A 288,358-nucleotide genomic window follows, 5' to 3' on the forward strand; every position below is an offset into this window, starting at 1 on the left:
ATGTATCAATCGTACAGCGCATAACAATGCCACTCAAGGAAAAGACGGCAAAAGACAGGAAGGAACACAGTGTACTCAGTGTGTATGCCTGGTGGCCTCATTCAAAATGTTGGAGGGGCTATTTCGGCAGCCATTGACGGGCCAGGCTGAACCCAACTACAGATTACGGCAGATGTTGAAACAAACGATGTCTGTCGCCTGGGCTCCGAGGTCGAGGAAAATTTAAGTGTATACCAATGGGATAGGCTAATGGGAAATGGAGGTGTTGCAGTAAACAAGACACTCAAATCCATCGAGCTAGAAATTGAAGTTGCAAACTAGATTGTTTGGGCAATACTTAGTATCCGGAGTGGACATAAAATTGTAATTGGTTCATTCTATCGATCTTCCGACTCACGTCCTGATGTACCCGGAAACGTAAGGGAAAACATCATTTTGCTTGTACTTAATTTACCCAATCGTACTGTAATCATCGGCGCACACTTTAAACATGCAAGAATCAACTAGGAAAAATCACAATTTTGTTAGTGGGGGGGCGTGACAAGACATTCCATTGACTAATGCTGAATACCTTCTCTGAAAATTACCGAGAGCAAATGTTCGGAATCCCACTCATGATGGAAATGTTTTAGCTCTAATGGCAACAAATAGACCTGACCTTTTTGTGGATGTCCACATCAAAAGTGGCGTCAGTCACCATTACACGATTGTGGCAACATAGACTACCAAAATACAAAGGGCAGGTAAACCAAATAGAAAGATATTTACCAACGCGAACAAACATGCATTTTTGAGAATTTTCGGAAGTTATCATTGTGTGCGTAGATTATTTCATAGTAAGTCGGAGTTTGTAAACTAAATAAGAAGCAATACTGTCATATCAATGAGGAACTTGAAACTTTTGGCACAGGACCGAAGCATCTAGAGGAGCTATGGCTCAAGTTTAAAAGAGTAATTGACCATGCACTGGACAGATACATACCCAGCGGAACAGTTCATGGGAGGGACCCACCATGGTATGCAGACACTGTTAAGAAACTTCTAATGAAACAGACAACTTCATGGCAGATGTAAAATAAAGCATACAGTTGTTGAATGAAACGCGTATCACTGTCAGGAGTTGTAGTTGATTCGAGAATTTCTGTGTAAATTCTAGAACCACTCAGTCTTCTACCGTCTCGAGCACACGATATTCTGGATGTGAGTGTGAGATGGTAGAATCCTGCCTACTGCGCGTCACATGTTTATGTGTGCAGGTTTAAAATCAGTCGCGGGAAGAAAGTTGACGCGGCGGACGAACGGCACCGACAAGTACCTGTCAGGTAATCCATAGATGTTTTAGCGAGTGTGTAAGGATGAACCATGGACCTTATATGCAGCCCTGTGCTTATTACGTCACTGACTATTGTTATTAAAACAAGGACAATTGCAAAAAGAACTCTTGAAAACTCTTGACGTAAGCTTGCTACAGGCAAGATTTATTTTCTGATTCATGTTAAGAAAAGTTATGGTATCCAAGACAACTTTCTTTTAACTGTAACCTCTTTGTTTCTGACGTTCGGCTGTACGAGAGACTTACAGGAAGTTACATATTTATGTGGAAAGTGAGAGTTTGTGTATGGAGGGCAAATACATCGTTAATTGACGTAAAGTGAAGTATGCATGTCTACTTATTCCTGTACCTAGTGTTATTTGACGGAGAAGAAGTCAAAAGAGTTTCCAGCAACCCAGTAAAGAAGAGCGGCCGCAAGTTCCAAGTAAAGAAGTGGCAGGTGGTTTGGCGGAATAAACCGAAATAACCCAGATTCACACTCACACTTTAAGTCGTTAGAACGTTTGAGAGTACCGTAGCAGAATTTTGTCAAATGACCTTCGACAAAACACAAAGAAATTCTAGTCGTATGTAATGACTGTCAGCGGCACAAAAGTGAGAGGAGACAGCAACTTAAATGGAGGATAGCAAAGCAAAAGCAGAAATACTTATTTTTAAAGCGAGGAGAAATGCCTCAATTTAGTCCTCGTACAACTGAAAAGATGACTAAAGTAAGTTTCAGTTTGGGTGGTGTTGAGAAACAACTGAAGTCATTAAAACTGAACAAAGCTCCACGAGCTGATTGACTCCCTGTCAGATAACATACTGAATTTTTGGGGTGAATTAGCCCCTCTTTTAGCTATAATGTACCGTAGATTTCGAACAAAAGGTCGTGCCCAACAACTGGAAGAAAACACACGTCACACCCGTTTACAAGAAGGGTGGTAGATGTGATCTACGAAACTACGCTCAAATATTCTTGACCTCCATTTGTTGTAGAAACTTAAAACTTATTATTCTGAGCTCAAGCATCTCGAGCAGAATGACCTTCTCCAGGACAACTCTCATGGATTCCGGAAACATCGATCACGTGAAAAACAACTCTCACTATTCTCACGTGACATTCTGAAATCTTTGGGCCAATGCGGTCAGGAGATGCAGTGTTTCTTGATTTCCGAAAAGCATTTGATTCAGTAACGCATCCACGCTTTTTATCAAAAGTACGCTCGTATGTGGTATCAAGTGAAATTTGTGGATGTATGAGTATTGCTTAGTAAGGAGGATGCAGCACGTTTTCTTGGATGGAGAGTCATCGACAGCTATAGTAGTAGCTATATTTTAAAATATCATGACGAACTACGTTTTCAAATACTGAAATTTATTCTTGAAACTCAACGTAACTATAGTAGGTATAAAGCGACATATGATAATTTATGCCAGACCGGGACTCTAACCTGGATTTATCGCTTATCGTGAGCGGTCGCCTTACCACTTTTTTATTACTGGTATACAATTATCCACAAATACCAAAAATACAAATATTTTACAGTAACTAAAGAATGAAGAATGTACTGTATAGTGTGAACAGAAAAATGCCAATGTAACTTTTTTCTCTTTTGACACTAACATGATTTTTATATTTATTTTTTATTTTTTACGTTAGTGGGCTCACCTCGTCTTAACAGTAGTGGACATAATAAAATTACGAGGGTTGTTTTTTAAGTAAGGGCCGTTCGCGCGTATAGTCCCGTAGTTAGCGCGGACACCGCTTCAAGCCACCGCGCCACTTGCCGGAATCCTTCCCATTCACCCCGATACAAGTTGCAGCTCTGTAGCTGACGTGTACGCATCGCTGTGCTACTTTATAATGTTTACGATTATTGAATCGCCCACCGCGTGTGAGATACGGTCTGTGATACGTTTTTTGACCGCGAGAAGCCTATCAGCTGCAGAAATTCATCGCCATTTAACAGAAGTTTATGGCTTGAATGCAGTGAGTGAAGGTAAAGTGCGTCAATGGGTTAGAGAGTTTAAAAATGGCCGTCAAAACGTCCATGACGAAGAACGCTCAAGGCCAGCCCTCTGTGATCACTGATGATTTGGTGGCTGCAGTCGAAACAAAGATTCGTGAGGTCAGAAGATTCACAATTTCCACTCTTTCTTTGGAATTTCCACAAGTTTCAAGATCGGTTTTGTACAAAATTGTGTCTGAAAACCTAAACTTTAAGAAACTGTTCTCAGTGGGTACCCAGACTCCTCACAGAGGACCACAAAGGGAAGAGATTTGCCACTTCATTGGACTTTTTGATTCGTTACGAGGAAGAAAGGGATGACATGTTGAGTCAAATTGTCACTGGAGATGAAACATGGGTGTCCCATATCACTCCCGAAAGCAAGCGACAACCGATGGAATGGAGACACACAACCTCACCCGTTAAGGTCAAAGCCAAACAGACGGTATCAAAGCGCAAGATTATGGCAACTGTGTTCTGGGACCGGCGCGGTGTTTTGCTAGTGGACTTTATGCCACGAGGAACGACAATAAACTCAGATGCCTACTGTGCAACTCTAAAGAAGCTCCGCGGAGCAATTCAAAACAAAAAGCGCGGCATGCTGACAAGAGGAGTTTTGCTCCTGCACGATAACGCTAGGCCTCACACCTCTCAAAAGACTCGGGGTTTGATTGATTCTTTAGGCTGGGAAGTTTTGGACCATGCACCTTACAGCCCCGACCTTGCTCCTAGCGATTTTCACCTTTTCCGGTACCTGAAACACCATCTTGTCGGGTAGAGCTTCAATGACGACGATGAAGTGAAAGCAGCCGTGAACTCTTGGCTGTCGGAGCAGGCGGCCGACTTCTTTGAAGAGGGAATTAAAAAGTTAGTTGTACGGTATGACAGGTGCTTAAATAAACAAGGCAACTATGTAGAAAAATAGGTAAAAGTGTGTAGAATCAGAAAATAAAGGTTTTTTTACAAAAGTATTTGTATCTTTTTTTTAAAAATAAAAACGGCCCTTACTTAAAAAACAACCCTCGTACAATACAAAATGACACCTATGTGACAGCATTTTATTTTATTAGTAAAAAACAAAAGAGAATACAACCAAACTGAGGGTAGCCTTCCGGTAGTACAACGTAAGAACTACATCCACTCGAAAACATCAGAAAATAAACGCTGTCAGGTCCAAGCTCTCCATAGCGGGGACCCTGGGACGTCTTCTCGGAAGACAGTCTCGTTCAATACGAGATTCAAATAAATCAGTGTCCACCAGAATCATCATCTTTTACTCGATATTGCCCAGCTGCGGAGGGGGGAGACACCCTTGAATACATTGTTTAAGTAAGTTTGGAGGTATCTGGAATAGTACTGCTATTATATTGTCGTTCCTGTAACACATCCAAAAGTCAAGAACATTTTTGAGGCCGTCCCGAAAGAGGCAGTACACAGGAAGCCCTTTGATCCAGTTCATTAGATATGTATTTGAATGGGGAAAGTAGGTCGTATAACTGGGTGAACGAGCGCTCCGGGCTCGAACGTATGTGGTGGCATTCGGAGATAGAATGCAAGCATCTCCTGAATTAGAAGCCACACATCAGAGGGAGGTCCACATTTCAGGCGATGTTCATCCATGTCGGTTACACGACACCACTCTCACATTGTGGAGTCAGCTAAAGCAATGTTGTGCAGTCTTCGCTTTGTCGCAAACTTTTGATTGACCACGAGATACTAGGTGGCGCGGATCTACGTCGTGAAATACTTTTGGTCAATCGCTCGCCACACCGCAGCCCCCCTCTCCCCCCCCCCCCCACTCTCTTGGGTGGCGCCTTTCAATCACATTCCGAGGGAGATTGATCAACAGGTAGTACACATCGCGCGTCATATGTGACCAGGTACGGCTGAAATTTATGTGCACATAGCTATAATCGAGGAAGGATGTTTTGATGAGCGAGAGTGCAGACACGGCGTGAACGAGTGCAAAACGGGCGAGGCAGGACGGATCAGCCAGTTCATCAACGAAGAGAAACGGGGTCAACGACTCCACGTCTTGAACATGGTGTTTATGTAAAGTGCTACCACATGCGCTGGAACATTGGTAAGTCGAAGTCCTCTGCTGCGAAGGGGGAGGATGAGGGCATTACTAACAAAGCAACCAAAAGCCGACTGGATCCGCTGAGCCATCACTGAAGTCATCAGTAGGATCTGCGCTAAATGAGGCATCCAGGACGCTGTGTGGGTCTCAATGAACGTGGCCCTTTGGACTATATCGATAGCTCAGAGGAGGTGGCCTCTGACACCCATGCAGAGAGCCTGTAAAATGAGCTTGTAGCTTAGCTCCGTCGTACTGCGGACATCTCTCGTAAATACGAAAAGCCGAAAGAACGCCAATGTGTATCCATCGTCCGCAGCAGGGATACACTCCCCTCCTCGAGTCCTCTCCCGATTTCCAAGGCACGTGTCTTGGCCACGTTCATGCTGCTGTCTCCCTCCTTCCCATACTGCTCCATCCATCCTAGCGCCATCCAGATCTACTCTTCAGAGAGGGCGAAAAAGACTAGACCAGCCGTGTAAGCAAGGCATTCTCAGAGTAATCCTCAAACAATGTTGTTTCATCACTTATAGAAGCGGCTGTGTGCTATTACATAGTGGATCACTGAGAGGGAACAGCCTCCTCGGACCGAATATAAGATGGGGATGTGTCCTTCCACCTAGCCATTAATGATCACCCTCAATGAGGCACCTTGGAGAATGCAAATGATCGCCCTGGTGAAGGCAGCAGGGAAGGTCATATGATCTATCGTGGCAGCTTCGAAAGAATGGCTCACTTTGTAGAATGCGCCATCAAAGTCCACGGAGACCAGGGCAACGAGCAATCTACAGATTCATGCGAGGGCGATCACATCTCAACAGTCACTAAGAGCCGTCTGCATATTAGCCCCTCCCAGTCCAAAAGACGTTTGTTCATATGTAATAACGTGACACAATGTGATATTCCTGGCTGTGGCAGCCAGTATTTTATCCTGCTGGAAGCTCGCCTTGACTCTGCTCGATACACGTGAAGTAGCGTATGGTACAAAAAGTGGAGTAAGGTACAAGCAGCAGATGGTACAGTATGCACTATTCCCTTCGGAGGGTCCGCCAATTGTACTGAACTTTTGATTGGTCTGCACATTCGAGTGTTAGATGCATAAACGCCTAACTTTTCTTATTAATTATTTATGTACTTCTCATTGTATTTAACCCAGTTCTCAGTATGACAATCTTTCATGGTCTGCTGTTTTTGTTTATTAAATTCTCTAGTTTTGAGAAACATAAGAGTAATGATATTACAACCGAAGTGCTTCGGACACCTTCGGGTCGCTTTGGCTCGCCTGGGAGTCGAAGTACTTCGGCTCGCTAGTCTCTGTTTCGGGTGTTCTTCAGAGCCGGCCATGTATATCTGTTTCCGACGGACATGTCCTACTCTGTATCGGAAGTTGTGAGAAACGTTACAGTACTATTAAGAAAGTTATATCGAGTGTTGTAGAAGAGTGTAAAAAGTGACATTTTAAGATATAAACAAACAGGACACATTAATGAGAGTTGTCGCCTACCATCATTGTCAGTACTACAGATCTTGCACTCTGTAGATACAGAGGCTAACCTGGATAAGTGGAATCCCACAAAAACAGTACAAACACAGATGCAAATTCGAGATGACAGCATAGTAGCCTCCGACGAAGAAGATCCCGTGACTGATGAGCAGTCTTCTGCGCTGGGGACACAACTTTAGAAGACGACAGGTTGGTGGAAAGAACGGTTAGGGACTCTTACTCAGTCTCTACAGATCTCTCCAGCTTCCAGGTCTGACTTCCAACACGACAACATATAATTTACAACAATACTCTCATAAGACAGATCACTAAGATTCTGGTGAAGACCTTGAAATCAAAGTTGAGGAGCGTGACTGGGTGGTAACGTTGATTCTCCATGCCTCCAGCTGGTATACACACCGGTATAAAGAGATCTCCCACGAAAGACGGTGGAATGGGGACCGCTAATGACAGTAATTCTTGGTACATATTCTTCCACTGCGGAGCCATCAGACCCTTAAAGGTCCAGTAGAATTCCAACGGAAAACCGTCCGGTCCCAGTGACTTATTAGCTAGCTGCTTAACAAGGGCGTCCACAACATCATCGCTACTGATCTCCCCCAAAAGGGATGCTGACACAATATCATCAAGTGTGTCAGAGAGGGTCTGGAGGGCTGCTGCCAAGACAGCATCAACGTGGCGCATCTGAGGTAGTGGTCGACAATCGTAAGTACAATGTCCATCTGGTTGTCCCCCTGCAACCTTCTGGAAAATATAGAGGGTGTACCAACGTTCGTCATCTTTGTCGTGGTGCATAGAGGGAGGTTCTTCGCCGATCCTGTGCTAGCATTTCGCTTGCACCACAAAAACTTCAAACCTATGGCGGATAAGGGTGAGAATTCAGTTTAGTGCGATGGATCTCCACCTGGCGGTTAGGGGATTATGTGAGCACTGTACATTGTCAGAGAAGCGCATCATATAGTCCATCGTTTGTTGGTGCCGAAGTGATGTTTCCCCACTGTAAAGCACACATTGTAAAGCTGGTTTGATAAATTTGAGTCATCACTAAAGCCGCGACGGATACTACAGCAATTGATATTCACATGAGGCTCGCGTACTCGCTATGAGTTGCTTACATTTCTGATCCTGTGGAAGCTGTTTCATCTCAGTACGTACTGCAGCCTACATCCTTCTGAATCTGCTTAGTATATTCATCTCTTTGTCTCCTATGATTTTTACCCTCAACGCTACCCTCCAATACTAAAGTGGTGATCCCTTGATGCCTCAGAATATGTCCTACCAACCGATCCCTTCTTCTAGTCAAGTTGTGCCACAAACTCCCCTTCTCCCCAATGCTATTCAATACCTCCTCATTATTTATGTGATCTACCCATCTAATCTTCAGCATTCTTCTGTAGCATCACATTTCGAAAGCTATTCTCTTCTTGTCCAAAATATTTATCGTCCATGTTTCACTTCCATACATGGCTACACTCCATACAAATACGTTCAGATACGACTTCCTGACAAATCTACACTCGATGTTAAATATCTCTTCTTCAGAAACGCTTTCCTTGCCATTGCCAGTCTACATTTTATATCTTCTCTATCATAAGTTATTTTGCTCACCAAATAGCAAAACTCCTTTACTACTTTAAGTGTCTCATTTCTTAATCTAATTCCCTCAGCATCACCCGCCTTAATTCGACTACATTCCATTATCCTCGTTTTGCTTTTGTTGATGATCATCTTATATCCTCCTATCAAGACACTGTCCATTGCGTTCAACTGCTCTTCCAAGTCCTTTGCTGTCTCTGACAGAATTACAATGCCATCAGCGAACCTCAAAGTTTTTATTTCTTCTCTATGGATTTTAATACCTACTCCGAATTTTTCTTTTGTTTCCTTTACTGCTTGCTCAATATACAGATTGAATAACGTCGGGGAGAGGCTACAACCTTGTCTCACTCCCTTCCCAACCACTGCTTCCCTTTCATGCCCCTCGACTCTTATTACTGCCATCTGGTTTCTGTACCAATTGTAAATAGCCTTTCGCTCCCTGTATTTTACCCCTGCCACCTTCAGAATTTGAAAGAGCGTATTGCAGTCAACATTGTCGAAAGCTTTCTCTAAGTCTACAAATGCTAGAAACGTAGGTTTGCCTTTCCTTGATTTGATTTCTATGAAAAGTCGTAGGGTCAGTATTGCCTCACGTGTTCCAATATTTCTACGGAATCCAAACTGATCTTCCCCGAGGTCGGCTTCTACCAGTTTTTCCATTTGTCTGTAAAGAATTCGCGTTAGTATTTTGCAGCCGTGACTTACCAAACTGATAGTTCGGTAATTTTTCACATCTGTCAACACCTGCTTTCTTTGGGATTGGAATTATTATTATATTCTTCTTGATGTTTGAGGGTATTTCGCCTGTCTCATACATTTTGCTCACCACATGGTAGAGTTTTGTCATGACTGGCTCTCCCAAGGCTGTCAGTAGTTCTAATGGAATGTTGTCTACTCCCAGGGTCTAGCATATTGAACGCCAATCCCCATACCAATGACAGTTGGCATAGGTTACCTCCGTTCCATCTCACACAAGGACAGTCGTTCCACTTCCTTCTGTATCAGCAGAGGTGACGTAAGTAGTAAACCCCTAGAGGTCTCGTAAGGGGAGTCGAACTTTCTGCAGTAAATCAATATCCACATCCGCTGCTCTGAGCGTATCGCACAGTAGTTGAAGACTGATATTGATGGAGGCAATTTTGTAAGCTTGGTTCAAATGGCTCTGAGCACTATGGGACTCAACTGTTGTGGTCATAAGTCCCCTAGAACTTAGAACTACTTAAACCTAACTAACGTAAGGATATCACACACATCCATGCCCGAGGCAGGATTCGAACCTGCGACCGTAGCGGTCTTTTGTAAGCTTGCAGCTGGTCCATAGACATTGGGATGTTCATAGCAACAGAGGGAGGAGGTGTTACTGCAGCAGCATTCACAACAAAAGGAGGAGGAGGTGTTATTGCAGCAGCAGATCATCTACACCGAGCTGCCCGTCTACCGCAAAAAAAAATTTATCATTCAAATGCCGCGAGGTAAAGTAGCCTGTGGATCCTCGACCAAAGATTTGGGGACAATATCATCCGTCCATGCCATTGGGTGAGTGGTAAGGTCTTCAGACGGCTTCTCAGTGGGACGTGAAGTCTATGGGAATACTTTGCATGACACAGGGTGTCGTTTGTCGTGGTGATCGGCAATCAATAGCTGCACGCCTAACAAGAGCAAATCGCAAGCCAGCTGAGGTCATCTTTCTGTTCTCATGACTCTTTGAGAGTACGTCTCTGTGTCAGATGTGTGAATTCCCAGGTACATGCACGAAGACAGCCATAGGCACGACCATCGCATCAATTTTCGTACTTCCTTCTAGACCCGGCGGACTGGAAGGAGGACCGTGTTAGGCACTGGCTGCGCCTCATTTTCCCGTCTTGACGTCGCTGGTTGCGAGAGATGCTGTGGGTGGTAACACACTTGCATCTGACTGGGATCTGTTCGAAGTGCTGCTCTGTATGTAAGAGGTAAGGATGTCGAGGTGGTGGATGGCATCAAATCCGTAGGCTCTAGTGGAGTAATCCACTGCTGATAACACTGAGTGAACCTGGTTCCCTTTTCCACAACCCAAGCAAGCCTTTGGCTGGCCATCATATATGATGATCGCTTTGCATCTCCTGATGCAGAGGTAGGATGGTACACGCTTGCTCTGTTCAATGTGAATTGTCAGACTCCATTCTTTTCTGGTTAGGTGGTGGATTGTGCCTACTTCTTTATGACTTGGCTGTGGTTCGTTCCTGCCGGCCGCGATGGTCTAGCGGTTCTAGGCGCTCAGTCCGGAACCGCGCGACTGCTACGGTCGCAGGTTCGAATCCTGCCTCGGGCATGGATGTGTCTGATGTCCTTAGGTTACTTAGGCTTAATTAGTTCTAAGTTCTAGGGGACTGATGACCACAGATGTTTAGTCCCATAGTGCTTAGAGCCATTTGAACCATTTTTTTTGTGGTTCGTTCCATAGGACCTGATTGCAGCCGCCATATCATCTGATTGCACTGTTAATGGGAGTTCAAATAAGCAGATTGTCCTGGGTCTGAGACCTCTTTGATCCACAGTCACTGGACTAATGTTGCCACCCAAATGTCGGAACTTGAGCGCGTGCTCCGTCTTCTCTGACATCACATTGCATGCAGCATCAGTTGTTACTAATTTAACGTAAACCACACTACTCACAATTGAGAGGATTCCAAAAGGTTTAGTAGGCTTACAAGGGACCGTTACATAGTCTCAAAGAAATCGCTCTACTTCCAGCACTTTGGGATGTGCGTATTCATTTGAGAAGCTGAATTTCTATAGATTTCCGATCTGAATCGGCCATTTGCTTCGAAAGACCCTAATCTTTGCGAAATCCGTTGAAGCACGTAAACATCTCTAAAGTACGTGCCGTGACGGAAACGTAAACAGCTCCGTCCCCGCCGCTCCAGCGCTAAAGGCAGACTACCATTTACGCTATCCAAGCACACTCGCTAAACAACCTCAAACTTCTACATGTCACGCACCTGTCTATATGTCCTCATATGTTATTAATTCATTTACCCACATTTGCACATCTCGTGGGTTTCTGTGCAGGGAACTGTGACTAGAATGACAATCCATGAGTTCTTGTTATGTTGATTCTAAAACTTTCACAGGAATGAGGAGATGTGCGAGTGTGGGTAAATGAGTTAATAACCTATGAGACGAAATCGGTGTGTGGTACATGGAAGTTGGGAAAGAACTGGGGAACATGCTTGGAGACCCTAAGAGGTAAAGCAGCCACTCGCAATAAGCGGCAACTCTGGGTTAGAGTCCCGGTCCGGCAAAAATTTTCATATGTTGCGTTAGATAGTACTTCTATACCCGATACAGTTAAACTGAATTTCAGAGATAACTTCTGGTGTGCCCAAGGAGTTATTAGGCATAGACGAAAGATGGTAGGCGTGGTTCTACATCGGAAAGATGATGTCTACTCAAATCTTGCACCATTCGCATAAGAATGGTGCTAGTAGCGCAACTACGAGGAAACAAATCAGGTTTGGTTTCAATAAACGCTGTAACGGTCGTTAGTATTAGTTACCTTTGACATTGGACGCGATGAGTTGACGTCACTCAAGAATTTCTTTAAGGCGACAATTAAGACGCCATTATCAACACCTCACTAAGTTTGAAAGGCGTTGTGTAATATGGTTACGCGAAGCTGGATGTTCCTTCTGCGCTACTGCAAAAAGACTTGCCAACAATGTAGCCACTGTACCTGACTGTTGGCAGCGGTGGTCATGAGAATCTACGGTCGCAAGGTGAGGGGGCTCCTGATAGCCATGTGGCGTTATCGAGAGGGAAGACCATCGTGTTCGGCGGATGACTGGCGCATCGTAGTGCATCTGTAGCAGCAATCTGAACAACCCAGTGACACAACGAACTGTTTAAAAATCGATTACTTCAAGGACAGCTCCGAGCCCGAAGCCCTGTAGCGTGCATTCCAGTGACCCCAAACCAACGCTATTTCCGACTTCAGCGCCGGCCGCTGTAGCCGAGCGGTTCAAGGCGCTTCAGTCCGGAACCGCACTGCTGCTACGGTCGTAGGTTCGAATCCTACCTCGGGCATGGATGTGTGTGGTGTCTTTAGGTTAGTTAGGTTTAAATAGTTCTAAGTCTAGGGGACTGATGACCTCAGATGTTAAGTCCCATAGTGCTTACAGCTATTTCAACCATTTTAGCAACTTCAGCTGTGTCAAGCGTGAGCTCACTGGAGGGCAGGGTGGAGGTTTGTTGTGTTTTCTGATAAAAGCTGATACTCCCTCGATGCCTTTGATGGCCTTGTGTTGGTTAGGAGGAGGCCAGTTGAGGGCGTGCAACTAATCTGTGTGCATGCTAGCCACACTGGACCTACATCTGGAGTTATGGTCCCCCGTGCAATTTTGTATGACAGCAGGAGCACTCTCGTGGTTATCCCACGCACCCTGACTGCAAATTTGTACGTCAGTATGGTGATTCGATCTGTTGTGCTGCCAATCATGAACAGCATTCCAGGTTTTTCCAACATACCGCTGTGGTAAACAGCTTGCTGTACAGAATGTCGACATATTGCCTTCGCCTGCTCGGACACCAGATCTGTCTCCAGTCGAGCACATATCTGACACCATCGGGCGACAACTCCAGCGTCATCCACAACCAGCATTAACCGTCCCTTTATTGACCGACCAAGTGCGACAGGTATGGAACTCCATTCCACAAACGGACATCCGGCACCTCTATTACATAATGTGTGTACGTTTGCATGCTTGCACTCAACGCTTATGTACCAGCATTTCACATTTTAATCTCACTCTTACATTAACCTGTGATCTTGCAATGCTAATCACATAGATTAGAGATTAGATTAGATTAGTACTTGTTCCATAGATCATGAATACGACACTTCGTAATGATGTGGAACGTGTCAGGTTAATAAAAGGTGTCTATGCAAGATAATAGATTACACAAAATATTACATGACACTTAATATTTTTAATTTTTTTGTGGGGTTGAGGAAATTACCCACTTATTACATCCAAAAATTCATCTAATGAGTAGAAGGAGTGGCCATTAAGAAATTCTTTTAATTTCCTTTTAAATGCTATATGGCTATCTGTCAGACTTTTGGTGCTATTAGGTAAGTGACCAAAGACAAATATGTTACCTCGACAAATATATTCCTGAAATTTTATTACTCTATGTTAATTATTTTTTGGTGTTGTGATATTTTCGTTTGTTTCTCTTAATGGCCTTGCAGAGACAATGTTAACAGTAACCTAAGTCTGCAGTTGATGCAGTTATCTTACATTGGAGTACTGTCTGAAAGAAGCTGCATAAATATTTAGACAGGTCTTGGTAAGATTTAAAAGTGCTTCAAAGATTGACAAACTATTTTAAATGTCCAGAAATGTAAAAATGTACACTTCAGAAAAAGAAAAAAACGTAGTATCCTATGAGTACAGTATCACTGAGTCATGGTTGGAATCGGTCACCTTATACAAATATCTGGGAGTAACACTTTATAGGGATATGGAGTGGAATAATCTCGTAGGCTAAGTCGTGGGTAAAGCAGATGGTAGACTTCGGTTTATTGGCAGAATACTGGGGAAGTGTAGATGCTTACAAATAACTGGTGCTGCTCACAGAAAATGTGGGTTAGAAAGTATACTGAACATATACTGAAGAGGGCAGCATGGCCACAAGTGAGAGTGTGTCACAGAGATGCTGAAGAAACTAACTAGCAGACTCTTGAAGACACATGTAAACCACACCGAGAAACCTTGTTACACAGTTTCAAGAAGTGGCTTTAAATGTAGACTCTAGGAATATAACTCAACCCCGTAGGGATTGTGAGGACAAGATCTGATTAATTTCAGCACGCACCAAGGCATTAAAACAATCATTCTTCCCAGGCATCATACATGAATGGAATGAGAAGAAACTCAAACGGTAATGTGGGACATATAGTCTGCTATGCACTCACCAGTGGTTTTCATAGTGTAGATGTAGCTGTAGAAACAACGAAATTATACAAAGAAAGTTGAAATTATTTAAGTACTTAACAATGCAGACGAAGGCTTATAAAATAATGAAACACTTGAATAAAATAGAAAGGAACACACATGTATTTAATACATGAAGCCAAATGATGGGAGTACTACAATATATTGGCCATCCAGTGTGCGATAATCTTGAGGTAACGTCCATTATATATAAACATCAGACGCGAAAAAACCAGACTTTTTAAATATCCTTAATACATATTAAACTACGAAAAAGATACCCAAGTAATTGTGACACTGAATTTCGAGGAAGGAAACAGGGAAGAATATTATAATTCTAGCGTCAAATTTCATTGATAACACCAAATGAAGTCTATGTCAAAATTATTTCAAGGTGCCAATGTGTATTCACACAAAAACAATCCAGTAGAAGCGAGAGTCCAACAAAGAAACTCATATTTTATTGACTGATTACAGAAAATTATTTAACCAAGATCCCGGACGACCTCTGGGAAAATAATAGAAGAGCTATCCCGCATTATTTAACAGAAGTCATATGGAATTCGACAAAGGGGAACGAATATTCTCAGATGTTAACGTATTTTATAATCTTCCTAAGAATATGAGAGAGATAAGCGTCTAAAGAAAATGAGGTTTTACTCGATTTTGACGCATCAAGAAAATCGTGATTGTTTAATACAAGAATGTCATCGCAGGAAACTTCGCTCTCAAAACTGAAGTAGCGCAATTTAATTCCAACGGTCCTGTCCGTTCAAATATTGTGTTTATCAGGAACATAATCAGCAGTTCAGCAAAATTTAATCGTTTAGGATATTTTATATCCTATGATCAAGATGAAAATTTGATAAATAGTCAGACAAATACCAAGTGATGTGCTTTACTGTATTCAGAACAATCACCAACAAAACAAGAAATAATACACACGATACTTTTTATAAAGTGATGACAGAGTCTATGTGTTGGGTGGTTGTTGATACAAGGCTCTGAACCCAAAACGAAAGAACTACTGAAACGGCAAAAATGAAACACTTGGTGTACCTATAGAGATGAAATAACGAAAACGTCAGAGAGAATTTAAAGATTTAGCATCTTCCACAGGTTTCTTCTTTTTGACAACTCCATCAGTGAATTGCACCATGTTTGCGCTTAGCTAACAGTCCACTTCACAAAACAACAAAAAAGAAAAAACCGAAAACAATTGTCTGTAATACAGCGTTAGAAAGCTGTGGGAACATTTTCCACAGATACACTTCTAGAAGGAAATTTGTAGTCTGCAGCAGAGTATGCGCTGATATGAAACTTCCTGGCAAATTAAAACTGTATGCCGGATCAGGATTCGAGCCGGGGACTTTTGCTGTTCGCGGGCAAGTGGTTCATCAGATGTGGCATGGGGGGGGGGGGGCTGTTAGACGTGCTTGGGTAGCTCAGTTGGAAGAACACTTGCCCGCGAAAGGCAAAGATCCCAGGTTCGATTCCTGATGCGGAACACGCTTTTAATTTGCCCGGAAGTTCCACAGATTTATTGTCCGTGTAGTTGCCGAAAAGTATGAATTTTTTTCAAGCAGATCGCCGTGGCAAACATGGGTCACTACACTAAAAAAAAATACTTAAAATTAATTTAAATACAAAATTAATACAACAGTTTAAAGAGAAAAGTCTGTAGGCCTACTATTTTAGTATACAAAAATCCAACTTTTCGTCATTTTCTGCTTCCTAGTTCCTTAACCTAATGTCAGGGTATGCTCAGCTGAACAAAGCGGTGTGGCGCCATGGGTGGTTTTCTCGCTGGAGCCTTGGTTTTTTCCTTTGTTCCTGGTGCGAGGGTAAACCTTTGTGGGCTTTGCTTCAGCCGACAACACATTTAAACAAGTACTTTCATACATCTAATGTTTCTAAATGTGCTACCATCATCGCGGTTTAGTAATAAATACGCAGAACTATTTCCCGAAGAACTACTCGTTAGTTTTCCTTAAACTGCATCTTCAGAAAAAGGTCCCAGGATGCTAAACTCCCCGGTAAATCACTATCTTGTTTTGTTTACTAAACCTGTTCTCCCATGTTTTGATAATGACAGCCTATTACTGTACTCCGTAAACAACATCCAGGGTCCCTGGAAATGGATCTTGTTATGGGTATTCATGATCATACCAATTAAAACTGGAAAACAATCTTCCACATTAAGTTAAACTTTTTTCAATGACTACACAGAAATAATATTCAGTAAAAATAATATTGGATGAGAAATTAGGGATGGCCGAGGGAAACGTATCTCGGCTTGTTCAGAACTGTCCCACAGCAGTCACAGTTTTCTTAAATGTGGCCTCTGAAATCTCCTGCAGAAAGGAATATATATACAGCTCACAGTACAATAGACACCTGAAAACGAGAGAGAGAGAGAGAGAGAGAGAGAGAGAGAGAGAGAGAGAGAGAGAGGTGGTGGTGGGGAGGGTGGTGGGGAGGGGTTTGAGCAGGGTAAGTGACGCGCGCTCGCCAGTACGCTTGACTAACCTCTACAGCCAGTCTTGCTTCAAGTCAGTGTCGTGTAACGCTGACCATACATTTCGTAGTCCTTTGCTAGTTAGTAATTTGCAGATTTCGGAAAATGCAAGGATGTGGAGCAATAAAATGGCTGATAGTATAGCTAAGAGTGTAGTCTTATCACAATATGGTTAGCTATAGCAAAATATCTGTGAATGCAATAAACAAAAAAGGAGGAAGAGTTTAGAAACAAGTGGAAGATTGAATGGCAGCGGGTAACACAGCACCGAATGTTACTACGATCCTTCAACGTTTAAGGACAAAGATGAACTATCGCCGAATTTCACAGCTATGTTAAAAGGCCAAGTAAAACTGGAACCCTATTACAAACCTTTTAGATTAACTGACGAAGCACTGTGGCATTTAAGAAGTGCTGTTAGACGTGCTTGGGTAGCTCAGTTGGAAGAACACTTGCCCGCGAAAGGCAAAGATCCCAGGTTCGATTCCTGATGCGAAACACGCTTTTAATCTGCCCGGAAGTTCCACAGATTTATTGTCCGTGTAGTTGACGAAAAGCATAAACTGGAAAATCTGTGGGTTTACTTTAGCCTACATATCCACATTACCATTCCGCTGTAACGTGGAACTGTTCACAAGCAACACTTTTATTCTAACTAACTAATTAATTAATTAATTAATTAACTTGCTCTTTGACACAGATAAGAGAGGCACTGGATTTAAACTCTCTTTTGATTCTTTTTCTAGATGCTTAGATTCTAAAAACTTTTACGTATATAAGATAAAAATCTATGAAAAAAGTTTTTGACTATATATGATTATGTTCTCTTCGTGGCTGCTGTAAGGAGAGAACGGGTTAGATACGCGACGAGTTGGCGGTCGCTGCGTATAGGTAATCTATGAAAGCAACGATCATACTCGTAAACAAACGAATGTGCCATACGATAAAATTACAGTCACATTCACGCAGTTATTTACATGGTCATGAATTTTATTCAAACTAAAGTGCGCGTCATATCTTGGCGGCCGAGTTTAGGTTAGTTCTGCGCATCTGACGTCACAAAACACAGTCAGCCAATGAACAGAGAACGACGTTGCCATATCTCGACTGCAGTGCAGAGCACGGACGAGTGTCTTCAGTTTTAGAAACGTTCAGTCATAAATAAAGTAATAGAACAAAAGCAATGTCTTGATAGCAGACATTCTTTTATAGAAAGTTTGGAAAAAGCATTCTTTATACCAAATGCTTCATATTCTATTAATTAAACCAAACAAGCAATAAGACTCCTAATTCAGGCGATAGCAAGGAAAGGTGTTTGTTTCAATCTCAAGAAATGCTTTTTCGCAATAAAGAACAGCGGTAATTGTTTATTTCCTATTGTACTTCGACGAAGCGTGAGTAATTCATAGTCATACCAACAGTGTTTGTAAGTAGTTGCGTGAGGTGTTAGAGTCGTTATGGAGTTGCATTGTGCGACGAGCCGAGGTAGCAGAACGGATAAGGTGTTGGGCTGCTAAGTGAAAGGTTATGAGTTAAAACCTTCTGCGGTGCTTTATATTTTCTTTATTTAAAAACAATATTGGAGTGCCTTACTTCACGAATTTTATTCGTTTGAATGAAATTTCTAGTGCTTTGCCTCTTCATTAACTTTTTCGCTGCTGCAGACACGTGCTCCCCGCATTCCGCGCTGCGCGATTTTGTCATCACTGCACTTCTCGCCTGTGCAGACACATGGTGTTCCCACTGCTTTGACACACTTATCATTCGATTTCACAAAAACTATTTGGCCAAAAAATTTGATTTTTACACGTCTTCTTGACTGATACCTTCCCCCCATAAATGACTTAATTTTGTTTTGATGTGCAGCATTAAATGTAGTAAACCATTGCACGAAATTTTGAAGAGTTTGCAGAGGTAAAAGTGCATAGCGTATACTTTCCGTATGGTCGATTTTAGTTGCCACAATGTTGAGAACGAAATGTGGACAAGATACCTAAATTTCATATATTTACTGTATAACAATATCTCATTTAATTTAAGTACCACGTAGGTGTCGTATGTAATATTGAGAAATATTCCGTCTTTCGCGACTGTAATAAAAGTTTTATATACAGACGGCGCGTTTGGCTTTATTTTAAAGCACTTCCATCGGTGAAAGGTATGGCACATACACAATGGTATTCATGTTCTATTTCTTGTTTTTGTTCCACAGTCGCAGTTTTACCAATGGTATTGAAATATATCCCTCTTCTGCAACTGTAATAAGCGACTTATTTAGACCAGACGCTTCTCTCTTTTGAAGCATCATAAGAGGACTGTATTTTGTGCCCTCCATTGCCAAGTCACCTTTCGTAGTTTTGTGCTGCGGTAGCACAATATTCAACGTTTGTGTTGGCTCATCAGTGTTTTAGCAAATAAATGCTGTTTGTGTGTGCCACACACAAAATTACATTTGACATAGCTCTGAGCACTTCACTGACAGACGGTATATTCAAGTCCTAATGTTTTTGTAAGTCCACAGTTTTGTTGAATGTATTTTGTCTACTTCCTTTTGATTGATCGAAGTGCTTTAAAATAAAGCCAAACGTGCCCAGTGTAAGTAAAACTTTTGTTACAGTCGCAAAAGGTGGAATATTTCTCAATATTACATACACTTATGTGGTACTTAAATGAAATATATAGGTATCTTGTCCACATTTCATTCTCAACATTGTGGCAACCATCCGGAAAGTATACTCTATGGACTTTACCTCTGCAAACTCTTCAAAATTTCGTGCAATGGTTTACTATATTTAATGCTGCATAATAACTGGGTTGAACATCGAAACAAAATTAAGTCATTTATGGGGGGATGGTATGAGTCAAGAAGATAGGTAAAAACCTAATTTTTGAGCCAAATAGATTTTGTGGAATCGAATGATAAAGAGTGTCAAAGCAGTCGGAAAACAATGCATCTGCACAGGCGAGCAGTGCAGTGACAAAATCGCCCACAGCGCGGAATGCAGGGAGCACGTCTTTGTAGCAGCGAAAGGGTTAATGCGGCCGTGGTGGCTTTACTTCATGAACTGCGCGCTCCCCCCTAAACGTAAGCTTGCGAACTATGCTATACTATGGCGCTGCTTCTCATGGCGCGTGCGTCGTGTGCAACTGGCAACGCAGCCATCTCCCGCGTCTAGGCGGGCATGCGCGAGCCGCCAAGATAAGAGAATTGAACCATAGCTGAAGGTAACGAAAATTAAGAACAACAATTAAAAACAAATCATGTCTGGTAAGAAGTATTCACGTAATTTATGCGACTAGAAAAACATAGAGTACTTTTAAATTTCACTACAGTAAAGCGCATGGTGAAGTCATACTGTTATAAAATAGCGTTAATTTTACATTAATTATTGAATGTAGCGATAGGAGCGCAGAAAAGTAGGGGTTTTGGGAGTGGAGAAACTAAAATGTATCAGAAAAACGGGAAAATTAACTGAATGACAACAAGTTCGAAAGAGTAGCATAAAATGTGGAGAAATCGACACACTAAATTCTATAAGAAAAGTCAGTATATGACAAACGAATATAAAAAAAGTAATATTGGAATCGATAACTAGAATCAACCTATGTAGGTAAATTCCCGTTACAGATTCCAACCGCTCCATGATTCATATATAAATTATTTTTGCAGTTGTATACACTAAACGTAATACCAAATGTTTCTACATTTGTAATTGCTCAAAAACTACTGCGATGTATAACAAAAATTGGAATCGGTAACTAGAACTGACCTTCCATATAGATCAATTCTGGTTACCGATTCCAGTATTAGTAACTATTTTCCATTAGGTCAGAGAGCAAATACAAATGCTGAAACCATATTAGCCTACATTTTAGTGCACACACGTGCTGAAAAAACGATCTAATTAATGAATCACCAAATGACTGGAATCTGTAACTAGAACTAACGAATACAGGAGATCAATTTTAGTTACAGATTTCAACTTTTCGATGGTTAATAATTTTGGACGTTTTTTTGTAGTAATCTGTGGACTATGTTTTTGTAGGATTTCTGCATTTCTTATTGATCTCAGTACTACAACAAAAAACAAATATTGTAGGTATAGCTTTCAAATTTTTTCTTTTCCATACTAATGAAAATAGTAATACCATACGTAAAACTCCTGTAACACTTTAGTGCACACACTTGTTTATACGATCTAAATAACGAATCGTGGAATGGTTGGAACCTTTAAACAGAATCAACCCATATAGGTCAGTTTCAGTTATCGATTCTGTATTTGTTAGACCCTACCTTTTGTTAATTTTCGTTACTTTGTACTCGTCCCGTTATATGTAACAATTAGTGTTGCAAGTTAACACAGATTCATAATGTTACGACTTCACCATGCGCTATACTGTACTGGATCTAAAGGTTCTCTGTGCTTTTCTTACTCGCATAAATGACGGTAATAATTTATTTCACCCATGTATACTTCTCTTGTTTTGTTCTTACTTATTTTCGTTACCTTTAATTCTTGTCGGTGTAATTTATGGCTAAGTAATTAATCACGTGAACTGTGATTAATTTTACGGTACCGTATGCTAGATTCGTTTGTTTACGAATATGATCAGTTGCTTTCAAAGAGTGCCCCTATGTAGCGTCTCTGCTTTAGGAATGACCACTAGAATGGACCCGAAAAATTTGCGTTACTGTTTTACAGGCGCGTTACTATCAGCGCAGACTATTCAATAATTTTTTTTCTAGCCACGTTGGAGACCTGTACCAGGCAGTATAATGATTAAGTTGTCAGTCATTTTAAGGTATTGTGTGGAATTAAGCGTTGGCCAATACTAAGCCTAAAGTAGGGCGACTTCCATTACAAAGACTGAACATTATATTTGACCTAGCACGCTGAAAAGCAAAGTGACAGCTAACAGCATATTTATTTTCGTGAATAATTATCACGAAGCATTTGTGTTTTAACGTGTTCATAAGGCATCGATCGTATGTGGCTTAGAATTTGCATTGCGTTGCTATATTGTATTTACTATTATCAGTTGTAGCAATATTAAGCCACATGTAGACAATTTCACTAAAATAATATCAATATTTAATTAACAGTATAGTAACATTTTGAAAGAATAGATAAAACGTAATTCAGTCAGAGTATAGGCACATTAAAGTTTGGGGTCCAATAACGCAGGGCTCGAGTAAATTGTAAAGATAAATGTCATTATTGTATCTGTATTTATATGTATTGTATATTAATTACAATATGTATCTTATTTTACATGCAAACCACGTGAGAATGAGTATGTAAGGATGAGAATGGTATAAGATACACACGAACCTGAGAAGAAAAAGATCTCAATAGTGGAAAGATTACTGTAAAAAGGAAGAGAAAAATCTGAATTTCACATAAAAGGTAAGGGCGGTAGAGCATGTACGCCTGCTTTCTTGTGGTTGGTGTGATGTAAGTTATTTATTTATATGTATTTTGTGTTACTGTATCTTACCAATTGAAGAATACCTTGCGAAATTACTGATCAGACATAATTATCTATTGTTAGGTATGGTCAAGATAGGCAAACAAGTAGAATCACAAGCTAGCCAACATGTCTGGGCATATTATTGATCACAATTTAGAGGAACACAGTCAATTAGCCTCCAGAGCAGTCAATGCTGAAAACTGAAAGCGCTAGTTCAGTAGAACCAATGTCGTTTACTGATATTAATATGACAGATTTAATGTAGTTACGCCTACGAAACCGAATGTTACTCGGAGGACAGACGAGGCTGAAAAAGCACCAGTTTGTTCTCCGATTCCAGATCAATTTGCAGAATTGTTAAGAAAATTAGAAGAGCAGTAGAGGGAACGTGATAGACTATGAGAATTAAAAACGAATGACCATGATTTGAAACAAGTTGAATGCGACAAAGTTTAGTTAAAGTGGCAGCACAAACAGAGATAAAGTTAAATGAGTATGACTAAAAGCAGAATGAACGTGACAAAAAACTAGAACAGTGTCTAAGTGAAATAAAAGATGAATTTACTGTACTTAAAAAAAGCATGTAAAGACATACCCGCATTAGTAAATACGTTAGCAAGCCAGCTTTAAACTTTGCTAACAGAGCACAATGTAGTGAAAGAAGATGTAGAGAAAATAACGAACGTTTAAAGAAACTAGAACTCGAAACGAAAAGTGTAGAACAGCAAAAAGCTGAACAGACAAGGAAAGCTAAAGGAGAGTTCTCCCAGTGGTTACAAATTAAAGAAAGAAATTGCAGAACACGTAGAGACTGAAGTAAAAAGTACTACACAGCGAATAAGTAGTGAGCTCCCATGTAACAATGTCATTAACACGGAGTGTTCTACATCTGAGCTAAGCTGCTCAGTCAACAAAGGAAAATCTAGCATACCACAGTGGAATAATAACAATTCCGAGTGTGTGTATGAGAAAGAGAAAGAAATAGCAATAGGATGGAATAAACAGTAATGTGCACCGAGGAAACGTGTATGGAAATCCGCAGCCACAGCCCGATCAGCATACAACAAATGCCAGTTGTGGGGTCGGTGCCTACAATATCGAACATATTACTGTAGTATTCATAAGAGGATTTAAGAACATACTGCCATGTTTGCGGAAAGAGACAGAAAATACAATTTATCGTCCCACATATCTAAGCCGAAGCAGGTTTATGAGAACGCAGATTGCGGAAACTTGCAGTATGCAGGAAGAATTCGAAAAAGCATTTTTATCGAAATTTTGGTCCCCTTGTATTCAAGAATGGTTGCGAAAACAAGTGTACAGCCCACAGAAGTATAATCACAAACGGGGTACATCGAGAAAATATTTCAAGGGATACACGCTACTGCAGTTAACCTGTTTCAAATCGCGATGTGATTCGGTTACTCAAAGCGCGGTTTACCGAACAACATCAAAGAGAAACTTATTAATGAACCGGAACACGACGTGGTACATTTAATGTCAGTGTTAGGTTCTATTGATCTAGTACATAAAGCAGAATGGCGAGCACGGGAATGGTAATTCACCTCTCTGCAAGCGTGATACGGAGAACGATTCGCCAAATCACAATAACAATGGCAATGGAAGAAAAGATGAGTACAATTATAATAACGGAAGACCACAGGACGGAAGTAGTTATCCGCCTTTTAACAGGAAATGTGGGCATGGGGATAGATTCAACTCATGCCACAATAGTACGGCGAAATGGAAGAATACTCTAAATTCTGGACAAGGAGTCTATCCCGGACACTGGCATCACAATCAGGGACCACCTCCGAAAAACACCAATATGCATAATAAAGTTGGCCATAATCCTGCACAAGGGCTAAACCCTTGTGCACCGCAGTAGCAAAACACTGACAAGAATATGCGAGTCGCAGACTTAACGGACAATATCCCTCCCGGAACGTCTCAATCATCAAGGGATTCTTTGCAGTAAGCTCTAAGTTGCTGGCCGTGAGGCGGAGTGAGAGCTACATCAATGTGGTAGGCAATAGTAGGGGAATGTTAAGATAAAACGCAGATATCGAATTGCAACAAGAGCTATTAAACGAACCTCGTTCTTTTCCACAGAAAGGCACTGAATTAGTACAAGCCGTAGTCGAAGCAAGTATTTAGGAATATCAGTGAACCTGGTAACAGATACTGGCGCTACGGCTAATGTAATGAGCCTAGAGCTCTTGAAGAGGATAAGTCGCACATGTAAGTTACCAATACTACCAGTAAAATTGCAAGGTGACTGTCGCTATTGGCGCTCAGTCACCAACCTTTAAGCATCAGGTACAGGTGGGGGTTTTAATCGGAGATAAAGCTATTTTATGCACCTTTCTCGTAGTGGTTGGTGGTGGCCTGCATACTAAGTTGCGAGTTTCTCCGCGAGAGGAAGGCAAATATTGACCTCTCTAACGGTGGACTTAGCTTTTTGAATGAAAGCAGGTGAGTTTCACTGGCAATGGTAGAGGCGAAGAAGCTACGTGGCAAATACTGCCAGAGTATTAGGGCAACGTATTGCAAATTAGCACTAAAGTATGCATTGGAGAATTCCATTACACAGAGACGAAAAAAAAATCCTAGTAGAATTGAGTAGATTTCCTGGTCAGCAATCTGAGCTAAATCAGTTGTTGACTAAACATGTGGATATATTTGCAGAGAAACCAGATATTATCAAGGGGTTATACGCACCATACTCAGTTAATGCCATATACTAAATTTTTCCACGCCACATACTTCGTCCCATGGACCAAAAATGAGTCTGTTACTAAAGAGATAATGATAGATTGGGGAACTATCGAGCCGTCTCTTCCACCTTACAGCAGTCCGCTGGTTGCGGTAGCGATAGCTGGGGGAAAAAAAAAAATCAGTAGTTCTGGACGCCAGCGATATTAATAAAATCGTAGTACCAGGACGTACTAGACCAGAGAATCTGGGCAACAAACCCAAAAAGTCTGATTCAAAGTATTTAACATCAGTCGATATAAAATCTTCGAACTGTCAGATTCCGCTATCTGAATCAAAGAAACACACAGCTTTCACTTTTTTGCAGAAAAAGCTACCAGTTTCGAGTGTTTCCCTTTGGGCTCAAAGTGATTGCAGGTGTATTCATTCTGCATTAGACGCAATGTTAGGCCCAGAACTCTTTGACAGTGTCACTCTGTATGTGGACGACTTGCTAATAGCAACACAGACATGGGAAGAGCGTATTGACATACTAGAGTTCTGAGAAAATTAGCAGAAGCAGTTGTGACTGCCAACTTAGAAAAATCGGAGTCTGGCAGAGAACAAATAGAATTCCTGGGCCCTGTAATTTCACTCTTGGGAATAGTGAATGATACAAGAAAGATGCAAGTAAATGAGGAATTCCCACAGCCATCGACTTAGAAACAGTTTAAGGATTTATAGGATTAGTACCCTTCTTCCGGCATTTCGTGCCAGACCTGATGCTCAGATGCGATGTATTATAGAGTCTATTAAGCAAGAATGTGTCGGGTTTGGTCATCGAAATGCCAAAATGCATTCGATACAATTAAACAGGCATTGCTGAAATCAAATATACCGTATCATATGAACATGTCAAACGATTTTTGTTTAGCAACGGATGTGTTCTCTTACGGTTTGGGATCATGTTTATTCCAAATAGAGGAAAAAGATTATTGCAAAGAGATAAGAGTTATACGTTTTGCAATTCGTGTACTTTCGGGTTGTTAAAGATCTTATTCTGTGACTGAGTTGTAAGTTTTGGCAGTTATGTGGGCTGTGAAAAAGTTCCACTTTCATATTTAAGGCAAACAAGTTAAAATCTTCTGTGACCTCAGGCCCTGAATTTCTTGCTCAGCTGTAACCTGCTACACGACAGTTTGGCACGGTGGGCACCGACCTTACAGGAATATCAATTGCAGATAATGTATCAAAGGAAGGATAACATGATTTCTGATGCATTATCACGTTTACAAAAGCTTATGTGAACTCACAGAGTTGACTGAGCAAGCCTCCGAGTGTAAAATATTGTTTGTAATGGGCCAAGTACACAGACAAAAGCTTTTGCTTAAGTACAGCATCGTGGGGGAGTTGCAAAACTTAGATGATATTTGGAGAGATGTAAAGAAATTCATATCATAAGATCAAACCAGTGGTTTGAGGAGTAAGTACAAAGTAGAGGGTAACGTCTTATTTTACAGAAAGAGGAAAGCTCTGAGGTGTGTGAAACGCCTGCTCTAGCAGGGCAGAGCTGATTAGGTTGTGGAAAGGGGCCAAAATATGTTGCTGTCAGTTTCACTCAACATACCAACTTTATTCATCAATACACAATATTACAACAAGGATGCAAAACATTCAAACTTTAATCAACCTCCTTTGATTAACTTTAGATCGGCTGAAGGCCACACTTAAAACCCAAGACAAGGCCTAAGCAAGAAATTGAAATACAAAGTTCTTCTGGAGGCTTCACCCAATAATATTTTCTAAATATTCAATCTCAACAGGCTGAAGGCCTTAGCAATTTAATTTTAACGGAACTTGGCTGGAGGCCGCATATTAGTCAATAAGAGGAGTTTCAATCAAAAGGCAGAAGGCCTTATCTTAAAACAAAAGTCTCCTTATGTCTTAAGGGCAAGACAAGAACATTAATTTAAGGGACACTAAAACTCGGCTGAAGGCCACACATCAACCAAATAACTAAAATTCAAACAGGGAAATTACTACATAACACACAAGGAACGGCGCTCAGACGTTTCCAAGGGTCGGCGTGGGATTGTAAAACAAACGCCGGTAAGGTGAGACAGGCAGCCTGTCCAACGACTTCTTGATGTGGAGGCAAACCAACCGACAGACAGCGGACCGACCAATCAACCAAATCAGTTCCGCTCCCCGCAACCAGCAAAACGACCACAAGATTTCAATACACGACACACACAATATTGGCGTCCACACCGACCAACAACACCTCAGCTGTCGAGCTACACGCCGCGCGGACAGCAACAACATGACGAGGAAAATACACTGCCTAAAATCCCGCCAACGACCAGGGCAGGTAACCAGAACGTCAACGGCCACAAGACAGAAGATACCGCTGGTTAACTTCCTTAATAGGGAATACATTAAGTTAAATTTCACAGGAAGACGGCTGGAATCTTAGCTGACTTAAATACACACACGTTGTTGCTCGCAGGAATGTCCCGAAAGCGACAACCAGGATAAAAAAAATGGTTCAAATGGCTCTGAGCACTAAGGCACTTCTGAGGTCATCAGTCCCCTAGAACTTAGAACTACTTAAACCTAACTAACCTAAGGACATCACGCACACCCATGCCCGAGGCAGGATTCGAACCTGCGACCGTAGCGGTCGCGCGGTTCCAGACTGTACCGCCTAGAAACGCTCGGCCACTCTGGCTGGCCAACCAGGATCAATCCAAGAAATGTAAACAGTTGAGGCTTGATAGTAAGTTAAGTGAGGACTCAGCTTTCACGTCCAAAATCGGTGGGCGACGAACATCGTAGCACTCGCAAACAACACCTCACACTCCATCCGGGCGTGCATGCTGCCAGCGGCTTCAGCCCGACTCCGGGCGACGGTGATGGACTTCCTTGCTGCTCCACGCCAACCGACCGTCTGGTCAGGCCCGGAAACGGTGAAACGACCAAATATACGTCGGCCGATGAGACGACCAACCGAACAACCAACCGAACGTCCAACCAACGGTCGTCCCGCTCCAATTTCCCTCCGTCGAAGGCCGGTTGCACACACGGCGGATTTTTTCCGCCGCGGTCAGTTGACCGTCGCCGCTCGCAGAACTCTAGCATTTACACACACGGCGGTAAAATCTCCGTCGTCAGCAGCTTACTGTGTTGCAGGCTATTCGCAAAAACGAGTCAGGCAGTTTTTTACTGGCAGTGCTCCTTCATGATAACCAGTTCACACAAGTTTACTACTTTATTTGAAGTATTTGTTGCTTTTAAGCACACGGTGTCGTCTGAAATGAACAGAGTGCGAATTATTAGTTTATTGTTATTACGTCGACGAATAAAAAGGAGAATAAATAATCGATTTATTTGGGTTCATCCAATTAATGAAAGAAGAAGGGAGGCTGGAGCTTTCCAAACGTTGTTTGAAGAGTTGAGGTAGGATGGCACGAAATTCTTCAATTATTTCAGAATGTCGATGTCTGACTTTGACGGGCTCCATGGGCGGTTGAAAGATACTATTCAGCGGGAAAATACCAAAATGAGGAATTGTATTCAGCCTGTAGAAATGCTGGCAATAGCACTGAAGTAAGTTTGGGATAATCATTTTCAAACTGATTTTAAAGTAACGGTATTTATTGATAAAATTCCGAAGAAGGATACAAAATACCTACATTACCAAAACTTTAAATAAACAAACACACATTAGTACACGATATATTGTTACAAATTGATGTGCATTGTAGTGGACGAATTCTAATTTACTGAACAACTACTTTCAAAATCTCCCTCAACACTTACAGGAAAATTTTCATGATGTTCAGCTGCAGATTTTTTTTCCCCCCTTCATGGTTTGGGAAGGTGGAGTAGGTAGTTCATCTACGGTAGACACCGAGGGAATCAATGGTGGGTCGTAATTTGGAATGGTTCAAATGGCTCTGAGCACTTTGGGACTTAACATCGGAGATCATCAGTCCCCTAGAACTTAGAACTGTCTAAACGTAACTAACCTAAGGACATCACTCACATCCATTCCCGAGGCAGGATTCGAACCTGCTACCGTGGCAGTCACGCGGTTTCGGACTGAAGCACCTAGAACCGCTCGGCCACCGTGGCCGGCGTAATTTGGGGGATGTAGAACTTGTGAGGGATACAAAGGCAGAGTTCTGAATGCAGAATGCGTTCGCCCTGGCTGGGATACTGGAGTACATAGTGTATTTTCAGTTGAAACTGAGGGAATCGTTGGTGGGGAATAATGTGGGACATGTGGTGGTTGTGAGTACTGTGACGTGATAGCAGTGAAATGTTGTTGAGGTGGCAGTGGATTGGTCTGTTGTTGGAGATGGTATGGCGTTGATTGGCTCTGTTGCTGGATGTGGGAAACGGATTGTGGGGTGTCACTTTGTAGTGATGAGGCGCAACCTTCCGAGTCTTAATATTGGAAATCACTAAGTACTTACATTTGAAACTGTAGCCATTCATTATTATCAAACTTCTCAGTATGTGGTAGCAGACTGTGGTAGAAGGACATTTGGGAGTTTGGTTTCTCAGGTTCTATTTTTTCCAATGCCTTTAAAAGCCTCAGATCTATTTCGTCCATTTTCTGGTACTTCTTTCGAGGTTGAGTAGCGGACAAAAGTTTTTCCCTTTGTTCCAATTGTTACGTTTACTTCATGTTCTATGTTCTGACGAGGTTGCGAAGGGGCATTAATTTCATTCTTGTTCTTTTCTTCTACGCTGAAACATCCTATAGTCTCCGTTGTTTCGTATACTTTTTTTAAAAACTGGAATTTGTCATGAAATATGTACTTTTTTTTGTGGCTTGTGAGCCACTAGTTTTGCTTTCTTTTGCCCTTTTTTCCGCCTAGGCGAAGGCGTCACGTAAATATTTCCATCGTTTTATCACTTCCTTAACTAAAAATGAAAATAATTAACGCCTACATTAGCTACGATAAAATACACAATAGTTATTTTAAATTACAAAAAATTGTGAGTAATAATTTGTTAACTCTTCACATTTTACATAATTTTTTTTCAGATATCTAGCAAGTGGATGTACTTTCATCGACCTTCATTAAACCTTCAGAGTAGGAATCTCAACCGCAAGAGCGATAGAGAAGTTTGTCGAGCACTGTGGAATGTTATGCAAAGCGAGTGCATACCTCCCCTTGCAAATGAAATGTGGTAGTCTGGCATATGGATTTGAGCATGCAGCAAACTTTCCTCATTGCATTGGGGGCAGTAGATAGAAAACATGTCCGCGTTGTGAGTTCAATAGGAAGTGGATCTATGTATTTTAATTATAAAGACTACAACCCAATTGTGTTAATGGGCATTGCAGATACGAAATACCGATTTGTTTATGTGCATATTGGTAGCTATGGAAAAGATTGTGATTCATCGATTTTTAAACAGACTCAGCTGTGGAAATCTGTTGAAAGCAGTTCCAAAAATCTACCTAATGAGAAGTGCCTACCAGGCCACAGAAAGTCCGAAGTGCCACTTTTTTTTTGTTGGTGATGCAGCATTTGGGCTACATAAACATCTGCTAAGGCCTTATTCTGGAACACAATTAACAATCGACAAACGAATCTTCAACTATCGATTGCGCCGAGCAAGCAGGTACATAGAATGTGCTTTCGGCATTCTTACTAAGAAATGGAGAATACTCCAGCGACCATTAAATGTCCAACCGCATTTTGCCAGTGACATTGTTTAAACCTGCATTATTCTTCATAATTATGTTAGGGATAGAGATGGATACATTGTTGAGGATACAACGTTAATTATAGGGCTGGAAGATATTCGGGCAGAAAATACTAAGTGGAGGCCTCAAAGCAAACAGTGTGAGAGACATTCTGTGTAAATATTTTGTTTCAAGTGTAGGAAGCGTTTCCTGGCAGAAGTCCATGATATAAGGGCATTCCGAACGGCATGATGTCGAGAACAGATGGCTGTGGAACAGACCGCCTTCACAGTGAACACAAGTATTCCAGTACACGACTTATTTTTCGTTATTATATTACTAGAAGTAAGTTGCAAATATAATAATACTTTTTAAAAATGTGACATTGTTACTGTTCTTCAATGATGTTCGTTTTTGTAAAATAAAACATTTGTTAATAATAGCCCACCATGGTTGTCACAATTATAAAAAAAAATTAAGTCAGGAAACGCCTGCAATGTGAAGTAAAGAGTTTCTTCTAGTACAGGTATATGTGAAAAAGCATGCACTTACCAAAATCATTCCTCTCTCTTTCGTCCAACACATCAAAGTCGCTACAAATTCCCTTCACTGCTGCTGCGTCCCGACTGCACTGCTGGTCCGTCTCCAACTGACTGGCTGACTACCTTCGGACGGACGACCTCCCGGAGACACTGGCTCGGACCCAACCATGCAACCAACATCTCTGCACAGGAAGGAACCGACCCAAATACACGTCGTCCATGAGGCGAACGACCAACCAACAGTCGTCCCCGCTGGTACTGGCTGTGTGGAACTCACTGGGCCTCCGTCCCTGACTGCACTGCTGGTCCGTCTCCAACTGACAGCCAGACACACGACGACCCGGAAATACTATCGGTCGCTCCAGAGATGGTACGACAGTCCATCCATACGCTGCTGCAGCTCACGGGAAAGTAAGGCAGGAAGTTAGTGACGCCAGTAAATGGAATAAGAAAACGAGGCGGCAGTCTGTAATAGAAGATGCCAAACAATAAATGACATGAACACGAGCCGTGCACGGCTCGGTGTGCTTTGTGTGTATTCCGCAGTCATGTGTAGAAAACCTTATCTGGTATACTCACCTCACCTGGGGGCAAGTAGGCATTGGAAAATGTGTTGAAATTATAAAAAGATATTGCCATGTACCTAATTTAAAACGCCGAGAACAAATCATTAGAACCTACTATATTTGTCAAAAGAGAAAGCATGTAAATAGGTCTTGTCGAACTGAACTACAGCCTGTAATCCCCACATCTGTAAAAATAGCCGGATGTTTACCCATTACAAGAGGCGGGGTAAAGTATCTGTCAGCCGTATATGACACATTCTCTAAATATGTAAAACTGTACCCTGTGAGAACATCTATAGCAGTTGCTTTTGTCAAGAATACCTCGAAAGACTACATACCTAAGGTAGGTAAGCCAAAGGCCATTATCACAGATAATGCAGCATACTTTACTGGGCATCATTGGAGGTCTTTTCTTAAGGAACAAGAGATAAATCATATCTTAATATTACGCTTCCATCCGGAAGCCACTGTGGATTCGAATATTTAAAGAGTTCAGTGGATAGATTAGATCCTATATCCCTAACCAGCACTCTAAATGAGCAGATTGTGTTACAGTATTGGAAAGAATACAGAAAAACCTCTCTAATGCTTCGTCTGGCTACACACCAGTTGAGGTAATGTTAGGCAAAGAAGAAAGAAACGAGTGGATTACACCTTTACCGCAACTGCCAAGACCAACAGGATCCAAACGAGAAACTATAGAAGAGGTTTTTGCGAATTTAACGAGGTGTGCTCAGGTTAGAAAATTAAAATATGACATGAGTGTAAGAAATGAACAACAATTTCAGATCGACGATTTGGGTTATTGCGGACACACCATAAATCGTCAGCCTTAACCAAGAAAAATAAGTGTCAATTGCTATACGCAGGGCCTTACAAGGTAACCAGTATCCCACAAGGCTGTAGTTATTTAATAGCGTATGTAGGAGGTAATAAAATCAAGGATTTATATCCGTGCAAGGAAGTATTTATGCTGGTGACCTGTACATAGTCAGTTGTAATTTGAAGCATTGTATTTGTAAGTATTGTCATTTTGCTCAAACCTTATTTTGTGTAAGAATACATGTTGCTGTCAGTATGTTTTGATAAGATGTACTGATTATGCAGACAAGTCTGCACAGCCTTCTGCAGTACACTACTGAATATTTAATTGAGGATAGTATATGGTTTTGAGGTACATAACGAAATGAGCTTTAAATGGAAGAATTTTCATAAAAATCAAATAACTTTAGTAATTATATATAGCTCTATTATAATTTTTTGTGTTTCTGTAAGAAATATGTATGGGTTATCTTGCATTTTGTGTGATAACAGTAGAGAGGTAGATGACCAGAGATAATTAGTTATGAGAACAAACTTAATGGGAAGAATTAGCACACGAATGCAACAAAGAGTGTCTTCTGTACTCTCGCTTGAAGTATTGAAAACGTATAGATTTAGTGTAGGTCGTCTACATAATACAGTTTCCTTGTTGGAATCCTATTTACAGATAACATGGTTCGATATTGAACGTGTGATAACAGTAGGGAGGTAGATGACTAGAGATAGTTATAAGAACAAACTTCATGGGAAGAATTAGCACACGAATGTAACAAAGAGTGTATTCTGTACTCTCACTTGAAGTATTGAAAACGTATAGATTTAGTGTAGGTCGTCTAAATAATACAGTTTCCTTGTTGGAATCCTATTTACAGAAACTTATTTCATAATTAAGGATCGAGGCGCGTATTTTGATTTACCTGTCGAACGTGCACTGCCGGCCTCGGAAATGTAATCTCACATGAGAAGTGGTAACCATTTACTTGAAATAATCTACGAATGAAAGTAAAACGTTATTGTGAAGTCAGACAAGAGTCTGTAAGCCAGGTCACAGTGATACAGTGATGGATTACTTGACATGGTGTATATAAGAGAACTAAACATTGAATACCGCTGTTTCATATACAGACCTGTACACAGAGACGTGTTAATCACTCTCTTCTGTGAGAATCTTGCAAAGTAAATGTTCTTGTAAATATGTGGATATAAGGTGTACTAACATAAACTTTATAAGGAAATGCGATAGTGGCTCAGAACAGTGTTAAATGTATGCTGGGACTGTACAAACAGTGGCTAGTGAACATGGTTCGATATTGAACGTTTTCTGGGGCAGAGTTAAGACGATGTCGCATCGTCAAAGTGAGCACAATACATGACATTGACAACGAGGATTTCATGCTTGAAGTGTGTGAAACTACTGTCAAATGAGATTACGAAAGTATGGACAGTGGTTTAATGCATAACGTCCCCAGTCAATGCTTTTGGAACTGCTGCGAGTTTCGCGTGGTCAACAATCGTCATTCCTCGCCAGCAACAGACGCGGCGGCGTAAACAGTTCAAGGTCGCGGATTTGAATGTTTGCCAAATAGAGAATGCAAACGAACGCTCACTAGTAGACGGACGCTATACGAATGCCTACTTGTGTATACACAGTTTGTTTGTCCGTTTCTATTTATACATGAAGTGCAAAAATATTATCAAGAACTGTGAGATAAACCTACTACAGACTGTCAATACACAAGACTTATGAACCTGTGTCACCCAAGACAAATAAAAACTTTCAGAACTGGTCCTGTGTTAGACAATAATAACTAACCATGAATCATTTTCCCTCTGCTTTATCATCACTGGTACTACAGAATGTAATGCTGCATTATTTCAGGAGAAAACAGTCTTCATTGTGAAATTATTTAATTTCAATGACGCTTTTCAACATTTTGACTCATCATCAGATTGTCTATAAAAACAAGAAACCAATCAGTTAGTAACAGATAGAGGAAGGGGCATGGTCCTATCTTTCACGGGGTACGTAGGTAAAATGAACTGAAAGTAATAGAAACTTACATATTCCGGGTTTATTACATGCACGCATCTGACGGAGCTGTCCAGCACAACCATAAGTAACACGAGACATCTATGGCAGAAGTCAGACAGACAACAGCTGAGGGTCCTGGATTCGATGCCGTGTTCCAGCCGGGCGTACTCCACGCCAGCTGCAGCACATACTCAACAACGCGGTAACACAACAGCGGCCACGTCGGCGACCAGCTGCACACGGCGAAGAAGCCCTCTCAAATTTTATTGTAAATGCTCTTATCCGAACAATCAGCAATCATTTGTATATAATGAAAACGAGAAAGACAATTCAAATCAGAAATAAACCATAAAACTTGTAATACTTTACAATAAGACTGTTTCTTCGTACAGTATTTCAGTAAACACTATAGCAATATGTTTTGAATGCTTACTTCACGTAAATCATGTATTTCGTAAATTTTCAACATAATTCAAAGTAAAACTTGGGGACCTGTGTTGGAGAATGCCATATGGAGAGTTCGAAAGAACACTGAAATTTATCAGTTAACGAAGCAATCCACTATCGCCCAGAAATTAAAAAGTAGGAGACTGCAATGGGCTGGCCATGTGGCTAGAAAAGAAACCAACAGAATTCCTAAGATGGCGTTGAGTGCACTTCCCAAGCAACAGTACCACTGGGCCGACCTCGCATACGGTGGAAAGATGACATAGAGAAGGACGTCGCAGCATTAGGAACTCCGCAGGGTGGAGGGAGACAGCGAGAGACAGAAGATGGAAGCAGACCGTTGATGCAAGGGTGGTCTACAGGGCCTGTGATTGCTGGAAAGAAGAAGAAAATCCTAGAATAGATTATAGTGCGGGTACAAATGGGCTGTGTAGTTGTTTTCTTGGGTTTCCAAGGACCTTCGCCCGTATGGGGGAGCCATCCGGCATTACATTGTCCCAGCCAAGTGAATAAAAATTTGTATCCATAAATCTAACACCTAAGTTGAAGGTGCAATAAATGTGTGGTCGAGTAGCAATAAACATATTGTGAACCTTTGTAAAGCAACACAAACGAATGTAACAAATGAACGTAAATTAATGTAAACTGATAATGTGCAAACTGAACCATAACTATGCACACTATTGGAGCAATGACTAGTGTGCTGTAGTATAGGAGCGCTCGCAGTATACCAGTAACAAGCAGCGCCTCCATACTAGTATGTAATAAGTGAGACGGACAAAATCTGTAAAAAAAAGGGGTCGTGTGACTATTAAATGCGTAAAGACAATGTTTTGTGCTAACAATTACGAAAATTAATAGTTTCAAAAACAAAGCAATAATGATGTATTTGGAACATAAACGATACCATTGTACTGATAAGTGTTCATCTGCGGTCTTGAACCGATTTATATAATATGTAAAGGTTCTCTCTCTCTGTGTCGTTGTCTTCCTAAATGTTACTACGTATATTATTTGTAATGTAATGTAATTTATTGAGCTGATGCCAAATGTATACCAAGTTTTGTTTGAGTTGAATTTTATTTATAGAAATGTCAAACCTATGGCAAATAACCACAGTTTTCAGAAATATAGCATTGTCTGCAGAGGAGTGAAGAAAGCATCGCTGGAGCGCTGCAGTTTGCCGCCATTACGCGGCACCCTTAAAATTTACGTTATTATTCTACAGGCGAGTTACTATCAGCGCAGACTAATAATTTTTTCTCAAAGCTGGAGACCTGTACCAGACAGTTTAATGACGAAGTTACCAGTCATTTTAAGGCATTGCGTGGAATTACCGGTAGGCCCTGGTCTGTACTACATCTAAAGGAGGGCGATTTTATTGCAAAAAAAAAAGAACATTATACACTACTGACCATTAAAATTGCTACACCACGAAGATGACGTGCTACAGAAGCAAATGATTAGCTTTTCAGAGCATTCACACAAGACTGGCGCCGGTGGCGACACCTACAACGTGCTGACATGAGGAAAGTTTCCAACCGATTTCTAATACACAAACAGCAGTTGTCCGGCGTTGCCTGGTGAAACGTTGTTGTGATGCCTCGTGTAAGGAGGAGAAATGCGTACCATCACGTTTCCAACTTTGATAAAGGTCGGATTGTAGCCTATCACGATTGCAGTTTATCGTATCGCGACTTGCTGCTCACGTTGGTCGAGATCCAATGACTGTTAGCAGAATATGGAATCGGTGGGTTCAGGAGGGTTATACGGAGCGCCGTGCTGGATCCTAACAGCCTCGTATCACTAGCAGTCGAAATGAAAGTCATCTTATCCGTATGGCTGTAACGGATCGTGCAGCCACGTCTCGATCCCTGAATCAACAGATGGGGACGTTTGCAAGACAGCAACCATCTGTACGAACAGTTCGACGACGTTTGCAGCAGCATGGACTATCAGCTCGGAGACCATGGCAGCGGTTACCCTTGACGCTGCATCACAAGCAGGAGCGCCTGCGATGGTGTACTCAACGACGAAACTGGGTGCACGAATGGCAAAACGTAATTTTTTCGGATGAATCCAGGCTCTGTTTACAACATCATGATGGTCGCACCCGTGTTTGGCGACATCGCAGTGAACGCACATTGGAAGCGTGTATTCGTCATGCCATGCTGGCGTATCACCCGGCGTGATGGTATGGGGTGGCAATGGTTACACGTCTCGATCCCCTCTTGGTCGCATTTACGGCACTTTGAGCAGTGGACGTTACATTTCAGATGTGTTAAGACCCGTGGCTCTACCCTTCATTCGATTCCTGCGAAACCCCACATTTCAGCAGGAGAATGGACCACCGCATGTTGCAGGTCCTGTACGGGCCTTTCTGGATACAAAAAATGTTCGACTGCTGCCCTGGCCAGCCCATTCTCTAGATCTCTCACCAACTGAAAACATCTGGTCAATGGTGGCCGAGCAACTGGCTTGTCACAATACGCCAGTACTGTGGTATCGTGTTGAAGCTGCATGGGCAGCTGTACCTGTACACGCCATCCAAGCTCTGTTTGACTCGTGATGGCTGAGTGTTGTGTGATGTCCTTAGGTTAGTTAGGTTTAAGTAGTTCTAAGTTCTAGGGGACTGATGACCATAGATGTTAAGTCCCATAGTGCTCAGAGCCATTTGAACCATTTTTTTTTACTCAATGCCCAGGCGTATCAAAGGCCGTTATTACGGCCAGAGGTGGTTGTTCTGGGTACTGATTTCTTAGGATCTATGCGCCAAAATTTCGTGAAAATGTAATCACATGTCAGTCCTAGTATAATATATTTGTCCAATGAATACCCGTTTATCATCTGCATTTCTTCTTAGTGTAGCAATTTTGATGGCCAGTAGTATATTTGAGATAGCAAGTTGAAAAGCAAAGTGACAGCTAAAAGCATATTTAATCTTCGTACATCCATAGTTAAATTGGATGATTGTGGGACATCAGCTGGTATAATTTTTCTATTGAAAATGAAACTCCTCTAGCTGTATTTTAGATTTCATATTTATTTGGCTACTAGTTTCGACGTTCCGTCAACGTCATCTTCAGGCCCGTACACTTATCAATTGTGTGTGGTTGAGTACTGCCCGCCATCCATGTGGAGCAAGTATTGGTCTCAATGCGGACTTCTAGTACTCAGCCACACACAATTGATATCATTGAAGTGTACGGGTCTGAAGATGATGTTGACGGAACGTCGAAACTAGTAGCCAAATAAATATGAAATCTAAAATACAGTTAGGAGTTTGATTTTCAATAAAAAAGCATATCTATTTTCACGAATAATTATCAAGGTGCATTTGGTTTTGTTTTAACATGTTCGTAAGATATAGATCGTATGTGGCTTAGAATTTCCATAGCGTCACTGTTTTATTAATTGCAGCAATACTACGCGACATATAGAAAATTTCACTGAAATAATAATAGTAATATTTAATTAAAATAATAACATTCTCAAAGAATGTATAAAACACAATTTAGTCAGAGTACAGGCACATTAAATAATGACCTTCCACCAGTATTAACAGTAACCTCAGGTTTTCGTAGATGATCATTTCCCTATAATGAATTAGCGTCTAAAGGAAGCTGCTCAAATATTCAACTAGATATTGATAAGATTTCAAATTGGTGTGAAGATCGGCAACTTTCTTTAAATGCTCATAAATATAAAATTGTGCACTTCACAAAACGAAAAACGTAGTGCATCATGTGAAAATATCAATGAATCACAGTTACAATCGGTCAACTATTACAAATGTCTGGGTGTAACAGTTTGTAGGGATACGTAACAGAAGGATCACATATTTTCAGTCGCAAGTGAAGTAGGTGCCTGACTATGTTTTACAGGTCGAATACTAGGGAAATGCAGTCAGTGAACAAAAGAGTCTGCATTCAAAATACTGGTGCGACTCATCCTATAATATTGCCCAAGTGCGCGGGACCCGTACCAAACAGCACTAACAGGAGACAATCGGATTAGAAAAGGGCAGCACGAAGATTACAGGTTTGAATGCTCCATGGGAGAGTGTCACGAAGATGCTGAAAGAACGGAACTGGCCCCTGGAAACCCACTTATAAGGTTTCTAGAACCAAGTTCAAGTGATGAATCTAGGAATATACTACAACTCCATCCCTGTCGCTCCTATAGAGATGACGAAGACAAAATTAGATTAATTAACAGCGCGGACAGAGGCATTTAAGTAATCTTCTTCCCGCGCTCCATATGTGAATAGAAAGGAAAAAAGCCCTAATAACTAGTACAATGAGATGAACGCTCTTCCATGCTCTTCACAGTGATTTTCAGAGTTTGGATGTAGATGTATACGAGTCTTGCTGAGTCTAGAATGTTTCCGGCTTTGATTTTTTCCCCAAGTCTCAATCGTATTTCCACTTCTGTTTTTCATATAAGTAAAAGATCTTCCGTATAATATACAACATGCAGAATCAGCTCTTTTTGCAGATGACACTAGTATTGTAATCAGTCAAAGCATACAGAAACAGAAGAAATGGTGAACAAAGTTCTTCAAAAAGTATCATTGACCGGTTTTCTGCAAATGGCCTTACACTCAATTTTAAAAAGAGACAACATATTCAGTTCTGCATATCTGGAGGTACTACACCAATGATAAGAGTAACACAAGGTTGTTGTTGTTGTTGTTGTCTTTAGTCCTGAGACTGGTTTGATGCAGCTCTCCATGCTAATCTATCCTGTGCAAGCTCCTTCACCTCCCAGTACCTTCTGCAACATACATCTTTCTGAATCTGCTTAGTGTATTCATCTCTTGGTCTCCCTCTACGATTTTTACCCTTCACGCTGCCCTCCAATACTAAATTTGTGATCCCTTGATGCCTCAGGACATGTCCTACCAACCGATCCCTTCTTCTAGTCAAGTTGTGCCACAAACTTCTCTTCTCCCCAATCCTATTCAATACCTCCTCATTTGTTACGTGATCTATCTACCTTATCTTCAACATTTTTCTGTAGCACCACATTTCGAAAGCCTCTATTCTCTTCTTGTCCAAACTATTTATTGCCCATGTTTCACTACCATACATGGCTACAATTCATACAAATACTTTCAGAAACGACTTCCTGACACTTAAATCTATACTCGATGTTAACAAATTTCTCTTCTTCAGGAACGCTTTCCTTGCCATTGCCAGTCAACATTTTATATCCTCTCTACTTCGACCATCATCAGTTATTTTCCTCCCCAAATAGCAAAAATCCTTCACTACTTTAAGTGTCTCATTTCCTAATCTAATTCCCTCAGCATTCCATTATCCTCGTTTTACTTTTGTTGATGTTCATCTTATATCCTCCTTTCAAGACACTGTCCATTCCGTTCAACTGCTCTTCCAAGTCCTTTGCTGTCTCTGACAGAATTACAATGTCATCGGCGAACCTCAAAGTTTTTATTTCTTCTCCCTGGATTTTAATACCTACTACAAATTTTTCTTTTGTTTCCTTTACTGCTTGCTCAGTATACAGATTGAATAACATCGGGGAGAGGCTACAACCCTGTCTCACTCACTTCCCAGCCACTGCTTCCCTTTCATGCCCCTCGACTCTTATAACTGCCATATGGTTTCTGTACAAATTGTAAATAGCCTTTCGCTCCCTGTATTTTACCCCTGCCACCTTTAGAATTTGAAAGAGAGTATTCCAGTCAACATTGTCAAAAGCTTTCTCTAAGTCTACAAAAGCTAGAAACGTAGGTTTGCCTTTCCTTAATCTAGCTTCTAAGATAAGTCGTAAGGTCAGTATTGCCTCACGTGTTCCAACATTTCTACGGAATCCAAACTGATCTTCCCCGAGGTCGGCTTCTACCAGTTATTCCATTCGTCTGTAAATAATTTCGCGTTAGGATTTTGCAGCTGTGGCTTATGAAACTGATAGTTCGGAAATTTTCACATCTGTCAACACCTGCTTTCTTTGGGATTGGAATTATTATATTCTTCTTGAAGTCTGAGGGTATTTCGCCTGTCTCGTACATCTTGCTCACCAGATGGTAGAGTTTTGTCAGGACTGGCTCTCCCAAGGCCGTCAGTAGTTCTAATGGAATGTTGTTTACTCCCGGGGCCTTGTTTCGACTCAGGTCTTTCAGTGCTCTGTCAAACTCTTCACGCAGTATCGTATCTCCCATTTCATCTTCATCTACATCCTCTTCCATTTCCATAATATTGTCCTCAAGTACGTCGTCCTTGTATAGACCCTCTATATACTCCTTCCACCTTTCTGCTTTCCCCTCTTTGCTTAGAACTGGGTTTCCATCTGAGCTCTTGATATTCATACAAGTGGCTCTCCTTTCTCCAAAGGTCTCTTTAATTTTCCTGTAGGCAGTATCTATCTTACCCCTAGTGAGATAAGCCTCTACATCCTTACATGTGTCCTATAGCCATGCCTGCTTAGCCGTTTTGCACTTCCTGTCGATCTCATTTTTGAGACGTTTGTATTCCTTTTTGCCTGCGTCATTTACTGAATTTTTATGTTTTCTCATTTCATCAATTAAATTCAATATTTCTTCTGTTACCCAAGGATTTCTACTAGCCCTCGTTTTTTTACCTACTTGATCCTCTGCTGCCTTCACTACTTCATCCCTCAGAGCTACCCATTCGTCTTCTACTGTATTTCTTTCCCCCATTCATGTCAATTGTTCCCTTATGGTGTCCCTGAAACTCTGTACAACCTCTGGTTTAGTCAGTTTATCCAGGTCCCATCTCCTTAAATTCCCACCTTTTTGCAACTTCTTCAGGTTTAATCATAGCTAACACTTGGTTCAAGAATCATAAAAGAAGGTTGTATACGTGGAAGAATCCTGGAGATACTAAAATGTATCAGATAGATTGTATAATCGTAAGACAAAGATTTAGGAACCAGGTTTTAAATTGTAGGACATTTGCAGGGGCAGATGTGGACTCTAACCACAATCTATTGGTTATGAACTAACACCAGGTAGGAAATAATAAATAGGGTGGAAACTTGGGGCACCAAGTCAAATGCTTTCCGGATATCTAGATATATGGAATCTGCCTGTTGCCCTCCATCCATGGTTCTCAGAATATCATGTGAGAAAAGGGCGGGCTGAGTTTCACACGAGCGATGACTTCTCAAACCATGCTGACTCGTTGGCAAAAGCTTCTCTGTCTCAAGAAAGTTTATTATATTCCAACTGAGAATATGTTCAAGGATTCTGCAGCAAATTGAAGTTGGGGATTCTGATCTGTGGTTTTGCGGGTCCGTTCTTTTACCTTTCTTGTATACTGGATCACCTGCGCCTTTTTCCAGTCGCTTGGGACTTCGTGCCGGGTGAGAGATTTCACGATAAATGCAAGCTAGGTAAGGGGCAAATGCCGTAGAGTACTCTTTGTAAAATGGAACTGGGGTTCCATGCGGACCTGGTGATTTTTTTTTTTTTGGCTCTCTAAGCCAGGTATGCTTGTTTCTATATCATCCATGGACAAATGACGGTATATTCGTGCGGTTCTCCTGTGTGAACAATTTCTTGAACGCGAAATTTAAAACTTCACGTTCAAGAAATCTCTGCACCACTTTTAAATCCTATCAAGATCTGACTGAATATTTATACAGCTTCTTTCAGATATTACTTCATTACAGATAACTACATCATCTGCGAAAAGTCTGATTTTACCATTATTATAGTCTTCAAGGTTATTAATATGCTAAATGAATAGAAAGGGTCCCAACACACTTCCCTGGAGCGCACCCAAAGTTACTTCAACATCTGACAATGACTCTCCGTCAAAAATAGCGTGTTGCGTCCTCCCTAGCAAGAAGTCTTAAATCTAGTCATAAATTTCACTTGATACCCCATATGATCGTACTCTTGACAATAATCGTAGATTTGGTACTGAGTCGAATGCTTTTCGGAAATCAGGAAATACAGCATCTACCTGATTGCCTTGATCCAAAGCTTTCAGTACGTCATGAGTGAAAAGTGCGAGTTAGGTTTCACATGATCGATGTTTCCGAAATCCAACCTGGTTGGCATTGACGAAGTCATTCTGTTCAAAACACCTCATTATGTTTGAGCTCAGAATATGTTCTAAGATTCTACAACATATTAACGTCAAGGATATTGGACGGTAGTTTTGTGGTTCACTTCTACTTCCCTTCTTGTAGACGACGTGACCTGTGCCTTCTATGCCTTTTTCGCAGAACTGGGCACCGTTTTTTGTCCGAGGGATCTACGATAGATTGTAGTTAGAAGAGGGGTTTACTCATCTTGAAATTCGGTACAGATCTGACAGGGATTCCAACGAGCGCTGGATTTGATAGCAGAGTATAAATGAGATATAGGAAACGTTCCAACCTTTTATGTATCACTTATCTCCATTCTAAAACGCGTATTTTATGTTTGATGTGCCCGAACGCTCTTGCTTTCAGGTAGCTGCTCATGTAAGTATGCTTGTGCTGAATGCTTTTGAAATGGCAGCAATATAATATGTTTCTCGTTTCTCCGTTTTATATAATTCTCTTCTGACGTCAGCAGTATACGTTCAGTGGCCTCTGGAGTTCACAGATAAGTTTATAATTGCTTCATAAGGTTAGAGAGCGTTTCACAACGTCAACGATCTGTAGTCCGTTACTGACAGAAATGAAAGAAGAAAGAAAAAAGGCGCGGATGCAGTCTCAAAAAATTCCAAGCATCCCCCCTGAGAGGTCTGCAATGATAACTGCGATTACGCAATCTCTGTTACGTCAATCCTTCAGCGTCTGGTACGTCCGATAAGTAAGCTCTAAATAGCACATCTAGCGCACAAAAAACAAAATACAGAAACGCCCATTGATGTTATTTTATTAGGAGTAATTATTTCTTCTATAACGTTTGACTAGTACACTGTTAACAGAAAGAAGCAAAATTAGGGAGAAAATTATGGGTAAAGTTATTGTCATTTGTGATGCAGGAATATCTCCGTTAGGATAAGAACGCGTTATGAACTCAGGATCTTGTCGTTGGAGCCACCCCGACGTTCGCTTGAAAAGTTAGTCGAGGGAACTGGTGTAAATCTGTACGAAACCGTTTTGGGACGGAATATGGACCACAAACTTCCTTTATACGATCCATTTTCAACACCGTACTTCAAGCGATACAAAACATGTCCATTTCGAATTTCACTCGTAAAAACTAAATAATTAAACCATCGATCATACTGATGAAATTCGATTCCCTGCAAGCTTATCAAGTGAATTTACATCTCCTGAAAACTTCAGTAGGTAGGCTAAAATACTTTTCTTTCATTTTCCACCAAAAAATCTTTCGGCACCTAGGAAAGTCCTATTGCTAGTGTCAGCATATTTCCCGTAAATGTAGTCGTCATCAACAAATTTTATGTTGATTTCGTTTGATGTAAACTATTCTGCGCACTTCCCATTTACCTTCCACTTATAAAACATTTCTAGATCTTAGCATACAATGCAGTTCTTCAGAAGAAACAGAGCGTACCATCTGACAGATTTCATGTGCAGATTAAAGTTTCCGTTTGATATCTCGGTAAAAGTTACACACAGTGTTTTCCATAACCACGAATATGAGGAATTACACATAATAGATTTTCAGCAAGATCTACGAATATTGGTCTTAGCGTTCATTCTCGTGATATTTATTATGCTTCTTAGCATGGGGAGCTATTTTTCTACCGTCTTTTTTTAGCTATAAGAGCTACGCAAATTAGAAATCAGATGCTGAGTACAAGTCGGAATGTCTAATACAATGCCCATAAAAACAAAAGTAAATGAATAATATGTAGCCCAAAGAGATATAGCTACAGCCATTAGGGATATCACATATTGTTGGACTTCGTTACTTCTAGGTTGTCATGAGATCCTCAGTTACGACAAAATTCACACGTTTAGTGTAATTCCAAGACTTACCCATCATTCAGAAATGCAGTCTATAGCTCTAAATTGGTTTGGTTCTGTTTAGAGCATTTTTCAGTCATTTTGTTTTTACTAACTTAATTAGTCATTCTGATTAATTCACACGTAGGATTTACCTTCTCTTATCTTCACTGGTTCTGATTCAAATCTGCGCTGCAGTCAAGACTAAAGTTCTTACTGATATCATTGGAGCAACTTTCACTGAATAACAGCTGTCTTCCTCTCCTACAACGAACGAATATTAATGTGTCATTGTAAACAATTTCCCCGAATAGTTTGTGCATAGACAGATAGGAAAAAGTAAGTAAACTGCTTATTGTTTGAAAAGTAACTATTAGAATATTTATTCCACTGTGAGACAAGACTTTCAGTGTGTCGAATATCAGTGTGTGTGTTCAAGGTCATAACTGGTAATAACCGGTTTCGTATTTCAAGATCACTGATAAAGACTTTCGGTGTCAGGTTACAAACTTAGGCGACTTACATTCATGGTAACCCCCCCCCCCCCCCCTCACTCCTCTACCACTGGGGAACCACCGGGAATTGATCAAGGTCACCCAGGGGAAATACCGCCCGTCCCCCACCCCTCCCTTTCCATTCCTCCTAGACCATTGATACTGAAGCAGCCCTTCCCCACCTACATCTTTATAACCGGAACTCCTGAATGGGTGGGGTTCGCTCTGGAGCTGTATCACATACGGAATGAGTCAGGTTGTCTCTAAATTACGTTAAGTCATGTTACTAGAGCCGTACTCGGTAATAACAATTTCATATTATGCCATTCAAGGTGTCCAGCAAAAACCAAACCCTGGCCAAAATCTAGTGCTCTCATTCTTCCACAATTTTACATATGTTTCACACATTTTTTCGTATTTTCCACATTTTTTGTATCTTTTCAAAGTTTTACGTGTTTTGTAGACTCGAGTGATTTTCGACGGATTGCCTTCGACTCACGTCAATGTAGCATCAACGTTATGATGCTCTCAGCCAATTACAATGCAGCATGTGCTCGAATTATTTATCATTGCTAAGCCACGACTTCATAATCAGCGTGCGTGACAGTATAGTGTATGAGTGAGAAACGAACATGTTGGTTGAAATAATGACGTCATAGCAAATTCTATAAGCACTGCCGATTTCCAACAAAAGGTACAGTATGTATAAGAAATACCACACCGTAATAGTTAAAATGCTGCAAAGTCAACACTAAATTACTAGATTGTGTGAGGTCGTACAAAAATTGTGGTACTTCCAATCAAAGATACTGCGTGTGCATAAGAATATGCACAGCCCTACAAAATACGCACATAGGCAAAGAGGTGGTCAGTATCTGTAAACATCCCAGTGAAAAGTATGTCGCCTGTTAGGGTAGATAATCCCCTCCCTCTAACGCTGATATGTGATGTATAGCCGCGAATACGGCTCCAACCCACAAATAGACAAGAAAGATGCATTTATTATAGGTGTAAACCTCTCCAACTTCGCTACTGGCACGAAAGGCACTGCTGTCATATCAGTTCTAGCCGAGGGATCACCTGCCAACGGCTGCAGTGGCAAACAGATGCCAAAACATCGGTGTAAGAATCAAAGACTGCTACAAATTCACATCTAGATTATGAGGAACTCCCCCCTGCATTCACCAGATAATACTGGTCGAAAGAGCAGAGTGAACTGCCGGTATAGATTTCTTCGAGCAGCCCTGGCCTACGCTGAATCCCTAGCCATGAATGAGAGATCTCCACATTGGTGCCCTCCACTATGCCCAGTAGTGGTATAAAATTTACTTTATTTAAAGTATGCATGCGTATATGTGACCGCCCTAGTGGGTGGTGTAAAAGGCATTGCTACGAAATGTGACATTGAGGGACGGAACACCTTGCCACAGAAAACCAGTCATAACTCGCTGATGTCGTATACGTTCACCAGCGGAGATCTGTGGACGCCTCTGCAGACAAGCGTTACTAACAGTTTAAGCGCCAAGCACTCTCCTCCCCTTCCCTTTCTATCTGGACCAATCAGAATGAAGCCTTCAGAACTATTGATTATGCATGGATGGTGTCAGTCTCAGTCAACCAGAGTTGCCAGGTGGAATGGAGACACGTAACATGACATAAACTATAGCATAATTATTAGATAATGTGTGACATTGCTAGAGAGTACATAAAACATTCGAGCAAGAGAGCCACCAGTCCTCCTGTGACCATCCCATTGTTAAGGTTAGTCTGGAGTTTCCTTCAAACGTGGGAAGGACTGGCACAATTCCTATATTTCCCACCCTTACACGTGAACCTACCGGGCATATCAGGAAAAATTTAGTGACGATATACAACGGTGCAAGCACACTGACGGTGGACGAAAGATCTGACAGGGCTCCCAGGCAGAATAAAAGGACACATATTACTGTGTGATGCCACTGGAAGACTAGTAAATAGATATAGAATATATATACAAGTCAGTGGCATCCAGACGAGATTGAATGATGGTTGTAGTGCAGTAAAAAAAAGAAACTATTTCTACTTACCAAGTCATCGACTCATGGAGGTCATGACAGTGGTAGAGAGCTGTAGCATTCCACTGCCGTCTGTCGATAAGACCTAAAATTTTTTTTAGATGAGGTCCTGCGCATGTCTCTGCAGTACCTACTGACACCACCGCCGCAGCAGTGGCCCTTGAGTGCCACGGGCACTGCCTTCGGGACAGCCAGCCCTGAAAATACTGTGTGACCGCGTCCGCCCAACACCTCTCTGTATATGTGGACGCTAGGCTAGAGGAATGCCGCCATCACATTGGCTTCAGGTAACCACAGGAAAGTATCCTACGTGGCAATGAATGCCCGCCGTGTCCGTGTGCTGCTAGCGTTAACGGTCAAGAAATTTCTTCACTCCGCCAACGATAGCTACACGAAGAACAGAGGGACCACTCGGCGACCAGTAAATGTAGTAGAAGCCCACGCACTGCCGGCATCAGGGGAAGCTGGCGCTCGGTAAGACAAGCAGTGATTGTCACCTATCAAAAATGTGAAGCAGCCAGAGAAGGCTGTATGAATAGAAAACGTTTTAAAAACTCTACTTATTACACATCCCTCTACATATTGAGGATGAACCCAGTAATGACATATTACTAACGGTAGTAGAGTTTACCTGCACAGTGAGAATTTATTAAGTCGATTGTACCAAGGAAAAAAACGTTCTGAGACAAATATATGCAGTAACTTGTATTATATTTACTGTGATGGGACCATGTAATATGCGTTTCGGATATGTATGCAGTGGTAAATTACGTTCGGTGTATCACAAGTCCTACACACTTCTTCCTACGCAGTAGACAAAGTAGTGATCGAAAAAAAAGAGTTATGATCAGCTCATGTGTTTTATTGGGTTGTTGACCACACTTTGTAATAGTGACTCTTTTGTTACTTGGGATATGTGACAATTCATCCCTTACCAAGTAGAAGACTTCTCCCAAAATCAATAACTAAATACTGGTCTTGTGACCGGCAAATTCAATCAGTATACTCTTTTCGTGAAAAACACTATTGGGAACCGATATTCGCAGTCAGCATAAGAGAAATTAGGACCCGCGCAGATAGACGTTCCCTCTCTAAATCCGTTTTTGTGAGTCGCACAAGGAGCAGACGTAATGATTGCGTGATTCTCTTATAAACAATAAATAATACAGAGTTCAGATAGGCATTATAAAAGCACTATTAACTGGTACGAAATCCTATGTCTAATATTTGTTTGGAAATCACGTATGTAAACACTGGACTGACAGTAAAATAGTGTACGATGTAGTTCCCGGGATGATTATAGCCCAAATCTAGTAGTCCTACCTGCTAATTGTCTCTGACTGACGAGCAAATCCCGTATTTTTTCGTAACGCACCACGAAAATCGTAAAAATGTTATGCATGCGGTAAATAACCATAAATAAATGGGTAATTGTAGGTATTTATTTACGACATCATACTGATATTAGTGCTCCATGGTAGAAACGTAACACATCTGGGGATGTGGTGTTCCTGCCAGCCGTAGTTACAAGCGCGTAATAAAGCATGTTTCCCACTCTTGGTTCTATAGGAAGTAATGGGGCAGACGAAATGATTTCAGTCATCTAGCAGAGTAACTTTGAATTCCACTATTAGATAGTCTACAAAACTGCGGCCAATATTGCTGTTTTGTGTAATCAATTTCCACGTTAAAACTATAGGTACACAGTGCACAGTCTTATAAATCATTACAGGAACTGATTGTCTTTTTGTAAGTAGAGTACTGAGGGATGTTACTGCATCCTACAGTCTCTGAAAAATCCATTAAGACTATAGTCTATCACAACTTGTACATACCTTGCTGAAAAACGGCATTTATATATTTTAATTTTAGGAGACATAACCAGAAAAAAACTCATGACCACGTGATCAACAACATATAAGCTAGTATTCAATCCCAGGACATAAAACTGCAGAACGACCTTCGAACTACATAAACAAAAACTTAGTCCTCTTTACGTGGAATATCTGTACATCCTCCCAAGTCGACAGTATTTACTTCGACTCTCTGGACCATGCTGGTTTAGATCTAATGTCAGTTTGTCTTAGTAATCATAAATGTATAGGACAAACACTGCACTTCATCTTAGTCTGGCAAAGTGATTACCAACAGCAGATGCTTTTTTTTAATGATGATGATTATTCACTTTAGCAGCAAAAACCGTCAGGTAAAGGTCATGATGACAACACTATGAGGCATGTGATCTTCTGATCAAACCTTCTAAATGTGATTGCCCCATATTGTGTGTGTGGGTAAGCTCATACAGAGCCGTATATATTTGTTAAAGTATCAGCCATAATGTCTATAAAAATGCGAGGTGCTGCTGCCAGTCCCAACAACCTTATTGATAAACATGATATTGCTACCCTAGGATAGAGGATTATATTAAGGTACAGATGACATTGACATTTTAAGCAGAACTAAGACGAGTATATTGAGAAAATAATACGTAATCCAGACTTAGACCGTCAACCCAGCGCTGATGTACCCTCTGTGGTAGCAGTAAATGCCTCAGAATACGTTATTTTATACGAACACAACAACAGCTCGTGACTGCGCAATCGATTTCAGATTAAATAATTCAATTGAGAATAGTTTTATAAAAAATTATCGGCTCTGATTACATATAATGTATGCGAAGCTACACAAGCTCAACAGTATTTACTTTAATTCTCCGGAAGATGCTGCTTTGGACCTATGTCAGTCTACCTTAGTGTCCGTAAATGTGCAGGGCAAACACTGCAATGCGTCTTACTATGACAATATGATTAGAATGACCACCACAGTGAATATTTTTTACTAATGATGATCATCCACTCTAGTAGCAAAAACTTTCGGGTAAAGGTCACGATGACATCTATTCTCATGTGATCTTCTGGTCTACCTTCTAAATGTGACTGGACTTGCAATCCAATTAGACTATTTTCGTTGCGATGTGGATACTCCTGGGCAAGGGAGGGAGAGACAAGGTATCATACATACACTTAGAAACAAAAAAAATCAATATACAAAAGCTGTGATCAGCAGAAAGAGGCATAAGGAGTAGATATAAGAGAAGATGCGGGATCACACGTGCCTTAATAGAGGAGAACAGTGCACTGGACACACACACACACACACACACACACAGAGAGAGAGAGAGAGAGAGAGAGAGAGAGAGAGAGAGAGAGAGATAGATAGACATTGCGACACAAGACGTAGTCGTCACATTCTCACAAATTCTGTGTACATGAGGAAACGGTGATGTTATTATATTCTGAATGCTGTCTGTTCTCCTCCAATACATGCCAGTTGCAAATCATTTATATCTGAATTCGTAAAAATATTTAGATTTAATTAAAGCTATGTGTATGGATCACATATTAAAACGTTACTATAGATGAAATCACGAGAAGTCTGCTGGTAGGTGATAAAAGAGGATCTGTGCACAACATGGATAGCATGCATTTTTATTAGCATGACTTACATTAGCACGTAATTTTATTGCCCGTTTTTAAAACATTTTATCCTACAATTAACCATTTCTTCGTTTATTCTCTCTAGAAGTGTCAGTTGTGGGAAATTACTCTTTTCTACACATATACAACTGAGTGTTTTGGAGGAGAGTGAACGCATGTTGGAGAGAGAGTCAGCGTACAAACTGTTTCAGATCTCATCACCGACCACACTGCGACAGGATACGTCATTCACGCAGCTGAATCGTCCTGGGTTGTTCAACAGATCCATCCCCAAGCCTGCGACCTCCTGTCAGCATCCTTCGTTTAACATTTTACAGACATACATTGTTATTACTATTTAAAAAGTCATTAACGTTTCGCTGTAAGGTAGTAAAGTGAATTTCCTACTTTGTTATGTGTTTTGACAGCACGCATACAGAAAAAAATCACACCTACCCTACCCCTCGACTTGGTGTATCCATTACATCCACGCTTAGAGGGTATGACCGAAAGTGCTGTCATCTTGAGTGCTTGTTACTTGTCGTAGCTGGACGCAAGCTCCATGCCATGATCCGGGAGACACACGTCGCAACACACACACACACACACACACACACACACACACACACTAATCACATGAAGAAGGTACGATCAGAAAATCACATGACCGGTCTGTTGTCATGATCACCTTTACCCAAAGGGGTTTCTACTAGACTGAATAATCATCTCTAAAACAAAAGTAGCTTCCGTTGGTGGTCATATTTCTATGCTAAGGCGCATTCCAGTGTTTGTTCTCTACATTTACGATTACTGTTATACAGACTGACGTGGCATTTAAAACCACATCTTCTGGAGAATCAAAGTAAATACTGAATACTTGTGTGGATGTACATACATTCCGGGTAGTTGGGATTGACTTTCTTTCTTTCTTTTTTTGTGTCATCATTTTTCTGACTGGTTTGATGCGACTCGCCACGAATTCCTATCCTGTGCTAACATCTTCATCTCAGAGTAGCATTTGCAACCTACGTCCTCTCTTACTTGCTAGATGTATTCCAATCTCTGTCTTCTTCTACAGTTTTTATCATCTACAGTTCCCTCTAGTACCATGGAAGTCATTCCCTCATGTCTTAACAGATGTCCTACCATCCTGTCCCTTCTCCTTATCAGTGTTTTCCTCGTATTCCTTTCCTCTCCGATTCTGCACTGAACCTCCTCATTCCTTACCTTATCAGTCCACCCAATTTTCAACTTTCGTCTGTAGCAGCACATCTCAAATGCTACGATTCTCCTCTCTTCCGGTTTCCCCAGAGTCCATGTTTCACTACCGTACAATGCTGTACTCCAGACGTACATTCTCAGAAATTTCTTCCTCAAATTAAGGCCGAAGTTTGATATTAGTAGACTTCTCTTGGCAAGGAATGCTGTTTTTGCCAGTGCTAGTCTGCTTCTGATGACCGTCACTCATTATTTTACTGCTTAGGTAGCAGAGTTCCTTAACTTCATCTACTTCGTGATCATCGATCCTAATGTTAAGTTTTTCGCTGTTCACATTTGTACTACTTCTCATTACCCTCGCATTTCTTCAAATTATTCTCAATCCATATTCTGTACTCATTAGATTGTTCATTCCGTTCAGCAGATCATGTAATTCTTCTTCACTTTCACTCAGGATAGCAATGCCGTCAGCGAATCGTATCATTAATATCCTTTGACCTTGAATTTTAATTCCACTCCTGGACCTTTCTTTTATTCCCATAATTGCTTCCTCGACCTACAGATTGAAAAGTTGGGGCAAAAGACTACATCTTGTCTTACACCCTTTTTAATACGAGCACTTCGTTCTTGGTCGTCCACTCAATTATCAGGACTGATAACTGGTAATAAAAATAAGTTATGTACATCTATAGTTTCAGTTAATTGGCATGGAGATCAATTACATGACTACCAAGCAGCAATGCTGACAGTTGTATTGTGAACTGAATCTGGGTGCATGAGAGTATATTTCTCGGACGCAAAATATGAGATACACTACCGTCTCAGAGCTTTTGTTGATAGTGTTAAGAATGTGGAAAATTCTTGTGTCAGTAAGTCTGAGAACGCAAAAAACAGCTAGACTCGGGTCTAATGATCTTCCTGGCATACATCTAGAATAAATCATACCTTCCTGATATGCAAAGGTGGCAGTGTGTGTCGAGCGGATTTAGATCACTACGTATTAAAGTTTTGGTATATGTAGTCCTAGGATAGTTCTGCATCTTTTCTATTGGGCTTTTAACACTAGCTTATATGTAGTTGATCACGCGATCAAGACGTCTTTTCTGGTTATGGCTCCCAAAATTAGAATACATAAGTGTTACATTTTTAGCTTGGTGTGTAATTGTTGTGCAAGACTGTAGCTTTCATGGGTTATTTGTTAATGGCACCATGAAATACTATACCTCGATACAATCAGGACCTATAATCTGTACTACTGTATGAACACAAGTCATTGATTAACATTGTTACAAGAATCTCGAAAAAAGTTCTTGACCGTTTTGCTTCAAAATTTTACGCAGTACTCTAATAAAATTTGTGTCTTACATAAGCTCCAGATTTTTTAATATACAGGGTGTTACAAAAAGGTACGGCCAAACTTTCGGGAAACATTCCTCACACACAAATAAAGAAAAGATGTTATGTGGACATGTGTCCGGAAACGCTTAATTTCCATGTTAGAGCTCATTTTAGTTTCGTCGGTATGTACTGTACTTCCTCGATTCACCGCCAGTTGGCCCAATTGAAGGAAGGTAATGTTGACTTCGGTGCTTGTGTTGACATGCGACTCATTGCTCTACAGTACTAGCATCAAGAACATCAGTACGTAGCATCAACAGGTTAGTGTTCATCTCGAACGTGGTTTTGCAGTCAGTGCAATGTTTACAAATGCGGAGTTGGCAGGTGCCCATTTGATGTATGGATTAGCACGGGGCAATAGCCGTGGCGCGGTACGTTTATATCGAGACAGATTTCCAGAACGAAGGTGTCCCGACAGGAAGACGTTCGAAGCAATTGATCGGCGTCTTAGGGAGCACGGAACATTCCAGCCTATGACTCGCGACTGGGGAAGACCTAGAACGATGAGGACACCTGCAATGGACGAGGCAATTCTTCGTGCAGTTGACGATAACTCTAATGTCAGGGTCAGAGAAGTTGCTGCTGTACAAGGTAACGTTGACCATGTCACTGTATGGAGAGTGCTACGGGAGAACCAGTTGTTTCCGTACCATGTATAGCGTGTGCAGGCACTATCAGCAGCTGATTGGCCTCCACGGGTACACTTCTGCGAATGGTTCATCCAACAATGTGTCAATCCTCATTTCAGTCCAAATGTTCTCTTTAAAAATGAGGCTTCATTCCAACGTGATCAAATTGTAAATTTTCACAATCAATATGGGTGGGCTGACGAGAATCCGCACGCAATTGTGCAATCACGTCATCAACACAGATCTTCTGTGAACGTTTGGGCAGGCATTGTTGGTGATGTCTTGATTGGGCCCCATGTTCTTCCACCTACGCTCAATGGAGCACGTTATCATGATTTCATACGGGATACTCTACCTGTGCTGCTAGAACATGTGCCTTTACAAGTACGACACAACATGTGGTTCATGCACGATGGGAGCTCCTGCACATTTCAATCGAAGTGTTCGTACGCTTCTCAGCAACAGATTCGGTGACCGCTGGATTGGTAGGGGCGGACCAATTCCATGGCCTCCACGCTCTCCTGACCTCAACCCTCTTGACTTTCATTTATGGGGGCATTTGAAAGCTCTTGTCTACGCAACCCCGGTACCAAATGTAGAGACTCTTCGTGCTTGTATTGTGGACGGCTGTGATACAATACGCCATTCTCCAGGGCTGCATCAGCGCATCAGGGATTCCATGCGACTGAGGGTGGATGCATGTATCCTCGGTAACGGAGGACATTTTGAACATTTCCTGTAACAAAGTGTTTGAAGTCACGCTGGTACGTTCTGTTGCTGTGTGTTTCCATTCCATGATTAATGAGATTTGAAGACAAGTAATAAAATGAGCTCTAACATGGAAAGTAAGCGTTTTCGGACACATGCCCACATAACATATTTTCTTTCTTTGTGTGTGAGGAATGTTTCCTGAAAGTTTGGCAGTACCTTTTTGTAGCACCCTGTATATAAAAGAAAAGTTCTTGAGCGATTTAACTCAAATTTATATTACTCTAATAAACATTTGGACATCATATACATTTATAAAGGAGCAATGTTTTTTTTGCAAAAATCTCGATAAATGTTTGAGTCACTTACATCAGTTGACAGACGACACATGAACATTGTAGCTCTCTACAACTACATTTTATCGTGTACTGGTAGAGGTGTCGTGACCTTTTTGAATCGATATATATATATATATATATATATATATATATATATATATATATATATATATATATATCCCCACCAACCAAATAAGACTGCGCAACGGTCACAGGTAGTAGAAAAATAAGTGTGTCTTACAGTGATATCATAAACTAATATTGCGAGACTTACAGCTCTATCACATCCTTCGACCACTGCCAGTGTGCTTGCAGGGCTGCATTTTGTCACTCAGTTTGCACCGATATGACCAGTATGATTCACGTGCAAGGGTGCGGAAAATAGCATTTGCACAAATCCTGCCGACGTTTGAAGGAAAATTCAGACTTACTTTACCAATGAAATGGTCAAAGGATTGTTGACTGTCCAGCTCGAGTTTTTTACTTGTCTTCTAGCAATGTCACACACTCTGTAAGATTTGTGCTGTAGTTTATATCGTGTTACACGGTTTCATTCTACCTGGAAGCTCTGGCTAACGGAGACCGACATCAGCCATACGTAATCACTAGTTTTGAAAGATTCAGTCTGATTGGTCCAGGGAGGAAGGGAAGAGGGGAGGCAGTACTTGCCGATTAAACTGTTAGCAACTCTTTTCTGCAATGTCGTCCACTGTTTTCCGCTGGTGAACATGCAAGCGTCAGCGAGTTACGATTGATTTGCTATGGCAGGACGCTCCCTCTCTGAATGCCGGATTTAGTTAGCAGTAACCTTCGCACCAGGCACTATATATGTTGCTCGAACAGTCCACGGGTGTACTGCCGGTTCATAGTGTCCAACGGGCACAGTATTTCGGCGATCAGACATGTCGCCATCGTCAGGTGCGCTGACGAACTGAGCTCCTGAGGGCGGGCGGCCGACCAAGCAATGGCCGAGGAAGTTGCTAGCACAAAAGGCACTGCCCCCATATTATTCCTGGAGAAGGGACGTCTATCCCACGGTACTGACGACTGCCCCCGCGGGCCGCTCTCTTCGCCGTCCGCGCCCGCGCGCGGGCGGAAGCGAAGACGTGGGCGTCGGAATCTGTCGTAGCGTCGGTGTGCTTGCTACGTCCGCCCTGGTCGCCAGTTCGTACTTCTTGCTGAGAGTCTTCTTAATTACATTCAATGCCGGGTCCCAAGCCTTGCTCGACTGAAATATCCAAATAAGTCGGCGATAGCAGAGCGCTTTTTGTCCGAGAAACACGAGATGGGTTATGAGCGTACCATGATCCTGGCTCAGATCTCTAAATATTGGGACAGCGTTATAAGGAGGCTATCGAAATTCGCACCAGGGAAGATCTTATCAACCGAGATAGCGGCTACAATCACAGCAAGGCGTGCGGGCGCGGACGGCAAAGAGCGTGGCCCGCGGGGGGAGGGGAATTAAATCGGCCGCCCGCCCTCAGGAGCTCACTTCGTCAGCGTACCTGACGATGGCGACATGTCTGATAGCCGAAATATTGTGCCCGTTGGACACAATGAACCGGCAGTATACCCGTGAACTGTTCGAGAACAAATACTCCGGGAGAAACTGAAGAATCACTATACATGTTGTTTAAATAATGCAGCTTTTTCTAACCTTTCTGGGGAAATGGTCTCGTGCGGTTTGGGCAGAATGTGAAGCTCTCTTGTTTTCGGCCAGGGATTCAGTAGCGGCCGCAGCCACTTGAGGAGTTCCACATCCCATCGGCATCTCAATTGATTAATTTGACTTGCATTATCGGGCGAATAAAGGGGCAGAGGAACTTTCTCATAATCTAGGTGTGTATTTGTAGCAGTCTTTGATATTTCCACTGACGTGTTGGGACCTCTTTGCCGCCAGTACCGTGGGAGGGACGTCCCTTGCCCATGAATAATATGGGGGCAGTGCCTTATGTGCTAGCAACTTTCTCGGCCATTGCTTGGTCGGAGCAGTGTACGCAGCTATACACTACACGTCAGTATTAGAGGAGAGGGCCTACTCCAACAAGCGACATATTTTTCATTGGGAGGGGGACGGGGTTGTAGATACTAGTCACCTCTATATCAAGGTGCCTATTTTGTAGCAGCGCTGTGCTATTTCTTATTGGTTGGAAGCGTCACAATTTTGCTCTGATTTCGCGTAGTCTAGCAATGTGACTTTGCAGGATTTTATCTATTGCGGGGTGGTATTTCCTACACATATTGTACCTTTGGTTGGAAATCGGTAATACTTATTTAATTTGAAATGGTGTGAAACATTCGTAAAATTGTGGAAAAATGAGAGTACTTACGTATCTGCCAGGGTGTGGTCTCAGCTGGTGCTATGAATGACGTAATACCAAATTGTTATTAACAAATAGACATTGAAGGAATGTCTTATCGTAACTTGTTAGTAACAAATGGACAGAACCTGATCCTCTCCCCATGTTGCCCAGCTCCAGAGAGAATCCCACCCATTCAAATACCCTACCTATGAAAGACGAAGATGGAGAGGGGGTGCTTTAACAGCAGTAATAAGTAATTCAGGCACATGATGGGCTAAGAGGATCATGATATCGCTGTGACTTTGGCAAAGGTGAGCTGGAACTTCTGTAATTCGATAAAATATGAAGAAATGTTGAAACATATGTAAAATTGTGGAAAATTCGGGAAAAATACGAAAGTGGGGAAAAATACTTAAAACGGGGAAAAATACGAAAAAAGTGGCAAATATTGATAAATACGTAAAACTGCCCCAGAATTGCAGTAGTTATACCCATGTCAGTATGCGGTCTTTCTTGGTGCCTCGAATGATGAAATATTAAATTGTTATCAACAAATAAACCTTGAGTGACGTGGCTCAACATAATTTCTTATTAACCCACAGACACAGTCTGAATCCCTCCCTATGATGTACAGCTTCAGAATGAACGCCACCCATGCAAGTGTCCCAGTTATAAAAGATGAATATATGGGAGCAGTGCTTCGATCTCACTGGTCTTGGGGGCAGAGGGATGAGAGAGGCTAGGTGGGGTTATTAGGGGGAGGCGTGAGGGTTCCCCTGGGTGATCTAGATCAATACCTGGTGGTTTCTCAAAGGGAGAGCAGTGGTGGTAGGGGGGGGGGGGGAGGGGTGACACCCAAAGTCCTTACCACTGATCTTGAGACAATATACTGGTTATAATCGGTTCTGGCTTTTAAGATGCATTGATGTCCTGCTTCAGTGCCTCCATGGAAAAATACACTCCTGGAAATTGAAATAAGAACACCGTGAATTCATTGTCCCAGGAAGGGGAAACTTTATTGACACATTCCTGGGGTCAGATACATCACATGATCACACTGACAGAACCACAGGCACATAGACACAGGCAACAGAGCATGCACAATGTCGGCACTAGTACAGTGTATATCCACCTTTCGCAGCAATGCAGGCTGCTATTCTCCCATGGAGACGATCGTAGAGATGCTGGATGTAGTCCTGTGGAACGGCTTGCCATGCCATTTCCACCTGGCGCCTCAGTTGGACCAGCGTTCGTGCTGGACGTGCAGACCGCGTGAGACGACGCTTCATCCAGTCCCAAACATGCTCAATGGGGGACAGATCCGGAGATCTTGCTGGCCAGGGTAGTTGACTTACACCTTCTAGAGCACGTTGGGTGGCACGGGATACATGCGGACGTGCATTGTCCTGTTGGAACAGCAAGTTCCCTTGCCGGTCTAGGAATGGTAGAACGATGGGTTCGATGACGGTTTGGATGTACCGTGCACTATTCAGTGTCCCCTCGACGATCACCAGTGGTGTACGGCCAGTGTAGGAGATCGCTCCCCACACCATGATGCCGGGTGTTGGCCCTGTGTGCCTCGGTCGTATGCAGTCCTGATTGTGGCGCTCACCTGCACGGCGCCAAACACGCATACGACCATCATTGGCACCAAGGCAGAAGCGACTCTCATCGCTGAAGACGACACGTCTCCATTCGTCCCTCCATTCACGCCTGTCGCGACACCACTGGAGGCGGGCTGCACGATGTTGGGGCGTGAGCGGAAGACGGGCTAACGGTGTGCGGGACCGTAGCCCAGCTTCATGGAGACGGTTGCGAATGGTCCTCGCCGATACCCCAGGAGCAACAGTGTCCCTAATTTGCTGGGAAGTGGCGGTGCGGTCCCCTACGGCACTGCGTAGGATCCTACGGTCTTGTCGTGCATCCGTGCGTCGCTGCGGTCCGGTCCCAGGTCGACGGGTACGTGCACCTTCCGCCGACCACTGACGACAACATCGATGTACTGTGGAGACCTCACGCCCCACGTGTTGAGCAATTCGGCGGTACGTCCACCCGGCCTCCCGCATGCCCACTATACGCCCTCGCTCAAAGTCCGTCAACTGCACATACGGTTCACGTCCACGCTGTCGCGGCATGCTACCAGTGTTAAAGACTGCGATGGAGCTCCGTATGCCACGGCAAACTGGCTGACACTGACGGCGGCGGTGCACAAATGCTGCGCAGCTAGCGCCATTCGACGGCCTACACCGCGGTTCCTGGTGTGTCCGCTGTGCCGTGCGTGTGATCATTGCTTGTACAGCCCTCTCGCAGTGTCCGGAGCAAGTATGGTGGGTCTGACACACCGGTGTCAATGTGTTCTTTTTTCCATTTCCAGGAGTGTATTTGTGGTTGGCTACGGTTCTGTGATTGTACTTGGTGCGCATCTGTTCGTCCAAAAGAAATCGGTGGCGACGAACGTGTATCTTTAGAGCTCCAAAAATATGAAAAGGCGAGAGATCGGAACTGTATGGAAAATGTGTGAGGGCTTCCCAGCGAAATTTCTCCAGCGTAGCCGAAACCACCCTGGAAAAATGTGTGCCCGCTTTGGATGAAGAGGTGCACGCCTGGGCATAATCGTGATACCTTAGGCAACTGTAGACATTTTTCCATGGAGGCTGATGACTGGGTGTTGTGTGCTGTCCTTAGGTTAATTAGGTTTAAGTAGTTCTAAGTTCTAGGGACTGATGACCATAGATGTTAAGTCCCATAGTGCTCAGAGCCATTTGAACCATTTTCCATGGAGGCATCGACCGTCTTGTATCACCGTGGGATAAATATATTAACGGCTATAGCGATTACTTTTGTAGCAGTTAACAGTTTATTTACTTTTTATCCATCTGTCTCGTTTTCATTTGACTGCCCCTTACACTTCAGCTTCTTTGTTTTTTTCCTTTCTTCTCTGATGTGGCACCGTGCTTAGATTCGAATTAGGGAAGAGGGAGGGATCACGTAAACATCCGTTTAGGCAAATTTAAGTTTCCGTGGTTTTCCTAAAGGCAAATGCCGGGCTGATTCCAATATGCGAAGTGGACTTAATGGTTCAAATCCTCGTTCGATCATTTGGATTTAAGTTTCCGTAATTTTTCTAAATCGCTTAAGGTGATGGCCAGAGAGGTTCTTCCGAAAGAGCACAGTTGATTTCCTTCCTCAGTTCGAGATTGTGCTCTGTTTCTAATGATGTAATCTTTCTTTCCTTTGGGATGGTTTCTTTCAAAAGGATACGGCCGATATCCTTTTCCATCCTTGTCAATTGTTTGCTTATGCTCTGTTTCTAATGATCTAAACGCTAAACTGCAAACTTCCTTCTTCCTACAAAATTTGATCTTCTCACTGCTGCCGTGTCTTTCTAATAGTATATTATTACTCCCATTTGACTTGTGCTTCACACGATCTTATTGGGACTGACGTTGTTGTAGTGATTATGTTCAATATTATTACTGTTTATATTCTTTCGTTTCACTCGACTTTGGAGTACGTTACACCAATCACCTTTTAATGTTCTGTGCTTTATTTAAACGCAGGATTGTTTCAGTCTTTCTGGTCTTGCTTTCATTTCTTCTTCACAGATTTGGATATTTCGTTTCGTTTTCATTTTGACATGGAATCTCTATTTCTTGTCTTAGGTTATTTTTTTGGAGTTTTATCTGTGAACATATTTTATATGATTTAAAGCTCTTTTAAGTCCATCTCCGTTTCTTAAAGCAATATGGTTTGGTTTTTCTGTTTCAAAAGTAATCAAAAAAAATTTTGGTTAGGCTACTTGGGTTCATTCTGAGATTATGTCCATACGAATCAATTCTTCTCTACCACACTGCGTCTGAGAACTTTTTGGTTATTTGGTAAAGGGTTTCGTTCCTGAACTGGATTAATTTGTTGCTAAGGATTCTGGAGCCTACGGTCTTTTTATCTTTCTTTCTTTGACCTTCAGCCTTACAGTTTATCCATGGCTGGTGATGGAGAGCGTTTAGATTATGTATAGGGCTTCCAGTATAGTGTCTTATCTTTGCATTCCATGGGAAGGCTTTCATGTTATACGTAGTTTTTGGTGAGATCGAATGCCAGTTCAATTTTATTTGTTTTAGATTATATTGCCTTATTCACAAGGGTATTCTAGCTGATCCATTGCCTAAGATATTTGAATTGTTTGACTTTCTATTTTTTGTTCTCTCACTGTTTATTGTTTCGGCGTGATTTTTATGTCTGTCATTATTTTGGTCTTTTCTAAGGAGATTTTGAGACCCATTTTTTTCTGACTATTTTTGTAGTTCGAGCGTCTGTTCTTAGGCTTAGTCCTAGGTCTCAACTAGCAAGACATTATCAACTGAAAATGCTACGCAACTGACATGGATGCCTTTGTTTTTTGTTCGTAGGCGGATTCCACTTTGGGTTTTCGTGTTCCACTCTCTGATTACTATTTTTCGGATACAGTTAAATAGGGGTGGAAGATCCCATCCCCTCACCGTAACCATTTTTTAACTCAAAATGGTTGGAGAGTTCTCCCATGAATTTAACTTTGGAGTATGTGTTGCTAAGGGTTTCTAGATTAGGTTTGTGCTATTGTTATATGCTTCCAGTTCTTTTAATGTAGGTGTGAGGGATTCCCGGCCTATTGAGTCGTAAGTTTGTAGTAAGTCAACGTAAGTTATAACATGATTTTATTCTTGATTTTTGAAGGGACATGAGGTTTTTGAGGTTTAGGATTTCTTCTGGGGAGGATCACTTTTTCCTGAAACTCACTTGGTATTCTCCAAGCCTATAGTCTGGATGGGTTCGGCTCTGCTTAGTAGGACTTCAGAAAAGATCTTGTATGTTACGTCTAAAAGTGGGATCGCTCCATAGATGTTGGCGTCTCTTTTGGATCATTTCTTAAGGAGTAGGTGGATGAGGGCCGTCCTCTATTCATTTGCGATACTTTCACTTATTCAGATTTCTACAAAGATGTTTTGGAGAAACTGTGTGGCTTTTTGTTGACATTTTTCTGAAGTTCGACTGTGATTTGGCTTTCTCCTAAGGCCTTATAGTTTTTGAGATTCGATATGATTTTTTGTAGTTCGTCGATAGTAGGCAGTTCCGAGGTTGGGTTGGTTGTTGTTGAGGTGCTAAATTCCCTTTTCTTGTGTGTTCTTTACAGTTCAGGGGATTTCAGAAATATCTGTCAATATTTTGCAAATCCCTGTTATTCTGGGCAATAATTCCGTGTTTTCCTGGAGTTTTAGTGCCGATGGGTTGTATATGGACATTTTTTGTTTGGAAGTCTTATTAAAAAGTTTAATTTTATTGTTTTTGACGAAGTCTTGGTTGATCTAACATAGATGCTGGTCTTCATGGGCTTTTACCATTCTTTTGAGGCTTTTTCCTCAGTAATTTTCGTACACATAAGAATATTTGTCTTTTATGATCGTTTTTCTGTGTTTGGCGATTTTGCCATGCTTTTTTACATAGTTCAAGGAGTGTATCACGTTCTTACGTCCACAAGGATTTTTGGCTTTGGTTATGGGAGTTAGTTTTTGCATTTAGTTACTACACTTTCTTTTACTTAATCCCAGTTTTTGTGTTACTCATCTTCAGTTGCGAGGGGAAACTTTTGAGTTTATCTTTCGTGGATGATATTTCCTGCTTTTGGGTTCGTTGTTTCGATAGTACCTTTTGGGGATTTTTTGAGCCTTGTTTTAGAACGGTATTGCTCAGAATCTAGGCTGTCTTCTCTGAGGCCTTTGACATTTTGTATTTCATTATGGAACTTCCATTTGATTAATACGTGATCGAGCTGGAATTCACCTAGGTTTGGGTTCATGAGATCCATGTTTTCTGTGTTCTAAGTAGGGTTTTAAAGGCTGTGGATTTCAAGATCTTGTTGTGTGCTTGGCATAGTTATTTATTCTTCTTCTTCTTAGTATTATTATTATTATTATTATTATTATTAGAATTTTAATTTTAATTATCATGCCTGGTTCGACGTTTGAAAAGATCTGGGGGGTCTGTAACAGCATGCATAAAAATATTCCAGTTCCCTAATTGACATTTTTGTATTTATTCATTCGTCAGTGTCGTGCAACTGTATTTTTTCCGTCAGAAACAGATCATCTGTAAATAACTGCAGACTACCTTGTTAAACCGCTTCATGTGCGGGAAATGACGCTTCTCAGAAATAAAACTAATGTCCTCCGTCCTTTGACCGCATTCTCAAAAGATTACCTACACGTGAGCTTTCTTGTACTTTTTTTGTCTTGAACAAGTTTTTCAAGCATCTTCCTGCATAGCTGCCTGTTTTTCCGTACTCTATAGGACTTCGGTAAGCGATGTTGGAAGTGTATTGACGTGTGCTCTGCGTGCTAACATGGCTAGCCTCTGTCGAATGTGTTATGAATGTTGATGTCACTTGCATATTCATGACAGCGTTCACTGACCCTGCTCATTTACGTTTCTAGTCAGTAGAGAAAGAGCCACTAAAGGTACCGGTGAGGCAGGTCTGACGTTGTCTTTGACAATGGAAGCAACAGTTAAGAAAAATCAAGACATAATCACAAGGTTTGTCGACCTAGAAAAGTCCGCAGCTCGTGGTCTGGTGGCTAGTGTTGCTGCGTCTGAATCACGGAGTCCCGCGTTCGATTCCCGTCCGGGTCGATGATTTTCTCCGCCCGGGGACTGGGTGTTTGTGTTGTTCTCATCATCTCATCATCGTTCTGGAAGTGCCGGCACTGCAAATGGAAAGATTGGAACATGCATGGTCGCTGATGACCACGATGTTGAGCGCTCCACAAACCAATATCAGCATTGTCATCACACATTGGCCCAAAAGAAGGGTTCGCTGGTATAATATGGCGTAAGATCTTCACTATTCTCAAAAAAAATAGCTGTAAGGCATAGGGAAAAACGTATAAAGCACTGTACGTACGAGAACCAGGGGGAAAAAAAGAATGGAAGACCAAGAACGAAATGCTCGGATTAAAAGTTGCGTAAGACATGAACGCTGTGTTCCGCCCATACCATTCAATCTATACGTCGAAGAAACGCTGATGGAAATAAAAGAAAGGTTCAAGAGTGGGTTTAAAATTTACTGTGGAAGGATATCAATGAAACGATTCTCTGACGACATTGCTGTCTTTAGTGAAAGTGAAGAAGAGTTACTCGAATTGAATGGAATGAACAGTCTAATGATTATAGAATATGGATTGAGGGTAAGATGGAACCAATACAGAGTAGCAGAAACGAGATTAGTGACAAACGTTACATCAAAACTGCTACCTTGGAAGCAAAATAACGTTTGACGGACGAAGTAAGGAGGACACAAGAAATACACAAATACAGACAAAGAGGGCATTCCTGGATAAAGGAAGTTTACTAGTATCAAACATAGGCCCTTAATCTGAGGAAGAAGTTGTTGAGAATGTACGTTCGGAACACAACACTGTATGTTAGCGAACCATGGGTTCTGGGAAAACGAGAAAAGAAGAGGATCGAAGCGTTTGAAATGTGGTGCTGTAAGAGGATTTCGAAAATTAGTATAAAGAGTTCTGATTTGTAATCAAACTCTAGTCAACACACTTCCGCCAGATCTAGAGATTAGTCTCATTACAGGAAGAAGTTCTCATACGCTTTCTATTCCCCATCTGACGACATGTCTTACCTCATTTCTGAGTTCCACCGAGAGTCAGCTGCAGTGTATTCAGTAGATTTCATGAAAAGGTCAAGAACTCTACAAGGGTTATTTGATTATGCATGTCGTTCATTATTAAAGCACAAATTATGCCTACATTCTATTCAGAAACCAGATATTTTGTTGTGATTCCATTAAATTGGAAAATTGTTCATTAGTAGCCAAAAATTGGTTACATTACAGATGAACGTGTAATTTATAAGAAACTGGAGCAGACGAGAGCATACCCGCTTTATTTATCCTGAGGTTCACTCAAGCTACGGTCACTCCGGGAAGCCTCCTTCCCAATTGGAGACACGTGAAGCGTTGCGTCACTACCGTTTGTTGGTCTCGAATCGAAATGCTGGGTCATCGCAGGCCCACTTAGTCTCAATCTACATAGCAGGTCGCTGTCAAAGAGGCCAGCTCTCTATGGCCACCAAGTGACCCAGCGGCACGAATCTACACTTGCCCTTCATTTTCACTTCGCTCTGGTTTGGCCTGGTTCCGCTGCGGCGGTTACTTACCACTCCACTGGTGAGCCCCACTCCAACATCCTCGCAAATAACAATCGAAACAACAACGTCCGCTGTTTCTGCTGCAGCGATGTAGACGAAAACTGCAAGGGATATCTAGATCTCCTGACACTGCGCATGGTTCAATGGTGAATGTTCGTGATGCAGACCTATTCACCAAAACACCTCGCGCTGAATCGAGATTGGCTGTACCTAGTAAATAAAGGTTTAGGAACAAAAGTTATACTGACAATAAACTTACTAAGACTTATCTTAGAAGCTACATTAAGGAAAGGCAAACCTACGTTTCAAGCATTTGTAGACCTAGAGAAAGCTTTTGACAATGTTGACTGGAATACTCTCTTTCAGATTCTGAAGGTGGCAGGGGTAAAGTAGAGGGAGCGAAAGGCTATTTACAATTTGTATAGAAACCAAATGGCAGTTATAAGAGTTGAGGGGCATGAAAGGGAAGCAGTGGTTGGGAAGGGAGTGAGACAGGGTTGTAGCCTCTCCCCGATGTTATTCAATCTGTATATTGAGCAAGCAGTGAAGAAAACAAAAGAAAAATTCGAAGTAGGTATTAAAATCCATGGAGAAGAAATAAAAGCTTTGAGGTTCGCCGATGACATTTTAATTCTGTCAGAGACAGCAAAGGTCTTGGAAGAGCAGTTGAACGGAATGGATAGTGTCTTGAAAGGAGGATATAAGATGAACATCAACTAAAGCAAAACCAGGATAATGGAATGTAGTCGAATTATGTCGGGAGATGCTGAGGGTATTAGATTAGGAAATGAGACACTTAAAGTAGTAAAGGAGTTTTGCTATTTGGGGAGCAAAATAGCTGATGATGGTCGAAGTAGAGAGTATATAAAATGTAGACTGGCAATGGCAAGGAAAGCGTTTCTGAAGAGGAGAAATTTGTTAACATCGAGTATAGATTTAAGTGTCAGGAAGTCGTTTCTGAAGGTATGGACTGTAGCCATGTATGGAAGTGAAACATGGACGATAAATAGTTTAGACAAGAAGAGAATAGAAGCTTTCGAAATGTGGTGCTACAGAAGAATGCTGAAGATTAGATAGGTAGATCACATAACTAATGAGGAGGTATTGAATAGGATTGGGGAGAAGAGAAGTTTGTGGCACAACTTGACTAGAAGAAGGAATCGATTGGTAGGACATGTCCTGAGGCATCAAGGGATCACAAATTTAGTATTGGAGGGCAGCGTGGAGGGTAAAAATCGTAGAGGGAGACCAAGAGATGAATACACTAAGCAGATTCAGAAAGATGTATGTTGCAGTAGGTACTGGGAGATGAAGAAGCTTGCACAGGATAGAGTAGCATGGAGAGCTGCATTAAACCAGTCGCAGGACTGAAGACCACAACAACAACAAACTACACTGGTGTGCAAAACTTAAAGACAAAGTAACTTTTGCATGTCGATCGAATTTGGATCATACGTAAAAAGAACTGCTACAATGTAGTGCAGACGGTAAATGAAATATGCAAAGAGACGAAGAGTAATGACACTTTCATTCAAAGACTATGACAACAGCAAAGTCGTCGCCTCGCCTGCTTGGCTGAGTGGTGAAGTGTTTGCCTACCATGCAGCGAGCCCAGGTCCGAGTCCTGGTTGGGCTGAAGATTTTCTCTGCTCGTGGTCTAGGTGTTGTGTTGTCCTCACCATCATTTCGTTCACCGACACGCATGTCGCCCAATGCGGCGTCACCTGAAATAAGATTTGCAACGCGGCGGCCGAACTTCCGCGGATGGAGCCTCCTGGCCATCAGTGCCACACGATCACTTCATAGTTTTACAGTGAAGTCACCGCGATTCATAATCGTCCCCTGGTCATTACAAAAAGCTGGACTTGGTTCTTAATAGGGCGTGTGATCGCCACAAACGGCAATGCAAGCTCTGCAGTGAATTCCCATGCTTGCCACGAGGTTGGTGAGGGGTTCTTGTGGTAGGGCGTTCCATTCCTCCAACCAGCGCTGTTAACAACGGCTGGATGGTTTTTCCAGTAATTTTCGGGTCTGCAGAAGGATCCCACCAACATTCTGCCACGATATTTCGGCCCAGAGACGTCCGCCCATCCTCAGGTGAGTAGACGAAATACTGAAAAGACATGATGCAGTCATGGTATTTATAGCGAATTCCACGCATGCAATAGTACTGGCGGTTTACGGCGCATGCGTTAGGAGGTGACATGTGCGAGGCAGCCAAACTGTGTGTGCTGCCCTCAGTGGTGAAGTAAAAACAACCTTATCGCTGAGTACCGACTGAGCATGTCGATTCCGTTGTGACCGCATAATTTTAAAAATTGGATCCCAATTTTTATCCAACTGAAAGTCGTTATCACGATTTATTAAGTTATCAGCAAGACGTATTTCCATGTATTCTTTAATTACAGAGTCCCAGAAGCTGGAAGCCGGTGCTATAATTTTGGTATTATTGTATTACAGTGAATGTCCCACGGAAATGCAATGTTTTGCATCTTCTGCTTACAAGGTTGCTGCAGACGGGTCTTTCGTATTCTACACAGCGTTCCTGGACCGTTCGTGTCGTCTGACCTATATATACAGAGCCACAAGAGCCACACTCACAGGGAATTGAATAAACACCCGCCTTCCGCAATTGCAGATCTCTTTAACGGATCCGACTAAGGCCCTCCTCTTTGCTGGTGAACAGGAGGTGACATTAATATTATTCTTCCTAAGCAGTCTGCCTATGTTTGTAAACTGCTTGCGTATCACGACAAACTAGTGCCTGCTGTATCGACGTTTCTGGCGCTACCTTGAAAACCGATGCACAGTCGCTTGTGATGTGTCCACGGCAAAGTTTGTCGTGTTTTCAGTTCGCGACTCTTGACAGAGATGGAGCATTATTCGCTACAGTAACTTACAGACATGTATTTAATATGTTGCTCAAAAATGGTTCAAATGGCTCTGAGCACTATGGGACTCAACTTCGGAGGTCATCATTCTCCTAGAACTAAGAACTACTTAAACCTAACTAACATAAGGACATCACACACATCCATGCCCGAGGCAGGATTCGAACCTGCTACCGTAGCGGTCGCGCGGTACCAGACTGTAGCACCTAGAACCGCTCGGCCACCTCGGCCGGCATATGTTGCTCAGCAGAACTTACAATTAGTACCCATACACAGAAAATTTTTGCTTCGGTCCACGTAGAGCTGACCAAGATGTTTAATTAAGTATTTCTCATACTTAAAAGAGATAGTACTGGTAAAAACTAGAAAAAAAGTCCCATAAAAATACTTGCTGAGGTTGCGGAGAAAACAGTTCTCAGGGGTGTACTTCGCGCGATTTTAGACTGTGTATTTATTCGAAGTTTAGTTGAAAATAACCTAACTGAGTTGATATCTGATTATTTCGCCCCAGAAGAACTCGTTTTACTTCCGAATTGTGTAGATACGGAGAATATGATTTAACCTAGTCATTGCTTAAGTGACTTATCTGTTCACTTATCCTTGTAATTATCAACAACCAAGTTATTGCTCGGGAAAATGTGGTCACATGACTCTAAGTACGATATAAACGTAGTCTGCGTGTTTTGACAGCTGTAAATTAAATTTAACCTCGCCGCGAAGCTTAGACTAATAGCGAACAAGCAGTCTCAATTCTATTGGTCTGGAGCCAGAAATATATGTCGGACGCCGCAATTTATCCGCGCGACTGTACCAAATTACTCTATGCTAACACACTTTGAAAATAAAATTAAAATACACGCTTGTAACACATTCCCTGAAAAAGCATACAAAAAAATGTGCAACTGCACCAGCTTAAATTTAAAAGAATGAGATAATGTAAGAAAAGAAAAGTACTTATAACTCATGTTGGATCGACGAAGCAAAGTGAAAGTTAATAATTCACTTCAAGTAATTTTATTTACGTACCAAAAGTTAAGATGGTTCAAATGGCTCTGAGCACTATGCGACTTAACTTCTGAGGTCATCAGTCGCCTAGAACTTGGAACTAATTAAACCTAACTAACCTAAGGACATCACACACATCCACGCCCGAGGCAGGATTCGAACCTGCGACGGTAGCGGTCGCGTGGTTCCAGACTGTAGCGCCTAGAACCGCACGGCCACCGTGGCCGGCAAAAGTTAAGAAAGGGAGGAGAATAGTTTTATAATGAAACCAATGCCTTACCATATAATTCTCTTAGTCTTTAACAGGTGAGGGCGCTCAGGTATGCAGTTTATCTGTTCGTCGTTGGAGAGGCGTGGCGGCGAGTTGAGATGACGGCGGCAGCTTGTGATGTTTTAGATGCAGTTATTACAGTAACTCTGTCGTATTTCGACGGTGAAGCGTGCTGGTGAAGTCTCTTCTTGGTTACTTTGCTAAGTCATCCGCAATGGTATTTAACAAGCCACTGGCTGAATATAGGTAATTAATTGTTGGTGATAATCCACAGGTTTAGCGCGTGCGCGTCGTTACACAGACTTAGTTCCCGTTTCAGTACTCTATACACTGTTCGTGGTAATTTCCTATCGCGACATAGCTGTTTGTCACGTTTGCACATGACTACCGCAATCGCAAATTCACGATCAATAAAAAACCATTCTTCCACCTGACCCACAATAGTAATTAGTTCACCGCGGAAGTTATGGCTTCAGACACTCTGCTGTTCATTAAGAAGACAAATACATACCACAGTTTATGGAACCTTGGCTCTCGCGATACGGTTAAATTTAACAACAGCTTCACTCACACTATAGCAACAAATATGATGACTAATTGCGAAAGCATTGGCAGCTTCCATTTAGTAATACTCAAACCGTACCTTCTTTCTGCTCGTAATGATCACTTCAGATTCCATTAAGCACTGCGATGGTAACCTCAAATGTCAGTCGTAAGGTTCCATAATTCACTGTCTCTGCAAGTTTTTGCATCTCAGATCCCCCACCCCCCCAATATGCCCCACACACGCACTCAATGACTGACACATCCACACTGTATACCGCTGCTTAACTGTTACTTTCGATGTCGTTCACCGTGCTTTCGTGTCTACGATTTACTTAGTAGTACTTCACATCACAATTAATAGTTCAAATACAGATAAAATAAACGAAAGAATTTAAAGTCGTTTCATATTCAAGTAATATTAAGAAAACGTATTTATCGATTAGAGAAAAAGAAATAAATTACAGTTATGCTTTAACATTACCACCACCTAACTAAGGATATCAAAGATATGAATACCTAGTCTAAGAAAACTAAAGAAACGACAGAAAAAGAGAAAAAAATTACCTAACACTAATGGCAAGGTCTTCACAAGGTATAATTCATTTTGCTTGTGGCGAGAACGCTCCGTACTCAGCGTTGTATGCAATATTGCTGTTTGTTTTCATTGCTCATTTCTTACTGACTGTGACTGCATCCGTACTTGGTTCTCTGACTGTGATGCTGTTGTGATACATAGCACTTACAGCTGTCTCCTACGTCTGACAACTGATTCCAACGCGGAGCGCTGAAGTCTTGCAATTCGCAGTTTGTGTTTTATCTGCTGATGAGGTGGGATTCATGTAGAGTGGAACAATAAATAACCATAATGATCACATCTGAACAGATGCAAATCCCCGGACGATCATGGGAGCAAAGCATCAGGTCGCTTTAGAATCATTGTGTAGGAAGGAATTGTGGGCGACAGACACGTAGGGCAGTACACTTTACAAAATGCTTTCAAGTTACGACAACTCAGATTTTTTCTCAGGTCAGGAAACATATACACTCCTGGAAATTGAAATAAGAACACCGTGAATTCATTGTCCCAGGAAGGGGAAACTTTATTGACACATTCCTCGGGTCAGATACATCACATGATCACACCGACAGAACCACAGGCACATAGACACAGGCAACAGAGTGTGCACAATTTCGGCACTAGTACAGTGTATATCCACCTTTCGCAGCAATGCAGGCTGCTATTCTCCCATGGAGACGATCGTAGAGATGCTGGATGTAGTCCTGTGGAACGGCTTGCCATGCCATTTCCACCTGGCGCCTCAGTTGGACCAGCGTTCGTGCTGGACGTGCAGACCGCGTGAGACGACGCTTCATCCAGTCCCAAACATGCTCAATGGGGGACAGATCCGGAGATCTTGCTGGCCAGGGTAGTTGACTTACACCTTCTAGAGCACGTTGGGTGGCACGGGATACATGCGGACGTGCATTGTCCTGTTGGAACAGCAAGTTCCCTTGCCGGTCTAGGAATGGTAGAACGATGGGTTCGATGACGGTTTGGATGTACCGTGCACTATTCAGTGTCCCCTCGACGATCCCCAGTGGTGTACGGCCCTGTGTGCCTCGGTCGTATGCAGTCCTGATTGTGGCGCTCACCTGCACGGCGCCAAACACGCATACGACCATCATTGGCACCAAGGCAGAAGCGACTCTCATCGCTGAAGACGACACGTCTCCATTCGTCCCTCCATTCACGCCTGTCGCGACACCACTGGAGGCGGGCTGCACGATGTTGGGGCATGAGCGGAAGACGGCCTAACGGTGTGCGGGACCGTAGCCCAGCTTCATGGAGACGGTTGCGAATGGTCCTCGCCGATACCCCAGGAGCAACAGTGTCCCTAATTTGCTGGGAAGTGTCGGTGCGGTCCCCTACGGCACTGCGTAGGATCCTACGGTCTTGGCGTGCATCCGTGCGTCGCTGCGGTCCGGTCCCAGGTCGACGGGCACGTGCACCTTCCGCCGACCACTGGCGACAACATCGATGTACTGTGGAGACCTCACGCCCCACGTGTTGAGCAATTCGGCGGTACGTCCACCCGGCCTCCCGCACTATACGCCCTCGCTCAAAGTCCGTCAACTGCACATACGATTCACGTCCACGCTGTCGCGGCATGCTACCAGTGTTAAAGACTGCGATGGAGCTCCGTATGCCACGGCAAACTGGCTGACACTGACGGCGGCGGTGCACAAATGCTGCGCAGCTAGCGCCATTCGACGGCCAACACCGCGGTTCCTGGTGTGTCCGCTGTGCCGTGCGTGTGATCATTGCTTGTACAGCCCTCTCGCACTGTCCGGAGCAAGTATGGTGGGTCTGACACACCGGTGTCAATGTGTTCTTTTTCCCATTTCCAGGAGTGTAGAAATAAGCGGTTTGTTTTAATATACGCGAGAACTCTTTGTGAATTCATGACAGAGATGGAAACACTGAACGGCATACAGAACTCTAGCAGCAACGGCGAGTGTGAGGTCTGTTTTTGATATTTAAAATGGCGACGTTTTTATTACAAGAACAACTTATAATCATTCGTTTTCTCCAACTGCATGGAGAGGCAACGATGGAAATTCATTGCCAGCCGAATGAAACATGTGGTGATTGTGTCGTGGATGTGTCTGCTGTGGTTTCCTCGGTGCGTGAGTTCAAAGAAGGCAGAACTTCGTGTGACAACAGACTAAGACAAGACGGCATGATCGAGAGTATGGAGAAAGTTGTATTGGAGGATCGCCGAATGAGTGTGGAACACCTTGCCTCCAAAGTTAGCACTTACGTGGGATCTGTGCACACAATCCAGCACGAAGGCCTAAAAACGAGAAAAGTGTCCTCCAGGTGCGTATCACAAATGCCGACGGACGATCACACGTTTACACGCTTGGTATGATGCCAGGCAATGTTGGTGCATGATGAGCGGGCCTTTCTTTTCATCGATTGTGACAGTGCATGAGGCATGGACACCATTTCCCCATCCCGAAACGAAGCGCCAGTCAGCTCAATGGAAGCACACACACACACACACACACACACACACACACACACACACACACACACACACACGGCCACCAAAAAAATGAAGGGTTAGCACCAGTGCTGAGAAAATGATGACGATTTTCTGGAACAGGGATGACCTAATTCGTACGTACTACGGTGCAAAGAGCCGTACAGTGACAGGTACACCGTACCAGGATGTTCTGAAGGACAATCTCCTTCCAGTATCGCCTGAAAAACTGCCGAAAAAGACTGCATGTGTGCTCTTTCAGCAAGACAACGCAGCAGTGCATCGGTGAACGTGACGCTGCAGTTTCTTCACGACAGCAGCTCTGAAGTAGTTTCTCGCGTTCCTACTCACCTGACTTGGCCCCTAGCGACTTTACTTTTACCAACGGTGAGAGAGACTGCGTGCTCGCACATTCACAAAAGGTCAAACGGAACTCTTAAAGAAGCGTTCGTAGGAGTCATGGTGTCAAGGCGTCGACATTGTAAAACATGCGCACGGTTGCCGGGAGATTTCTTTGAGACATGACACAAGTTGTACAGTTTTCCGTGATTAGTTAAAGAAAAATCGGAGGTGCTGTAACTTCAATGCACCTCGTACAGAACAAACTAACAGATTCTCTTTATCAACAATTTCTTTGCGACAAGTTACTTGTGCTGTTAGAGAACGTTATCCTTTCATTGAGGCAACGGATGTGGCTTATGCACGACGGGGCACCACCCAATTTTCTACGCCTAGTATGTCAGTATTGTAAGTAGGCTGTGTATGTGTTTGTGTGTTGGTAGCGCTCTGTATTAAATCTCTAACTGCGCTGTGCGCACTCTGTAAGAGACCCTCTGTGGCTGGTCGGACTTTGTATTTGCCTTAAGAATGTGGAACCAGTTCAGAAATTATATAATTATCAGTAATAAATCTCAATGACGGATATACATTCAGACCGTCCGCTGGCGCTAATACTGCAAACCTCCAACACTGCTAATTATTAACCTCTAACCTCCGTCACTGCTGACTACTCACTCCCAACTTCCACCACCGCTGGCCATTCACCTCCAATAGAAACAAAATCTTTCCTTTGCTAACCACATACCTATTAGTAGTTCGAGCCTTCACTAGTTAGAATCTTTTATTTAACTGGCAGTATTGGTGCTTGTGGCATTGCTGTAGTTCGGATAATGAAGATTTTTGTGAGGTAAATGACTTATGAAATGTATAGGTTATTGTTAGGATTTCCTCTAATTCAGGGTCATTTTTTGTATTAATTATTTGAAGTCAGGTTATCATTTTTTAAGCAGTCAGATTGCGCTGGGCTAGAATATTGTGGTTCAGTGTTGAAACGATAAAGACAATCAAAGAGACAATACATTCAGTTTCACTCAGCAGTTCAAGCAGGTTCACTTGCCTTCAATTTCATTCAGCAATTTCAGAATTAAATGATGTAGAAGTTTCACCGTCTCGGTTATTTCACCTTAGGTACAAATTTATTAAGAAGTTTCAGTATCTAAGAAATGTTTCATGTGCCATGGATTGGTTGAGAAGGTCCAGAGGCATGGCCTCCCCGTTCACTTGACCTTAATCACGCAGATTTCTGTATATAGGGACTAGAGTTCTAAAACTATCGTAGGCTATCGTAGATTATCATAAGTAAGCATAGAATATATTCCTTTTCCTAGTAGCTTTAGTCACTTAAGATCGTATCCGCGTTACTTATACGTTAGGTGAATTGCATACCCATCGAACGTTATATCATTTCGATCGATTTGTTTGCGAATGTGATCAATGTCTTAGTAGACTCCCCTAGAAACCGGAAACTAGAAACTGAATGAAGACATATGAAGGGCTGTGTAAGCTACAGAAAATTTTCGTTCTAAGTATTTTTCCACCCGTTTGTTACTTAAAAATAAATAGCATTTACAGCAAAATTGAAACAATATTTAATTCTGGTTTTATTCGAAAATCGTTGATATGTCATAATACAAACTAAAAAAAATAGTGATTTATCATACAGCGCTAGTAACCGCAATTTCTTCAAAAAGGAAGGTAATATAAAAAGAAAAGAGCGCACAGAAAAAAACAGTAACTCTTATCTTTGACCATGATGAATAACTTTTTATTGAGTGCAGAAAACAACAATAATAATATAGATTTTTTTACGTTTGTGCCTGCAAACTGCACTTACATCAAGACAACGGACGTGGCTTACGCTTTAGTTACACAAAAGCGCGTAAGTTACTCTAACAACTAAATTTTATTATATAAAATATAATGTATATTTTGTAAGGATCTAGAACGCACAATTCACCAACACTGAACGATATGAAGTTTTAATTACGTAAAATACAAACAAATAAAAAACAAAGGGAAGTCGTCCGCTCCCAGTTTCTCTCTTACAAATTTCTTTATTTTTCTTCGCTACCACTGCTAGCAACAGGCCTGCTACCGGTAAACCTACCATTTTCTGCGTCATTTGTGTGTCGTATCAAAACGACCGAACCGTAGTTTTGGTAGAGGGCAACTCTAAAGGGAACATTAGAAAGTTCTTGTGTATTTCACACCCATCGAAAGGAAGTAGGAAGATTAGAGTTTAATATCCTGTCGGCACCCAGATCATTAGAGGCGGAGCACAAGCTCGGAGTAGGGAAGGATTGGGAAGAAAACCGGCCGTACATCTTTAAAAGGAACCATCCCGGTGGGAGAAACTAAATCTGGACATCTGGACGGATTTCACACCCATTGACAACGTGCCCACGTTTCAGGAGTGTGTGACATGCATGTGATCAAACCCGAGGGTAAACAAGTGTGTCCGCACTAGTATGTGATCCTTTGAGAACATGTATGCAAGAATGAATAGTATCGGCATTGAGCACATTCTGCAGTGTCAACAGATGCATAGATATCATTGGGCAGAATGGCCAACATCTCAACAAATATTGGTTTCCGTAGGGTGGTTTACGGCACCTCCTTTTTTTGTAGATTTGCCAAGTACCATCTCTTGTAAGAATCTAAGATTCTTCTTTAAAATACCGTATATAACGTTCTTCCCACAAGATACCCATAACGCCATGAAAGAGGTATCCACTTCTATTCTGCGCTTCTCCAGCATTCGAAAGGGCTTGATTCGCATCAATCGCTGCTAAAGAAAGTATCGCATCATCAGATTTCCGACTAGACTGCAGAATCCTTAATAGACAGGACACAGTAATTCATTGGACAATCGTCTACAAAGAAGTGTCCCGCGAAAATGTATTGTCCTTGTATATATGGTTCTCGGGTGAGACGTCGGATGTCATAGTGAAAACTCCACAATATTTCATCAGCGCAACTGGCCGACATCTTCAGGTGCGACGGAACACACTGCTAAGGCAGGTTTTTTTTTTACTTTATTGTTATTTTAAAACCTGTACAAATCAGGTAGGCTGGCAGCGGCACACTACGCCGCTCTTCAGCCAGAGCGTTTACAAAAGTATAAGAACGGAGAATGATAATGAAACAAAGTGACGGGCAAAAGAGAGAGGTCACAGAGACACAAAAAACACGGAGTCGTTCACACGTGACGAGAACAACACTGAAAACACGTTGGCACGGCACACAGAACACTGACGAATCCGACGGCACAAGTGAACGTAGTAGTGGGACGGCGGACACCAAAAACACTAAACGACGTCACACACACGAGACACAGAAGGCGATGATCTCCGGCGCGCGAATGTTCACTATGCGTGTACGAGTCCGGGGACCTGCCAAGAGAGGAGGAGTAGGAAGGGGAGTGGGAGAGCGAGAGGGGAGAGCAGAGATGCCACGGGCAGGGGAGATAGGGGGGAGGGAGGAAGGGGGAGAGGAAGCCCGGGGCAAGAGGGGGGAGGGAGGGGACGGGGAAAAGGAAAAAGAAGGAAAGAGAAGAGAAGGGAGGGAGGGTGCTGAAAGGAAAGGACACCGGAAGTGGGGGGCGGGGCAGGGTCAAAGTTGATAGGAGGGGTAGATGGAGGGGACGAGGACATCATCAGGGAGAGGGAGCTGGCGGAAGCCACCTTGGGAGAGGGTAAGGAGGGTGGAGAGATGGAGACCGGGCGGGATGTGGGAATACAGGCGCGGCAGTGGGCGGGGGTGGGAGAGGAGCAGGGATACGAGCGGGTGAGGAGGATCAAGTTTACGGGAGGTGTACAGGATCCGTATCCTTTCAAGGAAAAGGAGGAGGGGGGGGAAGGGGATGAGATCAGACAGGATCCGCGTGGGGGAGGGGAGACGGATGCGATAGGCAAGGCGGAGAGCATGGCGTTCAAGGATTTGGAGGGATTTATAACAGGTAGGGGGGGGGGGGCGGAGATCCAAGCTGGATGGGCGTAACAAAGGATAGGGCGGATGAGGGATTTATAGGTGTGGAGGATTGTGGAGGGGTCCAGACCCCACGTACGGCCGGAAAGGAGCTTGAGGAGACGGAGTCGGGAACGTGCCTTGGCTTGGATTGTCTGGAGATGGGGAGCCCAGGAGAGGCGACGGTCGAGGGTGACGCCAAGGTACTTAAGGGTGGGAGTGAGGGCGATGGGACGGCCATAGACGGTGAGATAGAAATCAAGGAGGCGGAAGGAAGGGGTGGTTTTGCCTACAATGATCGCCTGGGTTTTCGAAGGATTGACCTTGAGCAACCACTGATTGCACCAAGCGGTGAACCGGTCAAGATGGGATTGGAGAAGGCGTTGGGAGCGTTGCAGGGTGGGGGCAAGGGCAAGGAAGGCGGTGTCATCGGCAAACTGGAGAAGGTGGACGGGGGGTGACGGCGGCGGCATGTCCGCCGGTGTACAACAGGTACAGAAGGGGGGAGAGGACGGAGCCTTGGGGCACACCGGCGGGGGGGAAAAAGGTGTAGGAATCTGTGTTATGGATGGTGACACAGGAAGGACGGCGGGAGAGAAAGGAACCGATCAGACGGACATAGTTAATGGGAAGGGCGAAGGTTTGGAGCTTGAAGAGGAGACCGGAATGCCATACGCGGTCATAAGCGCGTTCGAGGTCAAGAGAGAGGAAGATTGCGGAGCGACGGGAATTGAGCTGATCGGAAAGGAGATGAGTGAGGTGAAGGAGAAGATCGTCGGAAGAGAAGGACGGCCGAAAGCCACACTGGGTAACGGGAAGGAGGCAGTGCTGGCGGAGATGCTGGTGGATGCGTCGGGTGAGGATAGATTCCAGGACCTTGCTGAAGACCGAGGTAAGGATGATGGGACGGTAGGAGGTGACGGCGGACGGCGGTTTGCCAGGTTTAAGGAACATGAGGATACGGGAGGTTTTCCACAGGTCGGGGTAGTAACTGGTGGACAGGACTACATTGTAGAGCCTGGCCAGGGTGGAGAGGAAAGAGACAGGAGCTTCACAAAGGTGACGGTAGGTGACACGATCGTGACCAGGAGCGGTGTTGCGTTTTGTGTGGAGTGTAGCAATGAGATCCTGTGTAGTGATAGGAGTATTGAGGTCCGTGTGTGCAATGTTGTCCAAGGACCGGAAACAAGGAGCGAGGGGAGGGAGCTAAGGCAGGACCAGGGCTCCCCATTTATGCCAGTTTTAGGCAGGAAGTGCGCATGCGTGGAGGCGCCAAATTCGATGGCCAATAGCGACGATGTCAACTAATAGCTGGAAGGACAGTAACGCCACTTACAGGATGGAGAACCAAATACTTCGGCGCACGCGCGGAGGCTGCCGCCGCTGCTCTGCGCTGCCATCTGCAGCCCCAGCGACCTCTGTCGGAAGCCGCAAGCAATACTGCGCGTCCACGTAGGCGCCTTGATTATCCTCCCGTTGTCAACAGAATATTTATGTTGCTGGCGAATCGTCGTCCGTCTTATGACCAATACTATTCCTCTCTGCTCGAAGCGACTTCAATATGGCCAGTGCTGGATCTCATGCTGAACTAAGCTGAAAGCCCGTGTCTCTGTTTACAAGATTCGTCGAGCTACGTATTTCCACTGCTTCCTTAATAACACTGTCCCAGTACGAACTCGTCGATGCGAGAATTTTTGTATGTAGGTAATTCATAGAATGGGCTGTACTGAGACAAAGCTCGGCCACTGCAGACTTTTCTGGTTGCTCCAGACGAGTGTAGCGTCGGTGTTCAGTGCATCTCTCTTCTACAGTGCGACAAGTTTGTCCGATGTACGACATACCGCAGCTACAAGGAATCTCGTAAACACCGGGTCTTCTTAGGCCAAGGCTGTCCTTAGATGAGCCCAAGAGGGCTCTGAGTTTTGCCGGCGGACGAAAAACACATTTAACTTTATGCCTCTTCAATAGTCTCACTATTCTTGAAGAGACACCGCCGATGTATGGCAAGATGACCATTCCCCTTTGTTCTTCGCCTTCTTCCACTTCCTCACGTTGGGTAACCCGCTTTGGTTGTAAGGCACGGCGAATCTCCCGTTCGGAGTATCCATTTTGTTGGAAAACGGTACGCAGATGGAGTAGCTCATTGGATAAGCTGTCTGAGTCTGATATGGCTCGTGCTCTGTGGACCAACGTCCTCAGTACGCCACTTCGTTGCGAAGGATGGTGACAGCTGGTGGCCTGTAAGTATAAGTCCGTGTGTGTTGGTTTACGGTACACTGAGTGACCTAACGTGCCATCTTCTTTTCTCCGTACCAACACGTCCAGGAATGGAAGTTCGCCGTTTTTCTCCATCTCCATCGTGAACTTGATGTTGGGATGAAGCGAGTTAAGATGCTCAAGAAAAATATTCAGCGATGCAATGCCGTGAGGCCAGATAACAAAGGTGTCGTCCACATATCGCTAAAAACACGTAGGTTTCAAATCCGACGTCTGGAGCGCTCTCTCCTCGAAGTCTTCCATGAAAAGATTAGCCACAATGGGTGACAGGGGACTACACATTGCGACGCCGTCAGTCTGTTCAAAGTATTGTCCATTAAATAAAAAGTATATCGAGGTGAGCACATGTTGGAATAACTCTAAAAGTTCCCCATCCAGCTTCTCGCTAATGAGCAACAACGATTCCTGCAATGGTACACGAGTAAAAACTGAGACTACGTCAAAACTCACGAGTATATCTGATGGTGCGAGTCGTAAGTTCTTGTGCCGATGAATAAAGTCTTGTGAGTTACGGATATGATGCTCACACTTTCCTACTAAAGGGCTCAATTGCGCTGCCAGACGTTTCGCGAGATTATACGTTGGTGCCCCGATATTACTCACAATGGGCTGCAGTGGCACATTATCTTTGTGAATTTTGGGCAATCCGTATAGCCTGGGAGGTACGGGCGCCCGTGTACGTAGTCTCTTAGCAACCACATCGGAGATCGTGCTGTTTTGGAGGAGCTCCAAAGTTTTCCGCTGAATTTTTGCTGTGGGGTCCTTATTTAGTGTGCGATATGCAGAGTCATCCAGAAGCTGGTGCATCTTGCTCAGATACATCGACGTGGAGAAGATAACAGTCGCGTTTCCCTTATCCGCCGGCAAAATCACAATATCAGGATCTTCTCGTAGGGATCGAACCACTGACCTCTCTGCAGCTGTCAGATTGTTCTTAGGCACTTGAGCCCGTGTCAGAGCACGGCAAGTCTCCCGCCGGATCTCCTGGGCAGATTCCCTGGGAAGTTTTAGGATGCCTTGTTCGACGGAGCTAATGATGTCCAGAACAGGTGGTGTCCTCGGAGTGGGTGCGAAGTTCAAACCTTTCTCCAGCACCGATACCGCAGCGTCAGGCAAAGGTTTGTCCGCTAGATTGTATACAGTTCGTCTACGAACTTCGTTGTTCTCTTCTTATGGTAAACGGTCCCTGAAGCGATGAAACTTATCAATTTGACGTGCTGCGTCTTGTTGTCGTTTCCAGTCTGAGAACGCCCAAGTAGCGCTGTCAACCCACGTCCAAGAATCAGCGGACAGTCTTGATGCATTCACTTATCGGGCAGTATCAGCTGCAGTTACAGACTTTTGTCGATAATGAAATTGTCTGTTCTGACAAGAATAGTGTACAGTTAGATCTTGAGAAAATATGAGCCTTGTGCAAACAATGAAAATAGCTATTAACATAAAAAGTGTATTGTATTCCACGAATTGTAGAAATTTAAAAGGTTTTGGCTACACGATAAATGACTAACTATTAAAGTTGGTCTTGTTCACTAAAATATTCGGTTGGAATATTGTATAGAGAAATGGTGTAGCATGATTGCATAAACATAATTCTAGGTAATGCAGGTGGAAGGCTTTGATTCCTTGACAGGTTTCTGTGAAACTGTAGATTACCTACAGAAGAGATCGCTTACAAAACACTCACTGGAGTATTTTTTATCTATTAGAAATGGCTGATGAAAGAGTGCAACTATAAAAATAATGGTTTTGTTCTTTACAAAATAACATTTTCCGCTGCGAGTCACGCTTTTCTTTTATTTATTTCCTGCACGACGTGCTTCGGGAAATAAACCCCATCGTCAAGGGAATTTTTCCTGTATTATGGCATTTTTGCATGTTGTTTCCGATGTGCGAACTGTTGCATGCTGGTGTCATTATCGTAATATACAAACACGTGCAATTTTGTAATTGATGATGGACCTTTGTATAAAGTTAATATGCACTTTGGAGTGCCCCTCCCCCAATCACGCACACACACACACACACATACACACACACACACACACACACACACACACAAACACAAAAGCCATATAAAATTGGCAATAGCCACACACATACACAACACGATGTAGGGCAAAATGTCAAAGTACTCCATCGATTATATCACTTTCTAAATTAGCGATATAAATACGATTAAATGTTTCAGTTGAAGAATTAAGAGAATATTAAAGATACCATTCCACGAAACTTTAAGTAACTAGAAGTAACACCAACAGCCCTCACTGAAACTAATAAAATTATAAAACTCTAAAAAACAAAAGTTAATATCATGTAGGAATTACCAATAAAACTCTGTAAAGCTGTTCACACTTAAGTAATGTGATATATGTAATGTGTCACTGACACAGAGAATTTTTCGAGACAGATCAAAACATGCAATTATTAAACTTCTATTAAACTTTTTTGCTAGAAATGTGAGAAGAAAGATTTAAATAATTATTGTCCAATTTTCTTGCTCAGACATTTTCCCAAAGTGTTCGAAAAATTAATGTACTACTTTTCTCCTTTGTACAATTCCAGTCTTAAAAAAAAAACGAATTAACCTCATGACATATTTTGCATACATCACCTCAGTAATGTCTTATGGAATATTTTTCCTGGAGTACCTCACCTCTTAAAAAGAATATACTGATTGCACAAAAGCGAGGAGTAAGAGTAATATGTGATGTTCACCTACTGTGTCATGTAGATATGTTTTCAAGGAGGGGTATTTTAACTGAATCGTCGAAACGTATATATATGAAAGTCGCTATTGAAAATCGTCATAAATAGCCCCTCACAATTTGAGAAGAACAGTGACGTCCATGCCTACAACATTAGAGGAAAAAATGACCTTCATTACTCATTAAAAAGGGTACCAATCTCTCATAAAGGAGTTGAATATACAGTAACAATATTTTTTATCATTTGCTCAATAACACAAATTGTCTGACAGGCAGCAAAGCAATTTTTAGATCTAACACAAAAATCATTTCTTCTGGACAGTTCCTTCCATTCCATGAATGAATTTCTGTTTAAAAACTTCTAGTCTGTAAAAAAATTATCCCTGATTTTAAATGTAGTAGCATCAGTAGAACTAAAAAATAATGTGTTCTTTAATGTTAACACTGATTCGTTCCACATCATTTCGATAATAGAATCGTTTAAAGGCTCCATTAAATATGTAACTTAACTTGCTAACTAAATAAAGGTAATAAAATGGATCTGATAGAAGAACTGTACTAATGAAAAAGCACACATACTCTATGGAGATCTGTAGATCATATAATTGTTAATAACATGTAAAATATCTTTGTGGGTGTTTGTTATTGCACGCTTCTCTTTTTCCGGGTAATGTAGACTTAGAACTGTGCAAGCGACGTTTAATATGTGTGAGTTTCTGCGTAACTACAATAAATCGGTAAGTAGAAGTTATTTCCAAATTCAACATTGGCTATGTGGAAAGTCATATCTAATAAAAGGAAATCAGAAAAGTAGGACAGACAAATATGGGTCTGCCAAGCAACCTTGTGTAAAAGAATATATATTTGAACAGACTGACTAAAGAAGGAACCACAAAAACGTTCAGGAAAAGTTATAAAATTACCCATTTGGATAACTGGGTAGGTTAGGGACACGAAAGTCGTCGAAGAGGCGTGCAATTGAAAGATTTTCATCAGGCCAAAAAGCCGCACAAAATTATTTAATTTCTAGCGATCTAAGTCACATAGAGATTAAGTAAATAGTGAGTGCGGAGAAGTTAAAGTGACCTGGCCGCAGAAAAACGTGAAAAAATCTAAAAATAAATGATCATCGGGAGGACACATTCAGCACACAGAAAAGTAAACAAAATCCTCGGCGAAGTTTAAAACAAGGATGTGCAAATGGAATTGCACTGTTGAAGGAATGGGAGTTGGTTTGGAAGGCAGGGAATCCAGTATTAGACCCAGAGTCTGACAGAATTTTATGACTTACGATAAATAAGACTGGGCGCTTAGGTACCATTCATTCAGAATTTCTAAAATTACTGGATGAAGTGGTAACTACATGACTATTCAAGTTAGCACGTAGAATTTATGAGATTGTAGACGTATCATTTTGGAATATCGTGAATATAACAAGGGCAGCTAAGTGCTGGAACTATCGAAAAACCAGCTTAGAAGCTCATCACGCACCCTAATTGCTGACCCGAATATACAGAAGAACGGAAAAGTGATGATCTGTTAGAAGACGAGCAGTTTGGCTCTAAGAAACCTTAAGACACCAGAGGGGCAGTTTTGACGTCACGCTTGATAGTAGAGGCAGGACATACGAAATTTCAAGACAATTTCATGGGATTTGTCGGCATGGAGAAAGCATTCGACAGTGTAAAATGGTATAAGATGTTTGAAATACTCAGAAACTTAAGTGTAAGCTGTATGGAAGGACTTATAATATACGGCATGTAAAAGAGTCAATAAAAACGGAAGATCAAGAACGAAGTGCTCGGATCAAATTGGGTGTAAGACAGGGAAGCACTCTAGCTCCAATACTGTTCAATCTCTACAGCGAAGATGCAGTGACGGGATAAAAGTAAGTTTCAGGAGTAGAATTAAAATTCAGGGTAAAATGATATCAATGATAAGACTCGCTGATGGCGTTACTATGCTCCGTGAAAGTGAAACGAATTATAGGACCTCTTGAATGAAACGAGTAGTGTAATGGGCACAGAATGTGGATTGAGAATAAAAGAAGATAGACGAAAGTAATGAGGATTAACAGAAACGAGATTAGTGATAAACTTTTGGGTAATTCATCTGTTATCTCCCTCACGTACATTATTGACTGTATTAAACTTGATCAATTCATACGAAATTCAATACTAATCCGCATTCATATCCAAATTCACTTATTTGCATATATATATATATATATATATATATATATATATATATATATATATATATATATATATATAAAATGCTACCTCATTAGCGCACGTCTGGCGGTGTAGTAATCAACCAAAAGGTTCATTTCATTGCAGTTGCAACGACATGAACCGCGACAACAGTTACAAGATCTCGACTTGCTGGTTGCCACTGATTGTCAACAACGGAATCGTAAACACCACACTTGGAGGAACAAGAAGCACTGACAGTTTCCAGGTGCTAATGGGAAACGCGAATGCAGCACTAGTTCATTGTGGCAGCTTTCACAGGATTTGTTGATGTAAAATGGTGCAAGATGTTCGAAATTCTGAGAAAAAGAGTAGTAAGCTATAGGGAGAGGCGGGTAATATACAACAGGTACAAGAGCCAAGAGGGAATAATAGTAGTGGACGACCGTGAACGAAGTGCTTGAATTAAAATGGGTGTAAGAAAAGGATGTAGTCTTTCACCCCTTCTGTCCAATCTGTACATGGAATAAGCAATGATGGAGTGGAATTAAAATTCAAGGTGAAAAGATAACAATGATACGATTCGCTGATGAAATTGCTGTCGCGAGTGAAACGGAAGAAGAGTTACGGGTTCTGCTGCATGGAATGAACAGTCTAAACAGTACAGAATATGGATTGAGAATAAATCGAAGAAAGACAAAAGTAATGAAAAATAGCAGGAATGAGAACAGCGAGAAACTGAACAGCGTGATTCGTGATCACGATGTAGATGAAGTTAAGGAATTTTGCTACCTACGCAGGAAAATAACCAATGACGGACGGAGCTAGGAGGACATCAAAGCAGACTAGCACTGGGCAAAAAGGGCTTTCCTGGCCAAGAGAAGTCTACAAGTATCAAACATAGGTCTTAACTTGAGGTAGAAATTTCTGAGAATGTACGTTTAGAGCACATCATTGTATGGCAGAAAAACATGGACTGTGGGAAAACTAGAATAGAAGAAAATCGAATCATCTGAGATTTGGTGCTGCAAACGAATGTTGAAAATTAGGTGGACTGGTGCATGGGGGCTTAATTATATAATATTGCAAATAATTTTAATTTTAGTAGCTGTCTGTCCGGTTACGCAGTCTCGTAACCGGTTGGCCCTGACTGGTATTAGTACGCAATCTGACTGCATAGAATAACAACAAGAAATGAAAGAAAACTTCCGTTAACACAATTAATTAATTAAGTCCCCAGCAACTATAAAACCTACGAAACAACAAAACACAAATGTAACTGTTCTGTGTGTGGAAGTGTGATTCAACGTACACATCTGGCACGGTTCTTCCTCAATAAGACAAGGTATTTTAAATACCATTTACACTGAATTAATTAAATAAAACTGAAATACTATACTTGCACATGCCGTATATTATCAGTCCTTCCATACAGCTTACACAGAATCCAGCTCATGTGACTTCAATGAAGTTTCTTGTACCAACGTCGTTCGTAGAATTATAGCAGTTCATTTTCTTATTTTAAAATATAAGGCATTGAGCGTAAGCAAAACATGCAACAGCGAGTAAATATACCAGTAGAGAACAGAATGTCAACAAGTGGATGCAGCACAATCCCTACAACGAGGCTCTGCCAAGCAAACAATCTGTAATGTACCAATGTCGTTCGTCGAATTATAGCAGTTCATTTTCTTATCTTAAAAATATAAGGCACTGAGCGTAAGCAAAACATGCAATAGCGAGTAAATATACCAGTGGAGAACAGAATGTCAACAAGTGGATGCAGCACAATTCCTACAACGAGGCTCTGCCAAGCGAACAATCTATAATTAATACCATAGTGTGACCTAAGCTCCATGTTTGTACGCCGTATATCAGCATTTCTATATACCAAATTAAAGAGTAGTTATGACAACAACAGAAATGTATAAATATGCAATCCATACGCAACGCAGCAAATATGTATCTTACATAATAAACAGGTCATTAGCATCATATCAGCATAAGCAAATAAATGTTCATATGTAATCTTAATAAGTAAACATGAAGGCGCAAGCAGATAAATCACAAAGTGTAACTTACATACATAACCATATCAGCACAACTAATCAGGTGACAATTATAATTTAAATAAATAAGCACAGCAGGCACATAATAGAAAAATATGACGTCAGTGAAAAAGCAGTGCAGCCAAGCGATGCATAATATACACAAGTAACAACGCTGTTCATTAATAAAACATTGTCAAAATCAGTTAATGTACGCAAGCACGTCGCCTCACAAGTAAATTCATAGAACATGAAATTTAGCACAAAGTATGAATCACGTAATCGCGAGCAACAAATTACGTCTAAAGTACGTACCTAAGTGGAAATATGTTACCTGAAAAATAAACTCAATTAATAGTTACCTTTTTAGTTTATTACTTTCTTCTTCGAAATTACATTCTTCCTGAAAATTTCTCGATAGCAAGTCCTCTTAACGTCGGACACACACAGAATTTACCTGAAGGTTTTAAATATTTTATACAACCGTATCCTGAAAAATACTGAACGTTAATAACATAATTTATCAAGTCACTATAGCTTTATACTGAATTTAATCGGAGAAATTCGACTGCGTATTTGTTTACGGCTGTCAGTGCATTCGCACTGAGCGCACGATCAGCTGTAGGTACGCGTGACGTAGGAAGTAATTGTTTACGGTCAACGACTGCCTTGTGCGGCGCGCAGACTTGACTGTTGCTTTGAGTATGTGCCGCCGCCGGAACTTGGCGCGGTATCCTTGTATTCTCTGCGTGTTTACATGTAACTGTTAGTCTCTCAAAAGTATGTCATTCCACAAAAACTTTAACGTTCGATATATGATGTATTCCCTTAGAGCGCCGAGATTTAAGAGTTTCTACTTTGACAGTGTTATCATGAATGATTTTGCGAACCCTTTATGGACCGTTATAAAGCGGAAAAAATTTGCGACACAAGCCTTTTCCTTTGTGAGACAAACGATGAGACTTAATTAACACCTTTTGACCAACTGACAAGGTTTTTAAACGACCAGGACGTTTAGCTGATTTCTCTCTTTGAGCAGCCGCAGATGCAATATTTTGTAGACCCAGGTTCACAACTTCAGAATGCCGCAGTTTCCGTGTAGGTGGAAAAGGAATTATTTCCGAAATGCGATTTGTCGGTGCTTTATTTTTTAATATCAATATAGGCGGTAAAGAAGTTGAATCATTAGGGAGTTCATTCAGAATGTTTTGAAAAATATGAAGATACTGATCCCAAGTTCTGTGATTCTGATGACAATAAAGTCGACACAATTTATTGATTTCCTTCATCCATCTCTCTGAAGCGTTAGATTGAGGGTGAAAAAGTGAAATGAAGATTGGTTTAGTCTTACGACGCCGTAGAGTACGAAGCCAAATTTTAGAGCGAAACTGTGATCCATTATCTGATATAACCTTATCAACATGACCCACTTCTTTAAGAAAATGTTTGATGAAAGCATTAGATACTGAACGAGCTGTTGCTTTGCGTAAAGGTGTAAAACACACATATTTTGATGTCAATTCCACTGCTACCAAAATGTACGCAAAACCATTAGTAGAACGAACCACTGGACCGAACAAATCGACTGCAGCCATCTCCTTCAATTTCGCTGGAATGATAGGAAACAAAGGTGCTCTGTGAGAAATAGTTGGCGGCTTAGCCTTTTGACATAATTTGCATTTGGCAAGAACAGATCGAATACGTTTTTCCATATTACTGAAGTAGCAATTTTCTCGTAATTTATGAAAGCATTTTCTGGGACCAAAGTGTGCATAACTGAAATGTGTGTACCAAATCAATTTATTAACCCACTCATCAGGAATACAAACTAACCAGAGTTGTCGACCGATTTTCGTTTAAAAAGAATATCATTGCGAACTAAATAATACTGTCTGATCGCTACGCTTTCCTTTCTCCTCCACTTCTTCTTAGTGTCCTTCCAGATTGGATCCTTATTTTGCTCCTTAGCGATGTCCTGGAGCGAAGACGAAATAAAATTTTCGAACGCAACACCTTCAATATACATCAAACAATAATTGTTTTCTTTGCAACCCTCTTCAGCACTTTGTTTCAAACCCATAGGTGCACGTGATAAAGCATCAGCAATAATATTTGAAGAACCCTGTATGTAAACAATACTAAAGTCAAATTCCTGTAGATACAGCGCCCATCGTGACAATCTTCCATGTGTTAATTTTGTTGACATAAGAAATTCCAGAGCTCGATGATCGGTGTAAACCTTAGTATGTCTGCCGTACAAAAATATGCGAAATTTTGTGAAAGCCCATACAACAGCCAAAGCCTCAAGTTCCGTAATCGAATAATTCTTTTCTGATTTAGAGAGAACAGGACTTCCAAATGCAATAGTTTTCTGTACTACAACGCCGTTTTCTTCTATCTCTTGAAATAAATGTGCACCTAGGCCTTTGTATGATGAGTCCGTCGCCAAACAAAAATCTTTAGATAAATCCGGATGTGAAAGAAGTGGAGCAGCAGCTAAAGCATCACGAAGTTGTTCAAATTCTGATTGAGCTTCCTCATTCCAACACCAATTAGAATTCTTTCCAGATAGTTCACATAAACGAGGTGTGGCCAAATTGTCCAATCTAACAAAGCGTCTAAGAAAATTACAGACACCAAGAAAACTACGAACATCACGTTTTGTAGTAGAAACAGCATAATTACGAATAGCATCTAGTTTCTCTGGATCAGGAAAAATACCTTCTGTAGAAATAATATGACCAACAAATTTCACCTGAGAACGACCAAATTCAGATTTTTTCAAGTTCACTGTAATGCCAACTCTTGAAAAAATATGTAATAATGAATCCAAAATTTTGTTATGCTCACTCCAAGAACGTTTAGCAATACAAATATCGTCACATATGAAGTAATATTGTCACAAAGATAAACAGGTAAAATTTCTTTTAAACTACGAATGAATGCTGCAGAAGATACAGTAAGTCCAAATGGTAATTTCCGAAATCACTTTTGGGTAAAATAGTCATATCCGGTTATTTTTTACCGACTCTTCAGATAGATGGATAGTTGAAATTGTTTTGATAGATACAAAGAATAGTAAAAGAGTAGGCAGCAGTGCAGAAAACTAAATGGGAAATAGCACTACTACAGCTCGGGGCCCTGTGCACGCTACGGCACATATTCACTTAGAGTAGTGAATCCCCTGAGGACTCTGATTATTCGCGTTATTTCGCGGATCAATTTCTACGATTTGCACTTGTCTCTCGGAATTTCTGTCACGCGGAGGATGCCAATTAGGTACCTCCTGTCTGTTAGATGTAAATTCTTGAATGTTTCTGTTATTAACATTTCTATTTTCCTGTCTATCTGCATGACTACTTCTTGTGTAATTTCGACTGTCACTTCTGAAATTATTGTTATATCTACTACCCTGGTTATTTCTATAGTAAGAATTCTTATTATTGTATGAATAATTTCTGTCTTGATGATACCGATTACTGTTTCCGTATGATTATTCATTCCGGTAGGAATTTCCGTTATTATAATTGTCTGTGTAATTTCTGTTAGACCGTCTGTTATTGTCATAAGGCTGGTATCTATTATCCTGTCTGTTTCGTCTGTCATTCTCAAAATTACCCATATAACGTCCGTTCCGATCACTATCCTATTTCTCTGAAAATCTATTGTAATTACTGTTACTGAAAAAATTGTAAGAAGTCCCGTCGTCGTAGTCATACTCAAGTTCTTGTAGCAACGTCTTAAAAGTCTCAATGTCGTCTTTACATCTTCCGGCTAAAGCAATTTGTCTTATCGATTGTGGCAGCTTAGTTAAACAAATGCGACTTAATTCAGTCGGGCTATAAGGGTTGGACAGGAATTGATTCTTTCGAATCATGTCTTCAAAGTATTCTGCCGGCGTGCGGAACTCAGACTGTTTAAACTTACGCTTCATAATAAGACTATGTTTGACTCTGTCTTGCGTATTTTCGGACCAATATGCCGATAGAAATGCATGATAAAAATCATTTAGATTATTACAATCTCTAATAAGTGCGCGCATGCGCGTCGCCGGTTCGTTTTCTAAATATCCACACATAAATTCCAGTTCGTAACTTAGTGGCCAATTTGGTGGAAGTGCGTACATAAATTGATCTAACCATGAACATGGATGTATGTCATTCTTAGAATTGCGAAAGATCTTAAATTTCCGAACAGTTTAAGAAGTGTTTATAGTCAAAGTTTTCTCCTCATGGCGACAAAGACCTACTGCGTCTGTCCCAGTCCGAATGTCGATTATTGTCAAGTTCGCGCGCCTGGCGCTCTCTTGTTGCTTCTCGTAAATGAAATAAATTACTTTCTTCAAACCCCTCTGCTATCTGTGATTCTAAATTTCTTCTACTGTCTTTTCCTACGATTTCACCTTCAATTTGTTTGACTTGCTTTCGTAATGCCTCAAATTCCCTTTTAACGCGTTCATTAAATTTCCCCTGATTTTCAACATGTTTATTTATGTTCTGGTACTCTTCGGTTTCTGCAAATGGCAATGGAGCTGTATCATCTGAATCTCTGTCCCCATTTAAACTAAGACTTGTCAATTTATCTGCAATCTCCTCAACTCTTTCCGATAAGTCACCTATTTGTTCTTTCTGTTTATTTACGTCTTCCGTAAGTGTCGCGACTCGGGTTTCAGTATTGACACATTTAGTAGTTAACTGTTCATACTGTTGTGTCAGGTTACTTATTTTGTCATTTGGTACGGATTCCTCGATTCTTTCAAGTATTTCTTCCTTATCGTGTGCACGTTGTAAATTTAACTCTGAAAATTTTTGTACTATCACACGATCTCTTTCTTCCTGTTCTCTATCCCGTTCCTTCTGTCTGATTTCTATTGAAATTAATCTATTATTGTGAGCATTCAAAATCGGTTGTACTTCTTCTCTAATTTCTTTTTTTAATTCATCTTTCATGTTTTAGAAACATGTCCCTATTCGTGAGTCTAACCGTGTTTCCATTGTTCCCATATCAATTTCTAACCGTGTTGCCAAAGTTCCCATCTGTGATCCCAGTGAGTCTAACCGTGTTTCCATTGTTCCCATATCCGTTTTTAATTCAGATCGTAACTGTGATCCCACTGTTTTTAATTCAGATCCCAAATTAAATATTGCACTCATCAACTGCTCCGTATTAACTGGTTCGAAATTCATTTCACCCCTGACATTTCCTGCAAAACTATCTTCCTTCGACATAGCCGTAAAGCTATGTGTTCGATACTATTCCAGAATCTTCTGTCATTAATCTCGAATTCTGAAAATTTTTTGATTGTGAAAAATTTTGAACTGGTTCCGGACTATTTTCCCGACTTATTAAATTGTTTTCTACTTCATTATTCATCATACTGTTCTCCTGTGTTGGCGAGTTCGCCATGTTAACAATTTCGTCATTCTCACTATCCATCATTTTTGCCTTTTTCATCGATCCCGTAATCATTTACAAAACATACAAAACTCGTCACTATACAAAAATTACACACAATATAACACTTTACCACCAACAATACCATTCACACGAAATGCTTCCCTCAAACGCGCCTAACGAACAATTAAAACCTTCACAATTGCACAAAATTGTCAAACCCGTATACAAGACATCAAAAATTAAATTCTGCAAAAATACCATTAGAAGAAAGACAAGACAACTACAAATGTTCATTACCAAATCTTCACATGCAATGTAGACTACAATTACTAAACTACAAATTACTTCAACAATACTACTGTCTGCTATTTTTACTATCAAAAGAATTCCAAGGGACGGTCCTGGCAGGGTCGCCACGTGCATGGGGGCTTAATTATATAATATTGCAAATAATTTTAATTTTAGTAGCTGTCTGTCCGGTTATGCAGTCTCGTAACCGGTTGGCCCTGACTGGTATTAGTACGCAATCTGACTGCATAGAATAACAACAAGAAATGAAAGAAAACTTCTGTTATCACAATTAATTAATTAAGTCCCCAGCAACTATAAAACCTAGGAAACAATAAAACACAAATGTAACTGTTCTGTGTGTGGAAGTGTGATTCAACGTACACATCTGGCACAGTTCTTCCTCAATAAGACAAGGTATTTTAAATACCATGTACACTGAATTAATAAAATAAAACTGAAATACTATACTTGCACATAGAAACCAGAATTGCACTCTAATACATGAACACAAGCCAGATGCTTTGTTGACTGAACCTGTGACCAAGAGGCATTATTGTTTAAGACATTTGAAATAAAAATAAAAAGAATTTATTACCTTCATATATATTGACGAAACATACACTCTGGTCATTACAACATCCGCAATCGAACAGCATCGGCTGTCTAGCCCATCAGAACAACTGCATACAACATGCTCACAACTAGTCACAACCACATCAGAACTCCTACTGCCCACTTCTCAATAAGCACTCCCCACGACGACTGTCTAGCCCATCAGAGCAACTGCATACAACATGCTCACAACTAGTCATGGCTACATCGGAACTCCTACTGCCCACTTCTCAATATGCACTCTCCACGACGACTTCTCGACAAGAAGTCTCCAATACCACATCTCAACAAGCAGCTGAATAATACTCTTTGGCGCAATCTCTGGCGCTGTGACTCAGTGTAGCCACCTTTCACTGGTGAGGTAAGGAATGTAGAGGTTCTGCGTAGAACCGTAGAGGAAAGGAATATGTGGAAAACACTGACAAGGAGAAAGGACCGAATGATAGGACATCTATTAATACATCAGTGAATGAATTCCATGGTAGTAGAGGGAGCTGTAGAGGGTAAAAGCTGTAGAGGAAGACAGAGATTGGAATACATCCAGCAAATAATTGAGGACGTAGGTTGCAAGTGGTACTCTGAGATGAAGAGGTTGGCACAGGAGAGGAATTCGTGGCGGACCGTATCAAACTAGTCAGAACACTGATGACTCAAAAAAAGACCCATTGGAAATTAAAATCAATCCCATTCAACAACAACAATTTGATCTTTTTCTCCAACGCGTCCAGGTATTCAACTAACGCAAAGGATGCCATGAACGCTCAAGTCATGTGACAACTGGAGGGATAGGGACCAAGCTGGTTAATTTACTTTGCATGTCTGGGGGCAAGAATATCTACACCTTCTTTTTCCACAACTCTGCAACGACAATAGCCTTGTCATTGCATAAAAAGAGATCTTCCGCAGTGCAAGGAAATTCCACTTTTGGGAAACTGAACAGAAGTTCTGTCTCTATGTTTCTCCCCATTTACACTGTTGAGCCAAAACATTATGACCACCTGTTTAATAGCGTGTTGTTCCACTTTCACACACAGTACAGCAGAGATTCAACATGACATTGATTCTGCAAGTCCTTGACACTATTCCATAAACATGGGGCACCAAATGTCTACGCGCAGGTCAAGCAATTCCCGTTAATTACTGGATGGTGGTTTACGGGCACACAGCTGACCCCGATATGTGTTCCACTGGGTTCATATCAGGCACATTTGATGGTCAAGACATCAATGTGAGTTCACTGCAATATCCTTCAAATCACTTAGCATGATTCTGACCTCGCAGCACGGACAGTTATCCTGTGCGATGGTGTCACCGCCGTATGGGGAGACTTCAAGCATGAAGCGATACAGGCGATTCACAGTAATGTTCACGTACTCCACTGCTGTCATGATACCTTCCATTACCACCACAAATTCCATGGAAGCCCAATGCAATGTACCCCATATCGTAATTCTGTCCTCACCGCCCTGCATCTGTGGCGCAGTGCATGTTTTGTGCAGCCATTCGCCTGAATAACTGTGTGTAAATACCCAACGATCGACCCGGTGTAACAAGAAATGCAATTCATTGACAGGCGACACGTTTTTATTAATCCACGGAGAAAACTGAGTGATGATGTGCCCACTGCAATCATAACTGACGATGTCGTTGGGTCAACACAGGAGTACGTAGGCGTCGTGTGATGTGGTTCTTCCCTTTGAACGGTGTGCTCCGAAACACTTGTGCCTTTACCAGCATTGGACTCTGTCCTCAGATCTGCCACAGATCGCTGCCTATTCTGGGTTACACGGTCCGGATCCTCCGACTTCTACGTTTTGTGGTGGTACGTGGTCGTCCAATACCATACGGTCAAGTCATTATTTCACAACACCCCACTCACTTTCTATAGGTGCTCACGACAGTAGTATACCAACAGGCGACCAGTTTCGGCGTTTCAAAGATTCTTGTTTCCAGCCGCAGTGCCACAACAATGTGCCCTTCGTCAAAATCGCTTATATGTGTGGATTTCCTAATTTACGGCTTGTATCTTCGCTTAATGACTGCCCATTCGTCTTCTTCCGCTTGCATTCTTTCCCTACTCTCTCCCTGTTTCGGCCGGCCAGGGTAACCGAGCGGTTCTAGGCGCTACAGTCTGGAGCCGCGAGACCGCTACGGTCGCAGGTTCGAATCGTGTCTCGGGCATGGATGTGTGTGATGTCCTTAGGTTAGTTAGGTTTAAGTAGTTCTAAGCTCTAGGGGACTGATGACCTCAGAAGTTATGTACCATAGTGCTCAGAGCCGTTTGAACCATTTGAACCCCTGTTTCGCTTGAAATTCAATCTAGTCGACTTTGTCTTGTTCTCCCGTTCAGTAGACGTTGGTGGGCGGTCTGGTTCGGGGTAACTTTTATCCTCAACAGCGGATAATTGCTAAGATTTTTTTATCAGTTGCCAAGCTCTTAGGCTGTTCTGTTTCATATCGAGATCGGATAGTAATTAAGCCAATCTTTCTCTTCTTTGTTCAGCTATCCCCCATTCAGTAGCATCTGTAGTGAAAGGATCTGTGCTCTACTTGTTACGATAGTCGTTCAAGGGTTTTATGAACTTAGGCTATGGCCACATACAATAAGGTGAAAAAGTCGTAGGACACCTCCCAATATCGTGTCGATCCACCTTTCGCCAAGTGTTGTGCAGAAACCCGAATTGGCATGGACTCAGCAAATCGTTGGAAGTCTCCTCCAGAAACACTGAGCCATGCTGCTTCTGCAGCTGTCCATAATAGCAAAAGTGTTCCCCGTGCAGGAGTTCGTGCTCGAACTTCTCGTTTATGACACATAAATGTTCGATGGGATTCATGTCTTGCGATATGGGTGGTCAAACCATTTGCTCTAATTGTCCAGTATGTTTTTCAAACGAATTGTGTCACGATGGCATGGTACATTGTCACCCATAAACGTTTCATCGTTGTTTGTGAACGTGAAGTCCATGAATGGTTGGAAATGGTGTCCAAGTAGCAGACCATAACCACTTCCTCGATGATCGGACCAGAGGACCCAGTTTATTCCCTGCAAACGCAGCCCATACCATTGTGAAGCCACCACCAGCTTGCACAGTGCATTGCTGACAACTTGTGTCCATGGCTTCGAGGGAGACCAGGAGAGACGCTGCAGGTGATGTCGTTCTGTTAGCAAAGGCACTCCCGTCGGTCGTTTGCTGCCACAGCCCATTATTGCCAAATTTCGCCGCACTGTCCTAACGGGTATGTTCATCATACGTCCTACACTGATTACTGCGGTTATTTCATGCAGTGTTGCCTGTCTGTTAGCACTGTTCTCAGTCGTTAAGTGAAGACCATCGGCCACTGCCTTGCCGGTGGTGAGAGGAAACGTATGAAATTTGGTATTGTCGGCACACTCTTGACGTTGTGGATCTTGGACTATTGAATTCCCCAATGATTTCAGAAATGGAATACCCCCTTGCGTCCAGCTCCAGCTACCATTCTCCGTTCAAAGTCTATTAAGTCCCATCGTAACGTCGGAAAACTCTTCACGCTAATCACCTGAATACAAATGACATCTCCTCGAATGTACTGCCCTTTCACACCTTTTGTTCGCGATACCACCGTCATCTGTATATGTGCATATCGCTATCCCGTGACTTACGTGGCCTCAGTGCATATATCGCGTCCTACAGCCATGTGGAATAGGCTTCCTTGATATTTTATTCACAGGTTCGATAAATTATTTCAGTTTTTGGGTCTGCCTCTACGCTTTTAACTTCGAGATTCAGTTCTTTTCTGAAAGTCTTCTATTTCGCTTTCTTGAAGTTAAAATGGCGTTTGAAGAGTAATATTTCAACTTGGACAATTACAGAAACTATCAAATTATGGGGCAATATTGCGTCCTGGGGATGAGTTCTTATGCTGCCTTCGTAACACGATGAACAATGTTCTCAGTACTGAAGGTATTGTGAGGATTACAATCCCTGTGCAATGTGCCGCTATTAAAGGGACCTGGACGTGAACGGGCTGCATTTTTGTACCTAGCTCTCAGTGCACATTACTCTTGATCTACAATGCGGAGGAAGTTGTACTTTTTTACCAACAATGAATGACATTAATTCGAGCTGTATAAGGAAATTTATTCAAATATCTGTCATAGTTTAAGAATTACAGTCTTTTGCCTAATAGACGTTTTTATAGTACACGGTCCCGTTCTGGTACCATTTTCTGGTCCATCATCAGTCTAATAGCATTCAAACTGTGGCAGGCTGCTGTCAACATTCATAGGAACACATTATGCCTCTCGTTTTGTAGTTCTGAGTATATCTGAGGCTATGGAAAAACCCTAATTATACTACATTACTATTTTGTCGAAAAAAAGCCCTAAATTGTATACAGGATGACAAACATAGATCATTTCTGCGGTGTTTTAGGCATAATACAAAGACACTATCCCATTCTTCACTTGAGAGAAATTTGGAGAACATGGTGAAAACCATTCTGAAGTTACATGTACCTAATGTTCTGAAAATGTAGTTTCGAGAAAATGAGAAAAGAGTGTTCACAGTGTTTTTGACTTACCGTATGCCTCTTTCAGAACATTCCAGCAGCATAATCTTGCTGGCCAGCTCCTTCTTCATCCTCTGTAGACTTCTTCAGGAGCCCTTAACTTACTCTGGATTCTTTAGTGATGTCTTCCACAGCCCTTTCAGCTTCAACTAGTCGCTGACGATCTATGGCAGTCAGAGCAGCTATCACATTATTTCTTGGCTAGATGCCTAATTTGTCCATTACTTTTGTCCTGCTGATTACACCATCACGGAAACAATGACAGCATCCATCACACCCATTTTGAGTGCTGTCCATTCAACAAACAGTGTTTTTGGTACTCGTTGCAAACACGCACCTGTTGAAACTCTCATTAGGGTTTTATGTACGGCCATGTAGACATTTGCTAAGAAATTTTGTATCTGCAAGGTCCCTGTATATTGACTTTATTGTTTCCATGACTGCGGCAGGCAAGAAATGTTTGTGGTGATATTCCTTGCCTGTCGCATGAGCGTGGCTGGTTTGCAGACATTTGTTCAAAGAGCGTTTAAGACCAAATCAACAACTGAAAAGTAGATAAAAAATACATTTTTTGAAACGCGATAATACTGTCTTTCACATGATGACAAAAAAATGTTTTCGAAAATTTTAATCATTTCACGTCCAGGTGATAGCGGGCTAGTTTAGGGTCGAGAATAAGCTTCATTCGATCCCTTTCTGCCCAACTTTTTAGTTATTCCTCATTATCATCAGTTGAATTATATCTCCCGTTCACACTTAGACATTTAAAATTTCCTAATACAAATCATCATATCTGATCGTGTTCCTGGATGCATTCCTTGTTCCCACTTCTCGCAGTATGAGGATACGTCCAGCATTGTCGTACATGATCTTTTTGATGGTCCTGGTGCTATGGTGTCTGCTTAACGTTGCCTCCAAATCCCTGCAAACGGTACACTTACTGATGAACGTTATTGTGACACTGTACGCCGTCCCCATGTGTGTCTCCTCAGGTTTCATTCGGCCCTAACTTCATTTTTATCGGTACAACGCGTGAGAGGTGCTAAATAGAAACATATAAATCACAGCAGGTTTGTCAGTAACGTCTATAAGGTGCTGGCTGCATGGTCTGGATCTACGACGACTAAACTAATTAGAAGTCATTGGTAATAAATAATATATATTGTACTTAACTGGTTGTACAGGATTCTTCTTGGCTGCATACATATAATTATAAACAGATAGCTATTGATGCCTCACTTAGGCCATACGTTACTAAGCGCCTTGTTACAGGTTGCTTCATATCAGCTGAACGCTATCCTACTTTACTACTTGACGCCCCGAGCGAGAGTGGAAGAGATCTCGCTAGAAACTCGATACAAGCCGTGGAGCGGCGCTAGCGGCGCTGGTTGCGACTCGCGGGTCCAACGATACTAATACGGACCGCGGTCGATAACTGCAACCCCTAACAAGTGTGGTATCGAACGTTGATACCACAAGAGGAACAGACGGCGCAAGTGGAGTAGCTCGTGGAATGAGAGGAAATTCTATGGACGGACTGGCTTGCCCGTTTATGCCACTTAAATCCCACTGAGTAAGTGTGGGGTGCGTTTGGAAGACGTATTGCGTCACGTCCACACGAACCAACGACCATCCAGCAGTTCGCAACAGCGCTGGTGGAGGAATGCGACGCCCTACCACAAGAACCACCAACCTTGTGGCCAGAAGAGGAGCAGGTTCCAGCGTATGAAACGACTTCCGTGGTGGTCGCACACCATGTCTTGCTTTTTTTAATGGCCAAGGGACCACTCAAATAGTGGTTACTATAGTGTAATTATAGCCTTTGAATAAAATTATTATTTATTTTTATCTCATTGCTTATTTCTTTCAGCTACCTTCTGTATTATACTGTAGCCGTTCTTTCTATGTATGGTCCAAGTTAGATCGAGCTATGTTACTTGGCAGTGACACGCGAGGCGAATGTTACTTTCGTTCTTAAATTTTGAACGCTAGTGTATTTCAATATGCAACTATAAATGTATCGGAACTGACCAAGTACATCACAATACGCCACATATTGTGACGTATTTGGTTCGTTCCGATACACTAATGCGAGGTGTTCAAAAAGTCTCTCCGCAGTGCTGTATGATTGTTAGCCACGCGTGCCGTATGCCGGAGTGAATATACCGAAATAAAACTCAGTGAAATACAAGTTATTAATTTATTGAATATTCATTTTTACTTACAAATTTTCACATTAAATGTTGAAAGTGTCCTCCCTGTAGTTGAATACACAATTCAATTCGTCTACTCATGTTTCCAAACACAATCTGTAACATTTCTTCTGTAACAGAATCAGTGAACGTGGATATTGCAGTTTTCAATTCATCAATGGATTTTTGACGGTTTTTCTAGACAGTTGCTTTCGCTGCACCCCAGAAGAAAAAGTCAGGTGGTGGTAGGTCAGGTGATCGCGGAGGCCAAAGTCCCTGTGAAATTATGCCATCACCAAAAACATTAGCAAGCAGTAACATTGTAAAGCGAGCTGTATGAGTGGTTGCACCATCTTGTTGAAAATAGCCGTTCAGTATTTCACTTAATACAAGTTCTCCTATGAATAGGTACAGAATATCGCTGCAGTATCGTTATGCATTTATTGTTTCGTTGAAAAATATGGGACCCAGAATCCGACGTCTAGAAATTGCATTCCAAACTCCTATTTTCACAGAATAAAGTGGTTCCTTATGAATACACAATGGATTTGCAGTACTCCACATAAGAGAATTTTGCGAGTTTATGTACCCGCATAAACGAAACCACGCCTCATCAGTGAAAAACGATTCATTAAGAATATCCCTTCCATTTTGTTGAACGAAATTTTTGAACCATTGACAATAACGCAATCTCTTGCCATGATCGCTATTGTCCAGCTCTTGCACGACTGTCACTTTGTATGGGAAAAGTTCTAATTTTTTCCTTACAGCTGTGTGGGACGTTCCGACACTAAGAACAATTTCCTGGGCGAGTTTTCTTACTGAGTTGTTCGAACTCATAGACATTTTATCGGAAATATCGAGTAGTTTATCCTCAGACAAAACGCTAGGACGACCACTTCTCGGTGTTTCTGTCACTGAACCCGTACTTCGAAATTTCTTAATCAAATCTCGCACAGTATCGTGATGTGGGAGTGTTGTCTCCGGGAAAACTGAATTAAATGTCTGACGAACTGAAACTGTGTATTTACCGACAGCTTCGAACACTTGTTCGACTAAAAACACACGTTCTTCAATGGTCAGCATTTTAACAGTGGCAAAAACGAAACAATCGAACAAAGGAACTAAACGTTCGCGTCAACACGAAACGACACGCACCGATACGGCTGACGCTGGCTGAGATAAACGAAACAGTGGAATGTTGGGAGAGTCCTTTTCAAGGGAAGTAACCCAGGCAGGTGAACAATCATACGGCACGCTCGGCTAACAATCACACGGCACTGCGGAGAGACTTTTTGAACATCACGTAGAAACAAATTCCTACAAACATCTCACTAGCGTTCTCACACCGGCTACACAATGGTGTAATGGATCGTGCCACTCTTCGTTGCATCTTCTCTACCTCATCTGTTAGTTCTAGATCGTATGAGCCTCAAGCTAATTATCAATACCCAGTCCAACAAGTTTTTAATAAACCAATTCTTTCGTAGATAAATCAAATTTACCTGGGATTCTTCCACTGAATCTCAGCCCAACATTTTGTTTTCCTATAATTAGCTTTAAGGGGTCATTACACTTTAGTTCACTCCAGATGGTTAGGATCCACGGAGGATGTGGTGGCTGGATTCTTAGTGTCCAATTTTATTCCTATGTGCTGGGCGAGTTCAATCGTTTGTTCGGAAGGGGAGGCCAACACTGCCTGCTTTCGGCCGGTGGGTGATATGCTGCGATGGCAGAATTAAGGCATACGCCGTGTAATCTTTCTCAAACGGTTTTACAGAAACAATTCGGTAAAAAATTTCATTTTTCCGTTACGTATAGCTTTGTATGTCAGCTGCATGAGGACATGCCCATTATTTCGTTAATGGTTATAGGTATTGTGATATTTGCATTTAAGTAAGACAGTGCGCAAAATTCGAAAAAGTTTGCAATGAAAAATAGGGGTCGTTATGACTTTGCGTTTGGTGCATACATAATATGCTGCTGCATGTGAAATTTAGCTAACATACTGAATTTTTCCCTGCACTTGGGCGGAAGTCTCTGTCACCAACGACGAGGAAACTGATTTTATGTAGCGCACTCATGTGGGGTCGTTTGTGCCATCAATAAAGCCGGAATGAAATGTGTATAACATTCCTCAGATCTCATAAATGGTTTTAGATGTCGAAACGATATTTTGGTAAATGAGAGGAGGAGAGTATTTTGCCATATCGTTGTTATGTGAAAATACATTATCTACTTTGTTATTCCACTAACAGACTTTTTCAATGAAAGGGCCTTCAGTAGCTCGCTAAAGGAGAAGTGTTGTGGGTTTTGGAACAACATAAGTGAAGAGATTACACGCTACTTTTTGCACTGAGGACGTGCCTTTTCGTAAGTTATTGACCTTACTTTTCGTCAGTACCTCACTTAGTAAACTTAATAAACCACTGTTTCAGAATTCTCTCGCAGTTGCGTCTGCAAAATATGTTAGTGAGGTGACATTGTGTATACTCCGTTGCCTGTTGGTAAAAGAAGTGAATTTTAACATGGAACAAGTGAAATGTAGGTTTTACTCAAAATCCGCCACTCATAAAAAATTAGAGACAGTAAACTAGTCAGGCGAAAATAAATCACTCCTTTTTTTGCATTTTCAGCGGAATTCGCTTTAAATACTGTCCAAAGGAGAAGTGACAGTAGATATTTTTGGATGGTCACCACGAAAGTGTGGACATGGAGAGGCTCAACTTAATATTTACAAAAAATGCGAGCGTAGGCTCCAGTTCAGAACAGCACTTATCTCCAGAGCTTGGCACTTCTCAAACAGCGCGTTGGTAACCGTTCATAACCCCCAACTACCGCTCTCCCCACGCTTGCCCTTCCGTGAGCGCAGGCCACGTTATTCTGTGCACACTCTGCTCTTAGCTACTTTAAGGTTCAAATGGTTCAAACGGCTCTGAGCACTATGGGACTCAACTGTACTTTAAAGCTGCAACTGTTTTTCACTAGAACTATAATCCAATAGTAATGGATAACTTTGTTTATTTACGCTCAATGTGTTATATTTATTTACATTCAGGGCCAACTGCCGGTTCCTGTACCAATTCTTGATCCTTTGCGCGTCTTTCTGCAGTTCACTACACTATAGAGTTGTCGCATTACAATCTATCTACAGACAACAGCATCTTCTGCAAGAATGATCATAGAGCTTCCAATGTCAACTGCTAGATCGTGTACAAACATTGTAAACAGTCCTACAACATTCGCTTGATGTACTCCCAAAATTACCTTTTTCGTCTGTCGATTTCATTCCCTTAAAAATAATGTACTGAGTTGTACCTACAAGGAAGCCTTGAATTAAGTCGTAAATCTGGTCCGGTACTAGGTAATTTCGTATTTTGTTCACTACACGGCATTGGAGAACTGTATCGAATGCCTTCTTGAAGTCAAGGAACACAGAATGAGCCTGGGCGCATTTGTCTACGGAACTCCAGATTTCATGGATGAACAGAGCGACCTGTTTTTCACACGATATCTGTTTAGGGAATATATGTTTCTTGAGAACGAAAATCTCTTCTGCAAAAGCTCATGTCACAATGCGAGAGTATAGAACAAGTTCAGAGATATAGGGCAACAATTGTGTAAATCACATCGTGGACCCTTCTAGAAAAACAGGACTGACCTGTGATTTTTTCCCTTCAGCTAAATACTCGTATGTCCACGGACTTCCTTTTTGTCTACTTTATCAGTTTCTCATATCGTAGTCTTCCTGTCCAGCTAGTGGTGAAAGCTGTTAAGCGAAATCTGGTAACGATATCAGCCACAGTTTCTTGGCCCGATCAGCAAACCGCTGCAGCTCTCTCACCTTGTCCCCGTGACAAATACCATTACCTTGGAAACTGTCAAGTTTCTCCCTCAAGTCAAGATATTCAACAAGAGTGCTGTAAGTTGTTACGAAAGGCGCCCGACTGTCAGAAGCGATAAACCACTGCCATATATATGTATTCTCGGGGCAGCGTAATTCTGTGTGCGTGACTCTGCCGACGATACGGGCCCAGTGTAGCAACGTCGGAAACAAGAGTATGGCGTCGCACAATCTGAGCGCTATTCTCCACGGCAAGAATGATCTTCGCCTTGTGAGTATCAATTAACGAAACGATTGAGTTATCTTTCCGTCATACGGCCATAACATATCAAAGTATTTGTGTAATTCCAGTTTCGTGGCCCAGCGCAGAAGAACATATTGTCATTTAGGATTAAAGTATCTCGCGTTTGTGACCGTACCACCACAAAAACTTAATCGGTTTAGTTGCTATTTCAATGAGCCTTAATTTGTATGACGATGGCAGTATTGTCATCCCAACGATGTTCGTATCGTCTCTCAAAAGAAGGGCACCTATAATTATGATCGAGCCGGCCACTGTGGCCGAGCGATTCTAGGTGCTTCAGTCCGGAACCGCGCTGCTGCTACGGTCGCAGGTTCGAATCCTGCCTCGGGCATGAATGTGTGTGATTTGTCCCTAGATTAGTTAAGTTTAAGTAGTTCTAAGTCTAGGGGACTGGTGACCTCAGATGTTAAGTTCCATAGTGCTTAGAGCCATTTGAACCATTTGAATCATGATTGAAACGTTGGAGCACTTGAAACCATTGTGCTGTTAACAAGTCCAGAAGCACGTATCCAAAGTATCACTGTCCAATGAATCCTGCTCTCTTATGTATTCTTCATTTTTATGTAATAGCATCCGGTCTAAGAAATTTATGTACTCTAGGTAATATAACACATTCGCGTTGTAATGAGATGTAGCAGATAATCGAATCACTTGCTGATCAGTAGAGCGAGTGTTACAACTGGGTTACTGCCTAAGATCTTTAGCTAGATTCAGAGGACCTACAGGAAGTTCTCAGTTCAATTTAAAGTCTTTGTAGAGCTCTGTAAGCCTGACAATGCTCTACAATCCGAGATTTGATTCATCTCAGAGTCTGAATCAGGAAAACGAACATTTAAAAGAGTGTATTGCAAAGAAGTATCCGTAGCCGGACAGGAACAAAGGTTATTTAGTAGGTATGAGTTGTCCATTGAGGCTGAGTTCCAAGAAAACACTGCCCTGATGGCAGCCTTGACACAGCTGGTTCTCTTTCAACAGCTGCTTTGCTCCTCTTGCGTTGTTTTCCATCTCAGATTAGAACGTTATGCAGGGCACATGACGACGCATAATCTACTTCGTATTGTCAAGGAGGTTACTCGGTACTTCGACAGTCTCGAGTCAGCCTCCAGTGCCAACTGTTCTAGGTGGCAAGAGTCTGCCACGTTGTCCAGCATAAGAAATTTTATGTAAACTCTTCATTCAAGATAAGCTGGGCTCATATGAGATCATCGTCAATTAAATGAGGTAAGCGACTTCGCTTACAGGATCGCTACCATGCACATGGACGTCTTCACTACTTATGCCGCCACTTACCTATAACAGAGGGTACCAACAGAATGATGTAGGCAAACGACATGTCAGTCATCATACGAAGTTGATGACCTGTCGTACTATAGCGCGGAATACAACCTATCACGACTGTGATCGACCGTAAAATGCTCATCGAACAGCGTCCATTAGAATATTCTATATCCTCATCACATAGAAGCAGCCCGTAAAATATATTGGCTACATCAGAATGAAGCTTGGACTTGGCCATGACAGTATGTATGGAAATGAATCTCCCCATTTCAGAATGTTGTGCTGAGCAGGGTCATTGTCTCTCGGAAGTAATGTACTGCTTGAGAACGACATGCACGTTCAAGAGAGTTTTAATTAGAAAAGCCTATTTAATAGTGCTTGGATGTGCGACGGTCTGGTCTGCCGAGCGTTTTTGTTAAGTGGCACGCACTCAACCCTTGTGGGGCAAATTTAGAAACTACTTAATTGAGAGGTAGCAGCTCTGGTCTCGTCAACTGTTAACGGCCGGGAGAACGGAGTGCTGACCACATGCCCCTCCATATCCGTATCCTGTGACGCTTAATAGCTGAGGACGACACGGTGGTCGGTTGGTAACATTGGGCCTTCAAGGCCTGTTGGATTGAATTTTACTTAACAGTCTGAAACACCCTCTTTCTCCCAGATGACGATGGCGACGTATTGTGGCACAGACTCTACAAGACACCAAAAATGGTGGGGAGCCAAATTGCTCTATGATTGTTCGGTTAGCACCCTCACGTCACGATCACTGGTATTCAAGGCGGAGACATCTTGCTCTGCAGCATCCCAAGTGTGATCAGTACGGCTGAGATAAGATGATCTGTGTGCAGACTGTACCTCAAACCTTTCTGTCCAAACTAGTTGAAGGTATGGGTGATCTACTTTCTTACTCTAGGCAAAGCAACAGACAGCAGATGTCTGTATAAAACTCCAGCAAGATACTGTGGCAGGGACCTCAATTCGCCCATGTAAATGCCCCCATCTATCTTCTCCCCCCTTCTTCCCGTACCTCTACCTCTGTCCCCCTCCACTCCCCTCCCTTCAAACACACACCTTCCTCGAGAATAACTCATGCCTGAACGGAACCATATTAGTAAGCAGGATACATCATCTTAATAGTTGACAGTGTATGCCACCATTCTGTAATTTTATTTTCATGCTTCGAACCACCAGTGACGCTGTTCCTCCGACCATGCTTATTCCTGTGTCCACTGAGACGCGTGGTGACCAAACGTGTGAATGGCGATTTCTGTACCCTTTTGCTGGGAGTTTTCTTTTTGTTTCAATTTATTGGCTTTCTGTTCGTGCCCATTCACCCATCGCAGTAATGGAAAGATGATACGATTGGCGACTATGTTATTGTCAGTTACGGCGATACGAAGGAAAGGACAACACAACATGCAGATCCCGAGCGGAGAAAAATGCCAACCCGGTCAGAACTCGAACTCGGGCCCTTTCGGTAGGCAATCTGCTGTGCTGACCTCGCGCCTACCGAGGCTGATAGGCAGATAGTTTATTTTGACAGCAGGGCTTCTGATTCGTACTTGTCGTCCACCATTGTCTTGGTGAGTTATCTGCTACACTATGATTTTTCTATCTGCTATTGTTCACGATCTGCATATTGAACTAGCAGTAAAGGAAATAAAAGAAAAATTCGGAGTAGGTATTAAAATCCATGGAGAAGAAATAAAAACTTTGAGGTTCGCTGATGGCATTGTAGTTCCTCCAGAGACAGCAAGGGACTTGGAAGAGCAGTTGAACGGAATGGACAGTGTCTTGAAATAAGGATATAAGATGAACATCAACAAAAGCAAAACGAGGGTAATGGAATGCAGCCGAATTAAGTCGGGTGATGCAGAGGGAATTAGGTTAGGAAATGAGACACTTACAGTAGTAAAGGAGTTTTGCTATTTTGGGAGCAAAATAACTGATGATTGTCGAAGTAGAGAAGATATAAAATGTAGACTGGCAATGGCAGGGAAAGTGTTTCTGAAGAAGAGAAATTTGTTAACATCGAGTATAAATTTAAGTGTCAGAAAGTAGTTTCTGAAAGTATTTATATGGAGTATAGCCATGTATGGAAGTGAAACATGGACGCTAAATAGTTTGGACAAGAAGAGAATAGAAGCTTTCGAAATGTGGTGCTACAGAAGAATGCTGAAGATTAGATGGATAGATCACATAACTAATGAGGAGGTATTGAATAGAATTGGGGAGAAGAGGAGTTTGTGCACAACTTGACTAGAAGAAGGGATCGGTTGGTAGGACATGTTCTGAGGTATCAAGGGGTCACCAATTTAGTATTGGAGGGCAGCGTAGAGGGTAAAAATCGTAGAGGGAGGTCAAGAGATGAATACACTAAGCAGAGTCAGATGGACGTAGGTTGCAGTAGGTACTGGGAGATGAACAAACTTGCACAGGATAGAGTAGCATGGAGAGCTGCATCAAACCAGTCTCAGGAGTGAAGACCACAACAACAACATTGTTCACGATTCCAACGGCCCTGCCGCAGTGGTAATACCAGTTCCCGACATATCACCGAGGTTAAGTGCTGTCGGGCTTGACTAGCACTAGGACGGGTCTGCGGAGTGCTGTTGACAAGCTTCTATTTTCTTCTTGTCCAAATTGTCCAAACTATTTATCGTCCATGTTTCACTTCCATACATGGCTACACTCCATACAAATACTTTCAGAAACGACTTCCTGACACTTAAATCTATACTCGATGTTAACAAATTTCTCTTCTTCAGAAACGCTTTCCTTGCACATTGCCAGTCTACATTTTATATCCTCTCTACTTCGACCATCATCAGTTATTTTGCTCCCCAAGTAGCAAAACTCCTTTACTACTTTAAGTGTCTCATTTCCTAATCCAATACCCTCAGCATCACCTGACTTAATTCGACTACATTCCATTATCCTCGTTTTTCTTTTGTTGATGTTCATCTTATATCCTCTTTTCAAGACACTATCCATTCCATTCAACTGCTCTTCCAAGTCCTTTGCTGTCTCTGACAGAATTACAATGTCATCGGCGAACCTCAAAGTTTTTATTTCTTCTCCATGGATTTTAATACCTACTCCGAATATTTCTTTTGTTTCCTTCACTGCTTGCTCAATATAGAGATTGAATAGCATCGGGGAGAGGCTACAATTCTGTCTCACTCCCTTACTCCCTTTCCAACCACAGCTTCCCTTTCATGTCCCTCGACTCTTATAACTGCCATCTGGTTTCTGTACAAATTGTAAACAGCCTTTCGCTCCCTATATTTTACCCCTGCCACCTTCAGAATTTGAAAGAGAGTATTCCAGTCAACATTGTCAAAAGCTTTCTCTAAGTCTACAAATGCTAGAAACGTAGGTTTGCCTTTCCTTAATCTAGCTTCTAAGATCAGTCGTAGGGTCAGTATTGCCTCACGTGTTCCAACATTTCTGCGGAATCCAACCTGATCTTCCCCTAGGTCGGCTTCTACTAGTTTTTCCATTCGTCTGTAAAGAATTCGCGTCAGTATTTTGCAGCCGTGACTTACTAATCTGATAGTTCGGTAATTTTCATATCTGTCAACACCTGCTTTTTTTGGGATTGGAATTATTATATTCTTCTTGAAGTCTGAGGGTATTTCGCCTGTCTCATACATCTTGCTCACCAGATGGTAGAGGGTTGTCAGGACTAGCTCTCCCAAGGCTGTCAGTAGTTCTAATGGAATGTTGTCTACTCCTGGAGCTTTATTGCGACTCAGGTCTTTCAGAGCTCTGTCAAACTCTTCACGCAGTATCATATCTCCCATTTCATCTTCATCTACATCCTCTTCCATTTCCATAATATTGTCCTCAAGTACATCGCCCTTGTATAGACCATCTATATACTCCTTCCACCTTTCTGCTTTCCCTTCTTTGCTTAGAACTGGGTTTCCGTCTGAGCTCTTGATATTCATGCAAGTGGTTCTCTTTTCTCCAAAGGTCTCTCTAATTTTCCTGTAGGCAGTATCTATCTTACCTCTAGTGAGATAAGCCTCTATATCCTTACATTTGTCCTCTAGCCATGCCTGCTTAGCCATTTTGCACTTCCTGTCGATCTCATTTTTGAGACGTTTGTATTCGTTTTTGCCTGCTTCATTTACTGCGTTTTTATATTTTCTCCTTTCATCAATTAAATTCAATATTTCTTCTGTTACCCACGGATTTCTAGTAGCCCTCGTCTTTTTACCTTCTTGATCCCCTGCTGTCTTCACTACTTCATCCCTCAAAGCTACCCCATTCTTCTTCTACTGTATTTCTTTCCCCCATTCGAGCCATTTGTTCCCTTACGCTCTCCCTGAAACTCTGTACAACCTCTGGTTTAGTCAGTTTATCCAGATCCCATCTCCTTAAATTCTCACCTTTTTGCAGTTTCTTCAGTTTAAAACTACAATTTATAACCAATAGATTGTGGTCAGAGTCCACATCTGCCCCTGGGAATGACTTACAATTTAAAACCTGGTTCCTAAATCTCTGTCTTACCATTATATAATCTATCTGAAACCTGTTAGTATCTCCAGGCTTCTTCCATGTGTACAACCTTCTTTTATGATTCTTGAACCAAGTTGTGCTCTGTGCAAAAATCTACCAGGCGGCTTCCTCTTTCATTTATTACCCCCAATCCATATTCACCTACTACATTTCCTTCTCTCCCTTTTCCTATTACCGAATTCCAGTCACCCATGACTATTAAATTTTCGTCCCCCTTCACGATCTGAATAATTTCTTTTATTTCGTCATACATTTCTTCAATTTCTTCATCATCTGCAGAGCTAGTTGGCGTATAAACTTGTACTACTGTAGTAGGCGTGGGCTTCGTGTCTATCTTGGCCACAATAATGCGTTCACTATGCTGTTTGTAGTAGCTTACCAGCATTCCTATTTTTTTTATTCATTATTAAACCTACTCCTGCATTACCCCTATTTGACTTTGTATTTATAACCCTGTATTCGCCTATCCAAAAGTCTTGTTCCTCCTGCCACCGAACTTCACTAATTCCCACTATATCTAACTTTAACCTATCCATTTCCCTTTTTAAATTTTCTAACCTACCTGCCCGATTAAGGGATCTGACATTCCACGCTCCGATCCGTAGAACGCCAGTTTTCTTTCTCCTGATAACGACGTCCTCTTGAGTAGTGCCTGCCCGGAGATCCGAATGGGGGACTATTTTACCTTCGGAATATTTTACCCAAGAGGACGCCATCATCATTAACCATACAGTAAAGCTGCATGCCCTCGGGAAAAATTACGGCTGTAGTTTCCCCTTGCTTTCAACCGTTCGCAGTACCAGCACAGCAAGGCTGTTTTGGTTAGTGTTACAAGGCCAGATCAGCCAATCATCCAGACTGTTGCCCCTGAAACTACTGAAAAGGCTGCTGCTCCTCTTCAGGAACCACACGTTTGTCTGGCCTCTCAACAGATACCCCTCCGTTGTGGTTGCACCTATGGTATGGCTATCTGTATCGCTGAGGCACTCAAACCTCCCCACCAACGGCAAGGTCCATGGTTCATTGGGGAAAGCTACTAGGGGTAGTCGGTTCTAATCCTAACGGTGGAAGAAATTTATACTTCCAGTGTTTGGTAGGAAAAGAGGAGTTCCTGATGAGAAGGGTTTGCGCTAGGATGCTGGATTAAATTCCTAAGTTGTCTGCAGCCTCTCACATATGTGACACCCACTCTTTCTGGTGATCCGTCTTGCGAGTGTCCCAGTATACACAAACCTCCTTACTGTGGGCGTTACAGTAGATTCGAACCCGCGACCTTGCTTTTCGTGGGCAATGGTTAAACTGTCCAGGCACGACTTGCACGGCTAATACTCCTGGAAAAATTTATGTAACCAAGAGGGTGTCGTTGGTCATTCTAGGCTCATCAATCGTAAATTTCGGGCTCCCAAGGGAGACTAACACGAACTCCTCTCTGTCGATGAAGAGTGTAAAAACCCTATCTGGGCTGAAAACAGCTACAACCTGCACAGCATGTCTTCATGTCCCAGAAAAATCTAAAAATTGCTCATTACAGTAACGTCATGCTGCAACATCTTCCTAAGGACAGCTCACCGAACTTGAAGCTGGTGACGAACGCCAGCTTACAAGTGGGCACATGGCTGTCGTACAGAGACTGAGTACTGTAACTCTAAAATCCACCAAAAATAAACGAAAAGTATGTCTACTCAAAAACTAGATAAAATTTCGCTTGAGGGCTTCCTGAGAGATAATCTCCACTTCTTCCAAATTAACAATGCAAATGTAGACCATAAATGGTTTGAATTCAGAGACATAGAATCGACAGCACTTGAGAGATTTATACCAAATAAATTAACAAACGACGGAGCAGATCCCCCATGGTACACAAAATAACACAGAACATTGTTGCAGAAACAACGAAAAAAGCATGACAAATTTAAATAAAAGAAAAACATGCAATATTGTTTTACAGATGCTCGAAATTTAGCGCGGACTTCAGTGCGAGATGCTTTACACTTGTTTCCAAAACGGATCTTTGCCTTGAAACCTGGCAGAAAATGCACAGGAGTTCTGGTCGTATGTAAAGTGTGCTAGTGGCAAGACACAATCTGTGCATTCTCTGGCCGATAGCAATGGATATACCATCGATGACAGTGCTGCAAAAGCTGAGTTATTAAACACAGCCTTTCGAAATTCCTTCGCCAAAGAAGACGAAGTAACTATTCCAGAATTCGAATCAACAGCTACCAACATGAGTAACTTAGAAGTAAATATTCTCGGAGTAGTGAGGAAACTTAAATCACTTTATAAAAAGAAGTCTTCCGGTGCAGACTGTACTATAGTTGGTCCGTTTCAGAATGTGTTGATGCAATAGCTTCGTACTTAATAATCATACACAATCGTTCGCTCGACGAAGATCCATATCCAAAGACTCGAAAGTTGTACGAGTCACACTAATATTCAAGCAAGGCAATAGGAGTAATCCACTACATTTACAGACCATATCATTAACGTCGATATGCAGCAGGTTTTCGGAAGATATATTGTGTTCGAAAAGTATGAATTACCTCGAGGAGAACGGTCTACTGACACATAGTCAATGACACATAGTCAACTGGGATTTGGGAAACATCGTTTTTGTGAAACACGAGTAGCTCTTTACTCAAATGAACTGCTGAGTGCTATCGACATAGGAATTCAAATTGATTCAGTGTTTCTAGATTTCCAGAAGGATTTGACACAGTACCTCATAGGCGGCTTGTAATAAAACTGCGTGCTTATAGAAGATTGTCTTATTTATGCCGGTGGATTCCTGATTTCCTGTCAGAAAGGTCACAGTTCATAGTAACTGACGGAATGCCATTGAGTAAAACAGAAGTGATTTCTAGCGTTTCCCAAGGTAGTGTTATAGGCCTTCTGTTGTTCCTTATCTGTATAAACGATTTGAGAGACGATCAGAGAGGCCATCTTAGGGTGTTTGCAGATGATGCTGTCGTTTACGGACTAGTAAAGTCATCAGAAGATCAAAACAATAGATATCTGTGTGGTGAAAATTGGCAAATGACCATAAATAAAGGAAAGTGTGAGGTCATCCACACAAGCGCTAAAAGGAATTCGTTAAACTTCGGTTACACGATAAATGAATTAAATCCATAGACCGTAAATTCAGCTAAATAGCTAGGACTTACAATGATGAACAATGTACATTGGAAAGAACACACAGAAAATGTTATGGGGGAGGCAAACCAAAGACCGCGTTTTATTGGCAGGAGATTTAGAAAATGTAACAGATCTTCTAAAGGACTGCCTACACTACCCCTGTCCGTCCCATTTTGGAGTACTGTCGCGCGGTGTGGGATCCTTACCAGAGAGGATTAATTGAGTACATCGAGCAAGTTCCTAGAACGGCAGCACATTTTGTGTTTTCGATAAATAGGGGAGAGAGTCTCACTGACATGATAAAGGATTTGGGAGGACGTCATTAAAAGAAAGGCGGTTTTCACTGCGACGGCAACTTCTCACGAAATTTAATCACCAACTTCCTCCTCCGAACGCGAAAATATTTTGATGACGACGACCTACATGGGGAGAAACGATCATAATAATACTGTAAGCAAACGAGAATTCGCACGGAAAGATACAGGTGTTCGTTTTTTTCCGTACACTGTTCGAGACTGGAATAACAGAATTATTGCGAAGGTGGTTCGATGAACCCTCTGCCAGCCACTTAAGTGCAGTTTGCAGTGTAGCCATATTGGTATACTATATATTTGTGACTCTCGTCATCACCTTTCACCATCTGTTTTCCTTATGCTGACTACCTGAAGACAAGCGCAGTGATCTTCGCACTCTGTTAACTTTACCGTCTGATCAACTTATGCACGATTATATCTCCTCGGTCGTAACACCATTACCTGAATAGCCCGTTCGAGCAAAGCCCATTTGTCTGATTCCGTCATATCGCCGACTTCTCTAAATGCTGCTCGGTAGCAGGAACATGACCTACATCACAATAGCAGATAAATGAATAATAGCAGAGATTAAAAATCTCTCATAAAAACAACGGTTTCTGTCCAAGTATGTGGAGGCACACTTTACTCCATTAGAGCTCATGGATATTAGATGTTTCACACATTCCAAATACGAGGCAGTTGACCTGAAATCCCCCTTCTCAGAAATTGGTAAGTCATTACGTTTTGTACACTTACTCATTATTACTTTTGAGCTCTTCACTGTCACTATTATTATTATTATTATTATTATTATTGTTATTACGACACTGTGGACCATTAAGATTGCAACATCAAGAAGGAAACTTTGCTTACTGTGCTTATACAGTATCGGTGGAAAAATGCTTCTATCGGAGCGCAAAAAATACGAATATATTATTGTGTATGTAAAGACTCTGACTGTAATGTGGGATACCAGCTGCCTCATTCTACCTTCCTCAGCGCATTTAAAAATTTTCCCCCAAATTTTGGCGTGTGAACATATTCGCGCTGTTTTTAACATGCAACTCACTTCAACTCTCAAAAGCTCCCATAACTGTAATTCACTCACTCCTGACTAGCCCACCGCTGTAAGTCGCTCACATCAATCCACTCCCAGTTGCCCTTTCTCACTCAGTCATTCAGCCCCACTGACTGTTACTGTCTCTTCGAGTCTAGCAGGTACTGTCTCCTATGTCATAGCCACAGTCCCCTTCGTCCTGTCCTGCTACTATGTCTACTCACTGTCACTGTCTCCTTCTTGCTCTCTCTTACTGCTAATACCTCATTCCTTCCTTCCTGGTGCTTGTATCTCTTGTCACTGTCACTATCTCTCTCTTCCTCGTTGTCACTGTAATATACTCTGTCTCTCATTATCACTGGCACTCATCCACTTCCACTTCTCTCTTTTTATTCTCCCCTGCCTCTTCCCCCCCCCCCCCAGCCAACTATGTTTCAATACCACTGTGTCCTTCTCTTCCTCTCACACTGCCATTGCCTCCTTCGTACTGTCTACTGTCTTCCAGTATTTATTACTTTTCCATCTCTTTGCCGCTACCACTGTCTTCTTTTCTCTCAGCATAAAAAAGGGTGAATATGTTTACATGGCAAAATTTTTGGGAAAATTTTTAATGGTACTAAGGAACATGAAACGAGGCAGCTGATACCCCACTTTCTACTCACAGTCCTTTAGATAAATAATATCATATTCTCATTTTTAGCGCTCCATAGGGGCACTCTTCCGCTAGTTCCCTCCTTTTCCTTGCTACTGCAGGGCATGTAACTCATATGAAAAGAAATTTATTGGCCAGAAGAATTTAGATGGTTTATGTAGTGTCGGTAGCTGGACCGACACCGTGATGTTGATTGCTGAAAAGGAAGGCTAAACTAAAGCTGTAGCCGATAGTGCACTCACGGCAGAAAGCAGGCGGGCGTGAAGTCTGGAACATGAGAACTTATGAATGAATAAGAAGAAAAGTATGTAGATACTTTTTACTTAACTTTTATTGATTCCTTGGAATACATCTCTCTTGAATACTCGTAAGCTATAGGCACTGATACAAATGGCTCCTTGTTAGTTCGTAGCCATTAACTTCTGATGGCTATTCTGTCTCTCGGCTAATGAGAGAGAAAGGCTTCGTACAACTGGGCGATAGCTAGGTTCGCGTACAACTGGGCGGTAGCCTGGTTCTCGTACAACTGGGGTCGAGTCCACTCTCGTATCACGAGACCTGCCTTGGTGGTGGCGCTAGGTCTGCGATCACAGTGGCGACACGCGGGTCCGACATGTACTACATGGACCGCGGCCGATTTAAACTACCACCTAGCAAGTGTGGTGTCTGGCGGTGACACCACATTCCTCCCCCGCAAATCGGCGAACGGTCGTGTAATAAGGCTTCCGCCCGCCGTGGGGAGGACCACATGTTGACGTATGCGATGAGGTGGGGAGCCTAACAACAGGCGAGGCTGTGCCACCCGCACCCGGCCATCCGGTCCGAGGGGAGCTAGGAAACGCCTGCAAAACTAGTCCAGGGTGCACGGCAACATGCGGCGTATGCGCCCGTAATAAGACATGAGGGACCGAAGGGTCGATGTCCATGGCGTCGGGGTAGCCGACGCGCGATGACGTCATGTGGTCCGGAGCGGGCGGGCGTTCCATGGCGGAGGACAGCTAGTCACGGGAAGCGATCGGCGGCGCGTGACCCTGGGAGGCGCGTGGCGGCTGCAACGAAGCGTCGAATGCGGTCGGCGGCGGCGGCGGCTGCTGCTGCTGCTGCTGCTGCGGCGGCGGCGGCGCGTCGCCATGGGGCAAAATGGAAGGCATCGTCGGTAACACCTGGGGATGAGGCGAGCCAGTAGATGGGTCCCCAGGGCGCTGACCGGACGGCACCGTCGCTGAAAGCAGACGGGGAGCGGCAGAACCCGAGCGACGACAGAGGCGCAGCTGATTGAGATGCCGACGCACCTCACCAGAGGCCCCCAAAACCAAATACATCGCGCGGCCGAGGCAGCGAAGAATGCGCCCTGCGAGCCAACGCCGTGAACCTCGATAGTTGCGATAAAATACAACGTCGCCTGGAGCAAAAGCAGGAGTCTGCCGCTGCGCAGGAACCTGATGCGGCGGATGCAGCAAAGACATCAAGGTGCGATGAGGACGACCGTGGAGCAACTCAGCCGGCGAGCGACCATCTCGGGGCTGAGAGCGATACGAAGACAAAAAGAGCAACAATGCGTCCTCCCGAGAATGCGACTCTTTCAATTTCAACATCTGTGACTTGAAAGTCCGGACCAATCGTTCAGCGGCACCGTTGGACTGAGGCGAAAACGGCGCGGATGTCAGATGTTGAATACCATTGGTCTGGCAGAAAGACTGGAATTCTGCGGACATGAATTGTGGGCCATTGTCGGAAACAATAGTCTGCGGAAGACCTTCAATGCAAAAGATAGCAGACAACGCTTGGATGGTGGCGGAGGACGTCGTGGAAGACATCCGAACAACAAAAGGAAAATTACTGAAGGCGTCGACCAGAACCAACCATCGAGCATTCCAGAATGGACCAGCAAAATCAATGTGCAAGCGTTGCCAAGGGGAAGTGGCTTTTGGCCACGCAAAGACTTTCCGCGGCGGTGCGGACTGTTGTTCGGCACACGCCGGGCACGAAGAACACATATTCGTAATCGCAGCATCGATTCCGAACCAAGTACAGTGCTGACGAGCAAGTTGTTTCGTTCGCACTATACCCCAATGTCCTTGGTGAAGAAGCCGTAAAACAGAGGACTGTAACGAACGTGGGACCACGACTCTGGACTGATCATTATCAGAACGCAACAACAAAACACCACGTCGAACAAAAAGTCTCTCCTTGTGAGCAAAAAATCGGCGAACCACCGGATCCTCGATCCGAGACTTTGACAAAGGCCATTGCGTAGCAACAAAACGTAAAACAGTAGCAAGGACAGGGTCAGCAGCTGTGGCTGTAGCGACACGACGAAAATCAATCGGAAACGATTCGACCACTTCATCGGTTTCCGAATCAATGAACATGCAAGCAAGTTCGGAAGAATCGAATGCTTTATCCTCAGCAACAGGCAAACGGGACAACGCATCGGCGTTTCCGTGCTTAGCAGTGGACCGATACAAGATATCGTAGCGGTACTGCGAGAGGAAAATAGACCAGCGAATGAATTTCTGCGCTGTACGTGGAGGTACAGGCGTGGACGGATGAAAAAGCGATGTCAAAGGTTTGTGGTCTGTGATGATGGTAAAGTGACGACCATACAAGAAATCATGGAACTTAGTAACACCAAACACGAGAGCCAAAGCTTCTTTCTCTATCTGTGAATAATTTCTTTGCGCAGACGAGAGCAATTTGGACGCAAAGGCAATAGGGCGATCATGCGAGCCAACTTTGTGCGCAAGCACAGCACCGATCCCGAAATCCGATGCATCTACCATCAACAAAAGGGGTTTCTGGGGATCGAATGGCGTAAGGCAAGTATTAGAAAGCAACGCCGATTTCAACTGGCGAAAGGCGCGTTCACATTCCGTCGTCCAGACGAACGGAACACCTTTACGGCGTACGCGATGAAGCGGAGCTGAAAGAGAAGAGGCATTGCGCACATTCACTCACACCTTGTGATTCTACATTGTTCAATGGTCTTGCGACGTCAGGACGCAATGCGTGAGGAACAGGGCGCGCTCTGAAAAATTTCGGTTGCGCGTTGACCTTCAGTTCCAATTGTGCTTCATAGTTTTTAGCGCAACCTAAGCCCGGTGCAAAAATGTCTGCAAATTCGTCACACAGCCGAGAAACACTGTCTGGAGGCACAGTCTGATTCACAGATAGGACCTGATTTACAATAGACATGTTAAACAACTTAAATAAATCTAGACCAAATAAGTTCACTGCAGAAGAAGAACGAAGAACGTAAAATGACACTAGTTTTGTTTGTCCCTTGAATGTTGCAAGAAGGCTGCACTGGCCTAACACAGGAATTTTCTGTCCGGAATATGTAGTTAGCTTAACATTTGCGGCACGCAACGGAGGTGCGCCCAGTTGTTTGTATGTGTCGTGATTGAGCAATGAAACTGCAGCTCCGGTATCGAGCTGGAATGGTATCACTTTGCCTTCAAAGTCTAAGTCCACAAAAAGTTTATTGTCCTGCTGACGACAAGAGCGACTGTTGTGTGCAATTGGAACAGACACTGGTACAGAATCACTTGCTAATTGACGTGATTTCCGGCGACTTCGACGCACAGTTTTTGTGGGACGATCACAGTCACTGTTAGAGAAAGTGTCACTGGACGAAGTGGAATTAACGACATGAATGTCCATAGGCGAAGGTCCACGAGCCTGAGTGTCCTTGGTTCGATTCCGGCGCGAAGCAAAGGGCCTGGAATGATTGTGATTGTCTGATCTGAGCTTTTTCTGGCAAACACTTTGAACATGTCCTTTCTTATTGCAGAAAAAGCAAATAGCTTGGCGTGACGGGCAATGTTCACGCGAATGTCTAGTAGCACACCGCGGGCATGATTTCACTGCATTTGTGGGCCGGCGCGGCACCTCTGGGGTAGCACGCGGCGGTCGCTGTGTCGCCGTGCGCGAGGCCCGGTTACCGGGCCGCGCAGCGCGTCCAGCGGGCCGGATAATGTTACACACGGCTGGCGAAGTATCAAAAGATTCCTGAGCACAGTCCAGTGTGTCCTGTCTATCCAATATGTCTATCACTTGTTGAAGGGAGGGATTAACTAGTTTCAAAATTTGCTCCCGTATGCGAACATCAGAAACGTTCTGTGCAATTGCATCACGCACCATTGTATCTGAATAAGAAAGACCACAGTCACATTCAAAGGCACAGTCCCTAGTAAGTCCTTGCAATGTTGCTACCCACTCCCTATTAGTGTGACCGGCCGTACGTTTTGTACGAAAGAACGTATACCGTTTTGCAACCACATTAACTGTTTCTTTGAAATAGGCATCTAAGGCAGACAAAATTTCCTCGTATGACAAAGTTGCTACGTCGCGGCGGGGAAACAATTTCACTATCACACGGTATGTGGACACACCGACACAAGAAAGCAAAAACGGCTGCCGCTCATTACCTTGAATTCTGTAGGCAGCCATGTGAAAGGCGAACTGACGAGACCACTCTTGCCAGGTCTCATCGGCTGCCACGTATGGTCGAAAGGGAGGTGCAACAGCGTTCAGTGGCAGCGGTAGCGAAGAAGCGGCGGCGGCCGCATCGGTGTGCAGCGCACGTTGACCCTGGACGAGCTGTCCAAGGGCATCCAGTAACGCCTGCGTCTGCTGAGTCTGCAAGCGATAAAATTCGGACAGTACATCTGGAGAATGGGGCGAAGCCATGACACAAATAAATGTAAGCAATCAGAAATAAATGTAAGCAATCAGAAAAAGGTCCTTTTCCCTCGTCGCCAATAATTGTAGTGTCGGTAGCTGGACCGACACCGTGATGTTGATTGCTGAAAAGGAAGGCTAAACTAAAGCTGTAGCCGATAGTGCACTCACGGCAGAAAGCAGGCGGGCGTGAAGTCTGGAACATGAGAACTTATGAATGAATAAGAAGAAAAGTATGTAGATACTTTTTACTTAACTTTTATTGATTCCTTGGAATACATCTCTCTTGAATACTCGTAAGCTATAGGCACTGATACAAATGGCTCCTTGTTAGTTCGTAGCCATTAACTTCTGATGGCTATTCTGTCTCTCGGCTAATGAGAGAGAAAGGCTTCGTACAACTGGGCGATAGCTAGGTTCGCGTACAACTGGGCGGTAGCCTGGTTCTCGTACAACTGGGGTCGAGTCCACTCTCGTATCACGAGACCTGCCTTGGTGGTGGCGCTAGGTCTGCGATCACAGTGGCGACACGCGGGTCCGACATGTACTACATGGACCGCGGCCGATTTAAACTACCACCTAGCAAGTGTGGTGTCTGGCGGTGACACCACAGTTTACTTATGTGAAACTGGAATAACATAAAACTAATTCTACACCTCAGACCGGATTTTACGTGCAAAATAATTTTCCACCGTAACTTCCATGGTACTACAGGGAGGTTGGGTTGTTTTTGGGGGAGGAGACCAGACAGCGAGGTCATCGGTCTCATCGGATTAGGGAAGGATGGGGAAGGAAGTCGGCCGTGCCCTTTCAAAGGAACCATCCCAGCATTTGCCTCGAGTGATTTAGGGAAATCACGGAAAACCTAAATCAGAATGGCCGGAAGTGGGATTGAACCGTCGTCCTCCCGAATGCGAGTCCAGTGTCTAACCACTGCGCCACCTCGCTCGGTCGCAAAATAATTTTGCGTATGCTTTAGTACTAGAGCATAGAGCTCCCAGACGATTACGAAGACACTTTACAGCATATTTTTCCGCGCTGCGTCACTTTATAAACTACGTTTTCGCCTCACACCGGATTTTACGTGCGTTTTCTACGTGCACGTGAACAGTAACTTTGAACAACTGTATCTGGGAAACGGGTAAAGATATGAGAAAATTTTCAAGGATGTTCGAGACCAGGATCTTAGTAACACATCGTAAAACTTCTGTGCTGTGCATGCCCGGCTGGGTTTAGGTACCCAAACAACAACCATTTGGGGTGTTTATCGATAAGAGATAAGGATTTTTTAAAAAGATTTCAGCCATTTGCTGTGCGTAGCCTTGATAGAATCCTCAGCTGAGTTTTGGCCCGGCGGTGACGGAGAATATAGAGAAAACACACGTTTGTGGCGTTTTCCGAGGGACCGCTCATGAATAATGGTGCTTCGTAAGTCCCGTCAGATCCACAGTATATCACATCAAATGCAAGAAGAATCAGCTTCTTTGCTCCATTTGTCTAAGCGGGAGGAAGTGTGTAATATTCACAGTTTGATCTTTGAAGCTAAGATAGTCCTTCTGTTGGGTATACAAATGGTGCCTAGTCGAAGGGCTATCCAAACCACCTGTTTTAGCACCAATAGAACCCGAGATATGAGCGCCGGAAAATTCTGTTTTTATGCGAGGCGTTGTGGGACATATTATGTACACATGCCGTCGCATGCACGCCGATAGCAGGAAGAACACTTGATCAAATCTGTAGCTGATTTGCGTTGTACGGCGTACGACATTTAATACCCATAACTACCACGTCTGGAAGCAACGACGACTCTAATCCAGTTGGGCATTAAGTCGAACTGAAAAGAAAAAGGAGCAAAATATCTTTATACGAGTCGCGAACGCTGTCCTGTAGATTAAGCCAATCGAACAAAGTCACCCCTCAAAAAAGAGGTGAACTTATATTTACATAACATCAAATATTATAGTATATATTTATATTAAACTAATAATGAAGTATCAGAACCTAATAAAAACGCTAATGTTAGGAAAAAACCCTGGTAGTGCCAATACGGGAACCACTGCCTTCACCAACAACTCTATAAAAGACAGTGACGCTACTCATTACGCTAAACCACCATCACACCATGGGAATCTAATCATATTATGTTAGTCCTTGCTGAAAACCTTAATCGTAGATATATTACTAATTGAAATTTAATTATAACAAATTGCACCAAGAACAATACGTTTTGGGTGGATCTTCAGTGTGTCGCTGCCTTCAAATAGCCTACTCTCATAATACGCAATTTACAATAATTCTTTTTTCACGAATATGATGTTTCTCAATTTTATTGAAACGAATCAAACAGTTAACAACGGGTTTTCCAGTGATTCTCAATTTGCTGGTGCTCAGAAACGTCATATATACATATAGGCTTGAAATGAATGCCAATATGGCGCCTCACAACTCTGTACTGAAGGGTGACGGCGTGCTTGTGACGTAGGTGGTGTTGTGCCATCTCATTGGTCAACGCTCAGACGCACGCTCAGAATACCTGACATGCCAGATGTTGCTCTGCACGTTCGGAAAGACTCCCGAGCTTGCTATTCCACGCTATGACGTCAGAAACTCGGCACGCTCAACGCTCAACGTTCGGATGCACGGTCCGTGTGCCGACGGCTTTAGGCGAGGCATCTGTCATCATTGCAGCGAGGTCGCTCAAACCTGTCCGATCTCCGGCCTGTCGCACACAACTGTGACTCCTGTATGGTTTTCGTCGTCGCAAAAATGCAAACGAACTTCTCCTTCTCCGTAACAACGCAATGCTTTACACAAGTCTGCGCACCAGAGTGGAAATCACAAAACTTCACTGGACTGGTCTTCCTCAGCCACCACACAGCCCGGATGCCGCACCTTCCGTCTTCCATCTGTTTGTCCCAATGAAGGATGCACTCCATGAGAAGCAGTACGTGGATGATGGGGAGGTTATTGATGCAGCAACGCGTTGGTTCCAAAGTCGATTATTCGTATTGCAGCTGACACAATTGCGCATGTCATACCAGCAAGGTGGCGTAAGTCCGTTGCATTCAACGGAGATTATGTAGAACAATAGGATCTTGTAGCTAAAAGAGTGGGAAATAATATGGTGTATTGGAATCCTGAATAAAATCTTGCTCTCGGAAATAATAAATGTGTCGTATTACTAAGTTTATTTCCTTTCTTCCTGCTTTCTTTCCTTCCATATTTCTCTCATCATTTCCCATTCTCTGTTCTTTCTTCAGTTCAAGAGCTTCATCTGTTTCTAGAGTCTTTCATGGAAACCTTTGAAATCTTCCAGATTCTTTCTGAATGGCAGTCTTTCCTCGATATCCTGTGGGGAAATTCGGAGTCCATTTACGTCCCATACAGTTCTTTTGCATCATGTGTTACTCATTTGTGGTTTACCAAAATAAGTGAACAGTATTTTTGTCAGTCTGTCGGGATTAATGAGCGGTGTAGCACTGGGCACAAGAACCAGTCTTGACCCCGACCTTGATGTCATTCCGGAAATCCTGAAATCAGCATCATCGCTTTCTTATCTGCGGCGTCATATTGCAGCTGACACAATTGCGCGTGTCATACCAGAATCAGCGCGTCATTATTTACGTGGCTATTGTCGGAATCATAGTATTTGGCCACGCACCAAGACAAAGTAGGGGAGGTCAGTGCACATTCTCCTTCCTCTGTTGCATTTGTCTCTGGGTATTCGGTGACTGTAAATACAAATTCAAAAATGGTTCAAATGGCTCTGAGCACTATGGGACTTAACTTCTGAGGTCATCAGTCCCCAGGAACTACTTAAACCTAACTAACCAAAGTAGGTCACACACATCCATTCCCGAGGCAGGATTCGAACCTGCGACCGTAGCGGTTGCGCGGTTCCAGACTGTAGCGCCTAGAACCGCTCGGCCACTCCGGCCGGGCTGTAAATACAGAAACGGTATTTAGATTTGATGGCGGTCAAATCTGGGCCCCTGACGTACGGTACGCTCCTCCCATGTAGTGTAACCACTGAGATTTTCACGTCGAGAATGTGCCATGAATACTTCGATTCGAAAAAAGAAAAAAAGAAAAGAACCAGTCGCGCCTGTGTCAGCTTTGGAGGATAACAACGTCTTGACGTCAGGACAATGTCGACTATCGTGAAAAAAAAAAACAAAAAAACACACACACAAAGAAAGAAACGCTGTCCGAACATGCCTTGAAGGCCCAACGATACCGATCGGTCGCCGTGTCAGCCTCAGCCCTTAGGCGTCACTGAATGCGCATATGGAGGGTATGTGGTCAGCACACAGCTCTCCCGGCCATTGTCAGTTTTAGTGACCGGTGCCGCTACTACTCAGTCAAGTAGATCGTCAATTGGCGTTACAAAGGCTGGGTGCAGCCCGCTTGTCAACAGCACTCCGCAGACCCGTCCAAGTGCTAGTCAAGCCCGACAGCACTTAACCTCGGTGATATGTCGGGAACTGGTATTACCACTGCGGCAGGGCCGTTGGAATCGTGAACAATGTTGTCTTCAGTACAGAAGAATGCTGAAGATTAGATGGGTAGATCACATAACTAATGAGGAGGTGTTGAAAAGGATTGGGGAAAAGAGAAATTTGTGGCAAAACTTGACTAGAAGAAGGGATCGGTTAGTATGAGATGTTCTGAGGCGTCAAGGGATCACCAATTTAGTATTGGAGGGCAGCGTGGAGGGTAAAAATCGTAGACGGAGACCAAGAGATGAATACACCAAGCAGATTCAGAAGGATGTAGGTTGCAGTAGGTACTGGGAGATGAAGAAGCTTGCACAGGGTAGACTAGCATGGAGAGCTGCATCAAACCAGTCTCAGGACTGAAGACCACAACAACAACAACAACCCCTAGTAGAGTGCTGGCGTACAAGTTGTCATTGGCGATCTTCGCTATGGAAGCAGGTTAAACGGATTGTATGTTAATGGGGGAGGTAGCTCAGTTATTTCATTACGCAGCAAACTCTTCATACCTAAACGAATCTGAATCGTTAGCCAGCAGCACTGTGATCGTATTCTGGTTGTACTGTATCTAAATAATAATGTTTATGTTCAGCCAAAAAGAAATGTCGCAGCTGCATCTAATAGTTTTATAGGCAACGAAATATACCACTAATCTTATCCATATGTCTATGAGTTCTGAGAAATTAGGATAATACGTGATGGAGCAACGCTGGGTAATCATTTAGTATGTTACATAATAGAAATAGCAAGTGTATTCAGGTATAAAATGCCGTAGATCATGAAAAGTAGAAAAGAATACTCACTGGTTGCACGATGGTCACAGTACGGTAATTACACTACTGTTTGGAAAAAAGTGGAACATCAAGACCGAGAGATGTGATCACAATGAAATTTAATCCACTGATTAGGGAGATGACACTACACAAATAATTAGCATTACAGAGCTGTAAATGCCTGTGACTGTGGGAATTCAGCTCGGAGTAGCGCACTACGTGCCGCATTCAAAGCTGCTGGAGATCGTGGCTTGGAATCAAAGAGCACCTGATTATGGTGATGGGAAATACTCTGCCACACGGTTTGTAGGCGCGTCCACAAAACAATAACTGTGACTACGGGAGGACCTGAACGAACAAGTTGCCGACAATATCCCAGACATGTTTGATGGGCGACATGTCAGGCGAACGGGCTGGCCAGGTAAGCAATGGTATTCGTCGTTCTTCGAAGAAGGCTTGATCATTCATCGCCACATGTGGCCGGGCGTTTTGCTGCTGAAATATGGGACGTGGAACGTCTGAGAAAGGGGCAGTGCCTCGAGCTGTAAAACCTGATGCAGTGCTATCTGTTCAGATTATCCTCAAGCTGTAGGAGGCGAGATCGTGTGTTACAGGCAATGGCGCCCGAAACCATCACGCTTGGCGTTTACTCGTTATGTCGCTCAACAATACATTCTGCCCAACTGCATTCACCACGGTAGCGTCAAACGCGTAAGCGGCCATCACTGTAGGACAAGTTGAAGTGGGATTCACCCGAAAACACTATATTTTAGCACTCAACATGTCAATGTCAAAGTTCACGGGTACATTGCTGTCCTCGATGTTGGTAGATTCTGGTCATAGGAAGCCGATGCAATGCCATGCATGAAACCAGTCCAGCCCTCAGAAGACGGCGTCCAACCATCGTCGCAGACATGCCCACACCCGTTGCACTCTCCAACGTCGCGCAAACACTGTTAACGAAGCTGTTCTACCCGCTACGGGCAAGCAGATAAGATGGCGGCCATCTCGCGCTATTATCACATTGCGACGTCCGGTTCCCTGTCGGAGCTGTGTACGGCCCTCTTCTACCCACTGGTTCAACATACGCCTGTGTATTGAAGCAGCATGCCCTGTACGAGCCGCAATGTCACGCAACGATGGACCCAGATCGTGGAGACCAATCATTCTACCCACTCAAATGCCGACATTCCAAATGGTTCAAATGGCTCTGAGCACTACGGGACTTAACTTCTGAGGTCATCAGTCACCTAGAACTTAGAACTACTTCAACCTAACTATCCTAAGGACATCAAACATATCCATGCCAGAGGCAGGATTCGAACCTGTGACCGTAGCGGTCGCGCGGTTCCAGACTGTAGCGCCGATATTCCACCCTGGGATGTCGGCGAGGCATAGTTGCACATGGTTACACGTTACCAATTTGTATGACGGCTCCGCACTGACTTAGCGTTGCACAGCCCTGACTTTTCCGGTCACACAAAGGAGGGCGATGTTGAGCCAACGTGCACCCCACCTCTCTGTCATTTAAATAACTTATAAACGTTCTGCTATTCTACTTGTCTTCTTATCGCGGCTTGTTGCAGACCACTGCTTGTGAGTGTTTTACTCATAACAAACTGTAGCGTACTTTCATGAAAGGCAGCTGATAATGACAAAGATGATGAACCGCTTAGTTTAATGCAGAAATAAAAGTTAGTTGCGGAATTTTCATAAACATTTTTCAATATCAGTACTATGACAAAATAATAAACGAGGAGTCTAAATGCTGACCGAGCGAGGTGGCGCAGTGGTTAGCACACAGGTCTCGCATTCGTGAGGATGATGATTTCCCTAAATCGCTTCAGGCAAATGCTGGGATGGTTCCTTTGAAAGTGCACAGCCGACTTCCTTCGCCAACATTCCCTGATCGACGATATCAATGACCTCCCTGTTTGGTCTCTTCCAACACATCAATCCAATATAAATGCTGACTTAATTATGCTAAAAATACTGACTTCCTACTGAGGTTAATAAGAAGGTTTTTTTTCTTTTGAGGGACAGTTTGCACTGTTTAAAATAATCTACTTTTATTGACACCATACATACTGCATATGAGCATCAATACATTTATTAGCTACTATTGTGATTTCGACTGTATGTCATTTTCAAGTATACGTACGAAATGCCGTGGCACACATAAGCAATACTTCTGACGAACAAGATTGTTGAAATATTGTTTGTGTGTGCCACGGTATTCGACATAAGCTTGAAAATGACAAACCACAACCGCTTCTAATAAATCTATTGACCCTATTTCATGTTCGGTACAAACAATTAATTACCGAAGAAAAATATGTGTAAGAAACCTGTCCCTTGTATTGCTTCGTTTGATAGTTGTATTTCCAACAGATTTTTCTCACATATAACATTGCTAATGTGTAGCACAGTATTCGGTAAGCGCGCTTGGAAATTACAAACCTTACAAATTTCAATCGTAGCTTATAATTTTACTGTCACTTATAATCAGTACTTATTACGTTCAAAAATTTTATAAAACTGTTCAATTGTGCTTTATTTAGATTCATCAGGGAAACATCTAGAGGAGAATTGCAAACACATGGCTACTAATTCAGAGGAAAAGTATTGAATTATGTCTAGAGTCTTTGTTAACGTCGAGTATAGATTTAAGTGTCAGGAACTCGTTTCTGAATGTATTTGTATGGAAGTGTAGCCATGTATGGAAGTGAAACATGGACGATAAACAGTTTGGACAAGAACAGAATAGAAGCTTTCGAAATGTGGTGCTACAGAAGAATGCTGAAGATTAGATGGGTAGATCACATATCTAATGAGGAGGTGTTGAAAAGGATTGGGGAAAAGAGAAGTTTGTGGCACAACTTGACTAGAAGAAGGGATCGGTTGGTAGGACATGTTCTGAGGCATTAAGGGATCATAAGGGACCACCAATTTGGTATTGGAGGGTAGCGTGGAGGGTAAAAATCGTAGAGGGAGACCAAGAGATGAATACACTAAGCAGATTCAGAAGGAGTAGGTTGCACGAGGTACGGAGAGATGAAGAAGCTTTCACAGGATAGAGTAGCATGGAGAGCTGCATCAAACCAGTCTCAGGACTGAAGACCAAAACAACAACAACAACATCTACAGCTAGTGGACTGACATAACGGCAAGCCGGAAATTAGGTTTTCAAGAAGAATTACATAACCCAGTTAAGTCAGGTTCACACACATCAAATCACAGCATGCAACCAGCGGGTTTCGTCAATAAACAGTGAAAGTGATTATCAAAGTTAGTATATGAACACAGCAAGTCTTAAGTCAAGAAGAAAACAGCAGTTTACTAGTAGAGGAAAATTTTTAGCGAGATGGGTCGTAATATTGGAGATAAAAATTAATAAGCTAATAGCAAGCACATACACTGTTAAACAGTCAGGTCATGATAAAAAAGTAGCACGCAAATGGATATCGGGAGAGGAACAACAAGAAAAAAGTTTAACTTAAGGCCGTGACACGAAAACAACGTGGGGGCAAAGACACGAAGGAGCATCCCGATAACCAAAAATAACCTGAGACCTTCTGTAGACAGAAGGTGACATCTTTGAATATATCGTCAGAGATGCTGAAACGCAAAAATACTAGCAGAATGCTGAAGCGAATTTCACATTGTAAGGCAAATAATACGCAATTAACGCAAAAAGTCCACTGCTTAAATCAGAACTGTTATCTATTCGTATTGGTAGAATTCATGGCTAATTTGTGACAAACAGGCTATCTACGTTTGCTGTCTGACGTATTAAAAATACTTCCCGTAACACTTTTACGGAATAAAGCCGAGCTTTTAAGAAACCATTTATGTTTATTGTACTGAGTTAACAAGACTTTGTTGGGCTCTTCAGTCAACAAAGAAATGACTTCACTGTAACTCTGACCATCTTCATGGGCACGACGACTATATTTTGCTATTACAGATAAAAAAGATGACGAAAGTAATAACACTGAAAACGTCATTCCCAATATGATGGCAACTTTGGTACCTACGTCAGAAAATCTCTTAAATAATCACTTCTGAGAGCGAATTAGGAAACTATGTCAGTACAGAGAGTAGCCGCAAAGGTGATTTGGAAATAAATGTGCAACTCAATAACAACAGGTTTATAAGGCGGTCAAAGTCCGAAAAAAAAACTTGTCGTTGATTGTACCCGACCATGATAGTACATGACGCTTGTTGTAAGAGAGATTTGAGTAATTTTTCCATAGCTCCATACACAAATCGAAAGGACAGAAACTAGCTAAAATTGTTACGAAGTAGTCTTCGTTGTATACAACATGATGGATTCCTGAATATGTACGGGAGCGGTTAAAATGGTCACTATAAGGGAAGCTTACCGCTTACATATTTTGAAACTTCATACACTACTGGCCATTAAAATTGCTACACCAAGAAGAAATGCAGATGATAAACGGGTATTCATTGGACAAATATATTATACTAGAACTGGCGTGTGATTACATTTGCACGCAATTTAGGTGCATAGGTCCTGTGAAATCAGTACCCACAACAACCACCTCTGGCCGTAATAACGACCTTGCTATGCCTGGGCATTGACTCAAACAGAGCCTTGGATGGCGTGTACAGGTACAGCTGCCCATGCAGCTTCAACACGATACCACAATTAATCAAGAGTAGTGACTGGCGTATTTTCACGACCCCGTTGCTCGGCCACCATTGCCCAGACGTTTTCAATTGGTGAGAGATCTGGAGAATGTGTTGGCCAGGGCAACAGTCGAACATTTTCTGTATCCAGAAAGGCCCGTACAGGACCTACAACATGCGGTGGTGTATTATCCTGCTGAAATGTAGGGTTTCGCAGGGATCGAATGAAGGGAAGAGCCACTGATCGTAACACATCTGAAATGTAACGTCCACTGTTCAAAGTGCCGTCAATGCGAACAAGAGGTGACCGAGACGTGTAACCAATGGCACCCCTTACCATCACGCCGGGTGATACGCCAGTATGGCGATGTCGAATACACGCTTCCAATGTGCGTTCACCGCGATGTCGCCAAATACGGATGCGACCATCATGATGCTGTAAACAGAATCTGGATTCATCCCAAAAAATGACGTTTTGTCATTCGTGCACCCAGGTTCGTCGTCGAGTACATCATCACAGGCGCTCCTGTCTGTGATGCAGCGTCAAGGGTAACCGCAGCCATGGTCTCCGAACTGATAGTCCATGCTGCTGCAAACGTCGTCGAACTGTTCGTGCAGATGGTTGTTGTCTTGCAAACGTCCCCATCTGTTGACTCAGGGATCGAGACGTTCCTGCACGATCCGTTACAGCCATGCGGATAAGATGCCTGTCATCTCGACTGCTAGTGATACGAGGCCGTTGGGATCCAGCACGGCGTTCCGTATTACCGTCCTGAACCCACCAATTCCATATTCTGCTAACAGTCATTGGATCTTGACCATCGCGAGGAGCAAAGTCGCGATACGATAAACCGCAATCGCGATAGTCTACAATCCGACCTTTATCAAAGTCGTAAACGTGATGGTACACATTTCTTCTCCCTACACGAGGCATCACAGCAACGTTTCACCAGGCAACGCCGGTCAACAGCTGTTTGTGTATGAGAAATCGGTTGGAAACTTTCCTCATGTCAGCACGTTGTAGGTGTCGCCATCGGCGCCAACCTTGTGTGAATCCACTGAAAAGCTCATCATTTGCATATCGCAGCATCTTCTTCCTGTCGGTTAAATTTCGCGTCTGTAGTACGTCAGGGGTAAAATACAGGGAGCGAAAGGCTATTTACAGTTTGTACAGAAACCAGATGGTGTTTATAAGAGTCAAGGGACATGAAAGGGAAGCAGTGGTTGGGAAGGGAGTGAGACAGGGTTGTAGCCTCTCCCCGATGCTATTCAATCTCTATATTGAGCAAGCAGTAAAGGAAACAAAAGAAAAGTTCGGAGTAGGTATTAAAATCCATGGAGAAGAAATAAAAACTTTGAGGTTCGCCGACGACATTGTAATTCTGTCAGCGACAGCAAAGGACTTGGAAGAGCAGTTGAACGGAATGGACAGTGTCTTGAAAGGAGGATATAAGATGAACATCAACTAAAGAAAAACGAGGATAATGGAATGTAGTCGAATTAAGTCGGGTGATGCTGAGGGAATTAGATTAGGAAATGAGACACTTAAAGTAGTAAAGGAGTTTTGCTATTTGGGGAGCAAAATAACTGATGATGGTCGAAGTAGAGAGGGTATAAAATGTAGACTGGCAATGGCAAGGAAAGCGTTTCTGAAGAAGAGAAATTTGTTAACATCGAGGATAGATTTAAGTGTCAGGTAGTCGTTTCTGAAAGTATTTGTATGAAGTGTAGCCATGTATGGAAGTGAAACATGGACGATAAATAGTTTGGACAAGAAGAGAATAGAAGCTTTCGAAATGTGGTGCTACAGAAGAATGCTGAAGATGAGTAGATCACATAACTAATGAGGAGGTATTGAATAGAATTGGGGAGAAGAGGAGTTTGTGGCACAACTTGACAAGAAGAAGGGACCGGTTGGTAGGACATGTTCTGAGGCATCAAGGGATCACAAATTTAGCATTGGAGGGCAGCGTGGAGGGTTAAAATCGCGAGGGAGACCAAGAGACGAATACAGATTCAGAAGGATGTAGGTTGCAGTAAATACTGGGAGATGAAGAAGCTTGCACAGGATAGAGTACCATGGAGAACTGCATCAAACTAGTCTCAGGACTGAAGGCCACAACATCAACAACAGTACGTCATCTTCGTGGTGTAGCAATTTTAATGGCCAGTAGTGTATTATAAGGTAACACATTAAATATATACAAGTAATACAATATAGACCAACATGCATTATTCTGAGACTCTACACAGAGAGCCCTATCCCCAACCTAATGGAGTTAAGTGGCTAGTGCGGCAAAACGCTGTCCAGTCACGTCAGTGCGATACAGATACGTTAATGTGACCACCTACCAAACGCCTCAATAATGACATTTTGCAGCGAGGACCGCTGTGAGATGAGCAGGAAGAGAGTCAGTGATATTCTGCAAGGTACCGACAGATATGTGGAGCCTCGCCGATGTGTCGTGTCCGCAGCTCGTGGCCTAGTGGCAGTCCGGCTTTCGCCGCCGTGCAGTGCGGACGTGTTGCTGTTTCCGCCTGCGAAGCGCACGCGCTCGCTGTTGTTTACATTTCCGCGGCCGTCACTTACGTGTCGCTTACGTGAACTTGAACCATGGCCAAACGTTTTAGAAAATCCACTTTACGATTCACCTTCTGCAACGACTACGCACGACCAAAGGCCTTGGAAGTGGAACGCTTCCTACGCGACGTTGCTAAGATCCCAGCTTCCGATATCTTGGGCATCCATTTGTCCATATTAAACAGTAGGGTGTACGTCAAAGTCGTCAATGACGCGGTATGTGAACGAATACTTCGTGACACCAACCATGGCTTACGCTTTTGCCACGCCGACGGCAATGTCGGAGCGGTCACCGTCGACCATGCCGGCTTAGGAATGCGCACCATACGAGTTTTCGAACTCCCGTTCGAGCTCCCGGTGGAAGACGTTATCGCGGCTTTCCGCCCATATGGCACTGTACATGGCCACACTGCCGAACGCTGGGCGCAATTCCAAACGTACCCCGTTCTTAACGGTGTACGGCAGATCACCATCGATCTCCATCGCCACGTGCCATCTTACCTGCAAATTAGCGGTGCCGCGCGGTTGTCATATACGACGGCCAACCCAAGACCTGTTCCGGGTGCGGCAAAGAAGGCCACCTCAGATCTGAGTGTCTTCAGCGACGAATCACCCAATTGCCAGCCTCTACCGTGACACCTCCGGCTCCGACGACGGTTTTACCGGTCACCTACGCATCGGCGCTCTCTTCTCCTCCCACCGGCCGCCGCCCGTCGGCCCACGTACCGGTGACCCTTCCAGCTGCTACGGATACCGCCGGGGCCAGCACGTCGCGCTCGAAGCCTGACGCTACTCCGGCGCCACTACCAACAGCGACGACTTCCGACCCCCACCCGCACGACCATATGGACGCCCCGTCAATTGACGTTCCCGCGACGGCCTTCCTCTCGGAGCGACGCGACTCTCTCCCGTCTTCCGACACGGAGGGACGAACCCGCAAACAACGTTCACCTAAGAGGCGCCAGAGGCGGCGCCATACGGTCTCGGAACGAGACGGATCACCTCCCCCTGATGCTGCAGAGGCCGTCCGACCCGACGAGGCCTCGGAGAACCTACACGACGACACGAATGACGACAACATAACGCCGACTGTGGCTGTGTCGATGCCTACTCTACTGGCTCGCACAGGTGCTCCTGAACCAATGGACTCCACCGCTGCGACTGCCGCCGAGACGTCCTCCGCCCCTACGACCGACGTGGAACATACGACCATCACCACGACAGCGCCTTCAATGGTGTGGAGTGACGACGTCGATGAGGACCCGGACCATTCTTTGGGGACAGAGTTACCCCAGATGGAAGCATCGTTACGCCGCTGATAACGCCGTCAGGTGGCGTACGGCACGACTCGCCGTTGCCTCGCCCCTCATTGTTCTCCGCCGGTGGAGTACCCCTCCACGGCGGGGTACGGCTCCAAACCTACCGAATAGCAACGATCAACACTAACACCATTAGCTCACCGGTGAAACTTCAACTGCTGCGAGAGATGATATGGGCGTCAGACGTCGATCTCGCACTACTACAGGAAGTACACTTGGCCACACTTCCAGACGTCGCGGGATATAATACTTATCCTTCTCCTGGTGACCACCTGGGACGCGGCGTAGCTATGTACGCCAGAGAAGGCATTCCAGTGACCGATCTCACGTACCTTCCATCTGCCAGAGGCATGGCCGTCACCGTCATGGGGACGCGTATCGTCAACATTTACGCTCCGTCAGGCTCCACCCGCAGACGCGACAGGGCCCTCTTCTGTTCAGAAGAAATCGCTCCTTTGTTTCTTGGCCGCTGCGACCATTACTTGCTTCGGGGTGATTTTAATTGTGTCTTGCACCCTAAAGATCAAGTGCCCCACTACAACACCTGTCAAGAACTGCGTCTTGTCGTCCGAGATCTGTTGCTCCGCGACACTTGGGAAGTTCAGCACGGCGACGCACCTGGACATACTTACCAGACGAGTCACTCCGCGAGCCGCCTTGATAGAATTTACGTCTCTCGGGAACTCACACCTGCAGTCCAAGGTGCAGAACTTTGGCCCCTGGCCTTTTCGGACCACTGCGCCTACATCTGCAACATTCTCTTCCCCAAGCAAGTGGTCTGGCGGAGTCGTGCACCGTGGAAGCTAAACACCACCCATCTTAATGATCCCGAATGTCTTCAACGTGTTACCGAGACATGGGCCACCTGTGAACGTCGCTTACCTACATACTGCACGACCTTGACCTGGTGGCTGGAATGTGCCAAACCTGCCATTCGACGTACTTTGATTCAGTATGGAAAGGAAGTAGCTGCGTGGCGCCGGCACACTACCGACTATTTCTACGCCGTTCTCCGCGACCTGGACGCCCAACCGCCCACCCCCGACACCCAGAGGTAACGCAGCAGGATTAAGGCGCAAATTGTAACGTTGACACGCCGTAGACTGCAGGGGGCTATGGTGCGAACCCGATGTCAAGATTCGGCGGAACAAGAACATCCCACCATGCATCATATCGCCTCCGATAGGAACCATCGACGACAACAACTCATCACCGAGATCAACACCTGTCACGGCCAGCACGTCACTTGCCAGGCCGAAATCGTCAGTGCCTTTGTCGACAACTACCGCACAATGTACCAGGAGGAGACCACCGACAACCACGCTGCGGAGTTTGTGTTACCACACGTAACTCGCACCCTCACCAACGACGAAGCGGACGAGATGATGGAGCCAATTACGCGTGACGAAGTCCACGACGCCATCAAAAAAGGCGCTCTGAATAAGTCACCTGGTGTCGACGGATTGCCGATAGAATTTTATCGCGCTTTCCTCACACTAATGGCGTCACGGTGGACAATGATGTTCCACGAACTGCTGACGATGGGGAACGCCGTACCGCCGTCCTTCGTCACGGGACTTATTATACCCGTCCACAAACCGACACCAGGCGTGACGACAGCACATTACCGTCCCCTGACCTTGCTAAACGCAGACTATAAAATTTTTACACGCCTACTGGCAACGCGATGCCGCAAGGTCCTGCCTAGCATTCTATCCCCGGAACAGACAACTCCGGGCGGCTCAGTTAATATACAAACGGCCACAGGAGAATGTCGCGATTTAATTGCACTGGCAGCGGCGTGCAAACTCCGCGCCGCAGTGGTTGCCATTGATTTTGACAGCGCATTCGACAAAGTGCGGCATCTTTTTCTCTTCTCAGTGATGAACCGTATGGGTTTTCCACCAGCCTTTATCGACGTTATCCGGCGCCTGTACGGCACAGCTGAATCGCTGATTCAGGTTAATGGCCGTGTGGCGGGACCAGTGGCGATCCGGCGTTCCGTACGGCAAGGCTGCCCACTTTCGACCCTACTCTATGCCATGAGCCTGGAGCCACTCATCGGGAATCTGACTAGCCACCTTTCTGGTCTCACCTTGCGACAACACAATTTTAAATGTCGTGCGTATGCGGACGACCTCCTCCTCTTGATCCGCTCACGGAGCGAAACACACACGGTACTTGATTTGATATCAACGTACGGCACTACAGCGGGCAGTACCATGAATGTGGCTAAATCCGCGGCGATGTCCATTGGACGCGGCCTCTCACACGCCGACTTAGCACCTCTCCCGTGTGTACAAAAACTACGATACCTTGGTATTATTTTCATCTCCACCGTGCGCCGCTCCGCTGCCATCAATTTTCGGCGTGCACTGCAAACTATCCGCACGACGGTGAGACAAAATCTTCTCCGACGACTCGATTCTTTACAACGTGTCCAATACCTCAATCAACATGTGGCGTCCAGGATGGTCCACAACGCACAGGTCCTTCCGCTGCCATCAACAATTGGACGCAGCCTCCAGGCTGCCTTCGGATACTTCCTTACGGCCGGTACGCTCTTTAAGGTCCGCTACGACACGCTCACCCTTCCCACGCGAGCGGGAGGCCTCGGCCTTGTCAACGTGCGACTCCGAGCGGCGTCCTTGTACATGTCCACCATGCACAAGCGGTGGCACGGGGGCACCTCCCTTACGCGCAGCTTGCTGGAAATTCTTGTACCCGCAACCATAACACCACCAGTACCAGTAGGACACATCAAACACCATCTGACGCACATTTCTGATTTCATCGTCGACTTCAGTTACGCTCACACACACTTACCGACCACTCGTTCTCCTCAACCTAAAGATTTTTACACCCCACTGCTTCGTTCCATATCCAGCAACAATATTGAAGTGAGACATCCGTCCAAGCGGCGGCCCACGGTTTGGCGTCATATCCACCAGCCTTTTCTTCCCTCCCACGTCCGAGCAACATGGTACCAAGTCGCAAATGAAAAATTCGCCACAAATCATCGCCTTCACGCCATCGGACTACTGGACTCTCCACTTTGTTCCATTTGCCACCTCGTGGATGATGATGTCCATCAACTGACTTGTGCTGCCACCAGTGACGTCTGGAAACTGGCCCGACAGTTCGTTGCCTGTTACCTCCGTGTTCCGCCGGACTCGATTGACCCATGGACTTTTATCCATCCCGAGAATACTTATTTCCCCGCCGCCAAAAATCATGCGATTGTATGGGTCAAGGGATGGACAATCACCTACATGTATAATGATGGCGACAAATCACGCCTTGATTTCTGGCAGTACTTACAAACCGCCCACAGTCAAGTCGAACACCGACCGCGCTACCGCGCCTTCTTCGCCAATTACCTACATGCGATCTTTACGTCACCCCCGCTCAGTTGGATGGTGCCACACGCCGACAACACTCCCGCCCCCCCCCCCCCCCCCCCCCTGCTGACATCTGAGACTCCCCGCGCTACTTTATATATTGTAACCCACAGTGGAGTAGGCGCATGGACACGCGCCTCCTTTCGTTTATGCACTATACCAGAACACAGTGGTTTTTCCCTCACTCCACTGTATATTGCTTCACACCTCTTGCTTACATCAGGATCATTATTCTTTTTTTCCTACACCTTGTTCATAAAAACAAAAAAATTGCTCGCCGGGCACGAGTATAATGTCTTGTGTTATTTTCGCCGGAAGGAAGGCATTTCTGTTGTATTTAAGTTTGTACCAATAAAGATCTTTTGTTAATTTACCCTGTTCCTGCTAAAAAAAAATCTTAATAAAAAAAATAAAAAAAAGTGGCTAGCGCTGCAGCCTCTGGATCAAGGGGTCCCGGGTTCGATTCCCAGTCGAGTCAGGGGTTTTCTCCGCCCTAGGACTGGGTAATTTTGTTGCCCTCATCATTTCATAATAATTCGGGAAAGTGGCGAGACTGGACAGTAGGAAGATTGGGCATTTATACAGGCCCTGATAACTATGAAGTCGAGCGGCCCACAGACCAAATATCATCATAGTCCAGTGTTATGTCCAACTGAGCTACGTTTCTCGGTTAAGAATCCACGGCGTGAAAAGCCTGAACGAGGTGGTCCCACAGATTCTCAGTTGGGTGTAAATCCGGGAAGTTCACCAGTGAAGTGTGGTCAACTCATCCTGGTGCTCTTCCAACCACGCACATACACTGTTAGCTGTGCCACTCGTTGCATTGCCCTGCTGGCAGAAGCCATCGCATTAAAGAAGAACAAGCTGCACGTAGGGGTGGACATGTTCCCCAAGGATAGATGGATATTTGTGTTGATCCGTTGTGGCTTCCAGAATGACGAGATCACAGACGAAATGCCACGAAAACATTCCCTATCCCATAACCCTACCTCCTGCTGCCTGGACTCTTCTGACAGTTGTTGCAAGGTGTTTGCTTTCAGACGTTTCACGCCATACACGCCAACGGCCATCTGTCCGGTGGAGTATAATACGTGATTCATCTGAAAAGGCCAAGTGTCGACTCTCAGTGGACGTACAGCTGCGATATTGGCGTGGAAATTCTAGCTTTCGTCGCCGAAGAACAACAGTCAGTATGGGTGCACGAAACAGGCTCCTGCTGCAGAAGCTCATGAGCAGCAACATTCATGATTTTGTGTTTAGGGTAGTTGCAGAAATTGAAGAGATTGACAAGATGACGATGATGATTCATTTTTGGCGCTCTCAACTGCGCGGTTATCAGCGCCCGTACAAATTCCCAACCTTTGCTCAGTCCAATCTCGCCACGTTCATGAATGTTGATGAAAACACAAACAGCCAGTTGTCTCGAGGCAGGTGAAAATCCCTGACGCCGCCGGGAATCGAACCCGGGACTCCGTCCTCGGGAAGCGAGAACGCGACCGCGGGACCACGAGCTGCGGACAGGGATGGACAGCCAAACAAATGAACAAGTATAACGAGAGTCTGAAATTCTTTTGCTGAACTATTGACGGTTTTAAAAATTAAGCTTTAGATACGTCTGGATATGTTTTCAGTTTGGAATTACGGCAAAGAGATGTTGACTTTTAATGTGAAATCCATTCAAAAACTGGAGTTGGCAAGCGATTAATGCAGAAGTACATATCACGCAATGCTAGGAGACACTGGAAAACAAAAAAATGTACAGGGAACAAAATGGTTCGGAAGACGTGTTTATGACGATAACAAAAATGAATTGGAGATTGGCGGCGCATGTCACCAGTCGAGAGGGTGGTAGGTGGTGCAAGGAGACTATTCGGTGTGGGAAGAGACCGAAACGACGATCTACTTGAAGGTATGGAGATGGCGCTGAAGAACACGTAGAAGCAACGTGGTTCTAGGGAAAACTCTAGAAACGGGCTTTATCCCGCAGCTAAAGATGATACAGATGATTTACTCAAATGTTCGAGTTTTAAGGCATTTACGCGTTTTGCCGTTTGTTTTAGGAAGCTCCTCCCTGTTTGCTCTATATGGGAAGACGAGCAGGCTTCAGGTGAATACTTGTACACACCACTGCATTACTACACTATCAAAACAAAAGTATCCAGACACTAATATATAACCAGAATCGACCACTAGATGTCACGAGAGGCGGACCCGGCAGCGTAATTGGAGGCGCAGAGTACTGTGTTGTCTGTAGTGAAGCAGTAACAGCAGAAATTGTCCGTCAGGATGACTCAGTAGGTGTTAACAGAGCAACAGTTACATCAAGTTTCCTTTAATTTACGTCTATGGTCACAATCTTTCCTGTTTAACAGACTACCGGTTTCGGTCTTTAATGACCAACATCAGATCTGTCTCATAAAATCAAATTTTATGAGACAGATCTGATGATGGTCATTAAAGACCGAAACCGGTAATCTGTTAAACAGAAAAGATTCTGACTATAGACGTAAATTAAAGGAAACTTATTACATATACGGGTCACTGGTTTTTTTTAGCGACGATGTCGCAGCTTGTAAAAGTTACATCAAGGACATATCGGCCACTCTGAAGCTGCCCAAGTCGACCGTTGGTGATATGACTGACGCTAAGGAACAACAGTGCTAGACCAACAACCGGTACACCTTATGTACTGTCGGACAAGGGTTGCCGGACACTGCGGAGGGCGTTTATAAAAAATCCCTTGAACTCAGTGGAAGGAATCACTCCTAAGTATCAAAGTTCTACCAGTAGTCCAGCTAGCACAATGATTACGGGTAAGGAGTTAAAAATAATTGTGTACAATGGTCGAGCAGATCCGTGCAAGCCACACATTTGTGTAGTCGGTGACGCTTGAGGTGGAACGAAGAGTAACGCCACTGGACAATGGACCACTGGAAACGAGGGATTTGGAATGGTGAATCTTGCTATAACCTATGACAATCCGATGGAATGCTTTGCGTTTGGGAGTGCCTAGAGAACGTTTCTCGCCATCATGTGTAGTGCCGACAATGAAGTATGGAGGAAGTAGTGTTACGGGTTGGGGATGTTCTCCGTTGTTGAAGATGTGGTCCCCTTATCGCAATTACGAAAATTCTAAATGCGGAGTGATATGACCACGCTTTACAGACATCGAAAAAGTTCAAAGAAGAGCAGCCCGTTTTGTATTATTGCGAAATAGGGGAGTTAGTGCCACAGACATGATACGTGAATTGGAGTGGCAATAATTAAAACAAAGGTGTTTTTCGTTGCGACGGTATCTTCTCATGAAATCTCAATCACCATTTTTCTCCTCCGATTGCGAAAACATTCTGTTGGCACCCACCTACATAGGCAGAAAAGATCATCACGATAAAATAAGAGAAATCAGGGCTCGCACAGAAAAATTTAAGTGCTCGTCTTTCCCGCTCGCCGATCGACAGTGGAACGGTACAGAGACAGCTTGAAGGTGGTTCATTGAACCCTCTGCCTCGCGCTTTATTGTGAATAGCAGAGTAATCACGTAGACGCAAATGTAGATGTACAGCTTTGTGCACTGTGTGCAGCAGAGGAACTTTTCGCGGACGATGACTGTATCAGCGTGACAACGCACCCTGTCAATAAACCAGCATCTGTGAGGCAATGGTTTGTGGACAGTAACATTTCTGAAACGGACGAGCCTGCCCGAATTCCCGACCTGAACCCAATGAAACACCTTTGGGGTGAGTCAGAAAGTCGGCTTCGTTCGAGACCTGAGTGTACATCAGTACCTTATCTCGTTTCAGCTCTTCAAGAAGTACGAGCTGCCATCCTCCCACAGACATTCAGACATGTCACTGAAAATGTACCCTGCAGAATTCAAGATGTCAAAACCGAAGGGTGGACAAACGCTATATCAATGTCCACAAACGGGGGTCTGGACACTTTTGATCAGATAGTCCAATTGTCCAGTTTGTAGAAAAACTGGTAATTAAGGGACTTGACAAAGTTTCACATGTCACGTCACACTTGGCCGAGAAATTTTCAGCTGATTTTAGATGGCCTGACTCAGAACACACCCCACCTTACTACTATTTTATCTTTTACAATAACTCCTCCTTGATCTGAAATTTCCCCAATGCTGACGTAACTAAGCAGAACCTAGCCATAAACATAAGAATTGTTCTTTATTTTGAATCGAAGTTGTTGATAGCACTGATCCAGCTCGTAGTTCCCCCCCCCCTCCCCCCACCCCCCAATGTATCGTATCTTGCAAAGTATATTGTAGATTGTAGGCAGCACGGTCGACAGATGCGTCAGCTACGAAAACAACTTAATTAACGAGCTCAGCTCTTTGAGAGGCTGACATATTTCTACAAGTTACAAAGGTGGAAAAGAAGCTACAATGTCATCCACAAGCGAATTACACTAGCAGTAATCTCAGCCACAAAGACTGTGAGCTGGTGGCAACAGATGAGTGATCTAATAATTCCTTTTGTTATCTCTGAGCACTGTAACTGACATACGTCATTACTGTACTATTAAGCAAAAAATGCGTAATTTAACGTTGTCTCGTCTCCTTTTCAGGAGCAGAGGCCGATCCCAGAACCCGGAGAAAACGGTAAGACTCTTTTGGATATGACCTGCATCTATATTTGATTTCAATGTTGAATGTTCAGCTAGAAATAAAATTTATATTTCTAACGGGAATTTCAGTAAAAAGGACTTTTCATCTCTTTTCTCGAGTAGAGAAAAGGGCTATTGTACCACATGTGTAAGCAATTTTTGTCCGTTGTTCAATTTCATCTGCTTGCTTGTTATTTTAAGTGTACAATTTGGAATCTCGATAGTTTGGTGTGGAAAATCACAGAAGCGGCACTCTCTGTTCTTCTAGTTATCATAAAACACAGTCAAAATATCCACGGGTGTGCTGCCGGTCTATAGTGTCCAACGGTCACAATATTTCGGCGATCATACATGTCGCCATCATCAGGTGAACTGACGGACTGAGCTCCTGTGAACGTGCCGGCACGGAGATCCGTACGCTATGGCTGCTCAGAGGGAGCTGCCTGAGCAGCCATAGCGTACGGATCTCCGTGCCGGCACGTTCACAGGAGCTCAGTCCGTCAGTTCACCTGATGATGGCGACATGTATGATCGCCGAAATATTGTGCCCGTTGGACACTATAGACCGGCAGCACACCCGTGGATATTTTGATTATCAAATACGCCGGGAGAAACTCAAAAATCATAAAACACAGTGTTCAATAAGCGTGCTGTCACTGCTTACGAAACGGAAAGAGAGAAAATTTCTAAAGCCAAGATCGCATAAATATTTGTTTATTTTCTACAACCAGTTTCAAAAGACTTTGCTGTCATCTTCAGGTTTTAGAAATTTTTCGTACAAAACATGTCCATTTTGAGTTGGAACCTCATATCAAGTTGTCATGTTAGTGGTTAAAATGTAGCACTTTATAGAAAGGTTTCTCAGAAATAAAACATTTATAATCAAAAAGCACCGTGTGCACATGGTGATGTTTGTATATGTAGTGCTCACAGACGATTCTTACGTCATAAACATCACAATACACAATAAAAAGCACATTAACACATCTATTTACGTTAGCTTTACACGTTCCTTTCACCAGTGGTCCACCTTCTACACCGTATATGGTGTGACTAGTTGTACTATACATGGTTGCCACTTAAACGTTTAAGCGCAAATATCTCTGGGTCAACAATAGATACTGAAAACCGACCTTCAGAGGTATGACTGAAGGGAGCGGCTCACGAAAGTAAATACTATAAGCCATTATAAAACATAATCTAATATTAGTTTCTACACATATTTATGTTTTGTTTAAATGGGCACCCCATATTACACAGAAGAGCCAAAGAAACTGATACCCCTGTCTAATAGCATGTAGGGCCTCCGCGAGCGTAAGTGCCGCAACACGACGCGGCATGTACTCGACTGATGTTTGAAGTAGTGCTGGAGGGAACTGACACCATGAATCCTGCAGGGCTGTCCATAAATCCGTAAGAATACAAGGGGGGGGGGGGGGATCTGTTCCGAAAGCACGTTGCAAGGCATCTCAGATACGCTCAATAATGTTCATGTCTGGGGAGTTTGGTGGCCAGCGGAAGCGTATAAACTCAGAGTGTTCCTGGAGATACCCTGTAGCAATTCTGGACGTTTGGGATAGCCCAAGTCCGTCGGAATGCATTATACATTTACTGGATGCAGGTCTCAGACAGACAGCCGGTGTGGCCGAGCGGCTCTAGGCGCTTCAGGCTGGAACCGCGCAACCGCTACGGTCGCAAATTCGAATTCTGCCTCGGGCATGGATGTGCATGATGTTCTTAGATTAGTTAGGTTTAAGTAGTTCTAAGTTTTAGGGGACTGATGACCTCAGATGTTAAGTCCCATAGTGCTCAGAGCCATTTGAGCCATTTAGGCCTCAGACAGGATGCTCACGTACATGTCACCTGTCATAGTCGTGTCTAGACGTATCAGGGGTCCCATATCAATGCACCTGCACACGCCCCATACCATTACAAAGCCTCCACCAGCTTGAACAGTCCCTCGCTTACTTGCAAGGTCCATGGATTCATGAGGTTGTCTCCATACCCGTACATGTCCATCCGCTCGACACAGTTTGAAACGAGATTCGTCCGACCAGACTACGTGTTTCAAGTCATCAACAGTCCAATGACTGCGTTTACGGGCCCAAGTGAGGCGTAAAGCTTTGTGTAGTGCAGTCATCAAGGGTACACGAGTGGGCCTTCGGCTCCGATAGCCCATATCGATGATGTTTCGTTGAATAGTTCGCAGGCTGACACTTCTTGATAGTCTAGCATTGAAATCTGCTGCAATTTGCGGAAGAATTGCTCTTCTCTTACGTTGAACAATTCTCTTCAGTCGTTGTCGGTCCCGTTCTTGCAGGATCTTTCCCCGGTAGCAGCGATGCCGGAAATTTGATTTTCCCTAATGATTGAAGATTCCTGATACTCAGGGTACACTCGTGAAATGGTCATACGGGAAAGTCCCCGCTTCATCGCTACCTCGGAGATGCTTTGTCCCATCACTCCTGTGCCGAGTATAACACCACATTCAAACTCACTTACATCTTGATAACCTGCCATTGTAGCACCAGTAACAGATCTAACAACTGCGCAAGACACTTATCGTCTTATATAGGCGTTGCCGACCGCAGCGCCGTGTTCTCCCTGTTTACATATCTCTGTATTTTAATAAGCATGTCTATACTAGTTTCTTTGGAGCTTGAGTGTATTTTTTAAGTAATCAGTAACATGAAAAATAACAAAAAGAATAGCGTTGGTTGCATCGCAGTATGTCAATTACATCCCGAAACATTGCAAGGCGAAGTTGACACTTGAAATAAAAGAAACGTGCCGCTATTGTACTTCCCGAGATGCCAGAGAGATCCTCATGTTGCTTGTAATCGCAATGTTATTTACATACTACGATGTGACAAACGCTGTACTTATTGCTATTTACACTGTTACTAAGAGGACTGGAAACAATACAGATGTCCAGCCACACACAATGAAAAATAAGGAAACGATTTGTTCATGGTGAAAAGATTACATAAACGTACAGTAGTACCTAGAAAACAAAACACGTCTTTTCAGAAACACAGAAAATGCACTCCGGTATGCAGTCACATTAGCCGGCCGCAGTGGCTGAACGGTTCTAGGCGCTTCAGTCTGGAACCGCGTGACCGCTACGGTCGCAGGTTCGAATCCTGCCTCGGGCATGGATGTGTGTGATGCCATTCGGTTACTTAGGTTTAAGTAGTTCTAAGTTCTAAGGGACTGATGACCACACATGTTAAGTCCCATAGTGCTCAGAGCCATTTAAACCATTTTTGAGCAGTCACATTTCTCACAGCAGAAACGCTACAATGTAAGTTCGAAGAGATCACCGAGGTCCAAATGTTTTTCGTGGACTCCATTTGAACTTCACCTGTGATGTGCAAGCCGTGTTTGGAGGTAGTACCTGGTCGACACTTGCTGTTGTATGGGGCAATCATGCAGATTATGGTGGCCTTGAAGCATTTCCAGATGCTAACATTTAGGCTTGGAAGACATGGAGTATAGCTGAGACTACAGGTCTCTTGGCTAAACAGCCTTATGGTACTCTTGTTCCAAGTATGCCATTTGTTTTGAGTACGAGAAGGAAAAAGAAATTAAATGCCGATGAGTACCTCTTCATGTGGGCAAAAGTCGGTAATGGCAATTGTAAAATAAAGATCAACGGTGATTGTATGCTGTATTATAGACAATAAAATTTGTTCTGTCCTTTCCTTATCTCTATTCCTTATCTCCTTCCCTTTCTCATTAAAAAAATGTATTCACTTTTTGTTTTGGTTGCCGTGCCGCTCTTGGTTGCGCGCTAGGCGGGTGACCTTGAAGCGGACTTAGCCGCTGGCGAGGCTGCCGGGCAACACCGTTAAATGGCAACACGAGGCGCACACTCTAACACCGATCGACTCGCTGCTGTCAGTGTTTCTGGTGTTACTACACCACATGCAGCTGCAGTGTGGGCTTTCATGTTGTCCATTGTTGTTGGAACATACTGATACACCACATTTTTCACATGTTCTCACACCAAAAAGCCCATGGGGGTTAGGTCGGCGACCGCACTAGAAATCTTTTAACAGGACTGCGCCGTCCTATCCATCGATTTGGGAATTGTTTGCTCAGTCCATTTCTCGATACCATGGCATTATGCGCAGGGTATCATGCTGATACCACATTATTTGACGCAGATGAAGCGACAGGTCTTCCATCAGTCCAGGTAAGGTACATCTCAAGAACCGCCCATATTGTCGCCCGTTAAGAGAGCTATCAATGAAATACGGGCCAGTGATGTGTTGACCTGCAATACCACTTCATATATTGACACATCACTGACACTGAAGTTCTGCCTGACAAAGCCAATGTGGGTTTTCCGGCGACCACTAGTGCATATCGTGTGAGTTGACGTTCCCACGGTCTGTAAACGTAGCTTCATCGGGAAACAGCACCCTAAGTATGAAGTCTATCGTTGCCGTAGAACCAACTGTCAGTACTCCAGACGAATTGAAAGTTATTATCTTGTAGCGACACGAGATATGGTTGGTATTTATACCTGTGAAGAATAAGTAGCACGCTTGTTCGAGGAATTCTCACCAGTCTCTTCTTTTCACAAGGACTGGCATGAGGATTTACTGCAGCGGCCGCCAGAATCGCTACTTCTGCTGCTTCAAGTGTTACCCTTTTGCTACGAATACGCGTCCATGGAGACACTTGTTGCGAGAAGCTTTCTAACAATATTTGTGAAGGTAGGGCGGTTCGGATGATGTCTATTAGTGTAAGGCTGGCCACACAGTTATGACGCTCGTGTGCCATTTTGGTGTAGAACTCCGTAAAGTAATAACAAAACCATTTCCAAAGCCTAAAACGGACGTATAGGTAAATTAACATCAAATTTACAACATTGACACCAATTACAATTTACAGTGCATCAGCGCCATTTATCAGTACATGAATCTACCTACTTCCAAGTGAGCTGTCCCACACACAGCACCGATTGCGGTCCGTTCCAGTACACAACTGTGTAGTGTAATGGGTGGGCGTGTACAGACCGGTACTCTTCCGTAGTGCGTAAATAGATAAATAAAACATGCAAGAGGAAAACCATAAATACACGTCAATGTTTGTGGCAGGAAACGGTATCATTACTTTGGGCATCGTAATGACACTGAAAGTAAGAATAGGTACCTCAATCACATAGGGTTTACGCGCATCGTGGAGGTCTCAGGATTTGCTATAGCGGTAATTTTTGTTTATTTCAAGTGTCAACTTCTCTTTGCAATTTCTCTGGTTGTTATTGATGTATTGCGATACAACCAACGCCATCCTTTTTGTGATTTTTAATGTTATTGATTGCATAAGAAACAACAAGGGGTGTCCATTTAAAAAACATAAGTTCGTACGAACCGGCTGTTTGCTTACTTTTTAGAATATCTCGTAGAATTTACATCCGTGAACCCCTGCCTTACACTCACCCCCGTGAAAGTCGTTCTTCACCATGTTTTGTTGATTCAGAGACGTTTGCTCAAAGACTTTTAAGTGTGCCACCCTGTATACGCCATCTAAAGTTGATCATTAGTGAATGGAACCTGTCAAGCTAAAGTAAACGGATGTACTAGTTAGCGTCGCAACTTCTTAATTCTGCGCGTTTTGTAACAAATATTTCGAAGACATCAAAGTCTGCTGAAACTGGTTGTTGATGATAAAGAAAACTTGGCTTTTTAAAGCTTTTCACGAAGTAAAACAAATCATTTCTTCAGATTTCTCGATATGAGAAAATTCTATCACCTGAAACGAAAGTTGGAACTTTGCGAGCTGCTCAAGTAGATTACAGTAATCACTGAAAGAGTTGAGGTACTCCTCTTGTAAGACGATGAAGTATTAACATCTGAGGTCATCAGTCCCCTAGAGCTTAGAACTACTTAAACCTAACCAACCTAAGGACATCACACACATCCATGCCTGAGGCAGGATTCGAACCTGTGATAGTAGCGGTCACGCGGTTCCGGACTGAAGCGCCTAGAATCGCTCGGTCATAACGGCCGGCCTGCAACGTCTTCTTCCGACTCCGCAAATCACGAGGAGAACACGGCAAGTGCCACCACCCGATTTATCACGAACTTCGTTCAATGAAAGAGCAGTCAAAATAAGCGAACACGTGTCTCGGCTTCTCTGTGGGTATCCGACCGTTCCTGAAAAAACGATCAAAGTTTTCACTGCATGTTCAAGATACTTTATGTGCCTCTTACCGCGGAATAGCCTTAGACGAAATGATCGCTCTGTGGTTAGCGTCGCAACTTCATAATTATGCGCCAAATGTTTGAAATCAGATTACTCTTTTTTACTTATTTTATTTTATTCTTTTTTTTCATTTATCTACCCATGTTCATACAAGTGTTTCGTATCGTATTAGGGAAAATAAGGGCGTTATATTAATTGTAAAATTACAACTGGATTTCACAATAAGTGTCACACATTTATAACATATGCCTGTGTGGTATTTTGAGGGATTACAATCTTTTTAAATTCTCGTATTCTAATATTTCATTCTCATATCAATTCTTACATTAATTCTTATATTTTATTCGTGTATTTATTCTTCAGGAAGATTTGGTGCTTGCTCTAGGGTCATACCGATCGTACAAACATTCGAAACACAGATATTCCGCCGGCCGGGGTGGCCGAGCGGTTCTAGGCGCTACAGTCTGAAACCGCGCGACCGCTACGGTCGCAGGTTCGAATCCTGCCTCGGGCATGGATATATGTGATGTCCTTACGTTAGTTAGGTTTAAGTAGTTCTAAGTTCTAGGGGACTGATTACCTCAGAAGTTAAGTACCATAGTGCTCAGAGCCATTTGAACCATTTTTGAACAGATATTCCAAACACCACGAGCATCGCACGAGTCCAGATTTGCCATAGAGACGATTCTTCGTGTGAATCTCACTCGGGAAAGAAACGTCGTTAAAAATGGTGAAGATTTCGCATGTTCACAAATAATTTCGTGACCAACCATGCATATCGAAACACTTTTCCAAAAGCTGGCGCTTGAAGTTGATAAAGAATCAAGGTACACTACAGGCATATCACCGAAAACAATTTAAAATAATTTTACATTCTTTTTTTCTAAATCTTTCATCTGACATAGAATTAGCGAACAAATAAGCGCAATGTTATACCAATATTTACTGGAAAACCTTTCTGTGGTAATCTTGTGTGGCTAACCAATGCGCTACCATTTCGCCTGAGGATATGGCACGATAAAAGGCACATAAAGTACCTGGAAAACATATCGAAAACTTTGGGCGTCGCTCTTTCAGAAACGGTCGAGTGTCTACTGATAAACCGAGGCAAGTATTCGATTATTTTGACCCATCTGCCTCGGAGCGAAGTTTCTGGGAAATCGGGTGATGGCACTTGCCGTGTTCTCCTCTTCAGCGCTGAGCGCGCCAGCACATGTGGATATTCCCGGCGATTCTTGTAGCGGAAAGCAGCCCACAGGAGTGGCGTCCGCCATTGCGAGACATATAGCATCAGTTTGCCTGCATTAGTGCAGGAGATGGAATGACTGCACCGTTCCGGTCACGAACGACTCGCCTGCAGAGCAGAAGGCTGGCGGAAGGCTGGCTGCAGCTAAAGTAAGCACCAAGGTGTCCCACCTTCTGGAAGGCGCTAAGTCAATGAGAGTGGACTTACAAACAGCAGTGGAAAATTTTTTTTGAAATTTGTGGTAAGTTCTGTGGGACCAAACTGCTGAGGTCATCGGTCCCTAATCTTACACACTACATAATCTAACTTAAACAAACTTACAGTAAGGACAACACACACACACATACCCGAGGGAGGACTCGAAACTCCGTCGGTGGCAGCCGCGCGAACCGTGGCAAAACGTCATACCCCGCACGGCTACCCCGCGTGGCGTGTCCCTGTAGATGTGCTGCCAGGCAGATGCCATATGCTAAAAATGATTATACAGGTTCAATGCCTACTTTGTTTGCCGCTGTATCTCTTCCAACCAAGCACGCCAAATCAAGGCGGCGGCCAGAATGTGAAGCAACTGGCCAGCCACTGCTGTGGTCACCCTGCCTTTTTGCTGTGTAGTCGGTATTGCCGACGCTGGTCCCTGATCCATAGAACCCGTGTGTGGAAACATGGTGGTGGTATTGCTGCATCTGTCGTAATAGCGTTTGGGTCAGCTCTGCGCTCGCTTGCTTCCATGGCTCTTTTGCAACAGCATTGACAGTGGTGCTGTTTTACTCCGTAGCACCAAAAAATAGCGCTGGCGCCACACTAACGAATGGGTGTTATCTTTCCCATAACCTCTTCGCAAAGATCTGGGTAATAAGTGTGGCGTTTGGCATTGAAGTACTGCAAAGCGTATACACTGAAAATGTTGTCGCATGTCCGCTGTGTATACTGTTCCATTCCGCTATGTCTTCGCACTTCATTCCAGCTTGAGCAACTCTTACATATGTTAACCTCCAAACATCAAATATACATAATTACAGACTTTTACATATAAATAGCCGGCCGCTGTGGCTGAACTGTTCTAGGCGCTCCAGTCCGGAACCGCGCTACTGCTAAGGTCGCAGCTTCGAATCCTGCCTCGGACATGGATGTGTGCGATGTCCTTAGGTTAGTTAGGTTTAAGTAGTTCTAATTCTAGTGGACTGATGACCACAGATGTTAAGTCCCATAGTGCTCAGAGCCATTTGTTCGATCGTGTGTATCGGAGAGCACCGAATTACGTAGGGATCCAAAGGGAACGGTGATGGACCTTAGGTACAGAAGAGACTGGAACAGCACATTACCTCCACATGCTAACACCTTTTTATTGGTCTTTTTCACTGACGCACATGTACATTACCGTGAGGGGTGAGGTACACGTACACACGTGGTTTCCGTTTTCAATTACGGACTGGAATAGAGTGTGTCCCGATATGTCAGGCCAATAGATGTTCAATGTGGTGGCCATCATTTGCTGCACATAATTGCAATCTCTGCCGTAATGAATGTCGTACACGCCGCAGTAGATCTGGTGTAATGTCGCCGCAATACGTTATTTCATATCCTCTGGGGTTGTAGGCACATCACGGTACACATTCTCCTTTAACGTACCCCACAGAAAGAAGTCCAGAGGTGTAAGATCAGGAGAACGGGCTGGCCAATTTATGCGTCCTCCACGTCCTATGAAACGCCCGTCGAACATCCTGTCAAGGGTCAGCCTAGTGTTAATTGCGGAATGTGCAGGTGCACCATCATGCTGATACCACATACGTCGACGCGTTTCCAGTGGGACATTTTCGAGCAACGTTGGCAGATCATTCTGTAGAAACGCGATGTATACTGCAGCTGTTTGGGCCCCTGCAATGAAGTGAGGACCAATGAGGTGGTCGCCAATGATTCCGCACCATACATTTACAGTCCACGGTCGCTGTCGCTCTACCTGTCTGAGCCAGCGAGGATTGTCCACGGACCAGTAATGCATGTTCCGTAGATTCACTGCCCCGTGGTGTGAAACCCGCTTCATCGGTAAACAGGTAGAACTGCAACGCATTCTCTGTTAATGCCCATTGACAGAATTGCACTCGATGATTAAAGCCATCACCATGTAATTGCAGATGCAGCGACACATGAAACGGGTGAAAGCGGTGACGATGCAGTATGCGCGTGAAACTACTTTGACTCAGTCCACCGGCTCTCGCAATGTCCCGTGTACTCATGTGTGGGTTCATGGCAACAGCAGCTAACACACCAACTGCACCCGCTTCTCCTGTGACGGGCCTGTTACGGACCAGTTTGCGTGCTACGACCATACCTGTTGCATACAGTTGACGGTAGATGTTTTGCAATGTGCGGCACGTTGGATGCTCTCTGTCCGGGTACCGTTCTGCATACACCCTACAGGCTTCAGCTGCATTTCGTCGACACTCGCCATAGATGAGTATAATCTCCGCCTTTTCAGAGTTCGAATACGCCATGGTCACAGTTCCTACAACACTACACTATCACAGACGTCTGGTAACAGGGTTCAAATGGCTCTGAGCACTATGGGACTCAACTGCTGAGGTCATTAGTCCCCTAGAACTTAGAACTAGTTAAACCTAACTAACCTAAGGACATCACACACATCCATGCCCGAGGCAGGATTCGAACCTGCGACCGTAGCGGTCTCGCGGTTCCAGACTGCAGCGCCAGAACCGCGCGGCCACTTCGGCCGGCTGGTAACAGGGTGTACTACAGTTGGTCTGCGTGCGGAGACGAATGCAGAATAATAGCAGCAAGCGCTACATGCGGACACTGCGACAGCTAGACCAAACCACAACAGTGCACTACAGCCACACTCGTAAACACGGTCGTCATCGTAAACATGTCCCTGCAGATGCTGCTCGCTGACCGTGGCCCGTGTTTCTTACAACACGCAACTGAACGTCGGAGGTTTCAAGCGTCAACTTTAGATTACAAAATGGTTCAAATGGCTCTGAGCACTATGGGACTTAACATCTGAGGTCATCAGTCCTCTAGACATTACTTAAACCTAACTAACCTAAGGACAGCACACACATCCATGCCCGAGGCAGGATTCGAACCTGCGACCGTAGCGATCGCGCGGTTCCAGACTGTAGAACCTAGAACCGCCCGGCCATTAGATTAGAATGTCTCTGGATGTAATTAACATTTTACAATGCAACAAACGGCACTGATTACGCATTTGTTTATATGTTCAGATGTGCTAACAAAACTAACGTGGTTCCATTTAAAAAAACGTAGGTTTGTGTTAAAAAACATACTTCCGTGCATTTTTGTATGGTTTATATTAAACAATTACACTAGCCCCTCTCCTCACGTTCGGTCTGTGGAATCGGTTCGTCAGTATTTGATGTGGTTTACGAAATATATCCAGCGGTAACGTTAGGTGACTCACCCTAGAGCGTACACAAGGTATAAAAGGACAGTGCGTTGGCGGAGCTGTCATTTGCACTCAGGTGATTCATGTGAAAAGGTCATCGACCTGATTAAGAACGCACGACTGGAATTAACAGCCTTTGAACGCGGAATATTAGTTGGAGCTAGATGCATGGGACTTTCAATTTTAGAAATCGTTAAGGACTTCAGTATTCTGAGATTCACAGTGTCAAGAGTCTGCCGAGAATGCCAAATTGCGGGCATCACTTCTCACCACGAAGAATCCAGTGGCAGACGGGGTTCACTTAAACACCCTGAGCAGCAGCATAGAGTTGTCAGAGCTGACAGAAAAGCAACACTACTTGAAATAACCGCAGAAATCAATGTGGGACGCACGACGAACGCATCCTTTAGGCAGTGCGGTGAAATTTGGCGTTAATGGGCAAAGGCAGCAGACGACTGACACGAGTGCTGTTCATAACAGCACTACATCGCCTGCAGGGATTCCCCTGGGCACATGACCATATCAGTTTGACCCTAGACTACTGGAAAATTGTGGCCTGGTCAGAAGGCAAGCGCTAATGGTAGGGTTCGATTGTACCGCAGACCCCACGAAGCCATGGACCCAGGCTATCAACAAGGCACTGTGAAAGGTGCTGATGACTCCACAATGGTGTAGGCCGCGTTTACATGGAATGGACTGAATCCTCTGGTGAAACTGAACCGATCATTGACTGGAAATGGTTATTTTCGGCTGTTGGAGACCATATGCAGCCATTCATGAACTTTATGTTCCCGAGCAACGATGCACCATGTCGCCAAGCCACCACTGTTCGCAACTGGTTTGAAGAACATTCTGGACAACTCGAGGAGACGATTTGGTTACCCAGATCGCCTGATTTGAATCCCATCGAATATTTATGAGAGATAATAGAGATGTCAGTTCTTGCGCAAAACCCTGCATCAGTAACTTATTCGAAATAATAGATGGCCGTAGAGGACGCAGGGGTCTTATAACTACTAGTTAGTGTATTGTATTGTATGGAGCTGGGGACCTAGAAACGACGGAGAGGTTTCGTCCTCGCCGTAGCACACAGACCCACAACAGGCTACAGCAGTCCACTCACCCCACCGCCGCCCCACACCGAATCCAGAGTTATTGTGCGGTTCGGCCCCCAGTGGACCCTCGGGAACATCTTACACCAGACGAGTGTAACTCCAATGTTTGCATGATTGAGTAATTATGGTGTACGCGTACGTGGAGAAAGTGTTTGCGCAGCAATCGCCGACATAGTGTAACTGAGGCAGAATAAGGGAAACCAGCCAGCATTCGGCGAGGCAGATCGAAAACCGCCTTAAAACCATCCACAGACTGATCGACACACCGGACCTCGACACTATCCGCCGAGCGGATTCGTTCTGGCGATCGGCACGCCTTCCCTCCCGGAAAGCAATGCGTTAGACCGCACTGCTAACTGGGTGGGCTAACTACTTGTTAAGTCCACACCATATCGAGTTGCTTCACTAAGCCGGGCAAAAGGAGGTCCGACACGATATTAAGAGGTATCCCATGACTTTTGGCACCCCGATCTCTGCCTTTCCTTAGAGTCTTTACCTTCTTCAGCTCCCTCAGGTACTATGGAAATTGTTCCCTGATGTCGTAACACATGTCCTATCATTCTGTCCTTTTTTATGTTTTCCTTATATTCGTTTCCTCTAGGATTCCTCATTCACTATCTTGTAATTCCAGGTAACTTATAACATACTTCTGTAGCACCAGAGCTCAAACATTTCGATTCTCTTCTGTTACGGTTTTCCCACAATCTAAGATTCATTTTTATCCAGTGCTGTGCTCCAAACATGTATTCTCAGAAATGTCTTCGTCAAATTGATGCCAATTTTTCTTTTTTATTTTTATTTTTTTATTTTGTAGTCCTACTTTCGCCAGGAATGTGCTCTTTGGCTGTGCTAATCTGCTTTTTATGTCTTCCTTGCGTCATTCGCCATATGCTATTTTGCTTCAAAAGTAGCAAAATTCCTTCACTTCGTCTTCTTCGAGGTCCCAAATTCTGATGTTAAGTTTATCGTTCAGCTCATATCGGCTACTCCTCATTACTTTCGTTTTTCTTCGGTGAATCTTATCATTCATATGGTTTCACCCTGAATTTACTTTCCCACTCCTGAACCTTTCTTTCATTGCAGCCACTGTTATTTCGAAGTACTTGCGTGGACTGAACAGCAGCGGCGAAAGATTTCACCTATTTCTCATCCGAGCAATTGTATCGTTTTGAATTGTCTAGGTCGACAAATACTATGAACTACTCTAATTTTTCTTAAGTCTTGCTTCCATTGCCAAGGACAACGTCGGAATGCCTTTCCTAAATCCAAACCCATTTTCATCAACCATATCTCCAATTTTATTTTCACTTGTTTTATATAGTGTTGCTCATTTTGAGTTATATGAGTTGGAGGAAATAATATGTCTCTACTCTCTTTCTGGAACAAGAACACCAAGAATCATGATAGTAAGATTCTATGTGATGAAAGTGCAGTTTTGTGGTTTGTGCCCATTTTTGTAAACGTCCCGCCCTAGTAAATATTATTTATTCTTCTAATTATCTCTATTCCTCCTGCTCATTCCGTAAGGCTTCTAGATCCGACACCAATGGTGAAGATTTGGTCCAACGAGCCTTTCATAAGGGACATCCTTCATCGGTGAATTATCCAACTTTTGGATTAGTCCAACAAATCTTTCTGGCGTCTGCCTTCCCACAGCTAATTTTGAGTGTCTGTTTTCAAGTATGCACATTAACGGACAGCTTTGCCTCAGAAGCTAATGAACTGCAAGCCTTCCCACATTTGGCAATCCTTTTTTAACCGCCTGTCTTCAATCTACACATCTGCGACGTCTACGCAAAGTGTTAGGGACCTAAAAACGTTGTCTGCCTGGTCGTTTACGTACAGGTTGGTCATAATTAACCTTCCGCTACTTGAGATGGTCCCCGTGAAAAACTAGTGATTGTAAAAATCATAAATAAATCATTGAAAGAAACACATTTTAATTTCCAACTTAGAGAGAAACGTTTGTTAACAGCGTGCCATGTTCACACAGGTTATAAACGTTGCTGAATGTGACGGCCGTCACCATCGACGACGGCCTGGAACCGCACTAGAGATAGCATTTCATGACTGTTAGCAACACATACCGAACGGTGGACCATGGAACGTTCAACTGTCATAACACAGCTCGAGCACTGTTTGAAGATCGCACCCTGCGTCCAGTATTCTCAGTCATGGAAACAGTCAATTACTCAGCACTTTGTGACGCAATTCCAAAATTGCCGTTTAATTCGAACTTCGCAATCGTGCCGAAACAGGATCTCTCCGAATTTCTTTATTGTATCGATACTTGCGGAGAACAGCAGCACTACTGCTGTTGTTTTGATAAATCCTCTTTACGAACAAAGTTATGCTCTCCTCGTGCAGATCCACATTGGCTATCTGAAACTGTAACGCACACTGATGCTTGTGTTTCAGCTCAACGTTGCTATACCAGTACCGGCGCCTAAAGACAAGTCTTGACACTAACATTACGAACATCGCAAATCCTGCAGCACACAGTCTGCACGTCATTCCCATAAAGTTAGGTACCCATACGGTAAATAGTTTTCAGTGTACACTGGCTGAAGTACCGAAAGGTTACTTATAAGCATCCTGTATACAGCGAATAAATAACGGCCTTATCCTCTTCCTAGATTACGCCGGAAGGAGCTATCATTTCTCATAATGGCTTCTCATTAAGAAGGACGTCGTAGAAAATCTCACAAGGAAAACTCCCCATCGCACCCCTCTCAGATTACGTGGTATGGTAAGATGGCGCAGAGGATACCCCGTCAAAAGCTGAACATAAAAACAAGCATGAAAACAGGAAGAAGGTGTACTGAACAGTGAAAAAGAAAAGCTAAACAGCAACAGTGAACGGTCCAAAGGGAAGAAGTGCAATGAGAACCAACCTTAAACTGCTAAGTGTTCATAGCCTTGGCCTGCCACGCGGGCATGCCGTGTTCAACACTCCCTCGACTTATTAATTTTCTTTTTCCCCACAACATTATGAACTATCCGTCCGATCATTGAAATGTTTTTTCTATTTCTGTAATCTTGGCAGTTGTCATACTATACATTGGTTATAGAATGTGAGTCATGTGGTAACAATACGTTACCGTCGCAAGTAAATGTGATGAATAGCGAGGGCAGGCGAGATACTACAAAGACGTCTTACAGAAATGAAAACAATAAATAAACGTCTAGTGAACTATGTCACAACAAAGGAATTCAAGAGTCAAAACTTCTGAAACGGAACGCAACTTCAAAAACGTTAAAAGCATATGTTTTGACAGAGCACAGAGAAATTGTGTGAATGTGAAACTGTTGCGTTTATTTGTTGCAGCTTATGTGACAAAATATTATGTGTTCATCATTCTCTTGGAAGTGGTCACTTTCACTTTTATACGAACCCCTATCTCGGGCAAGGAGGCATCTCTCACTCACTTACCTGTCCTACAAATTAGGTGCTTCGATAAGAGATTCCTATCAGATAACACGCATGCAGTCACTAATGCCGTGTATGACACACCAGATGTGTTTTTCGGTGGAGGATTCGGTTGACTTGTCGCCTTGTCATCAAATGTTTGCGGATTCCATTCGGCTGCTAATAGAGTAGTTGTGCAGAATCAGCTAAGCGAACAGTGAGAAAAAAAATTGGCACGAGTGAAGTTTGAACACAATGCGGCCGCGTCACAGTCCAACACCGTAACCACTGAACCAGTACGTCGTGTCAATTCGCTTCTGATATATGCTGCATTTCCTGGTCTTGGACAGTTCACTGTTTATTTATTTTTTTTTTTTTTTGTTGCACAGCCCAGTACACCTTCTTCCTGTTTTCTTGCTTGATCTGTGTTCAGTTTTTTACGGGCTGTCCACTCGGCCCTCTTACCACTATATCTGAGGGGTTTCTGATGGGGAGTTTCCCTTGTCAGCAGGAAAGTATTAAATCGAATCACATACCTGCTCCGACGTTACGCAAGTAAGCTTTTTGTGAGTTAGTCGTCTGTACAGGAGCATTAAACCAGTTAGCACACAACATTGGAAGTTATGTTCAATAAATCAATGACATATTGATGTCAGTGAGATAGGTCTATTGTCCTTTGTATCCAGAGCTATTGACTTCTATGGATCAGGTACAGATACCCCAAGCTGTAATAAAGCATTAACCTTACACTATAACTTGAACTAATGCCAAAATGGCACGATGTGAGACACTCTACAGTTTTTTATGACTACATTCTTCGATAAATATTTCCACGGTGAACAGATCGATGAACGTATTCGTTTCTCACTTATATAGAGTTGTCAGGAACAGTCTGAAAACTTGTGAGAATGTTACCGGGTAGGCTGTGCTCAAAAATAACTGTTAATAAAAAACTTCGATACGTTACGCCTTTTATGAGTTAATTAGCATTGAAGTTAACCAATCATGCCCCTGCGCGTGCAAATTCAATCGGCCCGCCGGATACAATTAGAGTCAGTTGTTCTCGTAGCATAGACGATAGCACATGAGACTGCTTAGCCTTTAGCTAGGATTCGAGGCTTGCTACCGTTCCATGCCAAATTTTTGTATCGCGCTCTTGTCCTGTTTGGCGATATCGTCTCTGGCGAGCCACTTGAAGTTGCGTGCACAACGGCCTGAATGGCTAACTTCAATGTTAATTAAATCGAGAACGGTGCAATGTATCGAATTTTTCTCTTAACAATTATCTCTGAGCACAGACTACCCTGCAACCGCCGAACAAGCTTCTCAGACTGTTTCTCACCACGCAGTAAATGTGATAAGAAATGAAAATGAAATGATTATGAGGCATTATTGGTCGAGAGACCGCATTTGGGGTTCTTCGGCCACCTGGTGCAAGGCTTTTTATTTGACGCGACTTCAGCGACTTAATCGATGAAGATGAGATAAAATTGTTAGGAAAACATAGAAATCTAGAGCCCGAGCGAAGAAAATCTTCGACACAGCCGAAAATCGAACCCAGGACCCCGGTATCTACAAGAAGCGACGATAACCGCTAGATCACGAACTGTGGATATGGGAAACAAAAGTGGCTAACTCGTCCAAGTCCTTTTATCAATGGCACTTGTTTATAACGGTACCTCTGCTCGTTTTTTCATGTGCCATGTTTTCTTCGATTTTATCCATCCCGACATGATACATATTTCCGAAGGTCAAAAGGACGCACAGATCACAGTCGTCCACAAGAACGGCAGCACAAGTGATCCACTGAATTACTGTCCAATATTCTTGTCATCCATTCGTTGTAGAATATTAGAACATATTTTGAGCTGAAACGTAATGAAGTGTCTTGAACAGAATGACCTCCTCCATGCCACACAGCATGGATTCCGAAAACATCGATCATGTGATACTCAACTCGCACTTTTCTCACATGTCATGATCAAAGCTATGGACCAACTCAGTAAGATAAACGCAGTGTTTCTTGATTGATTATTATCAAAAGTGTGGTTGGGAGGACGCATCACATTATCTTAGATGGAGAGTTTTCGCCAGATGTAGAGATAACTTCGGGTGTGCCCCAGCGAAGTATTTTGGGACCAAATTGCATATTAATGGCCAATGGATTCGTAGCAGTGGATCACCGGTTTCTGTCAGATCACCGAAGTTTATAGCTGTAGGGTTTGACTAGCACTTGGATGCGTCTGCCATACGCCGTTGGCAAGAGGGGTGCCCTCAGCCCTTTTGAGGCCAATTGAGAAGCTACTAGATTGAAAAATTGCAGCTCTGGTCACTAAAACTGACAGCACGGAAGCGAGAGCGTTGTTCTGACCACATGCCCCACCATTTCCACATCCAGTGACGCCTGTCGACTGAGGATGGCGCGGCGGTCGATTGGTGCCGACGGACCATCCGAGGCCGCTTCGGACGAAGTTCAGTTTTTGTATATTAACGACCCTGCTGTCAATAATAACCTCAGACTTTTCGCAGGCGTCGCAGTTATCTGTAATGATATCCTGTCTGAAAAAAGTTCGAAATAAATTCGCTGAATGTGAATAATTTAGGGTCAGCTGTATTAGGTACAGTTGTTATACTTGTGGTGAAATATGAAAATTTGTGCCGAACGGGGATCCGAACAAGGAATTCCAGGTTATCACGAGCGGTCTCTTTATCATCAGGCTACCCGTGCACTCCCCGGGGCGATCAAAACCCCTGTGTCTACATCCCTACACCTTTGAGGTAGAACATTTGTACCTAATGCAGCTGACGCCTACTTACGCGCATTCAGCGAATTTATTTCGGCCTAATTACGAACGGCTCTCCGTTATCATCAACGTAAACATGTCTGACGCAAACTGTACAAATATTTAGTCAGACCTGGAGAAGAATTCTAGCTGGTGCAAAGAGAAGTCACTTGCTTTACAGATTCAGAAATATGAAATGTTGCAATTCACAAAAAGAAAAAAAAAAAGAAGTTGTATCCTGTGACTACGATGTCAGTAGGACGAAACATTAATCAGTCAATTCATATAAGTATGAGGATGTAACAGTTTTCGGGGACATGAAGTGGAACCAGCACACAGGCTCAACTGTAGACGAAGCAGGTGGCAGACTTCGGTTCATTGGTAGAATAGTAGGAAAATGCAATGTCTACACTGCAGCCTGTTTGCAAAACACTCGTGCGCCCGTCTTAGAATATTGCTCAAGCGTGTCGAATCCTTATCAGATATGACTGACAACGGACATTGAACATATACAAAGAATGGAAGCACGAATGATGACAAGTATGTTTGACCCATAGGAGAGTGTTACAGAGATCCTGAAGAAACTGATGCGGCAGACACTTGAAAACAGACTTAAATTATCCCGAGGAAACCTACTTGCAAAGTTTCGATAAGGGGTTTTAGGTGAGGAATGTTGGAATATACTACAGCTCACATCTTTCCCATAGGAATGACAAAACAAGATTAGAGTAATTACAGTGCGCACAACGGCGTTTACGCGTCATTCTTTTCGCGCTCCGTACAGGAAAGCGCCCTAATTTCTAGTACAACAGGAAGTATCCTCTGCCATGCACTTCACAGTAGTTTACAAATTATAAATGTAGATGTAGATGTAGATGTAGACGCAGATGCAGAAAGTCATCAAACTCTTCGCAAAACAAGATATTTCAACATACACACTGAAAGGGTATTTATCCAAAAAGAAAACCAAATAACACTCAGTGGATTACGAATAATAGCCAACCATTTGCAAAATAAAGGTTTATTAAACTTTGGCCATGGTTTTGGCAGTTTTAAAACTGTTTTCTTCAGATGACTTTGTACCTATTAACAAATATTACGACATAGTGTGTAGAACAGGTAGTGTAAATACTCGTAGTATGCTTTGTTTACCTGAGACTGTAGGCTCTTTATTTGCCATAAGACTTTAATGGCATGCCTTGTAACCCCTCCCCCCTTTTTAAACTTTTTAATTAATATGTTTATTCCAATGTTAAATATGTACTTGTGATGCAGCATACGCTGGTCGTTGCAGCTACGTGCATATACGACGCGCATGAGCGTCACCTACCAGAAGCGACCTAAAACTAGTGCCTCTACTCTTCAACTAGTCGGCGAATGTCACTTGTTCTGTATGTGGCATACTTACGCTCCTTAGGATCCGATGCCACGTTTTGTATTTAATGTCATATATACACAGATCTGTCAAGTGGCACACTACATGTTGTTGGATCCAGTGTCAAATGCGATGTTTTAAAAAGATTTAAGACGAAGCTCTACAGCAGAGAGTTGCTATTTTTGAATCATATATTTTAAATGGTGATTAAGTGGAGGCCACTCACATGTACCAGACAGAGTCAACGACTCCCATATTGGATATAGATACTGTGATTGTACGTGAGCATGCTTCACCAAAATCTTTTGTAAACGTTTCCTGTAATTCTGTTTATTGTAATGATACCATATCTCTTCTACATAAAATGTCGTAATGTTTGTTAATAGTGTAATACGTTCTGCAGAAGACAGTTTTGAAGCTGTTGAAACCATAGTAAAGGTTTAAGATACCTGTATTTTGCAACTGGTTCGCTGTTATTTCTAAATCATTGAAGCTCTTTCACGCATAGTTGCTGAAGTGCAGTCATGTTCAGAATCTTGGATATCATTCAGTTTGGGCAGTCTGGGATACCTGTATTTCTTACGTTCACCGCCGGCCGAAGTGGCCGTGCGGTTAAAGGCGCTGCAGTCTGGAACCGCAAGACCGCTACGGTCGCTGGTTGGAATCCTGCCTCGGGCATGGATGTTTGTGATGTCCTTAGGTTAGTTAGGTTTAACTAGTTCTAAGTCCTAGGGGACTAATGACCTCAGCAGTTGAGTCCCATAGTGCTCAGAGCCATTTGAACCATTTTCTTACGTTCACCGTATCCGTGATCGACAGCTGCATGCAACATTCGCACGCGGTAGCCAGAACTGGCAAGTCTTGCACGGACGTCTTTTTCTGCTTGCAGAGGTACTGCTGCGTATGGCCTGCGTCGGCATCTGCGGCTCCGACGTCCACTACCTGACACACGGCAAGATCGGCGACAATGCAGTCGAGGTGCCCATGACGATCGGCCACGAAGCTTCAGGGGTCGTCGCCAAAGTGGGGCCCGGAGTAAAGCATCTCAAAGTGGGTCAGTGCACACGTTTGGAAATTTTTATTTTGCCATGACACGTGCGACAGAAACTTTAAATTACAAATTTAATAAAGATTTAATAAAGTACAAGTATCTGTCTTCTGAATGATAAACCTAGTTGTCTTACTATGGGAGGTCACAACAATGGGAAAACGGATTTTCTTCGAACTTTGTACACCTCTAGTAGGCCATTAAAACAATATAGTGTGTGAGTAGTAAGGTGCAGTACTCTGGCAATTCCGAGAAAATCTCAAGAGAAGTTTTACGCATATATTACGTAACTGATGTATCTGTGCGTAGGGGCCGCATGTTAGAGGTCTTGGTGGTCAAGTAATGCCGCACGGTGGCTCAGCATGTGCAGTTAGAGGGTTAGGTGCCCTCTGTAATAAAGAAAACTGAGTGAATGGATCAACTATGAACTCGAACGGGTGTCATGGAACGTCCGCCACGAAAGACGAACGTGTATGAGGCGACGGTTCGACTCCTGCTCAAACCGTAAATTTTGGGATATTGAAAAAATTTGCACCTACACTATTCGTTCTACAATAGCAACGTCTCACCGCTACGCAGGTTAACTGCCAGATGGGGCCTGCCTCTATGTCTGCAGCTCGAAGTTTCGAGGTACAAGTAGTTCCGAGTACCGTGCCAGACTGTATATATAAGGGATTTAGCAAATCACGACAGGCATACATTTTCAGGAAAACGCTATGCGTCTCTTCATTTACTTGTCGATAGTTATAAATATGTTTGGTCTAATAATCAAATTTAATTAAAATACTAAGCCGTCAAATAACATGAAAATCACTAAAACTCCTTGCAAGTGCACATCGTTTTTTAAATTATATTGCCTTCATATAAATTAAATAATATGACAAGTGATGAAGAAATATAGATTAAAAATTAAGTTTGAGCAGAGGCAAACCGTCGCTTCATACACGTCCATCTTACAAAGCTCGAACGCTAATCTCTTCACCAGCATGAAGTCTAACGTCCAGCCCCTACGCTCAGATACATGTTACATACACTACTGGCCATTAAAATTGGTACACCACGAAGATGACGTGCTACAGATGCGAAATATAACCGACAGGAAGAAGATGCTGCGATATGCAATGTTTAGCTTTTCAGACCATTCACACAAGGTTGGCGCCGGTGACGACACCTGCAACGTGCTGACATGAGGAAAGTTTCCAACCGATTTCTCATATACAAACAGTAGTTGACCGGCGTTACCTGGTGAAACGTTGTTGTGATGCCTCGTGTAAGGGGGAGAAATGTGTACCATCCCGTTTCCGACTATCGCGATTGCGGGTTATCGTATCGCGACATTGCTGCTCGCGTTGGTCGAGATCCAATGACTGTTAGCAGAATATGGAATCGGTGGGCTCAGGAGGGTAATACGGAACGCCGTGCTGGATCACAACGGCCTCGTATTGCTAGCAGTCGAGATGACAGGCATCTTATCCGCATGGCTGTAACGGATCGTGCAGCCACGTCTCGATCCCCGAGTCAACAGATGGGGACGTTTGCGAGACAACAACCATCTGCACGAACAGTTCGACGACGTTTGCAGCAGCATGGACTATCAGCTCGGAGACCATGGCTGCGGTTACCCTTGACGCTGCATCACAGACAGGAGCGCCTGTGATGGTGTACTCAACGACGAACTTGGGTGCACGAATGACAAAATGTCATTTTTTCGGATGAATCCAGGTTATGTTTACAGCATCATGATCGTCGCATCCGTGTTTGGTGACATTGCGGTGAAAGCACATTGGAAGCGTGTATTCGTCATCGCCATACTGGCGTATCACCCAGCGTGATGGTATGGGGTGCCATTGGTTACACGTCTCGGTCACCTCTCGCTCGCATTGACGGCACTTTGAACAGTAGACGCTACATTTCAGATGTGTTACGACCCGTGGCTCTACCCTTCATTCGATCCCTGCGAAACCCTACATTTCAGCAGGATAATTCCCTACTGCATGTTGCAGGTCCTGTACAGGCCTTTCTGGATACAGAAAATGTTCGACTGTTGCCCTGGCCAGCACATTCTCCAGATCTCTCACCAATTGAAAACGTCTGGTCACTGGTGGTCGAGCAACTGGGTCGTCGGAATACGCCAGTCACTACTCGTGATGAACTGTGGTATCGTGTTGAAGCTGCATGTGCAGCTGTACCTGTACACGTCATCCAAGTTCTGTTTGACTCAATGCCCAGGCGTATCAAGGCCGTCATTACGGCCAGAGGTGGTTGTTCTGGGTACTGATTTCTCAGCGTCTATGCACCCAAATTGCGTGATAATGTAATCACATGTCAGTTCTAGTTTACTTTACTTGTCCAATGAATACCCGTTTATCAACTGCATTTCTTCTTGGTGCAGCAATTTTAATGGCCAGTAGAGTAAAAGACACGTAAAACTTCTCTTGCGATTTTCTCGAAATTACCAGGGTAGTGCATCTTACTGCTGTCACATTATGTTGTTTTAATGGCCTACAAAAGATGTACAAAGTTTGATGTAAATCTGTGACCCCACGTCGTGCGCCCCCCCCCCCCCTTGCTTTTTAGAGTATGACTTGCAAATCTGTCCCTTGTACTGGTAAACGTTTTTTGAGGACGAGTTTCTTCTTCTACAGCATTTCTCAATTTCTCTTCGAATATCTTTGGCTTCCAATCAGATACATCGTAGAAAAGATACTCGACAGACTCAGAAATTTGTCGTAAAAAAAAAGAGTTTTGGTATCCAGGCATCCTGTACGGGGAGACTGATCCCGAAAATTAACATCATTCTCATATTATTTGTGTTTCGCTGAAGTTATTTGCCAAAATTTAGTCGTAAATTCCTCACCCAGTGTGATGAAAACACGTTGAAACATTAAAACATGTACATATTTTTTGTCAAGCACGAGGCCTACTTGAGGTCACGGTTGTTAATTTTGTACCGAAGCTAATTTCTCATGGAAAAGTTTACGTTCTACTACAAGCCACACAGCTTGTTTTTAGCTAACATTGTTGCAGCCACGCGACTATCATCATAGCTCACTGACAGTGCTACAGTGCTGCCTGTACTCAAATATACTTGAAAATTACTCTTCTCACGGACTACTATTAAAATTCTATCAATTTCGATCCAATGTTTCTGGGGGGAGGGGGGGGGGTAGTCGTCTTTCAGATTGTACATGTCATATAGAAAAGTTGACTGGTCTTGTAATTTTTCTCTAAACTCATTTTAAAATATGTTTATTGAAATTATTTTATTTTATTACGGGCTTCACTAGCATTAAAACTGACTTCCAAATAAAAGGTCATTGTTTTATTCATAAACTTTGTCTCCTTTTAACTGTAATCTGAACCTCTGCAGACTGAGGGTATTCTCGCTATGTATGTAGAAAACCTTATGAAACGTTCCCCGTACTTATCTTAAATAGTATATCAATTTCAAATATCTGGTTCAAATAAAAATCACCGTTTTGACTAAGAATGAATGTGGATGATTTGGTATGTAGATGCACCGAGGTAGGTCTATTATCAGGCAGGTGGAAGATCTTTACGTGTCAATATTTTTTGCAATTTTTAGTTCAACAGTTATATTTTTTCTTGACGTAAGTAGCTGTGTAAGGTCGGTATTAATGATTTCTAAACAACAACAAAGAAGAAAAAGATCGTCGGCATAGCCTAAATAGAATGTTTTCTCGGTGATTTCTACTAATAAGACACGGAGGAAATCTGTAAAGATGGTATTTAAGCCTGTAGATCTTTCACATGATAATGCAGTGTTAACTTTTATCTGCTACTCGAATGTACACTTCCAGGTGACCGAGTCGCCATAGAGCCTGGTGTTCCGTGCCGTAAATGCGACTTCTGTAAACAAGGCAGCTACCACCTGTGTCCGGACATCTTCTTCTGTGGTACTCCGCCTCATAACGGAAATCTCTCTCAGTACTACAAACACGCAGCTGATTTCTGTTACAAGTAAGACTTATAATAATAGAATTATGTTTTTGTTTTAAAAATAACGTGTAGCTTGGGCTGTAGCGTTTCTGACATCCGTTTAAACGCTCTTGAAGTACAGAATATTTTTTTCGCAACATCCATTCAGTTTTACTGTTCTTGGAAAGAGCTCTTCATGAAATATCGACTATTCATCATGCTAGAATTGCCTGTCTCATTATGAAACATTTAGTGATTACGAAACAGGTTCTTTAAATGTATAAGCGTCTAAGTGGTCCTTCCTACAGTCCATCTTATCCACCCTATCTTTAATAGCTTCTAGTAAATTTTCCCTGTATCTTCAGTTTTTCCCAAGTCAAAAATGGAAAGATGACGGTGTGCATTGTACCCTGACAAATCTAACGCTAGAATCGTTACACAAACTTCTCTTTTCTTGATCATTCTTAGACTCGAGACACCTATCCCCACCATGTGTTAGGTTTCGTGTTAAACTTAACATAAAAAAAGAAAACATTGCCCTACTTCATTACCAATCAACAGTTTTCTTCCCATCAACAATAAAAAGAATTGTAAGCTGTGGTACTCATTTCATTTACTAGACTCATGCTCCCAGAAACTTCCACATTACTTACGATATTACCACTACATCTTTAATGTTTATCTTAAATCATGATTCCTAGGAGTAGCTTCCACCCAAGGAAATATCAGCTACATTTTTGTATCAACAAGAAGTGAAAGCTATGACATTTTCCGATGACGACGTACTTCTGGCTGAGAAGGAAAAGGACTGGAAACAATAATGTCTTCAAAGGAGATTATAAGAAGAATACTAACAAAAGTAAAATAAGGGTAATGCAATGTAGTCGAATTAAACCAGGTGACGCTTACACTTACGCCTGAATGAGGTAATGACACACCAAAAGTATGCAATGAATTAAAATAACTAACGATGGCCGAAGCGTAGAGAACATGAAATGAAGACTGGCAATAGGAAGAAAAACATAAATTTGCTAGCAAGGCCCACGCCCGGGTTCCCGGGTTCGATTCCCGGCGGGGTCAGGGATTTTCTCTGCCTCGTGATGGCTGGGTGTTGTGTGCTGTCCTTAGGTTAGTTAGGTTTAAGTAGTTCTAAGTTCTAGTGGACTGATGACCATAGATGTTAAGTCCCATAGTGCTCAGAGCCATTTGAGCCATTTTTTTGCTAGCAAGGAATATACACTGAGGTGACAGAGGTCATGGGATACTTCCTAAAAAACGACTCTTCCTTTTGCAGCACCTCGACGTGGCACGGATTCAACAAGTCGTTAGAAATCCCCTGTAGAAATAATGAGCCATGCCTCCTTAGTCGTCCATAATCGTGAAAGTGTGACCTCTCGATTATGTTCCATAAATGTTCGATGGGATTCATGTCGAGCGAGCTGGGTGGCCAGATCATTCGCTCGAAATGTGAAGAATGTTCTTCAAACCAAATACGAACAGTTGTGTCCTGGTAACGTGGCGCATTGTCATTCATTAAAATTCAATCGTTAAGTGGCTGCATATGGTCCCCAAGCTGCCAAACATATCCATTTTAGTCAATGATCAGGTCAGTCGGACCAGAGAACCCAGTCCATTGCATTTGAATATATGCCACACCATTATGGAGCCACCACCAGGTTGCACAGTTCTGTGTTGACAACATGGGTCCATGGCTTCGTTGGGTCTGTGGCACACTCGAACCCTACCAACTGAGATCTGGGCTCTTCTTACCAGGCCATGGTTTTTGCAATCCTCTAGGATCCAACTGATGTGGTCACGAGCCCAGGAGAGGCGCTGCAGGCAGTGTCGTGGTGTTAGCAAAGTCGCTGCATAGGTCGTCTGATGCTACAGTCCACTAACGCCACATCTCGCCGCACTGTCATAACGGATACGTTTGTACATTCGTGGTACGTCTGAAATGACCCCTTAGAAAAATTAGGAATGACTGATTTTCAAACGGCTGAGCAAAACTCAACGTACTCAAACAGTTTTCTCTTTACTTATTCTTATCATCACTAAACTGACGCACAATATTTTTAACGCAACGCAGTCTGACATTCAATAATTCCTGCAAAAGAATGGCCCTGATTAACAAGAACCTATACCTTTCATGAATCACTTACCTCACAAAAACCTTCGTTACTCGATCTACTGCAACACAGCGAGCGCCAATACTGCCAGCTAAATAAAAAATTCTAACTACTAAAGGCACTAACTACTGATAGGCGTAGTTAGCAAATGAAAGATTTTGATAGAGAACAAACAATGTATTTACCTAAAATAGTGTTCAAAAAAATGTTCAGATATGTGTGCGACATCTTATGGGACTTAACTGCTAAGGTCATCAGTCCCTAAGCTTACCCACTACTTAACCTAAATTATGCTAAGGACAAACACACACACACACACACACACACACACACACACACACACACACACACCCATGCCCGAGAGAGGACTCGAACCTCCGTCGGGACCAGCCGCACAGTTCATGACTGCAGCGCCTTAGATGTGTTATAAAGTCATCATATATATATAAATTCATAACATCCATGTTTACAAATTTCGTTTTTCTGGTGGACACACGTCCAGATCGTCCGCTTATAGTAACCTCGCAAAACTCTAGCATATCTCTCTCCACATCCACCACTGCTGGCGGCTCACCTCCAACTGCTCAACGCTACGCGCTGTTCACATCCAACTGGCCAACACTACACAAGCGAATATTCCAACAATGAGTCCAACCAGCCAGAGACTGCACACGGCGCAGTCAGCGATTTTCATTCACAGCACTAAGTGGCATTACCAGCATAAAAACCTAAACAGTCTACTTGCACTTCCTGCGTTGATTTCCTGCTGTTATCTCACGCAGTACCCCTTGTCTGTTAGCACTGACAACTCTACGCAAACGCCGATGCTCTTGGTTGTTAACTGAAGGTAGTCGGCCACGGCGTTGTCGGTGGTGAATAGTAGCAACCTGAAACTTGATGTTCTCGGCACACTTTTGATACTGTGGATCTCAGAATACTGAATTCCCCAACGATTTCCGAAATGGAATGGCCCGTGTGTCTAGCTCCAACTACCATTCCGTTTTCAAAGTCTGATAATTCCCGTCGTGCGGCCATTATCACGTTGGAAAACTTTTCACATGAATCACCTGAGTACAAATGACAGCTTCGCCAATGCACTACGTTTTTATAAAGGGTGGGACAAGTAAAAGTGACCCGGAGAACAATGTTTCAGAGTACAAAGAAACACAGCAGAGGAGTGGGAATACAGCACTAACTTGACTGTATCAGATGTTGAAAGTGACCACTATTCATCACTTTACATTTTTGAGCCCCGGTAAGTAAGTTGCTGAAGGTGGATCGAAGCTGGATTGCTAGAATTGTAGCAATCTCATCTGAAATGTTCTGCGACCACTGTCTACTAATGTCTCTCTCCCACTGTCTCCTTTTTCTCTCATTGGCACTACCTCCCATCTGTCTCTCCAATGTCACTGTCTTTATCCCTTTCTCTCATCTTGCCTTACCACTGTCTCCTTCTCTGCCACTTTCACTGTCTCTCTTTCCCACTGCATTGTCTTCATCCCACTCTTTTTCTCTTCCATGACCACTGTCTCTTTCTTTCTCGCTTAGTCTGCAGTCTTTCTCTTCAACCATCATTATCTCCTCTCCACACATGTCTTTTGGGATGGTTAATCTGGGGTTTTCAGCCCTAGACGAGGAAACTACAACACGTGAGTATAGAGAGTGTCGGAAACTGACCAAATCTTTTGTGTTAATTTTCGCCGGTCTGGGGGGGGGGGGAAGATGGAGCAGGGGGGGGGTCGAGGTCAGCCCCCCCCCCCCCCATCTCCGACCAAGCCTATGCATGATCTCAACTTTGCCTTGGCTCTGACTGCGGTTTTATTCATCCATCTCTTTTTCTCTTCCACTTTCTCTCTCTCCATCACTGTCTTCTCTCTCTTTCTCTCCTACTGACTCTGCCTCCTTTCTCTTTCACCGTCGTCATCTCTCTGCTACTTTCTTCCAGCACGAAAAAGAGCGAATACGTCCGCATGCAAGGCGAAACGAGGGTTGACACAGCTGGTTCTCCACTCATTAGCCAAAATCTTTTAAAGAGGAGCATATCCGCCTTTTTTATGCTCTGATAGGGGCATTTTCCAGCTGGTTCCCTTCTTTTCGCTGTTACAACAGGTTACACTGCTTATATAAAACGAATTCTGTAAGAAAAGTTTTGACAGTTTATGTATGATCTTCGTCGTATTGTTATACTATGACACACATGAAAAACAAGTAAGTACGCGTAATATAAGATTAAAACAATATCGTCTCTCTTCCGAAGCAAGTTCACTTAACATTACTTTGCATAAAAATGCTCCAACATGTTTAGGCTACAACTACAGCATACGAAAAAATGCTGTGTTTGATTTGTAAGAACAAAGGATTCCATATGACAAAATACATTTTTGTAACATCCTTATGCCGCCAGGTGATGCCATCGAATAATCTCCAGGTCAAAACGGTTTGTATAGGTGTGAAGTGCCTATTATTGAGGAACAGTGCGTCATAAAGTTTTTTTGGTGACAAAATGGCTACTAAAAACAGAGATTGGTGACATCAGAAGCTTTGTGGGTGGCACCAGAACCCTTTGCATGTGTTCAGTACGTCAGTTAAAACTACATTTACGCCTCATACCGGACATTACGATCATCTTTTACGCGCATATGTACTGTCACTTTGAACATCTGAATCTTGCTAATGATAACGATAACGAAAAAAGTTTCTAATTTTCCCGAGAACAACTTTTTAAGAACAAATGGTAAAAATTTCGACAATTTTTCACGAATGGAAAGTATAGAAATGGCTTGCCTAGGCCGAAGGAAATGTATAATGGTTAAATTATGACTCTGTAGTATACGATAGCTACAGTATTCCCGTTTTTCTGGTATGTCTACAAGTGATCGCTGCACCAAGGGCTATCCAAAACGCTTGACACCCTGACGATGAATCGATTGGACAGGTAAAACGCCAAATAACACTGAAAATTGATTAGCCACACAGGTCCATGATGTTCAGTAACTGCAAGCAACGCTCGAATATTCTTTGAAATCTAAGATGTCAATACCACTCACGACAGCAGAAACGATTTTGTTACTAGGACTGTAGACTAGTAATTTTGTGAGTATGGCAAGTGTTCCCGCCTCTGTGAGGTTTCACTAGGAAGTTGCTAGCGAACAAATGACTATAACGGATGTTTTGCCGACACCAGCATGCCCTACTGGCAAGAGCTTTCTCATCACTTCTTTTGCTTTCCAAGTGAGTACCGTGCTCTTTTATTGCATCTCAGATTAAGTGACACTAAGTCTCCAGGTACTTTGAATAGCTTCTCATGTCTGCTTTTTAGCTCATTTGTCCACTATGCTCATACATGGCTACGTGGGATTTTCAAACTTATTGGAAGTTGTATTTGGTGCTTACAAGCCTAAAAGCTCATCTGCTGTCACCGGAGGGCCCTCTTCTTATCTCATGTTCATTCCCAGAAATAGAGGTATTTGTGAATTAGCTTATCTTTCTAATCATTTACTTCCGTTTGAAAACTTACTGTTTACACATCAACTGTTAACTCAAGAGAGATAGAAGAGCTAGCACTATACCTTCACCAAAAATATTTTGGAACTTGACATATTGTCAAGAAGGAAATGTAATTTAGTAATGTAAGACACTGTTGCTGCACTGTCATGAATGAAAACTACAATAATAATAATAAATTCGAAGTAAGGTATATAAAAGACAATGGATAGACTGCCAATAAAAACGGTACAAACGTAAAACACATAAAACAAGAAAGTGTGCCCATCTCTTTTTTGCACGTGAAGAAATTTCGAAAAGTACGAAAATCACTGCCACGGCAGACTGCTTAAGGGCCATTCCACACAAAGTGGATCAATAATCTCCACCTGAACATCTCCAGTATGAATAAAATTTTGCACAAATGATTCTTATAGAATAAAACTAAGCTGTGCAAAATTATAGCTCAAAATACAAAGAAGTCGTTGTTTTGCAAGGCTTTCAGTAGGAGGCTGCGAAATGTTGTATGTCTCAAAGACAGTTTTGGTCAAGTTTAAGACAAATTAAAATTGAAACGAAATGTAATCTAGAGGCGATATTTGGATTAGATGCACAGCTCTTTGCGTTTAACACGATGTTAAAGCTTCAAGTTTGTGTCATTCGTCTTGAGGTCAAAATTGGAAGTAAATAAATTGTGACAGCTTTCCAACCAGTCTGTGACTACAATACCGTTTGGAAAACCAAGTGTGTTGTTTATCCTCTAGTGGTTCCACAGGGAAATAATTTGTCAGTTGCACCGAACTGCAATGGTTATAAGGATGTAAATATGGCATCAAAAATTTTTGCGTACTCTTATGGCGCAGTGTTAATTATTATCACCTTACATTTACCTTACTTTTGTTTCACTTGAAGCGGCACGTTATTTTATATTACAAAAGGGCTTGTTTGTTAAGGCCCATTGGATACGTTAAATAACATTCACAAACCATAATTTTTACGATCGCATTTACATAAAAGACATAAAAATAACTATATGGTAGAGACATTCTTTGATCTAAATATTCAGTACAGCTTTCGCAAACGTTTCAAAGTTTTTACATACAACAGTCCATTCAATGTATTTTCATTACGGTTAAATTCGTTGTACTCCAAGTAATTTAAAATTCTATTTTGTATGTTACGAGAAAGAACTTCACCCTTTTTCTTATGAGGCATTGCCAATGTAACCACCCGCTCTTCAAGTTTTGTGGCTTTTTTTGCTAATTTAGTATGAAACTAATTTAATGAGCTACCTGTGTTATCGACGACTTTTTGGAGTGAGTGTTAACATTTTCATTTTACATCAGCCTTTTAAGAACCTCACTTTTTTGTTTCAACTCTTTCAGTAGGCCGTCATAATAAACACATCACATTTGCTGGTCGTTACAATTATGTTATACAAGTGTATCTGGTTCAAACCCACCAGAAACTGAAAGCTGGCCCAAATTCCACTTCGTACTTGAGAATTATTGCGTTTTATGTAGCTATATGAATCTTATTTCGAGACTTTATGACTTTGGAAGAGAATACTCACGACTTCACAAACTTCAGTTGACTCTTTTTGCTGTTTCTATTTGTCCGTCATTACTGGAACCTAAAAATTCTGTGGAGAATAACAGATCAGCAGGTTCCTTGTGAACCTCATTTTGGAATACTGAGCACAGTATTTGTGAGCGTTCTTAATTCAGCTACGCATGTTTTTTGACGATACTTGTTTCTGCAATAGGTTTGTAGAAATGCTTCTGCGAGAATTCAAACAGCGTAGAAGCAAGACTTCCTGATATAAGTAGATAACTTAACACATTTCAAGGTATTCGAGTGACTCGAGTCTTTTTTTACAATTACTAAAAGATGCCAGATGAAACTCTTAATTTTCATTACAACCACTTTTGTAAGGTAGTTTTAAGTAGACATCCTAGTGATACAAAACATTGAAGCGCTCAGTAAACAAAACAGTTCTATTAATATTGTGAGCTTGACAGCTAAGTTGGTTCCACATTGAACAGTGTGTCCCTGGACTGAAAAAATATTAATTCTTGGTTATAATTCATAAAAGCAGAACAGACTACCACTCACCCATAAATGATTTGTACAAAAGTACGTCTTTAAGTACCAGACATATGCGCACACTCCACACACACACACACACACACACACACACACACACACACACACGCAGTCGTTTACAGACGTACACTGGTTAACGAGCACTGCGTCTGAGTTGCTGATGGGAGCCACCAAACATTATCACACTAACGACCAGGCTGCCACCAACACCTTTATGTCAAAACACACGTTAACCATTATGCTTCTGGAAACACTTACACGGGGCTGCCTCTAGGATTTAAAAGAGTTTAGTTGTAGAGTCACCTGAGTTCAGTGGTAGGGTGTTTTCGATTTTGAATTATAACTAAGAAATGAGCCACTTCTGAGTCTAAGACTAGTTGTTAGACTAGCAATTGTCGCTAGCTGCCACCGGCAGGTAAAGTGCAGTGTCCACAGCCCTTGCGTGTCTCGAGACAAATAATGTGGATGTATTTACTACATGAAGTGTGTTACTACGATCATCTGCAGATGACAGATAGACTGTTTTCCTTTTTCGATTATTTCCACCCAGGATTTGTATTGCTGAATAATTTCTTGGATATGTCTTATCTGTGGGTGGAAAGTAAAAATATTATCAAATACACTTACAATTCTGCCAAACATTAAATATAGCAAGAGTTTGCCAATGTTTGACTCCAGCATTTTCAAACTCTTTTTCCAAACCTTACCCAGATAGTATCCACAAAAAACAAAACCTTTTCTAATACAAAAACAGTTCTCTTTCTAATGAAACGATAATAAATAAGTAGGCGGTCATATTCGGCCATACGACATCAAAGTATAAACAAATATGAGGCAAAACTTTTTGATGGCATGTTTACGTATTAATAACTTCTAAAATACAAATAATTGCTGTAGTACGGTGGAAGCGATAACAAGCAATTTCACTGCGGAACCACTAAAGGACAATTGATATGTTGGTACAAAAATTGTTGGAGTTACAAAATGGTTGAATAATTGTTGTGATTAATTTTTCGCTATCTTTGACTTGACGTAGCGCCTAAAACGTTGAACGACTCAGCCTTGAAACTTTAACAGTGTGAAAAGCACAGAACATTGTGTATCTGATCGAAATATCTCGCTTATTTGGCACCCATTTTCAATTTTAAGCCAGTTTTAATTTGGCAAAAACTGTTGTACAAGTCGGAAAGCATTTTGCAACACTCCACTGAACGCCTCTTAAAATTTTGAATCTTTGGTATCTTGAGTTCAAATTTTGCACAGTGTACAAAGCTTTATTCTGTTATTGGGAACCTCTGCAAAAAATTCGTTCGAAATTGTGATGGTCAGGTGGAGCTGGTTCCTAAAATTGGTCCAGTTGCTGTGGAATGTCCCTTAACTAAGAAGTCAGTTGTACGATTGGTCACTACGCTCATTGTTCGCAGTATGCCTATATAGTGACCGGTCACGCGAACAGATGCAGTTTCAGGTTTAGTACGTTTATTTAGTTTTGCTATTCTGTCTGCATCCAAGATGCCGAAATTCGCACTGGGAGAATGTATGATATCATCAAACGATGACCGTATTCACAGAGAAGAATCTGTTGCAAGATGCAGTATTTGTAGCGTCTCAACCGCAATTCATAGAAAACACCAATGAAATCAGTTCAGCATCGTGTGGAAAGGACAAAGCAAGCTAAGAATTACGAACTACAATACGTCTACAGTACGGTGAGACAGCAGTTCATTCGTGAGGCATTTGCACTTAAAGTAAAAAAAAAGTGGGAATTGTGTTTGGAAATTTTACGTGTTCATTGATTACTTACCTTATAAATATTAAAGTATAACGAAATAGTGACAGCAAAAATTACTTACTGAAATAGGTTAATTCCGTTACTGAACCGTTTTTCTTTGCACACCTGAGAAAATTTCATAAGGAATCAATAATCTGTAGAATTTTGATTCGGACACCCCGCTGGTACGGAGCGAGGTGATGCAGTGATGCACATCTCACACTAACACACAACAAAGCAAACAGAAACGATCCGCCGAATTGTAAACACATATCACAGACGTCAGTTTGAAGTAGAATTTTGAAACTTACACTGTTTGAATTACCCCGAAGAAAGCGATCTATGGACCTTTAATCAGTACGGATTCAGAAAGTATCGCTCTTATGATGTACAACTAGCTCTTAGTTCGGACGAACTAATGGATGCTGTCGACAGCGGATCTCAAGCTGCAATGGACTTCCAATCAATGCGCGTGACTATGGAATATTGTCTTTGATGTGCGACAATATTCGTGATTTCCTGACAGAACAGCCACAGTTAGCAATGAATGGCGGGAGGTCATTTAGTGAAACCGAAATTATGTGTGTGGTTCCCTAAGGACGTGTTGTAGGCCAACTATTACGTTAAATCTACACAAACGAGTTTACCGTCCAGTAATGTCATCTGAAGATTAAAATCCATTACGAAATTATTTAGACAACTTATCTGGATGGTGCGAAAAGAGGCAACTGACGCTTAACAATAAAAAAAAATGCCATGTCCTCCACCTGAGAACTAAAATAAATTCCGTTAAAATTCGGTTCGTGATATAAAGATTATCGAGTCAACTAAATGTCTAGAAATTACAGTTACGAACAACAGAAATTGGAACCATCACAGAGAAAATGCTTTTTATTGGCAGTAGGTGCAAGAAATCTACACTGAGGTAACAAAAATCATGGGATACCTTCTCATATCGTGTCGGACCGTCTTCTTCCCGGGCTAGCGCAGCAACTCGACGTCGTGGCATGGAATCAACAAGTTGTTGGAAATCGCCTGTAGAAATAATGAGCCATGCTGCCTCCTTAGCCGCCCATAATTGTGAAAGTCTTACCCTTGCAGGCTTTTGTGCACGAACTGACCTTTCGACTGCATCCCGTTAATGTTCGATACGATTCACGTCGGGCAATCTGGGTGGCCAAATCATTTGCTCGGATTGCCCTCAAGGTTTTTGAAACCAGTCGCGAACAACTGTGACCAGGTGACATGACATCGATGATTGGGGACATGAAACCCATGAATGGCTGTAGGAGGTCTCCAAGTAGCCGAACGTAACAATTTGCCGGCGGCAGTGGACGTGCGGTTCTAGGTGCATCAGTCCGGAACCGCGCGACTGCTCCGGTCGCAGGTTTGAGTCCTGCCTCGGGCATGGATATGTGTGATGTCCTTAGGTTACTTAGGTTTAAGTAGTTTCTAAGTCTAGGGGACTGATGGCCTCAGATGTTAAGTCCCGTAGTATACAGAGCCATTTGAACCATTTCAAGGTAGTGATCGGTTCAGTTGGACCAGAGGATCCAGTTCGTTCCATGATAACACAGCCCACACCATTATGGAGTCACCACTAGCTGGCACAGGGCCTCATAGACAATTTAGGCGCGACATTCGAACCCTACTACCAAATCTTACCAAATGAAACCGAAACTCACCTGACCAGGACACAGTTTTCCAACCGTCTAGGGACCAACCGATAAGGTCACGAGCAGAGGAGAGGCGCTGCAGGCGATGTCCTGGTGTCAGCAAAGGCGCTCGCGTCAGTCATCTGCTGCCAAAGCCCATTAAGGCCGAACTTCACCGCAATGTCCTAGTATATACTTTCGTCGGACGTCTGACAATGATTTCTGCAGTTATCTCACTCAGTGTTGCTTATCTGTTTGCACTGACAACTCTATGTAAATGCCGCTGCTCTCGATCGTTAAGTGAAGGACGTCGGCCATTGCGTTGTCCGTGGTGAGAGGTAATGCCTAAAATTAGGTATTCTCGGCACACTCTGATCACTACGCATCTCGGAATATTGAATTACGTAACGATTTTCGAAATATGATGTCCCACGCGCCTAGCTCCAGCTACCCTTCTGCGTTCAAAGTCTAAATTCCCGTCGTGCGGCCAGATGGATAGGCCGTAGAGGTGCTGTGGAGTATCCACCACGTTCCCCAGACCCAATTCCTCTGGACTTTTACCCGTGGGGAACACTAAAGGACGTCGTTTATCGACAAATGCCACGCATATTGGATGAACTTCGAGAGTCCATCGTGCATTCATGTGCAAATATCCAACTGAACACGTTGCAGTCAGTAGTTCGTGCTGCAGTTCGGCGGGATCGCTTGTGTGTGGATATTAATGGTGACCATTTCGAACACCTACAGTGATACCTTTAAGTTGGACTTTAATTTACACTATTACTAAAAATGAGACAACTCCGTCAATTAGTTTTCAAGTTAAGGACTTTTAAAGAGTGGATACATTTTTTGGACCCCTCTGTAGATGGAGAGAGGGTCACGGAGCTGTAAGCGAATTGGTGTCAGTATCATCAGAACAACGGCGTATTTCATTGCGGTGAAGTCTCAACAAAAATTCAGTCACTAATTTTATTCTCCGAATGTGAAAATATGTTGTTGACTGCCACCTACGTAAGGAGGAATGATTATCGTAATAATAAAAAGATGAATCAGAGAAGGAATATTTAGGTGTGCATTTTTCACTCGAGCTGTCAGGAAGTGTAACAGAAGACAGATAATCTGAAACCTGTTCTATGTACCCTCTGCCAAATACTTAAGTGCGAACTGCAGATGAGTCATGTAGCTGTAGACGTCGTAAAACACTAGACTGGTCTCTCGGTTAGCCTGCGTTAGAAATGACAGTATAAGCTATTATATCAGTCAAATTAAGAGGTCATCTGTGAATCATTTGGGAGCAACTGAGCACTGTATGCAGAAAGTGAGACATCCTGATTTAAGTTTCCTATAGTTTCCCTAAATTACTTAAATTAAGTAGGACATTCTGATTTAGATTTCTTCTGGTTTCCCTAAATTACTTAAATTCCAAAACTGCTCCCCTGAAAAGGACACAACCGCTTTCCTTCCCTATTGCTCCCCAAACCCGAACTACGTCTCTAATTACGTAGTCATCAACGGAATGTTAAACGTTAACCTTCCTTTTTTGCTTTTATGTTGCTGGTTAGTTCCACTGAGAAAGCGCACGCATATTAACTTTCTCAGAAGAGCTCTGCAAATAATTATCTTGTAGATATATCCGGAATTCCTCGTCCAGTTAACGACAATTGTCATGTCTATGTATAGTGGTGAGTCTTTATCGGCCTTCCACTGGCCATGATGAACGTTTCCTGTGTCTCTAAATCTTCACCATGGCCTTGAAATGAAACTTCGTGGCACGGTCAAAGTTACTGAACCTCCGTACTGAGTCTTACGTATTTCAAGGGATTCGAGGATCCCATAACCGTAAACAGGATTCAGGTGGAATTATGTTCTAAATGTTAGCAGAATACTACACTCTGACTGCAACGTAAATTTACGTCTCCAATACACTGCTTTTCTTTATACGGGCTTTCCGGGCCGGAGGCATACAAAAACATTTATATATATTTCACTGCCTATTAAAAAATGTAAATGTCATGTGACTAGGGCCTCCCGTCGGGTAGACCGTTCGCTGGGTGCAAGTCTTTCGATTTGACGCCACCGGTGACTTGCTCGTCGATGGGGATGAAATGATGATGATTAGGACAACACAACACCCAGTCCCTGAGCGGAGAAAATCTCCGACCCAGCCGGGAATCGAACTCAGGCCTTTAGGATTGACATTCCGTCACTCTGACCATTATTTTTTTGTTGTTGTTGATCGTTGTGTTTGGTCGTTTAGGACGTCACATGACATCCGTTAAAATTCGTTTTGTTGATCCTTCCACTCAGTTTTTTATTACAGAGACCAACCAGCTCTCTGACCGAACACACTGAGCTACCGTGCCAGCAACCACTCAGCTACCAGGGGCGGACACTGCCTCTTAAGGATTATAACTTTACTGGTCCAGTATTACTCACAGGAGCTCCATTAGTTTTATGAGTGTTGGTACAATTCAATGTGGGCACCGTTCCTTATTAGACAGATATCGGAACAGTGTTCCACATCTCGCCACATGTTCGTAAGCATGAACGGTGTTACGGCCTCTACTGCCGCGTAGATCCGTTGTCCCAAATCTACCAGGCCTCTAACTCTTGTTCTGTACACAATGTCCTTGATAAACACCCATGCACTGAGATCTAGCAGAGTCAGTTGGGGAGACCGAAGGGGCCGGACAATGGAACATCTCCTTCCTCCCCCTCCCTCCCCCCCCCCCCCCTCTCCTTTCGGAATCAAAGCTCAGAGAACATCTCATGAAGGAGTGTGGTAACATTCCCATGATAGTGGGGTGGAACACCATCCTGCTGGAAAGTGACTCGGGGAGGCGAATGTGGAACTGCAAAGTTCGCCAACATGTCGAGATAGGCGTGCTCCGTCACTGACGTGCATGCGCTTGCGACTCAGCGCTGTTCATGAAATGGTGAGGATAGCTTCTTGCAGCGTGTCTCTATAGATTGCACATTTACCCAACAACATAAAATGTCGAATTCTTTCATTATAAGAATTTGTTTGTGTATACACCTAGTCCGGACACGACGTAGGTTACACACACATATTTATGTGAAGGGAGCGATCTGTCTATTAGATAGAAAAATATTTCTTCTGAAGCCATTATCCAGCGATCTTTGCACTGCTTTTCGTTATCTTTATACCCGTTGCCATTAGAATCAGGCAGCGTTCCTTTGTTATTGAGAAAGTACTACAGTTGCAGATTGTGGGAAATTCTAGGCGGTAATTCACACTGATCGCTAACCTCTCCGATTTTCCTTTTCTCCCAGTTACTTCGAACGTTTGAAAATTAAGGTTCTCTGCTCGCGCTGCCCGACCTTGCTTGTTCACGCACAGCAAGACGAAGAGTAAGATAGAGCAGTTTACCTCGGCACAGCTAGTTACGATAACACCCTGAATCCTGGGCACACCATCCATTCTAGAATACATTGGCTTATCACCAATCTCTGGGAATTGCTTCTGCATATGAAGTCTTGCACATGGTGCGCTGCTGAAGCTTGTTATGTTAATGCAAGGCAAACTCGTAGTCTTTTACAGCGCGAGTGCTGCAGTCTACAAATATAAGGAACCTACATCTATATATGTACTCTGCAAACCACATTAAGGTGTGTGGCGGAGGGTACTTGCCCCCTCTCCTGTTCCAGTAGCGAGTGGTTCACAGGAGAAACGGTTCTTAGTAAGCGTCTGTCCGAGCTCGAATCTCTCTAATATCACTTTCATAGCCTTTTCGCAAGAGATATATAGGAGGTAGAAGTGTATTAGTGAACTCTTCTATGAAAGTACTATTGCATTACATAAAGGAATTCTGCGTCATTGTAAAATTTTAGAAGTTTTTTCCCCCAGCACAGTATGATAATTAGAATGTAACCAGGAAGTGAAGCCAACTTGGCACTAGCGACGAACACAACTGAGGCATTGCCACAGAGTGTGACCACAGCAGAATAACCGCATCATAACTTCATTCTGACAGAAATGGAAGGTGCCGTAACAGCACGTAAACCGTACACAAGAACGGCCTACTGGTATGGCAGAGAGCACCAAGTTGCAGAAGTGAAAGTGACAGCAGGGACACTGCAGAACGCTGTAAGCTGCCGACAACCTTAGAAAACGAGGCTAAATGATGCATTCTCACCATGTTAGATAAGAGTGGCCTGCTCAAAAGGTCCCATCTTTTGCACTAGACTAAAGGTCAAAATAAATGCTTGAATATGACGTGTTCCAAGTCAGCGCAGCTGCCCCGCCAAACGAAAAATCAGTCAGAAGTAGGAAGTAGGAATAGAGTGCCTGCCACGTGAACTAAGAGCCGCATGACCACAAGCAGCATAAACTACAGCCTCGCATCGTGACTGGCAGACTAGCGTTCAAATACATTACTGTTACTGTCTCAAAAGAGACCGCCACATACTGACACTTGCAAAGATGCATAGCACCCACAATTTTCGATAAACAAGCGACAAAAACAATGGATATTGCATATTGAGGACTAGGCGCCATTCAAAGTAAACGACAGGCCAAAAAGTTATAAGTTATTCATTTCTTTTATTTAACTGACGAGTGGCGTATTTTATGTATATTTTTGAGATGATACATAAATGTTGATATTATTACGAAATTAGGAAAATTTAACAGCTTGGCAACAATTCTTTACACTGCTTAGCAGACTAATTTTTGTGAATTGCTGTTCCTAGTCTCGCTTTTAGTGACAAAACTCTCACACGCATTCAATGACTGGTGACAAATTATTCGGCAGTTCTTAGCGCAGGAGTAGGAATCTGTCTGCAGTTGTTAGGAAGTTTTGCAGCATTCCGAATGCTCCAAAACGTTCATGTGCAACAGCGTTCCAGGAATGATCAGATCATACATTTTCTCACATCATCTACATTTTCTTTTCTCCGTGCAAATTTTTCTCTTGCTCACTTACCTCGTATGCTCCTCAACCCTGCTACAAACGACGTAACTCATTGTCAGTCAAGAAAAAATGTAAAAAGTTAACTGCATTGGGTATGACTCGAAGCAGCATTCTTTTGACCATTAATCAGCTGAAAATTTATTCTAAACATTAGGTACTCGCTCACTACCTAAATCAGAAAAGTCCGTTAAATGACTGTATTATGCATTTATACCAAAACATCTCAAATCGATCGGTGACTGAAGAACGTGTATGGGGCACTTTGTCGAAAACCAACGTTGTGGAATGGTGCGCTTAATTTCGCGCTGGTCGCAATTCGACACAAGACTCCGCTCGATCCCGTATCATAAATGTCGTAACGCAGAAGTTACGCCAACTAAAATGTGAGACTCTCGAGCACCGTCCTATAGTCCTGATCAACCCCCCCCCCCCCCCCCGTGCGATTATCACGGCTTCGGCCCCTGAAAAGAACCTTGAAGGGTTGACACTTCTTCACGCAACAGGACACAGTGTTTACCAAAAGGCCATCTTCAACGTCATACTTCGATAAGGTGATTCCCTTATTGCTCACGACGATTTTGTCTGATTGGCATACCAGTTCCGGACTCTACGGTCTTCGAACGAAAACATTTTGATCGCTCCTTATATTTATGATGGCGAAAAACGAACTTTTGTTGTTAAAAGCTGTTTTATGACTATTTTACAATAAAGTCTTTAGCTAGATAACTTCAGTGATAAATAATCAATGTAGTATTAATCAAATTCTTCTCGGTTTGAGGCCGCACTGTCATCTGTAAAATTCCGACGTTTCGGCGACTGCTGCAAGGCGCCTTCCTCAGGGTGTATTGCTAACTGCTGAATGAGCACTAGTTTGGATACTTATATACTATGGAGGAGTGCTGTAATTGGATGTGAGGGTGAACAGGAAGGGTATTAGTTCATTTTATTGGTCTTTGTATTGCGTGTTGTCATTGGCGGAAACGGGCATTAAGCAGATTTTTCGTAGCAACAACAAAATAAAAGACATTCTGGGCTCGATGAAAGATACAATTGACAAGTTTCATGCCACCGGAGTTTATGAAATCTGGTGCGAATGTGGACTGGTGTATGTAGGTGAGACTGGGTGTCCAATAAGCACAAGGTTAACTGAACGCAAGAGATATATCTGCCTCAAACAATACAACAAATCAGCGGTGCCAGAACATCAGGAACAGTACAGAATGAAGATCGAATTTCGAGAGGTCCGCGTACTGGCGAAACAGCCGTTTAGTTTGAGCAGGAAGATTAGAGAGGCTATTCGATACTAGGCAGTTAGTAAAAAACGCTTCGCTGTAGTCGCCGCTCAGTCTCCTGTTCGCCGATTTCCACCAATGGCAAGCAGTAAAGGAAACTCCAATGGAAAACGCACATTTCCGCCAATGACAACACGCAATGCAAAGACCAATAAAATGAACTTCTAATACCCTTACTTCTCACCCTCACATCCAATGACAGCACTCCTCCATAGTATATAAGTGTCCAAACTAGTGCTCATTCAGCAGTTAGTAATGCACACTGAAGACGCCTTGAAACAGTCGCTGAAGCGATGGAATTTTGCAGATGACAATGCGGCATCAAACCCAGAAGAATTTTATAGACAGTGACAACGGCCGCGGAAGCCTACGTTTACGTTTGCAATGTCGTGTCAGTGTATTAAAAAGTTTCTCTTAATTCATAACTGAATGTTTCGAGTTTTATGTAAATTTGTATGCCTCCGCAATCAACTTAAATTTATCAACTCTATTACTATCTGACAGTCTAAGATAAAATCAACATGTTGGAGTATGATCTAGCGACTTGATACGTACTCGCAAAAAACAAGCCATAGGTGTACACAAAGCGTGGGAACTAGCTGTATCTAGCAACATCTCTGCTCGGCGTATTGAAAGGCCATCAATACTGCTTCTACATGAGTGATTATATATCACTACACCACAACAGGCGTAATTAAGCAATTTTGCACAGATCAGTTGGTTTGGACTATCTGTTCATCAAGAATTCGTTGACGTCCGTTACGAAACGGTATCCTTCCTTTACTAAAAATATTACCCATAACCACACTACGTGCTGGCTATATCGGAACACATGATTCGCAGACACCACTTTAAGCAACCGATGTTCGGAAAACCGATATTTGATCGTCCTAGCAAAATCGATACCAGAATAATTTATGAAGATTGCAGCAAAATCAGTTTCCGGAAGTTTTATATTTGTCTGCTCTTAGTAGTGTTGCACGTAAACGTGATGTGTAGACAAACCCATTTCCTGGAAAGCCACCCGTGCTGCCTCATCCAAACTCACTCGTTGACACCGAGCCCACTCTTGTTGGGAAGCTGTGCTGACAGTAGTTTCCAGGTTTCCACTTTATCTGATAGCTCTTCATTGACTGAGTTTAGCATTATACTGACCTTTCCATCCACATGCGAGGCAACACGTGTGACATTCGCCTGCAGTCAAATCAGTTATTGTTGGTACAGTGCTTTACACAATCTCCAAGTTTGAGTTTATTCGGATCAATCTTTCTGGAGTTGCAATTTTCTCAGAAGTTGGTATATTCTGAAATCTGCTCTTCTCTCCCGTGCATTTATAAAATTACAATCTTTTTTTACGGAGAAGTTTTAAATTACTCAAGTAAACACGTATGGTGTTCGATGCCCTGTCCGGTTTACAAACCTGTGCATTTGCAGACATTTGCTTCTGACCTGTAACTTCCGCACTGACACACTACACTTTTTTTCACGATCAGCCATAGTGCATACCCCACCCTGCATCTTCCATTCACCTGCAGGGGACTCTCTTTCCCGCCCACTTGTTCATAAACCCTCATCCTGCACTCGCACCTCTATCATATTTACGATTAGCTGATCATCATGCCCAACAATTTCCGTCATCTACTCACCAGAAGAAGCATCATCACACGCAGTCCATTGCACTGATCTAATTTGTGTAAAAATTACACTAAGGTAAATCATACTTGGTTCTGTCTTATCACGAATTATTTTATTCATTTAAATTGTATAAAGCTCTCTAAATTTTAAATGATATTAGGCTGTAGAAACCTAACATGGCCACTTGCCAGCCTACACGTATATTGTAAGAATAATTGCGTATTTCCACTATTAGTGATGATCCTTAGGATAGCATTTTGAGCGAACTGCTCACTTAGACAGCATAAAAAAGTAGATTTTCCTACATTTACTCACTGATAATGTAAATGTCGTGTGACTAGGGCCTCCCGTCGGGTAGACCGTTCGCCCGGTGCAAGTCTTTCGATTTGACGCCACTTCGGCGATCTGCGCGTCCATGGGGATGAAATGATGATGATTAGCACAACACAACACCCAGTCCCTGAGCGGAGAGGGGGGCGACATACCCACTGATGAAATTCGCAGTTAGCAATTTATTGCAATTTATTGGAATCTGCGAAAGGTTCAAGAAAGTGGTATGGATATGTGCAGAGACGAGTGGAGTACTACGCGGGGAGAAGAACTGAAGACCTAGAAATCGAAGGATCAAGGAGAAGAGGAAGACCGAAACTGAGATGGAAGGACAAGGTAGCAGGGGACCTAGGGGAGAAAGGACGGCTCAGAGAAGAAGCACTGGATAGGCATTTATGGAGGAGAAGGATCCAGCAAAACAACGCCGACCTCACATGACGCGGGGAAAGGCTGAGATGATGATGATGATGACATTAGTAGAAAAATTTTTTTTCACTTCTCTCTATTGCAGGTCCTCTCAGGGTGTTTGCACCAGCGCAACGCACAGTGCAATGTGCAGAACGCCTCTTCACTATTTTGACGACGATGCAAAGCCCCATTCCTCGACTTGTCACAATAACGCTATCTCTCTCTCTCTTTCCATTACGCTTGTCTCGGTCGTTCCGCCTATCTCGACCTTTTCTAGATCTTCACCTCTATTTCCTTCGTCACTGCCAAATGTTTATGTGCAGTAGGCGGAGAGTTTAGTCTGGTGGGACAAGATTAGTGGAACAAAGCAGATTTAAATAATATTAATAATCATAATAATTTCAATTTGGTTTCAACAGCAAATTATCTATTTCATTTTCTCATTCTTTTAAAATGGTTCAAATGGTTCTGAGGTCATCAGTCACCTAGACTTAGAACTACTTAAACCTAACTAACCTAAGGACACCACACCTAACTAACCTAAGGACACCACACATCCATGCCCGGAGCTGGATTCGAACCTGCGACCGTAGCAGCAGCGCGGTTCCGGACTGAAGCACCTAGAACCACTCAACCACAACGGCCGGCCTCATTCTTTTATTCGCAAATATTCTGCTAAGATCTGGAACAAGGGATCGACTGACAGCAATTTTTAGAGCATTTTTAAAATTACGATCAGAAGTACTTGCACCCAATCTGGTTTTAGTACAAGACAAACAGAAGAAAAACTTTCACATACGTGTGTGGAATCAAACACAGAAATAATCTTCGCTGCTTCTCTGTGCAGCTTAGGAAATTCTTCCTTCCACAAATTCTGGTAAAATTCGAGCAGACCTTTGGTACTGTAAAATAACTCCTTCCGGTGATCATCGGTTTGCAAATCGATTAGTTCGAAATGTAAACCGGAAGGCGCACTTTCAATTGCTATCGACAAGATCTTTACAAACGCTTCAAGTATTGGCTGCAATGTAGTAATTTCTTCTAACAAAAAGAGAACCAAATGTTAATAAAGTTGCTTTGAAGAACTAAAAGGTGTTACGTTTTAAGAAACAGGTACAATGGACTATGGTTTTTAATGTAATGTAACACTTGTAAATTTAACTAAATCGATTTTATTTTTCTGTTGATGATATACCGGTACACTATCTGGAATCGGTCGTTAAGCTCATTTGCAATGATTTTTCACAGCGCGCCTTCCCGTACAGAAGCTGTCAAACAAAACCATAATAGCGTTTCGAATAAAGCGCTTTCAAAAGCCCGGATGGATTATTAAAGGTAAAATTTATATGTCGCTTGCATAACTCACGAAAGTGTAGCGGACTTTTCTCTGAAAAGTTGTTTTTGAGGAGCTGAAGTTTACTTTGTAAAGCGTTTATTTTCCCAACCATAGCCTTGATGGGACTATTTTCTTTTTGGGGTTTCTGACTTAAATCATTTAGGAGAGCTATAATGTCTGCTAAAAATCCTAAATCAGCTGTCCATTCAGGGTCATGCGAAAGTGCCTCTGGACATCCTTTGCCCTCCAAAATTGTCCGAAAACTCAGGAAATCTCTTTTCCTTTGCTCAGCCGGCATATCTCAGCATGGCAGGGGATATCTGGATACTTCTCCTCGAATGAACTAAAAAAGTCTTTGAGTTGACTATGAATGAGCCCGTGAGAAAGAATGTAGTTCACGATACGCATCATCACATTCATTGCGTCTTCAAGACCGATAACTTTTGCACAAAGTGTGCAAAACAATGAACGGAAGGTAAAGTAGGCATGTTAAGCTTTTGCCACCGTACGGCAATAAATCCTTTTACTATGCCACATACTGCTGCCGGCCGTCTATGGTTGAAGATAACAGCTTTACCCAAGTGAGTCCTATTCCTTTAGCTGCCATTTCGATCACTTGTAAAATATCCGTCCCCGTAGCGGTGTCCTTCATCGAAATCATATCGAGGAGCACTTCCGTTACATGTAGGTCGCCTTCTACGTCACACAAACAAATGGCTAACTGAGTGTGTCGCTAATATCCGTGAACTCATCAAGTGCGATGGAGGAGCTAGGAGGTTTTCAATGTTGGCTGCCACCTGTTCGTGCAAATTCCCGGCAATGTCGCTGATTCGACAAGATATTGTCATATTGGGAAGGGATAATCTGCTGTATGTGGAAGCTAATGTGGGATTCATTGTCTCTACTATGTCCAACAAAACATTCTTTATTAATGATCTTTCCATAAACGGCTTCCCATCTCTTGCTAAGAGTAGAACAACTTTATGACTAGCTCTAAGAGTCCTTTCGCAGCACCCTTCGTCTGCTTCTGCCTAAGTTAGAATAAAAAGATTGTGTTGGGAATAATACAAGCGAAAACAAAAGAGAATACACATGTGAGAGGAATGTAAACAAACTTCAGTTCGTTTCGTTGTACCTTTAAGCAAAATAAACAAGCTAAAGTACTAGTACAAACCTCATATATGGATGCAAAGTTCTCTTCTGCAAGAGTTGGCAACCTCCTTAAGTCTTTCTGTCTTTCTCTCTGGCATCCCCTATACTTTTCTGAATGCAGATTGATGTAGTGTCTTTTAACAGGTGACTTTCGTACTCGCGTAACTACTGTGATGAGGTTAGACACTTGGATTTATCGTCACAATTAACAAAAAATAGTAAAGTTCTCATTCCAGTTTAAACAGACTTTCGGAAATGTTTTTTCGGAGCAGTTTATTCCACAATTCTAGTAACCGTCCTGCGCTTATTTATTTCAGTGTTCAATAAGCCGTCTATCGACGCCGTCGGCAGCACACCACGGCGGCTGCACCATCCAAGCCGAGTAGAGGCGAATTAAGCCGAGTTTGACCGATTCACCGTGCAAGCACGCTCTCTGCACTTCTCTTGGCGCGCACGCTTTTCTGAGAGCGAGAGGCCCTGCTCTTCTGACTGTAATTTTCGCCCAAAGTGAGTGAAATACTCATACACATTAGCAAACGGTAGCAATTAACCAACTGAAAAATGTGTGATGGACTACGGGAGTATTTCGTAATGCAGAGTAAAATGTTTCCTCATTAACAACTACTTCTACAACACAAAAATTTCTTTTGACAGAAATAAGTAGTCGATTACAAATTCCTAAATGTCAATTTTGTAGCTTTTTAAATACATTTTTTCAAGAAGAATACGTAAATTTTATTCGTTTCCATTGTTACACCGCGCGACTGCTACGGTCGCAGGTTCGAATCCCCGCCTCGGGCATGGATGTGTGTGATGTCCTTAGGTTAGTTAGGTTTAATTAGTTCTAAGTTCTAGGCGACTGATGACCTCAGAAGTTAAGTCGTATAGTGCTCAGAGCCATTTGAACCATTGTTCCACGTCATAAAATTTATCATGAGTGTAATCCGTGGACCACGTAACTGAACAAGATAACACTAAAGTAAAGACTAATTTCGTCACCAGGGGAACTCAGAAGGTTCAAGAATGAACCGTTTAGAAGAGAAACTCCCCATCGCACCCCTCAGATACAGCCATAAAATAGGCCAGTTAGAAGCCCATCAAAAACTAACCATAGATCATGCATGAAAACAGGAAGAATGTGTACTGCACTGCAAAAAAAGAAGCAAAATAGAAACAGTGAACGATCAAAGCTCAAGATGTGCAACATCGAACGTACTGCGAAATGGTTGAGTGGCACCGCTCGCCAGGTCGCTGCCACACTTGCCGTCAATAGCCATTTCGTGTATCGTAGAAAGTCGATTCACCAGTGGACACAGTGCGAAGCAATTCATCAGCAGGCCTTGCTTTCCCATCGCGGCGTCATTTCAAAGCAGCCGTTCGATTGTGGTGTTAAAGGCAGCCTACATACGAGGTGTCATCAAAAAGTAACGGAATTTTTGTTTTTACTAAAGATTATTTCATCAACGTCAGCTTTGTCCTCTTCAACGTAATCCCCTTCAGATAAAATGCACTTTGACCAGCGTTTTGTCCAATCTTCGAAACACTTCTGGAACTCACTTTTCGTTAAAGTGTTGAGCTACTTCAGCAGTTCTATTTTTTCTCATCAATGGTGGCATAACGAAGTCTTAGTTCTCTTCAGCCACTGGAATATAAAGAAGTCGGAGTGGGTCACGTTCGGCAAATACGGTGGCCGCAGCAACATTACGGTTTTGTTTTGCCAAAAAATCGCGAACAAGCATTGAGATGTGAGCGGGAGCACTATCGTAATGCATTTTCCATGAGCGGTTTTGCAACAGATCTGGTCGTTCTCTTCGGCTTGTTCCACGCAAACGGCGCAGAAATTCTAGCTAGTATTCGTTATTGACCGTGTGACCATAACGCAGGAAATCGTGATGCATTATCCCGTTGCAACCGAAGAAAACAATGAGAAGAACATTCACATGTGGACGAACGTCCAAAATTTTTTTCGGTCTCTGCTCTTCAGTTTCCATTTGGTACGACTGGACCTTGGTTTGGACGTCATACCCTCATACCCATGTTTTGTCACCTGTTATGAACTCGTTTAGAAGTTCTGGATCGTTGTTGACTTCATTCAGCAACTTCTGAATGATGTCTTCGCAACGTCGTTTTTGTTCAAAATTCAGCAATTTTGGAACAAACTTTGCTGCTACACGTTTCACGCCCAAAACATCCGAAGAAATTACCTACCATGAGCCAGAGGATACGCTGACATCACCAACAACCTCTCGGATGGCGATTCCGCGATGTACACGAATTATTTTCTTTACTTCTTCCAATAATTTGTGTGCTAGGACGCCCAGGGTGGTCGTCGTGTTGAATGTCTTCTCGATCCTTTTTGAAACGGTTACAAAACTCGAAAACTCTTGTCTTTCCCATAGTAGAATCGCCAAAACCACAGTCAACATTTCGATTGGGACGCTGCACTTTACTCCACTATTCAAGCAAAATTTAATGCAAATTCTTGGTCCGTCTTTTTCGAAAGCAAAAGGTCGTCGAGCGTTCGAAAACACTTATAACCTTTTAGACTGTCAGTAATAAAATAAGTATTCAAAACAGCTGAAAATGCAAACATGCATCTGAAACATACATGTGTACCAACAAGAAAAAGTATTTGAAAATCGGATGTATAAAGCCCGCGAAATTAAATAAATTCCCATTACTTTTTGATCACACCTCGTATTGGACTTCAGTACCCTTGTTCTACCTTCCTCAGCATTAACTATACGGCATGACACAAAACGTTGTAGTGGGCCCACTATTTGTTATCCGATGACATGCACAGCTGTAAGGTGTTAGGACGTGCCTGGTGGTCGTTCGACTCGAACCTTGACAATGGTTATGCCTGCCCTCACGATCCCATGCAGTTCAACGTTGGGCCGCTGTTACATCTGAATGCCTCACAAATCTGGATATTGCACGATTCGACCAGCTGGCCAAATGGAGACCCACAATGTGGCACAGTGGTCACAAACGACACTAGTGCACTCTGGTGGCCGCTCTGTCACGGAGAATTGTAGCTCTTATCACTTACAAACTCGCCACGGGTGTGGATGTGATAGAAGTTGCATCGACATCCGACCATGTCATCTGGATGCTTTTCTTTTGCATTAGGCACTTTAGCCCCCTAAACAGGTAAAATACAATTACATGTCTATATCTGATCAAATTCAACGTAACTCTCTCCAGATGATTTGTTTAAGACAGTTGTTATTAATGCTAAAAGAATTTTTCACACGATGGGAGATGACAGGTGCCCCATTTGAAGAATCTATTATTTCTGAGATTCCTGTATATGTTCCAACTGACCCCACCTACCACATGTGTTTTTTTAGCAAGTGTGTGTCATGGAGCGTTTTTATGAAGGCTTCCAGAACACGTGTCTCTGGAGGAAGGCGCCCTGCTGGAGCCGCTGTCGGTGGGAGTGCACGCTTGTCGCAGGGCTGGAGTTACACTCGGCTCCACGGTCCTCATCCTGGGAGCAGGGCCCATTGGACTTGTCACTCTCATAGCAGCCAAGGCAATGGGAGCGGCGAAGGTACTCATAACAGGTAAGAACGAGGTAGACTTGTCAAGGTGCCAGCAGCTGCTGGATTTCCAACTGGTTGATTAGAGTAGAGAAGCTATCGATCTTACAACGATTATAGGTGTGCCCACTGACGAAAATGATCGTCTCGTCGGTCCAAGAATCAGAAAAGTGCTAACGAAACTACGTTAACCTATGTGAAAACTGTAACAGCGACAAAGAAAGAAGTATATTCAAACTCAAAAATGTGGATAAAAGTGTTTAGGAGGCTCCACGCTCTGCTATGAAGTCTTTTCCTAGGTCGGTGTACACCCACTCGTCAGTGCCACCAGCCTTGAAATCGGGCAGACAGGTATGCCAGTACCACGCCAGTCTAATGGAACACACTGGTGAAGTGTTTCAAAACTTTTCACTCGGAAAAAACCACTTGGGTGACCACTGACTACCAACTTCCAAAACACGCCAACACTACCTCCGCACAGAATCCACAAAACGAGCGTCGTGTACAAACGAGGGCTGCCACGAACTACAAAACCGCTCCAGTAAATCATTTTAAAATGCTTTTACGACTCCCCAGCCACAGGAGGTGTAAATCCCCAGGATGGCTGTGATATATCGTTTGGGAGAGAGGGATGGAACAGCGTGGATGTGCAGAGATACGCAGACAAGTTTGATATCGACTTTTATTTCGTTGAAGAATACTCAGTGCCCCTGCTGATCCGGACATCGGCGGCGCGGCGTTTGTGAATATGTCAGCACAAAAGCCAGCACCAGAATCTGCTGCTATGGCACCGGCCGCTCCGACCCAGCGATGTAACTGATGTTCAACTAAGTTGCAAAAAATATTCTAATGTGTGTGAATTCCTAAGGAATCAAACTACTGAGGACATCGGTCCTTAGACTTACACACTACTTAAACTAACTTATGCTAAGAACAACACACACTCCCATGCCCGAGGGAGGACTCGAACCTCCGGCGGGAGGGGCCGCGTAATCCGTGACATGGCGCCTCAAACCACGCAGCCAACCAAGTTGTATCGTCTAGTTGTCTAATTGTTCAGATGACTGTTTCAATCCAAAAGAAAGGAAATATTTGCCGCCTGGTCTTTGTTCTTCTAAGATAATGGGAGGTGTCATTATACCGTCGACCATATTACATCATAATTATGCTGATAAAGAAAAAAGAGTTTGAGAAACTAGTTCTTCTGCTCAATGTCGAGACGCTACATTTAGCGTTGATTCCTCTTAAACGTGACATCAATCATAAATATACTGAACGATCAAAATTTTTATGTTTGAGGACGGTGATACAGTGTATATGCAACGTAGCGCGACTCTGATGCAGGTATATAAGCGCCGACAGGTAGGCAAGAAATTAGTGTGGCATTCATATCTTTCCGTCCTGTGTACCGTACATGCGGAAACGTCAACTATGGCTACGTTATTATCAAATGCATCCAAGCAGGACCATCTTGCTGTTGCTCTATTCTTGGATGCCAAAGGACCAACATCGATAGACATCCATCGGAAAATGAAAGTTTATGGTGCAGCGTGTCTGTCGTAAGCCACTGTCGTGGAATGGTGCGCCAAGTTGGGTGCTGGACGCGATTCGACACAAGACGCAAGTCGATACCATATCGCAAAGCAAAAGTTATGTCACCTCAAGTGGGAGATACTCCAGCATCCGCGTTGTAGTCCTTATCTCACCCCAAGCCACTTTACGCCTTCGGTCCGTTGTAAAAGGTATAATCGGCTTTAAGGAGGCGACAATTTTTGTCAAACGAGGATGTGCAGTAGGCACTTACGGACTTTTTCACGCAGCACAGTACGGTGGCGGCTTTTTTAATTTTTATTTATTATTTATTATTTATTTATCTTGAATCGTCAGTCTTCCCAATGGTTTGATTCGGCCCCTTCACGAATTCCTCTTCTGTGCCAACCTTTTCATCTCAGAGTAGCGCTTAAGTCTTAACAGATGTGCTACCATACTGTCCCTTCTTCTTGTCAGTTTTTTCCATATATTCCTTTCCTCTACGACTCAGTGGAAAATACCTTCATTCCTTTCCATATCAGTCCACTTAATTTTCATACTTCTCATATCCTTCTCTTTTCTTCTTTTCCTGTTTTCCCACAGTCTGTGTCTCACTGCCATACAATGCTGTGCTCCAAACGTAGATTCTCAGAAATTTCTTCTCAAATTAAGACTTATGTTTGATGTTAGTAGACTTCTCCTGTCCAGAAATGCCCATTTTTGCAGAGCTAGTCTGCTTCGTCCGCCCGTCATGGGTTATTTTACTGCCTAGGTAGCAGAATTCCCTAACTTCCTCTACTTTGTGATCACCAATCCACTCTTCTCATTTCTGCTACATAGGATACTTCCGTCTTTCTTCGATGTACTCTTAACCCACATTCTGTACTCATTAGACTGCTCATTCCATTCGGTACTTACTTTCACGGAGGATAGTAATGCCATTAGCAAATCTTATCATTGATATTGTTTCATCTTGAATTTTAATCAACTTTTATTTTATTTTGGTCACTGCTTCTTCGACGTATATGTTGAACAGTAGAACGACTGCATCTGACTCTTACAGCCTTTTTAATCCGAGCACTTCGATCTTGGTATTCTGTCCTTATTTCTCCCTCTTCTTATGGTTGTTATACACACTCTATATTACCCGTCTTTCCTATAGTTTATTCCTACTTTTCTCAGTATTTCGAACATCTTGCACCATTTTGCAAGGTCGAACGCCTTTTCCTGGTCGACAAATCCCATAAACAAGTCTTGAGTTTTCTTCAGTCTCGCTTTCATTACCAACCGCAACGTCATAGCCGCCTCTCTGCTGCCTTTGCGTTTCCTAAAGCCAAACTGATCGCCATCTAACACATTCCCAGTTTTCTTTTCCATTCTTCTGTATATTATTCTTGTCAGCAACTTGGATCCACGAACTGTTAAGCTGAGTGTGTGGTAATTTTCGCATTTGTCACCTCTTGCAATCTTGGGGACATTGTGGATGATGTTTTCTCCGATAGTCCGATTACGAGAGTTGGAACTTAAAATAGTGGCGACTATTTATTCGCAACCGATTTAAACAGTTACGCGTTTGCACCTGTTACTATCCTTGAAAGTAGTCACCAGCGTTATGTAGAACCCGTTGCCAGAGATGTGGTAGGCGTAGTATACCGTTAGCAGAGCCTGTTCTGTTGATGGTGCGAACGGAGCGGTCTACTGCCTGTCGAATCTCTGGAACAGTTCTGAATCGAATGCCACCGTCAGTGCACAGTATTGCTGTTCGTTTTTGGAACATCACCTGTGACCAGCTTTGCGAAAGAAGCGGCTACACTTTCTGCGCAACCCACCCATCATTTCGCACAATGCGCGGGCGCACACAGCGCAAGCTGTGGCTGCTCTGTTCGGTCGATGGGACTGGGAAGTACTGTACCATCCACCATACTCCCCGGACTTAAGTCCTTGTGACTTTGATTTGATCCCGAAGATGAAGGAACGACTTCGTGGCATTCGCTTCAGAACTGTTCCAGAGATTCGACAGGCAAGTAGACCGCTCCATTCGCACCATCAACAGAACAGGCTCTGCTAAAGGTATACTACGCCTTTCACATCGCTGGCAACGGGTTCTACACAACGGTGGTGGCTACTTTGAAGGACAGTAACAGGTGCAAACACGTAACTCTTTTGTATAGGTTGTGAATAAATAGTTTCCACTATTTAAGTTCAACCCTCGTATATGTTGCCAGTCTTATACATTCAACACATAAAAGTGAATAATCGTCTTCTTGCCACTTCTTCCAATGGTTTTAGAAATTTTGATGGAAGATTATCTATCCTTTCTGCCTTATTTAAGTCATCCAAAGCTCCTCTAAATTCTGATTCTAATAGTGGATCCCCTATCTCTTCCCTATCGACTGATGTTTCTTCTTCTATTACGTCATCAGATAAGTCCTCTCCCTTATAGAGGCCCTCAATCCAGAATTTCCCTGAATATTTATGTGGTTCCTTCTTGAAGGATTTCGTCTGTTACCCATGATTTCTTCGCAGTTAACCTTCCTTGTACCTACGTTTCCTCTCCAACTTCTGTAACGTACCCTTGTTAGTGATGTCAATTCCTCTACAGGTGAACTGCCTACTGAGCTATTCATTATCGCAGTACCTATAGTCTCAGAGAGCATCAAACGTACCTCATCATTCCTTTTTACTTCCGAATCCCACTTCTTTGCGTATTGATTCTTCCTGACTAGTCTCTTAAACTTCAATCTCCTCTTCATCACTAATAAATTGTGATCTGACTTTATATCTGCCCCTTACAATCTAATATTTGATTTCGGTATCTCGGCCTGACCATGATGTAATCTAATTGAAATCTTCCAGTATCTTCCGGCCTTCCCAAGTATATCTTATCCTCTTGTGATTGTTGAATAAAGCATTCAGTATTATATTCTACATTTAGTTCAGAACTCAATTAGTCTTTGTCCTCTCTCGTTCCTACTACTCATCCCACACTCTCCTCCTACTCCACTCCTTCCCCTACAACCTCATTCCAGTCCCTCGTGACTGTTAGACTTTCCTTTGCCTTTACGTACTGAATTACCCATTCAGTATCCTAATGTACTTCCTCTATCTCTTCATCTTATGCTTGAGGCGTCGACATGTATAACTTAACTAGTGTTGTTGAAGTTGGTTTGCTGTCGATTCTAATGAGAAAAACACTGTCTGGACTGTTCATAGTAACTCGCTCTCTGTCCTACTTTCCATTTCATAACGAATCCTACTAACGTTACATCATTTTCTGCTGCTGTTGATATTATGCTACACTCGTCTGACTAGAAATTCCTGTCTGACGCTCACTATATCTAGATTAAGGCTTAGAATTTCCATTTTCAGATTTTCTAGATTTCGTACCACGTTTATTACCAAACAGGTATCTTCATCCCGGTGTGTCACTGGGATCACTGTCTCAATGGTCATGGCGATTTTGCTTGATTGTCATACCGATTGTGAGATCTTCGAACGGAAACTTTTTGATCACTTCTTGTAGTATTAATCTAAACACAGAGTGGTGATAGCCGGAATTGAACCAGTGAAAAACTTCAAGTTACGGAACACGCTCTCCTGCATAACGGTTTTCATTCCCCTCCACCTTCAGTGACAACTGAGAATTGCGAGGCGATGTTCCGAGTGGTGTTAAATCTGTTATTACAACAGCGAAGAAACTGAGGCAAAGAAGATGAGAAAGAAAGAAGGAAATACGTGTGGAATTCAAGCATTGTTGTTGAATAGATGGTTGTGTAATTAGTTTAAACTGGTAGTTAGTTATTGGGGTAGATAATTTAGTAACATGTATTGAAGGTACGCCTCCGTAGCTGAGCGGTCAGCGTGTCTGATTGCATTGTAATAAACTCGTTATCGATGGCCAGTACTGCCAGGGAATTTTCCTTTTTGGAGGTGGTGCACTGAGCCCCGCGAAGTCATCTGCAGAAGTACAAGACTGGACTGACAATTAGTGGCTCCTAGGTTCTGAAAGCTGGCAACCGCTCCATATAGCATCCAAATGACGCCATTGGCAGAGGCTGACACTGCAGCCGGTCGGCATCTGGCTGTCCACAGGAACTGATCATGGAGCTTTTTTAATTTAGGTAGTAGGATGTAATGAGAGTGACTTGTAGTAGCTCTCCGTGCTATGATCAGAAATCCAATGCAGCAATCCACGAATCCACGGACCCTGCATGTGAGTAGGGGACTGTTCAGGCTGGCGGATGACTCGTAAGGCGTGAGGCGTGTGCTGTTGGAGTGATATGGGACCTCCGATACGTGTAGATACGACTCTGACAGTGACACGTATGTAAGCATCCTGTTTGATAACCTGCATCCATTCATGTCCATTGTGCATTCCGACGAACTTGGGCAGTTCCAGCAGGACAATACGACGCCCCATATGTCCAGGATTGTTACAGAGTGGCTCCAGTAACTCTCTTCTGAGTTTAAACACTTCCTCTGGCCATCAAACTCCCCAGACAAGAACATTATTGAGCATATCTGAGATGCCTTGCAACGTACTGTTCAGAAGGGATCTTCATCCCCTCGTACTTTTACGGATTTATGGACAGCCGGCACTACTTCAGCCGGCCTCGGTGGCCGAGCGGTTCTAGGCGCTTCAGTCCGGAACCGCGCGACTGCTACGGTCGTTGGTTCGAATCCTGCCTCGGGCATGGATGTGTGTGATGTTCTTAAGTTAGTTAGGTTTAAGTAGTTCTACGTTATAGGGGACTGATAACCTCAGATGTTACGTCCCATAGCGCTCAGAGCCATTTGAACCAGCACTACTTCAGGCATTAGTCGAGTCCATGCCACGTCGTGTTGCGGCACTTCTGCATGCTGGCGGGGGCCCTAAGCGATATTAGGTAGGTGTACCAGTTTCTTCGGCTCTTCAGTGTAGAAGTGTAGCACAAATATAGGCAGTCTTGCCTTAAGTACTTGGTGATGGGATTTATGTAACAGTAACGACAGTAAAAACGTCGAATATAGGCAGTCTTGTCCTAAGTACTTGGTAATGGGTTTCATATAACAGTAACGACAGTGGAAATGAGCGTATGGCATTGTGGGCCGGGAGTCCCCCATTCGGCGAAGTTCGGCTGCTGAGGGCAAGTCCTTATTGCATTCGACGCCACATTGGGCGACTTGCGCATCGGAGATGGGGATGAAATGATGATTAGGACAACACAACACCCAGTCCCTGAGCGGAGAAAATCTGCCGCAGCCGGGAATTGAACCCGCGCCCCTTGGCATGGCATTCCGCCGCGCTGACCACTCAGCTAACGGGATCGGACAGTAACGACAGTGAAAACGTCTTTGCGAATTTTCTTGCTTCGAAAGGAAGTTTCTGTTCCCTCGTAGATGTGATAACTTTCCTCTAGAGACAGACATCATTGCAGTGGGGAGAGAAAGGTCTGGATACGATAAATATGCCTACGAATCTTATGTGTTCATTTTTCAGATATAAATTCTCATCGCCTGGAAGTATCTAAGAAGTTTGGTGCTGACTACACATTGCGGGTATCTAAGGGTATAGACGAGAAGCAGGTGGCCAACGAAATACGAGCTATTTTGGGAGTGGCTCCTGACATCAGCATTGATTGCTGCGGCATGGAGTCCACTGTGGTTCTTGGACTGCAGGTACGGCTGACATACTGCTAGTTCTTTTGTTGCCCTTAAGGAAACGAGTTTGCTAACGGTGGCGTGTTTCTCTGTTGACAGGCGACGCGTCAAAATGGCGTAGTGGTGGTCGTGGGGTTGGCGGAGACGCACGCCCGCATACCACTCAGGCCTCTCTTCTACGAGATAGACTTACGTGGCATCTTCCGCTACTGCAACGAGTACGTATGCACTTTCGTCACCCTGACGCGGTATCACAGTCTAAGATTAGCATTTTAGGAATGTCTACTTTGTTCTAAAGCGGGGGCGATAATTGAAACTAAACACCCGACAACGCAACATTTAACGGGTTCACTACCAGGAGATTGTTTGTGAAAAGTACTGCACCTTGGACTAATAAGCAGCAACCAAAGAAATTTATTCGACTTACGAAACGCGGGTACAATTTTGTAATAAAGTTGCATCATTATAATTTTTGAGTTAACTGACTTTGAAATATTCATTTTTATAAATTTTTACACTATCAGTTGCACCGTTTAGGCATCCTGTTAATTATATGTACGGAGTGAGTCACTTAAAATGTGCACCGCAAATATTGCAGAAATCGAAAGTGCTACCGAAGAGCGGTTTTCACAGAATGGATTGGTAATCAGGAGCTCGTATTGTTCACCACTAAACAGATTGTGGTAATACTTAGAAAGTGTATCTTTGTGCAAACAAACTCTATTTTAAATGCCCACTGACATTAACAAACTAAAAGTAGGGTAAATTAGAATGTCAGTGGTATTTGTTGTAGGATTCTAGTGCAGGTCGTTTGGGAGATATCGTGTTAAGTTTTAGGTGATTCACCCAGTACATCGGGAGCCCCATTCTACAGATAAGTGCAGGTGATCAAAACGGCGTGAAAATTATTTGATGAAATCCAAGTAAATTGGAAGTTGGACAAGGGTGTAATACGTCTCCCGTACTTTTTCTACACAAGATGTTAACTAATATGTTTGAAACCTCTGGGCAATGCATAGAAGACTTAAAAAGAAACAAAAAAAATTCATATTATATATATAATATTTTCTTAGATGTGCTTTTTTTTGTTTTCCTGCTTTGGAAACAAGACATCATCAACAGTTTGGCGTTAATGTATCGGCTGGTATGACTGGAGAAAGATTCATCAGACTTTTCATTTGCCGTGGAATACTTGCTGGACCATCATACAGTAAATTTTTACCGGAACATTTAAATGTTTTACTGGAAGACGTTCCACTAAACTTACCACAAACTATTTTATATTCCGGACAACCGCAGCTGTCGAAACTCATGATGTTAGGAAGAACTACGCTGACAGCTGGTAAAATTGTTGTTTATTAAAATACAGCCGGTGTCGCGGCTTAAAGCTGCATCATCATGTGCAACAACGTTAAAAGGTCATAAGCATACCCACCGCTCTTAGTCAAAATTTATTATTTAGGGAATATCGTCAGTACTATTGTCTGAATAGTAAAAAAATGGTTCAAATGGCCCTAAGCACTAAGGGACTTAACATCTGAGGTCATCAGTCCCCTAGACTTAGAACTACTTAAACCTAACTAACCTAAGGACATCACACACATCCATGCCCGAGGTAGGATTCGAACCTACGTACGTAGCAGCAGCGCGGTTCCGGACTGACGCACCTAGAACCGCTCGGCCACCGCAGCCGGCTCTGAATAGCATATATTTTGACTAGGAGCGATGACGTTTTAACGTTGTTGCAGCTGATGATGCGGCTTTAAGCCACGAAACTAGTTGTGTTTTAATGAAAAATATTGTTACCAACTGTTGGCGGCGTTCTTCCTAACATCATACACTAAAGTTGCGTCAGAACATGGGGTTCACACACAATCGGGCATCCCCTCATTTTACTCTGCAAGTAAAAACAATTTTAAATCAGTGTTTTCCAGATTCTAAACGGATAGGTGATAGGGCAGCAACTTCTTGGTCTGCTCGATCTCTTGATTTCAGTCCTCTGGATTTTTTATTTTTGCGGGAATTTAAGGGACATAGTGTATTCAGGAATTACTGCGAATGTTGGTATTCCTCGGCAATGTGTTCAAGAAGGATTTCAGCAGATACAGCAGACACTTGAAATATTGGAGCGAGTAAGACAATCCATGACGCAGCGTTTATGAGCTTGCGTTAGAGCTAATGGTAGACATTTTGAGCCTTTCATTTAGTAATCAGAAGACAACATTTGAAAACAAAAAGTACCTGTAGAACCAAGCTGGAAATTTGGTACAAAAAGACAGAAACGAAGGAAACATGTAAAATCATAAAAGTGCGTGTAACTACAAAAAAGCAATAAATAAAAGTTACCATATGAATATATGAACTCCATTGCTTCTTTTTAAGTTCTTTATTCATTCTCCAGAGGTTTTCCACATGTTAGTTTACTGACGACTCCTTGAGAAAGTGGAAACCTTTAGTTCATCAGTTAACTGTATGTGCTGATGAAAACAAACTGCGTACCACTATCCTCAAGCTGAGCTCACTGTCCAAAGGACCTAATATCAAGATTATTTGATTCATTATAGTTATAGAACACCGCAGCTGTTTTCGTAAATTTCACTGTAGTAAATGCTGCGATGAGCCATAAGTTTTCTAGATATTATTTTATTGTACCGTTCCTAATTTCGGGCCTGAGCCCATCATCAGACGGTAGCATCAACTTCTTTGCAAGTTTTACATGTCTGCATGCTGTTCATTACTGAAGTGTCAGATCAGACTGAAAACTACTCTGTGCCAAAAATATCAAAATTAGTTTTTCCACAGACAACGAAATGAAGCCAAAATGGTTCACCACTTAAATTCAAAAAATTAGGTACATCACAGGTCTGGCACTTATAAATGAAATTGTTCTGTGTGCCACAAATTTTACAATGGCCGAACTGGTACGTGTTTAAGTGCGATACCGTTAACACATGGGCGCTCTCAAGGTCAATGACTTAGATAAGTCATCTCTCGTTATCTGATTGGTCCATCACGGAAACACAGAGATAAGCAACGAAGAAAACTTAGAGGTATTACATTTTTCCGAAAAAGGACTTCAGATGAATTTGTTGAGGAATTAGAAATATTAGAATTAAATGATCAACTAGAATTAAAGAACCAACTGTACCAGCGAAAGTTCATAAAACTCTCATAATTTGAAATGACAGAAATAATAATTGCTTGACAGAGAGACAATTCTTTATTGACCATTACCAGCATCTTTCAAACCTAATTAATTAAATATAACACCGTATAAAATTATCTGTACTACGAAGAAGTATCTTTTGCAGTAACTCCAGAAGTGTGCCATATCTGTATACATACCACATTCTTTAGCCCATCGAATCAGCAACCGATGCGGACAAATGTATCCGCCATCTCGTATTTAGTTCAGTTCTGTGATTAGCGTGGATTGTAAAATAAAATAAAATCTCTGTCTTATAACATTTAAAAGAGAGCTTTTATAGTGCATATGTAGGTGCAAAAATTTGCAATCACAATAACCTTGTTATATTTTAGGACACAAATATAAAACTTGCGAAGAAGTCAATGCAAGCGTTTGACGATGGACTCACGCCCGAAACGATACAATAAAATTATTTCAAGAAAAGTTGTGGCTGCTTGCAATGTTTCGTACAGCGTAATAATACGAATATCTCTACCAGTAAGGCAAAATAAATGGCTTTGCGAGTAGTCGAACATATAAGATGAAAAATTGACTCTTATTGCAAGACAACATGACAAATAACACATTTTAACTATCTTTCAAGTCAAATAAATTGTCCAGACGATTAAAATGTATGTAAAAAGACTTGTATTATTTCAATATGTATCTGACATTGTAAACAGAATTTTGAAAAATTAGGTAAGAAAAACTATATTGTATAAAACTATGACAGTTCTTATACTTCTCTGCAGCAGTGGAACCTTGATCCTTGCTAAAGTACAAATAAGTGAGGTGCTAGCGTCTGAAATGAGCTTACTACGAGATGTGAAACGGTGTTCAAAATCAGACATAATAACAGATCCAAGAATTATAAACGAGTTAATACTTGAACCAATGACAGATATAATAGATAAATACAGAGACAGATAGAAGGACCGTGTGGAAAGAATGCTAGAGCGGTATGTCAGCTGCTCGCCATGAAACGTGTTCCACATGGTGAAAGAAAATACAAGAAGAGAGGGCATGAATAAAATTGACCCATAAAGAAGGAACAGGCGTCACGTCTGGTCTCTGAAAGTGATGAAAGCTGAGCTTTGTCTCCGCAGCCACAGCCGCCTCTTTTCGGCAGTCGTCTTTATCTCCACGCATGAGAAACACATCATCTCACTGATAAGGATGTTCTCCGTCGTCCCCCACATTTTCTTTCCTGCCTTCGAAAATGTTTTGTAGGAAAATATCCTGTGAAATTAAGTGGCCAGTGAGTTTTGCTTTAAGCTGGCCTATAATTTTCAGTTCCTCCTTCTCTCCTGTTTCTTGTAGAACCATCTCATTCAGTCCAGAACCACATTTCCGCAGCTTCAAGGTGAGCTTTTCCCTGCTTTGCTTACGACCAGCTTTCAGATTTCTCTGTCAGAACGCTCCACACAAAAGTCTTCACAAATCTTTTTTCAGTGTGGAAGCTAGTATGCTTGTTCAGTGAAAGAGCTTATTTTGGAATTCGCTCTTGGGCAGTGCTAATCATCTCTTAATTTCCGTAGGACACATTTTGTTTTTCTTCACAGTACTACCAAAATAGCAAAATTCGGTTATTTTCTCTAGTTTCTCGCTACTTGCTTTTATGCCAGTTTTACATTCACCTACTTTCGTGTCTATAACAATGACTTTTGTCTCTTGGTACTTATTTTTAGTTTTACTTTTGTTGTCTCCTGATTTAATAACTTAAGGGTATACGGAACGCCCTATGCTTACAATGTTAAATTGAGCTAAAAGTTAGGAACATTTTCTCATTTGTTATTTGGACGATACTCTTGATTTTTTCACAGAACGCAGAGATATGTTCTGCTTTTATGCTGAATTATTAATTTTGAATAAATAATGTATAGTTTTTCAGATATTTTATTTTTTGTAAATGTTAAAAGAAGTTATACATTTTAATAAGTATTTTAAAATTTACATCCATTAATACAAAATAATTCCACGTATCTTTTAATTCAGATATATTAGAAGGTCTTAAGGAACAACTACAGAAAATTTCATCTTTCTACTATAAATAGGCCCTGAGAAAATGTACCTTATACACAAAAAAAAAAAAAAAACTGAAGTTACGGGAAATTAGCTTCGAAGTTTTTACTTCAGTACAAGCCTGCTACAGAGCTTGTATCATCAGAATCGTCCAACAGCTTCCTCTTTATGGCTCTGCTATGGTGTCTAGCCATCTTTGAATATACTTTTATGGCATTATCTGAAGACCTGAGCCGTTCCTTGTCCAAACAATGCATAGCTGCGGCAATTCGTAGTCCTACACAGAGCCCCAACATCTGCAGAACTTTGCACTTTGTTATATTGCCCTCATTGTATGATGAAACAGCATCATAAACGCAAAAGTGAAGTGTGTTTATACCCAAAAACACAGTTTTAGGTAGTCTATTCCATATCACATGGTTCACACACTCATTTGGATTTTGAGTCCGGCCATGAAGACATTTCTTTAGTAGACTAATATCTGCGAGGTCTCGGAATATTGGTTTTATTTCATCCATTATGGCAGGTGGCAGGTGATGGGGATGATTTTATTGTTTCTTAGTTACCCTGCCTCTGTTGTACTTGCACCAACTATCGTCTCCTTTTGGACGTAGCCCATTTTGGGGATTCTCATTGTTTGAAGCTGTATGAAAGAACAGAGCCCAGACTGCTCTTCTCATTAATTCTGCATCTGCTGTATTCTGTCTTATTGCTAGACCATAGCACTTCTGAATATGATCTATTGTAGCATCTGTCAGTCTATTTTTCCCATCTAAAGTTTTTCCAGCGCTCAATTTCTTGCCTTTCATGCTAGCCTTGAGCCGTCGAAGTCTTGATCCCATCCTTTTCTGAACATGGCCAACACACTCCAGTTTGGAAATTTTCACATCGTTACCATAGGGTCTCAGTTCCTCAATTTCTTTGAAAGCCTTTGAGTCACCATCTCCAAGATAATTTATGTATGTAACGTTGTACCATTTTACTGAGCGTTGATAAATACTTCTTACACCAGCAACTTCCATACCACCACTTGACCCATAGTAATTTGCCACGCACTCCTCTTCATGTTTATTTTTCATTTTCTCCTTGCATCTGCAATGCTTGGAAAGTATTGCCACATCAGCTACCTTGCCAGTGTCCACACTTGTAGCTGTTACTACACCATTCACAGATGTGTGGCCTTTCATCTGCCAGCTTCCATCAAAAGCTATGAACAAGTCTCTGCTATTATTATTTTCAACAACTGCTTCCTCAACAGCATCTTTCATGTTTTCCTGCGCCACATCTTCTACAGCAGAGCCTATTGCAATTATGTGTTTGTTAAATTTTGAAGGTGGGGGAGGGAGGTTCATCACACCACACAACATGACACCTGCGGCCCTGCCTATACACCGTAATCCATAAACCAGTCTAATGTTTATATCGTATAGTTTACCTGTATCTGCAGTAACATGTGAGGAATTGAAGAAAGTAACACTGTTTTTACAATAACTGCACATCTACTCTAATTCACAAGCAAGTCCTACATGTAAGTTTGTTTTCAATGAAACACCACATTTTCCACATTGTTTGCAGCACACATTGTTCTCCAAAACGTCTGATAATAAAGAGACGTTAATTACCTCATATTTTATAGTCCCAGAATTTAGTTTCCTGTATTCTTCTTCAATTCCAGCTAGTTTTCTTCTTGAAGCACTTTCCGGTGTAGTGGCAGCAGCATCACTCAATGTATCACTACCAGTGTTGAGGTTAGTCGCTACTGGGACATCAGATACTGATGAAGATGAATCAGACGAATTCTTAGTACACTTTACTTTCTTGCGCCAATGTACACGCTTTCTAAATACCTTCAGACTAGGTCTTGGCATGTTGAAGGAAAGAAAACTCAATGACTTCTCCACATACGACTTTCACAACAATGACATGGATGTACTCACAAAGGAAACAATACAAATGGTGCAGAATCTATTGTCAACTGTCTAGCAGTGTAGCCAACAGAAAAGCTAACTCTCTTGTGCTCAATTATATCTCTGGCAAGGCTGTCTATATCAGGTATATTTTGCGTCTCATATACAAGGTGCGGAACATCGTGTGTCGAAATTATTTTAAAAAATTATTTAAAATAGTTCTATTCACGTCACCTAAATATTTTATACATGGTATTAAACGGGAGAGTCTAAATTTTTCGAAAATGCATTTACTCAAAAATCGATTTTTTTCATCGAAAAACTCATTCCGTATACCCTTAAGCAATTTATTTAATTCTTTCTCTTGTCACTTCTGCAATATCATCGTCACATCTGATGCAGTGCATGTGGATACCACTAATTTTGTTTCGCTGTTGACTTGTCGATGAACATACTGAATAAGTGAGGTAATAGAGGCTCCCCCTGCCTCACTCGGCTTCTGATTTATGTTTCCTTTCTTCCAACCGTTCACATGCAGTTAACGTTTGTATGTACTCAAAATTAATGGCATGTACTTCCAGTCAAGCCTTAATTTGCGAATTGCTTTAAATAATAACAACTTCCAGCCATATATATCACATACTTCTCCTAGGTCAAAAATCCTGTACACATTTAGTTCTGTAATTCTAATCTTCATACAAAATCTGGCGTAATGCTAATATTGCTTCTACTGTTCCTTTCCCTGGTCTGAAGCCACATTGATAATTGGCTAAGTTCGATTTTCTTTTTCGTCCTTTCTTTAACTATTGACAGCAATATTTTTATGCATGTGACAGAAGGGCAGTCCTTTGCAATTGTCAGTAGGTAATAGCTCTTCTTTCTGTAAAGTCGGCTGTTATTATAACCTCTTCATAACATTTAGATACCATAGTAAATAACTTACTTTGTACGGAGTCACAACTATTCTGTAAGAGCTCTGGTGGGATGTCATCTATACACATTGCTTATTTTGATTTTAACCTGTTTGGTGCAAGGAAGAGGTCTTCTTTCTTATCTATGGTCCCTTATTGTTTTCATGAATTAGTTTTTCATCTTCAGTGTACTCATGTATACTTCCACTTTCAGAAAGACTGTACAGATCTTCAACATACTCTTACCATTTGTCACTTACATCTTCTGTGTCAAATATCAGCTTCCCATTTTAATCTCTCACTGTGTTATTCTTGGTGCTCTGTCATTGTTGAAATAATTTAATCTTTGAACGAGCTTTGTCCTGTTTTCCACATTTAAAATCATCTATTTCTTTGTTATTTTTCATAGCCACTTTTCTTTCTTTAAACAGCACACTGATGTTATCTTGTTTTTTACTTCATTATACTGATTAAGGCTTTTCTTTTTTTAGGCTGTTCCTTTTGTCAGTTGAGTTGCAATATTCCTTGGATCATTCAAGGCTTCTAGATTCTGACTTCCTTATTCCTAATGCGTCTGTCGTCTGCACTTGTTATATTCGATTTGATAACATCCATTGTTGCATGCTTCAGTTCCTGCACAACCGCTACATTCTTCAGTTTATACATTGCCCATTCATTTGGATATTTCAGCTGATGCTTCTTAAATCTGATACTGCACTTTGCTGAAACAAGTGTATAATCATAATCTATATTAGCACCATGGTAACTGTGACTACATTTCATTTGATTCCTTTAGCTCTGCTTTACTATTATATAATCAGTCATATATTTACCGTTGTCACCAGGTGTCTTCCACATGCAGTGTCCTCTCTTTGACGTTTCATAACATGTATTTCTTACAGCTATCTGATGTTATTCACGAAATTCTAATAATTTCTCACCTCTTGAATTATTCCCAGTGCGAACTGACTAGGGAAACTGTGTTTCTCTTGTATGTCTATCGATGCATTACAATCTCCCACGAGAATAACATTTTCTTTTGTGTTTATATATTTTGTTTATAATTTTCATTAATTGTTCAATGGCATCATAAACGTTTTCTGTTTCTTCATCGCTACTATTGTTGTTGGTAAATGTGCTTGGATTGCTGTTAAGTGAACTGCGCTAGCTTTTAAGTTTATCATTAATATCCTATCACTTACTGATAGGCGCTGACTACATTATGCATGCATTTCTTTGTTAATGCAATAGTTACTATATTCTTCCTTAATGTTGGTTTCCAGTACGACATATTTTCAAACCATCTAATGAGTCACCGTTTCCATCCCATCTTGTTTCATGTAGGCTTAAAATATTCCGTTGACACTTCGTCACAACCTTTTTGACTTCATCCAGTTTACCAGGATTTAACAGTGTTCGCACATTCCATGTGATAATGTCAAATTTATCTTTTTCTTCTTCTTCTACGTGAGGATTTCGTTGAAAGACGACTTGAGAAGCCACAGCTGTCCTCCAGCCGTATCTTGGGATCCAAAGCCCACGATCAGTAAGAATACATACATTATTAGATTCTGCCGTGGCTGCTACACATGGGATATCCAGATGGACCTTTAATGTAGTAGTTTCCCGTTGCAATTCACATCTCTATGCCGTTAGCATTGGTGGCTCAGCCATCTCCAGGGATAGCCAATTAATGAATGGGAAAACCGAAACTACACGTCCTACTGGTGGGGAGCAGGCAACGTTTCAGACAGCTAAGGTAGTTGAGGGACCAGATGTCTCTAAGAGTAAGGAGTTGCAACGGTCTCTTTCGAGAGCGGATTAATGGATCTTGCTCTTGGGATATGTGTTTTATACAATCGCTTGCAAATCTTTCGGAGGGTTAAACTTCTAAGTCGTTTCCAGGCCATTCAGGTAACTATTTTTCTTTCTCTCCAAAGAATCCAAAACCATTTTCGGACTATGGAAACGAGCACAAGTATACAAAAATATACCCATGTTACAGGAAGATATTCGCCACCAGTTTGTTTTCCGACACTTCTACATAACATTTATGTCATAATATTGAGTAGCTAACATGCAGTGATAGCATGTAACTGTAATTCACACAAAAATCGACGCATGATATTTGACAGATAGAATACACAGATAGCCATGAGGGCACTCTCTCTTTTCGTATTCTAATTGGTTTCCCATGCGACCAAGCAAATAGAAGGTGGAAAAGAACAACTGTTAAATTTAAATAAAATGGTAGAAATATACGCACAGCTTAAACGCCTCCATAGCTGGGATCACTAACCCACGCCTGTGCGGTGGCGTTTGAAATCCTACTGGTGTAAAATTTTCAGTGTCAGTCTTTGGCCGGCAATGTCCCAGATTATTTTCTAAACCTCTCCGCAGTGTCTCATAAAGTGAGGGCATGTGGCACTGTTGGTGGTAAGCCGTCCGTCGGATGGGGACGTTAAGCTCAGCGGCCCCCTTTGTGTAGGAGTAGTAGGCTATGGGCTGTTATCGGGAATCGCCCTCTTTCTTGCCCACGTACATAACAACACAAACCCAACACTACACTGTACAAGCAAGCACTCATCACGGGTCAGCTCTAGTGTCCGATTCCACTCGTCGTCTTTGACGAGTGACGTTATACCTAAGGCAGAGAGGCTACATAGAGACAATCTTTGAAAGCAACTGATCATCTTCGTAAACAAGAATGTAGCATACGATAAAATTACTTAGCCACAAAACATGTTGCCAAGAATTAAAAGTAACAAAAATAAATAATAACGTGAAAAGTTAACATGTCTGAAATAAATTATTATTGTAATTTGTACCAGTAAGAAAAAGCACAGATAACTTTTAAATCCATTAGAGTATAGTCTCTTGATGAAGTCAGAATACAGTGAAATATTGTTAACTTGTAATACGACACATGTAATTATTTAATTATTATTAATTATTATTAAATCTAACGGGATTAGTACACTAGTATCGAAAATTCACAAAAAGTAGAGTCTCACAAATAATGGAATCGGTAAGTACAACTGACCTATACAGGTTAATTCTAGTTACCGATTCCAACCTTTCTTCGGTTCGTTATTTAATTTGTTTTAACAACAAGTGTGTGCGCTGAAGTGTTACAGAATTTCTATACATGGTATTACTCTCTTCACTGCTGCGAAAAAGATAAAAATTTGCAAGCTGTACCTACAACATTCGTTACATTCTCGTAGCAGTTCTGAGATCAGTAAGAAATACAGAAATCCGTCCAAAATTATGAACCATCGAATAGTTTGAATCGATAATTAGACTTGACGTCCTATATAGGCCAGTTCTAGTTACCGATTCCAGCCATTCGATATTCATTATCTAGATAGATTTTTTTTCAGTACGTGTGTGCACTAAACGGTAGGCTAATAGGATTTCTGCACTTGTAATTGCTCTTTGAACTATTTGTCACTAATACTGGAATCGGTAACTAGAGCTCACCTATATAGAAGACCAGTTCTATTTACGGATTCCAGTTTTTGTTATACAGTAGTTTTAGAGAGCAATTACAAAAGTAGAAACGCTATTAAGTTTCATTGCAAACTACCCCTGGAAAAATTAGTTACGTATGAATCATGGAGCGGTTGGTAACTGAATTTACCTACGTAAAGTAATTCTAGTTGTCGATTCCAACATTCGTCATTTTTTTTGTAGATATTCGTTAGTTGAGTACTGGCTTTTCTTTTAGAATTTATTGTGTCGGTTTCTCCACATTTCATGCTACTGTTTCGTATATGTTGTCATTCATTTCACCCTCCAGTTTTCTCTTACATTTTAGTTTCTCCCCGCCAAAAACTGCAACTTTCCTGCACGTCTACCGTTGGATTCAGTAACTAATAATAAAATTAACGCTATTTTGAGCAGGTGTGTGCACTAAAATGTAGGCTAATAGGATTTATGCACTTGTAATTGCCACGCGCTTTGCTGTAAATCAATTTAAAGGTTCTCTGTGCTTTTCTGCTCTCGTAAGTTACGAGAATACTTCTTACTAGACATGAAAATTTGTTTTTAATTCTTGTTCTTAATTATTTCCGTTATCTTTAATTCATTTCGATGTAATTCACGACTAAGTAAATAACTGCGTGAAATGTGATGGTAATTTTATCGAATTCTACATTCGTTTGTTCACGAGTATGATCCGTTGCTTTCATAGATTGCCTGTACGTAGCGTCTTTGCCTTAGGTATGACGTCATTGCTCAAAGCCGACGCGTGGAATCGGACACTAGAATTTATCCCTCATCACAGTCATCCACACGACACAGATACACACTTTTATTTACATTAAGACACCTTCATTTGACTATGGCCTTTTATGCCATTTTCATGAAATTTAGTTTATCCCTTGAAAATGGCATAAAAGGCCGAAACCTGGGTCGTAATATAGTCAAATGGCGATGTGTCTATTTAACAATTATTGTATGACTGTTTCTCAGCAACATCAAAAAAACGTACATACTTAATACTTCCTAACAGGTCGGAGGAATGCAACGGCAATCACTTCTACGACGATGCAGGATTCCTTCATATGTTCCCATACACTTATTTTCTCATTATGGTTCTTCTGCTATTCACATTTCAAGTAAACTTATGAGCACATGAGGGTTAGTTAATAACTTTTAAAAACACTAACTTATATAATCCGTAAATCTGCTGGATGATTTGGTAGCTTATAGAATCACTGAAGTGACCTGAAATTCATCGAATTTGTAATCTTGACTCACATACTTGGTTTTCTGACTTCATAACTGGTGTTCCAAAGCTTACTTTAAACAAATGGCTCTGAGCGCTATGGGACTTAACTTCTGAGGTCATTAGTCCCCTAGAACTTAGAACTACTTAAACCTAACTAACCTAAGGACATCACACACACCCATGCCCGATGCAGGATTTGAACCTGCGACCGCAGCGGTCGCGCGGTTCCAGACTGTAGCGCCTAGAACCGTTCGGCCACCCCGGCCGGCTTACTTTAAACAGATATCAGCAATAAACTTGCAGCACACTGCTCCACTACTCTGTTGCTTAGCACATTACGCAACTCAGGAAGATTTTTTTATTACACTGACTTCCATCAGTATCGTTGCTAGACCAGTGGTGAAGGGATTTTGCGTGATGCGAGTTCTGCAAGAACAAGTCTGTCACCGCAGTGCGTCGTAAATTTTGGGACCCATTTAACAAGGCTCCACCTGGCAGACAGTCCATATACGAGTGGGAATAGCACTTTAAGAGAGCAGAAGTCTTTGTAAAGACAAGACCAGGAGGCTGCAGTCAACATGATGGAACTGTCTGAACGAATGAAGAAAACATTCCCTAGCAATCTTCAAACGTCAGTATCTAGTGGCAGTCGCGACCCAAGTATTCTGAAGTCGACTGTTTTGGAGAGTGCTGAGAAAAAGCCTGCGAATGAAACGGTATCGGATTCAGCTGCTCCAAGTCATTACACATGGCGAGAAACATTGCATTGATAAGCGGTTGCGGCCTCACTCTTGCACGATTTGATCACGCAAAATGCCTTTTCCGTTGGTCTAGCAGCCCTGTTGCTGGAGATCACTGTGACAAAAAAAATCCTTGAGTTTTTGTTTCCATGCATATAATCATATAATACCTTGCTTCAATGGAAATATGTTTTCCAATTACTTGAAAGTGTCAAGAGCATTTTGAATACCCTTGTAATATCAGTTATCAGCAAGGTCTCCAATTTTCTTGTAGCCTCATGTATCATAGTAAGTTCAGCTTGTGGACAACAGTTTGCAGTTTATTGTCATTATTATATACAGTTAACTTGTCGTCAGCGAACGAACAGATGCCGGCCTCTGTGGCCTAGCGGTTCTAGGTGCTTCAGTCTGGAACCACGCGACCGCTACGGTCGCGGGTTCGAATCCTGCCTCGGGAATGGATGTGTGTGATGTCCTTAGGTTAGTTAGGTGTAAGTAGTTCTAAGTTCTAGGGGACTGATAAACTCAGATGGTAACTCCCATAGCGCTCAGAGCCATTCGAATTTGAACGAACAAATGTTTAATATATACGTTTACTAAAAAAAGTGCGGACGACAGACTACTCCCTGACGTATATGGATTTTATAAGATTGTTTAACCAGTTTTGATCAATTATACGTATTTTTAGAATGGTAACGACTGACAGAGATGCCATATACTATCTAATGGTCCGCAACTCGTGGTCGTGCGGTAGCGTTCTCGCTTCCCGCGCCCGTGTTCCCGGGTTCGATTCCCGGCGGGGTCAGGGATTTTCTCTGCCTCGTGATGACCATAGATGTTAAGTCCCATAGTGCTCAGAGCCATTTGAACCATTTTTGAACTAACTAATGGGATCCCCAAAAAGGCGCAGTTCCCTTAGTCTGAAGTTCTAAGAATGAAAGATTCACTTCAGTTAACGTAACCTAGTATTTATCAACAAATGATGATGGAGCTTCATTATAAAATTTACCGGTCGAATAAACATCGTTCATTGCTGATCATTCATCCACGGGACAGTAGTTTTAATACGTAAGAATCTTACTCCCTCTGTATTTTCTTTAGTGGTACTGTTTCCATATTTACCGAATATTTTAAAATTTTAATGTTATGTTCGCTGTTACGTGTAAAATACTTAAATTACAGGTTATTTATGAAAATCTGATCCACACAGTATTGATGATGCACACTAATATTTATTTTGTAATTAATTGCGAACCGTATTTAGGCCATCCTCAGGCAACTTAAGACTAACAATATAGCCCACAGAACATCAGTGGAATAGAATGCATAGATCACTTTTCCAAAGACATGTGACTTTTATGATTACATATCCGTAAAAAACATAAAAGACTGTTGAAATACACAAAAATTACGAACAAATAAACTGTACATAACGTTCCAAGATTGAAAGTATGAGGATGTGCTGGCCAAACTAGTGCACAACCGAGTACTGGCGCAGACTACTACCTTACATGGACAAAATAATGTTATTGTATGTGAAGAATAGGCAGAAAGCAGAGAGGGCAGAGGAGAGGAATGAGTCAATGGAATGTGGGCGTGGAACAGCTGCAATGTTTGCAACAAGTATGTTACCCTACAATGAGAAAATAATAAACGAACTATTACTCAGTCGGTATTTTATCTAGTTAACGTACTGGTCTGCGCCAGTGCTCACTTGTGTACTGTTTTTGACTGGACACTTTTATACTTTTGATTTTCGAATATAATGTGAAATTCATTTGTTCATAGGTTTTTTTGTTTATATCATTATGCATGTGCGTTTTTTATGTTTAGTACTGCCTGCCTTGAAAGACGAGTGCCAGTTTATAACGAACTATAAAATAAGTATTATCGTGGGAAATAAATACTGTTTATTTCAGATTTTCATGTCTCTGTATTCCTTCAAGTTCTGACGAAATATTCCATAAATGTTATAGGCTATTTTTGTGATTAATGTTGCAACAAATATCTCACCTAACTTCGAAATATTTATTTGCATGATACTGTAACTCAACTGCCTTCTCGTGGGATTAAATACTTAAATATTTCAGGCGTATTTTCAGTACACTATGTGAACCATGTGTAGTGCTTATATGGGTGTATAAAATTACATATGAATAATATCATTTTTTTACGGAATGGACACCATGGAAAACAAAGCTCACATTCCTTCTTCATTTGTTTCACATTTTTCGAAATGATTTTCGAGCAAATGTATCTTAACAGTGACACATTTGTTAAGTCCTTTAGACTAATGTTATAATCAGCAATTATAAATACCTCTTAGCTGAAACAGAACTTGATTTGAAAAATTTGGTCATGTTCGTACAGTGATGAAAACAGTGACTCAGTGAGGGGAGGAAAAAACGACGCAACATTCTCAAAACTGCAATCTCTGTTATCCTACCCACTGTGGCAACGGCCTACTCTTCATGTTTCCGCGGAGTAATTACAGAAAGAATAATAATTCTTGCTCACTATACTTAAGCACAGAACATACAGTTTCTTCATCACTAGAAATAAAAGAAGAACAAGTCTTCAGTATAAATCTGCTTGTAAACAACGAATTTATTATAGATCAATGCGAAATGGCGACAATATTTTTGTGTGCGCTAGATCAATACATGTAATGTTGACTGAGCAAAAATATATTTCTGCGATACAGTTCTTAAATTCTTCCATTACTTACATATTTTTTTGTGTTTTTGCAGATATCCCATGGCGTTAGAGCTTGTCGCATCGGGGAAAACAAATGTCAAAGGTCTGATTACACATAACTTCAGCATGAAGGACACCTTGAAAGCCTTCTCAACTGCTGTTTCTGGGGAAGGAAATCCTATCAAAATCATGATCCATTGCAACAAAGATTAGGACAAAATCTCAGCATTCAAAGTCTTCAATCTAATTTTATGGAAAACTTAGTATTACTTATGGACATAAAACATTATGAGTTACTGACCTTAAGAGTTCGACATGTACTGCATCGTCATTTGTGGTGATTATAGTTTTTGATTCCATGAATATCGTGTCGTGCTGTTGAAGATATTTTCTGATTGCTTACAATTTGCAGTGTTACTTCCCCAATACGGGCTAACATCTAATGGAACAAACGCCACGGTATCGAAGAGGCTTTTAAAGAATAAGCTAGAATTGATGTCTCATTAAATGATGTAATGTTGTACGTTCGCAGATACCAAGTTCTGTATCCAGATTAGAGAGATGCATGTATTGGATACAGAACACTGGGTCTGTGAATGTACGATGATACGCCATTGGACAGAAATATGTAACGCCTTTGCACGTTGATAATCTCATGCTCTTGTGTGGTTCATGACATACTGACAAACGGAAGCTTGCAACGTAATTTTTGTGGTGTTCCATGATAATATCAACGGATTCAGATTAGCAAATTCCCAATGAAATAAAGTATTTGTTACAAATAAAAAGCGTCTTGATGCAAGAACAACTTCTTTGGTGATTGAAATAAACACTTCTGACAATCATTTGAAGTAGTATGTCGAGACAAGCAGCTGAGTTCCTCTGTAAAATCAAATACCAGACAAAACGCGGAGATATTAATCATACAAGAAGTTGAAATTTACAGCAATAATGATAAAAATAAACTATTCCAGAAGAAAACAACAAGACCGGAAAAACAGGACGGTAAAAAGAGTATAAAAAATAATTTTTCAGAACATGCGAACGGTTGAAACAGGGTTCCAAATCTCGTACCTAACGGTCACAACAGTCACAGAGACGGATCTTCTAACCGTTAGACCAGACGATCAGACAAAAGAACACTCTAATTTTAGTAGTGTACCATATTTAGGTGCACTATCCGAAAAAATAGGCACGAGACGTAACAAACATCGATCCAGCGTATTTTACTTCCTCCGACCTAGGTAGAAAATTCAAACGTAAGGAAAAAATGTGGTAAATAAATGTAATGATCTGGGTGTATACTCCATTGTATGCAATCGTAGGGCAAACGGATGGTCATTTCACAAGATTTTAAGGACACCGCAGCTTAAATAGGGGGCACGGCGTCACAAGCCCTTCAGAAAACTTAAAAATACTTCACAAAAAGAAAAAAAAGCCGTATTGTGAATATATTAAAGGAAACAGAGATTTTTAGATGTAAAAAAGATAACGTACAGTTCACTTTGAATAATCAGAATTAAAAAAAAATATAAAATTCCAGCTAATTGTCGTTGTTTATATAATAAGTGTTAATACGTAACAAAATTCTGTATTAAACTTACTTGTAAAGGGAGAGCGCTCCTAGTCATGACTACATGACATCACACCGTTCACAAGATAGTTTCCGTTCTGCCAGTCTGTTAGCCCGTCTTAGTCGCTTCTTCTATTCCCAGCACAGGATTACCCTGCCGTCACACAGGTAAGAAAGTACCACCTTATATCGTTCTACATGGTAATTTACATTGTATCCTGACAACTCACATTATTAATGGCTAATTTATAGCTTTTCTAAAAATTGCATTAGCCTCTTCTTAGTATAAAATATTTTTTCTTCATTTAGATGCAGTCAAATCGGAAAACAAGGGTCCTTAATTACATGATCCATCCAGTAGCAATTTTAACGAAATTAATTGATTACAAGGTTGCCACCCTTCGTTCGCCAATTTAATGTAGTTAATAGTCACTGAATAATATATCTTGACCAGGAGCGATGGGTACATATATGACCGTTTAACATTGTATGTATTACCTTTATTAATTTTAATACTCCACAAAGTTGAGATATTGTATATTGTTCTTTAACACGTAGGTTGCACCTGATGATTTGTTTCTGGGCCGCAAAACGGGTTGTGCACCAATAAGCTGTCCGCGGAATCCTTCTTAACATCATGCCCTTCAACAGCTGCGGATGCCCAGAGTATAAAATAATTTTTGAAATAGTAAGAAACTGAAGTATTTTCTTCTCTAGAAAACATTGGAGATCTGATACAGTCGTCAGTCAAACCGAATGGTTCGAGAATTGCGAATTCGCAAACAAAACGGTGATGTTTGATCAGATTATTGTACAAATTTCTTGTCACAAGACTACTTTAAATCTCAAATTCATAACTTAGCTACTTAATTACTGCACTGGTGATGCTGCCCTCGTCAAAGAAAAAAAATACACGTGATGAACTACCAGCTAATAAGTCCCTCTTAAGGTTGTCGTTCTTGGGTATCTAAGTCTGAAGGACTGTGCGATTTATACAAGCAAAAAGAAAGCACAAAAAGAGTTTGTGTAATGTATCACAAATGTATCTTATTTTCATCGTTATAATGAGACTTACAACAAAATACTTTCTTACTGCTTATACCGTTATGGGTCAAACAATTTCGGTTAGTAAGTTATAAGTGCTCTACTTACGAATCTGTTTCACTCCTACCAAACTTTCTTGACGTTGGGCAGTATGCATATGGCGTTACCAGAATTTTTTTCTTCTCTGATATTAGAGATCGAATTTTGTAATACCAGAGTACATGCTGGAATTTGCTGCTCAACAATTATTTCTCCTCTACCTCTACATTTATACTCCGCGAGTCACCGTACGGTGTGTGGCGGTGGTTACTTCTAGTACCACTCGTGTTATTTCCTTTCATCTTCTAATTACGAATGCAGATAACCTCGACGTTGGGCGTCCGTAAGCTGCTCCTCTATTAATGAACGGCGCTTGGCAAGGATGGCTGTCGATAACGCTCCGTGTGACATCCAGTTTCTTTTGTAAACCCCCCTGGCCAGTTTTGTAAAGGCCTCGTCGCTACTGCCGTGGCGGCCGAGTTTCCACTGTTGTTACGGTAGGCCGAGGTAGTGAGTTCGCGAAACGGCTTCTGTTGCAGTACACCGCTAAGACAATTTCTCCCTCGTCTATTACGAAGCTATGCCCCAGGGTAAAAGTAACAGGATAGGAGAACGAAGGTTCTACAACACTCCAACAATTTAGTAGCAAAGTCACTCAAATGAGTGAAAAAGGTTTACTTGTCTTTGTGAGTTGTAGAATAAGGAAGTCTGCAGCACTCCATGTAATATAACGCAAAAAAGGTAAACTTCACACTACATAGCTAATGCAATTTACAACTGTCTGTTCACTTCCAAGAGTTCACTAAACGACGTGCCCTGTCTAAGTCAGCCCTGGACGATGTTCTTTAACCAAGTGGGCGAGAGCTCCTCCTCTATCTTCTGAGTATGCTTCTGTCCTTTGTCGTCCGGTCATTGGTGGATTGTACTCGGCCGGCAATTAACCGAGACGAAATCGATACACTATGTGATCAAAAGTATCCGGACACCAGGCTGAAACTGACTTACAAGCTCGTGGCGCCCTCCATCGGTAATGCTGGAATTCAATATGGTGTTGGCCTTGATGACAGCTTTCACTCTCGCAGGCATACGTTCAATCAGGTGCTGGAAGGTTTCTTGGGGAATGGCAGCACATACTTCACGAAGTGGTACACTGAGGAGTGGTATCAATGTCAGGCGGTGAGGCCTGGCACGAAGTCGGCGTTCCAAAACATCCTAAACGTGCCGTATAGGATTCAGGTCAGGACACTATGCAGGCCAGACCATTACAGGGATGTTATTGTTGTGTAACCACTCCGCCTCTGGCCGTCCATTATAACAGGTGCTCGATCATGTTGAAAGATGCAATCGCCATCCCCGAATTGCTCTTCAAAAGCTGGAAGCAAGAAGGTGCTAAAAACATCAGTGTAGGCCTGTGCTGTGATAGTGCCACGCAAAACAACAAGCGGTGCAAGCCCCCTCCATGAAAAACACGACCACACCATAACACCACCGCCTCCGTGTTTTATTGTTCGCACTACACACGCTGGCAGATGTCATTCACCGGGCATTCGCCATATCCACACCCTGCCATCGGATCGCCACATTGTGTACCGTGATTTGTCACTCCACACAACGTTTTTCCATTTTTCAATCGTCCAGTGTTTACGCTTCTTACGCCAAGTGAGGCGTCGTTTGGCTTATGAGCAGCTGCTCGACCATGAAATCCAAGTTTTCTCACCTCCCGACTAACTGTCATAGTACTTGCAGTGCATCCTGATGCAGTTTGGAATTCCTGTGTGATGGTCTGGATACACACTACAACCCTCTTCAACTGTCGGCGGTCTCTGTCAGTCAACAGACGGAGTCGGCCTGTATGTTTTTGTGCTGTACGTGTCCCTTCACGTTTACACTTCACTATCTAATCGGGAACGGTTGACCTAGGGATGTTCAGGAGTATGGAAATTTCGCTTACAGGCATATGACACAAGTGACACCCGACCACCTGACAACGTTCGAAGTCCGTGAGTTTCGCGCAGCGCCCCATTCTGCTCTCTCACGATGTCTAATGACTACTGAGATCGCTGATATGGAGTACCTGGAAGTAGGTGACAGCAATAATATTCTCTCATGATAATTTCACAAGACATATTTGTGTGGGTGCAGGAGGGGAGGGGGGAGGGGGGCGAAGTAATATGCATCCCGACTCTTCTTCTCTTTGAATTTCTGGAAGCGTCTGGCACTGGAGTGTGTTGAGTTTCCACGTAGCGCGATCGCGCTGACTAAACGACCCCGTGACGAATCGTGCCGCTCCTCTACGTCTACATGACAACTCTACGGTTCCCACTTAAGTGCCTGGCGGAGGGTTCTTCGAACCACTTTCGCACTATTTCTCTGCCGTTCCACACTCGATATGTAGACGGGTGCCATGTTTGGAGTAGAATTTTGGAGACTGAAATTACCCGAAAAGAACTCTCCACAACGAAACACACCTTAGTGTTAATGATTGGCAGCCGAATTCACGTACCATGTCCGCGACATTCTCTCCCCTATTTTGTGATAAGACAAAACGAGCTGCCCTTCCTTGAACTTTGTCGACGTCCTCTCTCAGTCCAATCGGGTAAGGAGCCCGTACTGCACAGTAGTACTCTAGCAGAGGACGGACAAGCATACTTCTTTAGTAGGCCCGTTGCATCTTCCAAGTTTTTAATTTGCCTTCCTCACAACATTCTCTATGTCATCGTGTCAATTGCAGTTGTTCGCAATTGTAATTCCTAGGTATTTGGTTGAATTGACAGGCTTTAGACTTGTGTGATGTATTACGTAATCTAACTTTAACGGATTCCATTTATTACTCATGTGGATGACGGCACAGTATTCGTTATTTATGGTCAATCGTCACTTTTCGTACCAGACAGGTATCTTGTCTAATCTATTTTGCTATTGGTTTTGATAATTTAATGACTTTACAAGGCGATAAATTACAGCGTCATTTGTAGGCAATCTAAGATGGCTGCTCAAAAAAAACAATGGCTCTGAGCACTATGGGACTTAACTTCTGAGGTCATCAGTCCCCTAGAACTTAGAACTACTTGAACCTAACTAACCTAAGGACATCACACACATCCATGCCCGAGGCAGGATTCGAACCTGCGACCGTAGCGGTCGCGCGGTTCCAGACTGTAGCGCCTGGAACCGCTCGGCCACCCCGGCCGGAATGGCTGCCCAGATTCTCTCCTAAATCGTTTATGTAGAGTACAAACAGAAGAGTGCCTATAACACTTCCTTGGGGAACGTCAGATATCACTTCTGTTTTATTCGATTACTTCCCGCCAGTTACAGCGAACTGTGATCTTTCCGACAGGAAATCAAGACACCAGTCTCTCAACCGAGACACTAGTCCGCTGGCACTTAACTTGATTAGAAGTCGTTCGTGAGGAACTATGTCTAAAGCCTTCTGAAAATCTAGAAATATGAAATCAATAGGAGATCCCTTGTCATAGGACTCACTACTTCGTGAGAATAAAGAGGTATTGGTGTTGAAACTTCTCTCCCTCTCCTGTTAGTTCTAGATGGTAAGTGTTCCTCGCTGATTAACCATCGCCCAAGAATCGGTGGAAAAAGTGTCCTATAAACTGTTTATTTCGAGGATGAATTACGTTTCCTCTACATTCTGCCACTAAATCTCAGTCTGGCACTGTTTCTCCTACAATTCGTTTTATGTGGTCATTCCAGTTTAGGAGCTCCCGATGATTACTCGCAGATATTTTACGGTAATTACTATTTCCACTGTTGCCGGCACGATAGCTCAGCGTGTTCGGTCAGATGGTTATCCGCCCTCTGTAACAAAAAGCTGAGTTAATGGAACGATGATAAACTTGAACAAGCGTCATGGGACGCCCGTCATATCAAAAACAAAATGAGATCAACAAAAAAAAGTGTTTTGTCGCCAATAGTGCAGTCTGACAGTCTCATCACCTACTATTCTCAATACGTTTCATTTATTCACTTTGAGAGCCAAATGGCAGTCCCTCCACAAATAATAGATACTCTGAAGGTCTTCCTGCGTTTCACTACTGTGTTTTGGCTATGAAACTTCATACAGGTAGCAGTATCGTCCGCTGCAAGAGTATAGCTTCTGAAGAGAGGCCTAGTAGCCTGCTTGCAGACTCCTGGGACTCTCGTCATGGGTGCTGTCTGAACAGGTATGTTTTTAAGGTGGTCAACAAAGGCGGGTTCGTGGCACCGAGAGTTTTGCCGAACTGAGGGGTCTTAGCAGGATACTCTGCCGTTTCATTCACGAGTGAGTTAAAGACAAAACCCCCAGTAATCAAGCCACAGGATGACGCGAAAAAGGAGGGATCAAAAAGCATAAGCACCCTTTGCTACTTCTTATCACGTTCAAATTTCGGAGAATGATGTTGAACGGTCGCTAGTGGTTTCAAACTGTACACGAGAGCAAAAACTGTAGTCGCGCTGCACTCACAGCCTCACACTATCCTTAGAGAAGGATTGGAACGTCCGAGGGCGTCAGCAGTTTCAAAGGTTGCGTCAAAAGTTTTGAAAGACGTCTTCCCGTTGCTCAAGCCTCTGCGAACTGTCGTTTTCGATAGCGGAATGTGTGGTAATCAACGCCCCAAGGAAAGAGGTGGTTTCATTGAGGTCCTTTATGCAACCCACTCAGGCCTTTTCGTTGCGATTCTGAGCAGCGGTGTGTGGAATATTTTACGCGACCACTCATAAGAAAACAGCATGATTTCAACTCTCTGCGTCGCCGTTCTAACCTCCATTGCAGAGGCGTCATAAGGGGTTAAATTTGGGTAAAAGGGGCTGGGGCGACTTTCTCATCGTGTGATACGTTCACGGTACCATTGGGCAGAATTGTGGCGAAGTTTGTTACCAATGTGGCGTCATTAACCACCTTTACCGGTCGAATGAACTTCTGAGCAGTGGCCTTTTCTTCGCTTGTGTCGGCACCTTTGCTGTTCGAAGCGTCGTCGAGGCCGAGGGTAACGTCACAGGGTGCCACGCTTTTCCACCAATACAGAGGGAGGTTGCACGCACCTTTGAGCCAAATTTCAGGTTCACGTGATGCAATCGTTGGTAATTACAGGATTTCAGGGAAGTGATCCTATCATTGTGTCGCGCAGTGTCTATGCTCGAAGTAATTTTCAGGCAAGGCATTCAGAGCAGTCTTACACAAATCCCTTTCTCAGGCACCTGTTTTCATTGCGTGACTGACCCATTCTATAGATGTCAAGTAGAAGTTTCTCCCTATTACAATAGCGTGATCAGGAAACGTACTCTTGATATTGTTCCAGTCGTTTTGGCATTATTATCTTTATTATCCGATATTACACTAGTCATCACAGTACTATGGTCACGTTAACACAATCTACAAAAATGCTAATCAAGTTCCCGACAATGTGAGACCAGTTTCACCTTTGCGTCTCTTAAATACAGCAAACAAAGGTGACGTTTCAAATCAAGGAAAGACTTCTCTAATGCTATGTAAATTGCAAAATCTCTTTATATTCAAAACGACGTTGTGCGGTGGATGGGTAATGTGGTGTGCGTACTGTAGGACCTTCGATACACACACTATCAGATTATTTGACTGGTCGCTCTAACGAAGTAGGCGAGTGTCAGCAATATGACTCGTGGTCTTATCGTGGCGTGTTTATCTTCTGCCGTTAGGTCAGACGATAGAAATGCCACTTGCACACTTAGAGTAGCAGATTGACGGTGACTAACTTTAAACAGAACTTGATTAATTTTCACACACATTTATTAAAATAATAAAAAGGATAGACATTACGTAACTTGATTCTGGATGCTGTTTACAATTGACAATCTGAAGTTCCTTTGGTCTTGGTACGTTAATCTTATTCTCGCATATCTCTGATGCTTGACAAAGTGTCTATTCATTTATCTTCATGGCTATGTACAGGAATATGGTAATCTTATTAGGTGCAGACTGAAACTTGACTATAGACTGATACAGACTAATGCAGAATGACTAATCGGAGATCTGTACACTCGTTATAATACCTCGAGCTGCGCGAGTGTGATCCGCGAGGAGAAAAAGTTCTACGTTAGCAGCAATCTCATTGGCAGCGTTACATATTAATACGCGGATCGGCGGAAGCAGAATTTGGTCCGTCTCTAAGGCAGCGCCATCTCGTAGTGCGGAGACGGACGAGCGCTGCGCCTGCGCTGTTGTGCTTAGTGGGGCGCGCTCTAGTGGGAAAGTCGTGTACGCGCTGACTACGCGGAACTATGTACACAACAGGTAACTATAGACGAAAGAAACTAAGCTGAGGCGCCCTGCTAATCCCGCAGCACAGGACAGATAGTATAAATTGTGGAAAAGGGCCCAAATAAGGGGCTGTCAGTTACACTCGAAAATACAAGTTTATTATTTGATCAAAGATTAAAAGAGCCCCCCCCCCCCCAAAAAAAAATATATTTTTTTAAACACAGAGCTTTAATCTTTGGGTCTTAATTACCGGCTTAAAGGCACTTTAATTTAAAAACGCCTTAAGGCCAATAACTTAAAACACAAGCATAATCAGAAATTTAAAAGGCAAGCCTTATCTTAAAACAGTTCTTTAGTTAGGCTGAAGTAAACAAGTTAAATTCAAATCGGCTGGAGGCCTAACACTTGAAACTCCAAAAAATTATTTTTTTTAAAAAAATACCAAAGGCCTTACGTGAAACAGTTCTTTAATTTAGGCTAAAGGCTTTAAGAACAAACAGCTGAAACTCAAAATCGGCTGAAGGCCGAAGACTCAAAAATTCAACAACCTTAAAATTTTTAAAATCCCAAAGGGTTTAAGTGAAACAGTACTTTAAACTAGGCTGAAAGCCTTAAGAAGAAAACAACTCTAATCTAAAACCAAAATCAGCTAGAAGCCATACAAGTACTAACAACAAGAACAAATTAAAAAAATGGAGCAGTACACAAAAGGGCGCCCAGATGTTCGAGGGTCGGCCTGTAATTCAAACACTAATGCTCGCTTAGGTGAGACAGGCAGTCGGGCCAACCATTCACGATCCGACGACAACCCAACCGACCGACAGTCAGCGGACCTACCGACAAGATAACTTCCACTTCACCCGATCAGGGCGCAACAGGGAGTTCAACGGAATAACGTAGAAGATATTGGCGCCCACAACCAATCATACACGGAGCTGTCAAACTACACACCATGCTGGACAGCAACAACACGATGGGGAAACTACATTGTCTGAAATTTACGTCAACGGTCAGGGCAGGTAACCGGAACGTTAACGGCCACATGGCAGATGATTCCCCTGGTGCACTTCAATTCAAATAACCAAATACAGTGAAACTCCACCGGAGGGTGGCTAGAATTTTCCAACTTGAAAACCACGTTGTTTCTCGCGGGAATATCCCTACAGCCGACAACGAACTCCAAACGACACAGTGTGAACAGTCTTGACTAGCCGGTAGGTTAAATCAAAACTCAACTTTCGTGTCCAGGGTCGGTGAGCCACGGACCTCGTAGCAATGGGAACAGCGCCACACAATCCGACACCGCGTAGAGACCGCCAGCGGGCCCCGGCCAACTATGCCCCGCCGAGAATTCCTCGCTGCTCCACACCACCCGACAGACTCCTCAGAGCCAGTATGCCGACAACATTTAAAATAACTTGTCAATCAAAATCACACTAACTACACACAATTTCACGAACACTTGCACGAAGAACCAGACAATGCTAACGGCAGTGACTGTACAATAACAGGGTCGAACCACGAGTCGGCACACACAGCCAACCCATAAGGGACCACCGGCCAAATATACGTCTTCCGGCAAGACGACCAACCAAAGTCGTCGCCACTCCAAACATGTGTGTCGGCAACCGTCGGGCGAGGCTTGGCAGTCCGGACCTCACTGCTGCCACGCCCCGAGTGAACTTGTGCCGCGTGCCAACTCAAACACTGCCAGGTCCGAACTAACTCATAACACAGGACGACCGGGAAGTGATAGCAGTCCAGCATAGATAAAACGGCAGTGCTTATATTGATAAGCGCCTCTGCTGCCGCTCACCCGGTAGGCAAGGCGGCAACTCAGTGACACCAGTAATTGGAATTAACATAACGAGGTGGTAGTACAGTGAAAACAGGATGTGAAATGAGATATGGCACGAACACGAGCCACGCATGGCTCATAAGCATTTAGATTTAAATCTGAATGGACAAAACACACCCATGAAACAATCATACCCATGAAACATCTGTTGACAACGAATCCGAAAGCCTCCCCCCCCCCCCCCTCACACACACATACACAAACACACACTAAAAGAACAAAGCCAGTTCTCAGAAGCATTACAGCCATAACTTTGTCATCGGATGAGGTGAAATCGGGTCGCATCCACATTCGTGCTTCAATTGATATAGAAATATGTAGCGCTGTCAAAATGAAAATGATGGGTACATCAATTAGTGTCACATGAAACTGAAAACCGTGGTTTCTTTATTACCACCTGAAAACATTTATATTCCACGAAATAAAACACAAATGGATGACGAAGAAAGGTGATTTGTAGCCTGATTTCCACACATTGGCGAAAAAAGTAAAAGCAGTGGTAACGAGGTAAACAACAAGTAACGTTATGTTGGTACTGTAACACTCTTACATAAAAATTCTACATGCAAACCAGTGTCGTAGAAATCCATTTGTGTCAACTGCAGACAACTGCCGATTTATAGCGAGATGGGGAGAATGCGTAGTTTATGTTAATGAATCTACAAGTATCTTACCTCTGATGATAAGAAGTTAATTCATCCAATGCGTCACATATTTATCGATTTGTGATTGATACAGTATTATTATTGCTTAAAAAAAGAAAAAAACCTGGCTGTTGCATTAGTTAGTTCACTGGTCTCGAATTCTGGCGAACGGCACTTCAACTCCCCGTCTATCCATCCAACTTCCCAGTTTCTTTAGTTTTCCATACTAACTTATGGAAAATGTCACAGTGATTGCTTTGGAAAGGACACGTCGATTTCCTACCCTATGCTTCCCACAATCCGAGCTGGTTCTCCGTTTCTAATTTTCTAGTGATCTACGCAGCACTAAACCCCGACCTTCCTGCTTCTGAAAAAGTAAAAATTAACATTTTTTGGACATTTCTGTACATGATTTCAGATACTAAGGAGAAAAGAAGGTAAGTATAAGTTGCTCTACAAAGTTAAAAAAGATGAAGAAACAAACAATGGAAACGAAGAAATAACAGAGGAAGAAAGGAAGTATTTAATACATAAATGACTCTCCAAGAACGAACAAAAATTACAGAATGAAATGATGATTTAACGAAACAAAACGACAAAAAGGAGGGAAATGAAACTGTCATACCACTTTTCATTCGAAAGGAAAAGAAGTACGTAACAGTTTACAAATTAGTTTACTAGGTAGCTGGTTCTGAATCTCATACATTATTTCATGTTGAATGTATAAACAAATATTTAAGGTTTTACCAGTCTATTCGTTTTTTTTACTTTTTTAAAGTATTTTATTCACGATTGCACATTTTCCCTAACACATCACTTTCTGTAATCAAGTAACCTAGTCCTACTTGGTTTCGCTATTTTCCGTCACCATCAACCTTATTTTCTACAACATGATCTGGAGCGGCTATTGTCTGATGAAAAGCAAAATTATGATATAGTTGACAACTTGATCAGACGAATGATCTGGATGTATAAATATACACTGAAAGTCATGTACATTTCAAACACTCCTCTCACACACTTCATAGTCCGTTACGTAAGTGCCTTGTGGAACGCTGTTGTGACGACGTCGTAAACAGGTCTCCGTGCGGGCGATAATGTGATTACGTACACGTTCGTTACTACGATGTAACACTTCATAAACACGCAACATGTCTTGGTAGTCAGCAATCAATACATTGTAGATCCATCGGATGGAAAATACACAATCTGCGTCCTTTAATACTTAAATATTTTTTCTCTCGTATTTATGCACACATGGGACACACAAGAAACAATTCAGAATATAAAATCAGCCTACTCCCACGGTTCAATTTTGGGTCCATTCCTATTCCGTATATATGTGAAAGACCTTTCACTTTATATTACAAAAGGCGAATTCGTGCTTTTTGCACATGATACTAGCGTTATAAGAAATTCCATTGCAGAGAAAGCAACAGAAGAAATTATAAGTCATCTTTTTCCAAAGAATTATTAAGTGGTCCTCTAAAAATAGACTCTTCATAAATTCTGGAAGAACACGTTACAATCAGTTTTGTAAAACAACTAAAGTCATTCCAGCAACTGACATAGCATAAACAAGATCCAGTAAACAGGGCAGAATGCTCCAAACTTTTGGGTGTAAGTATTGATCAAACATTGAATCGGAAGAAGCATATTACTGAGCCTCTCAAAAAGTGAAGTTCAGCTTCTTTTTCTCTTTGTTTAATTGTTAATCTTGAAAACAAACGAATTAACCTCCTGACATATTTTGCATATATCTGCCAAATCATGTATTATGGAATAATTTTCTGAAGTAACTCACCACTGAAGAAAGAAAGTATTGATTGTAAAAATACGAGTTGTTGTTGTTGTTGTGGCCTTCAGTCCTGAGACTGGTTTGATGCAGCTCTCCATGCTACTCTATCCTGTGCAAGTTTCTTCATCTCCCAGTACCTACTGCAACCTACATCCTTCTGAATCTGCTTAGTGTATTCATCTCTTGGTCTCCCTCTACGATTTTTACCCTCCACGCTGCCCTCCAATGCTAAATTTGTGATCCCTTGATGCCTCAAAACATGTCCTACCAACCGATCCCTTCTTCTAGTCAAGTTGTGCCACAAATTTCTCTTCTCCCCAATCCTATTCAATACCTCCTCATTAGTTACGTGATCTAGCCACCTTATCTTCAGCATTATTCTGTAGCACCACATTTCGAAAGCTTCTATTCTCTTCTTGTCCTAACTGGTTATCGTCCATGTTTCACTTCCATACATGGCTACACTCCATACAAATACTTTCAGAAACGACTTCCTGACACTTAAATCTATACTCGATGTTAACAAATTTCTCTTCTTCAGAAACGATTTCCTTGCCATTGCCACTCTACATTTTATATCCTCTCTACTTCGACCATCATCAGTTATTTTACTCCCTAAATAGCAAAACTCCTTTACTACTTTAAGTGTCTCATTTCCTAATCTAATCCCCTCAGCATCACCCGATTTAATTTGACTACATTCCATTATCCTCGTTTTGCTTTTGTTGATGTTCAGCTTATATCCTCCTTTCAAGACACTGTCCATTCCGTTCAACTGTTCTTCCAAGTCCTTTGCTGTCTCTGACAGAATTACAATGCCATCGGCGAACCTCAAAGTTTTTATTTCTTCTCCATGAATTTTAATACCTACGAGTAGTAAGAATAAAATGTGGCGTTCGCCTGCAGTAGTCATTTAGCTCCGTTAAAAACAGCTAGAAATTTTAACTGCGCTGTCACAATACATATATTCAACTACGAAATAGTCATAAATAATCCATTTGAGAAGAATAATAAGGTTCACATCACACTAGAGGCAAAAACTACCTTTATTACCTATTATTAAAGCTATCAATGACTCGGAAGAGGACTCAACCGGTAGTAATGAATAAGTTCGACCATTTGTCCACCAACATAAAATGTATAACAGGTAGCAAAGCAATTTTTAAATCTAACGTAAAAGGATTTCTCCTAGGCAACTCTTTCTATTTCATGGAGAAAATTTCTGTCTAAAAACTGGTAGCCTGTAAAAAATTGTTGTTTAGTACGCCTAAAACAAAAAATTTGTTCATTAATGTTAACATTAATCCTACATTATATTCTGTAAACTGACTCATTCATTATCATTTCGATAAGACAATAGTTCAAATGGTCTAAGGAACACGTAACTGGCTAAAATAACTAACAGTGCAAATCAGTATGGTTACTCCAAGCACCTATCGTGTCAGATCAACCTTGGTCTGTTCGTTTATGAGATCCAGATGGCAGCAGATAGCGGATTACAGGTCAATTCCGATTTTCTTGACATTCAGAAACCCTTTGGACAGTTCTGGCAACGTGAAATAGTAAACGAAACAGAAGCATACAGAATATTCGAACAGATACGAGTTTGGGTAGAAGACCTGCGGTTGTGCACAATTAGATAATATCGTTAGTAAATTGTTCGGACATTCGAGTGAGTTATAAATCCTGAGAGACTGTTACAAAGTTTAGCAGCAGACAAATAAAACTAATGCAATGTGCTTAAACACATGAAAAACACGTGATACTGTCAGATTACACATTTGTCAATCAGTCGCTGGAATCAGTCAGAAACATCAAGTATCTAACAGTATTTGTGCAGAGCTATTTAAGATGGAGCGACCACATAATTCCAGGTGAGAGAAAGTAGCCAGGAGGTAGGCATACCCCAGACTCAGTGTAGTTCTTGAGGCAGTGTAATTCTCTCTCGAAAGACACCACTTTAAAAAAATTCCCATTTTGTCAGTTCCACAGCACTGTTCATCAGTCTGGGACCATTATCGAGTAATGGAAGATAATCGATAAGATCAAAGAAGAGCTGAACGACTCGTCAATGTTCGCTTACTCTGTTTGAGAATATCACAGAAATGCTCAACAAATTGTAGTGGTAGAACAAAAAAGATGTGCATCGGGAGGAGGTACACATATTTCCAAGAGCCCATGTTACCAAAGTGGTCGAGAAATATACTACTTCCATCAATATAAATCTCAAGTGTAGTTACATGAGTAGGAATAAAATTATGTTCGTTAATGTTAACACTAATCACGTATGTATAACCCATAAACTAATTCGTTCCACATCATTTCGTTAAAAGAATCGTCGAATGATCTATGGAACATGTAACTAACTAACTGACGTTAATGAACAGGATGCAAAAATTTGAAAAATTCGGGATTGTACATAGAGGAATCAACAGTATTTCTGTTTAAATAGCATTTGAAAGTGCAATAGGAATGAGGCAAACGATACAGGTCCCTCCACCACACACCATACACTCACTTGCTGAGTATAGACGCAGAAAAAGACGAAACATACTCGCCTTTGGAAATTTTGGAAATTTATAGTAAGTTCTATTGGCCCAAACTGCTGCGGTCATCGGTCCCTAAGCTTACCCTCTACTCAATCTAACTTTAAACTAACTTGCACTAAGGACAATACACACACCCAAGCCCGAGGGAGGACTCGAACCTCCGACGGGGGAAGCCGCGCGAAGACGTCTTATACCGCGCGGCTACTCTGCGCGGCTACCCGCGCGGCTACGCGTCTTTGACTGTAATAGTCGTTAATTTAAACTATTGCAATTTTGGTCTTGTGGCCATTATTAGGTGTTGTCCAGTAGACTATGTACTGCAGTAGTGAGTTGGTGCAACTCATATAAATATATTAACAATCTTTAAAAAAAGAAACAGCATACAGATACGATGACGACCAGAGATGCACCTGTTAACCATACCACAGCAGAACTGTGTCAGCATTGAATTCAAGCAAGTACTCACTTGTAACGATGTACCATTCTCGTTGCACAATGCTCATATGACTTCTTACATTACTTCTTTTCTAGAAATCAGTGTCCGAAAAGGCAATGGCTGAGCAGTGAAATACGTTACACTCGTATTTGTTGCTACTAAACCGACAACTACTGGTGGCGGATATCTTGAAATATCGGTGTAAGCCTCCTTCCAGGCTCCCTTTGCTTGTGTAGCTTGTCAGCCGGTAACTCTGGGATAATATGGGAATGATATTTGCATCTGCAGAGCAATTTTGGTGCTTTTGAGGTGGATGTTATAGATATGAAAGTACCTCAAAGATGAAATAAAGTGATTGACTGTAGCCTACTTCCCTGAAAGTGTTACTAAGTGAAAATATTCCATCTGATCACCATTCCAGCAAATGTTGTTAAACTATGAACGTATATACAGGAGCATTCTGGTGCACTGAAATTTTTACAGACGTTACAGAAATATTGGTGGAGACAAAATATGTGGATTATGTCACACAAAGTTTGTTTTTCCCATAGAAGTATTCAGCATTACAAACTGCTTGGGACTGAATATGTTCCTCTCGGAAATAGTGTTGATATAAAAAAAACTGAGAGTCAAAAACGAAAATACAGTATCTCAAAAAAAGTTCATGACTGGTAACTGTAATCATGGGAACATATTCCAATGCGAATGCTGGTATTACAGCAAATACAAGTAAATGTGTTACTAATATCCCAAGGAACATATTATAGCACAGGTCTAATGCATCACCTTTTTTGTCATTACAATGAAAAGAAATTAAATATTATAAAGTAATAAAATTCGTACTTCAATATATTATGTAATAATATATAATTAAATGTATTATACTGATATATTTTATATTAATAAATTTATTTAAATATATTTGTAATTATGTTATCATAATAAATACAGTTAACTATTTGTATATAATATTTACATTAATTGAAAAATTGTATTGATTGCAGCATATATATACATAATACAAAATTTAATTACTGTTATAAATAATTTTATTACATCATAATTAAACTTCCCCTAAAAAATTTAATTAAAGAAAACTCGTAATTTTATATTCAATTAAATGTAAATATTTTACATTATGTTTTAAATATATAAAACAGAAAAAGTACAAAAAGTAGATAATTTTAAACAAAGCTACACATAAGCAAATACTAAAAATTTTTATTTATATATTAAGTAACTGAACAAAATAATGAAATGCCTGATTAAGGGGATAACTTTGTACATTTAAGTAAAGTAAGCCAAATTACCTTCATTAAATATTATGTAAGACAGAATGAAACTATCCCATTTAGTATCAAAAACTACCATGTATCACACATCTAAATGTAATATTATTAAAATGTAAGCTAGCTGATAAATTCATATCCCTTTTACAGAGGCTTCAAAATTCTTCTTTTTAAATACCAACAACCCTACAAAACTTGTCTTCCTATCAGAATTTATGATGGGATTACTTTTTTCATCTCATCAGACACCTGATTTGGAATTCGAATTGGACTGCAACTACAGATCAACACACTTTCATTTATCCCACCTATTAGAAAATATTGGAATATAATTATATAATACCAATCCCAAAGAAAGCAGGTGTTGACAGATGTGAAAATTACCGAACTATCAGCTTAATAAGTCACAGCTGCAAAATACTAACGCGAATTCTTTTCAGACGAATGGAAAAACTGGTAGAAGCCGACCTCGGGGAAGATCAGTTTGGATTCCGTAGAAATGTTGGAACACGTGAGGCAATACTGACCTTACGACATATCTTAGAAGAAAGATTAAGGAAAGGCAAACCTACGTTTCTAGCATTTGTAGACTTAGAGAAAGCTTTTGACAATGTTGACTGGAATACTCTCTTTCAAATTTTAAAGGTGGCAGGGGTAAAATACAGGGAGCGAAAAGCTATTTACAATTTGTATAGAAACCAAATGGCAGTTATAAGAGTCGAGGGACATGAAAGGGAAGCTGTGGTTGGGAAGGGATTCAGACAGGGTTGTAGCCTCTCCCCGATGTTATTCAATCTGTATATTGAGCAAGCAGTAAAGGAAACAAAAGAAAAATTCGGAGTAGGTATTAAAATCCATGGAGAAGAAACAAAAACTTTGAGGTTCGCCGATGACATTGTAATTCTGTCAGAGACAGCAAAGGACCTGAAAGAGCAGTTGAACGGAATGGACAGTGTCTCTTGAAAGGAGGATATAAGATGAACATCAACAAAAGCAAAACGAGGATAACGGTATGTAGTCGAATTAAGTCGGGTCATGCTGAGGGAATTAGATTAGGAAATGAGACACTTAAAGTAGTAAAGGAGTTTTGCTATTTGGGGAGCAAAATAACTGATGATGGTCGAAGTAGAGAGGATATAAAATGTAGACTGGCAATGGCAAGGAAAGCGTTTCTGAAGAAGAGAGATTTGTTAACATCGAGTTTAGATTTAAGTGTCAGGAAGTCGTTTCTGAAAGTATTTGTATGGAGTGTAGCCATGTATGGAAGTGAAACATGGACGATAAATAGTTTGGACAAAAAGAGAATAGAAGCTTTCGAAATGTGGTGCTACAGAAGAATGCTGAGGATTAGATGGGTGGATCACATAACTAATGAGGAGGTATTGAATAGGATTGGGGAGAAGAGGATTTTTTGGCACAACTTGACTAGAACAAGGGATCAATTGGTAGGACATGTTCTGAGGCATCAAGGTATCACCAATTTAGTATTGGAGGGCAGTGTGGAGGGTAAAAATCGTAGAGGGAGACCGAGAGATGAATATACCAAGCAGATTCAGAAGGATGTAGGTTGCAGTAGGTACTGGGAGATGAAGAAGCTTGAGCAGGATAGAGTAGCATGGAGAGCTGCATCAAACCAGTCTCAGGACTGAAGACCACAACAACAACAACATAATTATAAATGACTCATCAGTCAAATATTTCATTCTTCAAGCAATAGAATTGACAATACACTTATTTCCAATTTTATTGGTTCAAGTGATGTCCCCCATTGTGTGAAAAAAGAAGTTATTTCTGTTCTTAGATCTAAATTATTGTTAATAATTCACCAAGTGCGAACAGGACTCACACTCTGAATTTACTTACAAACTTTATAGTTTATATAGATGGCTCTTGCATTCTGGGAATCAGGAATTTCGACAATTTTTGCCTGTTATCTTCATCGATATCGATACTTGCAAGATATTGGCCCAGAGAATTCCAAGACTTCCGATAACATTTTAATTTCAAATTTTAAGTTAAAATTATTTCTGTAATTTGGCATTTGCTGTAGCAAATTCCTGAGAAAAAGAGTTCTTAATAGATGGACATGCAGGCAGACAGATAATAAATGCCAAATAAAATATTTTTTCATGTGAAACAACTAGTAATTAACAGTTTTCGGATTTTTTTCCCTTACTTGAACCGTGAAAACTTGCTGCCTTCCAAACAGCATGAATCTAAGTCAACCAGAATTACCCTAGAGATTGCCTGCCCGGCTGTCCGTGTGCTCTAACGCACCACTTTCCAGGCGGGAAGGAGCGCCTGGTCCCCAGCACAAATCCACCCGGCAGATTTGTGTCGAGGTCCAGTGAACCGGCCAGTCTGTGGATGGTTTTTAGGCGGTTTTCCATCTGACTCGGCGAAAGCGGTCAGGTTCCCATTATTCCGCCTCAGTTACACTATGTCGGCAATTTCTGCGCAAACAAGTTGTCCATGTACGCGTACACCACCATTACTCTGCCACGCAGACATAGGGGTTACACTCGTCTGGTGTGAGACTTTCCCTGGGGGTCCACTGGAGACCGAACCGCACAATAACCCTGGGTTCGTTGTGGGGCGGCGGAGGGGTGAAGTGGACTGTGGTAGTTGTGAGGTTCTGGATCACTGCGGCTGGGGCAGGGACAGAGCCTCTCTGTCATTTCTAGGTCTCAGGTTAACATACAATACAATACATACAATACCCTAGAGATTTTTATGAGTGAGTTTGTGAGTATCAAAATATGACACCATTAGTCTTATCTTTTTATTCTATTGACTTACAAGCTTTAATCTTTTTCACAGTGAAGGGGCTGTAAACCTTAGTATGTGACATAAATGTCAACTTGGTATGTCTATCCATACTGAAGAAAGAAGGTTCTTATGAGTCAGAAATACAGACAGGTGGATAAGAAAGTGATCCTACAAGGGTTCAGGTAAAAATTGGAGCTGCTCCATTGCACTTTGATTCCCAGTAGTTATCATTTGTTTAACATTAATAACATGACAAAAAATTGTACCTACAACAGTGTTATCATAGTATATCCAGTTAAGAACATTCATTTTCATTATTATTATTTCATGGGTTAATACTGACACTTTAGGAGGTATAAATCAAACGTGATTATGATAACATTTAGTGTGAATAATCAGAGAGAGAGAGAAAACATTTAAGAACTATAATTCATTATTTATACCTTGTTCAGACTGAGTTGTTGTTGTTGTTATGGTCTTCAGTCCAGAGACTGGTTTGATGCAGTTCTCCATGCTACTCTATCCTGTGCAAGCTTCTTCATCTCCCAGTACCTACTGCAACCTACATCCTTCTGAATCTGTTTAGTGTATTCATCTCTTTGTCTCCCTCTACTATTTTTACCCTTTACACCGCCCTCAGACTGAGTATAAGTCTGTTATTCAAACAAATACATTTATTTTTAATTAATCAATTCTTTTTAGCAAGAAATATAAACATAAATTAATTTTATAATTTTTTAACGGTAGTATCATTTGGTGGACTACACTGTTCCAGTTATTTTTACCAGAACGAACTGTTATGCAATTACTTACAAAGAAAAATATTATAATATAACAATTATATCAGTATTAACGGTTATTACACTATAATATTGTACCAATATGTATTTTCAACCCTTATTATATCTTATACAGAAAACACATTATAAATAAGAATTAAATCTCAAAGGTGAAACTTTATTTTATCAATAATGGCTCTGATTCCAACACTAGGGTTAATCTCAATGTCAACTTTAATTTCCTTGTACTAAAGACTGAAAACCATCAATGTTATAAATAAACCAATAATATTTATACTTAGTAAAAGTTTACTCTCTAGAATTTCAGTCTATAATCATAACTGAATATAGCACATAAGTCTTGGTAGGAGGGAAAATTTCTTGTAGGTAGATTTACAGAGTTCCAGCTAGTAATCAGCCATCTTACTGCAAAAACTATTATTCTCAACAAAGCATAAGAAAATTGGTACTTTATACTTATTTTAGGTATGAAGTACAATAGCAGAAACATCAAGAAGAATACTTATTTGGGATGAATTAGGGCAACCTGGATGTATAATTCCAGATGATCAAATTTAAAATGTACCAATTACAGCTTATGTAATTTTAAGACATTTCTAATGCTTGTTATAATAGGCAGCTTTGGTAATTTACTTGTACCTTTAGTAACTGGAGTAACACGTATAGCATTCCCTCAAGTAAGTAATAATATTTTTTGACTTTTACCTCCATATTAACTCTCCTTCTTATGTCTGTTATAGTACACAATGGTGCTGGTACAAGGCGTAAGGTTTATTCCCAACTGGCAGGTGCTATTTCTCACAGAGAAAAGGCAGCCATAGGTGGAGGAGGAGGGGGGTTACTGGGGGAAGTTGCCTCTAGTGAGAATTAATTCAGTCTACTAACTGCAGGACCTGGACTTTTAAGAACTAAAATACCTGGAAGATTATCAGTGAAATGACTTATGTAAAACGAGTTATAAAAAGTAACTAAAACCTTCAAAGGAGACTAACGTCGCTATCTTTTCCTTTAAGAAATCTCATTCTTTGAAGATGCACAAAAACTGTTGTGCAACCATCTTACTGCTATTGTACGTGCAGAGGTTCTCAAAAAAGAGAGAACATCTGTTGACGGGCAACAAATGCTTATGGTTAGAAAATCTTTCAACATTTGCTCAAACAAATGAAGTACATACTTTGATATTCCCCTTTAGTTAAAAATAAATAAAAAACTCGACACATGAATATCGATATTTGAAGTGGAGATTACATTTGATGCAGTATTGAAACAGAATATCAACTTCTTTTTTCAATACACATACAGTAAGCTAAGCAACATTGCAGATAGACAGATGAATCATCAATTTTTTTCAATACATGCAGTTACATTCTTCAGCGCCATTGTTGCGTTTTTTGTGTTTTTAGTTCTTTGCAGCAATAAAAGAGTGACTTGTTGTGCTACAAATGAACGTTAAACAAAAAAAGAGAAAAAATAAAGAAACATCTTAAAAATGACATTAAATAAAATATTTTACCTATATGACGAGAAATGCAACATTAAGTTTACATTTCTGTAGTCAGAATATTCAGGACTTTAGTACTTGTGGAATAAGTGTGGCTCGTTAGAAAAGAATAATTATTACATATCAACAGACACTGGATGTTACTAATAAGCTACAACAATATGAAATCAACTTACCGATCGGCTGCGTAACGTAATGTGCGTGGTCTACATCTACATCCTCATCTGCAACTCCATAAATAATTCACAAGCCACCATAAGATCCGTGGCCGAGGACACATTATCACGGTTGTCTATACCAAAGTAGCAACGCAAGAAGATAGTAAGAATTTGCAGAATGACCTGTAGAGAATTGATGACTGGAGCAGGCTCTGGCAGTTGGCCCTGAACGTAAAAAAATGTTACATATTGCGCATACGTAGGAAAAGAAATCCGCTTCTGTACAGCTACACCATGGATGACAAACAGCGGAGACAGCGTCTGCCATAAAATATCTAGGGGTAACTATCCAGAAAAGCTTTAAGTGGAATGACCACATAAAAAAGATAGACTCAGATTCATCGGAAGAATCTTAAGGAAATGTAACTCATCCACGAAAGAAGTGGCTTATAAGGCGTTTGTTCACCCGATCCTTGAGTATTGTTCATCTCTCTGGGATCCCTCGTAGGACTGATAGTGGAGATAGAGGAGATCCAACGAGGAGCGGCGCGTTTCGTCACGGGATCGTTTAGCAGGTGTGAGAGCGTCACGGAAATGGTAACCAAACTCCACTGGCAGACGCTACAAGAAAGGCGTTGTGCATCACGGGGAGATTTGCTATTGAAATTTCGGGACAGCACTTTTTAGGATGAGCCGGGACACATTACTTCCCCCCACATACACCTCGCGTACTGACCACGAGGGGAAAATTCGAGAAATTAGAGCCAATACAGAGGCTTACCAACAATCATTCTTCCCACGCATTATTCGCGAGTGGAACAGGGTTGGAGGGATCAGGTAGTGGTACCGAAAGTACCCTCCGCCAAACACCATTAGGTGGCTTGCAAAGAGAACGAGGGAAGCGATTCCGTGTATGTCTCTGTACGAGAGACAATTTCTCTTATCTTGTCCTTACAGTCCTTGCGTGAAATGTGCGTTGGTGGCAGTAGATTCTTTCGGGCAGCCAGCTCCAAATGATAGTTCTCTTTCTCAGAAGTGTTTGACGAAAAGTACAAGGTGTGTGAGACAACTAACGGGATTGGTTTTTTTATGTACCTACGTTTTTCCAGAATGAGATTTTCACTCTGCAGCGGAGTATGCGCCGATATGAAACTTCCTGGCAGATTAAAAATATGTGCCGGACCGAGACTCGAACTTGGGACCTTTGCCTTTCGTGGGCAAGTGGTCTACCAACTTTTTTTTTTTTTTTTGGGCGGACGTCAAAAGACATCCGTTCAAATTGATCGTTGGCTCCTTGACTCAGTTTTTTTATTACAGAGAGCACGCAGCTCTCTGACCGAACACGCTGAGCTACCGAGCCGGCGTTCAACTGAGCTACCCAAGCACGACTCACGCCCCGTCCTCACAGCTTTACTTCTGCCAGTACCTCGTCTCCTACCTTCCAAAGTTTACTGAAGCTCTCCTGCGAACCTTGCAGAACTATCACTCCTGAAAGAAGGGATACTGCGGAGACATGGCTTAGCCACAGCCTGGAGGATGTTTCCAGAATGAGATTTTCACTCTGCAGCGGAGTGTGCGCTGATATGAAACTTTATGGCAGATTAAGGAGACGAAGTACAGGCAGAAGGAAAGTTGAGAGGACGGGCGTGAGTCGTGCTTGGGTAGCTCAGTTGGTACAGCACTTGCCTGCGAAAGGCAAAGGTCCCGAGTTCCAGTCTCGCTCCGGCACACAGGTCTAATCTGCCACGAGGTTTCATATCAGTGAACACTCCGCTGCAGAGTGAAAATCTCATTCTGGAAACATGCCCCAGGCTGTGGCTAAGCCATGTTTCCGGAATATCCTTTCTTTCAGGAGTGCTAGTTCTGCAATGTTCGCAGGAGAGCTTCTGTAAGGTTTGGAAGGTAGGAGACGAGGTACTACCTACGTTTTTATTTTTTCAAATAACGACATTGTCCGCTTCAAAGTAGTTCCCTTCGGCAACTATACGCCGGCGGAGTCATTGTTCCCAGACTGCAGCGCTGAAAGTTTTCAAGTGGTAGGGCCTTTAACATGTCGCTCACGTTCTTTTGATTGCTCTCCAGAGTCTCAAAATGACGTCCTTTTAAGTGATTTTTGTATTTCGGGAAAAGAAAAAAGTCACAATGACTCAAATCAGGTGAATAGAGCGGCTATGGAACATCAGGAATTCCTTTTGAATCAAAAATTCCGTGATGGAAGTGGTAGTGCGACATGGGGCGTTGTCGTGATGCAGCATCTACTTGTCTGCAATGTCCCGTCTCATGCGATTAACAGTTCTGATTTCACAAAAGCATACACACGTTCGGCGTTTTCGTCGGTGTTTGGAGTTGGAGGTCTCCCTGAGCGAGGGTCACCTTCAGAGTGTCTTTCGGCCTTCCAAAAATGAGTTGAGTCAGTGAAAACTTGTGCTCTTGATAATGAATCTACCCCATAGACTTGTTTCAACTTTTCAAAGGTCACACCCGGGGATTGTGCAAGTTTAACACAAAATTTGACGGCATAACGTTGCCCTAAGTTCCGCTGTTCCGTTTTCGTAACACACAAGAAAAACTCATCACTGATGTCGCTCTCAAAAATCACGTGATAGCCGTACGGAGCTGAAACTGGGACTGAGCGCCTGGAAGGGATGAACACACCGGTCTACACTAGTAGAACAACACAGGGCAGTGTTGTCAATCTATTAATTTTCTGACATACTCTATACGTCGGCTACCCTCCAGGGATTTCCATTTGAGTTCAGGAAGCATCTCCGTAATACCTGTGTGTCGATCAAACCAACCGGTAACAAATCTAAACACGCTTCCGACTTTGTTCGACGTCTTCCTTTAATCCGACCTGATGTACATCCCAGACTCCCGAGAAGTACTCAAGAATAGGCCGAACTAGTGAGCTATAAACGATCTCCTTTTGTAGGTCAACTTGATTTACCTAAAATTGTCCCAGGTAACTGAAGCCAAAGCTTCACCTTCCCTGCTACCGCCTTACGTGCCTAGATAATTAACCGACTTGACTGTGTCAGACAGCATGCCACTTTGTTTTCTTTTTTACACTTTATTTTATTTCTTGCTATAATGAACGATGAATTAAAAAATTTATATATATTTAAAGAGTTCAGTTTATGTGCATAAAATTAAAATATTCAGCTTAGTTACGATGACTACCCTTTGTATGTAAAAAGACTATAGGTTACCACATTGTAGCACATTCGTAAAATTTTACCACGAGCCGCCACTGATGGCAGATACAGGTACGTCATCTCATTTTTCTTCAGTTCTTTGCCAGAGTTCATGAATTACAGTAACTTGCGAGTGGCGGACGTGCCATTCTTCCCCCGAAATCATGACCATACGTTTACAGTGTGTAAGAGGTCTGGATAATATGCTGGCCAGGCAACAGTCGAACACCCTCTGCATCGGAATAGTTAACGGCAGCAAGGGCAACATACACTCATGCACTGAGCTCCAAACGCATAGATTTTTCCACTGTATTTAAATACAGCATGTGAAATAACACTAAATCCTGGTAATTTTAAAAGGTAAACTTCTGGACGATCAAGGAATCAGAATAAGCGTTGGTATAAAATAGGATCACCCGTTCCTGCAGGATCACAAATAGATGTATTTCAGTTTTGGTCTTTCAATACACTGCCTAGTCACGTCATTGTGCCCACCTGTCAAAAGCCTAGGTAAATACCTTTTGCAGCGCGTACCGCTGCGAGACGTGCAAGAGAAGTCAGTCAGTTCCGGGAGGGACCGAAAAGTACACTATGTGATCAAAAGTATCCGGATATCCCCCCAAAACATGCGTTTTTCATATTAGGTGTATTTTGGTGCCACCTACTGGCAGGTACTCCATATCAGCGACCTCAGAAGTCATTAAACATCGTGAGAGAGCAGAATGGGGCGCTCCACGGAACTCACGGACTTCGAACGTGGTCAGGTGATTGGGTGTCACTTGTGTCATACGTCTGTACGCGAGATGTCAACACTCCTAAACATCGCTAGGTCCAATGTTTCCGATGTGATAGTGAAGTGGAAACGTGAAAGTAGACGTACAGCACAAAAGCGTGCAGGCCGACGTCGTCTGTTGACTGACAGAGACCGCCAACAGTTGAAGAGGGTCGTAATGTGTAATAGGCAGACATCTATCCAGACCATCACACAGGAATTCCAAACTGCATCAGGATCCACTGCAACAACTATGGCAGTTAGGCGAATTTCATGGTCGATCGGCTGCTCATAAGCCATACATCACGCCGGTAAATACCAAACGAGGCCTCGCTTGGCGTAAGGTGAGTAAACATTGGACGATCGAACAGTGGAAAAACGTTGTGTGGAGTGAGGAATCACGCTACACAATGTGGCCATCCGATGGCAGGGTGTGTGTCTCCTGAATGCCTGGTGAACGTAATCTGCCAGCGTGTGTAGTGCCAACAGTAAAATTCGGAGGTTGTGGTGTTAAGGTGGCACTATCACAGCACAGGCCTACATTGATGTTTTAAGGGCCTTCTTGCTTCCCACTTTTGAAGAGAAATTTGAGGATGGCGATTGCATCTTTCAACAGGATCGAGCACCTGTTCATAATGCACGACCTCTGGCGGTGTGGTTACACGACAATAACATCCCTGTAATGGACTGACCTGCACAGAGTCCTGACGTGAATCCTATAGAACACCTTTGGAATGTTTCGGAAACGCCGACTTCTTCGTACCAGGCCCCTGCGACCGACATCCATACCTCTCCTCAGTGCAGCACTCTGTGAAGAATGGGCTGCCATTCCCCAAGAAACCTTCCAGCATCTGATTGAACATATGCCTGCGAGAGTGTAAGCTGTCGTCAAGACTAAAGGTGGGCCAACACCGTAATGAATTCCAGCACACCGATGGAGGGCTCCGCGAACTTGTAAGTCATTTTGAGCCAGGTGTCCGGATACTTTTCAACACATAGCTGACTCCAGGGCTGCTAGGCGCTAGGTTTCTCGGCTGAGGATCCATGGTACGAACAGTCCGATCGAGGTGGTCCCACAGATTCTCCACAGGGTTCTAATCCATGAGTTTGATGGCAAGAGGAATACAGAGCACCCTGTGCTATTCGAACCATCCACATACACTGCGGGCTGTGTGAGACGTTGCATTGTCCTGCAGGTAGATGACATCGAGCCGAGGAAAGACAAACTGCATGCAGGGGTGTACATGATCCCTAAGGATAGACTCATAGTTGTGTTGCTCCTTTGTGGCTACAAGAATGACGAGATCACCAAGGGCATGCCACGAAAACATTCCTCCTGAATGGACCCTTTGCTTTCAGACGTTTCACATAATGCCTGCGAACGGCCATCTGTCTCGTGGAGCATTAAACGTGGTTCTTCAGGAAAGGCCAGCTGTCGCCATTCAGTGGACTTTCAGTTCCGTTACTGGCGAGCAAATTCCAAACTTCTTCGCCGATGAACAGCAGTCGGCGGAGGACCATACGCAGACACACTCGCTGCCGTCATCGTCATTTACCACTGTCACCTACTATGAACCGTGGCGCAACACGGTTGCCTCGGTGCCGATTTAGGATTTGCGATGCACGGTATACTTTAACCACAGCGACACGAAAAACTTTACAAACTTAGTCGTTTCGGAAATACTTCCACTCTTGATCCCCTTTTGTAAGTCAGACAAAACGCTCCGTGAGACCTTAACTTTTCCCGGCGAATTGAATGTTCAAATAATTTAAGGGTTTGCTGCCGGATGACGCCGTCGAAATTTCCTTGCACATTTCTTCCTCCTTGCATTTGTGCCTTGAGAATGGCAGGGTGTGCTCCTGTCGAAATATCGGCGGTGTTCGACGATGTCACCCGGCAAACCCCTAAGTTATTTGAACAAAACGCTTCGTTTCCGCATTATGATAACGACTGCACTGTTGTCCGCGTTCCTTTTTTTTTTTTTTTTTTTTTTTTTTCATTTATTGAATTTCAATTCCCCCCGAAGGGGGGCGGGCTGGCAGCAGCTTAGTACGCCGCTCTTCAGCCGACAGATTTTGTGACAAAGAGCAAGAGAACAAATAAGAAAAACAACAGGCGATAAAATCGGAGACTTAGAGAGTAACAAGGCGAAAAGAAATCGTGGAACTTAAAACAACAACACAGGGATGATGACGCTAATAAGAATACATACGAAGTAGACAGGGAAAACAATAGACAATTAAAAAACACGGCGACAGTCTGGATTCTGTTCGCAAAGGAAATAAAAGTCACACCGAGCGACAGCATGGTTTCTGTTCGCAACACGAGAAAGACAAACAACACTGAATAGTCACTGGAACACTGCACTAAAAAGTTGGCAAATGTGACACCACAGTCGAGAGCAGGTGGGGGGAAACTGGACAGAAGATGGGAAAACGAAAAAGGGGGGGAAAGGAGAGTAAAAGCGAAGGGGGGAGCCGGGAAAGGAGCTGAAGGAGGATGAGGACCCAGAAGAGGGGTGGGGGCAGACGCGACAGGGAGTGGGGTAGGCAGAGGAGGGGAATACAAAAGGACTGGGGGGGAGAAGGGAGGTAGGGAGAGGTTTAGTGGGGGGAAGAACAGGACAGAAGTGGGGGGGGAGAGGGAGCCCAGGGAAAGGACAGAGGAAAGGAGGGGGATGGAGGATCAGAGTTGATAGGAAGGATAAATGGAGGGAGAGAGGGCATCATCCGGGAGGGGGAGTTGACGGAAGCCACCTCGGGAAAGGAGATGGAGGGTGTAGAGATGGAGGGTAGGGGGGACACAACGGTGAAGACGTGGCAGGGGGCGGGGATGGGAGAGGAGAGGAGCAACCAGGGGGTGAGGGGGTTCAAGACGGCGGGAGGTGTAGAGGATGCGGATATGTTCGAGGAATAGGAGCAGATGGGGGAAAGGAATGAGATCATAGAGGATCCGCGTGGGGGACGGGAGGCGGATACGGAAGGCAAGGCGGAGTGCATGACGCTCAAGGATCTGGAGGGACTGATAGAATTTGGGGGGGGGCAGATATCCAGGCAGGACTGGCATAACAGAGGATGGGACGGATTAAGGATTTGTAGGTGTGGAGGATGGTAGAGGGGTGCAACCCCCATGTCCGGCCAGAGAGGAGTTTGAGGAGGCGGAGGCGGTTGTGGGCTTTGGATTGGATGGATCGGAGATGAGGGATCCAGGTGAGGTGACGGTCAATGGTGAGGCCAAGGTAGGTGAGGGTGGGGGTGAGACGGACAGGATGGGCGCAGACAGTAAGGGAGAAATCCAGGAGCCGGAAGGAGCGAGTGGTACGACCTATGATGATTGCCTGGGTCTTGGAAGGATTTAGTTTCAGGAGCCATTGGTTACACCATGCAGCAAAAAGGTCAAGGTGATTCTGGAGAAGGCGTTGGGACCGTTGGAGGGTAGGAGCGAGGGCGAGGAATGCGGTGTCATCAGCATATTGCAAGAGGTGCACTGGAGGGGGGGGTTGGGGCATATCTGCCGTGTACAGGAGAGGGGAGAGGACAGAGCCCTGGGGCACACCGGCAGAGGGGTAGAAGGTGCGGGAATTGGCATGATGGATGGTAACGTAGGAGGGGCGGCGGGAGAGGAAGGAGGCCACCAGACGGATGTAATTGATAGGAAGGGCGTAGGTTTGGAGTTTAAACAGGAGACCGGGATGCCAGACACGGTCGTAGGCCTTTTCAAGGTCAAGTGAGACAAAAATGGCGGAGCGACGGGAGTTAAGCTGGAGGGAGAGGAGATGAGTGAGGCGGAGGAGTTGGTCATCAGCAGAGAAGGAAGGTCGAAAGCCACATTGGGTGTTTGGGAGGAGGTGGTTTTGGTGGAGGTGGAGATGGATGCGCCGGGAAAGGATGGATTCCAAGAGCTTGCTGAACACCGACGTGAGACAGATAGGACGATAGGAAGAGGCATCAGATGGAGGCTTATTGGGTTTGGAGAACATCAGGATACGGGAGGTTTTCCACAGGTCGGGATAGAAGCCAGTGGCAAGGATGACATTGTAGAGGGCGGCAAGGAGGGAAAGGAAGGAGGGAGGGCAGTGTTTGAGGTGGCGGTAGGTAACGCAGTCGTGGCCGGGAGCAGTGTTGCGTTTAGTGCGGAGTGTGAGGCTGATGTCCTGTGTAGTGATGGGAGTGTTAAGTGCAGATGGTGGGGTGTGGCCCAAGTACTGGAAGCTAGGAGCAAGGGGAGGAACAGAGGTATCTGTACGGTCCATGACATCAGGGAAGAGGGAATAATCAAAGTGGGGATCATCTGGGATGGAAAAAACATCAGAGAGGTGGGAGGCAAAGTGGTTGGCCTTACTGAGGTTGTCAGGAAAGGGACGGCCATTAAGGAGGAGAGGGTACTGGGGGGTGGGGCGGTTCCCAGTAAGGCGGTGGAAAGCAGACCAATACTTGGAAGAGTTGATGGGGAGCGTGGTGTTGAGGTGTGTACATGTCTGGCGCCAGGCTCGGCGTTTCTTCGCAACAAGCAGGTTGCGGATGTGTCGCTGTAATTGCCGGTGGCGGGTAAGTGTATCCCGGTCACGAGTGTGGAGAAAAGAGCGGTAGAGGCGGCGGGACTCCCGAAGGAGAAGGATGGCCTGTGGAGGCAGGGCAGGGCGGTGAGGGTGGATGGCTTTGGTGGGGATATGGGTGGCGACGGCGTCAGACAAGGTCTGGTGCAGGAAGGCAGCAGTGCGAGAGATGTCATCAGGAGACTGGAGGGGAAGGTCGTGGCTGTCAACCTGGGTGTGAATGGAATCCCGGTAGGCATCCCAGTTGGCACGAGAGTAATCATGGACAAGTTTAGGAGGGACGTCAGGGCGAGGAGTGTGGCGGGGATGGCGACCGGTAGAGATAGTGAGGAGGACAGGAGCATGGTCACTGCCAATGAGGTCAAGGACATCCGCGGTGATGCGCCCAAGAAGGTTGGGAGAGGCAAGGACTACATCGGGAGTGGTGTTGGATTCGGGCCGGGTGTGCTGGGGCAGGGGAACCAGGTCTCCCTGGAGAGTGGTGAGAAACTGATGCCACTGCCGGAGGTCGGCAGGATCACGGCTGTGGATATTGAGGTTGGCGGCAATCACGTAGGTGGAGAAGGTGCGGTCAATGTGGGCCAGGAAATCGTATGGGACGGGGGTGCGAGGGCGGACATAAATGGTGGCACAGGTGATGGTAAGGGCGGGGAAGAAGAGGCTGAGGGTTGAGATGCTCGGCAGGATTGTTAAGGAGAGGTTGGGGCCGGACTGGGAGGTGCTTGAGGTGGCCTATAGCAACTCCGCCACGTGCCAGAGGGTACGGGTTATCGGTGCGATGTAGGGTGTAAGGGGCAGTGGAGACGGAGATACGGGGCTGAAGGAAGGTTTCATTGAGGACGAAGGCATCCACGCGGTGCTGACGTAGGGTGTGGAGGAAGAGGAGTTTGTGGGTGGGCAGGGAGCGAACGTTGTGGTACAGGATACGGTACGGTTGTTGTACCATGGGAGTGGAGAGTTAGACGAGGGTGGTGAGGGGGGTGAAGGTGAAGTGGGCCTGGTTGTGGGAGTAAGTGGCATAGGTGGTAAGATGGAAGATGGAACGGGCAGCGAGGGCGATTTGGGAAAGAGTGTGGGAGCGCTGGAAGGGGTGGATGTTTTGGAGCACAATGGTGGTGAAACGGATGATGTCCTCAGCAGTAGGGGGAGGGCGGAGCGAGTTGTTGGGGTGGATGGGGTCATCAACAGGACGGACAGGGACGGTGAGCTCAGGGGTTACTGGTGGAGGTTTCGCTTTACACTTCGAGGAGTAGGTAGGATGGGGTTCATTACAAGTGTTGCAGGAGGGGGGAGAGGTGAGGTTGGGGCAATGCTTGAGGAAGTGGGAAGCTTTGCAGTGGGGACAAGTAGGGGGGTTCTTGCAGGCAGAGGTAACGTGATCGTTGTAGGTGAGACAGCGTTGGCAGCGGTAGGATTGGACTGGGGAGCGGGAGGGGTCCACCTTATGGCGCTGATTGTAGATGAGGGCTCCCTCGGTGAGGAGGCGGTCAATGGAGGAGGAGGATTCAGTGAATATCCGCATGAGAAAAGTCGGCCCGGCATCATTGAAGATGCGACGGGCCGAGCGGATTTCGATGTCGGGCCGGGAGTTGAGTTCCGCCAACACCTCAGCCTCCGTGATCACGGGGCTAAGCTTCGTGATCACAGCGGTGAAGGTCGGCGGACGTCGGGGAGGTTGAGGCTGATGGGGAGAGGACGGGGTGTGGTAGGGGGTGAGGGTTGCACGTTGGCCAAATTGGATACGAGGGATGCGGGAGAGGAGGTCGGTGTGGAAGGAAGCATTGGGGGATTTTATGAGGACCGAGTCCTTGCGAGGAATCAGTTGGGAGATGGGAGCATTGGGGCAGTATTTCCGGATGGCGAGAGTGAGGGAGCGGGCATCAAGGAATTGAGGGTCAGGATTGGAGAGGACAAAGGTGTGGGTGGCAGGCGTGGCGGGGGCGGGGGTCGGGGCCACGTCCATGGGAGTGGGTGGGTCACGGGGATTGGGGGTTTTTTTGGAGGAGACTTCGGGGGAAGGGTCAGCATTCGGGCGCTTGGAAGGTTTTGTGGACACCACTGGGTGGGGAGGGGGCAGGGGGACGGGTTGCAGGGGGAGATGGCGGGGGGCAGGACCACCCTGAGCAGCGGAAGACGCAGACGGTGGGGGCGTGGGTGTCACTGAGACTGTGGAACGTCGAGCAGAGATCCGTGCTGGCTTGGAGCCTGTCGGAGGCGGTGCGGGGAGCGGCGGAAAGTCAGTAGCTGTCGATGGGGCGGCAGTGATAGGGGAAGAGGAGTTGGGGGTGGGTACAGCCGAAAGTGGCGCAGGGGTGGGGTGGACAGGGAGAGAAGGAAGGACGGGAAGTGGGGTGGAGGATGAGCTCCATGTGATGGTGGTTGGAGCAGCGGAGGGAGAGGTGAAAATGATAGTGGTAGTGGTGGTGGGTTGGGACATGGTGGCGGCGCGCGAGAAGGGCGGCGGCGGCGGCGGCGACCAGGCGGCGGCGGCGGCGGCGGCAGGCGGCGAGCACCGGCAGGCGGCGACCAGGCGGCGGCGGCGGCGAGGACCGGCAGGCGGCGACCAAACGGCGGCGGCGGCGAGGACCGGCAGGCGGCAACCAAAAGACGGCGGCGGCGGCGGCGGCGAGCACCGGCAGGCGGCGGCGGCGGCGAGCACCGGCAGGCGGCGACCAGGCGGCGGCGGCGGCGAGCAGTACTGACGACGAGCAGACGGTAAGGCAAGGGTGGGGATCTTCCACGTCGAGGGTGCACCCTGAGAGTAGCCCAGGCAGTGAAACTCTTCGACGAAGAAGTGAGGGAATCCAACCCTCGAATGTGTTGTCCGCGTTCTCCCGACACACCTTATATAGCCTTCACTGCTAGTGCTGCCACCTTCCATCCGTGAGTGGTTATCGTGCATTGGCGGTAGTAAAAGTAAAGTAGCTGGACTATGTGAAACTCTTTCATCAAAACAAAGTGAGAATATTGAAGAAAGGCTTAGCGTGTTCTGATTTACTTTCAGTGAAGCTCTTGCAGGAACGTTTGAAACACTGCTCGAAGAACTTGAGAGCTAATACGGATATCGTTTCCCTTCAGAAACTGTGATACCATTGACAGAGCTCATATGATCATTCAGAAACATCATACCTAAGCGCGAGTGACAAAAAGATGAAATTGCTACCAAAATACGATATCAATTTGTAGAATATTTGCTCAAAGTTCGTGTCGCACATTGTAACTGCAGATGAAAGCAAATCATGCAATTCTTTCTTGATGGCATCAACGACGACAAAACCTTTCCGGAAAGCGTAACATACTGAGTGCTGCTTGTGAGTTATGAATTTCATATGAAAATCGTGTGTTACTATAGGATGACGTACACAGAGCAGACCTGTGTGAAAACCAGAGCTGAATATTGCGTTACCCTTATCCTCCAACTCACGTGTCGCTTATCTGCAGTTATCAGTAGTAACACAAAGCTCTCGCTACCATATGACCTTGCCCTTTGCAGATTTTTTTCATCTTCTTTTTAAACATACTATATTGTGAAAAATGAGACAAAGATGTAAATGCAGCGTTTTAATTCTTGTTGTGTGGAAACATTCACTACAACGAATTAGTGAACTATTGTAATGTTTCAATTCATAATACTGACTTGATTTTTCCAGCCTACTTCTTCGATCGTACGGACTTAACTACTCTGTGCTCCAGTTTGAAGACAATAACATCATGTGGCTGATACTTACACTCCATTACTCCACCATTAGCTTATTTATTAATAGCTTAGCGTCTGCTACTTCGCTCTCGTAGACTGTACGGTCCGCACTCGTTTTTTTCCTTTGATCAAATTTTTGTTTTGTTCACCTACTTCGACATCTTCTAAACATTTCACGCCAATTAAGCCCATAGTAGGATGATATTTTCCGAATGCACTTCTCACTAAAAAGTAGTTCTGGTAGCTGGAGACCAATGTTTTTGTTAATCATGCATTTTGCGTTCTTGTGGTGGTATTCCCATAGAAACGTCGATCCCCTAAAACAGAGAAGTAAAATACCAGTATTTTCAGATTTAGTTGTAAATTTTTTTAACATAACGAAATACTTTCTTAAAAATTTTCTTCCCTTTTTTCACCCTCTTGGGGGTCAATTTCCAAAAACAGTGAAACGCCTATTTTTTATTTTTAACGGATATAAGAAAATGCTTTCATAATGAAAAAATTTCATATGACTTTTCACCTCCTATTTCACTCCCTTAGGGGGTTGAATTTCCAAAAACATTGAAACAAGTATTTTTCATTTTTAGCCGAGAAGTCAAATACCAGTTTTCATAGGTGTAGCTTTAAAAATACTTGAAAGTTCTTTAATAACGATTTATTTTCAAAACAACTTTTCATCCACTATTTCACCTCCCATAGCGATTAAATTTCCAAAAATATTGAAACAAGGTATTTCTTTTATTCTGAGGGAGAAACCAGACACCAATTTTCGTAGGTTTAGCTTTAAAATTGCATTAATAGCGAAATATTAAAAGAACCATCCATCCCTATTTTACGTTCTCAGGGATGAAATTTTTGAAAAATCCTTCTTAAACCACGCGTACAGTATAAAATCAACATCCACTCCTAATTTCAGGTTTCTGTCCTTAGCGATTTGTCCTGGGAGCTGATGAGTCAGTCAGGACATTGTCTTTTACGCATATAGATAGATTGCTGCAGTAGATCGGCTTGCAGTTGTAACACCTAATACCAGCCTATAGTGTCTCTCATTCGTAGAACCTATTTTATGACATTTATGTCCTGCTATATCACTATTGTTTTATCCATTACATAAACTGCACTGAAGGGCCAAAGAAACTGGTATAGGCATACGTATTCAAATACATAGATATGTAAATGGGCAGAATACGAAGCTGCGGTCGGCAACGCCATTGTAAGACAAGAAGTTGTTAGATTGGTTACTGATGCTACAATGCCAGATTATTAAGATTTAAGTGAGTTTGAACGTGGTGTTATAGTCGGCGCACAAGTGATAGGACATAGCATCTCCGACATAGCGATGAAATGGGGCTTTTCCTATACGACCATTTCAAGAGTGTACCGTGAATATAACGAATCCGGTAGAACATCAACTCTCCAACGTCGCTGCGGCCGGAGAAAGATCTTGCAAGAACGGGACCAACGACGACTCAAGAGAATCGTTCAACTTCATATAAGTACACCCCCTCCGTAAATCGCTGTAGATTTCATTTCTGGGCCATCAGCAAATGTCAGCTTGCGAACCATTCAACGACACATCATCGATATGAGCTTTCGGAGCCGAAGGTACCATTGATGACTGCACGATACAAAGATTTATGCCTCGCCTGGACACGTCAACACCGACATTGGACTGTTGATGACTGGAAACATGTTGTCTGGTCGGACGAGTCTCGTTTCAAATTGTATCGAGCGGATGGACGAGTACGGGCATGGAGACAACCTCATGAATCCATGGACCCTGCATGTCAGTAGGGAACTGTTCAAGCTGGCGGAGGCTCTGTAATGGTGTGGGGCGTGTGCAGTTGGAGTGATATGGGACCCCTAATACGTCTAGACACGACTCTCACAGGTGACACGTAATTAAGAATCCTGTCTGATCACCTGCATCCATTCATGTCCATTGTGCATTCCGACGGACTTGGGTAATTACAGCAGCACAGAGCGACACCCCACACGTCCAGAACTGTTACAGAGGTGCTTCAGGAGCACCCTTCTGAGTTTAAACACTTCTGCTGGCCACCAAACCAGCCAGACATGCACATTAATGTGCATATCTGAGATACTTTGCAACGTGCTGTTCCGAAGAGATCACCATCACCTCGTGCTCTTACGGATTTATGGACTGCTTTGCAGGATTCATGGTGTCAGTTCCCTCCATCACTATTTCAGACCAGTTGAGTCCATGCCACTCGTGTTGCCGCGCTTCAGAGTGCTCGCGCGGGCCCTACACGATATTAGGAAGATGTACAAGTTTCTTTGGCTCTTCACTGTAAAAGAGTGAGCCTGGCTATGGTCAGTACAAATGAATGCACCAATCATTACAAAAGAAAGAAAGGAGATTTTGTGCTTTATTAAGGAACTTGTTGCCTTGATGTATTAGCGCACGACTGGCTTTCAATCCTAAATTATGTCGTTACGCTATGACACGTTTCATCAAAATCGAACAACCGATTGCCCGAGGAGGAGCAGTTTACTGCAAAGTTGTTTACGGGCGTTAGTGTACTTTTTTCTGTATGAGACCCGGTAAAAGACAGTTTATACGAGCCTTCTCGTCCACTGCAATTGATCACATCGATTTTGATCAAATCTATCACAGCGTAAGGGTACACTCCTTACCGCCGTATCTTGTCTTTGTAGACACAACTGTAACTAACAGGTAAATTGGCAAGGTTCTCGAAAGAGATTTAGTACCATGTACTGGCACATAAGTTCGGTTACTCCGCCCAACATTTCGAAAAACCGTCGTGTAATAATACTATATGAGCAACAGCTCCTTAATGACGCGAGCTATCTTTTTTTGCCATTGTTTACTGAGCTATACTTCCTCGAAATCAGCACAGGCATCTGAAACCGTCTTACGATCCTTTGGAAATGCGAGTGATAATTCATACGTGTTCTACAGTAATCGAACAAGACTACTAACTTCAATATGTGCCACAAAATAAGAGAGCATGATAAGCACCTCTAATCTACTGCCTCACTAACATACACACATAAAAAAATGTTTTGCGTCACCCCATTTCCCAGAACTCCTGAAGATAGACGTTGACTGTGCATATAGTATCACAGACACAGTCCCTTTGACTTTCAGAGATGCCAGTAAACCTGCTCAAAGATGTAAACATTCATGAGCAACGCCTATTAGACGGAGGGGGTCCGACAGCCGATCAGTTCCTGTCATTTCACCAGGAGGGAGGTAGACGGCTCGTGTTGTCCGTAGTTCAACCATGCCTAGACGGTCAATACCGCGGTTCGATCGCGTCCGCATTGTTACTTTGTTCCAGGAAGGGTTCTCAACAAGGGAAGTGTCCAGACGTCTCAGAGTGAACCAAAGCGATGTTGTTCGGATATGGAGGAGATGCAGAGAGACAGGAACAGTCGATGACATGCCTCTCTCAGGCCGCCCAAGGGCTACTACTGCAGTGGATGACAGCTACTTACCGATTACGGCTCGGAGGAACCCTGAAAGCAACGCTACCATGTTGAATAATGCTTTTCGTGCAGCCACAGGAGTGTTACGACTCAAACTTCGCGCAATAGGCTACATGATGCGCAACTTCACTCCCGACGTCCATAGAGAAGTCCATCTTTGCAACCACGACACAATGCAGCGCGGTACAGATGGGCCCAACAAAATGCCGAATGGACCGCTCACGTTCTCTTCACCGATGAGTGTCGCATATACCTTCAACCAGACAATCGGCGGAGACGTGTCTGGAGGCAACCCGGTCAGACTGAACGCCTTAGACACACTGTCCAGCGAGTGCACCAAGGTGGAGGTTCCCTGGTGTTTTGGGGTGACATTATGTGGGGCTGACGTACGCCGCTGGTGGTCATGGAAGGCGCCATAACGGCTGTACGATACGTGAATGCCATCCTCCGACCGATGATGCAACTGTATTCTCCGAACATGTCTACTGGTGTTTATACTTTGACACCCAAGAAACTAGTGACAGCACGTTGGTCCTGCTTGGACGAATTTCGTAATAATATCGGCATTGTTCACGTTTCCACATTTACCGCACATATGACGGAAAGACACGAATGCCACACTACTCCCTTGGCTACATATCAGTGCATATATAACCGCATCGTAGCCGCGCTACGTTGTATGTAGGCTGTAGCAACGCCCTAAAACGTAGCGATCCTTATACAGGGTGTTACAAAAAGGTACGGCCAAACTTTCAGGAAACATTCCTCACACACAAATAAAGAAAAGATGTTATGTGGACATGTGTCCGGAAACGCTTAATTTCCATGTTAGAGCTCATTTTAGTTTCGTCAGCATGTACTGTACTTCCTCGACTCACTGCCAGTTAGCCCAACTGAAGGAAGGTAATGTTGACTTCGGTGCTTGTGTTGACATGCGACTCATTGCTCTACAGTACTAGCATCAAGCACATCAGTACGTAGCATTAATGGGTTAGTGTTTATCACAAACGTGGTTTTGCAATCAGTGCAATGTTTACAAATGCGAAGTTGGCAGATGCCCATTTGAGGTATGGATTAGCACGGGGCAATAGCCGTGGCGCGGTACGTTTGTATCGAGACAGATTTCCAGAACGAAGGTGTCCCGACAGGAAGACGTTCGAAGCAATTGATCGGCGTCTTAGGGAGCACGGAACATTCCAGCCTATGACTCGCGACTGGGGAAGACCTAGAACGACGAGGACACCTGCAATGGACGAGGCAAATCTTCGTGCAGTTGACGATAACCCTAATGTCAGCGTCAGAGACGTTGCTGCTGAACAAGGTAACGTTGACCACGTCACTGTATGTGGAGTGCTAAGGGAGAACCAGTTGTTTCCGTACCATGTACAGCGTGTGCAGGCGCTATCAGCAGCTGATTGGCCTCCACGGGTACACTTCTGCGAATGGTTCATCCAACAATGTGTCAATTCTCGTTTCAGTGCAAATGTTCTCTTTACGGATGTGGCTTCGTTCCAACGTGATCAAATTGTAAATTTTCACAATCGACATGTGTGGGCTGACGAGAATCCGCACGTAATTGTGCAATCATGTCATCAACACAGATTTTCTGTGAACGTTTGGGCAGGCATTGTTGGTGATGTCTTGATTGGGCCCCATGTTCTTCCACCTACGCTCAATGGAGCACGTTATGATGATTTCATACGGGATACTCTACCTGTGCTGCTAGAACATGTGCCTTTACATGTACGACACAACATGTGGTTCATGCACGATGGATTTCCTGCACATTTCAATCGAAGAGTTCGTACGCTTCTCAACAAGAGATTCGGTGACCGATTTATTGGTAGAGGCGGACCAATTCCATGGCCTCCACGGACTCCTGACCTCAACCCTCTTGACTTTCATTTATGGGGGCATTCGAAAGCTCTTGTCTACGCAACCCCGGTACCAAATGTAGAGACTCTTCGTGCTCGTATTGTGGACGGCTGTGATACAATACGCCATTCTCTAGGGCTGCATCAGCGCATCAGGGATTCAATGCGACGGAGGGTGGATGCATATATCCTCGCTAACGTAGGACATTTTGAACATTTCCTGTAACAAAGTGTTTGAAGTCACTCTGGTAAGTTCTGTTGCTGTGTGTTTCCATTCCATGATTAATGTGATTTGAAGAGAAGTAATAAAGTGAGCTCTAACATGGAAAGTAAGCGTTTCCGGACATATGTCCACATAACATATTTTCTTTCTTTGTGTGTGAGGAATGTTTCCTGAAAGTTTGGCCGTACTTTCTTGTAACACCCTGTATACGAGGGTTGGAACTTTAATAGTGGCAACTACTTATTTACAGCTCGTAAAAAATAGATACGTTTTTCAAAGTTTTACTGGCATTCAAATTAGTCACCAGCATTATGTATAACCAGGTGCCAGCGACGTGGATGTCGTAGGATACTCTTAGCAGTGCCAGTTGTGTTGACAGTTCGAGCGGCGCGGTCTATTGCCCGACCAATTTGTAGCAGTTCTGAAGGGGATACCGTGTAGTGTTTCCTTCATTTTAGAAATCGAGTTGAACTCACGAGGGCTAAAGTCAGGGGAGTGCAGTAGATGGTATAGCATTTATCAGCCCCATCAGTCAAACAAATCAGTAACAACTTGCACTGTACGTGCTTGAGCATTGTCATGCGAAATGATGGTCAGGTCCTGCAGAAAGTGTCATCACTTCTGCCTGTAAACTGGTCGTAGGTTCTGTTCCATAAATGAACACATTTAAATGGCAATGCATATGACTCGTTTATATATTTCATATTTCTCAACAATGTTACAAAAAAGAAATTTTCAGTATTATTCAGTAATGTTTATAATTTTTATCTGGTACAAACCGTCGGCAAATGGACAGATGCAAAGACTTTCTCAGATTTCACTCTCAGGTTGTCACGTAATCGTGATTTATTTAGTTTCAGTCTCGAAAAAATGTGTGACACACCATATTTGCATTATCATTTTGGAGACGTAAAAACTACCTGAGTAAAGCACTGTAGACATTTCCATAATTTTGACATTAAAGGGATTTGTCTTTAAAACGGGAATTAACTTACAGAGCAGTAAGTTACATTTGCACATGCACAGGGGCGCTTTCAACTAAATGGCAAGCTGTCTCTAAAACAGATTTAAGACTAGCAATGTCCTCAAAACGTTTATGAAATTATCCTTGTAATTCTCTGAAGGCGACAGTGAACTCTTCAGGCCCCACCAGGCAGCTTAGGCAACTGGCCAGCGTTTGACAGAATGTGTCCTTTCTACAATGTGATTTTGTTCCTAAATCCATCCACAGCAAAGCAGCAAAAAGTTGTTTCTCACCTAGCTAATGTGTAATTAAGTCCACTTAAAAATGTTCGTTGCTGCACTCCAGTTTGTTTCATAAAATCAACAATGCCTACTTTTGAATCAAAAAATCGTTCTATGCATTCCTCTTCACTTAATCAATTTACTTTCCAATATCACATAGCCGGTGAATACTCTCCCTTCAGCTCCATCGAAAACTGCTGCGACTGACTGTGGAATAATGCCTGAGACTTCAGGAATGTTACTACTCGTACCACCAATATCTTAACATGCTCCACGCCTGCAAATTTAGCACAAAGTACTTCTTTCTGTATGGAACAATGAATCCCGTCTGTCGATCGTCGTAATTTTTTGTTCTTTCACTCTCAACTAAATCTTTAAATTATGGAGTACCTGTGACTTATGCGGTTGCATAATATATAACGAGAATTCTCATCCCTCTCTTGTGTCATTCCACCTCATTTTTAGAGGCTTGTGACAATAGATCACTACGCTGCCTCTTTTTGTGCAAACAGCCAGTGAACCTGTGAACGTCGTTCGTGTCACGAACAAATAGTTAAAGGTAAATAGCAAGGGTAAATAGCACTGACTCCACGATTCTGCCGAACTGAACATCTACATCTACATAGACATTCGGCAAGCCACCGTACGGTGCGTGGCAGAGGGTACTCTGTACCATTACTTGTCATTTCCATTCCTGTTCAGTCGCTAAAAGAGTGAGGGAAAAAGGACTACCTGTACTTCTCCGTATGAGCCCTAATATCTCATATCTTATGTTCGTGGTCCTTACGCGCTTTGTATGTTGGTCGCAGTAGAATCGTTCGCAGTCAGCTTCAAAAGCTGGATCTCTGAATTTTCTCAATAGTGTTTCTCGAAGAGAACGTCACCTTCTCTCCAGGGAATCCCATTTGAGTTCCTGAAGCCTCTCCGTAATACTTACGCTGTTCGAACCTACCGGTAACAAATCTAATAGCCCGCCTCTGAACCGATTTGATGCCTCCCTTCAATCCGACCTGACACGGATCCCAAACATTCGAAGAGTACTCAAGAATAGGTCGCACCATCGTCCTATATGCGCTCTCCTTTACAGGCGAACCACTCTTTCCTAAAATTCTCCCTGTAAATCGAAGTCGACTATTTGCCTTCCCTACAACAGTTTTCACATGCTCGGTCCACCTCATATCGCTTTGCAACGTTACACCCAGATATTTAAACGACTTGACTGCGTCAAGCAGGACACTAGTAGTACTGTGCCCGAATATTACACGGTTGATCTTCCTACTCATCCGCATTAAGTCACATTTTTCCACATTTAGAGCCAGCTGCCACTCATCACACCAACTAGAAATTTTGTCTAAGTCGTCTTGTATCTTCATACAGCCACCTTACTGTACACTATGGCATCATCAACAAATAACCGCAGATTGCTGCCCACCCTGTCCGCCAAACAGTTTGTGTATACAGAGAACAACAGCGGTCCTGCCACTCTTCCCTGGGGCACTCCTGACGATACCCTTTTATTTGATAAACACTCATTATCGATGACAACGTACTGGGTTCTATTATTTAAGAAGTCTTCGAGACACTCACGTATAACTGAAGAGAGAAGTGCCGTCTGAAAAACGTCCCCCCCCCCCCCCCCCCACGCAATACTAAAAAGAAATGCACCACTGCTCAGTGCTCCGCACACTTCCGGGATGGAACGAACAAAGCCGAAACAGGCCGAGCCTTGCACCGCGGCGTGCATCCCATGCATGCGTGAAGTTTGGCACGCTGTGGCCGCCCCTGGAGTAGAGTATCAGTTCAATAGCGTGCGGCCAAGGTGTTCCTGTTTTGATGTTTTGAGTGTATATCAACTCCCAGAATTAGAAATTAAGGTCTTCTGTTCATCATATTAACTAATACAAAATCGTATTTAGGTAGTGATTTAACCCTGACAACAAGTCACACTCTGGTCTTAGAAACAGCACAAAAGACAGCGTAAGTGGAAGGAATATGGCTCTTTTTCGTGAATTACTGTTGTATGTACAATGGCGAAAGATGGACATGTGGAGTGAAGGATACTGCGACAAGCTGAAAACAGATCGGCCGGCCGGAGTGGCCAAGCGGTTCTAGGCGCTACAGTCTGGAACCGCGCGACCGCTACGGTCGCAGGTTCGAATCCTGCCTCGGGCGTGGATATGTGTGATGTCCTTAGGTTAGTTAGGTTTAAGTAGTTCTAAGTTCTAGGGGACTGATGACCTCCGATGTTAAGTCCCATAGTGCTCAGAGCCATTTGAACAATTTTTTGAAAACAGATCAAGCAGTAAAATAGTCTCTGCTTATCTGTTAGTCACTAGAACAGGATAAAAGACAAGGTAGGCGTCTTTATAACTGATAGAGACGCAGTATTGATGCCTGCTGGACTCCATACAGCTCGGCTTTATAAATGTCTTGAAATGCATATGGCCCTGACTACGGTGCAGTACAGAACTGGCGCGCCACCACAAATCTCCTGCATTCTCTTGTGAACTGGAGACACATAATCTCCTGCTGCAATGCGAATTTAATACACACACACTGTTACCACCAGTTATTGCTTCTGCAACGATTAAACAACATACAAAATGGAAATCAAACATCACAGACGTGGTCTTGAGGTCAGCCGATTAAGTATATACAGGGTGTTCCATTGATCGTGACCAGGCCAAATATCTCATGAAATAAGCGTCAAACGACAAAACTATAAGGAACGAAACTCGTCTAGCTTGAAGGGGGAAACCAGATGGCGCTATGGTTGGCCAGCTAGATGGCTGCCATAGGTCAAACGGATATCAACAGCGTTTTTTTAATAGGAACCCCCATTTTTACTACATATTCGTGTAGTACGTAAAGAAATATGAATGTTTTAGTTGGACCACTTTTTTCGCTTTGTGATAGATGGCGCTGTAATAGTCACAAACGTATAAGCACGTGGTATCATGTAACATTACGCCAGTGCGGACGGTATTTGCTTCTTGATACATAACCCGTGTTAAAATGGACCATTTACCAATTGCGGAAAAGGTCAATATCGTGTTGATGTATGGCTATTGTGATCAAAATGCCCAACGGGCGTATGCTGTGTATGCTGCTCGGTATCCTGGACGACATCATCCAAGTGTCCAGACCGTTCGCCGGATAGTAACGTCAATTAAGGAAACAGGAAGTGATCAGCCACATGTGAAACGTCAACCACGACTTGCAACAAATGATGATGCTCAAGTAGGTATTTTAGCTGCTGTCACGGCTAATCCACACATCAGTGGCAGACAAATTGCGCGAGAATGGGGAATCTCAAAAACGTCTGTGTTGAGAATGCTACATCAACATCGATTGCACCCGTACCATATTTCTATGCACCAGGAATTGCATGGCGACGACTCTGAACGTCGTGTACAGTTCTGCCACTGGGCACAAGAGAAATTACGGGACGATGACAGATTTTTTGCACGCTTTCCATTTAGCGACGAAGCATCATTCACCAACAGCGGTAACGTAAACCGGCATAATATGCACTATTGGGCAACGGAAAATCCACGATGGCTGCGACAAGTGGAACATCAGCGACCTTGGCGGGTTAATATATGGTGTGGCATTATGGGAGGAAGGATAATTGGCCCCCATTTTATCGATGTCAATCTAAATGGTGCGATGTATGCTGATTTTCTACGTAATGTTCTACCGATGTTACCACAAGATGTTTGATTGCATGACGGGATGACGATGTACTTCCAACATGATGGATGTCCGGTACATAGCTCGCGTGCGGTTGAAGCGGTATTGAATAGCATATTTCATGACAGGTGACTTGGTAGTCGAAACACCTTACCATGGCCCGCACATTCGCCGAATCTGACGTCCCCGGATTTCTTTCTGTGGGGAAAGTTGAAGGATATTTGCTATCGTGATCCACCGACAACGCCTGACAACATGCGTCAGCGCATTGTCAATGCATGTGCGGACATTACGGAAGGCGAACTACTCGCTGTTGAGAGGAATGTCGTTACACGTATTGACAAATGCATTGAGGTTGACGGACACAATTTTGAGCATTTATTGCATTAATGTGGTATTTACAGGTAATCACGCTGTAACAGCCTGCGTTCTCAGAAATGATAAGTTGACAAAGGTACATGTGTCGCAATGGAACAACCGAAATAAAATGTTCAGACGTACCTACGTTCTTTATTTTAATTTAAAAAACCTACCTGTTCTCTAAAATTGTGAGCCATATGTTTGTGACTATTACAGCGCCATCTATCACAAAGCGAAAAAAGTGGTCCAACTAAAAGATTCATATTTCCTTACGTACTACACGAATATGTAATAAAAATGGGGGTTCCTATTTAGAAAAACGCAGTTGATATCCGTTTGACCTATGGCAGCGCCATCTAGAGGGCCAACCATAGCGTCATCTGGTTTCCCCCTTCAAGTTAGACAAGTTTCGTTCTTTGTAGTTTTTTCGTTTGACGCTTATTTCGTGAGATATTTGGCCCGGTCACGATCAATGGACCACCCTGTATAGTGGGTACAGTGGCTAGTATTGAGAAATAAACGAACAGTATAACATTATATTTTTATATTACTGTGTAACTTCTTGGTGTGAATGTCTAAACAAAACAGTATTATTCACTAAGAATGTATAGAATGAGGTAGCACTGTTTAATGAAACTTTTATTTCGGGGATACGTAAGCCCTAATCACCATCCAGCCACCCTCATTTAAGTTTTTCGTGTTTTCGCTAAGTTACTTCAGGCAGAGGCCGAGATGGTTTCACTATAGGACCGATTACCTGTCTCACCATTGTCAAACTAGGCCTGTCACTATGTAAATCCCTTCATACATGAATTAATCAATGGAAAATCCAGGATGGGATTTAACTATTTTATGAAAAGGAAAGTTGATGCAGCTCTCCCTGATACTCTATCCTGTGCCAACTTCTTCATCTCCAAGTAACGACTGCAACCTACATCCTTCTGAATCTGCTTAGTGTATTCATCTCTTGGTCCCCCTCTACGATTTTTACCCTCCACGCTGCCCTCCAATACTTAATTGGTGATCCCTTGATGCCTCAGAACATGTTCTACCAGCCGATCCCTTCTTCTAGTCAAGTTGTGCCACAATCGCCAGTTTTGTTCAGTACCTCCTCATTAGTTATGTGATCTACCGATCTAATCTTCAGCATTCTTCTGTAGCACCACATTTCGAAAGCTTCTATTCTCTTCTTGTCTAAACTATTTATCGTTGATATTTCACTTCCATACATGGCTACACTCTAAACAAGTACTTTCAGAAAAGACTTTCTGACACATCTATACTCGAAGTTAACAAATTTCTCTTATTCAGAAACTCTATCCTTGCCATTGCCAGTATACTTTTTATATCCTCTCTACTTCGGCCATCATCAGTTATTTTTCTTACCAATTAGCAAAACCTCATTTACCAATTTAAGTGTCTCATTTCCTAATCTAATTCCCTCAGCATCACCTCAATTAATTAGACTCCATTCCATTATCCTCGATAACATCGGGGATAGCCTACAACCCTGTCTCACTCCCTCCCCAACCACTGATTCTCTTTCATGCCCCTCGACTTTTATAACTGTCATCTGGCTTCTGTACAGATTGTAAATAGCCTTTCACTCCCTGTCCTGCCACCTTCAGAATTTGAAAGAGTCAACATTGTCTAAAGATTTGTCTAAGTCTACAAATGCTAGAAACGTAGGCCTGCCTTTCCTTAATCTATCTTCCAAGATAATTAATAGGGTCAGTATTGCCTCACTTGTTCCAACATTTCTATGGAATCCAAACAGATCTTCCTCAAAGGCAGTTTCTGTATAGAGTTCGTGTTAGTATTTTGCAGCCGTGACTTAATAAACTGATAGTGCGGTAATTGTCACACTTGTCAACACCTGCTTTCTTTGGGATTGGAATTATTATATTCTTCTTGAAGTCTGAGGGTATTTCACCTGTCTCACACATCTTGCTCAGCAGATGGTAGAGTTTTGTCAGTGCTGGCTCTCTCAAGGGCCAGCCGCGGTGGCCGTGCGGTTCTAGGCGCTGCAGTCCGGAACCGCGGGACTGTTACGCTCGCAGGTTAGAATCCTGCCTCGGGCATGGATGGGTGTGATGTCCTTATGTTAGTTAGGTTTAAGTAGTTCTAAGTTCTAGGGTACTGATGACCTGGGAAGTTAAGTCCCATAGTGCTCAGGGAGCCATTTGAACCATTTTTTTCTCCCAAGGCTATCGGTTATTCTAATGGAGTCGCAGACGTAAACAATATGACAAGAAAAGTTGCTACTCATCGTATAGCGGAGTTGCTGAGTCGCAGATAGGCACAACAAAAAGACTCTCACAATTAAAGGTTTCGCCCAAGGGCCTTCGTCAACAATAGACACACATTCGCGCACACACGCACACTCACGCAAACGCAGCTCACACACACGACTGCAGTCTTAAGAAACTTAAACCACAACAGACCAACTGGTTTCAGTTGCCTGAGACTGCAGTCGTGTGTGTGAGTTTCGTTCGCGTGAGTGTATGTGTGTGTGCGCGCGTATATGTGTCTATTGTTGACGAAGACTGAAAGCTTTAATTGTGAGTGTCTTTCTGTTGTGCCTATTTGCGATTCAGCACCTCCGCTACATGGTGAGTAGCAATTTTTCTTCTCGTAATACTCATACAAGAATTATTGTTTTTGTTCTTAAACTATAATGCAATGAGAGGTTCAGTATCCTTCCTAGAATGAATAGAACTGCTATTACTAAGACTGCTATTACGAAATTACTTTACCTACTTCTTATTCACTAACACGGCTTAATTATTGACTAACATCACAGAAACACATTAATGGAACTAAGAAATCATTCCTCTGTGACAGACCTAATTGATAAACATTTTCTAATGCTACCGTCGTTTGTGGAAAAATGGCTTCGTGCAAAAAAAAAAAAAAATATATATATATAAAAAATTAAAAAATTAAAAAAAAGGTTTTACGAGTTGCGCACAATACCTTGTCTGTGTTGATCAGCCACTAAAATGCATGTGTTGTACACACAAATATGAGAAAGAAAAGGAAGCTGTAAGAGTGTATAGGCCTATCGTAGCGGTCGACTCCATAACGATTGAAATCATTCGCGTTTAGGGCTCCGTACAAGAATCGGTACAACAAGGGACCATTTGATGTCCGTCCGACCGTTAAGACCCCTTTTTCTCAGGACTAGTTAGACGTATCAAGTCGAAATTTATGTCACATACTAAAGTCTACGGTCTCTTGGCGGTGTAAAATATTTGAGCTTGAAAGTCAGTGCAGTCAAAAGATACGTCTTATTGTGCCACGTATTTTGACACTCGCAAACTCACTTGTCAGAATCTATAGGGTACTTGCAGTTGATCTAGAAATATGAAACTTGTCAAGCAGAAAGTAGTCCTTGTATAACTACACCAAGTAAACAAAGCGATAGGAAAGGCCAACCTCCTGTAGCAGGTCAACAGGCGATAGCCGTACGTGATACTTACTATCCACAAACGTGGCGCGCCACATTCCGTCTGTTGTAGGGTAAAAGTAACGACGTCTGACACTGAAAATTACTGCCATTTTTCCCGGAAGAGAACGGAGCGTGAGGAACGCAGTGTGGATCGCTGAGAACTATAAAACTCACCTCACATTAAACCTTGTAACAACGATTTATTTCCGAAGCTGTTATAAACGCAGTTAGGAAAAAGATATCGTATAATTCCATAGATATTTCTCTCGTAGCACATTATCTTTAAACTCCATCACGACATGATGCTGTTAAGTGCCATTTGTTTGAAAGTACCTAATCTGAACAGTAGCAAATTACATTTCAACGTTCGCATTTGACAGAAATCGGACATCTCGACACATCAAGAAAAATGGCCATCATGCGTATGGCCTTGGCTGTTTCTCCATGCGTATTGCGTAATGCTAGACAATTATAATGTGACAACTTAGTTCCGTACTTTGTTCGTTTGAACCAGTCTTTCGTGAACGATTACAAAACATAACAGCCTCCCTGATGAGGAGAGCTGATACATGGATGGTGACTGCATAACATAGAAAAAATTCGAGGAGGTTTCGTTTGAGCAATAATGGCTACTTTACATAGTTAATAACAAGGATCTAGAGGACGTTATAAGATCAAAAAGCACTTAAATCCAAAAAAGAGGTAGGTTAACGGTCCATCCCTAGATTCTGATATGGCCCTCAAGGAAAGAGAACAAATCTACATCTACATTTACATGGATACTCTGCAAATCATATTTAAGTGCCTAGCAGAGGGTTCATCGAACCACCTTCACAATTCTCTATTATTCCAGTCTCGCATAGGGCGCGGAAAGAACGAACACCTATATCTTTCCGTACGAGTCTGATTTCTCTTATTTTATCGTGGTGATAGTTTCTCCCTATGTAGGTGGGTGTCAACTAAATATTTTCGCTTTCGGAGGAGAAAGTTGGTGATTGAAATTTTGTGAGAAGATTCCGTCGCAACGAAAAACGCCTTTCTTTTAATGATGTCCAGCCCAAATCCTGTATCATTTCACTGACATTCTCTCCCATATTTCGAGATAATACAAAACGTGCTGCCTTTCTTTGAACTTTTTCGATGTACTCCGTCAGTCCTATCTGGTAAGGATCCCGCACCACGCAGTAGTATTCTAAAAGAGGACGGACAAGCGTAGAATAGGCAGTCTCTTTAGTAGATACGTTACATTTTCTAAGTGTCCTGCCAATGAAACACAGTCTTTGGTTAGCCTTCCCCACAACATTTTCTGTGTGTTCCTTCCAATTTAAGTTGTTCGTAATTGTAATTCCTAGGTATTTAGTTGAATTTACGGCCTTTATATTTGACTGATTTATAGTGTAACCGAAGTTTAACGGATTCCTTTTAGCACTCATGTGGATGACTTCACACTTCTCGTTATTTAAGGTCAACTGCCAGTTTTCGTACCGTTCATATTTTGTTGATGTTGTCTTCAGTCTTGAGACTGGTTTGATGCAGCTCTCCATGCTACTCTATCCTGTGCAAGCTTCTTCATCTCCCAGTACCTACTGCAGCCTACATCCTTCTGAATCTGCTTAGTGTATTCATCTCTTAGTCTCCCTCTACGATTTTTACCCTCCACACTGCCCTCCATTACTAAATTGGTGATTCCTTGATGCCTCAGAACATGTCCTACTAACCGATCCCTTCTTCTAGTCAAGTTGTGCCACAAGCTCCTCTTCTCCCCAATTCAGTTCAATACCTCCTCAATAGTTAAGTGATCAACCCATCTAATCTTCAGCATTCTTCTGTAGCACCACATTTCGAAAGTTTCTATTCTCTTCTTGTCTAAGGTATTTATCGTCCACGTTTCACTTCCATACATGGCCACACTCCGTACGAACACTTTCAGAAACGACTTCCTGACATTTAAATCTATACTCGATGTTAACAAATTTTTCTTCTTCAGAAACGCTTTCCTTGCCATTGCTAGTCTACATTTTATATCTTCTCTACTTCGACCATCATCATTTATTTAGCTCCCCAAATAGCAAAACTCCTTTACTACTTTAAGTGCCTCATTTCCTAATCTAATTCCCTCAGCATCACCCGACTTAATTAGACTACATTCCATTATCCTTGTTTTGCTTTTGTTGATGTTCATCTTATACCCTCCTTTCAAGACACTGTCCATTCCGTTCAACTGCTCCTCCAAGTCCTTTGCTGTCTCTGACAGAATTACAATGTCATCGGCGAATCTCAAAGTTTTTATTTCTTCTCCATGGATTTTAATACCTACTCCGAACTTTTCTATTGCTTGCTCAGTATACAGAATGAATAACATCGGGGATAGCCTACAACCCTGTATCACTCCCTTCCCAACCACTGTTTCCCATTCATACCCCTCGACTCTTATAACCGCCATCTGCTTTATGTACAAATTGTAAATAGCCTTTCGCTCTCTGTATTTTACCCCTGCCACTTTCAGAATTTGAAAGAGAGTATTCCAATCGACATTCTCAAAAGCTTTCTCTAAGTCTACAAATGCTAGAAACGTATGTTTGCCTTTCCTTAATCTTTCTTCTAAGATAAGTCGTAGGGTCAGTATTGCCTCACGTGTTCCAACATTTCTACGGATCCAAACTGATCTTCCCCGAGGTCGGCTTCTGTCAGTTTTTCCATTCGTCTGTAAAGAATTCGCGATAGTATTTTGCAGCTGTGACTTATTAAACTGATAGTTCGGTAATTTTCACATCTGTCAACACCTGCTTTCTTTGGAATTGGGATTATTATATTCTTCTTGAAGCCTGAGGGTATTTCGCCTGTCTCATACATCTTGCTCACCAGATGGTAGAGTTTTGTCAGGACTGGCTCTCCCAAGGCTGTCAGTAGTTCTAATGGAATGTTGTCTACTCCGGGGGCCTTATTTCGACTCAGGTCTTTCAGTGCTCTGTCAAACTCTTCACGCAATATCATATCTCCCATTTCATCTTCATCTACATCCTCTTCCATTTCCATAATATTGTCCTCAAGTACATCGCCCTTGTATAGGCCCTCTATACACTCCTTCCACCTTTCTGCTTTTCCTTCTTTGCTTAGAACTGGGTTTCCATCAAACCTCTTGATATTCATGCGAGTGGTTCTCCTTTCTCCAAAGGTCTCTTTAATTTTCCTGTAGGCAGTATCTATCTTACACCTAGTGAGATAAGCCTCTACATCCTTACATTTGTCCTCTAGCCATCCCTGCTTAGCCATTTTGCACTTCCTGTCGATCTCATTTTTGAGACGTTTGAATTCCTTTTTGCCTGCTTCATTTACTGCCTTTTTATATTTTCTCATTTCATCAATTAAATTCAATATTTCTTCTGTTACCCAAGGGTTTCTACTAGCCCTCGTCTTTTTACCAATTTGATCCTCTGCTGCCTTCACTATTTCATCCCACAAAGCTACCCATTCTTCTTCTACTGTATTTCTTTCCCCCATTCCTGTCAATTGTTCCCTTATGCTCTCCCTGAAACTCTGTACAACCTCTGGTTTAGTCAGTTTATCCAGGTCCCATCTTCTTAAATTCCCACCTTTTTGCAGTTTCTTCATTTTTAATCTACAGTTCATAACCAATAGATTGTGGTCAGAGTCCACATCTGCCCCTGGAAATGTCTTACAATTTAAAACCTGGTTCCTAAATCTCTGCCTTACCATTATATAATCTATCTGATACCTTTTAGTATCTCCAGGGTTCTTCCATGTATACAACCTTCCTTCATGGTTCTTAAACCAAGTATTAGCTATGATTAATTTATGCTCTGCGCAAAATTCTACCAGGCGGCTTCCTCTTTCATTTCTTACCCCCAATCCATATTCACCTACTATGTTTCCTTCTCTCCCTTTTCCCACTGACAAATTCCAGTCACCCATGACTATTAAATTTTCGTCTCCCTTCACTACCTGAATAACTTCTTTTATCTCATCATACATTTCATCAATTTCTTCGTCATCTGCAGAGCTAGTTGGCATATAAACTTGTACTACTGTAGTAGGCGTGGGCTTCGTGTCTATCTTGGCCACAATAATGCGTTCACTATGCTGTTTGTAGTAGCTTACCCGTACACCTATTTTTTTATTCATTATTAAACCTACTCCTGCAATACCCCTATTTGATTTTTTATTTATAATCCTGCATTCACCTGACCAGAAGTCTTGTTCCTCCTGCCACCGAACTTCACTAATTCCCACTATATGTAACTTGAACCTATCCATTTCCCTTTTTAAATTTTCTAACCTACCTGCCCGATTAAGGGATCTGACATTCCACGCTCCGATCCGTAGAACTCCTGTTTTCTTTCTCCTGATAACAACATCCTCTTGAGTAGTCCCCGCCCGGAGATCCGAATGGGGGACTATTTTACTTCCGGAATATTTTACCCAAGAGGACGCCATCATCATTTAATCATACAGTAAAGCTGCATGCCCTCGAGAAAAATTACGGCTGTAGTTTCCCCTTGCTTTCAGCCGTTCGCAGTACCAGAACAGCAAGGCCATTTTGGTTAGTGTTACAAGGCCAGATCAGTCAATCATCCAGACTGTTGCCCCTGCAACTACTGAAAAGGCTGCTGCCCCTCGTCAGGAAACCGAGGGAGGTGGCGCAGTGGTTAGCACACTGGACTCGCATTCGGGAGGACGACGGTTCAATCCCGTCTCCAGCCATCCTGATTTAGGTTTTCCGTGATTTCCCTAAATCGTTTCAGGCAAATGCCGGGATGGTTCCTTTGAAAGGGCACGGCCGATTTCCTTCCCAATCCTTCCCTAACCCGAACATGCGCTCCGTCTCTAATGACCTCGTTGTCGACGGGACGTTAAACACTAACCACCACCACCACCCTCTTCAGGAACCACACGTTTGTCTGGCCTCTCAACAGATACCCCTCCGTTGTGGTTGCACCTACGGTACGGCTACCTGTATCGTTGAGGCACGCAAGCCTCTCCACCAGCGGCAAGGTCCATGGTTCATGGAGAGGGGGGGGGGGGGGGGGGGGGACCGTTCATATATCGTTTCTAAATCGTTTTGATCTTCTGATGACTTTATTAGTCGATAAACGACAGCGTCTGATGAATTCTTCTCGGGTTATCAGCCGAGTGGTGGCGTCATCTTGTCGCAACGTTTCAACGAATTTCGTACCCATCATCTTTTCCAGAAGATGATGATCATCTTCGCCAGAAGATGATGGGTACAAAACTCATTGAAACTTTGCGACAAGACGAAGCCACCACTCGGCTGATAACCCGAGAAGACTTCATCAGTGGAATATGCCGAGAAAGACTGCAATTGCATAAAACGACAGCGTCGTCTGCAAACAACCGAAGGCAGCTGCTCATATTGTCTCCCAAATCGTTTATATAGATAAGGAACAGCAAAGGACCTATAACACTACCTTGGGGAACGACAGAAATCACTTCTTTTTTACTCGATGACTTTCCGTCAATTACTATGAACTGTGACCTCTCTGACAGGAAGTCACAAATCTAATCACGTAACTGAGCGGATATTCCATAAGCATGCTATTTCACTATAAGCCGCTTGTGTGGAACAGTGTCAAAAGTGTTCTGGAAATACAGAAATACGGAATCGATCTTTAATCCGTTGTCAATAGCACTCAACACTTCATATGAATAAAGAGCTAGTTGTGTTTCACAGGACCGACGTTTTCTAAACCCATGTTGACTATGTGTCGACAGACCGATTTATTCGAGGTAATTCACAATGTTCGAACACAATATATGTTCTAGAATCCTGCTGCATATCGCCGTTAATTATATCGGCTTGTAATTAAGTGGATTACTCCTACTACCTTTCTTGAATATTTGTGTGACCTGTGCCATTTTGCAGTCTTTGGATACGGATCTTTCGTCGAGCGAACGGTTGTATATGATTGTCAAGTATGGAGCTAACGCATCAGCATACTCTGAAAGGAACGTAATTGGTATACAGTCTGGACCAGAAGACTTGCTTTTTCTTAACTGATTTAAGTTGCTTCACTACTCCGAGTATATTTACTTCTACGTTACTCATGTTGGCCGGTGTTCTTGATTCGAATCGTGGTATATTTACTTCGTTTTCTTTTGTGAAGGCATTTCGGAAGGCTGTGTTTAGTAATTCCGCTTTGGCAGCGCTGTCTTCGATAGTGTCTCCATTGCTATCGCGCAGAGAAAGCACTGACTGTTTCTTGCCGCTAACATACTTCACATACGACCAGAATCTCTTTTGGATTTTCTGCTAGGTTTCGAAACAAAGATTCGTTGTGGAAACTGTTATAAGCATTTCGTATTGAAGTCCGCGCTAAATTTGGAGCTTCTGGAAAACATCGCCAATCTTGGGGATTTTGCGTTTGTCAAAATCAGAAACATACTTTCGTTTAAAAATTAACACCGAGTTTCATTGCCAATCTTGGGATTTTGCGTTCGTCAAAATCAGAAATATACTTTCGTTTAAAAATTAACACCGGGTTTCTAATAGAGGTGTAAATGTATACACGCTGAAGTTCATTAGAAAATTTTAAAGAGTTATTTACATAGGCCTCATTACTACGTCGAAGATGTGCAGAAGTAAGATTTCATGTAATACTGACATTACTTGATATTATTAATAATAGCAGGATATTACGGAAAGGGTAGATTGCTACTCACCATATAGTGGAGACGTTCAATCGCACACAAGCGCAACAAAAAGACTGCTAGACAAGCGAGCTTTCGGCCAAAAGCCCTTCTTCTAAAGTAGGCAACACACAGACGATCATGCGAGTACAACTCACACAAGCACTGGCCACTGCCTCTGGCTGCCGAGGCGAGTGATTTGTGCTTACATAAACGTCTGTGTATTGCCTACTTTAGAAGAAGACCGTTTCACCGAAATCTCACCTGTGTAGCAGTCTTTTTGTTGTGTTTGTCTGCTACTCAATGTCTGCACTATATGGCGAGTAGCAAATTATTCTTTTCATAATATTGTTAATACACTACTGGCCATTAAACTTGCTACACCAAGAAGAAATGCAGATGATGAACGAGTATTCATTGGACAAACATATTACACTAGAACTGGCACGTGATTACATCTTCACGCAATTTGGGTGCATAGATCCTGAGAAATCAGTACCCAGAACAACCACCTCTGGCCGTAATAACGGCCTTGATACGCCTGGGCATTGAGTCAAACAGAGCTTGGATGGCGTGTACAGGTACAGCTGCCATTGCAGCTTCAACACATACCACAGTTCATCAAGAGTAGTGACTGGCGTATTGTGACGAGCCAGTTATTCGGCCACCATTGACCAGACGTCTTCAATTGGTGAGAGATCTGGAGAGTGTGCTGGCCAGGGCAGCAGTCGAACATTTTCTGTATCCAGAAAGGCCTGTACAGGACCTGCAACATGCAGTCGGGAATTATCCTGCTGAAATGTAGGGTTTCGCAGGGATCGAATGAAGGGTAGAGCCACAGGTCGTAACACATCTGAAATGTAACGTCCACTGTTAAAAAGTGCCGTAAATGCGAACAAGAGGTGACCGAGACGTGTAACCAATGGCACTCCATACCATCACGCCGGATGATACGTCAGTATGGCGATGACTAATACACGCTGCCAATGTGCGTTCACCGCGATGTCGCCAAACACGGATGCGACCATCATGATGCTGTAAACAGAACCTGGATTCATCCGAAAAAAATGATGTTTTGCCATTCGTGCAGCCAGGTTCGTCGTTGAGTACGCCATCGCAGGCGCTGCTGTCTGTGATGCAGCGTCAAGGATAACCACAGCCATGGTCTCCGAGCTGATAGTCGATGCTGCTATACAAATGTCGTCGAACTGTTCGTGCCGATGGTTGTTGTCTTGCAAACGTCCGCATCTGTTGACTCAGGGATCGAGACGTGGCTGCACGATCCGTTACAGCCAAGCGGATAAGATGCCTGTCATCTCGACTGCTAGTGATACGAGGCCGTTGGGATCCAGCACGGCGCTCCGTATTACCCTCCTGAACCCACCGATTCCATGTTCTGCTAACAGTCATTGGATTTAGACCAACGCGAGCAGCAATGTCGCGATACGATAAACCGCAATCGTGATAGGCTACAATCCGACCTTTATCAAAGTCGGAAACGTGATGGTACGCATTTCTCCTCCTTACATGAGGCATCACAACAACGTTTCACCAGGCAACGCCGGTCAACTGCTGTTTGTGCATGAGAAATCGGTTGGAAACTTTCCTCATGTCAGCACGTTGTAGGTGACGCCAGCGGCGCCAGCCTCGTGTGAATGCTCTGAAAAAGCTAATCATTTACATATCACAGCATCTTCTTTCTGTCGGCTGAATTTCGCGTCTGTAGCAAGTCATCTTCGTGGTGTAGCAATTTTAATGGCCAGTAGTGTAATTACTTATGCTCTACTCTGAGGATTTAACTGAGCTTTAATTAAAGGCCGACCGGTGTGGCCGTGCGGTTCTGGGCGCTTCAGTCTGGAACCACGTGACCGCTACGGTCGCAGGTTCGAATCCTGCCTCGAGCATGGATGTGTGTGTTGTCCTTAGGTTAGTTAGCTTTCAATAGTTCTAAGTTATAGGGGACTGATGACCACAGATGTTAAGTCCCGTAGTGCTCAGAGCCATTTGAACCATTTTTTTTTAATTAAGGGAAAAACTAATACCGCGAAAATATAGCAATCGGATTGAACGATTGATTGGCTCGGTCGGTGGTACCGTGCGCAACCGCAATGGAGGGAGGAGACAATGGGAGGCATTCAACGGTGTAGACTCATAGTCGATAGCCGCCGATGTAAAATAATTATGAAGTACGCCAAATCTTCATCAAAGTAATGTGGCTTTTCCCTTACATGCTATTAAGTCATCTCTGCAGTCATCAAGTTATTGATGCATGAATTTCCGCACTCATGCCACTGAAATTTCTTGAGCATTGGGTGCAGCTGAAAGAATGGCTCTGGGACGCTTCAGGTTGCTTGGAGTGTGTTAACTTATCAGAGATGTGAAGAAGTTGTGTGAGATCATCGTCCACCACTGCCTCGATGACGCAACAAAATTACGTTTCCATCTACACACACTACTATAAGACAAAGCTTTAATTTTCTTCCGCAAAGTACATTTGTTGATTACAATCAGCCACAATAAGTCACAGTGAAAAAACATTTAATTTGAGCATTATAGTTAATTAGCAACAGTAATCGGACTTTTATTTGTTTATTCCATTACTATCCCAATTTCAGTCCTTTGTCATTTATTACAGACAATAACTTGTGTGAAAACTACGAACTGTAGAATCCTAATAATATTTTCAAAGACTACAGTATTTCAAAACGCTAAGTTAACAAAGCAGATCATTTAAACCACAATTTAAGTGTCGTGCGTTGGTCACCTTAACCGTTCCATTTGCAAACATAAATTTTGCTAACTGAAATTTCATACGAAGTTAATAATTTTCAATAATAATTAAGTAAAATAATTTAGAGATAGCTGCCAGAAAATGGCATTACAATCAGTTTGGTTTGCTACCATCTTAGAGTTTTGAGTAGAAAGTACAGTTAGCAACTTTGCTTTTAAATCCAAAGTAAATTTCAGAATTAATTAAAATAAAATTAACTCCTCCAGAGTTTGGCGACCGTAAGACTCCAGACATAACATTTTTGTCAGAGGGTTTAATAAGAAGGTAAGTCACAGTCTTTTCTTGCACCTGCAACTTAAGCTGTTCAACGGAAGGATGTAGTCACAGTGTCAAAACGATACTTAAGGCAGGCAGTCCTATGATTAAGGCATTGTTCTTGATTTTTATAGTCGAGTCCCTGCTTAGATGAGCTAGTTCGGGATTGATAGTCGATCACATTAATTGCTTAAGAACAGTCAATTTAGAATGCACACGGTTCAATTCATAAAGAAAGGTTAGCTGTCCAAATAAATGCAGTGCAAATACTACAATGAGTAGTAAGGCGAATCTTTTGTGTTCACTGATAACTTTTGCTAAGGCTAAAAATTACGACCTGTGCTACAGCCGAGATCACGCCAAACAGCTAAGCAGAAGGCAGCTGCAGCGTCCGATTTTGCATGCAGCGACTGATGAAGGGGAATTTAAATGATATTAACATACGCAACAAGGAATTATGAGACCAATAGGTCACAAAATATCAGTTTTATAATAACTGTAATAATAGTACGCAATTTGCCGTCATTTAAAAAACAAAATGAATTTGCGTAAAATCGTGAGGGTTCAGTCACAAATTTCCCCATTTAATTATCTTATGATTGTTTGATTTAATTTGACTATATTCCAATATCCTTATTGCCATCTCAGACAGAATTACAGCACCATTGGCAGACTTACAATTTTTATTCCTTTCTTACGACTTTTAATTTATTTTCCAAATTTCTCTTTGGTTTCCTTTCTTGCTAGATATACAAGCACAGATATGAATAATGTGGGGGATATTTCCTGCCTGCTTTTAAACTACTGCATTTCTTTCATGTCCGACTTGAAACGTGCCTTCATTTATGCTGAGATATTCAAATGAGAAGTTTCTCAACAACAGACGGTACAGTATATGCGACTGATTTTAAGACTTCTTATAAGTTATTGCAACACGGAAGCACTTTCCAACAACGACGCGCAAAATTGATTTCCTGGAAGCACCGTGGAGTTCAAATAAGTTGATAATTATGGAGAATAGCAGTCCTTAACTTTTAAATATAACATAGTCACAAAAATAAAAGTGGGACCACATCAGGCCAGTGAGTATGTTGGATGATGTCATTGTTCAGTGATGTATGACCGATCAGTTGAGAACAGTTCTTACGCAAGAAAGACACACAACATAAAGAAAACGATCGGCTAATTAATCTCAGGGGCGTTCTGGCTTCGATTAGAGTAGAATTAACAATAGAACACGAATACTGTTCGTTCGTTTCATCATCGAACAATCCGCTTCCAACTTCTCGTCGGGGGTCACCGGAATTCATCAAAATACCATGAAAATTATGTTCATGACAGAGAAAATGAAGAAGGTAACTAATTCCGAAATAATTAAACACGACTAAGTATATAAACAGGTCAATTATTGCCAGCAAACAGGAATTCAGTACGCTTACATCTCATCACACTGAGCTCACACAGGAAAAAGATGCAAAAGCGTTTACAAGACAGCTGAAGTTACACACCTTCGTTTGTTATAAACAACAATGGGTAGAAGTTCAACAGAGTGCAGAAGGTCGGCTTCTTCAATATACGTTTACTTTCATTTCCGAGAAAAAGAAAAAAATTAATAATTCTTTGATCTTTGCATTTCTATCACACGAGGAGTAGTTCAGATAGTACTTAAAATTACGAGGGTTGGAACTTTAATAGCGGCAACTATTTATTTACAGCTCGTACAAAATTTTTCGAACACAACGACTAGCTTAGAGACAGAAGTGATGGCACTTTCCGCAGGACCTGACCATCATTTTGCAGGACAATGCTCAAGCATGGACAGTGCAAGCTGTTACTGATCTGTTTGACTGATGGGGCTGCTAAGTGCTATACCACCTACTGCACTCCCCTGTCTTGAGCCCTTGTGAGTTCAACTCGATTTCTAAACTGAAGAAAACACTTGACGGCATTTGCTTCAGAACTGCTACAAATTAGTCGGGCAATAGATGGCGCCGCTCGAACTGTCAACACACCTGGCACTGCTAAGAGTATCCTACGACTTCCACATCGCTGCAACGGCTTATACACAACGCTCGTGACTACTTTGTAGGTCAGTAAAACTTTGAAACAAATATCTAAAATCAATAGTTGCCACTATTAAAGTTCCAACCGTCGTATAACGCAACAGAATCCTATAAATGCAGTCTGGTTTCGGTGCTAGCAGTAGATATTTCGCCTTGTATTTTACCTCTGATAACTTGAGAATTTCAACTAGTGCATTCTAATCGCTACCATCAAAATCTTTTTATAAATTTATAGGTGCTATAAAATGTGCTTTTCTGCCTTTTTTTTCAACATATGTTCTATGATAAGTCGTGGGGTTAACATAATTCTGAGTCCTCCCACATTTCTCCAGAACCCTACTCAGCATTAACCAGGTCGGTTTCTGCCATAGTTCCATTCCTCTATGTGTAATTCGTGCTAGTATTTCGCCACTTTGACATTAAACTGACGCTTCTGTAATATTCACATCTGCAAACATATGCCTTATTAGATACTGAGATTATTACCTTCTTCACATTCTTCTCTGAGGGTATTACGCCTGTCTCGTATTCGCTGCATGCGATTCGGGTCAGTTGGGTCATGGCTGGCTATCCCAAGAGTCATAATAATTTTAAGATAATATCTACTCGAGGTACTTTACTGGCTGTTAGATCTTTCAGTGTTTTGTCAAACTCATATCGCGATTTCGCATCTTCAATCTAATCTTAATTGAATTCCTCTTCTCTTTGTACAATTTGGTTATTTTGTCTTTCCTTCATACAGTCGCTCTACCTTCCACCCTCCTTGCTTGGTACTGGTCTACCATTAAGCTCTTCATTTTCATACCGTTGCTTCTCTTTTCTCCAAATATTTCTTTAATCTTCCCATCCGCGGCATCTGATCATGTACGCTTCTGCAACTTTGCGTTTCTTCTCTAGCCACTCCTCTCTCGCTGCTTTGCACTTTCTATAAATCTCATTTCTTAGTGGTTTCTATTTTATGTTGCTTGCTCCGTTTCCAACATTTTTGTATTTTATCCTTTCACATTTCATATGCCTCATGTTATCGAAACATTCCTGCTTCATCTTGTCTGAGTAGTTGTCCTCTGCAATCATCACTATATCATCTCTCAAAGCTACCTATTCATTTTCCATTGTATTTCTTTTACCTGTTGCAGTTATTCGCAGTTCAATACTCCCTTAGAGACTATGAGCAAACTCTTATTGTTTTAACTTATCCAAGTCCAGTCTTCATTTTCTAATTTTCTAATTTCTTCAGCTTTACTCTGCACTTCACAACCACGAAATTGCGACCAGAATTCCTATATGCTCCTGGAAATGTTATGCAGATTGAAATCTGCTTTCTGAATTTCTGTATTACCGTCATATCATCTAATTGAAATCTCAGGTGTCTCTAGGCCTCTTCAAGTGTACAACCTTTCTTTGTGATTCTTAAATCAAGGAGGGTCTTGCAGTGATTAAACTGTGCTTTATGCAAAATTTTCTACCAACCAGCAAGCCATGTTCACTTACTCGTACTTTTTTCTCTTTCTCTTTCTACAATCGAATATAATCTACCATTATGATTTTTCGTCTGCCTTATCATAATGAATAATTTATATTACGTCATCATATATTTTTTCAATCACTTCATCATACACAGAGCTAATAGGTATGTACACTTCTATTACAGTTGAGGATCGTAATTTTTTGTCATCTTTGGTATGATAATATGTTCACTATGTTGAACATAGCAGTTCATTCGCATTTTGATTTTCTTGTTCATCATTATACCTTCTCCTGCCATTACTCTTATTTGGTTTTGCTTTAATAATCCTGTACTCACCCGACAAAAATCCTGTTATATCTGCCACCAGACTCCACTAGTTTCCACTATATATAATTTCAACCTGTCCATTCCACTTTCAATTTTCTTACGTACTTACCCGATAAAAAATCTACCATTCCACACTCCAGCCTGTAGCACGTCTGATTTGTCTTTCTTCTGATATTATCTCCATGAATAGTTCCTGCTGTTTTACTCCCAGAATATTTTAAAAAATAGAATGCCATCGTCAATGAACCATGTGGTAGGGCAGCATGTCCTTGGGGCATATAATGGTAGTAGTTCTCCTTTGCTTTCATCCGAACAGCAGTACCAAATTACCATGGCCATGTTGGCTAATGGTACAATGTTGGATCAGTCATCCATGCTGATGTCCCTGTAACTACAGAGATGGCAGCGACGACCATTTGTTGCTGTAGTCTCTCAACAGATACACTACTAATGTGGTTCCATTTACGGTTTGACTGTAATATTTGTATTTTCGAAGGGCGAAAGCCATCCCACTTCAGCAAGCTCCATGATGGTTGCAGAACGTTGACTAGTACTTCGTGATGCACCGAGTAGTAGTAGGAGTAGTAGTAGTAGCTTTATTCTTCCGTAGATCTCTTTTTACAAGGGTATAGGACATGTCAAAGTATTTACAAGTTTAGGCCAATTTAAAATAGGCTAATTCGTACACACATACATTTGCAGACTTCTAGTTAGAGACAATCATTAGATCTACTCTTACAAATAACCTATTAAATAATGAAATGCCACACTGTTCACTCATATCTCACTATCAGTCACTGCACACACTATTCACACATCGTTTCATAACATTTCACTCACTACACACACAAACACACACACACTGGTGATCTCTGGGCCATTTTCTGTAGCACAACTTCCCATTTGATATCCTGAAAAACTGAGTCAACGTCTTTCTATAATGAGTGAGATGTTGAGCTCAGAAAGAGGAAGAGGTGTTAGTATTGTGCTATGCATAACTCTGGGGTAAGTTTTTCTAGAAAAGGAAAAAGAAGCAATAAAACGTAGTATGAAGGTGTTATGTGCAATGTTGGATGTTTTATGATCTTTATTATTATTATTTATTTGTATAACATTTTTTATCAAATTTTGCATTTGTTATACAGTCTATAGAGGTGCCATCTACATTTAATTTAACATTGTCATTTTCTCTCTTCAAGCCTAAATTCATGGCTTTACTTTTTTATGTTCTGTATTACTTTATCGCTTATTGACCAATCGTAAACTTCCTTGAAAGCTTCATTTACTTTCTCTGCAAGGAGTTCTCTTGTTTTTGCAGATGCTACATTATTGCTGTCATCATCGAAGAGAATTTTTTCACCTTGAGTAACACTACTGGGAAAGTATATGAGGAATAGTATTGGTCCTAATATGCTACCTTGCAGAACCCCTATATTACTGTATTTTGGTTCTGATAAGTGTTTTATTAAATGTTTAGATCTATTTGAAGTATGTGTTATTCTACTCTTTGTACCCTGTTTGATCGAAACCAGTCACCAGCTACCTCTCTTATTCCTAATGCTTCTAATTTATTTAATAGAATCTTGTTGTCAACTGTATCAAAGGCCTTAGAAAGATCCAAAAATATGCCTGTGACACATTCATCTTTGTCAAGAGCATCAAGTACAACTTTTGTGAATTTTACTATGGCTCGCTCTGTATTTTTGCCACTTTGGAAACCAAACTGTGATTCGCTTAAAAGATTGTATTTATTCAGGTAATTCATTAATCTGTCTTTCATAATTGCTTCTATTATTTTTGAGAATGGTGACAGCAGGGAAATGGGCTGGTTATTTTCTATGTCTTCAGCATTACCTTTCTTAAGCAAAGATACAACTCCTGCCTGTTTTAACTGCTCTGGAAATGTCTCTGATGTGAAGGATTCATTTGTTATATTTGTTAAGGGGTCTTGTATAATCTCATTGGTACTTCATCGAAGCCTACTGACTTTTTATTTTTTATTTTTTGAACAGTTTTATTTACTTTATTCTCTGTGGTTGGAAGTAACATCATTGTATTTAGTGCAACATTATATACATGTGTTATATTTGTTTTGGAAAATGTTTACTGTAACTTCTCTGCAATACTTGAAAAATGCTTGATTTGAAGAACTAGAGCTTATGGACGGAACATTATGCACGAAATGCTGTACTATGCCATAGTATACCCACTGCCTTATTTCACAGCGTTCAGATGCACTCAGGGAAGGGACTCACCTGACAAATTCGTGTCAGTTTAACTATCGCAAGGTCATATGGAATTTTTCATCCCACATTTTGCTCGTCCACTGCTCTAGAATCCAAAGCCGATGCGTTTTGCCCCACTTTAACAGCGGCGACTGTGTAGTTTCATAATTAATAGTCATTGTGCTACAGGTCGTCCATGAAACCAAAAAAGCACTCACGGAAAGCTGAATGGCATCCACCCTCAGATTTCTACTATACCTCACCAGATCGACTCTTGCATATACACTATTTCATAAAAAATATCCTGATACCACTGTGTAATACGGAACTGACCGCTAGATGTCAAGAGGGGCAGACTCTCCCGCACATAAGAAGGCGGGGCGTATTGTGTTGTCAGTACAGAAGCGGTAACAGCACAATGGCTCGGTCAGAAGAGCTCATTGCCTTCGAAAGTGGGCTAATCATTGAATGTCACCTGATAACAAATCCATCAGAAACGTTTCAACCCTTCTAAAACTGCCCAAACCCACTGTTGGTGATGTGACTGCGATTGGAAACGTGAAGGAACAACGTAAACGTTAACTCCGTTCACAGGCCCTGGCGGACCCAGCGGGACCGACCGGCCGCCGTGTCATCCTCAGCCCACAGGCGTCACCGGATGCGGATATGGAGGGGCATGAGGTCAGCACACCGCTCTCCCGGCCGTAGGTCAGTTTACGAGACCAGAGGCACTACTTCTTCTCAATCAAGCAGCTCCTCAGTTTGCCTCAGTTTGCACCCCCCTTGCTAACAGCGCTTGGCTGACCGGATGGTCACCCATCCTAGTGCTAGCCCAGCCCGACAGCTCTTAAGTTCGGTGATCTGACGGGAACCGGTGTTACCACTACGGCAAGGCCGCTGGCGTGAAGAAAAAAAGAACAGCTAAAGCAAGGCCAGACATACTTGATGTATTGACGATCAGGGATCGTCGAGCATTGCCGAGCGCGTTTGTAAAAAATCAGCTGGAAGGGTCACCCTGAATTCCAAAGTGCTGGCACCTGTCCAGCCATTACAACGGTTGTGCATAGGGAGTTGAAAAGAATGTTGTACAATGGTCGAGCATTTCCCCATAAACCACATATTTTTGCAGTCATTGCTAAGCAAAGCTTGAGGTGGTCTAAAGAGCAACGCTACTGGACAGCGGATGGCTCGACACGAATGTTCTGAAGTGATGAACCACGCCATACCCTATGGCAATCCGATAAAAGGATTTTGGTTTGTCGAATACCTGGAAAACGTTATCGGCCACCATATGTAGTGCCAACAGTTAATTATGGTGAAGGTGGTGCTATACAGTATGGATTTTTTTGTTTCGTGGTTATCGTTGCCGAAGGATATGAATACATTTTACAGCTTTGTATACTGCGTTCAGTAAAGGAGTCGTTTGGAGACGACGATTATTTGGATCAGCACTACAGTGCACTGCGTCATAAAGCGGCAACTGTGAGAGAAAGGTTTGTGAAGAATAACATTCCTGAACTGGAGTGGTCTGCCCAATACCCCGATCTGAATCAAATGGAGCACCTTCTGGATGAGATAGAACACCCACTTCGCTCCATACTCCAGCGTCCAACTTCACTACCTTCTCCAGTTTCTGTTCTGGAAGAATCGGCTGCCATTCTCCACACACACACACACACACACACATTCAGACACATCTTTGAAAGTGTCCTCGGCAGAGTTCAAGCGGTCACGAAGACGAAGAGTGGACACACTCCATATTTATGTCCATTAATTGATGTCCAGGTACTTCACATCAGATAGTGCATTAAGACATCAGTTCTTCCCGTCTGATAACGTCTATGGCGCCCCAGTTGATCTCAGGCTTTTGTATCTTTCTTTTGTACATTTCACGCCAATATCTCTAACTGCTGAACGTGCTGCCCTAATCTGCCGAAAAATGCAATTATATCTAGCCGGATCTCGACAATATGAGTTTAGAGGCAAAGACTGGCAATTACCTGCTACTGTAGATAAAGTCGAAGTTGTGCACTACATGAAACGTAAAAGAGTGGAATTTTTTGACTACAAGCCTATTTGAGTCACAGCTAGAGTCACTCAAGTTGTACAGATATTTGGAAATACAATGTATAGATAGAGTAAGTGTAGCAAAATAACCCTGGGTTCGGTGTGGGGCGGCGGAGGGGTGAAGTGGACTCTGCGGTAGTCGTCGTGGGGTTGTGGAACACTGCGGCTGCGGCGGGGACGGAGCCTCTCCGTCGTTTCTAGGTCCCCGGTTAACATACAATAAAATACGATACAATACAAGTGTAGCAAACGACAATGCCAAGTTTTATGTAAAACAAATAACATGCTACGATTCGTTGGTAACACCGTGAAATTTTAGTCGGTCCATAATAGAGATTAGTTACAGAGTACTTTTACGCCCCATACTTTAATGCATACGTATTAAAAAAAAAAGGATGTATGTAGATATACAGGTATGTATATATGTTCCACATCCCTTCTAAACCACTGGACCGATATCAACCAAACTTGATACACGTATCACTTACTGTCTGGAAATCATCGCTATGGGAACAGAACCACCTACCTATCAAAGGCGTGAGCGTGAAACTGCAGTGTAGCCCACGACGCGCAATTACTATACTTTAGTAATCTAGTGTTTGTGAATGAGGGCACTTAGAGACTTGCGGCAAGATTTACACGTGATTTCAAACCTTTACACTTTACCTCGCTTACGACGCCCTCAAAGAACGGGGAAAAGTTCGTCGCTTACAACATTTTCACTGTTCATGTAATAAAACTGTCGCATGGAGCATGACGTTTTAATTTGTTACTTTTTTACTACTAACTGTATTCGTGACACATTTTGCAGACAGAATTCACATATACCACTGAAGGTACAAGAAATATTTTATCACTGTACGACACATAGCTCAGGAGATATGGTTTCATAAACGCTGATGCGTGGAAAATTGCTCCGTAATGGCAACAGTAGCCACATAATTATGTCGGTGAGTGCATGCGCAAAAATATTTCATGGCACGACACATAATTTAGGAGGTATGAAACCAAATACTTGAGACGCGAAAAATTGTAGCACCATGTATGACGTTTTAACGTATTACTTCTTTACTACTAACTCTATTCGCAAAAAATTTCACACACACTATAAAATATACTACTGAATAGACCTGAAAAATTACTGTATATTATTTTACAGCACATAGTTCAGAAGATATAACGTCATCAAAATTGAGTTGGAAATTCGATAGACATACAGGCGAAATATGTGTACAAATATGTTGAATATATGTGAAATATATTTGACTTGTGCATGGGTAGTGCCATGGTTAATAGCTCATCCTAAACCCTTGGAATGATTTCAACTAAATTTGGTACAATCGGGAAAGAAACATTGATTGTAGGGATAAGAACCACCAGCCTCATGTTGGAGTTAGCGTGATTACGTTGTGAGGAAAATAACGGGGGTCTGGGGAGGGGAAGGGAGAGATGCATAGAGAGCGAGAGGGAAGGAGAAGAAGGGCACAGATAGACGGGAAGAGAAGACAGAGAGAGGAGGAGTGCGAAATTGACATATACAGAAAGGAGGAGATTGACAGAGAAAGGAAAGAGGAGGACATGGATAGAGATCGAGGGGAGGAAGAGATAGGCAGAAAGGAGGTGAATAGGCGGAGAAGGAAACGAACAGAGAAAGGGAAGAGGAGATGGATAGAGAGGGGAGAGAGGAGGAGACGGACAGATGGACAGAGAAAGGAAAGCGTTGAAAGAAGCAAATGGACAGAAGGGGGGAGAGGAGAAGATTGATAGAGGGGAAAGAGGAGATGGGCAGAGAGAGGGCAGAAGAAGATGGACGGAGAGTGGGTGGAGGATGTGGTGGGCAGGGAGAGGGGGTGGAGGAAGTTGAAAGAGAGTGGGGAAAGAGGAGATGGACAGAGTGAGGGTATAGGAGGGTGGTACGAGTTGTCACAATGCTTGTTTGACTGACGAGATAAAATAAAAGAAATCCTAAAATTTCCTAACTGGCGGGCACTCCAAGAAAGACGCCGCATATATCGCGAGAACCTGCTAAGACAACTTCAAATAATGTTTATCTGGGCATAAACTGCGAATATTCTTGTTCGCTATCTACTTATGACGAAAAAAAAAAAAAATAAAGAAAAGGCTTCGCGGTGGATAATCGCTGAAGTTGCACCTAATGCCAGGACTGAACGGTAACTTCCAGTTGTGGCTCCAGTCCAGATGGTATTTTCCGCGTAATATACATGTTACGGCGCTTCGTGGCATTACAGGGAAGGCAGTTAAAGAGGAAATGTACCGGGAACGCCGGCGGATTCGGAGAACCAAAGCATAGTGCATGTCGCAAGGGCATCCCGTCTCGCAGAAGCCGTGTGCGCCTGTGCTGTACGATTTCCCATTGTTATTGGAGGAGAGCTGATTCTGCTTCAAGAAGCGGTTATGAAACTGGCCGGTTGTTTAGGAAGCACTCAACAAGTGGGTATTTCTCAGAAGTATTCACAGTAAACGTGATGAGTGAAAGCCACTAGTGAAACGGCTTATGGGGCCAAAAATCAGGGTCAATGCACATAGAAACAAGTGGATAAACAGGGGGTGCAACAAAGTCCTCCCAGACCATGATATACCTGACTTCCATAATAAATGTTCACAGGGAGCCACAGTTCTTAAAGTATTATTAAATATTTACAGCAAATCATAAAACAATATTTAATGCCGAAAATAAAAGCAAAACAGTCTAGAAGGTTGTAACACACGAAACAGAAAACAGAAACACAATGACAATAATTTACAGAAGAAAGACAGTGGCCGGCCGCGATGACCGTGTGTTCTAGGCGCTTCAGTCCGGAACCGCGAGACTGCTACGGTCGCAGGTTCGAATCCTGCCTCGGGCATGGATGTGTGTGATGTCCTTAGGTTAGTTAGGTTTAAGTAGTTCTAAGTTCTAGGGGACTGATGACCTCAGATGTTAAGTCCCTTAGTGTTCAGAGCCATTTGAACCAGTTGAACCAAAGACAGTGGTAAATCTTTAAATGATCTGCAGAAACTAGCGTATTTTGTGAATGAATATTTTTCAAGTATAACAGAGAAACAAAAATTCCCTGAATCGAATGTTACCACAGACTATGAAGTCAGGAAAACAGTACAAAAATTAACAACATGAAGTCAAAATACAAGCCCGTTAACTAACATAATAAATGAGCCTTTCAGCTCAGGTTACTTTCTAGAGTATCTAAAACAGGCGAGAGGTATGCCTCAGCTGAAGAACGGTTAAGCAGAACATACAGAAAACTAGTGGTCAGTTTCTCTTTCTAAAAAATAATATAATTCATTATCGAAGACACACAATGAATTTCTCGAATAAATATAACTTCATCACTGAAGAATAATTCGGTTTCTCGTGTAGCAAAAGTACAGAATCAGCTATTAGAATTTATAAGTGTGGCACTTGATGCGCTACAGAAGGATGAATGTGTCAGAGATATATTCCACTAAAAATTAGAATCATTGGAAATAAAAGGATCTGTGAATGACAAGTTCTGATTATATATGAAAAAGAATGTGCAGAGGTAGATGTAGCACAAACCTAAACTAAAGCATATCTTTACTGAAACATTTGTCAGATCGCATGTATATTAACAAATTAGAACCAAAGTTGTTAACGGTTTACATCGGTGACAGATATGGGGAAAAATTCTTTTTGCTGATCCAGCAACATCGTAATTACAAATAAAACACCAAAATTCTTAGTCGAAATTGCAAATGAAACCCTTGGGGATGTCTGAATTTGATCATAACACAATAGCGTTATAGTGAGCATAAAGATGATAAACAGCATGTATTTCTTCTTAAAAGGGGAAAATAATTCTTTAAAATTAAATGTGGACTAATATTTCATATATTACATAGCAAACACAAAAGTTTAGTAATTAACATTGAAGATCGCTTGAAGTGGAATGAACACACAAATGCGCAAGCAAACAGAAGCGTCATCAGCAGACCTTAAAAAAAAAAATTCCTGTCATCAGTGTGTCACAGTCGCCTTATACACAGTCCAGTCACATTAATGTGCCTACCGCGTGTGTTAGACATCAACGAATAACAATCACTCACAGACAGCAGGTGGCAGCACTAGCAGTGGAGAGTATATAAACCGTTTTGTAAAATGCATTTTAACCAATCGCTGTTTATTTGCCCTATTAGTCATCTATCGGTTTGGGTTTTCACCATCATCCAGATCCAGGAGAGCGACGGTTCAATCCTGCGTCCGGCCATCCTGATTTAGGTTTTCCGTGATTTCCTTAAATCGCTCCAGGCAAATGCCGGGATGATTCCTTTGAAAGGGCACAGCCGACTTCCTTCCCCGTCCTTCCCTAGTCCGATGAGACCAATGACCTCGTAGTTTGGTCTCATCCCCCAAACAACCCCAACCCCCCCAGATCCAGGATGTAGGGTCCAACAGATTAGATAAAAGCACCACATATTCCTATTCCCATAAAGCGTGTCTATGGGGAGGAGGGGGACAAGGCGCGGTGGGGGGGGGGGGGGGGGGGGTTAGGGCGGCAGACGCTGAAAATAGTACTATCGGTATCGTATTGCAGAAACAGAGCGACTTATCTGACGTGCAAAAGGGTATGATCTTTGGCTTTTGGGCCAAGGGTTAAAGCAATTCCGAAACTGTTAAGCTTGTAAACTGTTACTGTGCCGCATTCGTTAAGGTATACCGTGAATGGCAAAATGGCGCTTTCCAAAAAAGGCACTATGGCAGCTGTGGTCACGACGGGAGATAGATGACAGACGTTAGCGGTGACGTGTACAGGCGACTAGATGTGCAACTGTTGAGCTACTAGGCGCCCCGATGAACCATGGGGCTGGCTACCAACAATGTCTCCGCAACGACTGTTCAGTGAACGTTGCTGCGTATGGGCCTCTGCAGAAGGCGCCTGGTTCATGCACCCATGCTGATTGCTGTTCATCGGTGACGAAGGCTGAAATTTGCACGCCAGTACCGCAACTGGGCGTCCTTCTGAATGGTGACAGGGGGCCTTTTCAGATGAATCACGTTTTGTGCTCCATTGGACAGATGGCCATTGGCGTATACAGCATGAGACGTTTGAAAGCAAGCCCCGTCGGAGGTTTGAGTCTTCCGTCGGGCATGAGTATGTGTGTTGTCCATAGCGTAGGTTAGTTTAAGTTAGATGAAGTAGTGTGTAGGCTTAGGGACCGATGACCTCAACAGTTTGGTCCCATAAGACCTTACCACAAATTTCCAAAATTTCTGAAAGCAAACATCTGGAACAATCGTCGGAAGATTCCAGGCCGGAGGAAGTAGCGTTATAGTCAGAGAGCGTTTTCGCGGCATGGTCACGATGCTATCCACCAGCAGCACAATGCAACGTGTCACACAGCTCGCAGTGTACGTGTGTGCTTCGAAGAGAACCAGGATGAATTTAACATACTCCACTGACCACCAAACTCTCCGAATCTAAGCTGAATCGAGAATATGTGTGACCACCACGATCAGTCTGTTGGAGCCATGGATCCTCAATCGAGAAATCTGGCGCAGCTGGCCAAGGCACTGGAGTCGGTATGGCTCCACATCCCTGACGGTATCTTCCAGTATCTTACTGAGTATCTTCCTGCATTTCTCGCAGCGAT

The 288,358-nt window shown here is 42.7% G+C and overlaps 1 protein-coding gene across 1 annotated transcript; it reads left to right on the forward strand.

Annotated features, from left to right (window-relative positions):
- Nucleotides 1-104,334: 104,334 nt before the first annotated feature.
- On the forward strand, nt 104,335-216,500 carry LOC124805149 (sorbitol dehydrogenase-like). Its single transcript, XM_047265620.1, has 8 exons — nt 104,335-104,435; nt 141,898-141,931; nt 162,391-162,555; nt 166,371-166,530; nt 192,104-192,288; nt 199,274-199,452; nt 199,534-199,652; nt 215,687-216,500. The coding sequence occupies exons 1-8, from the start codon at nt 104,382-104,384 to the stop codon at nt 215,844-215,846; spliced, it is 1,056 nt and encodes a 351-aa protein (XP_047121576.1). The 5' UTR covers nt 104,335-104,381; the 3' UTR covers nt 215,847-216,500.
- Nucleotides 216,501-288,358: the final 71,858 nt, after the last annotated feature.

This window comes from Schistocerca piceifrons, chromosome 7, assembly GCF_021461385.2.
Source record: "Schistocerca piceifrons isolate TAMUIC-IGC-003096 chromosome 7, iqSchPice1.1, whole genome shotgun sequence".
Taxonomy (NCBI): domain Eukaryota; kingdom Metazoa; phylum Arthropoda; class Insecta; order Orthoptera; family Acrididae; genus Schistocerca; species Schistocerca piceifrons.

Excerpts from the sequence above, each read along its gene's own strand:
- LOC124805149 (XM_047265620.1), top strand. The coding sequence starts at position 104,382 with ATGGCGTCGCACAATCTGAGCGCTATTCTCCACGGCAAGAATGATCTT. Across the intron at positions 192,289-199,273 it reads GGCGAAGGTACTCATAACAG|ATATAAATTCTCATCGCCTG; the intron begins GTAAGAACGAGG and ends TTCATTTTTCAG. Across the intron at positions 199,453-199,533 it reads CTGTGGTTCTTGGACTGCAG|GCGACGCGTCAAAATGGCGT; the intron begins GTACGGCTGACA and ends CTCTGTTGACAG.